General features: G+C 46.8%; 3 protein-coding genes and 3 long non-coding RNA genes across 9 annotated transcripts in view; 3 read left to right on the top strand and 3 right to left on the bottom strand.

The window, feature by feature from the left end:
- LOC135896669 (uncharacterized) overlaps positions 1–115,725 on the top strand; it is a 132,433-nt gene extending 16,708 nt beyond the window's left edge. The window contains exons 7-16 of the mRNA XM_065425155.2: positions 22,198–22,292; positions 26,063–26,209; positions 39,616–40,023; positions 45,455–45,680; positions 56,597–56,771; positions 58,902–59,017; positions 68,447–68,591; positions 77,114–77,299; positions 100,199–100,324; positions 115,428–115,725. Of these exons, the coding sequence (XP_065281227.1) occupies positions 22,198–22,292; positions 26,063–26,209; positions 39,616–40,023; positions 45,455–45,680; positions 56,597–56,771; positions 58,902–59,017; positions 68,447–68,591; positions 77,114–77,299; positions 100,199–100,324; positions 115,428–115,622 (1,819 nt within the window). The 3' untranslated portion in view covers positions 115,623–115,725. The remainder of the gene's footprint in view (positions 1–22,197; positions 22,293–26,062; positions 26,210–39,615; positions 40,024–45,454; positions 45,681–56,596; positions 56,772–58,901; positions 59,018–68,446; positions 68,592–77,113; positions 77,300–100,198; positions 100,325–115,427) is intronic.
- Positions 25,954–120,368, bottom strand: LOC135896670 (uncharacterized). Its single transcript, XR_011512942.1, has 3 exons — positions 120,103–120,368; positions 117,723–117,778; positions 25,954–26,152 (listed from the first exon to the last, which is right to left on the bottom strand). It is a non-coding gene; the product is annotated as an uncharacterized lncRNA (long non-coding RNA).
- On the bottom strand, positions 79,465–86,242 carry LOC135896672 (uncharacterized). Its single transcript, XR_010562773.1, has 3 exons — positions 86,199–86,242; positions 80,293–80,411; positions 79,465–79,558 (listed from the first exon to the last, which is right to left on the bottom strand). It is a non-coding gene; the product is annotated as an uncharacterized lncRNA (long non-coding RNA).
- Positions 120,369–140,322: 19,954 nt separating the features above from the next.
- On the bottom strand, positions 140,323–146,858 carry LOC135896666 (uncharacterized). Its single transcript, XM_065425152.1, has 2 exons — positions 146,652–146,858; positions 140,323–142,353 (listed from the first exon to the last, which is right to left on the bottom strand). Exons 1-2 carry the CDS (start codon positions 146,856–146,858, stop codon positions 140,323–140,325), a joined length of 2,238 nt encoding a protein of 745 aa, XP_065281224.1.
- An 8,878-nt stretch (positions 146,859–155,736) lies between these two features.
- Positions 155,737–288,058, top strand: LOC139057616 (NLR family CARD domain-containing protein 3-like). Of its 4 annotated transcripts, none has more exons than XM_070536153.1 (9): positions 155,743–155,913; positions 185,949–186,341; positions 195,481–195,789; positions 214,248–214,610; positions 216,929–217,164; positions 259,269–259,615; positions 261,308–261,519; positions 265,149–265,343; positions 287,630–288,058. In XM_070536153.1, exons 2-9 carry the CDS (start codon positions 185,955–185,957, stop codon positions 287,885–287,887), a joined length of 2,307 nt encoding a protein of 768 aa, XP_070392254.1. In that variant the 5' UTR covers positions 155,743–155,913; positions 185,949–185,954; the 3' UTR covers positions 287,888–288,058. The 4 variants fall into 4 exon arrangements, 3 of the variants coding, with proteins under 3 accessions (XP_070392256.1, XP_070392255.1, XP_070392254.1); XR_011512941.1 differs by having other exon boundaries at positions 155,744–155,913; positions 265,183–265,343; positions 287,630–287,767; XM_070536155.1 differs by lacking the exon at positions 195,481–195,789 and having other exon boundaries at positions 155,737–155,913.
- LOC135896692 (uncharacterized) lies at positions 231,251–239,352 on the top strand. The gene is made up of 4 exons (XR_010562781.2): positions 231,251–231,509; positions 233,836–233,921; positions 235,345–235,564; positions 239,262–239,352. It is a non-coding gene; the product is annotated as an uncharacterized lncRNA (long non-coding RNA).
- Positions 288,059–288,358: the final 300 nt, after the last annotated feature.

Below are 288,358 nucleotides of genomic sequence, written 5' to 3'. Positions count from 1 at the left end.
CTGTGGTATAAAGTTTGTAAACAGGGATAAGGCGTCTGAGAAAGGGTGGCCAACCTTTCGATAGGAGGACCTATCTTCGTCAAAGGCGGCCTCGTCATCCTCGGCGTGTTAATTTTAAGACGAAGCTATAGCTCGGGCCCAACTCTGACGCGGCCTATTCAAATACATGTAAAAACGCAAGAATGTTTTTTCTGAGATAATCCCTGGACCAATTTTAATGAAAATTGTTGCGTTTGAGAGGGCAAGTTAAATTATAGTGACTATTGGAAGCGGAATCTTGATTTAGGGCTTGAATTTTGTTCAAACGATTTTCAAAAATTCAGAAGTTTGAAAAATATTGAAGCACGATGTTTACAAACTAATAGCTCTCCCTCAAGAACAGATATAGCGGTTCTGTAAACGGCATCCATTAGATCATTCAAAACGGACAAATTTCATAGGTCATTTTATATCTTACGTGAATTAGTTACGTTGTTTACGAAAGTTATGCAAATGTTGTAATTACATAAAAATAATGTTTTTGAGATTCATGTGTATGATGTCAAATTTGTCCGCTTTAGATGTGGTATTAGGTACAATTGAGAGAATTGCGATAATATTATTTCTTGCTGAGTTATGGAATTGTAAACTTGATAGTGTTGCTTTCTGAAAATTTGCGATTTTGCCAATTTTTAATAAAAGATTGACGACATAAATCGAAAATTCGAAACAAAAAGTCACTAGATTTTAAGTCTTTCTTTTAAATACCACAAACCCCGTCAAATTTAGTGCATTGGTTGCCGAGAAAAACGAATTCTCTTTTTACATGTATTTAGATAGGAGCACTCGAGCTTAAGCTTCCTCTTAAAATGTCAGTGCAGTGCCGTCACTTGTTTTCGGCTTCAGTGGCGGCTGGTTATAAAGGGAGAGACTGCATGGGTAATGAACACTGTCACCCGACATTGTGAGCGCCGTTCCCAAGATGAGGGGACAAGAGCGGGGCAGTCGGAAGGCGGGGGGATAAGAAAAGAAAGAAAAGCAGAGAGAAAAAAAAAACGGAAGAGGACACCAAGAGGCGAAAAAAGAGGGGGAGAAAGAACAAGAAAAAAAAAAGAAGGCATGGGAGGGCGTTGGGGAAGCAAGATGTTAGGGAGCATTCAGTGCATTCAGTAGGCGGCATGTTTTTGTGGCATTAGAAGAGCCGGTTAGGCGGTCAGTCCGCGAGTAGCACAACAGGCATAAACAACCTGAGGTGAAAGCGTGGCTTTAGTAGCATTGCAGCAATTCGTCGAGTAATTTTGAAGTAGTAAAGATGGCGACAAGGAGTCTGGGATGCAATGTAGGGCGTAGCTGGAAGGCGGCGGCATGGTCTTTCAAGGGCCGTTAACCCCAATAGCTTAACGTAGGTGTCGTTACGGCTACATACACAAATGGCGATATCCTGTGTGGCTCAGGCGTCGAAAAAGGTACAATGACGTCTGGGACTTCTAAATGTGTTAATGAGGGTGTTTCGAAAAACATATAATAGAAAACAGACAAAAAAATAGGAGGGGGAAACCGAAAACGGAATAACAAATAGGAGGTTGACGTGTAGAGAAGCGGGCGGGAGCCGGTGTACATGGGAAAATGCGGTGGTACAGTTGATATAAACGTAAAAATATGAAAGAGTATATTAAATTCAGTAGTGGGCAGGAAAAAATTTTCGAAATGGACGAACAGGTGAGATTAAGAATTAAGGTTAGCTGGTGGCATAATGTGTTTTGTGCCTATGTTGATAATATCAGAATTTCAGATTTATGTTACTGCTTTTAAATATTCGAAGATGCCACTGTCAAATTAATTCCAGTAGGGTGTAGGCAGTTAAACTTGTGTATGAGGTATGATTCCCCATATTTCCTTTCACGAGATGAACGGAAATTTGTTTGTGGCCTATAGAGCCTTGTTTTGTCAAATATATGACGATGTTCATCAATGTGGCCGGCTACTGCTTTAGGTAAATTGTGTTTTGTGTCCGTGCGGTGACCGTTCAATCTTGTATGAATTTGTTGTCCAGTCTCATCTATGTATTGTCTGCTACAAGTGGCACATTCTAGACAGTAGACTGTGTTGCTTGATGTCCAGATGAAAGCCGAAGCTACCTTGTGTGCGTAATTTGACGCTGTACTTTTTACTGTAGTAGTAGATTGAATATGTTTGCATGTAGAGCACCTGGGGTGGCCACAGGGACCGAACATGTCATATATTTGACAAAGCAAGGCTCTATATACTACAAACAAATTTCCGTTCACCTCGCGAAAGGAAGTATACGGAATCATACCTCATACACAAGTTTAACTGCCTACACCCGACGTAAATCAATTTGGCGCGTGGCAACTTAGAATCTTTAAAAGCGGTAACTTCAATCTGAAATTCTCATATCTTGAACCGAGACAGAAAACACATTATGCTACCAGCTAGCCTTAATTCTTAATCTCACCAATTCCTCCATTTCGAAATTTTTTTCCTGCCTACTACTCAGTGTAATATACTCTTCTATGTTTTTACGTTTACATCAACTGCACGACCCCCTTTTCCCATGGAAACCGGCTCCCGCCCTCTTCTGCGCACGTCACCCTCTTATGTGTTATTCCGGTTTTGGTTCCCCCCTCTTATTTTTGTCTGTTTTCTATTATACGCTTTTTCAAACACCCTCTCCAACACATTCAAAAGTCCCACACGTCATACCTTTTTTGGCACCTGAGCCAGGCAGGAAGTGACGGCGGATCCGGATCATGAGACGGAAATAATCAGAAGAATAAGAATGGGCTGGGGTGCGTTTGGCAGGCATTCTCAGATCATGAACAGCAGGTTGCCATTATCCCTTATGAAAAAAGTTTATAACAGTTGTGTCTTACCAGTACTCACGTACGGGGCAGAAACCTGGAGGCTTACGAAAAGGGTTCTACTCAAATTGAGGACCACGCAACGAGCTATGGAAAGAAGAATGATAGGTGTAACGTTAGGGGATAAGAAAAGAGCAGATTGGGTGAGGGAACAAACGTGAGGTAATGACATCTTAGTTGAAATCAAGAAAAAGAAATGGGCATGGGCAGGACATGTAATGAGGAGGGAGGATAACCGATAGTCATTAAGGGTTACGGACTGGATCCCAAGGGAAGGGAAGCGTAGCAGGGGGCGGCAGAAAGTTAGGTGGGCGGATGAGATTAAGAAGTTTGCAGGGACGGCATGGCCACAATTAGTACATGACCGGGGTTGTTGGAGAAGTATGGGAGAGGCCTTTGCCCTGCAGTGGGCGTAACCAGGCTGATGATGATGATGATGATGATCATGATGATGAGCCACACAGGTTATTGCCATTTCTGTATACTGCCGTAACGACACCTATGTAGAGCTACTGGGGCTAACGGCCCTTGAAAGGTCATGCCACTGCCTTCCAGATACGCCATACATTGCATCTTAGACGCCTCGTCGCCATCTTAACTACTTCAATATTACTCGACGGATTGCTGCTATGCTACTAAAGTCACGCTTTCAAACCAGTGTTTTTTTTTTTTTTTGCCTGTTGTGCTACTCGCGCACTGACAGCCTAACCAGCTCTTCTAATGCCACAAAAACATGCCGCCAACGTCACCTGTGAATGCTCCCTAACCCATAGCTTCCCCAAACCCTCCCATGCCCCCCTTCCTTTTTTTTCTTGTTCTTTCTCCCGCCATTTTTTCCCTCTTGGTGCCCCCCCTCAATTTTTCTCTCTCCTTTTCTTTCTTTTCTTCTCTCCCCGCCTTCCCGTCCCCCGCTCTTGTCCCCTCGTCATGGGAACGGCGCTCATAGATGTTGGGCGACAGCGCTCATTACCTCTGAAGTCTCTACCTTTATGACCAGCCGTCACCGACGACGAACGCACGTGACGTCACAGCACTGACCCTTTAAAACTAAGATGCCGAGGATGACGAGGCCGCCTTTGACGAAGATAGGTCCTCCTATCGAAACATTGGCCAGCCTTTCTGAGGCACCTTATCCCTGTTTACATCTTTTATAGCACATATTGCCAGTTTTATCCTATGACATTCACTTCGAAAAAACAAAATACACATTTACATTAAAATTATGTTAAGTACCCGGAGTCAATACAGTGCATTGATACAGTGCATGACACTCGGAAAAATACAGTGTATGACACTGGGAAGGTGCAATAATAATTAATTATAGCAGACTTCAGAATACAAGACGGTACCCTGGAGAATACTATACCAGAATGGGATAATTGTACGAGTTGGTTAACGTCGATGTTTAAGAGGAAGCTTTAGCTCGGGAGCTCCTATCTAAATACATGTAAAAGGAGAATTCGTTTTTCTTGGCAACTACTGCACCAAATTTGACGAGGTTTGTTGCAGTTAAAAGCAAAACATAAAATCTAGTGACTGCTGGTTTCGAAATTTCGAGTTAGGTTGTGAATTGTTTATAAAAACTTGGCAAAAATTGCAAATTTTCAGAAAACGAAACTATCAAGTTTACAACTCCGTAACTCTGCAAGAAAAAACGATATCGTAATTCTGTGAATTGTACCTGATAGCACGTCTAAAACGGACAAAATTGGTGCGTTACACATGAATCTCAAAAAATGGAGTAATGTGTAATTACAACTTTTGCAGAACCCTTGTAAACAAAGTAACAAATTCACGTAAGATGTAAACTGACATATCAAATTTGTCCGCTTTCAATGATCTAATGGATGCCGTTTACAGAATCGCGATATCTGTTCTTGATGCAGAGCTATTAGTTTGTAAACTTTGTGCTTCTATTTTTTTCATACGTCTCAATTTTTGAAAATTCTCTTAACAAAATTCAAGCCCTAAATCAAAATTCCGCTTCCAACAGTCACTAGAATTTAACTTTCTCTCTCAAATGCAACAAATTTCACTAAAATCGGTTCAGGGTTTATCTCAGAAAAACGTTTTTGCGTTTTTACATGTATTTGAATAGGCCGCGTCGGAGTTGGGCCCGAGCTAAAGCTTCCTCTTAAGAGATCGCGAAAGAAACGAAACACGTCGGAAGACGCGTAAAGCACAGAGCCTGTCCCTCGTGTTTCCACCCCTGTCTTTTGAGAAGAAAGAAATGCAGAATACAATGCATAACATATACAAAAAGTGCATAGCAGTAAAAGGAACAAAAAAGTAAAAAAAGTATGAAAACTACATTGCATTCTTGAACTAATGGGACAGAAATTATGATTGGCCATGAGCGAGAGGGTTGACCGAGGGTGTTACCTGCTCCGGGTGGTTACCGGAATTTTTAAGCAATCGTGGAGGTTTTCATCACAGGTGTATAAGTCGCAGGAAAATGGACAGTAAGAGACCCCTATAATTGTTAATATAAAGTGTGGTGTTAGATGTAACCATACCAGTACCAAATCGGACGCTCTGAATAACAACTGATTCAATCTCCTGATCTTTCCATGCGCCTCGTTGATTGCTAGCAGCACACTATCGCAAATTTTGCATTACGATATTTATGGTGAGCGTGAAATTTGATTGAATGAAAACAAGTGCGAATATTTATTTATTGATTTATTTAGTTGTTTACGCGTAATGCATTGTGTAAAGTGAAGGCATTGTGTAAAGGGGGAAATATGTTAACATAGCCAAAGGAATTAGGAAGCAAAAAAAAAAAAACATCGCCGACTCTGGGCTACACGATCGAATGCTACTGAAGATACAGTCAGCTTGTTTATTACTATTCATGTCAAAGTGTAGGCCTAAGGAGAATTCCAGTAGATTGGTATCACAAGAAAATCCTTGTAGGAAGCCGTGCACTGTCGGGTAAAAATGTTCCATAAATTTGTTTAGGGCTAACGATGCTTCCATGAGGCCAACGATATTTGTTTCCCTGTCCTAATGAGAACACACGATGCATCTTTTAGAGAGAAGACAACGGATATTGGCTAAAATAGTAGTTTGGGGGAAAAAAGCATCGCCCGCTCATGACTAGCAGGACAATCTCAGAGACAAATATGTTACTGGAGTTCACGGTATCCAGCATACGTCAGTAGCTGTGAGGAGCACACGATTTATAAAGTTACCTCTAAACGTCCTATGCGAATTCAGGAAACAATCACTCGCTCTTCTCCACGTTTTTCGATCGCTTCTTCACTCGTCGTGACGTAAACAGGGCTGTGCACTCGTCACCACTGTAAAATTTGGAGGACCCTTAAGCTTCGCTTTTAGGAATGGAATGCAATAGCATTCAAAGACCCCTTAATGCTTTTCATGCTTCCCGGCAACTGCAGCTTATCTAACCGTAACGTTTACCGGGAAGCGTATTTACAATGGCTAATAGATACAGCGGGGCGTGGCACATGCGCAGGTGCCAGACGTTTGCGCGCATGCGCAAGTAAGAGCGGGTGCGAGAGAGAAAATGTGGGGTCTTTTGCTCCTTGAATGTATGACTGTGCCTAGGCACTACGGAGGAGTTTCTTAGCGCGTGTTGTATGCGTTTGTCCTTAGGCGTTTGTCCTTAGTGGGCTCGAGCTTGTTTACGCTTGGACGCTGGCTGCCGGCGTGGTGAAACAGGTGATAACATCGCAGATGTTTCCGTCGGGTTAGTAGGGACCGTGGAAGAGGCCAATCCGCATATATTGAAGATGTATGCGGATTTCAACCGCGCCTTAATAAATGTATGCGTTCAGCCACGCTTTAGCAACCACGGTTGAACGCGAGTGGCTGAAAGGGCGCGGCCGACACTCGACGGCCCCGCAATCGCTATGCGAATACGTCGCGCCCCTCTAACGCTTCTTACGCTAACTTAACCTAACGCTTACCTAACCTGACGTTAACCTAGCGTAACGTTAACTCAACCTAACGAGGCCGACACAGACAACAATGCTCACGACGTAACCGTTGTTTGAACACACCGCGCCACGCCGGCATTTACGCTAACGTAACATAACGCAACGTTAAGGTAACCCAACCAAAGTTAACGTTAACGTAACCTAACGTAACATAACGTGGCCGAGACGCAAAACAATCCGCATGGCATAACCGCTGTGACGCCACGGCACCCTCACGCCTATTACGCTAACCCAACGTAACCTAAGCTAACGTAAACCTAACCTTAACCTAACTTAGTGTGGACGACAGAAACAACCAGTAATCCTCATGGCGTGAGATTAGGCAACTGCATTCAACCGTGTTTACTAAGGCGCTGTGCGTTTATTCCACTCAAGGGGGACCATTCAAAAATTATTCTGAGAGGTCCAGGAGAGCAGGCCCGGCCTCTACTACGGACCCTACTGCAACCCCCGAAAAAGCTGTATTTTTTCTCTTTTTATAAGGTAGAGTGCCGTAAGGCTTGACAAAGTTATAATCCAGCATGGCTGACTGAGCAGCAGCGCTGCACGCGCGAGAAAGTCTCTCCGTCGTACCTTTAGGCACAGCGATCGCCAAATAGGGTGTCAGTGCGCGCTGGTTCACCTATTTCACCACGCCGGCAGCCAGCGTCCGAGCGCAAACAAACTCGACCCCCCTCCGCATGGCCGGCACGCCTTGGGTCAAACGCACGCTACACGTGCAAAGAAACCTCTCCATCGTAGTGCCTAAACAGAGTCACATATTCAAGGAGCAAAGGTTCCCACACTTTCTCTCTCGCATCTGCTCTTACTTGCGCCTGGGCAGGAACGTCGAGCACCGCGAGAAACGCCACACCCCGCTTTACCTACTAGCAATTGCAAAAATGCTACGGGGAACACAGGCGGCGAACATATGCAGGAAGGCAAGCTTTCTGGTAGAAACGCGGCCTCTAGCGTGGGTCGATCTCCTGTTATTATTTCACACTTTTATTGTTTCATTCTGAGAAGAGCTAACATAAACGATATGCGCTGTCGATGTTTTTCTTTTTCCCATTACATTTGTTTGTTGGCTGCAGTTCTCAAAATTCCAAGGAATACCTTTGTAAACAATGAAGGACAAGGTATGATCAACTTTAATGGTGGAAGGGTGGTTAGGTTTACATAGTTACGAATTTGGTTCGAAATTCTTCCCACGTCCGACGCTGGACGAGGGACGACGGAGCTGGAATTTCTGCGACACGGGCCCCTTAATGTTCTCGCGTTAAAAGCTTTTGATTGGTCCTCATACCGGGGACATCAATTCCTATTCGTCTGCTAGGAAGCCATTGGCCATGCTGCTACACGTTCTCTCTTCCTCACCGTCTCGCTTGCTGTGTGGCGCAATCAACTGATTTCACATCGTGAAGCGGGTTTTGCGCTGCGCGTGTAGCGGTAACAGCGCGCAGGCGAAAAGCGCGCAGTGTTGGTTAGCGGGAGTTGATGGTGTTCTCAATTAGGCAACAATCGTCAGGTTGGCAGTGACGTAGTGTTCGCGCGTATTCTAGAGAACCACGCGACAAGGACGATGAATAGCGAACGTGAGAGAGAAAGTGTGCGGAATTGTTTAGAGGCCTTTAACGAAGCAATCTAAACGCATACGAAAAAAATAGACGCTTTTCTCGCAAATCTGCTGCTGAAAGGATCTGCGACAGCAAGCAGTTTCCTATTGCACGCGGTGCTGTTGATGTATGAACGGGCATTTGCTGACGAATAGCCGCCTTGGGTGCAGGTTGACATAACGTTAGGATGGAAATTTTGGCACGTTGATTTTGCATCTTGAAGTAAAAAGCGCGAAAACGACAGTACAAAGATAGACCGATAGACAAAAATTAATGATATAACGAGGCGCAGCAACTACGCGCCTTGGTGAAATCTATGAGCTTGCTTTGTCGGTACACTGTGGCGCCAAATGGCATGCACGCACGCTGCCTATGAAGATTTCGACTTCGATGTGTCGGCGGGTGACCTCGGCTTCTTTTTTTTTGCTTAACAACACGCAAAGGGCGCTTCGTACACAACAGAAAGCTGAATGAAGCCAATATATAGCTTCTTATTGCAATAAGCGAGAAGAGGAACCTCGCGAAGCTCGAATATTATTGCGATAACAATCATATGGATACTCTAGGCGCATTTCTGCCGCCGCCGTGAGGTTCTTTATCAACTCCAAAGGTGATAAAATCGTCGCCGCTCGCCGTATGCTGTATGTGCGAGGGAAAACGTGCGAGGGTGAGGCAGCGACATTGTGTCAATCTCGCGCACGTAAGCAAGGGAAGTGGGGAGGAAGTGCGTCTTCCGTCGCGTGCGACAATCCGCGGGAGGAGGTTAGGGGGGGCGGCGTGTTCTAGCCTGGGCGGCCCGGGCCTGGGTGCCAGCCCACCCGAGTCGCATATTACAATTGCTAGCAGCTACATTGGGGCGTGGCACTTGCGGAGACGCCGTACGTTCGCGCGCATGCGCGAGTAAGAGTGAGTGCGAGAGAGAAAATTTGGAGACATTTGCTCCTTGATTTTGTGACTCTGCCTAGGAACTACGGAGGAGCTTCTCAGCGTGTGTTGTATGAGTTTGTCCCTAGGTGGCCCGGCAGAAGTCGTGGAGTGTGGTAGTGCTGAACTTAGCGTCGGAAGTTGGCGGCTGGACGTAATTATATGTATTCAATCATGTTCGTTACTAATTGAAAGAACCTATCACTATTTCGCATTATTGATGGCACCTACAGGACACCAAAGCGGCAACGGGGACACCAAAGCTAGAACCAGGAGTGGTCCGTGGGTTGGGACTCGTCGAGGCCTGCTCGTGCCAAGGGTGTATAAAATCGGCTGTCCGTGACAGCGGACAGCCTATTTTTTATGCGAACACCCCCTGGCACGCTTCGGCCTCAGCGGCCTCGGCGGCCTCAAACTACGGACCGCCCTGCTTCCAGCTTTGATCTCCCCGCTACCCTTCGGTGCCCCGGAGTTCCTGCGCCGCCTGCTTTATTATGACCTTAGGTGCTCTCCTGAGGCCTCCGTTTGCCGGTTCCGTGGGGCCTCCTGAAGCAGTGCTTGCAAAATAATCCAATCTATCGTCGCTTCGAAGAAAGCCACCCGCGATTTGTGCAACACCAATCAGAACCTTGCCACTTCAAACACAGCGATCATCAAATGGGGCGTCAGTGCCCACTGCCTCACTGCGCGGGCAGCCAGCGGCGGAGCACAAAGAAACTCGACGCACCCCGCTATCCCGTCATGTCTAGGGGACAAACGCATGCAACAAGCGCTAAGAAACTTCCTCCGCCCAAGCAGAGTCACATATTCAAGGAGCAAACGCCCCCAAATTTTCTCTCTCGCACGCGCTTTAATTCGCGCCTGCGCAGAAACGTGGAGCACTGCGAGAAACACCATGCCCCCGCTGTAGCTAATAGCAATTGTAAAGATGCACCCGGGTCGTTTCATCTTGAAAACCACCTGGGACGGGCACAGAGTCCGGCCGCGCGGCGTTTTCGCGGCTTAGTTCACGTTGATGCGAGAGAGCAGGAAGGTCAATACGCTCGCTGCTGCTAGAAGTTCTCTTGTTTAATTTACGATAGCAGAAGAATACGCCGATCAACAAGTGTTCAACTGCCATGAGACACGGGTATGCTGCAAAAAAGCTGCTAAACGCTAAAAATGAAGGTAAAGGAACTGCTAGGGCACTAGTCCATGAATGAAAGACAACGTTTTTTTTTCTTGCAGTCTGCAGTACAAGCGCTGATGTAAATTTTAGGGTGCCGCTAGTGTACCATTTAGATAGGACTTGTGCATTCAAAGCCCACAGCTTGAAGAAGACCCGATTGCCTGTCATCTACATTATCATCATGGAATCTTGTCTCAAATCACTTGTTCATAAAGTGGTTGCACGAAGTCTTGGCACCCTCCATTGAAAGAGTTGTGTTACAACCAACTGCCTTCTTTTTCATGGACAATTCTGGGGCACATCATTCATCCTTTATGGATGATATAATGATGATGAGCGGGTCTCTACAAAGGTGCAGTTCCTTCCTCTCCCAAAAACACATAATTATTGCAGCCAGCAAGTCATCTGCCCCAAGTTCAGGAAGCTGTGCACTAATGTAAACTTCCCTAGAGGCTTTAGTGTTGCGGATGCACATTCTTTACTCTTAAATAGCTCCTGACGAATAATTTCGATGTTCTTCTGCATCAGTTTGATTAAAAGGTGCTGAAAAGATGTCAACCCTCAGACGTTCTATTCAGCATGGAAAAAACGGTGACCAAAATTGGCTAGTGAACATGACAATAAACAACGTGATGCATAGATAGTGTAGGAGATTGCGCCATTGCGTAAGAGTACGAGTGTCAACGTGGCTAATGGAAAGAGAGTAGCTTTGTTGAGGATAAAAAAGAGGAGCTGACCACAGAACTCGGGAAACCTCATGGTAAGCAACCGGCGGCCCTTTTCACGGAACTGTCTACTAAGGAGTGGGTGACATAAATGATGCCTGCGGTGATGACATCGAATATAATAGCGGAACATGAATGCCAGAACTTAGCTGAGGTGCGCCACCACAACGAAACCAACTACCAGTGTAGAACATGATAAGCGAAAATGTTGCCCCTCATTTATGTAGGGTTGTGCAGCAGAGAAAAAAAACACATTTGACAAATTGGTTGCCCGAAGTAAGAATGAAACTGAAAAAAAAGAAAGCAGGAAATCGTTGCAAGGAGTGTTTTTTTATTGAAAGCGACTCTCCCTGCAGAGAATAACACACCGCCACCCAACCGTCCAGCAATTTCTCCTACATGAAATGTTGGATGGTTTTCACGTCAAACGATCACATTACTGTGCCACACTGTACTTACTCAACATTACATTTGTTTAAATAAATGTTAGTTTAAATGTATTTTCTTTAAATCACACTTACAGTGAGAAAGGATTGGCCATATTTGCATTGTTTCCTATGAAAAAATCTGCTTTCTTTCCTGCCCAATCCGGTTCGCGACCTACTCGCCGCACTAGCCTACGGCTTTTGCGTTCTGGTGCTGGGCTTTAGGTCGCTAGTTCGATAGCGGCCGCGATGTCTCCGTTTTCAGGGGTCCGAAATATAAGAACGCTCAGCTGCTTAAACTTCGGTAAACAATAAACAATCCCAGATAGTCAAAGTTATTTCGGAGTTCCCCCACTGCGGCGTGCCTCAGATCGGATCGTGGCTTTGGCACCTAAGACTGCCGAGCTTAGTCACTTTGTTTTTGCTTTGCGTCCGAATTTTACTCATTGGCAGCGGTGGGCCGTACTCGCCTCTCTCCATTCCGACGGTGTGCGCATTTTCACACGGCCTCTGTTGCCGGTGTCGGGTAAATGGTGAACGGTGCCGTTGCCGGCGCAAGACAAGCGCTCACATCGCAATGGCCCGTCTCAAGAAGATTGTGACCGACGCGCAAGATTGCCGGAGGTCGACGGAAGCACCAACTGGTCAGCAGTGACCACGAGCAAGAGACGTACAAAATAGTGGTGGAAAAGAAAGCAGGGAAGAGATTGGGACTACCGGATCATGTAACGTCACGGGTAGGGATACAATGTAGATAGATAAGTTTTGAGGAAAAAAAAATTAAGATGTATACAAGAATGCTAGGATGAAAAAGATGTATATCACACCTGATTAAATCAAGCAGGCTGTGGGTGACGATTTGTCGCCGCTCTGCTTCAAAAGGGATGGCAATACATCATCATCATCATCATCTTCTTCTTCTTCTTCATCATGTAGGGTGGCCAAGACTCCCGCGCAGCAAAGCGGCGCGATTGGTCTTTCACTGCCATAGCACGAAGCTGAAAAGCGCTGTCGCAACACCGAAGTGGCGCGAGTGCTCCACGTAGCGCGTTTGAAAAACCCCCAAGTGGCGAAGCTTGTTGGTTGAAGGACGCGCGCTGAGTCTATGTGGTTGTAGAGTAGTAATTGGTTGTTTATTGAAATAAAAGAAAAGGAAGCGAAGGAAATAACCGCTGACTAAACTGTAACCGTCTATCACAGTGTGCTGACACCTCAAAAGCGGTCAGAGGTTGCGGGTAAGGGAGAATAGAGCGAGAGAATAGAGTGAAAAAGAGAACTACTTACACATGTACAACTGTGCGCCTAGGTAAAAGGACGTTGAGCCCTGCAGGATTGCGCATGTTCCACAACAATATTTAATGAGAAGGAAAGTGCGAGTGCGAGCACACGAGTGTATACTGGGGCGCGCGTCATGTGTTCCGGGTACGGGTAGCATGCGCGGCAATCGGTGGTCATTGAATTTAATGCTTAAAGATGAATTAAACTGAGTAGACAAGGTGCAAACAAGGACAAATGAAATCAATTTTGAAGTTTTACGTGCCGAGACCACGATATAATTATGAAGCACGCCGCAGGGGGCTACTTTGGATTATTTTTTTATCCCCCAAGTTCCTTAAGCTCGCCTAAATCTAAGTGCACGAGTGTTCTTGCAATTCACCCCAAAATAAAATCCGGCCGCCACAGCCCGAACTTAACGCGTGACCTCGAAGTTAGCCGCGAAACTCCATAACGACTGGGCTGCGGTGGCTGGTAGAGCATAAAGGGCAAAGGTGGCAAAACAAATGAGTCAAAGCGAAACAAAGAGGGACACCACCCATTTTCAGCCCTATCTCGCTCTAGTGGGCCACGGTGAATCCATCAATTTTCGTAACACTTTGCTGCACGTACCATCCATTTTTGATTACCTGGCCTACCGAATTTTCAGAACCACCGCCAAATCTACAGGGCCCACTGCTGGTGTGCCCAGCGCGCTAGCTCAGTCGCAATGGAGCGGTGCTGCTGACCGCGAGGTCCTGGGATCGATTCTAGTCCGTGGGGGCCACATTCCGATGGGAACATAAAGTAACAACGCTCGTGCACCGTGCTCTGGGTGCACGTTAAAGAACCCAGAGTGGTCCACACCAATCTAGGGCCCGCCGCTACTGCGTCCCTCCTAACCCACTGCGTAGTTTCGTGACGTTAAACATTGTAATTTGTACTCCTCGCATGCAAAAAATTTCACATCTCTCTAAGGTGTCCAGGTTACGTGTGTCCTTGGACTGGAGTATACTGTATTATTGCGATAGCCCAGTTATATGGACAGTCAATACGCATTTCCACCGTCGGCGTCTGTGTCGCCGCGCTGTTAAGCAAAAAGTCCAAGTGCAATAGCATTGCGGTCGCACACCGTATGCTGTGTGTGCGAGTGAAAGCCCGCGAAGGTGAGCCGATGATGGTGGCTCCATCTACCGCGCGCAATGCATGAAGGCGGCGAGGAAGTACACAGTCTTCCATCGCGCGAAAGGCACCAGAAGGGGGGGGGGGGGGGGGCAGTGAAGGCTTAATGCGAAAACACCCGTGTACTTAGATTTAGGTCCACCTTAAAGAAACCCAGGTGGTCAAAATTTCCGCAGTCCTCCACAACGGCGTGCCTCATAATCAGAAAGTGGTTTTGGCACGTAAAACCCCCATCATTTCTTTTTAACTATACACACGTGCAACCCGCAATCTCCTGCGACAGTACGAGCACCGATATGACCAATCAGTGCACTGGTGGGCCTTCAGAGCTTTTTCGGGTGTGCCCGTGGCGATTTCAGCCCTTAAGGGCTGTAAAAACATGGATCCATCTTTTCGGACGTTTTTGTGGCCCCTAGGGAGTCCGAAAAATTGTACGCTGACTGTACAACTGTCCAAGAGGATGCTTCATATAGTGCATGCGGCGAACGCGCAGCCGAAGAAGTGCAAGAAGACAAAGGACCTACGCATTGAGCAATGAACGGGAAAGGAAGCATGCCGCCGGTTTTTTGAAGGAGCTTGCACTCTAAAAGCAAAGTGTTGGCTGACGCCGAAATGCGGGTGTCCCTCATCCAAGCAAAAAAACACTATTTAAAACCGCAAGACTGAGGATTTGTGCGCGACTTGAGACTATATCGGAACACTTGAGGTTGACTTACCAGCTGTTGCGAAAGAATCTCACTTGTGATAATGTTTGGGGCTCATACCAGTTAGCTTGCTGTCAGTTGATAGAAATAGCTCATATTCTAAAATATTCTGTATGCATCTCTTTTTTATTCGTATTTGAGAATGTTCGACCCGATTCGCAATAGGTTTTACTATTTCTTTCAGAGATATTTTATTCGCTGTGTATTTTACTAACCCATCCGTTCTGTTTTCTTTTTGAATCAAATGAACACTGCCCCTTACTATTCAAATCAAATTGCGTACATTTCTTTATTGTTTTAACATGCTTACTAAAGAGTGACGCCATTGGGCGACATGATGTAGCGAGCCCGTCTTGACAGAAAACAAAGTTCTAAGTCACTCAAAGAATATTGCAAAGGCACTCTGAGAAAACCTGGAAAACTCAGCAAATTTGGAATTGTCAACTTGGTAGACACCCTGGTATGGTGCGGCTCAGAGTGGCCGCGCGGGCCCTATATTGAAAGCGATCTGCGATTGCGACAAAGCTTAGGCGAACCGAGGGTTGACCGCTTCGTGTGCGCTTTGCTCTCGCCACTTACGTCACGTTAAATCGAGAGGCAGCACGAAGGTCGATTCGCTCGCTGTTGCTGCCACACTTCATCAAGCCAGCGTTTCGGCGCGAGTGTCCGCGGTCATTGAGAGAGATGTGTTGACGTTTGCCTGTGCGCGCATGACGCCATACTTGTTAATTTAGCAAGCGAGCGAATGCTTACAAGTTTATACGGCTGATAGAACTACTATCCTTGCTTCGTATGGCCGTCTACTAATTTGCTATCGCAATCGTTGCTCCGCGTTTCGGGTGGAAGTGCGACTTTTAATGCTAAGCTTTCTTGGCATCTTCCTCTGACTTTTCCACTGCTGCTGTTGATATCTCGCACACCGGGTAAGGGTTGGTGTAGGGCCTGTGCATCCAAGAGAGGAACGCGGAAGAGAGGAAAGGTGACGTGAGAAACTCGTTTGGACTTTGTACTGCGCAGGATGTACACAATTCCTTCTGGGGCTCCCCGGGTGCTGCCAGATTAACTTTCTGACCGTTACAATTATCCATGACCCCCCGCAAGAGCATTGCAGAAATTACCGCAGTTACCTTTCCACTAGCATGCAAGTAGAGAGGGAAGCTGGATAGAATGGTAGAGAGGAAGGGGGAGGAGACACAGAATGGGTAGAACCAATGCAGTCGCGAAACAAGTGAATGATAGCGTTGCCACATTTCGCTCGCAGTTACCATACAGGGGGGGGGGGGGAAGATAGGGACATTGTGACGTGAGAAGGCAAGGAAACACTACTATATAGACACGACAGCGGTTGTGGCCAAACTATATCAATTGAAGTTTAAGGAATGGTACGTACGTTACATTTCTGCTATTTTTGAAAAATAAGCACCATGCGAATTTGTCAAGCGGGCAATTTACGCAGAGTGTGCAAATGCAGAGCCGCATTAAAGTGCACCGTTAGATCTAGACGACACGAGAGGAGCACTCTCACGTCAAATAGACACCTTTGTGCCCGCCGCGGTGGCATTTCGGCTGTGGCATTGCTCGAGATCGCGTGTTTGATCCCAACCACTGCTGCCGCATTCCGATTTGGGTGACAAAAAAAAAAAAAGCTCGTGCGCTTACGTTTAGAGACACGTTACAGAACATCATGGTGTCAAAATTATTCCGGATTCCGTCACGACGGCGGGCCTCGTTATCGGATAGTGATTTGGCACGTACAGCTCCATAATTCAATTAAAATTTAACACTACTGCCACGACGCGATGTGCCAAACGAGGCAATGAATATGTTCGACCAGGCACGTACCCAGGATTTTTTTTCGGGGGGGGCCCACCACACCCATCATCATCATCATCATCATCATCATCATCATCATCATCATCATCATCATCATCATCATCATTCTGTTTTATGTCCACTGCAGGACGAAGGCCTCTCCCTGCGATCTCCAATTACCCTTGTCCTGCGCCAACCGATTCCAACTAGCGCCCGCGAATTTCCTCATTTCATCGCTCCACCTAGTGTTTTGTCGTCCTCGATTGCGTTTCCCTTCTCTTGGTACCCATTCTGTAAACCTAATGGTGCAACGGTTATCTAACCGGTGCATTACATGACCTGCCCAGCTACATTTTTTCCTCTTGATGTCAATTAGACTATCGTCTATACCCGTTCGCTCTCTGATCCAAACCACTCTCGTTCTCTCTTAACGTTATGCCTAGCAATCTTCGTTCGATCACTTTTTGCGTGGTCCTTAACTTGCTTTCAAGTCTCTGCCCCATATGCACTGGCAAAATGCACTGGGAAATGCACTGGCAAATGCATTGGCACTGGACATATTTCACTGGCAAAATGCACTGATTGCACACCTTACTTTTCAATAATAATGGTAAGCTTCCAGTCAGGAGCTGGCAATGTCTGCCGTATGCGATCCAACCTATTTTTATTCTTCTGTGAATTTCCTTCTCATGATCAGGCTTCTCTCTGATTAATTGACCTAGGTAAACGTACTCCTTCACAGTCTCTAGTGGCCGACTGGCCATCCTGATCTCTTGTTCCTTTGCCCGGTTATTAATCATTATCTTCATCTTCTGCATAATAATATTCAACCCCACTCGTACACTCTCTCTGTTAAGGTCTCCAATCATTTGATGTAACTCGTCTGCATTGTTGTTGAATAGAACAATGTCATCGGCAAACCGAAGGTTACTGAGATATTTGCCGTCGATCTTTTCTCCTAAGCCTTCCCAGTTTAATAGCTTGAATTCTTCTAAGCACGCAGAAAATAGCTTTGGAGAAATTGTGTATCCCTGTCTGACCCCTTTCTCTCCAGGTATCTCCCTGCTTTTCTTGTGTAGAATTAAGGTAGCTGTAGAACCTCTGTACATATTCTAACGCGAAAGACGAGTCAGTAAGACAAGAAACTATTTACAGATTATATTTACAACAACGGTTGATGCGCTGACCGGTTAAATTCACAGCGCGAGCCTAGTTCGTTCTTCCTCCTCTTTTCTGGAGTGATGGCGCCTACGCGCCTCGTTCAAACAAACAAATACCTCACGCATGTAGCAATATTTTCCAAGCTTTTTACGTAAGCGTTCTGTACTCCTTGATTACGTAGTGCCTCTACGATTGCTGGTATCTCTACTGAATCAAATGCCTTTTTCGTAATCTATATAAGCCACATAGAGAGGCTTATTGTATTCTGCAGATTTCGCGATAACCTGATTGATGACATGGATGTGATCCATTGTAAGGTATCTCTTCCTGAAGCCAGCCTGTTCTCCTGGTTGACGAAATCCAGTGTTAACCTTATTCTATTGGAGATTATTTTGGTAAATATTTTTTATAATACTGGGAGCAAGCTAATGGTCCCATAATTGTTCAATTCTTTAACGTCTCCTTTTTTATGCGAAGCATATTACGAGAGCTCAACCCAGCTCCTCAGGCGCGGCGGTGTCGCCTTGAAACCACGTGACACCGTGACGTCACGACAGAGGAGAAGTGGCTTTGGCTCAACTCTTGCAAGACGGGCTGGGTGGGAATCGAACCAGGGTCTCCGGAGTGTGGGACGGAGACGCTACCACTGAGCCACGAGTACGATGCTTCAAAGCGGTACAAAAGCGCCTCTAGTGAATGCGGTGTTGCCTTAGAAACTAACTGTTTCTAAGGCGTGCGTCTCTTGCTCAGGCGCACATTTCGTTGCCGCGCCGAACGCTGCTTTGCTCGACGCTCACCGCGTCCAATGCGGGAGGCGTAGTCGCTGCCCTGTAGCCCATTGTCTTACACCCCTTGGCGGGTCGACGGGAACGCTGTCGCGTTCCACTCTTGAAGGCGAAGCAGTAATGCATGAGTTGTTTCTTCGTCTAGCCGAACCAAATATAGCCAAGCAACAGCAGTTCACCAGGCTAAACAGTGGTTCAACAACTAAAATAAAGGCTAGTATGCTTCGCATCCTGGGCTTAACCTTACCTAAGCCACAGCCATTTTTTGTGGGTTAGTATAATGTCTGCATTCTTCCAGTTTCCTGGGACCTTTGCAGTCGATAGACACTTCGTATAAAGAGCCGCCAGTTTTCCAAGCATTATGTCTCCTCCATCTTTGATTAAATCGACTGCTATTCCACCTTATCCTTTCGCTCTTCATCGTTTCATGTCTTGCAGGGCCCTTCTGACCTCATCGCTAGCGATAGGAGAGTTTCTGTATCCTGTTCATTACTGTTTCTAAGTGAACTATCGTGACTCCTCTGGGTACTGTATACAGGTCAGCTTAGAATTTTTCCGCTGCTTTTACTATATCTTCGAGATAGCTGATTATATTATCCTTCTTATCTTTTAGTGCATACATCATGGTTTGTCCTATGCCAGGTTTCTTTTTTACTGATTTCAGGCTGCGTTCATCTTTTGCGGCTTCTTCAGTCTTTCTCATGTTATAGTTTTGAATATCAGTTATTTTCGCCTTGTTGATCAGTTTTGACAGTTCCGCGAATTGCGTAACGCTGTGCGGCCGCCAGTCCCATACAACCGCGTAGAGCGCAGGACTCTGCGATTCTAGACGTACTGCGCTCACTGCGAAAGGTTAGAAAAACACCCACATGAGCACAGCAGAGAAGTGGCTACGTGAGGCGGTTCGACCGATAACTGTAGAAGCGTCATTCAAAACGAGTAATTGTTCAGCACTTCCGGCGGCGTTTTCTCTACTTCCTTTTTAAATAAAAAGATGTTGATCCATAAATATTCTCATAAACAACGGTTAACTTTTTTATTATTCGCTTTTGCTTGCAGTTTGGTTGTTGCCTTGGTTTCTCCCTTAGTAGATCGCTTAATTTCTCAACTCCTTGCGATTTTTGTTTCCAGTTGCCAATTTTGCACAAAAAGTGCTATACAGTTAGGGAAAAACAGACAAGGTAACGGGCGACAGTCATCTTGCTTATGGGTCTAAGGGTTATTGCAGGGTTCCATGATGGACGCTCTTTCACATTATTTCATTTTCCACCTTATCCAACCCATATCACGTGTATGTGGTTCCGGGCATCTACCAGCGTCGCGGCGAGCCGTAACTCAAGGAAAAAATGAAGCAAAGGGATAAGTTAAACGCAATTGGCGTTTTCTCCGGCCGCAACTCGTTCCATGAGAGTACAGACCAGCTGAGTAACAGCCGCATCCCTCTCCTTTTCCCAGGATCAGCCTAAACAAAGAAGGTTTAACTAACAAAAGCAACAGCTATGCGCGTGACGGTTGAATAGATGGTGACAACTGAACGCATCTCGAGTTAATCGCGCGGGTGCGGAATCTACGAGAAAACTGCCCTTCACTATACAAGAGATGGCGATAACTACCGCCATCTAGAAGGAGTGGAAAAGGCAGCATAATGCGGACCGATGTACAGCTGTCAAGTCTCAACATTGATCTGGTGGCGCTTTAGGAATGTGTGAGGAGTGGTGGCGTGGGTGGGGAGGGGGGGGGGGGGGTATGCCACTTGATTTCGGGGGGGGGGGGGGCCCGGGCCCCCCCGGGCCCTCCCCTGGGTACGTGCCTGTGTTCGACCTTCTCAGAGCTTATGAAGTATGGCGCACAACGCGTCAAGCAAACTCCTTCCCCTGTGTGTTCTGTCTACTACGCAGACAAACAACAGTGCTGCGCGCAAGGTAACTTTTGACATCAAGTCACCACTCTCGTGTTGGACTACACGTTGAAGAAATTAAATATTCTTCATCAAAATGAGCGCTAATTATAGCCAATGATATGAAACAGCAAGAAAAGCTTCACCTACATCGATTTTCACAGTGCGTGAGATCCACAAAATTTTGATTCTAGTTCAAAGGGCATCATCGATTTGTCGTCCCAGACTGTCGAAGACTGCCCGAGACGCCGCATAGGGAGCGATTATTCGTTGAAAGCACCACCTCGGCAGTTCTGTGACTGTCTGGGAAGGATAACTGAAGAGGTATACTGTACTTGCATCCATATACTTTAGAAACACCAGGTGTTTCTTCGGAAGTTTTAGCCAATGCTGAGGCTACGTTCACACTGAAGAAGCCGCAAGTGGGCGGAAAAGCCAAAGCGGCCGGAAAATCTTTTCCGCGCCTGTACAAGATGTTCACATGTTTCGCCACTGCAGCGGAAACCACTGCCGCTTTCGTCCACATCCATCAAGTTTACGTACGTTTGTCCACGTGGTGGCGCTGTTCATTACACTATTTCATGACATGCGCTCATTCATTGACCCATCAGTTACTACAAGTTATCGTTTCGCGCAACTCCGCCTATCGTTTCTAACTTTCGCCTAGCATGGAAAATAAACAAGACATAGTTTCGGTAGTTTTAGCTAATTGCTTTTCCTTAAAATAGGCAATGAACAACGGAAGTGTTCAATTTTACGACCGGATGTTTACATGCTAGTGCAGCTTGCGGTGAAGCGGAGAGCGATTCCGCTTCGCTGTGGCAAAAAGAGCGGTCCGATACCTATTTTTTCGCCGCCTCACTGCAATCACTGCAAGCGTAGCTAGAGCAGTTACGGAGAAATCCAATGACAAATTAATGACCAACCCTTCCTCTACCGGAAAATGGGTGTAAGCGAAGCTTGTCCTGGGTACGCCTGACCTTCCTCATGGTTAAGTCAAAGGTAACCGTGCCGGATTGCTTTGTCCTCCCGCTCCCTCAGCTCGGCGTCTTCCCTGGCGGGTTGGCTAGGCACGAGGGGCTATGGCTGTATCGGCACACCGACAGCGAGCCCTTTCACGGGCGAGCTCTTGCCACCGCTCGTCGAAGGTTGCCAGTTCCTCGGGGAAGCGCACCACGCATGGCTGCCCCATCTGTTTTCGCGACGGACGTGAACGGAAAGAAAGCCGTCGCAGCACGCGTGATACCCTTTCCTGCCCTTTCGTTCCCTAGTGGAAGCGAAACGGCTCTGATTGTTTGGGCGCTTTGCGTGAGCGTGCGCCTATGCAGCTGGAAACCTTGCTAATGGCTCACTCTCCGGCACCCCTGTTAACTCATCAAACCGCCCTGTACCGCAGCTGCTCTGCTCTGAGAGCAATTTTTTTTGCCTGATTACATCGCCACCAAAATTTGTGAGCCAATACAAGCTTCGCTTGAAAATTGTTCCTAAACATATCCAGAGCCATGGTAACATTCTTTATAAAGGCTGCTTTATGGCTTGTACACAGTTGCAAGGTTTCTTTTAAAAATAGAATTAGCACAGTAAACGAAAAAATAAACATATATATATATTAAACATGTTTGATGACTAGTTGAGGAGGAAGAAAATTGTTTTCCCAAGATTATGCTTGCCAAATTCAGTTGCTGCAACCTGGTGCTCGCTCAAGTTCGCGTTAAGATTCGTTTTACCCTTTTTATTTCAAGGGACGGCAGCAACATCTTGTGGTGCCTTTTCACAGCAGCGTGTGTTCTCTTCGTTGTCGCCCTTCTGGCCACGTTGCTCCTGGGTCTGGATGCGGGTGAGTGGCAGACTGTTGCAGTGCACATGCTGCAAATATGTTATGGGATCATTCTTGTTTCCAGCGTTCGTTTTGCCCTGTGCATCCTGGAAACACCTCCTGATTTCAGGTCACTGCTACGACTACAGCTGGGAAAATAATGAACGCTACAGGAAAGATAGATAGGACAAGAAAATGTGCTGATTTCCAGTGCAGCGTTCAGTGCGTGACCGCTATTGTGGCAGTGATGGCAAATTAAGAGCGAAACCTTAAGCAGCGCACCTACTTAAAAAGAATAATGAGGTGTGCGGAGAACTTTTGATATGTCAAATATTGTCGATTAGGTGACACAGTCAACCTCTTTGTCGCTCAGGTTATCTGACGATGCATGCTAGTACATTAGAGCCTTTACAATGGAATGACGAGGGAGCTTTATTTGATCCTTGTTTCGTCGTTTTGCCTTCACCGAAAATATTGCACTTTTTTCTAGCTAGCACTGTGCGTTTCAACTTTACCGTTATGATTTTTTACCTTTATTTCTTTTTTTATACGTTGTGTATACACTTCTGTGCTTGAAAAATTGTATGACCTAAACCAACTAATGTGACCTTAACCAACACATTTACGGCCGGGTATTCTTTCTTTGTCTTTGCTGTAAACGAGGAACGGAAACCTGAAATCCCCAGAAAATATACTGGCAAGCAGCGAAGTGCCCTAAATGATTTACTACAGTGCTTGTTTCTACGGAACAGCCTGGGTTACACTTCACGACCCAGTTACTCGCTCCATTCCTCAATTATAGCGTTCCTACTACGACTGGGGGTGCACAACACCATCCGTGAACTAGTTGAAGCTCATTTTAACAGCCAATTGCAACGCCTGCAACGAACAATGCAAGGGTGCCACATTCTGTCCCGGCTAGGATACCAAATACCAAGAAAATTACAACAGGAAAACCGCAAACTTCTTCCGCTTAGCATTCGCAACAAAATTCACGTGGCCCCAATTCCCCGGAATATGCACCCTGACCGTTATAAAGGTCGGCGAAAGGCAAGAGCACAAGCCCTGGCTCGCCTATTTGGCGATGACAAATCAAACACTCCAGTCCTATGCACCGACGTGGCCCACTACCCACAAAAACGTGCCCTATGTCTAGTCGTACTAGACAGTGCAGACACTCTGAGAGCTTCGGCCACGCTCAGCACTGTGGACAGTGGCACGGCGGAAGAGGCTACTATTGCCCTAGCCATCGTACACGCTTCAACCATGCCGGCGCCGGATGGACCTATCACAGTGGTCACTGATTCTCAAACCGCCTGCAGGACTTTGGCACAAGGGAGGGTGACACCCTACACACACCGCATCCTTACATCATTACACCCCTCAGCGTTACACAGGGTGCGTATCGTCTGGACACCTGGACACGCCTCTCTCCATGGTAATGAACGCGATAATGCGGTAGCCCGAGAGCTCGCTAACCGGGCACCATTGGAAGAGCTGTCCAACCCAGACGACGCACCGACAGAACCACTGAACTACACTGAAACTCTACAATATTACAGAGATACCAGGAGCCACTACCCTCCACCACATAATTCCCTTAATCGAGAAGATGCCTTCGCGTGGCGACAGCTGCAAGCTAATTCATTTCCCTGCCTCTTTTATCTTCACCTCTTCCACGCCACACAATATCCCTCATACTGTCCCTATTGTGGAGCAAAGCCCACAGTATATCATTGCACCTGGGAGTGCCCACACCCTCCGGGCTACTCCCCTATTCCTTCACCTTCCCCTTCCTCCTGGGAGACTGCGCTGACCAGCTCAGACCCGCAAGAGCAGCGACGGCTGATCCGGCGGGCACGCGGAGTGGCGCGAGCCAATGGGGCCCTGAACTAAGGGCTTCACCCTGCGAGGAAATCGCCCAAACTCATGATAAATAAATGTTTTCTCTCTCTCTTCCTGGCAACGAAACGAGGGCCCATCCGCCCGTTGTAGTTCAGTCGTTATGACGTAGGGCTGCCGAGCTCGAGGTTGCGGATTCGATCCTGTCCGCGGCGGCCGCATCTCGATGGGGGCGAAATGCAGCGATCACTGCGATACTTGGATTTAGGTGTGCGCGTTAAAAAACCTCTGGTGGTGGTAAAAATTATTATTCCGGAGCCCCCCACTATTACGCTTCTAATAATAACGGGGTCAACCTGGCACAAAAAGCACAAACATTTATTGTTAAAACGCGCCGCAAACGTTTGTATATTTTTCTGAGCAACACCATCATACATACCTTCATTGCTACAGAGCATTAGTAAACTTGGACGTGTGTCAGGACATCACGCTCTGGTTAAAACAACACTGCAAAAATTTTCCTTTTCTTTTGCACTCTAAACGGTGCCCGTTTGTCCAGCGGCTAACACCGTTAGACTGCACAGGGAGCTGTAGCTCGGAGGATGGTATCTAGGTAAGCGTGAAGGGAGCAGCAATTTTTCTCTGCAGCCACTGCAGCGAATTTTGTGAGGGTTGTTACATTCAAAGTAATATGCCAAAACCTAGTGACAATCGCCAGCAATTTCTTTAATTTAGCCTGCGTGTTTCTTGTATAAAATTTGTCGAAAATGGCTGTATTTCATTAAAGGAGGCAGAATGAAAATTAAGCTTTATGGTTTTCTTAAAATTAGGCCCTGTGAGGCACGTGAAGACCACCTGTGCAAATGAGTTATGCGGCCAGGGGGACAGAAAGTGAGGTGATAATTATCGCTGTAAGCAGACCCATTAGGCAAAATTGAATAACTATCTTTTTATTGACTGCAGTAAGTGTGCATGTTTGTATTCAAAATTTGGAGGCAGTCATGTTTCTACAGAGTTTCACTTGGAAGAATTCTTCTAGCATGTCGGCGCTCTGAGATATCGGACTCCAAATTTCAATTGTCGTTTGCATGATTACGCGTGCAAGAGAAGGAGGATCGTCGCAAAGCTCTTCCCTACGTGACGACCCCCCCCCCACCTCCTGGGTACGTGACTGATCCATATAGTTCATTTGTTCAAACTGAAAGGGACAATAAAGAAAAGAGAAAGAAAAAGATTTACCATGTATTACAAGAACAGACAATCTAAATTAGCAAGAAAAAAACATCACCGCTCTTTATGTGAGGAGAGGCTCAGTAAGCCAGAAAAAAACATATAGAACAAAACACAGGCGGCCAAGCAATCTCGAAGTTTCCGCACCGGCTAACCTTGACATCATCGAATTTGACACTGTCTGCTAGGGATTAGTTATTTTTTTATTTGTCAGAAAATGGGCAGCATCGTATCCTACGAGAGCCAAGCATTCCACTTCGGAAGTTTTTGAAACCTCAACTCACCGAACGTGGTACTAATGCGAAAACACATTTTCAAATCCCGACGTCACACTGTCGTTCTGTCACTGGAATTTCGTCAAAAAAGAAAAGAACTTTGACCTTTATTTTCTCTTCTAATAACCAACCTGCTATCGCGCACTTAAGAAAAATAGAGGTTCGAATGAAATCTTGATGAGGTTAAAGTGATTTATTATTTCTATTTAGGATTTATTCAAATTTACAGTACTGATTATTGCAATCCCTACGTTTCAATTCAGCGTTTTCCCTAGTTCTAAATAAGACAGCTGCAGTAAAATGTTATATGGCGACAAGGCACATGACCACTTCAGTGTAGGACAACCATTTATTTGTGCTTATTGCTGTACTTTCGGCTATCGCGAATGCTTGTTTTTCCTGTGTGCCTTCGCTGATCGTTCATTTGGGGTGTTGACTTCCCAGGTGGCATCGGAGAAGGCACCGCAGGCGATAGCCACGATCAAGGCGGTGGCGGTGGTGGTGGCGGTGGCGGTGGTGGTGGCGGTGATTCCTCTGCGGGAAGAACGGTTCCAGTAGTAGTCGTTGCACAACCAAGCATAACCACAACAGGTACAACCCCTCTACTATTTAAGGCGAACTAAACACCAACCGACTGCGGTAAATTTGTTCTTTTGATTTCATTCCTAGATTTTTTATTTAGTTTCGTAGCTGGCTTCCTCATCGCTCCTGTTCTCTATGCGGTTTCAGGATCTGAAACTTTATGCTAGCACAGTTTTCTTCATTGGCGTATTTGGCACATATGTGCCTGATGTGTGCATAAACGTAATATCGGTTTGTTCCGAGACTCTGTTACCAAAAAGTGGTTTATGGTTTATATTCTGCAGAGTGCCGTGGCTATAACGGAAGAGAACCTACGTCATCGCGCGATTCTGTAGAGTTAAGCCAAGCCAGAGCAAACATAAACAATTTCTGACCCATTCGTGCCCTTCACTGGAAGTGAGTGATGTACGCACTTTCGGGACTCATCATCTCAAGTAGGCAGGAAAGTTGGGGTATTATCTCGGCTGTCATTCAGTGCGGGAAAGCCTTGGTAACAGCTTGAAAGACACCATGAAAGCAAGTAATACAAAAGCGTCTCACCATGTCACTGGATCGGAATGACATAACTTCAAGCAGCATACGCGCTTTTCGTTTCTAACGGTCCGTACCTCGAAATGATCGAAACGCACACTAACACGAATTCACGAACCTGACAAAGGTTTTATTTTAACAGACGCAACGGCGCAAAACAGTTGTTGCAAAAACAATGCAATATGACGTCAGAGTAAGGGAATAGCTTATACAGACTACGGAAATCAAATGCGCCAAACGTGCAATACGGCCGAATTGTACTGCTGGCGCAAAAATTGGCTGAAGGCTTGGCGTGGTTAAGCCTGGAAGATTGTGAAAGCAATAGCCTTGGCTGCGCCTTGGTTCGGCTGGTGGCGTGGACATGGTTGCCCTTTGTTAAACTTATGGCTATACATCATCCGACATAGCGCAAGGCAGCGCGCCGACCACTGCGAGGAGCCGAGCTGTAACTTTGGCTGTAGCCTCATTTATCCTCCTAGCGTGACGTCACACCAGCAAGTGCCCTCTCTCGGTAGCGCCGCAGCGGCGGCGCGCAAGGCTTCGCCTCCACCATCGATGCCGCGAGCTGGGGCCCCGTCTCTCGGTCTGGCGTGACGTCACACGGTCACGTGACGCGCAGCTGCGTAAGGAGGCGCCACGACCACCGATGGGCCGAAAGTGCGAGCAGTATTGCTTTCACAATAAAAAGTGCTTGGTGGAACAAATTATCATCGACATGCTTGGGTCGACGGAATGGCAGCGTAACTATGACACGGGTAGCATGAGCAAGGCAGCGTGACGACACCTGAATGACGACAGCATGAAAACCATGCTACGACGTTGGTAGGTTGCGTATCTATGCTTGCTTTCTTCATATCTACTTATCCGACTCTCCACTTCAACATCATACAGATAGCATGCCCTATGGGAATCGGTCTAAGCGAAGCTGTGGTGAACCGGCAAGACGAAACGGCGCATCTGAGGCGCGTAACGGACTTAGGCGACGAACGCGCCCTGCAACCACCAGCCCAGGTGGTGGAGAAACGCGACAAAGCCGCCATCACCCGCCACATCATCTTACCTTTCATGCACCACAAACTGGTCGCGCGACAGCGCGCGTACGTCTCAAAGAGCAAGTAAGGGTTCAACGACGAACGCGTGGGGCAACTCGGTTATTACACTCGCGGACAACTTTATGTGGCATTGAGCTTCTGCACATGTATCACCGCACCAAGTACTTCGCCAGCGTTTGACAGTGCTTTTGGCTCCTCGGAACAGTCGCTGAATCGACGCAACTTCTACGTGCGACGGTTTCACGTTTGAACAGACGCGGAAGGGAAAAGCCCCAAAATAATTAAACTTTGACACTGAGTGGTGTGTTTTGTCCAATCTAACTGCTGCTAATAAGGTGTTTATGATTGCCGAGCTTTAACATGGATGAAAACACGGGTCTCTTTCAGTAGCGCCCTCTCTTGTGCGCGCTTTGCCTCCGTAGCTTTCCCTTCATAGCCACAGAAAATTGCCCGCGGATAGAGCTCGGTTACACACGCCGTTACACATGGTTAGCCGCGCGCCAATTGACCTCCGTGCATCTGTTGCTTCAACGTGTACAAAACGTCGGAAGCACAGCGCGTGCGAAGCCACCGGCACTACAAGCACTCTGCAGACATCGCAGATTGCTATGAAGATGTGGCCCACGCGGGTGTGCCCTTTGGCTGCGTCGCAGATCGCTTTCAGGACAAAAATGGCTGTGGCTTAGCTAAGGTTAAGCCCAGGATGCGAAGCATACTAGGCTTTATGTAAACGCGACAGCGCTAAGGAGCTCGTGTCGCAGAAAAGACGGTGTCATCGGCGTCGGCTCAGGCGTGCGTCGCTTGCTCAGGCGCACATTTCGTTGGCGCGCCGAACGCTGCGTTGCTCGACGCTCACCGCGTCCGATGCGGGGCGCGTAGTCGCTGCGCCGTAGCCCATTGTCTTACACCCCTTGGCGGGTCGACGGGAACGCTGTCGCGTTCCACTCTTGAAGGCGAAGCTTAAGCGTCCGCTTTGCAGCTGTTATGACGTAATATGGTAGCTACGCGGCCGCGCGCGGCGCAGCAAGCAAGAGCGTGGTTGTGCGGCTAGCATGCTTCGCATGACAAGCGCCGGCGAAGCGTCCCTATGGTGTGCGCCAAAGGCGTCTACTACACTGCAGCGTGCACAATTCGCGTGGTTACTGCCATAGTAGACGTCGCGGTTGTCTCCACTCTGTACGGAGCGGTGGGTGAGCAGCACATCGAGACACCCTGGCAGCCGCCGGAGAAGGACGCCCCTCCTCCCTTGCCTGACCCCTCTGCCTCGCGCGCGACAGGAGAAGGCATGCATCCGGGTTGCGTTCCTCGTTCGCGCGCGCGGTGTGGAACCGCGTTCGTCGGCTCATCCTCACACACTTTCACTCATACGGAACCTCAATGCGATGGTGACGCCAACGGCAGAAACGCCTCTGAATTGTGCATATAATTGCTATCGCAATGAAATGAACAGCGCGTACACTACAAGCACTGGAGCCACTTCCGGTTTACACCCTACGTGTATTTAAGTTCTCGAGTATTTGCGTCAATATACATTCATGATATATGTTACAGATTTGTACAAAATAGTTACAGTCTTCACGATACTGTGCAATGCTTAAAAAGACTGACATAGAACACGCGAACAAATCTGGTCATTTCGGTTTTCGTTTGCGAACAGAAACTCGCGTTTCAAGAAAATTTAGACGTCCATTCACGTTCACATTGTCGCTTCCCACGTTCCTGCTAAGCGTACTTAGCGTTTGCCGGAGCAGAGAGAGAGATAGAAAACGTTTATTTAGTCGAATAGTTGTGCAGGGTAGCAGGATCATCTGGAACCAGAATTTTCCTTTATTGTAGAGGTGGGGGCATCTTCCTTGCATCCCCAGAATATATGGCTGAGGGTAGCCCTCTAATCTCACACTGGTCAATCGGGAAAAGATTTGGATAAGACATATGAGAGAGAACTAGCAGGTTAAGGAAGGAGCTTGTTTCAAGCTTCCTCCAGGTTGTTTGTTGCTCTTTATTGAGCTTCTTATTTGGGGGCGGAAACTTGCTTCGTCCACGGTAGAATGTGGTGGGTCAGATCATGAAATGAATTAAGGCTGTCCTTGGCTATCCCAAAGGCGCAGGTGCTCCCTACCCGGCCGACTAAATCTCGGGCTGTCTGATGCTTCGTTTCCAGGGTTTCCAGAAAGTGCCAGTACCTAGATGTAATAAATATCCCTATCTGGTGAGGTGATCATACTAGGAAAAGTAAAAGTGGATTGAGCAATGGTACCCCGGGAAAAATTGTGTATGGCACTCTTGGAGTCGCTGAAGATATCTTCCTGTCAATTTGTAATTGCGAAAGCGATGGCCACCTCCTCAGCCATTGCGGATGTGCGTATACGGATGGAGGCAGATATGACTGCGGAATGTGGACGCCTAATTCCTTCCACTGCGAATTCTCTATTCGGAGCTAGATATCCAGCCGCATTGACGTAGATGGCACCACCTGCCTTATGGATTGACCTGGCATTCCTCGTACCCTCATGGTGTATGGGATGCGTATTTTAAAACCTAGTTCTTTGGCGCCCGTTCCTGTATTTCGCGTCACCGTCGTGCCTCGCCGTAACCAAGGTCACCATCTGCGCTCTGGTCTAGCTACGCGCGTTCCTGCTGCCATCTCTCGCGCGCAGTGCTAGTCTTGCTCTTCGTCTTGCTCTTCCTCCGCGCAGCGCCGTTGCGGTGACTCTCGCCGCTACCGTTAACTCCGCCCTCGCGGTCACTTCTCTCGCTGTCGCGGCACTGCCGCGGAGCCGGCGGCGGGTGCTTTTTGCCGCCTCGCGCGTGATCCACGGCTCTCCACTCTTCCGTCTCCACGTCGCGTGGCTGTACGGCTCTCATCCGTGTCTCTGACTTTCCCGTTTGCGTGGCGCTTTCGTTAGCGACATTTGTTGCCCCTGGCAGTACTTACGCCTGGCTGACCTTCTCCCACCTCCCCTCTTGCCCTGTACTTCCCCTTACCTGGCGCAGTGCCGTTGCTGTGACCGGAAAGACGATTCGTTCCCTTACTTCTACTTCCCTACCCAACCTTGTGCGGCCACATTGAAGCCTGTCTGTGAGGGAATGAGTGTGAGACCGCTACTCAATACGTCTGTTCTCCACCCGTTCCCTCACCCCACCTAAGAAGAAACATTAAATAATAATTGCTTGTCTACCCGCTCTCCACGGCGGTGACCCACTGTAATATGGCGCGTCGCGGGAGCGCTGGGTCGATAGCAGCGGATCGCGGTGTGTGATGCCCAATCCGAAACGCGGAACCGCCTCCTTTCGGCACTGCCCGTTTTTTATGTGGTTGCCTGTTGTGGAAATAGAGCAGCAGCTGCACTAAAAGATCGCATTACCAAGAAGCGCAATCGTCGGCCAATTTTCGGGGAAAACGTTTAAGTGCGAGCTGTTTCCTGATTGGTGGGGGCAGGTACCTTGGTTCATTTATTTGTCGTCCTACGTTTTCGTCTAGTTTAGCGAGCATACTTCTGTCTGTTTCAGGTTTAGTGAGCTGCGCCATATGTGTGGTGATGTGGGCCGCGCACAAGTCTTCAAATGTGTTATAAATGCCAAGTCGGAGAAACCTTGCTGTAAATGTAGACTGGGGCATCCCTAACGCCGCTCTGAATGCCTGTCTGATTATGCACTGAAGCTTCATTTTTTATGCAGAATTTTGCTGTAGGTAGGCCACGAAGTAGGTGAAGCGGCTCCGAAAAAAAGCCTGCACTAATGTGCACAGATACTTCTGCTTCATACTTTTCTAATGTTTGCAATCCCTTTGATTAAGCGTGTTGTCTCATGGGTGATGGCAGAGAGCCTGTTAATGCATTCGGCGTTATTATCATTGCTTTGGATGAATAGACCCAATACCCTAAGTTTCTGGAGTACTGGTATGGTTTGGCTGCTAACATTAACTGTGATGGGTATGGGATCTTGATGTGCCCGCCTACTTCCGACCTCGCATCGATTAACGGGGATTTCAGAATTAGGCTGCCAGTAGGTGAGTCCTGCTTGTGCGGCGCAACTTTCTACTCGATCAACCACCGGTTGCAGAGCTGCCTCGATTTCCCCCTCGTTATCTTTATTGATTCGGAGGGTTCACCAGAGCAGCGTCACGGATTTGTTTCGAGCATTCCCTTCCTTTTTATCTCGTTCATAATTACGTCCCTTCTCCTCCTTCCCCGCAATGCTGACCGATGTTCAGGTGTCAACAGTGCGCTAGGCAGCTGGTGAGGTCGGCAGGCTTTCGCCTTCGTTTGGGAAACAATCCCTCTCTCTCACAAACGCAAACCCATGAACGCGTCGGAACGCTCCAATGCATCTTTGTCGACTCCGAAACGCACTCTTGACGATCAGCCGTGATCACGTGAAAGCAAGAGAAGATCGTAGCCCTATGCAGTTTCAATATCTCATTTCTAGGGCACCCGGTTTATCAGCGTTTCATTATTGCAAGCCGTCAATCCGTCGTGGGAAAGCGCCGCTTCAACGGCGAAGAATTTTTTTTTATTCGAATGCATTCCCTTAGGCATATTACAAAAGATGTTAAAAATACACGTACAGATTCAACTTGTGCAAAAAACCTAGGAGTGAACGATGATGTGGTCCATGAATCCAACGTTCAAGGTCGGGTGGGCGGCCAGGCCGAAGGCCTGTTGCCCTTAGGTGGCGGAGACGGCTTAGGTGAAGTCCTGGGCACGTCCATAATAGGTGTGTCACTGTCACATTTTGGATTTCTGCGTCGCAAAATGGGCACGTTGAGCCGTAAGGACCATGGTACTGTTGTGGCCAGAGAGCGGTCACAGACGGGGTGAGCGCGACCCCGACACGTAGCCTCCTTAACGTAACCTCCTCTCGGCGGGCTAACCCACCAGGGAGGTCTGACCCACACGGAGGTATGAGAGCTCGTGTGGTACGTCGGGGGTTTTGCTTTTCCCGGATCAGTCGTTCACATGCGTGTTCAGGCAAATGTGGAAGTGGGTATGTTGTAATCTGTGGGTGGGTTGCCATATCTGCTTCAAGGAGACCTGACAGGGCTGATCGAGGCACCCAGTGGACGCGTATGAGGATATTCGTAGTGGCAGCAAGACGGTGAATGCTATCTGAGAATAGAGTGGACCGAGATACCCTACGCATGTCGTGGATGGCTTGAGTAGAGTCTGGGTGAATGATGAGTTGAGAGTATCGAGCATCTTGAACAGTAGGTAGCAACGCTGCCAAGCCGTCTCGTATGGCAGCAAGCTCGGCAAGGTAGGCCGGTGGTGCAGGATCGGCAAAATACGAGCACGTCTGGCCTGCCTCTGGTATCAATGGACTCAGGAGAGCTGCGTGAATCATGGCCCCATTAACACTGGCATCAGTGTATGCTACAAGAGTTGCATGGTCTTGATTGTCATCGGCGCGTTGAAGGCGAGAAACATGGGCATTCGCCTGACGAGGAACCGGGCTATAAAGACGACCAAGAGGCTTATTGTCACTTTATTGTACCCTTTTCCACGGAGCTTCATTGGGTCTCGTAGATGCTGGATTGTCTATTTCGTGTCGCATGTACCGGGCCAGTGAAGCAGCCGAGGAGAAATATGATGGCTTTAGGGCGCGCACGCCTCGACGTTGGTGTACGAGTTCATCAATAGTGTTGAGTTGGGACTCGGCCTGTAGGGTTGGCAAAGGAGTGAGACGTGGTAGTCCCGTTATGGCCCACATGGCTTCGTTATTATTGGCCTCAAGGCGAGCCCATTGTGCCTTCATGAGATGATGAAACTGGGCTCTGTAGACGAGTCGTGGTTGCAATACAGAACGGACAAGAAGTCGAGCCATGTTGGCGTTCGCTCCGCCAGATTTCTTCGCAATCCGACGTATCAAGTGTATCGTTTCTGTGGCCTGTTGCTTTGCATTCTTGACCCATGGTCCCGCAGATCCGGAGGAAACCATTGCAAGGCCGAGTACACGGAGAGTTGAAGCCTTGTGTAATAGTTGCTGATCCAGAGTTATCTGAAGAGGCCGGAGTGCCAGTAGACGGCGCCCATACTTGTTCGCTACTGACATGTACGTCGTCTTGTCCTTGGAAATGTCAAGGCCTATCTGAGCGCACCAGTTGTGCGTCATGTTTAGGGCCTCTTGGAGCGCTTGTTCTTGGTGGCAAATTTCAGGATCAACTGACCAGACAGTGATGTCATCTGCGTACATTATGTACTGTGCGTTATGTATCGTGGCTAGCTTCCAAGCTAGTGGACGGAGAGCAATATTGAAAAGGACTGGTGCGAGTACAAATCCTTGTGGGACCCCACCCCGATGTGCGATGAACTGACCTGCCGCTTGGCCAGCCAGGCGGATGGAGGAGGTGCGAGCGCACAGGAAGGATTCGACTAATGTACAGACCCGGCTAGGGAACTGAAGCCAATGGAAAATTCCGACAATTGCTTCGTGACTCGCATGGTCGTACGCTCTACGAATATCGATTGCCAGAATGGTGCGAATTCTTCGGGAGCGGCCTTCGATGAGAACCATAAAAGATAGGTACGCAAGGCCATCCTCTGCGCCTAGAAGAGAACGGAAGCCGATTTGACCAGTATTATGCCATGAGTACTGCTCGAGCCACCATGTAATACGTGTCGCGAGCTTACGCTCCATCCGCTTGCCTAAAGTTAAGTTTAGTGCTATTGGGCGCATATGAGCGATATTATCTTGGGGGTTTTCCGGGTTTGGGAATAGGGACTGTTTCTGCATGCCGCGAAGAATCGGGGATAACTCCTCTAGCCCAAGCTTCGTTTATGACACCCAACAGCACTTCGAGAACCTTGCCTTCCGTGTTTCTATAAAGTTCATACGGTATGCCATCAGGTCCTGGTGCATTGTATGACTTCGAGAGGTCGATTGCCGCTAAAAATTCCGCCATAGTGAAGACAGCTTATATACCCTCGATGTCGGAGAGCCGTAGGCGGCGTGCCTGCGTTCGCGGGAACGCAGTTGAACAACGAAAGGAGGCGGTGCTGTGTCCAAAGCCAGAAAATATGTGTGGGCGACAGTTTCTGTGAATACTGCTGGTGTCTGGCCCGATGCTAACAGGGCGCAGGCTGCGCGCTCTTGAGGGCGCCGACCACGTTCCATTACTCGGAAGGTGCGCCAAATGGAAGCATTCGACGACGAAGGTCCGAGAGAAGAGCACCAGTCCATCCAGCAGCCAGGTTCTAAGCGGTGTTTATGGCGCCGAGCTACTGCAGTAAGGCGTTGGGCCTCTAAGCGAAGGGTATTTGATGCAGGGTCACGTTCTGATGCAACTTCTGCTTGGTGGCGTGACGCCCAGAAACGCAGACGTTGCAAATCAGGAGTGGTTCGCGATTCATCAACCCACGACGTACGTGTCGCCTCAACTAATGCTGACTTAAGACAATGGGACGGGTCCAGCATGAAGTTGGATACATTGCTTTCTGATACCGCCCTGTACCGATCCCAGTGCACCACTCGACATAGTCGGCGGAAGCGGCCTGTTCCGCCCGAAGGTAACCCAAAGTGAATTGGATAATGGTCGCTACCCCAGCAGTCGGGTTCACATGACCACGAGACGGTCGTACTTCCTAGCCACCAAGATAAGTCCGGTGAGTGTGGCGGCGCGCTAGGGTGGTCCCGCCGACGAGTAGGCACTGACACATTATTAAGCAGAGTGAATTGGCCGTCCATAAATGTGTCCAGCACACATGTACCACCCGCACTGGAAATAGCGTATCCCCATGTGATATGGGGCACGTTAAAATCTCCTGCGACCATATGGGGCAACCAGGATGTTTCTGTCGTAGGTGCGCCAGCCAGCCGATACACAACCGAGCCGTACGACCGCTGTAGGGGCGGCATAGTACGAAACGATGATAACGTCCGTGCGTTGGAGACGAACCAATGCGGCCACGACTTCTTGTCATAGAGTGCGCCACCATGAAAGATCAATGCCAGTCTGATCAAGTGTGCATCTTACATATGCTGCAGCCTTTCCTGGAGGGACATCGGGCGTAGCACTCCTACGATCCAACATTGAAGGCGATGAGCATGCCACAAATCGTGGTATGGGTGGCAGGCCGTTGGATTCTTGAAGAAGTAGAGCCCAAACACGCAGCTTCCCATATCTGAGATGCTGACGCAGCTCTCCGACCTTCCCCCCGATGCCGCGACAGTTCCACTGTAAGATGCCTTCTGGCACACTTGAAGACGTAGCAGCCATCATAGAGTAAGATTGGCCAGTAGAATCGAGGCGAGATGCTGGAGCTGTTGCGCAACGAAGCGCAGGAGTGTTTGGGGTGAAAGAGGTTTCGATACAGATGCCGGGTTAGCCATATGAGCAGGACTAGACGTCGACGGCGAATGCGATGGTCGCGCTCCCTCATGACGACGCCTGAGCACTGTACAGCGTTCCTTGAGACGTTGGATTTCCTTTTCAAGACTGGCTAGGCGAGCGTCAATCTCGCACTCTTCGTCTGCCAAAGGAAGCGGCGTGTCTTCTATAGATTGTGATGCCCGCTGCGGTCGTGAAGTGGACGACTTAACAGCTGCGCTATAGGTACGGGTGGAAGCATCACTTGTCGCTGTACTTGCTATCGTCACCTGGCTAGCGTCCACTTCCAGAGAGGCCAGAACGGCGTAACGGCTGTACACAGGTACTTGTTTCATTGATGGATCTCGAGGGGTCCTTGCTGGCTGTCGAGAATGGCATTGTCGAGCCTTTTTAGTGACCTTCAACTTCGTAGGACACGTCGTGGAAGTGATGTCATGATCGTTTGTTTGGCATAGGCCGCATCTAAACGATGCTGACGGTTCGAGCTCCATGGTGTCGTCCTTGGGTGGGTAGGGGCAGGATGATTTCATGTGTCATTGTCTAAAGCAAGAGTAGCAGTACACAACGGAAGGCTTGAACGGACGCGGGCGCAGTACGCAGTCGTAATACAGGATACGTTCAGGTGGGGAATTAGGACCTTGAAGCGTGAATAGGCACGTACGACCACTGCCTAGGTAGCGAGCAGCCATGACCTTCTGTGTGGGGCACGATAGTTCCTGCAGGAGCCTCTCACTTTCTTCGTCAATGTCAACTCCATTAACCACGCAGCGTCTTAAATCGGTACCACTGGCGAAGTACGCCTGGACTGGAAGGACACATTCTTCCGAAGCTTGTATTTGTTGCAGTTCTTCGAGTTTATAAACTAGTGCCATAGCAGACACCCATACTGAGACCGTATTAGTGGGTTTGTGTAGAGCAAAACCTTGAAATCGGGAAGTCTCGAGGCAGGCGTCCAGGGCCGCTTGAATGATACGGTTGTGCAGAGTGGACATGTCATTTCTAGCACGAGGCTAGATAACCACTTTGTACCTCGATGTCGTTGGCGACTCCGGAAACGTGCGTGTCCGTCGTGCGGGCAGGCCTTGTGATGAGCGAGGTCTTTTCGGGGCTGCTGGAGCTACATTTTCATCCGATGGAAGGTCAGTAGCTTGCTACGTTCTCGTGGCCGAGGTGTGCGCCACGACAGCAGGGCTGTTCTGCTGCATGTTGGTGGTATCCATGCTCAGGGTACCGCCTTCGCATGTTGCACTTGTCCCCACGAAGGAGGCGCTCCTGACTTGACTCCTGACGCGGCGAGTGCCGCGGGGGTACTCACACTCGCGAAGCCGCGCGAGAATTCGAGTTGGCCGACGCAACAGAAGAGTGTAGATGACGACGGACCTTGTAGATAGGCGCCAGTAGTAATTACGAACCGCCAAAGCAGTCCAAAAACAGCAGAGTTCCAGTAGCGGGGAAAAAAACTGCTAACGGGGTGAAAATCCGGAGCTACGGAAAAACACGTCCGAGCGGAACGAGCGCTGGAAACGCCTCCCCCCCCCCCCCCGGCGAAGTATTCAGCGGAACGAGTTACGCAACATCGCCAGAGGAAGCGCTGGAGGCCTTTAGAACGTGCAAGAAACGCTGTGACTGTGCTCGTCACGTGACTGGAACTATCCGCCAACCACGTGATATATGCACACCTCTGTTTGTTCTCTTTCATTTTTGCTACAGCACCATCTAGCCCCCACCTTCTGTGGTCACACGGTTTCGTTGAGCAACAAGAAAATCATTCAGATACTACGCACTGTAGGAATGCTGCAAGCAAAGCCTTAGTAACCCGTCAAGACGAAACGGCGCACTTCATAAGAACGACGTGCAGCGCACATTGGCGACGAATGTGCACCACGCCCGTCACTTAAGATGCCGCAGGTGTGCGGCAAAGCGCCACCACCGGGCACAAAATGCAAACTTTCGGATGCCACAAAGCTACCACTTATACTATTGCTGGAAAGCGCTATGCGGCCGCTAGGCGACATGTTTTCGGATTCTTCTGGGAGAGCGAAGCGCTGCGGTGTGTTCAACTTTGGTACAAATGGAGGACTTGCCGTCTTCAATTCATTTTCTTGTCTCATGTTCCTGGCCCAATTACTCGCCTCAGAGGTGTTTCCTGAATACTCTTTTCCATAGGATTTACATCAAAAATGGTAGAGATCGAGACAGCTGGTATTACGTCACCAAAGATTTTCATCACCGCAGAAAGCACGGAACACAAACGGGTTAAAAGGACCGCATGCGCTAACGTGCAAGGCGCTAGCATGCGGCTAACGTGCCATCATCTCGCTGAGGCACCAATTCTGGCAGGTTTCTTTTTCTGAGGCATCGGTATTTTCAGCGGTCATCACCTTATGGTGCGTTTGTAATACAGGCTTGCATATGTGTTTTTTATGCATAATAACATCTTATATTCAAGAAAACGTTTGTTTGTGTTAGTGCTTGTGCTTCTCTTTTCCTTTTTTGCGTTGTGCAGTTTCTGCATACTATAACATGTTTTTCGTTTGACCATGCGACACGATAAAAGGATTCCCCACAGCACGAGGCAAACTGAACGGCGCGGTGTGTTTCCATTGCGCGAAAACACTGGCCCTTGGTGATGTACCGAAATGTTATGTCGCGCGTAATAATTACAGTGTGTGCAGGGAATCGATTATGCAAGCGCTCAGAAGCGTTCTGGGTGTGCGTCGCGCACTGCACGCGGTGTTTGACCGCAGACCTCTGAGAAATGCAACCGGATTCAAATTTGGCGTAAGACTGGACGTTTGCCTACGCCTCGGTCTTATGGCTGAAATGTAAGCAACATTTCGTGTGCGTGATTTAATTACGGCCTTCCCTAAAGCGAAAGTGTGAAGTTGCCCTACAAATCTTCATAAAACAACCTTTGTCCGGCAAAGCGCTAAACGGCGGAATAAGTAACTAATTAAACTGCGAAGTTTTAAGTGGACAAAACCGAGATTTGAATATAAGGCACGCATAGTGGGGCAACCTCGGAATAGTTTTGTTCACTTGGTTCAGCCAAAGCATGGTGCAGGAGCGTTTTCTTTTTTGCACTCAGCCCCCATCGGGATGCAGCCGCCGCAGTGGTTATTGAACCCGCGACCTGAGCGAGCTGAGCGGCGCAACCCCGTCACCACTCCGCTAACAGGGCGGGTGGAGAGCAGACGATGAACTAGACTATTTAAAAGGAAATGATAACCAAGTTCGGTGGCCTTTGTTTGTCTAAGCCTTCACTCGGGCTATCACAGCCACAACTCAAAATTCCTAAGAGCGTGATGTTGAATTCATTCAGGATGCGCGCTGGTGACCTGTTTATCGGCGCACTGTTTACGTCAATAAAAGAAGAAAATCTGTTACAAGTTAGCGTCATTTGCGCCCCTATCGCTCTATTTCTTTTTTCACCTAGCTGATCCTACCTGCACTAAATTGTGCCTTTGAAACGGCTAGTTTGTAAATTCGTATATTTCATACAACAGGTTCGACACCAAGTTTGACGAAAGTCAGAGTGACAACTCCTAGAAGTCCTACACATCCACATTCTACACGCCCACATTATACAAGCCCAAGTCCTACAAGGCCAAGTCCTGCAAGGCCAAGTCCTGCAAGCCCAAGTCCTACAAGCCCAAGTCCTACAAGTTCAAGTCGTGCAAGGCCAAGTCCTACAAGCCCAAGTCCTACAAGCCCAAGTCGCGCAAGCCCAAGTCCTACAAGCCCAAGTCCTACAAGCCCAAGTCCTACAAGCCCAAGTCCTACAAGCCCAAGTCGTGCAAGCCCAAGTCCTGCAAGCCCAACTCCTACGAGCCGAAGTCCTATAAGCCCAAGTCCTAAAAGCCCAAGTTCTACAATCCCAAGTCCTACAAGCCCAGGCACTACGCAAGCACAACGTACGTACAGCGAGGACAAGTGCAGCTATTTTAACTGAAATTACGAGTAGTACAATTTGTCGTACTACTATTAACGCTTGTCATTCACACTGGCGTGTGCTTCAGTTAGACATAGGTAACGGGCGCCCTTTTAGTATGACTTTCCGGTGTGAAGAAAACAAGCTTGCGTCAGTTTTAGGTCTGTTACTTTAACACATGAATCACAAAACGACTGAAGGCATAATGTAACCAAACGTCTCAGCACCGCAAGCGATAGGGTTTCATGTCACCATATCGTTTTACTCGTTGCTAATAGAGACTTTTAGCTTGTACGCTATTCCGGTAAACGGGAGCGGTTTGGGCGGATTACCGGATGGTCGGGGCGTAAGCGTGAGCGGTGAAGCCGCCTGGTGTTGTAGAGCTCAACCAGACGAACGCATAGCTAAAACTGCAGTAACTCACCATATCCTGCTTCGCCACTCGTGCAAATTTTTGGCAGCGGCGTAATTGTGAACACGATTACGCCAGTGTCGAAAATTTACGCCAGCTAAGCAGAATATCGTAATTAGCTTTGTGTTTGTGTGGTTGAGTTTGCGTCACCAGCTGGCGCCACCAATCTGGCCGCTCACTTTGACGGCCCCCGCTAAACCGGAAAACCGCCCGCGCTTGCCCGAATACCGGACACGCTAAATGTCTCTAATAATGCTGGTGGGCGCATTCACCTGATTGTTAGTGTTATGAAGTTACAGTTAAGAACATATCGCGTTTGTCAGTCATAATCTTATGAAACTACCACTGCTAAGAAAATTGGTAAGTAGCAAAGTTCCGAGTGCCATAAGTATACAATTCATTTTCATTTAATCTATACACTAAAAGCAATCTTTTGTTTCTTTGGCAGCGTTTCATTCTACGCGAATACAAGGCCACTTAGAGAAAAACAATTTGCACCACGATGCACTCATTACACGCATCGGTCGCGAAGGTGGAAAATAGCACGAGCTCTAATGCATTGTTTATAATCGCCTTCAGAAATGTGGTGGTGATTCTCTTCGACTTCAATGCGGCACTACCCTCTTAAGAAGATTCCCTGCGCGGCGCGAGGAGGGTGATCATCAGAGAGTGTGTGGAAGGACTTAGTTCGTGCTACGTAAACAACGTCACTTGCTGTGGCACAACGTCAAAGCAAAGAAGGAGTATGCCTGCGCGCTCGTCACGATGGTGAGGGCCCAAAAGCACCACAAAGGAACTTGCTGAAATGCATGCACCAACGTACGAGTGATCGCAGATCCGCGTCTTCCTATCTTTGCGTACTAAAGATGCAAGCTCGGCAGGCTGCTCGGAGTTCCTCTGACGTGTGCGCATATTTATTGTTCGAGGCAGTATAGCAGAGGAAAGTGACGTGTAGAAAACTAACGTAGGTTTGTAGCAGACATCCCAAGCAGAGAAATTCGGGGGTTTCGTGGCGGTAACATTTGAAAGCACTTCGGTCATAGGGCAGAGCAAGGTTAAAGTCGTATAAATTTGGGGAACCGTATTTTGCCACATATCAGGAAAAATCCAGTTCATTCGGGGTCCTTTTCGGAGTTGTTTTTACCTCTGTGATCATACTTCTAACAATAATCGTTAGTTAGCCTACCAACACGCCGCTGATAAATAAGTAAAGGCTCTCAAATTATCATATCGGGCAAGGGCAATTTCCTGATCAACATTCTTTGGAGGATACTTATAGACACAAAAAGAAAAAAAACGTTTAGAAGTGTTGTTAACTTTACGTATGATGACACAATAGCAATTTCTGATGCTACTGGTGTACTGACCTCAGTTGAAAAATGACGTTCCTTCTCAAGTGAGAACAGTCATACTCAAGTGAGGTTTTTCGCGTGCAATTACAGCCTTGCTAAAAACTTAGGTCTGCGTCGATCACACGACTACCCCTACCCTGCAATGTTTCCATTAACTCCTAATTATCATGGCATCCAAGATACTATGAAATCCTTAACGCTGTCGTCAACGTCTCGCAGCGAGCTAACCAGTGCCAAAATTTCAAAGGGTACGCCTGGTATTCTTCGACAATACTAACTATTAGTTGTGAAGAAAAACCTAATGAAAGCTCGCTACCATCATACTGGGAGATCGAGAAGGTGACAATACTTTTTCAATCAGTTGAGGAACAATCTGCGTATAATATTACTGACCCGGCCATATTACTTTTCAGAACACCACGTAAAATATCTGAACACATTTTGTTTTCTCTCCTTGCCAACTTTTAAGAATATAACTCATTCAGTGCACGGCGATGTAATTTTAGAAAATCGTACTTGTGGGATGCACAGCTAATATCCGACGCTCAGTGACTGAATTTAAATTTTGGCAAATGATCCCTCGCTGATTCCAGACCTTTCTAAAGTTTCCGACAAGGTGTGTCACTAACTTCTGCTATATATAAATTCAGCCTGCCTCCCAATGGTAAAGAGCTTTTAACATGTTTAGAATACTTCCTCTACAACCACTCTCAGTTGTTCGAATAATGATTCTAACTCTGAGCTCTGTGCGGTACACTTTCGTGTACCGCATGGCCCTTGCTTTGGTCTGCTTATTTTCCTTGTTTAGATAAGCGACTTGCCATAGTGCGTTTCTTCTAACATTCAATTATTCTCTGATTGGGTAATATTCTGCGAGATAACTTCCGGCGATGACGTAATGAAGCCTCCGTGTGATCTTAACACTGTTTTCCGTAGGTTGAAAATATGGCTAATCAATAAAACTTGCAATATCATAAGTGAATTTTTGTGTAGCTAGATAAACTAATGAACTAAGTTATTTATATAGTCCAAACAGTATCCTATTTGGAAATGTGTCATCACATAGGTGCCCCGGTGCCCTGTTGCATCCAACCTTTCTTCAAATGTGCACATTCGGTATGTGATTAACAACGCTTACAATACTGCGATACATTCGACTGGGATACTGTGATCTGGGATACATTCCCAGATCACACTACACTTAAGGTTGTCCTATAAAAACCCTTGTCAGGACTAAACTCGGTACGCTGCATCAGTATGGGATCCGCGGAAAACAAATTTAACTCACTCATTAGAAATGGTATTAAACAATTCTGTTTAATTAATACTGTCTACTCGGGACCTTACGGCCAGTATGCCAAAAATGAAGTTAAGTTATTGAAGCGCATAAAACTAAAGAACTCGCCGTAAGATATCTTGTTCAGAGGTTTTTTTTTATAGGTCGCATAAGCATTGTGATCTGCGCAAGCAACTAACCGTTCCAGCGCGGTACATATTACAGAAACTTGATAAAATTGACGAAGCTCTTGTTCCGCAATGAAGGGCGACTTAATTTTCACATTCACATCTGCCACGTACAGTGCTCAGCGATTCAAACGTGTTAGTCAGACCGCGTACCTTCCGGCTGCTATGACACCGGCGGGTGCTGGGGAGCCTCAGCTGACGCACTGTGGCATACGACGAGGGCGAGAGCGTTTGTGATGCGTGGTAAGTGTACTTTGCTGACCAAGTGCTCATCCAGTGCTAATCGGGGGTGCAACAAGCACCTGGCTGCCGTGCGGTCCAAGTATCGCGTTTTATTCACTGAGCACGCTCAACGACTGGAATCGCCTTCCGTCATGAATAGTCGCTATTGAAAATAACGTCGCTTTCACGAAAGCATTTGCTAATGTTCAATAATAAGGAAACAACTCGTTATGATTGTGATCTTTCCTAGAATAATTCTCTTTGACGTGTAGCGCCATTCTGTTTCACATTTATAGCATATTTGTGATGGCTATTCTTGTAACCACTCCCTTCTGTAAAGTCTTCTGAACTTGAAGTTAATTTAAATAACTAAATAGAAAAGAAATATATTCATATTTCCTTTAGTGAGGTTATCGCACTGAGTATTGAAAGAGCTGATGAACATGTGCATGGTAGAATCAGGGCGCGAGACGTGGCGAAACTGACTATCGAGGGAAATGCGCGCCCTGTGAGGAAGCAGCCGTCGTGGTGCCTGCACGCCATAAGGAAACATCTTAGAGGAAAGAGTCCACGACGTCGGTCGCGCAGCTGGCTGCAACCGCTCAGCTACCCGTGTATCGCACCGTGTATTCGGCAGCTACAACAGTCCGTTTCCGTTGGTGGAGCTGGAATCAGAGATGAAGACACAAGCCGACACGAAGGAACAAGCTCGCTGGGCATAGCGAGAGGCTGAAGGCACTCCACAGAGAGCACGTGGCTGCATTTTATCACGTGTTTTCAGAAGAAACGCAGCGCACAGATAGAGCGAGACCTATCACTGGCAGAAGCTATTGTAAACACAGCTGCCAGAGATACCGCGATGTCCTTCATGCGATGCGCCGTGAAATTAGTTAAGAAAGTGCTAAGGAACGTTGCAAGAGCAATGACGAAGAAGCTTTTGGGCCGTCAGGGTAAAAAATTACGGCGGTATAAAAGCCTCCTTGTAGCATGGACCGTCATACAATTGGCTTGGTAACCTCAGAGTCTCCGTGCTCAATGGGGGGGAGGGGTCTGGAGAGGTGGCACCGCGACGTTGCTCGCCGCGGTTGTCTAGAGGTTCGGAGATGTAGGGAACGTAGGTGACCGCGCCAATAGGATCTAGGATAGCTAAATAATTACGGTCTGGAGGGCTGTGTCTGTGTACAGGCATCTACACTTGTAGTCTACCGAATAGAAATACCGCTCTGGTGACCGAAAAGCTCAGCCGCGAAACAGCCCACTCGAGTAACATACAGCGATGAAATTCAAAGGAGAGCGTGAAGGTCGGGGACTACGTATGCAGAAGGACCGACCAGATTGGCTTGGGCAAAATTTTCCACCACTCCGCACAAGAGCCAGACACTCTCGGTTCGTAATGGAGTCATTTTTCATGGAAGGTGACAGGAGGTATTTGGCGTAGGCAGTAACACTATCGTGGCGACGTTTACGTTGCACTGAGATGGCACATGGCCGCGGACACGGGGACACCCACGCGGACTTACGTTGTGGCGGAGTGTCACCATGGGCGAGGGTGATTGGGGGGGGGGGAGGTTGTAAGAGGATGCAGTATGGCGGCTTCTGGGGAATCCTACGGGAGAGGCACGTCTTTCTCGGTGCAATCAGTGAGAGGCCATCCTATGATCTTAGTATCCTTATAAAAGTGGAGCATGTAAGTGCAAGCAGCGCGTATGCACGAGTGCAGAAAGAAAGAAAAAAAATTGAGCAGAGAGAAAACATCTCGAACGCCCGACCTTGTCATATTATGCCAACACACTCTGTCCTGTTTAAAATTTGCCTGGTCACATGTTTCGCAATTTTCGAATCTGAAAATTGCGAATAACAGTCATAGCCATTTAACCGCCACTACGGCCTACCGGTGGATGTTTAGCTTGCGCGTGGACTCTATTATCATCAGTAATGTTCACTCCCTGTCTACCCACTCGCAGGCAAACCTGGATTGCTGGAATCGTTGCTGTGCACTGTACGAGAGGGTTTCACCAAAAGCACGTTCCAGTTTCCACCAGACGGGCTCTGCGGTATCATCACGTTCGACTCGCTGTACTCGAGGGCAGGAAACACGTTGGAGCCGCCGTATAACCCCGACCTCGAGTATTTCTTGGAGACGGCGAGGGGACACCGCCTCACCGAGTATGCGATCGGAATCGATTACAGGTGAGGGTGTCGTGGCGGTCATGGCGGCAGGCCGAAAAAGGCGGGGATTTACCGTGTTCATCTAGAAAATATGCAGGACCCTTGAGTTTGCAGTGACAAATAAATATACGCAGTCCGTGAAAGTAGTGAATGGGATGGACCGTTTAGTGGCGCTGTCAGCCGACTTCGCAACCACAGTGCACTTTATTGCACCTTAACAAGAATAGTGCACGTTGTATATTGAAGGGATGGTGCTCTGGTAGGCAATGGTGAGTGCCCAAAATGGAGGCAGCTGGCTACACCAGTCATCATGTAAGCGCGGTGCTCGAGCGTGTATATTGACCCTCTGCGCGCAGCAGTTTGTTCTAGAGAAACGAGATGGCGCTTTCGGCGGCGCGCCGTGCGCTGCCTCAGCGACAACAAGCGAGTACGAAACCATTGCCTCTTCTGCCCTGATTCTGCGCGATCAGCTGTCAGAAATGCAACTGCGTTTTCGCTAGCGCACTTTGCTCCAATCATGCTGCAAAGTGCGTAGCGGGGGATTGAAGACAAATTCAGTAGCTGGCTGCAAAAATAGTTACCAACATATCAAGAAATAAAGTGAATAAAGTGAAGTGAAAGTGACCAAGTTCACGGACTGCTGCTGCATACGGACAGCCTGGGTTGCCTGCCATTCGTGATGCACGGCTTTCCCCGAAGGGAGAAAAACTTCACTTATCCAACAGCCTTGTATCGCTTACCTCCAAACAAAGGACGTGCAATTCCTTAACGTCAGCAAAAGCGAGTGCCGCTCGGTAAAGGACGACAAAAGGAGCAGCGCCACTTCCTGTCATATGCAAATTTCGCGCACGTTATCTACACACATCTGCCCTAATTAGCACGCCAACTTACGGCCACTCTATCGCCAACGTGGCAAGAATAAATTAATGCGCGCACACTTCAGTAAATGCGCCTAATAAATGCGGGAAGTAAATCACGAACTACACCGACAGCGCAGGCGTGGTCGAAGCTGAGTGTTTCCAGACGCTCCACAGGAGTAAGCTAGTTACTAGCGATAATACATCTTTGCTGCAAGCTATAAAAATGTACAGAACTGCTATGTTCCAAGCCTTGTGCGCAGTAAGAACAAATCTATCGCAACTGAGTGCAGCCGCGAGCGATTAAGCAGAAAAAAATTGGAGGACGCTTAAGCTTCGCCTTCAAGAGTGGAACGCGACAGCGTTCCTGTCGATCCGCCAAGGGGTGTAAGATAATGGGCCACAGGGCAGCCATCACTTACGAGGTGCCCTGCATCGGACGCGGTGAGCGTCGAGCCATATGGTCGAGCAACGCGGCGTGCGGCGCAGCAACGTAACGTGCGCCTGAGCAAGCGGAACGAACCAAAGAACTCGGTATCTCGGAGGGGGAAATGATGCACGCCAGCCAAACGTTGTGATCGGCACGGGCAGAGAGATAGACAGATAGTGATCTAAAGAAAGGAAGGACACTTGATACTGCACAGGGAGCAAGGCGAAGCGTTGTCAGGGGAGAGAGAGTCCGGGAGCGACCCGCCTCGCACAGCTCCAATGCGCGCGTGGCGCGCCATCTGTCGGGGCAGCGCCGTACATGGAGAGGAGGGGGTCTTCTGTGTTTGCCGCAAGATGGCTCTGCGTGTGCGGAAAGCGCAGAAGAAATGCAGCGGAAACGCACTTCGCTACTCGTGTAATTGCGACTTCTGTAAGTTACATGTTCATAATTACCGATATACACCACAGTATAACCTTCCACGGCTCGTTTCGAAGGCAACACCGCATTCACTAGAGGCACGTTTGTACTGCTTGGAAGCATCGAACTCGTGACTGAGTGGTAGCGTCTCCGTCTCACACTCCAGAGACCCTGGTTCGATTCCCACCCAGCCCATCTTGAAAGTTGCGTTTTATTTATAAAGTGCCTGCCGTGATTTGTCGCTCACGGTCAACGCCGCGGACACCGACGCCGACGACACCGGCTTTTCTGCGACACGAGCTCCTTAACGCTATCGCGTTAAAATAATCAGATAGCGACCGCACCGGGCAACTTGTCACCCACCCAGTCACCGTCTGCGATATCTCCCGAAACAGAGGTTTGCCAAGCCGCACAGGTGTCACACACATCCGTTGTAAACACGCAGGCAGCTGAGACAAGCAATCTACGGGTCACCACGTGATCAAACATGACACACACCACTGAATCGCCGCGAAAAGGGTCAATATTTCTAAAATTAAAATTAAATTATGGGGTTTTACGTGCCAAAACCACTTTCTGATTATGAGGCACGCCGTAGTGGAGGACTCCGGAAATTTCGACCACCTGGGGTTCTTTAACGTGCACCTAAATCTAGGTCAATATTTCTAATAGACAGTTTTAGTTACACGTACGTAGAGGTTTTGCGTACGTAGAGCTTCTACGTGTGAGCAGTGCGCATGCGTGGAACGTAGCGGGCGCGCGCGCGTCTCACGGACGTACGTGAGATTCAATTCTTTGCGTGCGTTTCTTGCGCACGTAGACAGCTTCGTTCGGGAGTTGCGCAAGATCACGAACAAGCGATAGCGGGCCGCGCGCGCGCAGACGGCTCGCATCGAAACACGGCGACAGGATTGAATTGGCTACCGCTGTGTTCACATTTCCCGATAGATGGAGCTACGAGGTCCCTCTTGGCGCGCGTCGCGTACGTGTAGCTAAAAGCGTTTCAGATGGCGTGCACGTAAGGTACATAAGAGAGTTTTAGTATAGCGTAAAACCCTTGCGTTAGCGTTAGCGTGCGACGCAACGCTAACGCAAAGAAAGACTGCACTGCGCGGCACAAGGCAGTGTTTTAGAATAGCGGAACGGAGAAAAGCGCTAACGTTAACGCAAACAAATACAGCGCCATCTAGATGCAAAGACACAAAGAACTGGAAAGCCAAATCCACACGAAATGTCGAGCTTATCCAATGCCGAATCGACAAGTGTGTCCCTAAGTCAAGCTTATTGAAAGCCACAGTCGCTGCGTTAATTACGCATGTAGGTGTTTGGTTTGAGCGTTGTTTTGTCGAGAGTCGCGAAACATACCGATTAATCTTGGCATGCTGCGATCGAGTGTTCTGTGGGACCCATATTACGTGTCCTTTTTAAGTTGGGATGACATAGACACCCTCATGCTTCGGGAATGAGAGCGACCGCGCAGGTTCTACGTGTCCTCAAGATCCACTCAACGTCGAAGCTATACCGGAGGGAACGTTTCGCCGGCAATTTCTCTTCCAGAAAGCCGATTTCCCACTTGTTTCCAATTTTTTGCAACGGACGCCCACCTTGACGTCCATCCGAATGGGTTCAAGGCGAAAACCTCCTTCACGAGGTTCATATCGTCGTCGTTGGTAAAACGCACACGCATTGTGACCACAGCACCAACCACACGACTGTGTTTTGCCGCGGAAAACATGACATGCATCGGTTCCACATGCGGCTTTACACCAAGCGAACGAGCGAAATACACTTGGGCGCCATCTCGAGGCGGATACAGCAAACACATTTAGCAAACCCATAGAGTTGTTCTACTAACTCTATGAGCAAACCCTCTCGTTAAGCCTACTGCGCCGCTAATCGAGAACGTATATCGTAAACAACGCCCATTTGTCACCTGTGCACCGCTGCCGAAGCATCATCACACAAATCTAAGGCGAACACGAGCATTAGTGGGGAAGGATAGAGCCTAGCAGTGCAAGCAGACAGCTCGATAGATCCGAAGCGGGCTGCTCTCACTTCGACTGGTGCCGCCATCTTGCCGTACGTAAGGCTCCCCTTGCGTGCGTTAGCGTTCAACGCTAAATCCTGAAAATAGCGTACGTACGTAAGAGCTCCAGCAGCGTTTACGTATAGCGCATGCGCAGTGTGGTGCACGCAACGCTAACGCTAACGCTAACTCTTTGCGTTTGCTGCTTTACGCTATACTAAAACTCTCTATAGACTTTTCACGTTTGCGTACGTGAAGCCTCTACGTCCGTGTAACTAAAACTGTCTTATGAATATATACGTTTCTTTATTCGGCGAGCAGGAAAGGGCGCACCGTGATTGTTTCCTCCTCCTCTGGCTTGTGCGAGCGGGCGCGGTGCTGCTTGAATGTATTGGCGTCGCGCGCGGCGGTACGGTGTGCATGCTTTAGCTCTTTCTCTGAGAAATTTACGGGATGTCAGTGGGTACAAGGTCGTTGAGAAACCACTGTGTAGCCTTTGGGTGCAACAGTATAACTACAACATGCGGAAGTTTCTCTTCGGCTGCGCAAACACGCGACGTGTGTCATCAGCGACGTGGTGTGTGCACACGTGCGTGTTGTAAACATTTTTGGTTCTGACAGTTTCCATACGAGGCACAGCAGCGGTGTCTGTATATTGGCAGCTTGAATTGGAAAATATTCGCACTACCTTATCGCTTGGCCTGGGAACTGAAACACAGTAGGGCTCCCATATTGGCAACCGAACGCAACCCCGAAACATGTAAGCGCGAATCGTCATCAGATATTTGTGCCACCGGCCGGCATCATTCTCTCGCATTTGGGGCGTACCATGCTATGTCTACGTAATCGTCCTGATGGCGTGGGTCAACACGGCGAGCACTGCGGTCGGTAAACCCCAGCTTGATGCATATGAACTTTGTGCTCTGGCGTAGCCTTATTGCGCTGTCAAGCAATAATACCCAAAGGGGTCCGTATAAAGAGAATGCCATGCCATTTGCGAGAACGCAACATTTGTAGAAGGGGTGAGCGTTTCGTAGAGGATGGACCGAACAAGACCAAACATATAACTTGGTTTGATCACCTTGCGACTCGTAAAGTTGGAATCGCGCTTGTCTACAATGGTCAATCAGTCGATTCGGTCACCAACTATAGCAAAAAAGAAAAAATTCAAGGCTATTCTGCCTTACGAATGTGCATGACCAGCGGAGCTGTAAACGTCGTGCTAATAAATGTTCGCAATCACCGGCAGGTCGTTTTGAAAGTGCAGTCGGTCAAACACACGACAGCTGAAGCCTAACGTTTTGTCCACGAAGTCCGGGCGGAATCGAGCATGCGCACCAGTGTATCAGCACATCCGCCGTTGCATCGCATTATTAATCGCTTCGCGGTCCGGAAGGCTTTCCGCTCGATCCCGTCTCTTATGGGCAGCGCCCTCGGCCTGCGCACCGCTGGTTCGCGCCACCAGCCGCTCACGTCTGCGGTCCCGAAGTTGGGCTTCGTGAGCAGCTTGTTCTTCGCCAGTGCACACTATACGCGGCCTCCCCACTACATGCTAAATGCCGATTCGGTTGTTTGCGTAGGCGCGGGAATGCAGCAGATGGCCTGTAAGCAACCACCTGTTGCACAAAATGATGGATCCGCGCTACGGCCATTAGCCCTCTCTCGGCGCAGCCAAACCGAGCAGCTGGCTATATGTCAGGAGCTGGGGTAGCTGACAGAAGCGCATTAGGTTCACACTTCGCGACATCTCGAACTTTACCATGCAGTCGCCATGAAATCGCTTTCGAACCACAGCCTGTCGCACAAATGGATCTCTGACGTCTGTCCAGAAATACACACACACACACACACACACACACACACACACACACACACACACACACACACACACACACACATATATATATATATATGTATATATGTATATATATGTATATATATGTATATGTATATATATATATATATATATATATATATATATATATATATATATATTTATTTATATATATATGTGTGTGTGTGTGTGTGTTGTGTGTGTTTGTGTGTGACACCGGGTGGCACTGCCATGGCACCACGCATGGTCATGTCACGTGCTCGGCTTATGCTGTATGCAGGGTATGCAGATCTATAAAACACAGCAGCTGTCATTGCTGACGCTCGCGCAGTCCGCACCCGCCCACTCGAGCACCATGCTGTACGGCATTCTTGTCATCACTAAAGAAAACTATTTTATTCGTTGGTGGAAACCGCGTACAACAAACGGGGTAGACGCGCACTGTACCTACGTATAACAAGTTCAACGCTTCTCAAACAAACAAAACAGCGCGAACTTAATCCGTAGCAGAACGGTAACCACGCTCGTTCATGGTAACGATCGCTGCGTATGTTTCTTAACTACTCATAACTGCTAAAGCACAGCTTAGAATCAAAGTGAGAATACCGCAGCATGGTCACATTAGTGAAACTAATTTTATAAGTACAAAATCCAACTCGAAGGCCGATCGCAGGGTTAAACACAAGTGTGCACATCGCGCTGGGTGGTCTCCGTCCGCCTCAACGCCATCACAAATTGAGCCCACGCCGACTTGAATCGTTTCAGTACGTCTCACAGAAACGCTTTACACCGTAGAGGATGCAACCTCAAAGTAAGCAGACCAAGCCAACCCGAAAAAAGAAAAACGCCAGGAAGTGGCGTCGAACGTATGGGCATAGAACACGAAGCGTTCGCCCAAGCCAGCATGCCGACGGCACCTAGATGGCGGCACTGCCTATTCAATGTGGCGGCGCCCATGGAAAAAATGTCTATAACATCGTCATCAAAGACCTGGAGATGCACATGATGTGCCTGAATTGTGGCTAACGTGGGGAACACACTGGCGACCTTCGTTATCATTGGCTATCTGCGTCACGCGAGATTGCATTCGTACGCTACTAATACGGAGCATCCCGAAAAATGGAAAAAACTAGGCTAAAAAATTGATCCGTGGGGCAAAGCGTTACGCCGGGCATTGCCTTAGCAAGACAGTGGCGCCGTGTTTTATGGAAGCATCGCAAATGCCCGAAGTTTGTCACGAATTCAATTTTGCGCTTCTTTTGAATGTGTCGCATATCTATAGACGTGCACTTCTGTGATAGCGTTTTCCCTTTCTGCGACGTGGGCCATATCGTGATCACGTCACTCTCACCCACTGTCTGTATATAACATAATCGCTGGCCGCCAAGCTGGATGTGCTTTTTGCCCTTTATATACTGTCCAGGTCGGCCACGTTTGAGTTGCTGCCGTGCACTGAAGCATATTTCAAGTTAAGTCTGCCTCTTCGTTCACGGGAGCCTTGGAACACGACATAATTCTCCACAATTTTGACTGTGAGAGCTGTGAAATTTGTACCGTTGAAAACAATTTAGATTGCTTGGCAAGCGTGTTTTTCAGTTCGAGATCAAAGTCGGCACCACACTCTAATTCAAGGCTGGTATAATGTACCGATTCCTTTTCCTCAATAATATTCCTTTCTTCCTTTCTTTTCATAAAATTACTTACGGCCGACCAATCGCTATGATCACGTGAAGCTGCGATGAAAATGAGAAAAGGAATAATATTAGGATACAATTATTGCGGCCAAAGAAATCAAGCTTAGGTTTTATTAGATCTCAGTTATAAGGAAAGAATAATAAAAACAACTGGAGGAAAATTTCTTCCATTATTAACTTTTAATAAGTTAGGTAAATAAATATTTTGTTTCTTTCTCCGAGGTATCTCTGACTATCTGAAATGAGAAAAAGAAAGGAAATTGAGTTGAGCTTAGCATATTGTCAGTTTGTTTTAAAAAGAGCTTTTTAAATTACTTGCTAAAAAACCTAAATGCTAATGGTCTCGTTATTGCGTTATCACAGCGCGGTCAACTTTTCTTGTTCAATACAGGTCAAATCGTGCTGCTCCTGAGATACGAAGAGAAATGCTTCCTTTCACATTTCTAAATAGTTTAGGCGCGTATAGAATAACAGAAATATCGAGTACATTGAATTAGAGGTGCTACGCGACTGCCTGCGTAATCGGTTTCTCGGGTTGATTTACATAAACCACACAAATTCGTTTGTAATGAGCTCAAACAAAGGAAAACGAAGTTTCGTGCTCGAGAAAGTTTTAGCCTGTCCCCCTAGCAAATACATTTTTTAGTACTTCCCTTAAACATTTGCGATTTCATGGGGGCAATAGAGCGGTGAGTTGCTGCACGTATTTTAGAGCTCCTATCCAACTTCGTGTGTTTGCACAAACTCTGCTGCATGGGCGCAAGAACCTTCCCAAACATTTTCATGTCGTTGCATGTTGTTTAACCAGTTTCCGCTTGTTCTTTTTGTTGTCTAATTTGCCGCAAATTAGGCACCGCTTGGGAAACGGCCTTCGTCCAGCAGTGGGCATAAAAGAGGAGAGTGATAATCACGCACTTGCTTGCTGACGCCGCTGAAGGCATTGATATATGAACTAACGAGTCATGCCGAAGGATACATTCAGCGGAACGAAGGGCAACGGGAAATGGACCTGACGTTGTTTAACCTGTACGCGTGGATGATGAGTATTTAACAGCCGGTCGATTCGTACTCCACATGTTAGGCAGTGTAGCGAGCAGTTCTTAAACGCGCGGGCTCGACCTTTAAAAAAAACTCACAAAAAATGTTGCGTTGCATTTATTGGCGACAGCCAATATAGATATCACAAACGGCTATATTCACCTAATACCTTCCTTCTGTCTGTAAGTCGACCGCTCGGTTCTCACTAAACGTTGCTGAAAAGAAAAATGGAAATATTTAAATCGAGGCAGAGATGGAACGTATCACTTTGCTTAAAACAAAAATAATTTTTCAGCAGCTGCTGCTTCGTGGCAGGATGTAGAGGCGCTGAGTACTAGGAGCATTTTTTTTCTGCAAGTTTGCAGGCGCGTTTGCAAACCTGCATGGCAATTCGACGTGCCACTCTGTGCGTGTTTTGCTCCGAATGCGTGCTTTAAGCACTCGAATGTCTATGCACTACAAGGAAAAGACCAAGATTTGCTAGCACGAGTTTTGATTCCTCGGTTGACACTTGGACAACTTACCACTTAGAATGTCATTGAAAGAGGAGTCTTACAAAACATGCTGTCGTTGTGAACGCATTGTAAATGACGAATACCTGTTTTTAGGCATTCGAGAAACGATCGAGACTGTTCACCATCATATCTAAGGTTGGAAATTTGAATTTGGTAGAGAAGATTTCAAACAAAAGCAAAATATCGTTGCGCTTCTTAAAAGTGAACGTACTGACAGGGCAAAAATTGGTCATGTGTGATGCAATATCTTCCGCAAGCAACGTGATAGCAGGCTCACCTGAACGTTCAGTCGTCGGGGAACGAATCATTTTCAAGTTTTCTCGACAGTATTCTGTCAGTCGCTGTTAAATTGTAAGCACCGACATAAGCGGACGACACGGCGTTTATTTTGTCGCACATAAAACGCGCGAATTGCAGGAGAAAAAATGACGAGGAGCTGAGGACAGGTCCAGTCGTGGTTTTCAAGTAACACACTCAAGAATTAACGTAATAAACATAATATGCTGTTTATCAGACTAAACGCGACCAGCTAAGCTCCGACATTTTGTGCTGATGCATAGAAAAATACGCTGTTGCAGCTTCTTGCATGTTATAAAACAATTCGGTATTACATCTGACTCCAATGTGCATCCTATGCTCAAAGTTTGCGTATGCATGTCACGTCTCTTCACAGGGTCATGAACATTCCAACAGACATCTTGCGCATACTTTTTAACATGCTTTTCTGAATAGGCTCCTTAGTTACGTGCCATGATCGTCGAGTAAAATCTACGCGCTGCATTTGGAACCGGTACGTGCACCAATTATAAAAACAAGCAATACAAATCAGCTCATTTCAAAAGTGCAGGGAGTAGCAAACCTGCTTTCATCCAACTTTCGTGCTACTATTAGGATCGCTTGATAAAATAAGCGTATTGCAATGTATACAGAGCATCGTGAAATAGAACGATACTCCTCTGTGAGCATACTTATCTTACCGGCTCTCAGTACGAAAGCGTTACAAATGTACCTGTTGTCAGTACAATTTTTGGCCGCTGTTATTAGAATTTCATACGCAAAAAACATTAATGCCCGAGTTCTTCTCGTCTCCATGAAAATAGTTTTCGTTTTTAAAAAGCTTTGATAACACTGTTAAATCTCTTCTGCCTGTGGTCTGTTTGCAGAACTACCTAGAAATTCCGTGATGTTTGCTGTGAGCGTCGGACGTTGTTTGACACGGTGCTCGCCTTGATGGCGATGTGTAGAAGCAACGTTATGTGCATTCTTCGTAATTGTCATCAATGCCAATAAAATTAAAATGCACAATTTATAAAAATTATATATACATATCGTGATAAGTACTCGAACAAAGAATGTGTCAGGCTAGATCCAATATTCCTACAAGGGGTATGAAGAAGGCATGTCTCCTCGTCCAACTGCTGGCTCCGGCGTGAGACATTTATTTTTTCGCAACTGTTCATTACAGAAAACGCTGTGTAGTGGCGTGTATATATACGTTTTATCAGAGAAACGGTGGGCTGTGTACGGCTATGGCCATTGCGGCTTGTTTCCTCTCGAAAGGGAAAAGCCTCATAGTTCTTGTGTTTTCTGCTAATACCCCTCCCCACCCCCCCCCCCCCCCCCCCCCTTGGTAATATCCAGTTATTACTGGCGCGAAAACTTAAATGACCATGGTCTTATACAAATCAGCGGCAGTGCTAAGATTGTGTATGCTTATGGTGCAATTTTCACATGTTTATGACACTACTGCGGTGCAGTCGCTACTCCAACAAACAAATTCTGGCCTAGGGCTCCCAGATACATTACGCGTGTTAGCAGACTTTTTTTTTCCGTTGAGCCAGCCTCCCTTGAAACGTACTGCAGTATGGTTACAGTGTCTCAAAATGAGGGGGGAAGGTGACCAAAGGAGAGGGTAAGCCTTAGGGAGACTCTGGTGACTGAACCCAGTGAAATTTGTTTTCCCGTTTCTGACAATTTTGTGTCTAAACCGTAGATTTGAGCGCCTATCCCAGCGGCAAGAACACCACACTTTCTGATGTCCGTAAATGCTTTTGCCCATTCATAGCGGTTCACTAAAGCTGACACTTTCTTCTATAGAGAGTAAATATTTCGTCTGCCCTCACCAGCTCTTGCAGGAGCGAAGCCAGAATGAGGGCACTTGCGGCTAATGCCAACACCAAGCTACATTTGAATACGCTGTGGGACCAGCGAGTCTACCACTACGGCCAAGTAAGCAGCCCAATGAGACCCACCGACAGCACTCCTGCTGGAGTCGTGGTGGAATCTGCGAGAGGCCTAAAGGTTCGTGTCATTATTGCCTACGGCTACAAATGAAGAAAATGCTGCACCCCCTTTAGTCGCGATCGTCACACCCGCTTCTAAAAACAAAAGAGAAAACGCTCGTCTAGACTGCTACAAATGCAGGACAATGGGGTATGATTTCTAAAGCTGCCATCGCTATTTGTCTCCCATCTATGGTCTCAATGTGAAGACAGTAGTCGAAATCGATGTGCCAGGCTTTCATTGCGTCAGGTTGTTCGATGCTTACTAGAAATCTGCGAGTCCGTCAAGGGTGCGTTAAACGTCGTTTCATACTAACAGCGGTAGCCCAATGCAAAGTTTCTTGTAAGTCCGTGTCCAATGTGGTAAATTAGTATTATGCTCGAGTAACAAAGAAAGATTACTGCGACTCGCTGTTATTTGAGTGGGCGGTCATTAGCCAAATACTTCAATGAGTATTCTGCAAAGAATTTTTTTTGTAGACGACCCGCTGACGTGATGACATTGAACAATGGGCACATTGTACTTCGTGATCGTGTCATAGTTCGAAAAGTCACTACATCTGTCCATAGCCTTACGCGCAGCTCATCCTATAAGATGAACAATAATCAGGTGTCGTCTATGTTTTCGATATATCTGCCGTCCTTCTTGCCCTCATTTTTTTTCGTATGACTTGAATCAGGCACCTGTTCATCGTTGTTGGAGAAAGCAACGGTGCTTGTGCTTAAGAAGCGTGGTAAGAACGAGATACGTAATAGCAGGTCCCTAACCCTGCTTCCATTTTTTTCAAGGGGCCTTGAAGTCTTTAGCCTAGGCCGCCTGTTACAGTTTACTGACCAACCTACTGTAATAACAATGTGACAGCACGATTTCAGGAGACGGCTTTTCAACAAAGCAGCAGTTCTTATTCATAAACATTCATATTTAAAAAAAAATTGAAAACAAAAACATTGCATGGGCAAGAAATTTTGCAAGACATTGCAAGAAATTTCTTTGGCTCAGGTAACCATGTTGTTCCAGCAGGGAGTGAAATAAAAATGATATCCGGGGTGTCACTCAACTAGCCTTCTGTAAGCCGAACAGAGTGACTAAGCGTTAACGGTTATTCTCCAAAGGTATCCTAGCTTTATTAATTTTTTGTACATTTTGTGGACAAATGTCATCGTTAGTATTAGCAACAATGCTTATGTTATCGTTCATACACATGGTACCAGTCTATTTTAAGTGGAAAAAATCCCACTCATCTAGTGTGATAGGTCGAGTCACTTTCTCGAAGAGCTCACACACTCGACAAATGGCCACAATTGTTTACGACAGTCAACAGAAAAATTAAATAATATTTTTCCACCAAAAGGCCGATATTTAAACACCACAAATTAAATACGTTTTCAGTGACATAGAGGTAGGTAATGAATAAAAAAAAATTGGATGTGTGGTTTATGGATGGCACGATGTGGAACGCGTAAGCTAATCACGCAGGTCTTAAAGCTGCTTTAATATTGTTGCTCTCGTGTATGAATTTAATTGCATTTTTCCTACTAGATCAATGTGAAGTAACAGCAGGATACACAGCCGAGGTATACGCCGATACTCCGGTAGACTGCCACTATGTGGCGGAATAGCGTGCATCATCGTCATTCCTAATATTCTCAATATTCTAGATTTGTCCGGTGTCTATCTGGCTAAAGAAAGGCCTACAGATCCGGAATATCGGTGCATACCTCCCTTGTGCAGCATTCAACAGCAAGGTACACAGTCGAAGTCACATACGCCAGAGCCATATATGGCGCATGATTACCTGGAATATTCATACACTCTTGGCCATCTGCAAAATGTCAAAAAAGAAGCTTTTCAAATATTGGCGTTCACAAGTGTAACGTATATGCGCAGTGGGTTCTTTTTCTATTTGTGCTGTCGCTAGATGCTAGTTCTGCCCACGTAATTTGCGTCACTCTAGATAGCACTGAACAGTAGTGACGACTGGGATCGCAGTTCCTCTTGCTTTACCGTAGTGCGAGAAAAGCACGAATCTCAACCACGTGACTAGTCATTCCATCACGCAGCTGACCTTTACTGTTACGCTGTTAACAGTAAAGCTGTTACGAGTTTGTCGCTGTCATCTAATTGAGCCCTCTCTCCCTCAATGAACAGATAATTTCAGATTTGATGAAGGACAGGAAAGATCCCATGTTGAGACCAAGTTATACAATACTACATTTCTCGCTGCACACCGAGAAATCCGTCCCCTACATTGCTGATGCACTGAGGTAAGAGTCTTGTTGCTGACATAGGCTCAGCAGCTAGAAATTTCGACTTTCCACATTACACAGCGTATCTCGCAGTCGTGGTCAACCAATTTTAATATGCTCACTTAGCCGCCATAGTTTGCATGGTGGCATTCACTACAACTGCTATAAATACAAGCTCCTAGTTTTGCGGCTGCCATGATGGTGCAATGAGATACGTAGGCAAAATGCGGGCCAACTAGTGATAAAACCATCACGCACAATGAATCGACCAGGGACGCAGTGCTACCAGCAATCAGAAATTCACTGACCACATTTCCCATAGCGTAGGACAATGGTTGAATAGTGGTAGTCGAAATAGCATGGCCACCTCTCAAACAGGCAGTTTCTAGCATAAATAGTCGTACATCCACATGTATGTTGACCGTTTTTTTTTTCTCTATGAAAACTGCAAGTTCAGTGAAGTTCTCTTCATTTATTTTTGTGCTGCTGAGGTATGCTTTTGGTAATCGATGCAATAGGAGTGCATAGAGCATGTGGAAGCAATCATAAATTCAGTTCCATTCATTATTTTTTTTACAAATCGCACATTCCTATGGAAAAACTGAGAAACAAACTTGATGGCTCACGTTGTTTCCTGTAGTTAAAACATGGCTGGCATTTCCACTATTATTTCTGGCATCAGAAAGACACCTGTTGGACAAGTATGTTACTTCACCGTCAAGTATTAGCTCTTCCGAGCGCGCAATACACGTCACCACTTAGTGTGGAAACGGTGATAGCAACCGGGGAGTTCACCTGGTTTTACCTAATTTAAGCAGACTTCCCCAGTTACGTGACCAGCTATTTGCTTTGCACCGCCCTTAGATGTCGTCAACAGACAGTTTTGACTCAACTGCATAGCTTGAGTCCTTGTTTTGTTTGATATAAGAGGCTATGTAAAAGCTTAGAATGTTGAGAGGCGCTTTAATTTTTCATCATTGGATGGGTTAGCTTAGTAAAATTTACACTAGTAAAGACAATCTGCCACGGGGTGCTTCTTGATTTATATTTCGTGCGAGAAACTTGCGCTGTGCAATTTGCTGGAAAACCACACGAATGACAGACTGAGTGCAATGCTAGACGAAGTACTGATAATTACTTGTACATTTCTGAGACGGAACCGTAAACATTAAATAAAGGTAATGTACATGTGGAAAAGAACAAGACAGGATAAGAAATTGCAATAAAAGGGCCATATGATCAAATCAAATCCGCAAGTGTGCAGATGTACAGGCACCAAGCCACCACCATGCTTGTTTCGTGAATGCAATCTGTTATTTAGATAGCGAGACCGATGGCTCACTAACCCCTGTCCTTGCCCCGACTGAGACTAAACAAAACACATCCTGTATTTCCTGTATACCCGTTCATGTTCGATGAATATACTACAGCTAGTAATTTGCACACCTCATTTAGCGTTTATTTTTGTATGCCATTCGAGTTACTTCCAGTGCCCTGCGCAGCGCAACTTAGTCGGATATGGAAGACCGGCAAGACTTTTTGCAAGTCTTACTAGGTGTTAATTTTTGCCTGCCATGGCAGAAATGTCGCTATACCATTCGTCCGACGCGAATTACTATTCAGAAGTCTTGCAGTTGTTTATGCGCAGCGTCTCGTCACTCTACATTCCTTAGTTATGGCGGCAATTGCATTTCGTGGGCGTCTCATAATTATAGAGCAGAGCCCAGGCGCCACACACCGCAGCCAAAATGCCGAGGCGAAACTGCGCGGTTATTGTGAAGTGAGCCCAGCTTGATAGCGCATGACGTGCTTTTTCACAGCTCTTAGCAATACGCCTTTAGTTTTTTAGTAGATTTTGCGTCTTTGGATAAGTCTACGACTTTGGATCTTTGGTTCTTGGGCAGGCGAGCTTGGTAAGCTGCTTGGTGAGGAGAACTATGCTTAAACGGGGGGGGGGGGGGGGGGTACAGAACAACCGCTCTTGCTTGGTGAAACAACATAGTCCGCGGATAGTCTACGCTGCTGTGAACATCTCAGCCAGGTTTTGTTGTCGTGCGCGGCGCTTGAAGCTCGTGAGTGGAGTGCGAAGTTACCTTTTTCTCAAACACTCTCTTTTCAACGGAAGCCTGCTTCTCACTATTTTATGTGCGCTTTATTTCATAATATAGCAGATTCCCATGCACTCAAGCCCTGTCGTGCACAACGCAAGCTTTGCGCACGGCACTTTCGCAGGTAGCTGCGGCCTGCTACGCGTAGAAATCGCGGTCGCCGCGGGGTGCCGTGACGAGTCCGTTGGTTGAGCGCACTGCTGCTCGCTGAGGAGCAGTGCGCTCAACCACAACCCACTACCCATATTCTAGTCCTCTAGAATATGGAAAGTGGGTTCAGGCGCCGGCGCGCACCATGCGATGCGGTGAGGCGAGGAGTGTCGACAGGTCTCGGATGTAAGCGGTGGCGCTGTTGCATCGTGGGCTGTAGGCTCGGCGCGTCCGCGCGCGTGGCTAGCAGTCCCGCCAAGCTGCCTGCGGCTCTTTGTTGCTTTTTGTGTGGTGCATTTTTCCTCTTTGTGAGTTCGCGGCGTTAAGACTACGGTGATGCCGAATCGTTGGCGTAAACGGCATTGTTTTGCTCCCGGTTGCAAAACGGGATACCAGCGGACGAAAGGCGATCAGCCGTCGCTCTTTGCTATGCCAAAGGATGACAACCAACGCAAGCAGTGGGACGGCAACCTTCATCGAAAAGATAAGGTTTTGGACGAATCCTGCTCTGTGTGTGGGCTACATTTCGAGCCATTATGCATTATGAGGGACTTTATACATATCATTGACGGCAAAGAAGTCCGCATCCCGCATGGAAAGCCGGAACTTTTATCCGATTCGGTGCCAACTTTGCAGCCGAACGCGCCGAGCTATCTGTCAAAGAAAACACCACTACAGAGACAACCAAGAAAGAGGGAAAGCACATGCACATACCCTAATGAAACGAAAAGACCACAAAGTAATGATTCCAACGTTAACAAGGAATCGAGGTGTCCGGACATTGACACTGAGAGTTGCGTGTTGGCGAATGACCAAGACCATTTTAAAGTTGACAAAGCATCTGTGATGGACGAATTTTCTAGGCTGGATGTTCCTTCAGAATACTGGAGCTTCCAACGCATACCTGATTACAGTGGGACTGTATACTGCAAGCTAAGAATGGGCGAAAATCAATGCGTGGAGTCAGAGAGGGTGGTGATGCTTTCACGCGATGATGGGCCTGGTGCCGCATATAGTGCGCACCTTAGTTTCCACTCAGGAGAAACGGGACGCATTGCCAGCCGTGAGGGAGGAAACAGACTACTTCGAAGTGTCGACCTATGCCGCCTGTGTAAAGGGGCACTGTCCATTAGCAGCATGCCAAAAAACAGCGTTACCAAAGGATTTCAAGCGCAGTTGAGCCTACACGACGGCACATACTTCAGTAAATGATGCGCCGGAAAGGAGCCATCTGAAGGTATGCAAATTTCCTTCAAATTATTTCAATTTTGCTTCGAACTTCACAATGTAATGCATGTACGATTAGATAAGGCCGAAGTTGTGGTCATATATGTTTCCTCTGTTTTGTTCTACTTCGCAGGACAGGCATGCGTATCCTGCCGCTACTTCAGAAAGGCCTTACTGACGCGGTATTCAAGGGTAAAGCGGTCACTTAGAAAGACTGTGCAAAGTACAACGCAGAAGCTGCGTTCAGTGCGACAAAAAACCGGAGGCTGTCATCACGAAGGAGTGACCTGAAAGATGAGCCCTGCAAGATGCAAGAGAAAAATGCTTCTAAGCCTATGGAAATGCTCGAGGCTGAGATCTCAGCCCTGCATCCTAAACAGCAAGAATGCGTGAGACAACGTTTCCCGGCAGCGAAATAAAAAGCAGCAAAGGAAATGTGTACAGTAAAGCTTGGATTCTCGAATGCATATTAGTGAAGATGAAAAGTGCCAAGTTGTGAGAACATCTCCGAAATCACAACATTATTTGCCTGCCAAGCAAGAGTACACTAAAGCGCTATTTACGGGCTTACGAAACCACTTTTGGGTTCAGCTACAGAGTGCTTTGCCAACGGAAAAAAAAACTCAACACATTGACAGCTCTAAGCTTCGTGGTGGCCTTTTGTTTGATGCAATCAAATTGTCTGAACACCTAAATGTGACATCGTCTGGTCGCATTGAAGGATTCGTTGGCTTGGGCCCGTTTACAGCTGACGGACAGAATGTTCCATCTGGCCATGGGATGGTCGTAATGTTTGTGCCGTTTACTGGCCGATGGTCGCAAGTTATTGGCACTTTTGCTACTAGTGGCAATGTCAAGGCTGAAATGCTGCCAAAATTCTAATTGAAGCCACAATTGTCGCCGAGGCCAGTGGACTTGAGGTTGATTTCATTACATGTGATGGTGCATCATGGAATCGCCGTATGTGGATCCTATTGGGAATTGGCGTAAAGAATGGAAGGATTACGTGCAGCCGAGAACACCCTGTGGACCCTCCTCGACAGCTGTTTTTCCTATCGGATTGTCCGCATCTACTAAAATGCCTTAGGAACTCTCTACTCAAAGGTGCTCTGAACAATACAAGTGGTATGGTAAGTGCCCATCCTTGTATAATAGCACTTGTGCAAGGAAGCCTTATGAAAGCGGCGGTCTAGCTATTGCATTATTTGACAGCTCAACGTGTGGTATGTTAACTGTTAGAGGTTTCCATCCAGCCTGTAAAACAGGCCTTCAAGCTCGGCTCGAGCCAGCTCACTCTAAAGGCAATGCCTGGCTTGACATCTGCACACTTGGAACCTAATAGGCTTGAAAAGATGAGGGTGATACTTGCATCTCAGCTATTTGGAAATCGTGTTATCAATGGCCTACACTTCTACATGGAGAAGTTAGAATCGTCTTGGGGCAACATTGATGCAACAATATCATTCTTTAGGTAAGCAAGCGTTTTCTTAGGAGAATCACTACCTATTCGCAATTGGATCGAAGGGCACTAAGATATTATCGCCAACCATTCAAAGCTATGTTTCTTTTTTAGATGCCATCGGCATGCGGCCTTATCAGGGTGATTGTAGCGCGCGGATCATTTATATATGTATTCTCTGTTCGACGGGTAAATGGGTATTCTCTGTTCGACGACCAGCCAGTACGTTTGTAGCTATCGCCAACGCCGAGTAGATTTGCGGGCGCAAGTCAGCCCGATAAAGAGTTCATACGAGTGCTACACCTACCTGCCAGTTCATTTCTTGCCTGCGGCATTGTCACCGCCACGTAACATTATAGCACTGACAGCAATAGCATTGGTTGATGACTGCCGGACGTGTTAACCTCAATGTTCATTTCTCACTTTTCTGCATAACTGCGATCTTGCTCCTATGCTTATTTAATGTATCGTTGCGACAGAAACATAATTTGGTTATTGTACCATGTGGTATCCTATGTCTGCACTAAAGTTCGCTTTTCACTTTTTCAGAAAGTTCTGTCAGCAGTCTCATAAGGGTTATGACGTCTCGGTTTACAGTGCAAGCATTGCGTCCAGGCTCTGCTACTGTACAGCAAATCAAGGACTTCCTGCAGTTGTTATCACGCTGGAAAACGTATGCAAATGGTGCAGGTTTCATAAGTTTGTCCACAGCAGTTGGCTTTAAGGTCACACTTTCTGCCACCCTCGAACTATTGGACTTCCTGAGTACACAGGGCTTACAGTATTTAATGACATCGTGCTTGAGCCAGGATCCATTGGAGAACTTTTTCGGTATCGTTAGGCAGTCCTGTGGATCAAACGATCACCCTACACCAACCAAATTTATGATTGTAGTGAATTGTCTTTCGTTTTAAAATCTAGCGAGCGTAGTGAGATCAGGCAATGCCGACAGCAATGAGCCACTTAGTTCCTTGTTGGACGCATATGATGCCAACACTGCAGAGGAAGACATTGACAAACTGTTAGAGTCGGGCAATCTCTCATTGGCTGAAGGCAAACTACGCCAAATATCTCCGGATCACAGCGGTTATGTTATTGAAAACAGCGATGACCGGCTAATACACTACATGGCAGGTTATGTAGCGCGCTAGTTAATTGCACGCAGTGACTGTGAGAATGAAAAAACTTGCTTCTACAGGCGCCAAATGAGGAAAGCCAGGACAGTGAGTTTACTGCAATTTGTCACAAAGGAGGGTTGCTCAACCCATCCCGTGTGCTTTTTTTTGAAGGTGAGAAGGCTGGAAAACCTTTTCACAACTTTTTTTAGTCAGGGAAAGCTGTGCAGTAACAGCATAGCAGATGTTATGGTTCTGGGCAAATCTCAGATTTCATGTCGTGTAGGGTGCAGCCAGCACTCAGAAGCGCTCACACCCAGCATTGTCAAGTTTTGTGTTTTGACAAGGCTGCATTTTTATGTTAAAGCAATCAATGAGTCGCGAGAAGCTCGCAGGAAAAGAAGCTTCATGCTAAGATGCGCAAGTGCTCATAGTCGCATGGCTAAATGTACTGTGCAAGCATGAAAACACGGTATTCCTTTGAGAAAATCAAGAATATTTTTCACACTGTGCATATTTGGAGCGCTGCAATAAATGAGTGCTTTATAAAATAAAGGTTTATTTGTCTTGTCTTGCATTCATCAGCGTTTATACATCGGCGCCAATTGACCCTTCGTGTTGAAGAAAAAAATATGCATGCATCAGACCAGCAATTAAAACAGGGGCATGCAGACCACACTTAAAATTATCGCATTCGCATATAGTTCGCGGTACACACAACGGTTTCTAAGTGAAGCGTTTTTTTTATTCCAATTTTTTGTTGCCACGCCCCTCTACTAAAACCCTTCCGATGGCTCAAGCTGGAGTACGCTCGGCCACGTTTGCCGACAGCTTCGAGTTGGCCGCTGGATAACCCCGATGATCGATAGAATGTTTACTCCTCTCCCTTTACTCAGCATTTCCTATGGGCGGCGATAATACTACTATGCACCAACATTGAAATATAGGAGCTGTACCTGCAAAAGAGCACGATCAGCGTTGCGGAGCATTAACGGGGCCGCTCGTCCGCACCACCGCGCTATCGGCTGTTGGCTACTACTACCTCTAATTCTCTTGATTCGCCGACAATATCTATGTACAGCTTCGCCTATTTGTAAGACCTGTTTTAAAAGACGGAGCCTTGCTTATTTCTCCGATGATTCTACGCACAGCGCGCAGCCACGGCGCGGCGCGCCGCATTTCATACAACCCATGCTCTGGTGGCTCCATCTGGTATCGTCGACACAAGCCGCCTCACCGGCGGCCGTACCCTGAACCTAAAGCCCCTCCATCCGCGCGCCACCGCCGCTCTCTTTCTTGGTCGGCGGTGGCGCGTGGATGTAGGGGCTTTACCTGAACCCACTACCCATATTCTAGAGCATTGTAATTTGGCGTAGATTTACTGCATAGACTCCCTTTGGAAAGACAGAGCTGCGTTAAGCTACGCCATCTTGGGCTCCAAGGCTATGCGGGAAAGCCATTCCTAGTGCGCGTAGGGGCGGCGCTTGCGCGACAGTGCCTGCAGCGTTTTTCTTTTTTTCGCTTTCTTTTTAGACTTTGTTCTGGACGAGTAAAAGTCCGTAGCTCAGCTGATGATTCCAAGCCTAGATATTACCCTTGCCTGCCTTATCATTTCATGATTACGGGAACTGCAGTGTTCTACGAACGCATGTGCCGGCGCATGGTGGCAACGTCGTGAGCCTTTGCGATTTCCGTATGAAGCCTCAAGTATAATGCTAAGTTTTTATAGAAAATCGATAATTCTTATTAGGTACGCATGTGAGAACGGCTCGCGACATCTAAAGGACACGAATGCGCGTATTGAAGGAACATCGCTGACCCCTCCAACATTCTTTGTGTCTAAAGTATGGAATTTCAATACGTTCCAGGTGAATGACCCGACGAATTTCATGCACTCAAGTACATTTTGCATTAACACTCCCTGTACTACTATGTTGATTATGAGGATTTGAGTACATCCTTGTACCGTTTTTCATGTTGCGAACAAATTTAGCCGTCTTATAAGTCTCATATGCAGCAGGCACGTGTTGACTAATGCTGCATAAACAAGTGAAATAAACAAGTGCACTTCTACAGTCGACTTCTAAAGGTCTATTTGCAGAGATAAAAAAAAAATCTCTGACGCTTACAATACCGACCATCGGAACGTTTCCCCGTTGCAACGTCGAGGTTCCGGAGACATAGCAAAACCAACCATAACGCCAGCTTAGCTGCACTTTTCTCTTCACAGGGTGGAAGTGCTCCGATTTTTCATCCCGTGCTGGCGCGCGCCGATTTCGCTTTCATCTTTCGCTGTGCTCGTTCGCTCGTTGACGCCGACGCTCGCTGCAGGACTGGGCACCTAAGAGCTGAGCTCTAAGGCAGAACCTTTCACACTCCGTCATGGCGCATGCGCTTAGATGCGTCCTATGACATTTAGTCCACAATTTGACTGAGAAACAACGTAACAACACATAATTTTCGGTCAGTAGCAGCGAGGAACAAGCAACCAGAAAATATTCACTATGCCGCGGCCAATTATGACTTGTCGGCGGGTTCCTACGAAGTGCTGGCTTCTCAGCAAAGCACTGGAGCCAGTCTTGACCACGTGATGGCGCTCGGCGAATAGCGGCGCTAGAATTTCGGAGGTGGTGCGAGCGGAGCGCGGAAAACAGTGGCTCAACCCTGCCTCCATGAAGGGGGTTCCCTAAATTAAAAGAGAGGAACTTAAGTTTGGCGTCGCCGTAGGCGCCATAATGCGGAGTTGTAGCGTATACGCGAAGATCAACAATCAAATTTGAACTACCCGTCATGGTGACGTTCAGTAGGTGGAGCGTTGTGGATACGCCCCACTCCGCCGTAGCCTATGCAGTGCAATGCATTGAAGTAGCGGCAGCACTTTCGAAGGATGTTTGACTGCGAAAAACTCCGCTTCTACTGAACGCGCTGAGGTATTTTTGGTGGCAAAGAAGTTTTAAAATAGCACACTTTTACTTCAAATGCATTTGTTCGCTTCCATAAAAAGTGTTTCAGGGTCCGTTTAATGTAATCTTGGGTGATGACGGTACCGTACTTATCCGAGACTACATCTTACACGATGAAATCATTGTGGCAATGCAAATGCCCGACCTTCGTGCGGTGATCGCTCGAGGGCGATACCAGTGGCAACTCATAATGAGCCGTAAACTACAACGAAATCCGCAACAAAAGCCTGTCGTCATGGTTACTGTCAGTCGCAGTTCCCTTCGAGAGAACCAGGAGACCACTATGTTAATTCAACTCTGTGTATCATTTTTGCCTTGCATTAGTGTACCGTGTAAGCGAAGTGAGTAATAATAAGCTCTGAATGTCAGAAAACTAGAAATAAAGATTCTGCGAAGATAACATTGCACCATGTTATGTCATTCAGGACTCATCCGGTGGACGTGTTTGTCTTCATAGCGTTCCACAAGGAGGCAGACTGGCAGTACACGAACTGCCACATGGTACCACCGACCATACGCTCCACGCAGCTACTGCCTCTTTACATCAAAGCTGAGTACCCTATTCGCTTGGTAAGTACTCTGAGCACCTCCTAATTACTATGCACATGGTACTCGCAAGTACCATGGAAACTCAGTAGTAATGAATGTACCTAGAAATATTAAAAATTGTCTTTATTGAATCTTGCATACTGAGCATAGCTTCCCTTTTCAGTTTATCCACCAAGAGGAATGAATCTGATGTAGTCATATAGCAAGGACGGCATTCCGATCGATTACTCGTGTTTAACGCCTCTAATTAACGCTAGGACTATGAGAGATGCTGTAGGGGAGCGCTGTGGGTTAATTTCGAGCACTGGCGGTTCCACAAGGCGCACAAGATGTCGGGTACTTGAGCCCTCTTTCCGTTCTGCCTGCGTCGGAGCGCGAGTCCCCGCTGCAGGGAATCGAACCGCCAACCTCGCACCGGCCGAACGACAACGTAGCAAATGATTTCACCACGTGGCTCATCGTGACGGTGCCCGCTGTTCATGGCCGGAAGCACTGTACGTCATCACATGGACGCGGAAGCGGAATTATCCGAAAAACGAGGAAAAACGAATTAAGGCGGTATTCTAATGTAATGTTTATCGCGCTGCCTATCCGTCAACGTTTAAAAAAAAAAGTGGCTTGTCCCACTGGTATCTCTGAAGCTGTAGCCAGCACGAATGGCTTTCTTTTTATTTCAATGAGTCATTTTCTTATCTGCCTTACTAGGAGCCAGCTGTAGCTGGGGAATTGCAAAAAAAAGAAAAGAACAAGAATCAAAATTAGTGGCTTGCGTTGCAGTTTTCCAGTTGATGTTCTTCGTTTTCTTTTGAGTAAGAATGTCAGTGCTCTAATTGAAACATTGGATCATTATTACCGTCACAGAACTGATTTGAAGTATCAGATTTACTTCATGTCGTGCCACTGGAAAAAGATGTTTCCCGTTCACCCACTGTCGATTAGTCTGTGCCAGCAACACCAAGGTACTGTTCTACTTGGTGCAGAAAGGAGCTGTCGCTATCTTGAACTGTCTTGCAAATTCAGTGCTCTATGACTGCCTTCAATTACTGCACTGTCCAGCTGCGGTATCCCAGTGGCTAAGGCGCGGGCTCAGTCCAGGTACTTGAATTTACGTGCACTTTCAAGAACTCCAGGTTGTCAAAATAGATCCGGAGTCTACCCACTACGGCATGCATCGTAATCAAAAGTGGTTCTGGCACGTAAAACCCCATGAATAAAACTTGCGGCACTCCGCACAACTAATTTACAAAATGAATGGTTCAGCTTCTTTTTGTGTCACTAGAGATTAAGTCTGCTGCTCGCTATAGACACAGCATATCTTAAAGCAATTAGGTTTTAAGCTGACAACTGCACACAATCGTGTTGTTGCGATCAGTTGTATATATAGGTAAGTTTCAACACCTCTGTGTGTGCGTCTGGCTAAGTCAGCATGGCTCTTGAGCATTGCTTCTCGTCGTGGTTGACTATTATGGAAATCTCGAAGAGTACGTTGAGAGTAACTCTGAATAGTAACTCGGCCAGTCATGAACGTCAGGACTGCGGTTCTTTGAATGGCACCGTTTCTTTGAATGGCAATCGTTTCTTTGAAATGGCACCGCAGTGCCGTCCGGTCACTCCTTGATAGACAGAGCCACACGAAAGAAGGATATTGTGCACCACTCCCATGGTACGTTGAATTGCCCGCAGTCTGTGCTTGACGCCACAAGCCTGCGGTTCCTTGGCTTTTTTTTATTTATCTCTTTGTATACGTTCTTTGTTTCTGGCTTTTCCCTTACACCTCCGCAAATTCCACGTAACTCATTTAGCGCAGTGTCATTCCGTGCTTGTGTTTCTTTATGGCGCCGTTAAAAAAAAACTGCTACCAACTCGCGATGCTGTCAGTTTCACTTAAATGTTGAAGTCGTGACAAAAGTGGTAGACACAGATGCCGTAGCTTGCGTAGGGGAGGCTCCTCTTGATGGCAGGTTTGGGAAACACGCTCCCACGCCAACGACGTTACTGCAAGTCCACCAGAAAGTTGATTACGAGGTATGTTTGCAACGTTTGTCCGAGCGCGAACCATTCGGTGATCGACTAGCAATCTGCACAAAATTGACATTCCCTTCTTTTCTTCTATACAGACACACTGACGTGGCCTCCATTTCTTCCTCTTCAATATCAACATTTATATTACACACAAAAATTCTACGATCGTGGAAATTACAGATCAGATGAGGCTAATTCTTGTCATAGTGCAAATTTTAGATCACAGTATTAGGTTAAGACAAGTGTTTTGAAGCTAACCGGACGGTGTTGGAAAGGCATGAACAACGTATTAGTGCCAGGCTGGATTATAGAGTTCCACAGTCGGCGCGCGCAGACGCTGGTGCCAGGTTTCGGTCTAGTAATTTGAGTGTAATACTCTGTGATCCTGGCAAATCATTCAGATCTCGCAAAAGAGATGCAGGCGCAAAGATGTTGGTTGCACTGTGTAATCAATTTCAATTTGGTTTCCTTGAAAACAGAAGAGGGCCTGAAAAAAATAAGTGTAATTTTTTTCACTTGACAGAGCTTCAGCCCCCCATACAAATTTCAGTACTACAGTATAGAATTCCACAGAAAATAAAGATATACGGAATATATATATATATATATATATATATATATATATATATATATATATATATATATATATATATATATATATACAGTAAACTGTCATTTGTACGAACGCCGGTTTATGGAATATTTCAGAATAAAGAACTTTTTAATAATCCCCGGCAGTTTTCTTATAGATTCTATGCAAAAATGTTTCACATAAACGAATTTCGGTACAGTAAATATTTCAGTTTAACGAACTCGCTCAGAGGACCAAGGCTTATGTTTACGATCAGTTGGCATGGCCTACGAGAGCACCTGCACAAAACAAGCAAGCATGTAATTTTGGAGGCCATGAACAAAGTAACATCGCTGGCGCTTACATCGCCGCCAGAGCAAAGCGGCGATCTGTCACACCACAAACCACGTCACGCGAGTATTTTCTGACCGGCTAGTCGTGGCACCAGGGGTAGCACACTCTCAAGTTCAACAAATGGCCACAGAGGACGAAAAGATCGACTGCGCGCTGCTGCTAACGAAACAAGCGTAGTAGAATCACTTCGGGATGCTTACGTTAGTTTCAACACTTCCCGGTAGAGGCGACGTAATAAGCGAAATTTCATTTTACGGGCTTTCTTCTACAATTACCGGAGCATATTTGTTACATGTAAAACAGGGCAAAATTATCATTGCTTATTAGATATTGTACTTTTTGTTATTAGGTTTATTGGTTCTTCGTCATTATAAACGCAAATAGCGTTCAGCATCATCGATCTTTCACGTGACCTCTGGCCTGGATTTAAAATTTTTACCGGTATTTTCGAGTGCACGGCGGCACGGATTCATTCGTCCGCATACTCAGACTGGTTGCTTCTTTGTTTCTAAAACTAGTTTCTTGCGCTTCGATGCCTCGCGTTATTTAACTTGGGGCGAAGTTACGTGTTTGCAAGCGGACATGTAAGCCCGGAAGTTGTGCTTCGGTCGTGAGCCATTGGAACATGTCTGCATCGAAACGGGAGCTGGATTTTGCTGCAGCTGAGAACGGCAATAACGGTGAGTCGTTTAACGCCGCTGCTTGAATCGTTATATAATATCCGTCTCATTACCTTCCAGGCGGGCACAAGCTAACGAACTAGACCCTGCATTGCATATGGGCAGTCAGGATTTCAGTTGCTGTTTCCTAAATAAACCTTTGCTTGCGAGGCTGTCGTTATACACACACAACTAGGAAAGAAAGAGCGATATCGGAACGCGCGTCTCATTTTTCATCTTATTGTAGCCGTGGTCGTAGGTGGCTGTGTAGCCTTATCAATATACATATTGAACTTTTTTTTTCGAGTCCGCTGGCAACTTCTTTCGTCCACAAAACCGAATAATGCTTTGGTTAAAGGAAGTGAAAGTACAGAATTTAATGTATTAAACAGTTGCAAGCATGATTATTCACTGATATTTCGTACTTGTTGGTTCGAAATGGTCTTGCTGCTCAGTTTGGTTTACTGTAGGGCATTTCTTTTTGCACTAGTGAAGCGGTGCATCATTGGTGCATTTTCTTGTGGAACCAGCAGTGTGATCTCCTCTAGTGTATAAATGAACGCACAAATGTTTTCATTTGTGATCTTAATAATACTTAAGCTGTTGACATGCATTGTAGTTAGGCAGACATCAATTTTATGGACAATAGCAAAATTTATTTAACATGCTGCTTAAGCACCCTAGAGCAGACAGTGTACATTTGCATGTGTACTGTAGTCGCAAACCATTACAATATATATGTCACACCTTTTTGCATTTCATATTGCAAAATTTTGCTTGTTCAATTTCTGATTCAGTCAAAATTTTTGTTCCAGACATGCAGTAATGAGGACAGCACCAGTCTAAAGCAACACACTCTACGCACTGAACAGAAGCTGCTGCCTGCTACAACAAGGTCATTGTGTGGACGTTGGCTACTGCTACAAGGTAAAGAATGCGTGGTTTAGAAACAAATATGTTTGATATATGCTGTATTGGCTTACTGTGTGCAGCAGATATGAATGTTTGTTCATATTTGTGGTTCAGTATAATTGGTTCGAACGTAATAGAAAACACACGTATGTCTGGCTAATCTGTGCTGTATCTCATGTGTCACCGTTCTGCCCCAACAGAGTCTATGCCAAGCACATCTTGGTCATCACAGGAGCTCCTATCTGCATCAACAGGAAGGGGCTGGAGCTGAATTTGCAAGGCTTTTACACCACGAACAAAGAAGCGCATGCAGAAGAATATGGATGAAATATCAAGTCTGCAGAGAACTGTGTCAAGACTGAAAAGAGCTTCAGCCACCATTCCACCAGCACGGACATTTGGCCGAGTCATCCAGGTAACTCAAAAAGGACTTTCCAGAAATTCTTCGTCTTCAGATGCACCGGCAACATCTGGCCAAGCACGGACGACGGTGGCCAAAGGAAGATCGAGTTCCGTCAGTTTGCCCTTAATGCGCTTCCTAGCCATGTCAATTCCGTTTGTGGCAAGTGTAATTTTTCTTCTATAAAGGCAAGCTTTTTCATTGCCCATTTTTGTTAGAAATCATTCATCCACATCGAAACATAAAGGTCAACCTGTTCGTCGCTAATAGTTAATACCAGTCACTGTCTAGTAGCCTAACATATCTGTAGCAGTATCTTCTAGTGTATGTTGTCATGCACAATTCCTCTCCTGAAATAGCTGATGCAGCATCGGCATGTGTCTTGCATTAACCTATGCACCATGTGCTATGCACCATTTTACTTTTCTTGATGTTTTTAGCCTTCAATGCTTGTAGAGCAGAGTGGCTTCTCTCTTGAATGGAAGCTTTCTCATTTTCCATATTCCTAGTCTCGTTGATGATTGCTCTTCTTCCTCGATAGCTTGGGTCTTTGCGCAAGCTACACTGAAGTGATTGATTTCAGAATGTGGTTTAGCTGCCACACTTGGTTGTGGTAACAGTGTTGTTTCTCGGATGTGGTGGCCTGGCCAGTTGCATTGGTAAGCAGTCCCTCGAGGTAAGCATTTGCTCCTGCAGTCCGCAAAGCGACAGAGATTCCCAGTATACACACACCGTAACTGGTGCTCCCCGTTCATTCTTGCCTGCTGCAGCAATGGACAAATTGTGCTTGTGGCCTACCTCGACCATGATTTGCTCAAAACGGAGACCAGCATATGTGCTTACATGGTTAGAAGTGTATGAAGTTGATAGCCGTATGGGTGGAAAGGCCCTCAAAAATGGCTGCCGAAGGTGGTGCCCACAAAAGCGACTTGTCCACATTGAGGCAAAGTGGGACATAAAGTGTGAGCCATCCATTAGCGGCCCTCGAAAGAAAATAAATATGCAGGTTGGAAAGGAGTTAATGCTAAAATGCCGGGTAGTCCATGCCGCTGTGTTGGTTGCGGCAGCAGATGCCCACGTCACCTGATTGCTTTGCAATGGAAGTTGCTCATATTCAACGGCAACTGTTGGTTCAAACAGGTGCGAGGCTCTATCCAATCTGTTTGTACCGCTGGTTGTCGCTCGTTACCAGACCACCACATGCGACAAAGGCAAGCATTGTGCCTGTAAGATGGTTCATAGCCAATGTATAATGTATTGTCTGAGCCTCACGCGGTCACTGATTGCTGTTCAATTTTGCTGTTATGTCACTTGGTTACGGTCGCAGTGTTATGTTTTTCGAATATTGCGGCCTGGTCGGTTGCACTGGGAAGCAGTCTCTCGAAGTAAGCATTTGCTCCTGCAGTCTACACAGCGACACAGACTTCCAATTTACATGCACCGTGATTCGTGCTCCCCATTTGCCTTTTCCTGCTGCAGCCATGGGCAAATTGTGCCTCTGGCCTTTCTCGGCCGCGATCAGGCATGAACGGAGACCAGCATACATGCTACATGGTCGGACGTGTATGAAGTTGGGTGAAAAGGCCCGCAAAAGTGGCTGATGCTGATGCCCACGAAAGCGACTTGTCCATATTGAGACAATGTGGGACACCATGTGTGAGCCACACATTAGCGGCCTCCGAAAGAAACGAAACGTGCAGGTTGGAAAGGAGTCAATGCTAAAATGAAGGGCAGTCCATTTCGCTGTGTAGGCTGTGGCAGTAGATGCCTGCGTCACCCGATTGCTTCGCACTGCAAGATGCTCATCTTTAACAGCGACTGCCGCTTCAAACAGGTGGTACACTCTGTCCAATCTGTTTCTGCTACTGCTTGTCGCTCGTTATTAGACGGGCACATGTGAAGAAGGCAAGCATTACACCTGTAGGTAGCTGGCTGAATGTACCGTAAGAGACCCGTGTATGTGAATGCTCACTCTTGCCAAATGGTTCGTAGCCAATGTATAATGTATTGTCTAAGCATTATGTGGTGATTGATTGCTGTTTCATTTTGATGTTGTCTCACTTGGTTATGGCCGCCGTGTTATGCTTCTAGAATGTGGCGGCCTGGTCCGTTGCATTGGGAAGCAGTCTCTCGAAGTAAGCATTCGCTCCTGCAGCCTGCACAGCAACATAGACTCCCAATTTACATGCATAGCGATTCGTGCTCCCCATTTGCCCTTTCCTGCTGCAGCCATGGGCAAATTGTGCCTCTGGCCTTTCTCGGCCGCGATTAGGCATTAACGGAGACCGGCATACGTGCTTACATAGTCCGATGCGTATGAAGTTGATAGCCACATGGTTGGAAAGGCCCGCAAAAGTAGCTGATGAAGACGATGCCCACGAAAGTGATTTGTCCATATTGAGACAATATGAGACACCAAGTGTGAGCCACACATTAGCGGCCCCCGAAAGAAAAGAAACGTGCAGGTTGGAAAGGAGTGAACGGCTAAAATCCGGGGTAGTCTATGCCGCTGTGTAGGCTGCGGCAGCAGATGCCTGCGTCACCCAATTGCTTCGCAATGCAATTTGAGCGTTCTTAAAGGCGACTGTCGCTGCAAACAGGTGACACACACTGTCCAATCTGCTTTCGCTGCTGGTTGTCGCTCGTTAACCTGACCACAACGTGCGACGACGGCAGTGAGCCGTTTACGAGCTCGCGTCAATGATTCCAGAGTATCTCTACATGCAAATGTTTTCTGCTATTGCACGAGATTGTACACTGCTTCTCTTCTGCCAATAAAGTCGCACGTTCTGTTCACTCACTTGTGGCTTGTTTGTATGCGCGTCAGTAGAGGCTCTTGGCAATTAGAACGCGCCAGCTACGCGGCAGCGAAGGCGTTAAGGCATTCTGCATAGCCGGCAGGGCAAGCACGGCGCGTACCAGCGTACGCCACCGGCAAAAAGCGGCCATATTGGATTTTGCTCTTAAACAAAAAAGTGCACTTCCGCTTCCGGATTGGGCAATGTCATCTGGCGTGTACCTAAGTAAGTTCCATGCGCTGCCGCTGCTTATTTTCGAACCACTTCGGAAGGTACAGTTTCCCTTCTCTAATTTGGTTCTTTATTCTATGGTGGCACGGTCGTCGTCTCTTTCTTCCCAGTCTCGTCGGTTCCGCGTGTGCACACGGTTCCGCGTGTGCCCACGTGGTACGTTTTTCATCGGCTCAGTTCAGCCTTCCAGTTTGTACACATCCAGAAGTGTACAAAAACATTGACTCTTTGGACAGCTTTGTTACTGTCTGTGCTTTAAAATTACAAGTGCAGAAGAAGATTACATGTTTTTTTTTTTCTAAGTGAGAAAGGCAGCATTATAACTGTTATGAACCTTGTACTTGTTGATATGTACAAATCCATTGCACATATTTCTAACACTATGGATGCCATGTATTTTGCTCTATGAATTGCAGTTCAAGCTTTTGACGCTGGCGCGCGCGCGCGCGCGCGCGCGTGTGTGTGTGTGCGTGTGTGTGTGCGTGTTACACAGTTACGATTTCCGAACTTCACAGTTACGACGTCAGTCCTATAGGCCAGTTATTTCTGGCTAGAAAAAAAAAAGACTTATGTTACCATTTTCGGTTATCTTTCAGGACACGATTATCTCTGGCTTGGCTTCCAAGCAAGCTCAGTGGCCGGCCGCAGTTTCGTTCGCCGTGGCCTTCGGGATGGGCGGCCGTTGGTACGTTCCAAAGTACCCGTCTGCAAACGTCTCGCTGGGTGACGAATGCGCTAAGGACCGCTATCCAGCTGGCGACCAGATCGTCAGTATTACAAAGGTAGGCAGACTGTATCTCCTTGACTTGCCTACACAATGTGAAAAGACCTATTTTACTGCGGTCTAAGTAACGCATTCGTTACACCAAGTGTTCGGCTGCCCTGAGAAAAAGTGTTTGTTTCATCGGGACTGCGCTCCATCCAAGCACAAAGTTGTGCTCGTGCATCAAGCCTTTCTTTGTCCTTCGTCTGTTTTCGATCGCCTGCTAGTTCCTGCTAACAATGATGTCTCTACAGATGGCACCTGAAGCGATGATGAAACGGCGATGTCCCATACGCGCCAGATAAACGCACTTACGAATTTGTCCAGTTGCCATCATTCTCATCAGCCTCGCTCTATACGTACTGTCCGCTGCGTGTCCGCTGTCCGCTCCGCCTTTGCGGAGCGGACAGCGCTCCGTAGCGTCCGCTCCGCCTTTGCTGTTCGCTGAGCTTAAAATGGACAACGGCACCGATTTAGCGCTCCTCTTAGTACAGAACGGTGCTGTAGCGCGCGGTGTCGGCTACCCTGCAAAGTAAGAGAGCGGCGGGTTTTAGGGCACCGGCGATAAATCCCACCTATACTTTAAAAAAAAGTTGCGACAACTGCCGGCAGCGTCTCCCGGCTTGTGCCCAGCGAAAAAAGTATTGAAATGCGTGTGCCTGTCGCACCGGTCACACTAAACGACTGTGCGACATCAAGGGGCCGATTCGGGAGTGCGGCATTAATTGCTGACGAAGTAGTTCGTTATTTTCTCATTTGCGTGCTCAAATTCAAAAGAGCCCAGTAACTGCGAACGTGGTAATTGCAAGGTGCGAGATCACGATGTCGGGTTACATCGTGATCTCGCGATGCGTAGATCTCGCGATGCTTAGAGATCGCGATGGTTTAGAAAACGCACCGGTAAAGCGAGATATACGAAGGAAGAAGAAGCATGTGCTTGCTGCGGTAAAGCTAGGGAAACGACGGAGCATGTTTTATTAGAATGTGAAGACGTCTACCAGCGGTCGATTTAGGCACCACTGGCCTCCTCCAAGCCCTTCGGTTTAGCGAGAGCAGAGGAAAAGTAAACATGTATGCAACGGAGATTAGTAAGAGGCGATTTGAAGATTGGTGGAGGAAAAGTAGGGAAACAACAACAACAAAAAAACGGAGACGTACAAAAACAAAGTTCGCAAAAGGGGTCAAAACATTTTATTGTGGGAGTTCGTACTAGGCTCTTTTTCTTTCTTTTTTTTATTTTTTCTTTCTTAACTTAAGTAGGACATGAGGCAATAAATAGCAGGAGCTTGGTTGCGCAACGCACCACCCCGTTCCAAAGGGGACGCTCATAACATCCATCCATCTAGGGTGCTTGTATATACTCCTGCAGGGAGCAGAGTTGCGCAAAGGTCCGCCGTTATTTTCAAGCTCTGCAGTGAAGCCACTGCTCGCGCGCGCAGGAGGGAAATGTCACACGGTGTTCCATTTGCTTTTGTCTCGGCTGGTCGCGAGCTTCATGCGGAAATTGTTGGCAAGCGCTGAGCAAGAGACACCCTTTAATACAGGCCGCGCTCGACCGGTTGGCGTAGACGGAAGTGTGCCAACCCCCAAGAATTTTTAGTTTGTATGTACATATATACACGCACATATAAAAACACACGCACGAACGTATGTACATATAAGCAGTACGACCCCCCTCGATGCCTCGAACTAAAATCCTTAGTGCGCCCGAGCCTAGAACAGCTCAAAAGTTCGCGTTGAAACGCGCATTACCTTGCAACAAAAAGTGGTGCAACGTTTTTCAGCATGCATATGAAGTTTTCTCGCAGAGGCCGGAAGGCAAGAAATGTTTAAAAGGTTGTTTAAAGAAAACTTGACACACCTGTAGTGGACAGTTATGTCAGCACATTTTGGCTGCAGTGACCAGATGAATAATGACCGCCGCCAAGAGAACTATCGTGTCTGCACTTATTTCAGTGACCGTAAACGTGAGGGTCATTCATCGCTAAGCGTCGTTCACAGAAGCTGCATGTTTTCGATATATGCGGTGCAGAGACGTAAATTTAAACGCGTTGCAAATGTTTACATGCGCAAATTTTACGCAAGGAATTTATTTACGATTCATACCACAAACTTAGCAGCTGTTTTGTAGCAGCAAATCTGCAAGTGGAAAAAGATTCAAGATGCACGAGCTTCCAGATCAAATTTATTTCGTACGAGTGAATGGATGTGCAGTGGATGGTGCCAGCAGGGGATGAGTACTGGTCCTTGGAGCCTTGGGAGGCAGAATTCGAGGCCACTGGGAAGGCAACATATTAGTAAGAGTATCAATAGATAATTTTTATTGGACAAATCACATAAGCGTACAAACTTGCAAAGTAATTATTCACACATTGCAGACTGCAATATGGCGGCACATCTTTCTTTATCTCTTGATACTAATCAGGTTAACTTATTATAAATCAGCGCCCAATAAATGTACCAAAATACTTTTACATTTCTAACGTCGACTAGGCTGATCGAAGAAGCAGCATATTGCGGGTAGTAAATGCCGAAGCTATAACAGCTGTCTCATAAGCGGGAACGCAAGGTGTTATCGCTTACTACAAAAAATGAATACCAGCACATCAATTGACCTTACATGAAAAATCAAAACACCGAAAAAAAGTTTTATGAAAATGGAGTAGAGAAAAGCCAGGGTGCAGCGGGCAAATTGTACCTGCTAGTATTTACTCTGTTTTGAACACACATTTCTGGAGCCGCCTAGTAAGAACAATCGTACAAGCAACACAGCGAATTGAGCTAGCTGGTAAGTTAACATTCTTGGCGTATATGTGCAGCGCGACACAGACGTGTCGTCCTTTTTTTGTACCGCGTCTGCATTGCGTTGCACATATACACCAAAAATTCCACAAGTGAACAACCTCTCAAGCCAGCGGGTCTCATTTCATCGAGTACAGGAGGGTTATTCGAGATAAATGCTGTTTTAATGTTAACAAGCCACACTCAACTCTGTAAACAAGGCGAACGCACCTCGCATATCCTGGTCCTTTTCGGAGCCGGCCGGTCTCGTACGTCCGCATGGCACCGCGTAAAAAGATTTGCCACCTTCCGCGTGATTGGCGCAATTTGGTGCGCTGTAACTCGCCATACTGGAATACAAGTGTCAAAATTATCTGCTTCGTAGCACTTGACCAAAGTCATTAACTTAATATCCTCGAGTACTCTACCTGCAACCCGGAGCCGACCGTTGCTGCACGCACGCTCGACGGTCTGCTGATTGCAATTTCGATGGCACTGACAGAAACGAGTCGGCGCCGTTTCCGTAAAGTTGAATTCGCTGCCGCGCAGTTGAACATTTGACGTCATTTTGCACCCCATGCTAGCGCTCGGCGAATAGCGGTGCGAGCGGCACCAGAAAAGTTTCGCGCAACTATACTCCTTGCGGGAGCGTATACAAGAACAATTGCTGCATCTAAAATGCCGGAATAAAAAAGTAACGACTTCCCCTGAACTTTGCCGCTTTCTCTCCCTCGCAAGCCACGCGTCCGGAGAGTCGGCCCTCCTATTGGTCGAAGCGCCGTGGCTACGTGTTAGCGCAAGCCGTGCTTCGGTTTGTTTCTGGCGGCAGAGTTTTGGCGGGCAGCGCTTCGAAAGAGCTGGCACCGTTTACGTATTGCGGCGCTGCCTAGCCTATGTTGTGCATGTGGACGCAACAACTGAGGAGGCTAGGGGAAAATACTTTTCGTTATTCCATCCGCAAGAAGCAACGAGGCTCGCCGCGAAAGATTTGGCTGCACAGGATCGGCGGGCAAACTTTTAAAATGCATGGGACCCGCGCCTTCGTCAGGAAAGTGGCCATTCATCAGAAATCACTCGTGCTTGCTCGGAAGATTTGGTGAGAAGCGCGAGCGTCTGCAGCCTTTCTTTGCACTGAATAACGTTCGGCACGGTTGTAGCTGTAAACGTTCGCTCGCTTCTACGACAGCCGTGCTTCCTGTTGCCTGAGCCTCGCCGTTCTCGTTTCTGGTTCGGCATGCTTTATTATGATGTTGCGCACATTGCTTGGCGCCCTCGTTTCGTTGTAGTTGAAACCATTGCGGGGCTCAGACACGAAAGTTGGGCTTCATATGTTAGTGCGATCCACCGTTCAGTGACGCGTATTGCGTACTGAAGGGACGCGCATTGCTAGACGTTTTTTTTTTGAGCTGGACTTCGCTGACGAACTCAAGACTAAAACGGCGGTTCTCATCGTCTGAACCGCTACTCGCCGTGCAAGTCTAGATTTTAGGTAGGGCGCATTGGGGGTGTATGTATTTGTATTTGCGGGGTTGTTACCAAAGTCGGCACTTACTGTGCCTAGGCACAGTACCAGCAGCTATTTCTTCAGTGCGCCATATCTGTGCGCATGATAAATCAGAATGCAGACATCCGCTAAACACAGACGAAATTATATTGAGTTCAAAAATGTTGTGCAAATCTAAGCTGGTTGAAACATTTTAACTTGGATAGGTGGGGCATAATAATAATAATTATAATAATAATAATAATAATAATAATAATAATAATAATAATAATAATAATAATAATAATAATAATAATAATCTCTTTTATTATTTCTATAAAACCTAATACATTCATCAGGCCTGCCAAAGTCACATTGGGCTTGACTGGCAGAGCGTGACAGGCAGCGTACAAACTGTTACAATATCAAGAAAGAAAGAAGAAAAAAAAAGAAATAAAGGGAAGCGATAAATGTATATACATACACTGATACTCACATTGTACGCATTCATAATAGGTGTACGTATATGCACATATACAGGTTTGAGAAGACATCTGGTGCGTACAAGTATCACCATGCCTCATGACTACTTTGCGTGGCACAAAATGAGTAGATGATTATAAATAACAAAATGAGTCAAAACCACAAATGCTCCAATGAAAGCTGTGCGGGAACAAACTTTCTGATCACATTTTTAATTAAAGCCCACTCTGTAGGAGTAATACAGAAAGGTGAGCGAGATCTATTTCTTTACATGTTACAGCCGCTTAAATCCGCACGTTTTAGTACTTTCTTGAGCTTGTATATTGATGTTGACAGCAGCACGTTACGGGGTAAATAATTAAACAACGCAGGAACATAGTATTCGCGCATTCTCTTCCGGTATTTTGTTGCACAACGAGGTATTTGATAACGCCATTTTGGTCTAAGACTACAGGGATTTACATATGGTACTTTAGAACGATTGTCCCAGAAATGTCTCAGGGCTGTTGTGCGCACTAGCACCGAATAAAAATCTGGCATGGATAATGCCTTAAAAATGTCGGTGTTGCCTTCAAGACACAAGTCATTACCTATAACTTTTAAAAGGGAGCGCATCAGTGAGTTGATTCTTTTTTAATAACGAAGAGCACAATGTTCGTAGGCAGTAATTCCGTATCGGACAACACTGTAGCACAACGCATGCGAGGTGGTTTTCCTGACTGATATGGGCATGAGGTGACGGATTTTATAAAGTAATTAAAGCACTGAGCGAATCCTCTGACAGACATAAAATGCGAATTCCATGACAGATCGTTGTCAAAACGCAAACCGACATATTTTGCGGATGATGTGCAGTTGATAGGGGCGCAAGAACATGGATTGCAATGTGAATTATGTAATGTTACTTCCCTAGTCTAGTGTACTCTCTTTAATGAACTTCGAAAGCAGACAAGTTGTGTTTTAATACGGTAATGTCGATTAAATTTGTGGCGAACCAGTCCATTGCCTTCGTTGCTGCTTCTTGTAATATGAGAAGCTGCATCAGAATATTGATTTGCATGAGAAACTAACACTGTCGTCTGCATACTGAAATATATTATTGGGGACTGTCTTAGACAGAGCATTAACGTAAATGTTAAATAGGAGAGGGCTTAATACTGAACCTTGTAGAACCCCGGCTTTGATTCGAGAAAGGCTGCTGTGAAAGTTTTGAACTGAGACGTGCTGAAACCGGTCCCGGAAAAAATTATCGAGAAGTGACAGAAACAAACCACGGAATCCCATCATAGAAAGCTTTGTTAACAACAAGTCATGGCAGACACTGCGAAATGCCTTGCTTACATAAAGAAACAATGCGCACGCTTCCTGGTTAGTTTCGAAACAGAAGTTTAGGAAATCGGAAAAATCATCCAAAAGTGCCTGAGCGCCTTTGTCTTTTATAAAGCCGTATTACTGCGGTGATAACATGTTAGTATCAAGGAAGCTATTCATAGTGAGCAGCATATGTTTCTCTAAAATTTGTGCTATGCAACGTAAAACTGATATGGGGCGGTAGGTTTCCACTTTGCCTTGAGATCCTTTCTTATAGAGTGGTATAATGATTGCCGTTTTCAGTCTGATTGGAATAACGCCGCATGACAAGATATGATGAATTATTTCTATCAAAATGTCCTTGATGTAGCTGTAGTTTCTTCGAAGCTCGATGACAGAGATGCCATCGGCACCTACGGACTTGTTGAGTATAAAACTAAAAAGAATTGTTTTCAGGTCGCAATCAGCCAGCAACGGTAGATAAGCCGATTGTAGGTTACTTGTTTTTAGTGAATATGCTTCCGGGCGTGGTTTAGAAAAACCCGATATTCTAGAAAAGAAATCGTTAAAATCATTAGCTATACTCCGGCTATCAGATGAAAAGCGGGAAAGGAAGTAGTTATCATTGCGTAGTTTTTTACCAACACCTCTGAGGTCATTTATTAGGGACCAGGTTTTACGGCTGTCAAACCGGGCATTTGTAAACTTCTTGCGAAAGTAATTGCGTTTAGCAAGGCGAATAGCTGCATTAACTGTGTTTCTGAAAAGTTTAAATTTTAACCGAAGTGTGTTGCAGTTAGGGGCTCGGCGACACGGACTCCAAAGCATACATTTGTCTTTTATAGCAGCGAGAATCGCTGCTGACATCCAACAATCATTAGCGCTGCACTGTTTAACCATTATAATTCGAGTGGATTCTCTCCTGAAGTCATCGAAAAGAGCAACGAATTTTTCATATGTGTTCGACGGGGTCATGGTTGATAGATATATGTGCCAATCATATTGTTGGACTAGTCTATCAAATAACCTTGGATCAGTTATTGAAATTTATGTCTTGGACGTGCTAGAAGTAATGGTGGCAGATGGCTGTGTTAAAGAAGTACAAACGAAGTAGTGATCAGCTAGTTTTGTTTGAGCTACTGTGGAACTATCAACTAGATTACATGACCGCACATTTATGTGGTCGATACTTGAAACCGTAAGGCTATCCGCCAAAAATTATTCGCGTGTGGCACAACAGATCGTTTCTAGGCCCGATTTTGATATAGTGTCAAGGTTATCACTGACAAGTGCCTTCGTAGGACAGAGTGTGTCTATTTATATCGCCTATCAGGCACACATGCTCATTTAGAGAAAGTGATGGTAAAGCAGTATCTAGCTCACACAGAAACAAACGTGTGTTGAAGAGCGGACGGCGATAAACTGCAAAAATTGCCACTGACAGCTCAGGAGTGCTCAGGCGAAGCGCTACTGATTCAGCGTGAACGAAGGAAACAGTTAGTTCCGAAACTGACGACTTATTTTTAACAAAAACAGCGATGCCTCACCCTTTTCCGACAGGACGTGTGTATGTAAACATTTGATAGTCTGGCAGAGTATATTGCACAGTACATTCCAATGGGATGTTTATTTCTGTCAAGACGAAAACATCAAAATGAGAGCGGACACTTAAGGTTGCAGCGACGAACTGGTCCCAATGTTTCTTAATGCTACGTATATTGACATGGCTTATACGCAAAGCATTTCCTTGTGGCTCAGATAAAAATGTTTTAGCTTCGGAAAAGTTAGTAGTGACAAGAAAGCCGCAACTGTGCATATTCAAACAATTTTATCAAGATGGGACTTGCTATCTAATCCGAGCAGTGACGCCCCTTCTGATTTCTTTACAAAACTTCTGCCGTTTCTTGTCCAGCAAAATTTATAATTTGTTTCCTTGCTCTTTAACCGTGCCATCCGAAAGAGCTCTCGGTTCTCACGGGTTAAATTATGAAAGTACAGGCGTGGAAGCACTCCCAACTGCGCTAGACTAGACAAATCTTCGCATGCCTCGAACCATTTCTGTTTCGCAGCGAAGCTCCGCAACTGGACCAAAATAGAGGGCGGGGTGGCGCCTTGACTGCGCAAACGGTGAACGGCGGCAACGTCAGCTGCTTTGAAATCAGATATTTTCAATTTCACTGCAAGTTCCGAAATGAAGGAAGTCAAATCTTCATTAGATTTAGTTGGAAGGCCGTGAATTTCAAAATTGCATCGGCGACTGTATTGTTCCAAGTCATTCAGCCCTGTGCTTGCTCTGTCAAGTTGCTCCGCCTGGGCAGTCACCGTCGACGACGGAGAGACAACCTGGCTACGAAGCTCTGTTATTTCCGATTTGGTGGTTGTAACGAAGGATGTTACGGAGTCATATTTAGCCGAGAGAAAATCAACAGATCTCTGCATTTCCTCAACAACATCTGAAATTCTAGCGCAGGCCGCCCCAAACGTCGACAGCTCACCCACTTTCAGAGCGAGCGTACTGACAGTTGTGCACAAGTTGTCAAGCCTCTCGTTCACAGATTTGAAGTGCTGCGCCATAGTACTGTCCGCCTGAGCTACTCCTCCTGAATACTGGCTTCCCGTGCCGCTTTTGCAAGCGGGAAAATGCCACGTTTCGCGTTTCGCGGAAGACGTCTTTGGAAACGTGCCTTCAGCAATCGCACAGCAACTCTTTCCTACGTGAAAGCTCGTATTACAAGAACAGCATGTCAAACATGTCCCATCATCCGGTATAGTGCTAGAAAATGAACCATATATATGAGACATTGCTGTGCAGTGAGCGCCAAACAACACAAAGAATAGGCAGGTAAGGTATCAAACTCACCTGCCAACAGCAAAGTACGGTATCAGTATGCTGAAGTGTTTGCCGCTGACTGCAAGCGTACGTTGAACGAGCTGGCTTTTTAAGCGACAGAGGAACACCAGGTGGCAGAGCAAGGCCTGATGCTCGTGACGTGACGCTCGTGACGTGATGAAGGCAGCCCGCGGAGCACAGAAGGACGGTAAAGCGCACGCGCCGAACGGATCCTCAGATGCGCAAAAGAAACCTCTTACTAAAGGGCGCGCAATAACGCAGACCATTTTCAACGTTCGACGATGATAAAATTGACATTGGCCTCGAGCTCCACCACTGGAAAAGCTGGCGCTACCGTCGGCGTGACGTGCTATGAGGGATCACGTGGACATAGCGGCCGCGTCGGCTGCTTCGGGAGCGCCGAAGCGAGCTGCAAATGAGTTTAAATTCCCTCGTACGCTGCGGTCCTCATTTAGTGGCGCAATTTTCCCACTTCGAGTGTCTCCTTTACAACGCTTGAAAGCACTACAATAGGTAGTGGCTGCCTTTGAAGGCGCGCAGCGTGGTAGGCTACTGCTCGGTGCCGCAGGGCCGAACGCACGCAACGGAGGCCGGTGTCAGCCTTATTCACACGTAGCCGCAGGACAAGAAGCTGCGTAAAGCTTGACTCGCGAAACACAAAACCGGCAAACAGTCATCGGCTACAACTCGGGTATCCTGCTAGTAACAGCGCAAAATATAGACAAGGGACGAGACAGGAAGACACCACAAGCGCTGACCGTGTGCATCTATACATTCTTCCACGCACTCCAAAATTTCATGTTGGGGGATCGAATAATATAAATCTTTAACATCTACAGAGCATGCTGCAAAGTCAGTGCTAGAATTGTCTTTTAAAAACCTTATTACAGCGTCTGAGGATTTCACCTGGAAAGGATCGTCAACAGTTAGTAGCTTTAGTTTTTCTTGCAAAAACAGGGCAATCGTTTTCTGCCAAGTGCCCTTCTCAGATACTATAACCCGCAGGGGCCACTCAGGTTTATGCGTTTTTACAGTGAAAAACATGTCAAGGGATGATTTTTTGCTAGTTTCGATGCTACGCACAAGGCGGTCGAGTTTGAGATTTCCGCAAAGCTTCTTTGCAGCTGACTTTGCTTTTCGCAGAACAGACTTTTCATGACTGTTAAAAACAGAACTTATGGCCTCTAACGCCTTATATTGGTAGACGTCTTTCGGCATCACAGCGAAGCCCCCCTCCTTGTCAGAAGTAAGCAACGAGAGGGAATGTTCTTTCAAATACGTCACCACTTGTCGCACAGGTAGGCGGTTCGTGCCCATTTTGCAACGGGCAACCACGTCGACTCCGTCGGACAGGCACCTGGCACTTTCAGACTCTGGCCCTGCGCGCGCAACTCGTCGCACCATTGCCAGTAGTTCCGGTGTAGAAGTCCTCGGCTCGACGGCAAATTTCGGTCCATGACGTAGAACCTCCAGGATCGAGTGAGGCAGAGCCTCGACTCCGCTGGTATGGACACTGCTTCCAGGCGTCCGTGTTTCTGCTGCTCTTCGTTTCAGGGTAGTGTCGGTGCGCAGCTTCGCCAGGATGACGTTCCACAGAGCCTCGGTAGACCTGTCGATGACGCGCAACGTATCCCGCCATTGCCGGATACGCCGCCATTGCCGGCGTATCCCGGCAATGGCGGGATACGTTGCGCGTCATCGACAGGTCTACCGAGGCTCTGTGGAACGTCATCCTGGCGAAGCTGCGCACCGACACTACCCTGAAACGAAGAGCAGCAGAAACACGGACGCCTGGAAGCAGTGTCCATACCAGCGGAGTCGAGGCTCTGCCTCACTCGATCCTGGAGGTTCTACGTCATGGACCGAAATTTGCCGTCGAGCCGAGGACTTCTACACCGGAACTACTGGCAATGGTGCGACGAGTTGCGCGCGCAGGGCCAGAGTCTGAAAGTGCCAGGTGCCTGTCCGACGGAGTCGACGTGGTTGCCCGTTGCAAAATGGGCACGAACCGCCTACCTGTGCGACAAGTGGTGACGTATTTGAAAGAACATTCCCTCTCGTTGCTTACTTCTGACAAGGAGGGGGGCTTCGCTGTGATGCCGAAAGACGTCTACCAATATAAGGCGTTAGAGGCCATAAGTTCTGTTTTTAACAGTCATGAAAAGTCTGTTCTGCGAAAAGCAAAGTCAGCTGCAAAGAAGCTTTGCGGAAATCTCAAACTCGACCGCCTTGTGCGTAGCATCGAAACTAGCAAAAAATCATCCCTTGACATGTTTTTCACTGTAAAAACGCATAAACCTGAGTGGCCCCTGCGGGTTATAGTATCTGAGAAGGGCACTTGGCAGAAAACGATTGCCCTGTTTTTGCAAGAAAAACTAAAGCTACTAACTGTTGACGATCCTTTCCAGGTGAAATCCTCAGACGCTGTAATAAGGTTTTTAAAAGACAATTCTAGCACTGACTTTGCAGCATGCTCTGTAGATGTTAAAGATTTATATTATTCGATCCCCCAACATGAAATTTTGGAGTGTGTGGAAGAATGTATAGATGCACACGGTCAGCGCTTGTGGTGTCTTCCTGTCTCGTCCCTTGTCTATATTTTGCGCTGTTACTAGCAGGATGGAAAACCAACAAGCCCAAGCTGCTATTCTAGCGAAAAACTCGGGTATGCAGCAAACACAGATGCTAGGAAGATTTCTGCTACGGCGCCGGGTCTGCGATGTTCGGAAGACGCGCACTGAGACTCTCGTCCGAGTCCGCTGCCCGACTAATGTCATGACGGCTTGGTCTATGAACTTGTCGATGCTATAGATACTGGCAAGTTCAGTGGAGTGGAAAGGCAATGGTAAGAAGCACATTAAAAAAAAGTATGGCATATGGTCATGTTTGCGTTAGGAATTAATGCGCTGCATTACAAAAAAAAGGAGCAGCGAGAAATGGCACGCTGAGAACACCGATAAACATGCAGTGCGATGCAAGTCGGGAAATAATATTGAAAGGTCAAATAATTTAGAAGAAAAAAAAAGATTGAATCGTCGCGACGGCATATCACAATCCCTAGGCGTCGAAGTCTCTACAGTGAAGTTATTTTTGAACAGCTCTGATAGCACCCACGCAACAATGGTTGCTTGCATACTGTCAAATGCTCATATTCTGCGGCCTAAAGCTCATGGCACGGTGCGAAAACGCGCGTGCGAAGAAAGCGAAACAGTGAGCGGACAAGCATGCAGATGCGCAGTCGGTCGCTGCGAATCTACGCGATCGCTGCATTGAGGCTTCGTTCTATCACGCTCTATTTAGTTATACAAACACTATAAGAACATATTTCACATAGCTTGCTATCGCGTTTATCTACCTTTCACGCAAGAAGCCGGTTCGGGAGACTCCATCGCGGCGACCGCGCGCAGTGGCGTTCACTGTACGTATTCGGTAAGGAGATCGCGTCTGTAAACGATTGTGCGCTTTCAGTTTGCCCAAGATTATTATTTAGAGAGTAAAAAACTTCTCTCGTTTCGAAAGTAATTACAGAAATGTCCGGGAGAGCTCGCGCGTTGTGTTTTCAGTCAGCGCTGGCAGCAAAACCAATGAGGAGCGCGCCGCGTGATCCCTCCTACTACGCCAGCGAGGCGCTTCCGCTAGATGGCGACTCCGTAACTCCTCGCCGCCAATAGCCATGCGCACGGCGGGCTGACATATGCACAGTTCTTATTTTTGAAATTGATTGTGAAATTTTACGGCATATATTTTCTTTCATGCCTAGTATCATTTCTCAAAAAGTTATGTCATACCAAATCTTAGCTGATTCATCTTAGGATCACTTCACCGAAGGACAATTTGAAAGCCAAATCCTTCGGAATTACGGCATCAAGAAATTAGCGCCGATGCATTAGAAAGCCTATTTGTAGTACGAGAAAACGCGCCTTCGACAGAATATATTATGGAAGTAGCAGACCACCTAATGTTCATGTAAAGCCTAGACCCTACGTCTGTGTTTTAAAAAAAGTAAAAGGTAAATGTCCACATACAACGCGTATGTCGTTCCAATTTCTCTTGGCAGCGTTGAAGTTCAAATGAAGCTGATCAAATGGCGCAGTTCGAGAAAAAACCCTCCGTTAGCTCGCTTGAGGGCACCACCTCCACCGTTGACAACCGCAGTCGAAGTGATCGCAGTGTAAGGAGCTTCAACAAAGCAGTGCAACGCGGATACTGGCAGTTATTGGGGTAACTCATTTACGAACTTCCCGTGTCATAAACGCAACAAACAAATCCTCCAGGCGCTCAGTGCGCTGCGCGCCAAAGGAGCGAACGCTGGGACAAGGCCTCCAAGATCTACCACGGCGCGCGTTTCTGAATAAATGCGCGCGGGGGTGAATCTCTGAGGCCATGGTCGGGAGAATATGCTAGCTGTATCAGGCATAGATGCCGCCACTGTCGGCGCCCTTGAGGAGCCGAGAGAAGGAGCGCTGGCATAGGAGGAGGAGAGATATATCGTTAGTTTTAGATCTTTTAGGGGCTTTAGTGCAATAACGATCAGAAGTCCAGGGTAGGTAGCGATGAAGAAGGTCCCCTAGGTGCACGTCAGAGTAGCACCACAGTCAGAAACAGAAAAGGGAGGAAAGCAAAAAAGAGAGGTTGGAATGTAAGAGGTTACATAAACATGCAGGGTGGAAGAGGAAAGGAAAAATGGGCAGATATTGAGGAGCACTTCAAGAGAGAACAAACAGTGGTGTACGTGGTTACAGAAACGCATCTAAAATGCTCGGAACAGCCGCCAGTGATTGAGAATTATATGTTTAGGAAAGGTGCGACTCAACTAAGTCAGAATGAAAGGGAGGGGAAGTCGAGATGCTTATCCATCAGGGAGCCAAACGGAAAAAAAAAGTACATTCAAAATGTCAAGAGCATCCTCGGTTACGATGCAAAATGAAAATATCGCGTAGCTACGTTTGGGTGGATGTCAGATTTTCCTTTTGTCAATTGCTTCTCTCCACCTTGCGGGTTTCTGCAGAACTATTACATCATGCACAACGAAAGGAAAGAACACTTGGCAGGGAATGCCTAAGTGTTGTTATTAGGGGTTTCGGGAATGACACCGAAATTACTTTATTAGGTGACGTGAATGTCCACATTCAGGATCTAGATAACAATGCCTGCAACAACGGCAAGTCAATGGCACATACTTGTAAGAAGCACAGCCTTGTTGTCGGGAATACAGGGCCTGAGTGTGATGGACAGACCACTTGGGAAGTGGAAAACCGGCAATCCACCATTGATAACTGTCTCGTTACGGAAGGAATTTATGATGAGTTGAGAGAAATGGTCATTCACGAGGAAGGGTAAACCAGCATAGGGAATGACCCTAAACGCGTCATTTCGAAAATCGGGTATGTAGTTGGGCAAACGAGCAAGGAGCACAAAATGTAAATAACAGATGCAGTCAGAAGAGTAGAGGAAGCACTTGGCAAGTGGCCAAGAAAGGAGTATGAATATAATGAGCTTCTAAGTAAAACAATGATAGAAATGCGGAAAGAGAAGCAACATGCTCGTTGAAAAGGCGAAAATAAACGGAAAAGCTAGTGGAACAGGGAGATAGGAGAAGTTTTCGCCGAATGACAAAAGGCATCCCGAAAGCACAGGCAGGCAAAAAAGCGCAGTTGCCACGGGATGAAGTAGCCAGAAAATGGGAAGTATACCTGGAGAGAAATTCCGTGGCTCAAATACAGGTTCAAGCAAGAATAAGCAATGAAAGTGAACGTCGGTTGTCAGGAACTCGCGAAGAAAGGAAGGCCGCGGCTGGAATATTTTAGAACAACATAAGCTTATTAGGAAGGAAGTCTGGAACAATCCAACAAGATATCCTGGACAAACACAGAAACTGGAAGGGGACGCGGCATCAAATTACATCCAAAAAATCACAGCCGAATCTTTCTAAGCCAATGAAGACGAAAAAAGAACATGAACGATAACCAGATGGAAAAGGCGCTGGTGCTGGCAAATTTGAACTGGAAGAAAGCCGAAGAGAAAATTCCTAAGCGCACAGCCACAGGGCTAGACGAGGTTGCCGTTAGGCTGATTGATGAACTAGGATCAAATATAAGGAAGCTCTGTTGAAAGCAGTGGAAAGAAAGTTTAAAAGATAGACGAATACGAAACAGTTGGCGACAAAGTAGAATGAATTTAATTCATAAAGGTAGAGGGGAGAAAGACAGAATTCAGTCGTATGGGCCGATGACCGTTGCATCAATAATAAACAGGTTAGCAATGCAGGCTACTAAATTAAAGCTGCAAGCATTTTCAGAGAATAATCGCACATCGGGAAAACTTCTAAATGGCTTCAGAATCCGTAGGCGCCTTGATGATAATTTATTTGTCCTTTATTAACGCGACAGCGTTCAGGAGCGCGTGTCGCAGAAAAGCCGCTGTCGGCGGCATCGGCCGTGAGCGAAAAATATCGGAAGGCAATTCATAAATAAAAACAACTTGCAAGGCGGGCTGGGTGGGAATCCAACCAGGGTCTCCGGAATGTGAGACGCAGACGCTACTACTCAGCCACGAGTTCGATGCTTCAAAGCAGGACAAAAGCGCCTTTAATGAATGTAGTGTTGCCTTAGAAACGTGCCTTAGAAAGGTATACTGCGGTATTTATAGGTAATTATGAGCATGTAAATTACAGAAGTCGCAGTTAAAAGAGTAGCGAAATATGTTTTGGCTACATTTCTTCTCAGCTTAGCGCACACACAGAGCCATCTTGAGGCCAACACAGAACAGCCCGTCCTCGCAATGTACGGCGCTGCCCAGACAGGTGGCGCGCCACTCGCCCGCTTCTCCCGTTTGTCTCGTTTGAGCGCATGGGGAACCAGGACTGGATAGGGGGCGCGTCAAAAAGAGTGCGTTGCACGCCGCCCTGGCGACGAAACGCGGCATACCCCAGCCACTCGACCAGACGACACGTCCGCGGCCGTCTCATAGTTCGCATGTTTCCATTTTCGCGCCGCTTCTTGTGGACAGTTTTCGTAAAGAAGCTAGCGCCACCAAGTGAAGAAATGACGAAAGAAGTTTTTAATCTTTATATATTTTTCACAGTTTGCCGCGGCGAGCACGTACGTTAATTTAATGGTTGCGCAATGTGCCGTTACTATGCTTGTGTGGCAGCCTGCCTCACAAATCTAGCAGCTACGGCGCTAGTCTTGCTGCGCTAAGGTTTCGAAAGTATTAGTTAGCCTGAATACATTCTATACTTCTCTGGTTACACATAAGAGGTTTGATGTTACTTCGCCACATCAGTCAACGGAGAAGAAAGCTTTATCGCATCAGCTGATTCGGGCAAGCAAAGGTATGAGTGCTCCGCTGCTTGATCCGTAACAAGCCTGGCTACATTTAGCACTAAGTACATGACTTCACCAGATGCATCTAAGCGTCCAGTCCTCATCTGCATGAGCATTTTTAAAAACACATAGGCGGCTTAGTCGCGCGTGCACCAGTCTATAGAATGCGCACACAACTCGTATTACAAGGCACTTTCCCTGCCACATGATTCTTGGCAATGAATCGAGACTATTTACCTTTCGTATCGTTGGCTTGGTGCGGTGTCATTGGAAGGAGCTTGGCGGCGGTAATGAGAAGGAAAAATGGTTGATGCATATGCCGGATGGTGCATGCTATCGCTCCTTTTGTTTCCGACGAAATGCCGACTGCAGATTCTGGTGTTTGGTACTGGCTGCCACGGCCGACCGTCTCCACTATCGAATAAACCAAGCACACGCGAAATTCGATTTAGAAACCAGCCCGACACCGCTTTACAGGGCGACAAGACGGGAAATTACTCCGCTCGCCTGACTGCTTGGATACAACGTCACCTCCGTTCTTGTTCGTAGGGTTTACATGGAAAGGCGCAGAAGGATACATCCTCCCTCATTCCGACGTAGTTGTGACACTTGTAAACGAAACAGTACCGTCGGCGTCCTTTTGTTTTCCTTCGACTTTCAGCGCACGCAGCGCCGCTACCAGTAGCAATTTTCGTACGCGGGAGCGGCTGCATTGTGCACGTTTTGACCGCCAGGGTGGCGCTGCAGGCGTCGTGAAAACTCCAGCTCTGGTTTCCCATTGGGGCTGTGCGGGGACCGATGCGAGGATGCGCCAATACCCTTGTGTTTAATAGGTTTTCTCGTTCCTTCCCCTTCCAACTTCCAGCGTGCGTCAGTTGAACCTTCGTGTTTAGGCTCCTCTTTCCGCTCAGAGCGCGATTCCTAGGTGCAGCGTCCGATGCAGAACGCCTCTGACGTGATCACTGCGCCGTAGCCTGTCTGGTGGGAAAGCGTCCCCTGCGATGTGTGCCGTGCTACTGGCGAGGAGTCATGCATCTGCAATGTGCTCCCAAGCGAGATAGAGGACGATCGCATCGAGGCGTCAGCCCCATGATTGCGTCCGCCTTCATGGCGCGTCTCGGCCCCGCTGTCCGGGCCGATCAGGACGTTTTGCTTGCGTAGATCGTTTCTGCCTCCAAGACACCGAGTTCTTTGGTTCATTCCTCTTGCTCAGGCGCACGTTTCGTCTTTGTGTGACTCAAGAGCATGTCAACCGAATGAGGGAGCGGTGCGAACGGGGTGCGATAACGCTATCGCGTTGCATTCTTGAAGGCGAAGCTTAAGCGCCCTCCAAGCTTTTGTCATTGAAATATCCAAAGAAGAAAGAAGACCGCTATATGTGGCTTTTTTAAACATTTCCGGACCGTATGATAACGTAGAGAGCAACATTTTCTAGGATATTCTGGAAGGGGAATGCTTAGGCGACGATTATCTGCTGCTTTTTAGAGATTTACCTAGAAAATACCGTTTGCGTTGAATGGGAAGGGATGAGGAGCGAGGAGAAATTTGATATCAACAAGAGACAGGCAGGGGTGCCCTTTTTACGCACTGCTGATTTTGATATACGTGGTGAAGATGGGGAGGGTGCTAGAAGGTAGTAATATTGGGTTTAATCTCTCATACAAACAGGCGGGTACAGTAGAAGAGCACCAGCTTCCAGGTTTGTTTTATATGGACGCCATTGTGTTGCTAGCTAACAAGCAAAGCGATATTCAACGTTTGGCTAATATCTGTGGACAGGAAGGCGATAATTTAGGTCTGCAATTTAGCGTGAATACCAGGTGTTATGGCATTCTATGAAAACAGTGAAGAGAAGATGTCGACACAGGGCCAGGGAATATTTCGGGTAAACGTATATAAGTACCTTGCTGTAAGAATAAACGAAGGCACTAAATATATGGAAACACAGGAAAAAACACAAACACCAGTGAGGCAGAGAAATGCCGCTGTAATGGAACACAGACCTCAATGTGGATACTATAGGTACGAGGTGCTCCGGGGTATGTGGAAAAGTTCATTTGCTCCACGACTTACAATTGGAAATGCGTTTCTTTGCTTGAAATCAGGCATGCAATTAGGACTCCTTGGCAACCAAAAGTCAGTGGGCCGCCTCACATTGGGCGCTCACGGGAAGACTACAAGTGAAGCTGTGCAGGGTGATAGAGACCGGACAAGTATTGAAAGTAAGACTGATTATGAAGAACCACTGAATAATGTTGAAGAAATTAAATAAACTGGGAGAGTGTTCAGTTATGTATGCAGGAAAGACATCGAATCACAGGGGAGGAAAAGAACTAGGAAGCTTACCAACAAGTATACGGCCTGTAGGGTGAGCAACACAGCAACAAAGAACGTCAAGCGGAAAGTCGGAGAGGCTGAAATAATCTCATGGGTGGCGGCAATGAAAAAAAAAAACCTGTCATGTCTAACTACTTAAGAGGAAAAAACGAAACACGACAGAAACAATTTATGGTAACTCAAAGGGACGCTTCTTTCTTTTCGAAGCGAGGTCAGGATGGCTTTGAACACGCACTTGTAAAGCGAGCTACAACACAGAAGAAGAAGCATGTGCTTGTTTCGGTAAAGCTAAGGAAACGATGGAGCATGTCTTACTTTAATGGGAAGATATCTGTCCAGCGGTCGATCTAGCCACCTCTGGCCTCCTTGAAGCTCTTGGGTTCAGCGATAGCAGGGTGAAAGCAAACATGTCCGGAATAGAGACTAGTAAGAGGCGACTGAAAGATTGATGGAATTAAAGTAGGGAAACGACACAGGAAGGAGGCGTAGAAAAAGAAAGTACATATTTTGCGTTCAGAAACTTTGATGATGGAAGCACTTCGCGTTTCTTTTTATTTCTTGTATTTTTCTGTTTGTAACATAGGACATTAGGCAATAGAATAACAAGAGCTTAGTGGCACAAGCCACCACCCTGTTTCAAAGGCGACGTTCATATCGTCCATCCGTCCATCCACACGTACCTCAGGGGTGAAGTAAAGCCTTTCAGTATATTTTAATGATCCAGGAACTTTATTCATGGCTGCTGGGTTCAGCTTTGACGTACGCGTTATCACACGGTTCTCACGACCGTAATTAAAACCAGACTATTGTTGCGACGCAACAGACGCTTAGAAGGCATGGCGCAAAGGAAGGGGAAAACGGCCATTTGGGCTTGGCACGAGTTGGTTGCCACATCGGTCTCTGGCTGTGCCGCTCTTGCAAATACCTTGTAATCAGTTCCTTTGTTTGTGTCTCTCCACACGCAGCAAGCCACTATTGAACTTCAGCACAGCTCATTCCCAAGTTCCAGCGCTCGTCCTGTCTCCTGTCATTCCATCGTCATTTTGTTCGCGCTGTTATCATTATGAATGTATACCAACTCGCCTAACTTTCCACCCTAATACAGTCATGATGTATGTGCTGTGCTAGGACCGAATCAGACTGGCTACGATCATGTTATCGCTTATGCCAGCTGCCTCCTCTCGCCATCAGAGCGCCACTGTTTTATTACCGACTGGCAATCAACTGCTGTTTGGGCAGTTGCCAAGTTTCGCCCTTGCCTTACGGTCGTGCATTTTCCTTAGTAGCCAGCATCATGCTCTCTGCTGGCTTTCATCCTTGAAGGACCGCAAGGACTGGCTTGGTCCTTGGGCTTTAAACCTCTAAGAGTTTTCATACTCTGTGGTTCACAAGTCCAGACGCTTGCACAAAGACTGTGGACAGTTTGTCGCGTTACCGCGTTGGGAACTCTGACGTACCTGTCATCGAGAATGCCTCTTGTGCTTTCTCCATGTCACCGCGCCTCAGAATGGCCAACGAGCAAGGTCCCGGTGCTTCAATAAAAGCGCTCATCCATCGTTTTGAATCCGCGCTCGACGAAAGCGAAACAACTTTATTTGACCAGGGGGTTCGCGCTTGTAGGTCCCAGGATACCCGCACAACCCCATGCACTACACGTTTGTGAGTGCATGGAGACACTTCTTTACGCTCCTTCGTTCCCCGGGATTGTACTTTGTACGGTCGTAATGCTCATCCCAAAGGCCCGATCTACTCATCATCCCACAACAACTCCATTGCACCGTTCTAAACGAACTTCACGACGCACCCATCGCTGGACAGCTGGACGTATCTCGAACATGCGACAGAGTACGTCGCCGCTTCTTCTGACCTGGTCTGGCACGTTCTGTGCGACGTTACGTCACAGCTTGTGAGCCATCTCAACACCGAAAAAAAGCATCCCTGCTTCCAGTTGGCTACCTGCGTCCACTTGAAATCCCAGTAAAGCCATTCAGTCGTATCGGCTTGTACTCCCTGGGTTCTTTTCCGGTATATGCGTCGGCGAAAAGATGTGTTGCTGTGCCGGTTGACTGCACGATCAGAAAGGCCCTTACGTGCGCTCTCCCATTCAGCTGCGCAACGGATGTGGCAAAATTCCTGTTACACGACCTCATCTTGATGCATGAGGCTCCACGTCAACTGCTCAAAGACCGTGGCCGTATCATTTTGTTCAAGGTCATCGATTACAGCATGCGCGTAGGCGCTATCGAGCATCAGCTTACGAATTCCTACCATCCACAAGCCAAAGGCTAACGGCGCGATTGAACCGCTCCTTACAGACATGACGGCGAAATAAGTTTCCGCCAGTCACCGCAATTGGCACCTCGCTCTACCTTACATTACCTTCGCCTATTATTGTTATTGCCTTGACATTGCGGGCTATTCTCCGTCCTACCTCTTGTATGGCCATGAACCAACGCTACAGGTACACACCTTGCTACCATGGATTACGACCTCGACATGTCAATATGCCCTTGATGCCGTCGCTCACGCTGACCATGTTTGACAACTTGCACGCGCTCACCTATCAGTGTTACAAGAGAACCAGAAACGTCGGTATGACCTCTGTAACTGACATTAACGTACTAGTGCTGCTTTGGCTGCATTCCAGTCGAGTAGGCCTTTGCGAGAAACTCCTGTCCTGTTACAAAGGCCCATATCGCTTGGTTCGCGAAGTCACTGATGTCAACTACGAAATCGTTCCAGCCAGCCTCGCAGCGCCCTGCGCTCAGACCGCCAGTGATATCGTCCACGTCGCCAGGCTCAACAGCTCTCTGCTGCCCACAGACATCTAACGGCACTGGGACGCCAACGATTGTCTTGAGACGCAATAGACATTGAAGCTACATGGCGCAAATGAAGACGAATACGGGCATCTGTGCTTGGCTCGAGCTGGTTTTCAGCTTGGTCTGCGCTGCACTGCTCTTGTAAATACCTTGTAATTAGTTCCTTTCTTTGTGTCTCTCCGCACGTAAAATTATGAAACATTGCTATGTGTTCAAAAAACACAAAATCATAGAAATAATTTTGTAGCTCGTATGAAGGAACCTAGTAATGAAGTTTTTTCGGTTTGGTAAAGTGCAGCGTTATTTTAAACGTGTCAATGGTGATCTGACGCCAGTACGTAGTTCTTCTGAAGCCCTGTGAAGCCGAGAACAGCTTGAAGTAAACCAAACTGTTGCATTCAGATTCCTGAAACGACACACGGCCATGTGTGAGGCCAGGTGGTGGGGGATTTGAAATTAAGTACACGAGCGTTCTTGCCTCCGCTCCCATGCAACTGATGCGGTCATGGAAGGTAAACGAAGCCACAACATCGTGTTCCGCAGAAGTACACATTGAGCCATCACGACAGGTAAGATTCGATCGGAGTGCTGAGGCTTTCGCTCGGAGTGAAATATCCTACTTCTATAAGCCCTGATTTATCGTGTGTATTAAGATAAAGATTACTACGAAAAAAAAAACATCCACTGCATTTAATGATGTGGCTGACATCAATCTGCTATTTTACCAAGAAGCGAACTTAACGTTCCTGCAGAGTTCTGGTGCGAGTGTCGCAGTACGATTCTTTGACGCACGCGCATGCTTTCAAATAGAAGATCTTATGGAGTGTTAATCGGGTGCTGTTACTCTGTGTCGCACAAGCACAATACGTGGCATCCATTAAGCCTAGACTGGTTTGAGTATCGTGACGCGCAAAAAGCGACGACTTTGAAACACACGTCGACAGGACGGGTGTCCGTCATGTCGACGTGTACAAAGGTCTAGCCAACTAGCTCAAACAAAAGCTCTGCTTCAACCTTGCGCTGCCGGATTCAGCAACTGTGTGGCGCAGTACACACGTCTGACTAGTGCAAGAACCTCGACGTCATCGGTGTTTGCGCAGGCTTAAATTAGCAGCTTGGTCTTCTGATGTCAGCAACAATGCCAGACTTCTTTTGCTACACGGCGCAGATGGTGGCTTCAGAAATCCTGGCGCACTGGTGCTTGATGAACCTTTGCTACGTTTATATCAATTTTCACAGGTGCAAATCTGCAGATCTATAAGAGAGGTGACACCTTCTTTCTGCCAACTTTTCTACTAAATATGTTAGTACCCACAATTGTTGCCATCCTTATACTTGCCGCTGAGATTCTGTTCAACAAGAAAAGAACCATGATTTTTGGAAGGAAAAAAATCTCTTGCATCTCTTGCGCTGAAGCATTGGTCACCAGCACTGGCCCTCTAGCTGGTGGAACACACTGCAGAAAGCAGTGTAGTTACGGTACTTCTGTTCAATAGCCTGAAATGTCGTTCCTCTGCCCCGACAGGCCTGCTCGACCCGAGGATTCAACAGTCCGTTCTACAGCGACGCAACCTATGAAGCCCCTTTCGCGTATGACAGGCAGCAGAACTGGCTGTTTACATATGATAGCGCCATTTCGCTTCGACTTAAGGTGAGAAATTTGTCCATGACGTCAAGGGTTGTCTTTTCTCAGTTATATTTCTCTATTGTATGGGCGCACGTGCCCATGAGCGTCTATGAGAGTGTGGTGTGTGTTTGTGTAAGCGGAAGTAACCTGGAACGATGCGCCCAAAACCATGACTATGATGTGTTCGTGGCAATTATGACTGTTTGGTAAAGTGAATACAGTTCTATGGTAAGAATCGGACCGTGAAAAAAAAAATATTAGTAGCGTTTACGTCATCTTCTAAGGTTCAGTCAGTTGCTCAGTTTGTCATGCATTCTTCCAACAAAGCACATGAGGGAATAAAGTAGGAGCATCTAACATTGTATCATGTACCAGCACAACTGCTTGCACCCAGGCAATGTTTAGGAGGAGGCTTTAGGGCTGAGGTTTCCACTTGAGTATATGTGAACGAAGAAATCGTTCCGTGCGATGGGCTCCGTCGACTACGGCCGCTCGAGCACAAGTTGGATTCGACGGTCTTGGTTTCTAGCTGGAATCAACAGCACTCGAGGAACGGACACCGAGAAATTTTCGAAAGGTTGGCCCTCGTTTTAACACGATTCTGAGACTTTGAAGTGTTCGACGCGCTGTATGGTGAGCTAAGCCTAAGGTTCCACATAGCGGCGAGAAGCCACCGCCTCTGGCGGAGGCTCAGCTCGGAGACTACGATGGAGACCGTAGAAGCTACGGAGATCGATCCCGAAAAATTGAACGTGCCAGGGCAATGGTGCGTTAGAAAGAAGAAAGGGAAAGCGGGCCCCCTAGTGAACAGCGAGGCATGCCATGTGGAATGGCAGCAAGCGGCCCAGAAGCTCTCAGGGAGGAAGATGGCGGCTAAGTCGATTGAAAGGCAATTTGCCCGATTGGAAAGCCCTGCTGCGGTGCGAGGACCCTACTCCACAGCAACACACCATCCGCCTTGCGGAAGAAGCCACGAAGAGTAAAGACCTCTTTGCTCGCTTATAATCGCGGTGGTCCCGGCCCCCGTCCCCAAGGCCTGTGTGCCGGGAATGGGGAGTAGGGTGCCTCCTTATCCGGCGGTACAATAATGTTGCTATCATCATCATCAACAGTACCTAAAATAAACGTAAGTTGGACGAAATTCCTGCAACTTTTGCCAAACCCATCTTAGCATTGTAATAGTTTCACTTAGGCTATAAATTGATATATCAAACTTCCCTGCTTCGGCGCCTCAAAAGATGCAGTTTACAGAGAGGCGATGTCTGTATTTATAGCAGAATTACGGATTTGTAAACTTCATGCTTCTATTTTTAAAGTTACCAATTTTCTCCTATTGTCCTCAAATATTTAGACAATAGACCGAAATTCAGCTTGATTGATTCGCTATAACTTATCTTGCTCTCTCAAATGCAACACATTTAATTTAAATCATTACAGCGGTCCCCTCATAGGACTTCTTTACATTCATTTGCTGCTCATTCATTGCTACTAATACCGGTCTTTAAATAAAAATTTGTTGTGTTTATTATTAACTCACCCAGAAACATACTCTTCTCATTGCAATTAGTATTATAGAATAGTGTTAGCACGGCGCTGTGGTTGAGTGTTACCTTCCCTGCGATCAGTTATTTTGTACGTGCTGCCAAACGCTCCACTCCAACCACCGTGTGAATGTACGGTGAGGATTAGCGTGGGCGCAGTGTGCTGGCAGATTGCGAATGGACCGCGACTGTAACTGCAAATATATTCTCACCCAAGCACCCTGCTCTAATTGTCTACGACGCCGAATGGCGATTACAGCTGCGCCGTTGTGTGCTAAGCAGGACGGAGGAAACGCATAAAAAAGAAGCATCACGGAATGTTGGACCAATATTTGGTGACGATCCATTTCACTTTGCTTTGTTCTTGTCATCAGTTCCGCAGAGTGCACAATCACAGCAATAATGCAGATCTCGCGGCGTCTGAGCCGATGACGCCAATGACCATGGGTGCAAAAATGGGAAAATTGCTTGGATCGTTTCAATATGAGGCCCTGTTTAAAAATTTGTTGAGCCACGCTAAAAGTGCAGAAAAACAGCAACACGCTACAACGCTGGGCTAGCTGGTTCATTGTAGAAGGTTTGGGAAACCACGAAAAAAGAAAACAATGAAAAGGGGGATGTCCGCGCCGAAGTCATGTCTTTTGTAGTCTTTGCCCACGTTTTTCTGATCTGTCTTTCGAGCTCTACAGGCGAAGGAAACCTGTAAGTCGAGGTCACTATGCCTGCCGAAAGGGGTGGGCTCTATGTATAACGAGAATGTATAACGAGCACTGCAAGATCAGACACACTTAAGACTACATTTTGTAATGAGTCCATTTAATTTTCTTTGTACTTAATCCAGTTAACTCCTTCAGCCATTTCACTTGGGGTAGGTCGTCGCCATCGTAGGCCATCGTAGGCCATCGTAGGCCATCGCTATCACTATTGGACACTAGGCATGACGAATAATATGCATGAATTGAGACTGGACAATGACGTGGATCGTTATAAGGTATGCCCCTACAGGTTCACAAGTGGTAGTTTATTTGGAGTGTGCTTGACGCAAACCAGGGAGGAGTTCGTAAACAGTTAAGCACAGAAGCTTAGTGACTGGGACTAGCGACGTGAAAAGAAATGAAATTCCGGCAGAATACATCTTTCGACGATTGCCGAAAATAACGCAATTCGCATTCCAGCGGTGTAGCAACGAACCGTGTTGCTGAAGGTACCTTTATTTGATGCTTATACAGGAATAGAATTCGGTTGAGGGAGTTCATCGCATTTAATGCACGCATGCGCTACACCGGCACCACAGGCTGTAATGCGCACACTTCCACACGCCACAAATATAGCGTCACTAAACGCGCCCTCCCTGCGCCAGCCTGTTTCTTTCTTTATATGAATATGCGCATAGAATTAGGGCTCGGCGTATCTGACTACAAATGAACCATGGCGCGATTACGTAGGCGCCCAGTGCAGGTGTGAAACGTTGTGTTGTTAGCTAGATGACCACTTCTATTTTACTTTCATTAGTCTGACGGGCACCTATGGAGTTCGCTCGTAGCAACTGAAGAGCGACATGAGAGAGGTCCGAAAGCAGCAGTCCAAGAAAGCGCCTGAAGTATCCAAGAACAGTAAGTGCAGCAAAAATGGACTACAGCGGTCGCAGGGAAAAAGGATGTAACTGCCGAAAGTCAGCGCCAGCACTAGGGCGCAGTTAAACTGGCGCAGGAACTAATCATAAGGAGATGGAGGGTTTTTTAAGGTGGAATAGCGCTTCGTGAAGAGTTAGCTGAGTAGCAACAAAGGCCATGCGGAGAATGCACAAATTCGTGGAGGAAAATGATTTCTCTCTGTGTGTGGGTCCCTTTCTCTATGTGTCGAAAGTATTGGACTCGTAGAGCAAAATAACTACGAAAATTAGACATCACTACACAGCAGGCATGGAATTGTCCGAGCTTATATTCGGATAACAAAATGGATGGAGGCGTGGCACAGTTTTCTCTTTACGTCTGCGTCGTGTATGACAGGGAAGTGCCCTCTTTGTCTGGCTGATTGGAAGGAGCGCAACGCACTCTGTTCAACTAGAAGTTCCCCGGAATCTAGAGCAGCGATCTGTCCCGCTCGTCATTTCCGCCTTCACAACGACAAAATGCTCAATCAGGTCGTGATGGTTTCCATCCAAGAGCACAAACCCACTGCGGGTAGTTTGCTATATAGGGGGAGGGAAATCTCCTATCAAAGCAAACTAGCTCTTTGAGGTGAGTGCCGCCTGTTCATGAACATGGTTCCCATACTATGGCGCATACCTACAATGAAGGACCGGCCATGAAGCGTTCAGGCGTGCTGATTATGATCATGATTTCCATACTACGGCACTTGTCTGCAATGGGGGATTGACCAAAAGGCGGACGGTTTATATCGTACAAACGCCAACCAGCTCTTTGGAATGATTTCCATGCGTTGACGATTATGATGCCTTTCACACTATGACAAGCACCCACAAGGCAATGGGCCAAGAAGCGTGCTTGCATGTTGATTATAAGGATGATTTGCATACTTTGGTGCGTGCACCCAGTGAGGCATCGGCGAAGAAGCCGCTGGCTCATTTTTTTACCTTCTGTTCTCTCTCACTCTTCTTCTTTATTTTATTAATTATTGACTTGGATATGTTTGATTTTGACCTTTTCTTTTTTGTATTGTTTTTTGTATTTTTTTTAAATTCAGGTATGTGTGTTTTGCCTCCGTATCTACCTTCGCCCCCTCCTGTCTGCAGTGTACAACTGTACCTTCAGAATAAAATAAATCATCAAGTGGCTAAGTGACCACAACCACCCAGACCCTCCCCGTGGTGCATACCTTGTCTTACATTCTTTAAAGAGTTCGTCCTCGGCATTTTAAGAATGACAGCTAATAAACAAATGAAATGAAACAAAACACCGACAGCGCATGCCTTTTGCGTTTTTGTGACATGGCCATGCCTCAACTACGTCCCGACGTGGCCGGCGTTAGGGGCATTCAAGACTGCAGCAGCATCAGTAGCAGCGGAAAGTCGAAGAAAGAGGCAAAAAAAGCTTCAATTTAAAATTAGTAATTCAAAGTCATCATAAGGACTGTTGCAGCGCGCAGCACGAGTGCGTGAGAGCGCGCGCGCCAGTATCTTCTGCACTAAAGACGCAGCAATGAAAGGAGCAAATTTATAGGCTTTCATTAACCACTTAACATACATCACGAGATCGGCATTGGATATGCAATAATAATAATAATAATAATAATAATAATAATAATAATAATAATAATAATAATAATAATAATAATAATAATAATATTGTTTATTGCCACACAATATACAAAACAACACAAGCAGGCCGGTCTAAGCCTTAGTTGGCTTGTAGGACCGTGCCAATGAATATCATAGACAAGGCAAAAGATGTACAAAAATTGATGAGAGATGAATAAAAGAAAAAAAAACAAAAAAATGAAAGGCAAAAAATTAAGAAGAACAAGATAACATTTGTTTACCTATACATGTAACAAAAATTGAGGAGGTAAATAATGCGATGCAAAAAAAAAGCAATGTACAAGAGGGTAATTTTACTCTAGTTGTTTTAAGATGTGTTTGAGCGTTCTTTTTGATGTCGCGTTAAATAACTCTTCTGGTAGTTTGTTAAATATGTCAGGCACATAAGCACAGCGTCTGGCCGCGCCATACCTTGTGGCTGAACGTGGAACAACATAACGGACATGTTTTCTTAGCTCCCTTGCGGCGGCACGTTTTTGTTTGAAATCGGAATTCCAGAAATGTTTAACGACAACTGTTTCTATAAGTAATGAATGGAAGTTTGGTAGCCCAAGTTCACGGAAGATGTTTGCAGATGTTACTATTGGGGAATTGTACGCAACGTTTTTAAGAATGTTTTTTAGAATCCGGTCAACCCTGCATCTCCAACGATCCGAGCAAAAGCCAAAGACTGTAATGCCATACCTTAATACACTGTAACCTATTGCCTGTGCTATAATCTTTTTTACAGCCAAGGGTGCAATACTTTTGATATTAAATAACAGCCAGGCTACTGACCTCAGTTTCGAACAAATAAGTGATAAGTGATGTTGCCACGATAAATTACTATCGAAATAGATTCCGAGATATTTCACACAATCCACGTATGGAATAGGTGCGCATTTACAATGAACACAGTCTGACTCATGCAAGTAGAGAGGCAAGTTAATAACAGTAGTCTTGAGTGGGGAGCGAAAACAAACAAGTTTTGTTTTTTGGGCATTTACAACAATTCCATTATTAGAGAACCAAAGCATTGCCTTGTGCACGTCATTTTGCAACATTTCAGTGGATGTTTTATAAGAAAGGTGTTTCGCTAATAATACAGTGTCGTCAGCATACTGGAATACTGAACATTTCGAAATTGCCAAGGGGAAGTCGTTAACAAAGATATTAAACAACAATGGCGACAAAATGGACCCCTGAGGAACTCCAGCTTTTACCGACAGCTTAGAACTAAATATGCCCTTATCATCAGTAGAGACCACCTGAAATCTGTTGCTCAAATAATTTTCGAGAACTTTGTAAAAAGGCCCACGAAATCCCCAAAAATGCAGTTTACTTAACAAGATTTGAGGATTCAGAGTGTCAAACGCTTTCGCTACATCTAAAAATAGCGCACATGTGAAAAGATTCTGATCAAATGCCGAAAACAGTTCATCTGAAAATTCCTCAAGCAGTGCCACAGTACCACGCCCTAAAACAAAGCCAAACTGTCGATTGGTCAGGATAGAAAATTTGTTAAGAAAAGAAGACATAGTGTGGAAAAGAAATTTTTCTAAGACCTGAGCAATAATCGGCAATATTGAAATTGGCCGATAGTTTTCAATACTATCTTTCTTCCCTGACTTGTGTAATGGTACAATAACTGCAGTTTTTAAGCATTCTGGAATTTCGTCGCCTTCCAGAAAACCATTCAGTATATGAAGGATAATATCTGACAGCGCATTGAAATTCCTTCTGATGGTGTGTAAAGAAATTCCATCATATCCAGTGGGCTTGTTAGGACGGAAACTGAAAATAATTGCCTCCAGATCACCCTTCAAAATTTTCGGAAGAAAAGCCGACGCAGATACGGAATGTCCTAACGGTGAAGTGCTTGTATATGGAGAAAGGGCCCTTTGGGACGCTTTAACAAAGTGCCTGTTGAAAGCATCAGCCACTTCTGTGGGAGGTTGTTGAAAAAAACCGAAAATAGAACGGCTATTCGAACTCACTCCTCTGAGATGATTTACCAAAGACCAAGTTTTGCTTGCATTATTTGAAGATTGTTGGAATTTATAAAAAAAGTAACGGCGTTTGGCGCCACGCAGAAGAGCAACAACTCTATTTCTTGCCGACTTGTATTCTAATCGCAGTCTTTGATTTCTGGGATTTCTTTTGCAGCGTTTCCACAAGTTGTCTCGATACGAAATGGAAGCAAGAATTTCCGTGTTCATCCAGCAGTGACCCTTCCTTATCGGCTTAGCTATCAGCCGTGTGCAACGCAATTCAAAATTTTTCATTTGCATGCAGAACCTTTCATACACTTTGGCCGAAGTATCTTCTTTGGCTAAGGATGACCAGTCAAACGAAACGATAAGGTTATCAAGCTTGGATTGATTAACAGTAGGGACAAGGCATTTACGCTGCCCAGATCCAGTTTCAACCGATAACGTTCTAGACGCGTCTGGTAGAACTAGACGACATGCTACGAAATAGTGGTCCGCCATGCGTTGTAGAATAGTACATGACCTAAATGAACAGCAGGGAGCTCTGACCGCTATGTGATCTAAACAAGAATGCACTAGGCTATTATTAACTAATTCCGCTCTAGTAGGAGCTGCGATTGTACATTCTAGACCATAAGCGGACAACGTAGATAAATAATCACAAACAGTCACTTTTTCAGGGCATAAAATATTGATATTCAAGTCTCCGATCAAGCAAAATTGGTCCACTGAGCTCCACTGCCGCAGAGCTTCTTCAAGCTCAACAAGAAAACGTGACAGGCTGCATGAGGGTGGTCGATATATCGATAATATATGGACAGAAAATGACCTTTTACAAAGTTTAACCATCATAGATTCGGCATGTACAAAAGATGCATCAATAGAAGAAACTTCACAGTTGTCGTTTACATAGAGAGCAATGCCCCCGCCACGACGCCCGCTTCGTGTAACAAAATGTGCGGAAAAGCCCTGTAATGTAAACGTATCAAGACAAGCCTGGGAAACATTGATTTCTGTAATCACAAATGCGTCTACAAAGTTAGCTGCCGATTCAGCCTGAAATTTAAATTCGTCCCAGTATTTACGAATACTTCGAATATTAACGCTCATAATGGTAAAATCTTCATCAGAGCTGCACAGAAATTCTGTTTTAAATGAACTGAAGTCTGGTAGTTCACTGAAAGAAAAAGGCATGTTGGCTAAGCAATGTTTTCCAGGTCTGCTTGTTTACCAATTCGAACAAGAGACGCTGTTTCATTCTTTTTCACGAAGATCTTGCCTCCTTTCGTCCAACAAAACTGATAACCCTCCTCTTTTGCCTTCGTTCTCGCTTTCCAGAAGAGATCACGGTTAACTTTGGTCAAGTTATCATTGAAGTAGATCTTTGGAAAAGATGCACTTTCACGTAGTTTCTTCAGCTTTCCCTGCGCCTCAAGCCATTTTTCCTTCCAAATTACAGATTTAAAGCGCACCAAGACCACAGGTGTACCACTGATTTTGACTTTTAAGCGGTGTACGGCTGCAATATCGTCAGATGAAAACCCCGAGAGGTCCAGATTTTCTGCCATTTGCGTGATGGTTTGTGTTAGGCTTTCATTACTTTTCACTGGCAAACCGTGGATCTCAAGATTCTTTAGTCTGCTGTACTGCTCACTTTCATTTTGCTTTTCTTCTAGCTTTTGTATTACTGCTGCCTGAGTTACCACTGTTGTTTTCAGAGCTTCCAGTTTAGCGCAATCAGACATTTGACGTTCCTGAATGTCCTTTTGTTGTTTCCAAACAGAATCATACTTCTCAGAAAAAAACGACACCGATCCTTCGAGTTCCTTAACTGTTTTCGATACAGCCGTGAACTCTTCCCGCAGTAGTAGGAGAGAATCAACCTTCTTATGCAGAATCGGCAATGATTGCAAACTTTTTCGGATTTCCCTTAGCTCATCCAACAGTGATGACTCAGAACCACTGTTATCCTCCAGTTCAGCCTCTGTGCCGCTGTTTAGTTTCTTGTTACTTCTGCACGTTTTACAGACCCAGCATTCCCCATAGTAGTGAAAGTGTTAGCTGCTATTCCAGAACATGAGTGTCCTAGATGATATGAATATTTGCATTGAGCACACACCATTATTTTTCCATCAGTAGGCAGAGCCTTATGACAGGAAATAATAATAATAATAATAATAATAATAATAATAATAATAATAATAATAATAATAATAATAATAATAATAATAATAATAATATACATATTCTACCCCATTTTACAGTGAAGCCGTTACCCCCTCATTGGTGGGCATTTTTTCGTGGTGGCTATGGCCTTGGCTATGCTGAGCACGAGGTCGCGGGATCGAATCCCGGCCACGGCGGCCGCATTTAATCATCATCCTCATCAGCCTGGTTACGCCCCCTGCAGGGCAAAATCCTCTCCCTTGCTTGTCCAACAACCATGGTCGTGTCTAATTGTGGCCGTGTCGTCCCTGCAAACTTCTTAATCTCATCCGCCCACCAAACTTTCTGCCGCCCCCTGCTACGCTTCCCTTCCCTTGGAATCCAGTCCGTAATCCTTAATGACAATCGCTTGTCTTCCCTCCTCATTACATGCCCTGCCCACGCTCATTTCTTTTTCTTGATTTCAACTAAGGTGTCATTAACTCGCGTTTGTTCCCTCACCCAATCTGCTCTTTTCTTATTCCTTAGCGTTACACTTATCATTCTTCTTTCCATAGCTCGTTGCGTCGTCCTGAATTTAAGTAGAACCCACTTAGTAAGCCTCCAGGTTTCTGCCCCATACGTGACTGCTGGTAAGACACAGCTGTTATATACTTTTCTCTTGAGGGATAATGGCAACCTGCTGTTCATGGTCTGAGAATGCCTGCCAAACGCACCCCAGCCCACTCTTATACTTCTGATTGTTTCAGTCTCATGATCTGGATCCGCAGTCACTACCTGTCCTAAATAGACATATTCCTTTACAACTTCCAGTGCCTCGCTGCCTGTCGTAAACTGCTGTTCTCTTCCGAGGCTGTTAAACATTACTTCAGTTTTCTGCAGATTAATTTTAGACCCACCCTTTGGCTTTGCCTCTCCAGGTCAGTGAGCATGCATTGCAGTTGGTACCCTGAGTTTCCAAGCAAGGCAATAACATCTGCGAATCGCAAGTTACTAAGGTATTCTACATTATCTCTTATCCCCAATTCTGCCCAATCCATGCGCTTCCCAATCTATGGCCGAAATTCGATGGGGGCCAAATGCGAAAACACCCGTGTACTTAGATTTAGGTGCACGTTAACGAACTCCAGGCAGTCGAAAATACCGGAGTCGTCTACTACGGCGTGCCTCATAATCAGAAAATGGGTTTGGCAGGTAAAACTCCATAATATAATTTTTAATTTTTTCGCGTCCATGTCCGTTGTCAAGAAATGTGGGCCGATCGCGGAGCTTGTGCAATACCGGGCCGACCCGCGGCGAAGCTGAAGCAGGCTTTGTGCTTTGGAATCGCGCATACAACATACAGAACAGCATTCGTTTCCATAAAGAACAAGCGCAGAACAAGCATCCAAACCATATAATTGATGCTCCTGTTAAAATGCGAAGCGCGTGGCGCTCCCCGCGTACATTTTCCCTGTAAAGATTATACGGCTGCACAGTGTGCTGCGGTGACCGCAGCTTGCCACTGGGGGAGTGACGTCACTAGCCTTTCGCATATGAAACAACCAGCCTAGCAACTGATTTCATTGTTGTTGTAGAACTGCTACGGGGAGGCAGCGCTCAGTTAGGGCTCCCGTGGAGCCGCGTGAATACGAGGTGCGGCAGTGGGAAAAAAAAGTGACAATGAGATCAGTGGCAGCAGGCTTTCAAAATTGTCATTACTCCCATTACTACCATTACTATAAATTTCTATTGCTACGATTAATTTAAAGCAATCAAGCATTGCATGCGCCCCTAAGCGTGGTTTTCAACAGCTTCACTGGACGTCCACTCTCGCAGGGCCAGGATGCCGATTCAATTTTGATAATGTCAGAGGAAGAACACTCTCACAAAGCCATTCAATAAGAACTGTTGCCGTCGACCTAATGAACACGTCTGTTTGATAAGTGTTTATTGTGTTAGCTGCTTAGCTAACGTAATCACTAAGACAATGGGTTGCTTTAGTTCAGCAGAATATTTATTAGTGCTTTGTGTAAGACACAACCGCTCTGTTTCTTGAGCTTTAATACTAGAAGGGGTGGACATTTATTGCAGGAAAACTCAAAATACGCGACTGACTAATTAAAACTAACTAATTAACATTCTAACTCGCTTCCTTAGGACACATATTGCGTTTCATGATTTGGATCCGTTGGTCATGCGGGACAAATTATCTTTGCACGTATTGTGAGGCTGGTATCAGCTTCGAGGCACGAGTTCACTAATTTTCTACCATGAGGCGTTGGAACTTCATTAGAGACGAACTGGAACCATATTGTTCCAGTTCATTTTTTTTGCATGGCTAATCAACTTATATTGTCAGAAAATAGACCTTATGAAAGTAGATATTCCCGTAAGATTGATGGCGATTACCGCATAACTGCTGCTAGCTTTAAAATTCTTTCCAAATTGACGTGCATTGGCAACTCCCCGGCTTCAATTCACCATGATCAATATGCGCTTCCATGTATTAATGAAATTATTAGTCCAAGTGATTTAGGCAAACTTGGTTCGTTATTTGATGTGCACTTGAATTCCTGTTGCAAGTAATGTTCGCCTCTCTGAGTAATGCAGCTTCATCCATTAAGAGCCCAAGGAAAACCACCTGCCAAACTTAATTTATGTACGGTACGCAATTATTTTTTTCATATTGTAATTGCATTTCTAAATTTTATGGCTTTCGCTGTAATATTTAGAAATCTGGAGGACGCTCACGCTTTGCCTTTATGAGTGGAACGCGATGCCATTCAAAGATCCCTCACCTCTTCTCACGCTTCCAAGCAACTGCAGCTTAGGTAGCCGTAATTTTTACCAGGAAACGCTAGCGGCGAACGCTGCGCATCAAGGCGAGCTTTCTCGTAAAAATGCCGCCTCTTGCGTGAGCTGATCCTGGAGGTAGTGCACAGCCATATCAAGAAAATTGCACCATTTTAAGGTTTCTGGTATTGTTTACCACTTTACACATTTAAGTGTGAGGAAATTTATCATGACAGACATGCGCTGTCGGCGTTTTGATTCGTGACATTTGTTTCACGGCAGTCATTCTCGAAATTGCGAGGAATTACTTTGTTAAGGAGAAATGCGAAGGCTGTGGGATCATTCCCCACCTACGGGAAGTTGTTTTTTTCATCCACTTTCATTTCCATTAATTTATCGTTTATTTATTTCATTTATTAAGCACAAGCAATTTCCCCTATGTTGTCCTTGGTCTCAGTGCTTGTTGGCTTCTCGTGATTTGCCAAGAATGTAAGACAAGGTATCAGCAACTTTTGTGATGGAATGTCGCGACAATATAACCAGCATATACCAGGTGTCATATAGCAAGGCATTTCATATACATATATCTAAACATATACAAAAAGTTTCGCACACGGGAAGCCGACGAGACAGCGGATTTCTTGGGACACGGTGCCCTTAACGCTATCTTATAGAAAACGAAAGAGAAAGGAAGAGATAAAAGACGTGGGCCTTCACAGGGGAAACTCGGTGGATGTCATCAGAAGCTTCCCGTGGTTTGGAACATAAAAGAAAAAGGCCTAATTTGAATGGTCAAATGAAGCATTATGGAAGCCCGTTTAGCCCTTTCGTGGCAAGATGGTAATTTAGGAGGCCATTCACTGTTTGAAAGGTGTTTGCAACATTCAAGTGTGTGGCATTCTTTCAGCACGCAGCTGAAAATAGCTGTCATGTTGTTTTCCCAAATGCACCCCATGCTAATATAACAATTGATACAAATGAGCACGTGATAGTTTACGACAGATGAAGTTGCACGAGCGTAGAGCATTCGGCAGTTCAATGTTCGTTGAAATATTGAACACATAATGGTGGCCTATCTTGTAAAGGCATTTGATTTCCTGCACTATAATTTGTTGCATGGTATGTACCGGCGACAATTTTGCTACACGTTCCTGACATATTGCGAGAAGGTACCTGCCTCTAGCTGGTTCCGGAATGCGGGTTGCCCTCTTTAATGCCACGGCTCCTGTTGTCTTGCAGCGGACCATACTCTTTACATCATCTTTGGCAGTTCTCCTTTTCTCCCAGTCTGCAATTAAATCAAGTATAAGGCATCTATAGTTATACGAGCCTTCATGAAAAAAATATTTTTGGTCATTTACAAGAATTTAGTATACCATTGTTTGGTTTTTTATTGAATGTTAAGACAAGACTATTGTCATTATTGTCAGTGCCGAAAAAAGAACCTGAAAAAATAATACCTATCATGTGTTCGATATTCTATTTTTGTGTCTGCCACCATCTAAGGAGTTATTTTAGCCCATGAAAAACATTTTGCAGCAGTATTGGTCCGACATTATCATATCTGCGTTGACGTAGTAGTTCTGCGAAAACCCCCAAGGTGGAGAGAATTAATAAGGGGAAATGAGACGTCCACCGAAATGTTGCTAAGTGCTCCGAAAGGAACCCATGCGGGTCCCTCTAAAGAAAAGCCTCGCAGTGGAAGAAAGATTCGTCCTGGTCAGGGACTTGAACCCGGGGCCACCGCCTTTCCGGAGCAGCCAATGGGTTTTCTTTGTAGCTCTTAGCTATGATTGGGTAGGCGTCTCATTTACCCTTATTAATTACTTCTCTCCATCTTGCGGGTTCCCACAGTACTATTACGTCAAACTCTTGTCTTTGCCTCGAGTTGTTGAAAAATTCGACTTCGCCCTGCCATCTGCTATCCACCTAGTTAGCTCAGGAGGTAGAGTGGCTGTGCAGAAAAGGCGGTGGTCCCGGGTTCGAGTCCCGAACCGGGACGAATTTTTCTTGAACTGCGCCGCTTTTCCTTAGAGAAACCCTTATGGGGTTTCCTTTGTAGCACTCAGCTACGTTTGGGTGGACGTCTCATTTCCCCTTATTATTATCTGAGTTGAGTACAAGGAAATTTTTCCTGTATACACATAGGTCCAGCGAACTTTACAAAGTACACATGCATTCACTTTGATGTAACACTGTTATTTTGCAGTATCTATGCAATGTTATGTATTCATCACTTCAAGCATGCTTTTTGAGCCTTACACGTACAAAACTGCTTCTCAAAGAAAGTACTAAGCACGATTTAAAATAAGCAAGCTCTGTCTGGAAGTACTTGCTATATCTAGTACTTCTCCAATTTTGATGATGTGTAAATCAAATACATTATGCAGCTGAGAAAAAAACTACAATGTGGTGTTCTTGGCAAGACGTTTCTTAGAAAAACGGCATACTGAACTAAACAAATAAATTGGTGCTGTGCTTTAAGCATTACATTGCGCACTCACTAATGGCTTAGGAATAGAATTGTGCTATCTCCTATATGTGATTTAAACCAAATCCAGTTTTTAGTAAATTAAAAGATCTAGTGTTTTACCGTGCTGGCTCACAAGAAAGTCTTATAAACCATGGTTGGCTTAATGACACTTTCGATAACGTATAAGAATTGGTGGAAGAAGGAAATGGCAACGTGCTATAGCCGTTCACCTCGGTTGTCGTTGCGCTCACGATGAAGGTATGTGTAAAGTCAGTGATTTAAATCAGAATGTAAGTACCCATTTATTATTTTATTATTAGTTGGACAGTGTTTTATAAGTATCCTAGTCGTGCAACGACATTGATATAAAATTTCGTAGATCCAATAGTTAGTGTGTTTCATAAAGCAAGTTTCTTTACGTTTTTGTTTGCCGCTATCATTACTAAGACTTTAAAGAACGAAAAATGCAAAATGTCGACATACCTTTTTATATGTATTGATTTAATTGCATTACAATAAATAATAACGTATTATTTTAATAATATAACGTACTTGTGTATTATATGAACTCTAGTATAGGTATAGTATGAACTATTACTTTGTTCAGCTAAAATTTGGAAATGGGCTATCATGTTCTGCTGTAAATACGTAAACGTTAATAATCCCGAGTGAATTATGCCATAGAATAGGTCTTTTGTTGAATAAATATGCTGTCATCCAGCTCAAAGTGCAAGCTTGGGCTTCTTGCATTCACCTCAACTTAGCGCTGGAAGCAGAACAAACTTCATCCAACTCGGGGTTGCAGTTGGCGTACAAACCAAGTTGATGAATCTATGTATTTTTATTCATCGACCGAACTTCGCGCCAAAATTAAAACTATCTCTTTGTGCCGTATCGTCACTAGACGTTGTTTCATGTGCAGGTATGCAAGAGCAAGCGGAATGCGGTGGATGTCGACTACACCTTGGCTGCCGTCAACATTCAGTTTGAAGACTACATGAACAAATGCGGCTTCGGACTTTACCACCGGCTCATCATGTTGAAGGCCTTGGCCGGCTTTCTAAAACAAAATTACACGTCGGCAGCCCAAGAGGGCAAGTGCATGGTGCTTGGCTAGTAGGAGGCCTGTGCATTACCTCGTTCATTGTTCATCTCCTTTCATGACATTTTACTTATTCAAACAACATGTCAAAAAATAAACCATATACATTGTTTCATAAGTTCATTTTACGTGGACAGATCGGCTACCTGGATACCTATAGTAAACTACGATAGCGTGAGGTTAAACAGGCACATAAAAATGGGGTGAGGTCAAACTGGGCCAATCCTGTCAGCTGTGCAGTGCAGCTCGGTATTTCAAACCACTATATAGCTGCCACAGGAAATGATGGGGGAAAATGGTGCGCTAAGCTTTTCTAAGCAAATTTTTGTAATGCAATGTGCCTCACACACCAAGCATCTCAAAGCGCGAGCTGGCAAACTTGCGTAGTTAGGTTGTTATTTACTTGGCCTATGCAAATGGGTATGGCCTAATCGGTAGAGAACCCAGCTGCTGTAGTTTAGAACGCCGCTTCAGATGCCAACATGAGACACTTACTTTTACTGAAGCCCAAACTAGCCAAGGCATAAACCTATATACGTGCCTTCAAATTTTGAATTTCAAAGTACCTGGTAAGACGCAAAGAATCCATAAGATTAAAACAATGTATTCAACTACCTTTACTGCCATAACCAGGCTGAACAGTGTGTTGCCAAACTAGAGAATCATGTATGTGGTTATTTTAGTGTACTTTGCTGGCAGCATGGAGGTGTGCCTTGATTTGACAGATCCAGTGATGTACTGCAACGAAGGTAAATTTTGCTGCGGATATACAACAAAATTTACAAACATTTCTTCTGCCGGCGAACATGCATAGCCCTCTTTCAATGAATAGCTTGCCTCCGATTGGCGGTTACCTAACAACTGAGCTCTAGAAAGGGCGTCATGAAATTCGTTTGATCGCTTGTGTCGTGTAGGCTGTAAGTGGGCATGTAGCGCTCTCAACAGAACCTTAATATTACACACTGCTTGCTTCAACCATAACAAAATGATAATACGGTATATGTAAAATTCCGGAAGCAGTCTGTGCCACACCTCTGATTTACGTTTAACAATTGAGGTGGACGCGTTTCCGCTAGTAGCAGAGTTAAAGGTGAGACACACTTAAGGCTTGGATGGTGCGGGGACACAAGTCGGCAGGCATGATGTGATTGGTAAACGTGCTCACACCTCATTTACATGTTCAGCCTGAGGTCGGCCATCTTGGTTGCGTCAATCAAGGTTTACGAGGAAGAGTACAACCAGAATTTCATTTGTCCTATTGTTTCCTGCCATTTGTGTGTATAATTGTTGGCTGGACCGCAGCTTTATTTCAGCTTCATTGACATCCTCTTCAGTTGTCAACGGCTGCAACATATTCACTTCCTCCTCATGAGAAGTTGTCTTTTGGCTTTGTACAATTAATTCTGTAACAGTTCGGAGCTGCTGTTTTATAATACATGGTACTCGAAGAACAAGGAAGGTGTGTGAAAAACTTTGCCACATAAAAGCCAACAGTTATTGGAGTGCCAAATCAATATATTAACCACTACAACAAAGGTTACGAATATTGTAGACATGCCCAGAATTGTAGTTAAGAAAAACTGTGAAAAGCTTGCCCTATTTGTTTAAGCAGTTGTAATGTTTTCTTACACGTAAATATTAGTCTATCTAAATATTCAAGCAGAAAGGTAATCATATTTAACTTTTTAATAAGTTTGTCCGCATACAAGGATATTGAAATTCAAACATATAAAATGAAAACAAGAGAGAGATTAAAAATAACATGGAGGCTTGAACTCAGTAACCGCGGTCAAACAGGAAATGTCACTGGAGTGAATGTTTTGTTTAGGGGACTAGTCTTCGTGACGGCATCATTTGCTCAAATGACGACATGTTTGATAGACAAAGCGTTGATTCCAGTGATAATTCTCGTCCAACCACTTTTAATCACTACAAAACACGAATTTCAATAACCACATTGAACAGTCAGCCAATTTAATTTCATAATAGCAAACCTGGCACTAGAGTACCGCATGTGTGCATATTTTAAGGCGAAGACAAGTATATCCTCTATAGTTATACTTGGTTAAGTTTACAAATGACAGTTACAAGCAGATATTGCAACTGTTTTGCTACCTGATGATGACACTTGAGTGGTGCTGGCAGGTACAAGATCATGGCCCACTGAATTTCTGCAAAAAGAAGTATAGGAATGCTGCACAGGGTGTTTTCAAATAAGGTCAGCTTGGCCATATCTGAACAATATTTCTATATTTGGTGCAAAATTTACTTCTTACATATTTCAAACTGGAACAGACTATAGCTCTGACTTTTCGACAATATTTCAGGTCAATAGAATAGCTCTACCAAAGCACTGATTTCTGCTAACTGCAAGATCAGTTTCACACCTGATTCGGCTTAACATTTGTATATTTGCATGAGAAATATTTGCCTCCAGAACATAGCATGAGAGTGACTGACAAATTATTTTGATCTTTACTCTGCAAAAATAAGTTTGTCACAGATTCATGCGAAATTTTTTCTGCCTTTCGAAAAGCACTACAATACACTTCTTCAACAATGTGTTGCTTTGCCTATGATGCCGGCATCCTGAAATGTTTAACACCTCTAAAGAAGGCTCTTCTTTTTGGTTCTGAAGGTGCGTAGGGTTCTGTTAAACCAAAGTTTTTATACATTAAAGCGGAATGATAATTTGGGTATATCAACACGTACCAGTTGAAGTACATTTTTATGTAGACGCCAATTTTCATTCACCAGTATTTGTTGACAAGCACAACAGATGTAAACTGTTTGCTTGTTTACACAATATTAAATTATGAAGCTTCTCACAGGCGCTAAAGAACAGGAACAATGGTTCATCCTTTGTTGAGCATGCTTACTGGCACAGTCTTCAGATTTCTACTAGACAAGATAATTATCTTTCAAACGTGAATTTACTCACAAGGAGTCAAATTTGTCTCTTGTTAACTAAGTTTGGATTTGTGTTAAAAGATTTCAAGAAATTCATGAATGATAACCTCAATGCTTAGTAGATGTTATGAGAACTCGGCCAATAAATTCCGTTTTCTTAAATATGTAGCGCTAATACTGTTCCGCTGTTCTTCCAAGCATAGGCAAAAAAAACGTTCTATATTTGCTTAAAATGCCTTTCATAAAAAACAAAGGGCATATCATAATACTTCCAGGAGTACTAATTAACAGTATACTCACCCAGCTGGATATACTTCACTGTAGCTTAGAGGCGTACATTCAAGACCAGCTATGTGATGGTGAACAGAGTACAAGCATATTCACAAAAATTTATACGAATTTCTTGCAATGTTTCAGATTTCAGCAAAACCTGAAAAAGTGGGCCTGCATCATGGTTGTAACAAAGCTAATTTAAGTAGCCTCTCACGTTGCCCCTCAAAATATTTTTGTGACAGTATACAGCTCTGCATAACTTACTCAGAGGCTGTCAACTTGGGTTAATGCATATATATTATGTCAAATATTTTCTTCGTTTAGTGCTGGCTGGACCTGCAAAAGATCCCTATTTACGAACAGATTTCCTACCTACAGCAATGAAATTTTGTCCCAACTTAGCCTTAACCAGAATTTAAATATAGGACACCTCAAAAAGTATTTATGGTAACTCACTGGTAACGCATTGGTAATGGCAAAAGCAATGATACGCAAAACACCTAAAATAGAATCAAATGCCAGCATTGTTTGATTGAGAGGCATAGCAGAAAAGGAGCTTACTTATAAATCTGCACGAATGTATATGAAATGCGTGACATGCTCATTACTGCTGAAGAAATTGAAAAAGACATGGCAGAACAAAAATAACATTGTACTAAAAACGTAAATACAAATTATCTATTATTTTGCACTTGGCCACAACTTGAGTAATGGTGGCAGGGGAATAAAAGGCTTATTCCTCAACTAAAGTCGAGGCAAAATAGGCCAACAACACTACTTTTTTTTTCGACCCGAATGCAATCCTTAGCAATAAAATTACCTCACATAAGGCACTAAGTCGTACCTACTGGGCACCCCTTTGTAAAATAAACACGAACTGCAAAAATCTGCATGTAGGACATTTGCTATGCTCATGCCTTCCAGAAGAAAAAAAAGCGTATCATGCCTACACATGAAGGTAGTTCTCGCGGTTTTCCTATCGGCGGTTACTGAGATAGTACACAAACACGAACAGTAATTTTTCAGCTGGTAGTACGTTCGTAAACGTGACATACAGAAAAAGCACTGAGGACGGTATGGAAAGCTGGGCAAGTTACTGAAGTTGCAGATTGATGCTTGGCACACAAACACAGAAGTCATGGACCAGGGGACAATGACGAGGAACATCTATGTGTCAGCTTTATCTACCCGGAAGAGGCAAGTTTAGCACCATGAAGGCGCAACGACATCCAAGGCCTCACGGAGTATACACATGGACAGGGCTGTGTTCGTGTACATGCGAATTCTGATGTCCTTGCGTCTGAGCGCTCACCTGTTGTCTTTAGGCACCTGGAACAACCTTACAGGGCTTGTTTTTGAGGTATTTCTGCACCACTGCACGATGCACGAGCGGTACGAGTCGTGAAACGGCTGAACCATTGTGGAGCACAAACATACAGCTACCGAGGGCCACGAAACTGACGAAACTACCCATGCTGGTCAACGCACAGCCGCACACGCTTCGCGATAACAGCACGTAACGAAACAAGAAACGTCATGCAGCGGGCTGAGCTGGCGCCGGGCCGGCGGGGCCGCATGGCGTGCCCGCGGAGACAGTGGAAGGTGACGGAGTTGCGAGGGAGTAACGAGGGAGGGCGATTGGAGAGTATTTTGGGGGGCGGGCGGGGAGGGGGAGGGCTCTGCCACCTGGATCGGCGCGCGTGCGCGCGATGATCTAACTAGGGCACGCAAGGGAAACGAATTTTCGGGCACACCCAATAGAGAGATGGGGCCAATTACCTCTGCCACCGAAACCGGGGAGTTTCCCCCACTGGAAGAGCCTTCTCATTTTTGCGCCCAAGTAACCTCGCCGTTAGCTGGCGTTAACAGAGTAACACTCGTGCCAGCTCGCGCAAGGCGCTTCAACCAGACAGACTGTCGCTGGCACCGAGCCACGTGGCGAAGCTGTATTACAGCAGACGGGAGCTATACGGGAAAACAACATTTCAGGGGACGCGTGAGAGTCGCGCATCCCCACACGTGTTACCTGCTTGAATGAAACATTAGTCGGATAGGAGGAATCTTTAGCTCGGAAGCTCCCACCTAAATACATGGAAACAATGTATTGGTTTCTCCCGGCAACCACGGCGCTGAATTTTGCAAGGGTTTCATGACAAAAACGTGCAGCAATCTCCTACGCTTATAGCTTAAATGGAAGGATTGCTGGTATCTTCAAAAATTACAGTATCCAAGTAAGCGGACATCCCAACTAGCAAACTGCAAGCACAAGTTGTACGCATCAAGGACTGCCTAGATTGCATTAGCTTCCCAGTGTGCCGTCTGCAAGATCGCAAGCAATGACTGCGACACTGTTTCCATAGGCGAATCTGGGAACCATAAACGACTCATGACGCAACTTCAAAATGAGGCTGCAGAAGCACACAGTGTCTTGAACGCCTGATCTGAGCACCGCGAAAAGACGGAACATAGAACCGACTGGGACTAGGTATCTGTAATCGCCATTGAAAAGTGATTATCGACACGTATGCTATTAGAATGACGGCACATACAAACCACACATCACGCGATAAAACTGACACGAGGCAATGTGCCCGATATTTGCTGCGCTCATTGCACCAACAACTTCATATATAGGCTACTGTCATAGCCTTCAATATACATTGTGAGCAAGGTATCCAAGATAGACCTCGAAACACCTAAATATATTTATTATATTTACTTGGTGAACTTGTGTTCAATTTCAAATATGTCCTCTACTTTTCCTGTACACAATTTCAATAGCATCAATAAACTGAAACTGAAACATGTCGGACTGGTTTACGCCTAACGATAGACCCATCTAACCAGCGTGTATAGCGAGACGTTGCCAGATGCTGTGTCATGCAAAAGTCAAAATACTTCGAAAGCGATCTGTCAGAACACTTTACTGTGGTATGTTCGAATAGATTACATTCACGCCTTCTGTTCAGTGTCGAATCAAGTCGTGTGCTTTCTATCTTTTTCTCCTGCGTGCGATTGAGCGTAGTTGAACGAATTGCATAGTATCGCATTGCGACGGATAACTTCTACTTTGCGGTTACCTATACCTACCAGGGACGCCACTGCTAAGGCTATAGCAGCGTTAAAGCATCTGGTCGGGAAGCTTCCTGCAGCTAAGTCGCTGTGACGTGCATTAATCTCAAAGTGGAAGCCGCAGAGTGGCGAAGCCAAGGGAATAAGAGAAGCCCACAGTCACAATTATCCCTTTCAGCAGGCGCCGAACGCAGTGAGCAGAACGTCCTTCGCGGCAAGGAGGTGTCAGGCTAGATGCTACGTCATGCAAAAGTGAAAATGCCCCTAAACTGACCTGTCAAGTACACCAACTCATCTGCGAGATTGAGTTATCGTTATGCCCAAAAAGGGAACCTCATACACGCCAACATTACACTCACATTCTATCTACGATATCTTTTCTTGCTGCCCCCACCGCTTTTGACACAACCGCACGAAACGCGCGTACGGTTAATACTGTGGGAGAGGGTCTCGTTAAGGCGGCTCTGGCACGCCTGATTCGCACGACAGACCCATAAGGGCCGATTTACGCTCAAACCGCCCATCGCCGCACGCCGCACCGCATGCATGCGGATCGTGAAAAACGGGCGATCGTCGCGATCGGTCACAAAATTGCATTTACGCTGAAACCGCAAGATGCGGTGCGGTTCACATGCGCCCTCTGGTTGACCAAATAGGTAACCTGCAACTGGCAACATGCATCAGCGAGTTGGCAGCCTCGTGTGCTGGCGACCAGCAATATTTCGCATTGTGCCAGGTTATTGTTATTACGTTTGCTGTATTATTAGTTATTTTTTTATTAGTTAGCTCGAGCGGTTCGAATGCGCCTGCATCCGCACTTCGGTTTGGGGACAAGACTCTGTTGAAAGCTCGCAAACATTCGTCAGTGCGCAGAGCAACACTGTTCGAAGTCGGCAACTATCGCCAACAGCAGACGACACTGTCATATTTTTGTCGATGTAGGTTGAAGCTTCCGCGTCATGGTGAAAACGCAACTCTTGCACTGTCATATTCTGTGCTGCATGTGTGGCATTGACGTGGTGAGCCACCTTTGGAACACTGTGCAGTCGTCTTACCTGTGCCGCTTTTTTATTATTTATTTATTGATACCGCATAATGTTGCGACGACATACGTCACTATGTGCTCGGTTGTGTACGGTGAGATGGCGCACTTTTTGTAGCTGTGCTAGCGAAAGGTTGTGTTGTGGAGAAGCGACGTACCATCGCTCCTCGGCTAGACGAAGCACCAGCGCAGAGAAACGGGAAGCGACCCCATGCCGAGTCGAGTTCTCAGAATCCTCCGTAGCCCTCAGCGTCTCGGCTACCGGACAGGGACCGAGAGTTTGCCCCCTCGAACACCTGCAGCTCTCGCCTGCGTCTTTTGTAGAAAATAAGCGCAGTCTGTTTTCTGCCACCAACCGATGCGCACTCATTTCACGGACGGGGCCAGACCCCGTACGTAACACTGGCGATGAGGCAGGAGTTGCGAAGCGGATCTATAAGTTTTCAAAGGCCATGGCTGCAGGACGAATGCACGGCGCTGTCGAGCCTTTCTCGGCCAAATAATGGGAATCGTGGATCCAGCGCCTCGACTTTTACTTCGTGGCGATCGACGTCAGCGAGGAAGCGGGCACTTCTCCTCACGCTTTGTGGAGCCGACACTTTCGAACACCGTGTGCGCGCTGATAGCGCCGAAGTCAACTTAAATGATTTAGTGACACTTCTTAGGCGGCACTTTGACACCAGGACATCCGAGCTTTAGAGCCGGTACGTGTTTCAAAGACTCGACCAACGGCCAGACGAGTCGATCAGCAGCTACGCTGCGGCCCTCGGAACCTTGACAGCCGACTGCAACTTCGGAGCGCTGCCTTCGGCTACAATATCGACGACGTCACCTGAGACCCAAACGACCGCTTCAGCGGCGAACCCAACTATGCCGCCCCAAGATGTGATGCTGCGGGACAGGTTCGTCCGCGGCGTTTGGGACGAACATCTTTCGCAGACACTGTTCGCAGAACATCTTTCGCAGACACTTTTCGCAGCCTGACATTTCAATGCCCTGTGGACTTAGCCTTGTCAGCGGAAAGTGTGTCAAGGCATCAGCGAGATATCAAGGGAGTGGCAAACTCGGAGGAAATTAACAGGACGTCGCAAATCAAGCCAGGAGGTACGCATACGTCAGCGTGACATTGCTATCGATGCGACGGCTTGCACGACCCTGAAACATGCAAATTCAAGGCAGCCGAGTGCCGTTTCTGCTCCAAGGAAGGTCACATCGAGCATGCCTGCATCTCAAAAAAAAAAAAAAATACGGAACCACGCTCCGACAACTAGCGGCTACGGGCACACACAGTCAAACCACCACCTGTCAGCACTTCCTGCTGCAAGCTGCACACAGATAGTGTACGTACACACTGCCCCAAGTTGCTCGTGGACTTGATAGTGGAGGGAAAGCCAGTCCAGTTTGAGGTGGACACAGGTACAGCATGCTCCCTGATAAGCGAGGACACGGATTACAGAAGGTGGAAAAAAAACCCTCAGTGGCTTTCATGCGAGCCGCTCGATTTGTGCACACGGTCAGGTAAACAATTACACGTCCTGGGCTCCGCACAAGTTCATGTGATGTTGAGATCAAAGGACTATCTGCTGCCGTTGTCGGTTATGATGGGCACCGGGTGCAACCTCCTAGGCAGAGATTGGTTTTTGGCACTTCAAATTCAGGTGAAGGGGATCAACCACGTTAGAGAGCCAGCACTAGAAATTACAGAGGTCGTGGGATGACACCCAGATGTCTTCAAGGAAGACATTGGAAGCTATACAGGTCCTTTAGTTCACGTGGAACTCGAAGACGGTGCGACAGCAATGTTTTTCAAGGCTCGTCTGATTACAGTGGCGTTGCAGGCGCTTATGGAACATAAGCTTGACCATCTACAGCACCAAGGCATCCTAAAACCAACCCAGCATACCAAATGGGCAACCCCATTGGTACGTCTTCAGAAGACCGACGGTACACTCAATGTCTGTGGTGACTTTGGGAGTACTGTTAAAACTGCTACTGTTAATGCTGCAGCGAAGAAGGCTCTTACCCGCTACCAACTACAGATGAAGTGTTTGCAAACCTACATGGTGGAACCCTCTTCTCAATGTTGGATCTTTATCAAGCATATCAACAACTGAAAGTTGATGAAAAACAGCAGCACTGCTAACAGTGAAAACCACAAAACGACTATTCAGGGCGGAATGCCTCCCGTTCTGAATTTCTGCTGCACCAGCTATCTTCCAGTGCCTGAGGGAGACAAAGATACCTGGAATTCCAGGGGTGAGTGTTCACCTTGACGACATCATTGTCAACGGGAATAGTGCAAATGAGCACGCACAGCGTCTGAATCAGTTTCTGTCGAGCCTGAGAAAGGCTTACGCCTCAAGAAAGAAAAGTGCAGGTTCGGAATTACGTCAGTTTAGTTTCTGAGACATCGAATTTATGGCAATGATGTTTGCAACACCGAGAAAAAGGTTGAGGCTATACTTCATGCACTCAAACCATCTGACAAGACATCCCTAAGGGCTTTTCTGGGCCTTATTTCATTTGACGACTGCGTTTTGGAGAACAGAACAATGGTCGTGGTGGAATTGTATAGGCTCCTAGAGAAAAACACGCCCTGGAAGTGACAGAGCAAGCATCAAGCCAATTTCGAGGCACTTAAGGAGATGATTCGTGCATCTACAGTCCTCGCTCTCTACGACGGGACGAAGCCCCTTCTTTTGTCTGTGGACGCATCGCCGTACGGCATTGATGCCGTCCTCGCTCGGGAAGATGCTATTTGCCGAGAGGCGCCCATTGCATTCAGTTCATGAACACTGGGAAGTGCCGAAAATATCGAGCTACTTCCAGCTCAACAAAGAAAGTGCAACAGTAATCTACAGCATCAGTCATTTTCATAAGTACATAGCTGACCGGCATGTGACCATAACAGATCGCCAGGCATTGATTGGATTCGTGAGTGAAACAAAGCAAGTACCCCGGGTCTTTTCATCAAGGATTACGCGATGGTGTCTTAAACTAGCGACGTATGATTACAAGTTGCTGTACAGGCCTGGCCTACTGCACCAAAATGCGGGCACTCTAAGCTGACTTCCACTACCGGCACAAGATGAACCTTATCCCCCAAGAGACGTGCTCATGTTGGCTACCATGCCCAGCTTCGGGCTTTCACCGCGTCAACTAGCATGAATGACTCGAGAGGACTCAGTTCTGTCCCAAGTGCTGGAGGCTGTTTCAAATGGTGAAGTTCATAAACTTGAAAGAACAGTTTTCATCGTGCCGGAAACTGGAGACTGAGCTTTCAGCGCAGGAAGGGTGCCTTGTTAGAGGCTTCCGGATGGAAACTCCAACAAAGGCGAGAAACTACCTTCTTAAACTCGCACCTGCAAACCACCATATAATTGTGGTCATGAAGGCATGTGCACGAAGGTAATTTTGTTGGGCAGGCATTGACTTTTGTTTGGCAGGCAGGCATAACGGGCCATCCTTCGTTTCAGTAGAAATTGAGAGCTTCCTAAAGAAGAATGGGGTGATCTATGTAACACGCACATCGTACCATCCTACAACAAATGGCCAAGCAGAAAGGATGGCTTTTGAAACAAAGCGAGCATTAGCCAAAAACAAGGACAAAACATCCGCATGTAGGCTGGCCCACTTTTTCTAAAGCAATACACCACCATCTGCACATCAACGGGTGAAATGCCAGCTGCACTTGTGTTCGGGCGTGAGCTGGATACAGCTCTCGCGTGCATTCAGTCCCAAGCAAAAGCGAACAAAATCTATACCAACTGCAACAGGGACACAAAGTCGAGAGTACTCGCTGTCGGACAAGCAGTTTTCTTTTGAAACTTTGGAGGGAATCCGATATGGACAGAGGGAACGGTTCTGGAAGAGCCAGGCCACAGATCATGGCTCATTAAAGGCCCCAACAGGTTAGTGCAATGGAAATGTGACCACATCAAGCCTGGTATCAAGCCTGGTATACACAGGATAAGGGCTATACGCTAACCGCGAGCAGTGTCCCGCTCCCATTTATGCTTGGGATAAAAGCAGATAACTCCACGTCATCAGAGGCCACTCTCTCAGGAATGCTGGAGCCTTCGCAATCATCGGTGACCAAACCAGAGATTGGCACTGCCCCTGAGACTGTGCCAAACACAACTGCAGAGTCATGCCCGCAGCGGGAACGACACCCTCCGGATCACTACGGCAACTCCATCTGAGAAGGGAGGCAAGTGTTGTGTACAAGCAAAGCACCACCACTGCTCGGCTGGATAAGGCACCTGTGCAGACGAAACAGGAAGCGACCCCTCTCCGAGTCGAGTTCTAAGAATGCTCCATCACCCCCAACGTCTCGGCCACTAGACAGGGACAGAGAGTTTGCCCCCTCAAACACATGTGGCTCTCATCTGCATCCGTGGTAGAAAATAAACTCGGTCTGTTTTCTGCCACCAACCAATGCGCATTCCTTTCACGGATGGGGCCAGACCCTGTACGTAACAGCTTGGAAGAACGCGCATACACGAACACACCGGTGTATCTAAGCCAATGAGAAAGGGATCTGTCACAGCAACAGCGTAGCATGCTGAAGCGCTGCAGCATTATCTATTAACATACTCCTATACAGATGGTTCTATTATCACGGAATACAGCTGTGTTGATTGACAAGTCACTTCGTCACCGAGCACGCATGTGAATCATCAACAGTGGCTTGTTGATTTAGTTGCGCTTTGCTGCTGAGGTCTCTTTAGTAGCTGTCAAGTTAGTAGTGAGCCTACAATTGCTTACATGATGTAATATGGCATCGCACTTCTGAACAATAATGTTACACCGAACGAATGTACAGGAGCACACAGAGCTAGCATTTGTTAGTTCTATGTTACGTCATTATTTCAAAGTGCACTGCCATGTTAAGTCATGACTAAACAACTAACCATCAGCACGTCTTGAGCAATTGAATACAATTATGACATACATAAAAGTTATATGTACATATCACAGTTACTTCTTCAGACAGAGATGCTTGTCAGATATGTTTTCAAGAGAAGAATGGTTGCATGAAAACAAATATTAATTCATATTGCTGAAAAGACACCACATATAGGCGTGAATTCACCTAATGTTTACATTTCTTGTTGGTGCTAAAAATGTCCCTGCCAATAGAAGTAGTGTTATGTCATTCATGCCTTAAGAGATGACAGAGCTTTACAGGGCACACAAGGCAGCAATGCCCATGCATAAGGGCCTGGGTGGCCAATCTGCTGCCCCTTTACTATTTATCCATACTTCTATCAGCATTTAAACAATGTACAGCCTGTGGTCAAAGTGAATACAGGCATGCTTGCTCTCTCAGCAATGGCGACAATCAAGGGTGATTGCCTTGAGACCGTTTGCTGCTGTCAACATCATTTATGCATGCATTCTCTATTTATTCTTTTCCCTAGATAAAAAGAAGCTTGCACAGTCAGTGAGCTATAGCAAAGTAATGTTATTTGATTGCGTAGGGCTTGGCCCAAATGTCATTCACGTAGTGACAACCTAGGTAGCTAATGCACAGCCACATTAAAAAGAAAGAGAAATGCATAGGCTAACAAACAGGTGCACAGTACGTGTACTTCATCTCAAAGCAAAGCAAGATTATCAAGCGACTATAGAGATATAGATTAAGGGGACGCAAGCATTGAGGCCCCTTAGTACTTCGAGCCTCAACGATTGCATCCCCCTGATCTAAACCTCTCTAATAAGCTTTGCAATGAGTGCAGTGATCTTGCATGCGAAATGGTTGACGTAGTAAGTCGTGTTATATTTGCCTTTCTGAATCAGTAACAGCTTAAACAGGTACACGACAATGAAATGAAATGCTGGCTCATATGGTGCACAAGACACAAGTAGGGGAGAACATTTGCCATGCATGCTGTAACACGGATTCCAACATGCAATAGCTTGTAGGCAATGAATGTATGTTCATTGTGTCAGGGCAACTTGCACCTACCCCTAATGAAAGAACAGAATGTCTGCATTGTAGACATTAGTTAATTAGCAGCATGTGCGGGGCAGCACAAGAAAGGAAGGGAATGTTTGTTGCCATTTTTTTTATTTTCATAACCAACAGACAGTTTCTTGGGTGGAGCTTTATGAATTCATATTATGTTCTGTGTAAATCTGTAATGTGGGAATGTTCTATTATGCAATCACTTCATAAGTAGTCAAATGAATGCAGAAAGCCCCATAAACACTGTGAAATGGAACGCAGAAATTTCCAGTTAAGAAGCCATAGTGACTCGCACTCTGTGCTTAACTTAAAAATAGAGAAAAATGCGTAGGGGCAAATTGGGTGCACATTCTCATCTGTCATACAAATCCATATACTACAAGCAATCTTCACTCATTCTCGTATTGCTTACAGTTGCACGAACCTTACTGCAGCATCCTCTGTGGAGTAAAATAACCTCGCAGGTCACAGCTACTTATTCACTCTATTACCATATATTAGCCCCCAGGCTCTCCTGTATTCCTTCACGCATGCTACAATAGCATGGCTGTGCTCAATCACCTCTTTCCATTGCACTGAAATGAACATGGCATATATTTCATACCAAAATATTCTCTGAAGCATAACTGTTTATCATTCTTTAAACCTCTGAGAAGTAAGGATGGATGTTCAGCCTTGCTGTTGTGGCATTTCATAGGTTCTAACCCACCGTCATATTTCTAAACAAGCAATGATGAAATTATATATTCAAGCCATACCATCAGTACCAACGTTTATCAGTACAACTGAGGTATTGCTTCCCCAGGGAGTCTCACTGCCACCTCCCCAATTTCGTTATTACTTCGACATGTTAACAACCTAGACATGCTGAATTTAACTTCACAGCCTGTGTTTTAACATGACAAATAAACCAGATTAACCCAACAGCCCTTCTATTATTCTCTTAATCACTTGAAATACTAACTAGCACAAGGTATTATAGTCATATTATATTCTGTTTGTATGTTTGGTGAATGGCATGAATAATTTTTGTCGCCCTTACAGCCTAGCTGATGCTGCCTTTCTTTATAACAATTAAGCAACAACCTTGCTTGGTGCATTGCTGTGAGAACTATAGCTAGCTTCCCAGTAGCACTGCACATATACCCTCAGACTACATCATAGACGTGCTTCTGTACATACTAAAGGCTGGCCACAATCAGCATAATATTGAAATCCAGATGAACAGGGTGCGAATTCATGTGTATCAAATAAATGTCTGTTCCATTGAGAGGCTGTTTATTTGTGTGCAACATAGTTATTAATTCACTATACTTATGGCAGAAGAACAGAATACACAGAACAACAAAATCAAGCTCTCTCTGAAAAGCTGCTTTTTGCCACTATTATATGCAGCAAACTAAGGCTTTAGAAAGCACAAATATGGCTTAGAACGACAGAAAGCTGAGCTAGTTGATAAGGATTCATTATGCAAAAAGGAGGTGACGTGTGCAGACAGGAAACAAGAGTAGAGTAGACCACTTCTCTACTCTTGTGTCCTGTCTGCATGCCTCACCTCTTTTTTGCATCACAAATATATTGGCTTGGGCGCCTCTTGATGCATTGTGAGGTGGGCGAATGTTAATTTTTTTCAAACAGAAATTGAACAAAAATAATAAGTGTCAACTATTGAATAGTGACACGACGACATGAGTACTTGTAGTAGCAATATTTATTTCCGTATGATTAGGTACTACGTCTTAACCAACCAGTGCGAAATAGAGCTAACTATTGGGGACAAAGGATAAGTTTTAAATGCAAGGCTACTAACGCTATATATAAAAAAAATATTTGAATAATGTATGAACTACATTAGAGCCTCGTTGCACAGAAGCTTTCCAAGAAATAATGGCTGCTGAGTGAAGAGCTTCCAAAAATGCAAAATAAAGTGTTCAAAAAAAACATGAGAGTTGTAGAAAAAACAAACATAATGAAGGGCCAATTTGCGGACACATGTAAAAGGACTTGTTGCAAGGAAAACAACACACACTTGTCGCATAAAAGATAAATCTGCTAAATCAAGAGATGCGTGGTTGGCTTTAGGCAAAAAAAGCCTATGGAAAAGTTTTGTGCCAATATGGCTAAAAATACATTCGTTACGGTGATTGCCTTTGGAAGGCTGCATATGCTTGTTCACGTGCAAGTACTTGTCACATATTCGTTAAAAAACTTCCAATTTACATATTAACACAAAAGCCTCCTTTGATCACGGGAAAAGAACAGTATTGTCATATAGTATACATAACATTTAGAACATCAGGGTACTATTTTTCACATTACGCAAATACTCATGAAAGACAAAACACACAAGATACATGAACGGGGCAGAAAGGGCCGGAACCAAAACTCGCCCGCAACGCTTATGCACTGTTCACTACAGAACATATGCATATTGCATGAAACGAACACTTATACGCCTTTCACGTACATATCACAGTACACTTACGCTTCGTAAAAGTAAGAACCCTAGCGCTCGAACATTCTGTACGTGTTCGCGGTCACCAATGCGCATCGCAGCCGGCAAAACAGGTCACACGAAGCAAGACACAAACAGCACATTACGAATGCCTGCAATGAGACGACAATTAAGCTCATCGCTACACATCGTGTCATCACTTCTGAAATGCAAACCAGCACTGCACAAACGTTCAATCTTCGTATCGATGAAGCGCGCACACACAACACCTACGAACACTATATGCTGAGGTGGGCGATCGCAAATCTTTTCATTTTGCCGCGTACCGAACTAGTGCCATGCTTAGAATGCAGGTGTGAGCGATGGCCTTCACGTTTGTAATGCACATGCAAAAAACGGCCTAAAACACACGAAATCGGCGGCTTCATTCCTTCCGATCCTGGCGTAAACACAACACACATCCGTCTGTTTCCTTTGGCGATCGCACGGACTGAAGAGGTCAGGAAGAGTACAGCTGCTTGTTGTGTTAGACAAATAGCTTTGCAGGTGCTGAATAGCTCTTGCAGTGATCACAATAAACCACACAAAAAACAAACTGCCGCGGCAGCCTAGCGATCTAGGCCTCGCGCTCCGCTTCGCTTCGAACCAGCCCCATGTGTATGCGGTCGCCGCACGGAGGCGAAAGTTCACGACCGCCTCTCGTGACGTCACGTCGGCCATTACTGGCGAACCGCTCGCTTGCGGTGCGGCGTGCGGCCATGGGCGGTTTGAGCGTAAATCGGCCCTAAGAGGAGTCGAACTGAATTGGTCACCGCACGGAGTACCCGCTTATGACTTCGGTGTACCCGCCGGGAGTACCCGCCCGCTTATGACTTCGGGATCCCGAACGAGGTTCCGGACCCGGTTGTTCAATGTCGCGAAATAAGTAGGCCGACTGCGACTTCTTCTTAACATGATCGGCTGGTGTTGTGGAAAACGACACTGCCCTGGGCGACGCGTATTTTGCAGATTTTGGAGGCGACACTGCAGCTTTGAGCGCGTTCCCCCTCGACTTTTTCAGTGGACAAGGAATAGAATTTTTCGATGGACTGCCACCACAACTGTCACTTTCCGTGACAACGACGAAATCCGCCTTTTTAGCTGCGGTCGTGCAGCTTCGAGACGGAAGGATTGCTGAGCTGTGTTGCTTGACGAAGCACTTCTTCGCTTCAACAGCAGCCTCAAGATATGGTCGGGGTGGAGCAAGACTGCTCTTGTGCGGATTGCACGACGGAAAGCCGGCAGGGATAACACGTTGTTCCGCAGCCTGAGAATACCCTCCCCGACTTTTTCCTCCCTTCTGCTTCGAAACGTGTTCCGTATTAGCAAGAGGTACAGCGTAATCATCCTTATCTTGCGTGCACCTTGTGAACCTACGACTCACGTTCTGCGCAATTTCAGGGCGATGCGTGGAGGTCTTGACTGGCGTGATCGCTGGCGGCAAAGACTTGCGGGCACATTCATCTGGAGTCCGGCGTCTCTGCGGTGACTCGACCTTTTTAGCCTCCTGTAACTGTGGTCTTCCAGGAGCATTACTCGCTTTTGCCGAAAACTAGACTTAAATATGCGCTGAGTCACAGCGTTGTGTTGAAGTAGGGTGAGTTCGCGTCGTTCCAGGAGATGTCCTCATCTTTGATGCAGGATGCATTGCTGACACGTTGCTCTGACTCTGGTCGAGCAGTTACTTTCTGCGGCGCAGAACTGGGACCGTTTTTTGACGTAGCGGCGTCTTGCTCGCAGCCGGGCGACATGTCTTAGCAGGCACCACAGCATTGGCCTTCGAACCTCTATTCAAGAAATGTGGCAAGCAAATGTTCGCTGTTCCTGTGTTTGTTCTTTGGTGAAATGACGAAAGCCACTCTCTTGACGGTCCTTTGACTTCTTCTTCTTCGGCGACGTCCACAATGGCATCAATAGCTCATAATGATATAATGTACTTGGACATAAAATTGGCATTCTTTAGAGAAATACCTATCGTATTTGCGGAACATGAAAGACACAACTGTCCTTAAAATGTGCACATGCTTTAGGCTACATTTGCGGTTGCGAGGCAGATCGTGGCAGGTTAAGAACGTTGTGCTTTCATTGTTTTTTATCAATTTATAATATATATTACGCACCATGAATTTGACTCTATCGTTTCACGTCATTTGCAAGGAGAAACAGAAATTATAGCTTCAGCATGCCTTGCCAAAGGAAATAAATGTCCGAACAATGTTATAAAAATTTCCGCCAATGAAAAGAAAAATTCTTTGTTCACTTGATTTCAGCAGGAATAATACGATGAATTATGTTGTTAGTCATTGTTTATAAGCGCTCAGTCTTTATTGCAGCTTTGTTCTTTTTTACAGTAGGAAGAGCTCGAATTTCGTCATGTATATTATTGGCGTCTGAGTACCATCCATGGGGAATGACTGAACGAATTCATGAAGCCGAAAAAAGGGTGATGCCCAAACGCGGGCGCTGCGGACAGGTCATACAGAAAAAAGACATGAGGCTGCAAATTTGAGGACTGGAAAGCCATGATGCAATAACTCTAACACAGAGACTACATAAGCACGTGATTTCGCATGTAATTGTGCACACTATAAATAGGTTATCCTGATTTTCAAAGAACCTCATTATTCATAGAGTTACTCATTGTTCATACATACGTTATACATAATTCATTATTCATAGAGTTGTTCATGTATAGCAAGAGACCTGAAAAACAGAGATATGAATACCATGGAGCAAAGCTAATCACAATCTTCTTGTTTTCTTTTGTTCGGTGGAAAACAAAGTGAGGTAAAATGAGATGCGTACCAGTACCCGGGACAGAAAACACTAATGGGTTGATGAAGCGCAAAAAAATTATCACTGCACCCATGTATGCATCTGTTTTGCTCTCCAAATATCCATCCCATTTTATATAGAAAATAATTTAAATGAGAAGTAATTCGCGGCTGAGAGAGAGTTCCCAACCGGTAAGCCTCACTTTATTCACTAGAATCGAGTCATCTTGATCAACGTGAAGGTCAGCAAAATCGTTTTATATGTTGAAAAACGAGATATAAATGAAAATTACTAGGTTTCCTGTACACCATCTAACAGGCTTCTAATCCTTCATTGCATTCCCATCAATTGTAGCTGAAATGCGTTTGAGCTTGCAGTACATAGTTGGAGACACACCTACCGGTATCAGCAAACTAACCGTTTCTTAATGTTGGGTTATTAGCCATTTTATTATAGGCAAAAGACATGTTTTTCTAAGCAAAAACTGCACCGGAAGTTGGTAGCTCCGAAGAATGATCTTTGCGAACAACTATCGCAAAACAAGGCTATGTAAGAGCGACAAGGCCTATGCACTAAGTTTTCTTTTTATGTTTCCCCAAGACAATGCTGAATCTTGTTTGTTATACTTATGTTGGGCGTTTTTTTTTCTGAACATGCGCAGACCATACACACTAAGAAAAATTGCAAGATTAGTGGTGTTCTCTTCTGTCTACAACTAGCCTATAAACTTAGCGACTTAGACTAAAGTGGACGGAGGGAGGGGGAGTACGGCTACATTTTTTAAAGAGTGGATCATGTGGATTGGGAGACAGAGCCACTAGGCGATAAACAAAATCTCCTGTGCCCATAGCACCCCAACGACGTGCTACCTCTGCAGAAGCATCGCAGGTACAAAGCGCCGTCCCTACCATATGACAGAAGCATCCTTTCATTATGGGGGCGTAGCATCTTCAAGAGAGCGTTCTGTTGTGAAGCCTGGAACAATGGTTTTGCTACCAGAGAAGACTCCCAAGCGAGCAGTGTACCTGCTACCCATAGATTACCACATCAATTTATAAATAAAATCGAAGGCCAATTATGATGCAAGCAGAACCCCAGCAACTCCTGCCGCAACATCATGAACTTCATCATCGACTCCATCGACAACTTCTGTAGCCACGGCAACGACTTCGACACATACGAAGCGGAAGAGCGTCGCCGGAAACACGAATGCATCGACAAAAAAGGCGTGAACGCGCAATCCTACTAGACGCAAGGCGAACCAAAGTACGTCATCTTTTAAGAAAAGAACACCACCAGAGATCTTTTCAGCAGCATCAATAAAAAAAGGTACATTATAGGGTTTTTTATGCGAAAACCGCTGACTGATTATGAGGTACGCCGTAGCGGAGGACTCTGGAAATTTCGACAACCTGGGATTCTTTAACGTGCACCTGAATCTAAGTACATGCGTGTTTTCACCCCCATCGAAATCTGGCCGCCATGGCCGGGATTCGATCCCGCGACCTTGTGCTTAGCAGCCTAACATCATAGCCACTAAGGAACCACGGCGGGTAGCACGAATCAAGAATGCGTCTTGTTACGATTGGCGTGTAACACCCCGGGCAAAAAAAGGTGCTCAAAGACAATGCCTAATCCAAACAGAGGATGGATCCCTCATTCGCTATGGTTGTCTCGACTGGTTGCCGGTCTCGCAGGCACCCCGCAGTGATCAGGCTCCCTTGTGTGTGTGCAACTCTTGGGGAGAACCCTTTTCACGAACTGTGCGATTCTAGGGGAGCACCCTCTCAGCGCACGAAACAAGACCCGCGGGTTGCCGCCAGAGGAGGGAAGCACGTGCAACGTCACCTAGGAGAAACGATCAGCCGCCCATCTCCAACCAGACCAAGTGTATGTCACGTGATGTTGACGTGAGCAAGATCCCACCTACGATTTTAGTGGGCATAATTCAGTGGCCCCACAACGTATTTTAATTCATTCATCCTCTTCTTCTGTATCCTTCAACATCAATTGAACAAACAGTGCAAGTTTCGCACTAGAAATCGTCTCGTCCTGCCTGGTCGCCTTGGTCTGCCGGACGCCCGCAGTCTGCCGACAACGCCACGCTACCCAATAGTAACGCCGTCCAAGGTACGAGAAACCGGCGTCGCAACAGCTTATTGCGGGGACAAATGCGATGACACCGCATGCGACGGCGAAACGAAATGGTACCATTTAATGGCCTCAGAAACCTCGACCAACGAGCAGTCATTTAATGAAAGGCGCATCTCCAACCATCAGGAATGAGACGATTCATTCCCCAACAGTACATAGCACGTGAGCGCACTATCCCACAGAAAACTCGCTACGTACTTTCTTAGATCTGCATTAGCTTCAAGAACAACCGCCGCTCCTGCTACTCAAGGTGCTTCAACTTCACTCAGTCGCGTGAAGATGGAAATGAGTACCGCCGTCTGTGGTCACGAGCTGTGGTGCATCCATCTGGAGCCGAAAGGCCAGGCTCGTCCTTCTTAGCTATGCTGGAGGTGACCGAACTGCAAGCCTTTTCAATGAACTTCTCAGTTAATCGCAGAACTATGTTGGGACATTGGCCTAGCTGTCGATTTTATACTTTTCATTTCTCAGTCTTTCCTATATGCGCTGTACAATGTTGTTCGTTGCGCCCGCTCACTTCAGGGAGATGGGGAAATAAGGAGAGAAGGAGATTCTTGATGGGAAGGAAAGGTTGGGGTAAAGTGCAGCGCAGTAACTGTCTCTCAGCAGAGGTCACCTCAACCGCGCTGCACAGGGGTTAGGGAATGAAAGTAGGGGGAGAGAAAGAGCACCAGAAACAGCAGAGCTAAAGGCGGTCGGCGAGGCCGACAGCCTCGGCGAATGTCAGGAGCGCACGTAGAAGTGTCCTGTGTCGTGAAGGGCAGCCCGAGGGGTGCAGGAGTTCAGTCACGCTGTCGCACGGCAGGCCGTGCCCACGGTAGACACGGGCAAGGGACGCGCGCGCGAGCGAAAAGTTGGGGCACTCACCCAGCAGGTGCTGGAGTTAAAGTCCCTTGATAATTTGAAAGTACCGCCACTCTTTGAACTCTGCCGCCGCCGCGCGACCTCCTCGCCTCCTCCTCGCCCCTTGCGCGTCCCCCCCACGGCAACCAGTTTTGCCCCCGTTTTCCTGCACGACGATTGGTCTCCCTGCCGTTGCCCTTGGAAACGCGCGGATCTTGAGTTTTGCTTGTGTTTTTCTTTTTCGTTCGCGCCATTTTCCTCCTCAGCACGGCTGGCTCGGCGCTTTAGCTCGGCGTAGCGAACGTTGAAAGCTGTGTTTCCTGCAGTATAAGCTAGCGCTATGCCTTGCTGTTGCGCATATAACTGCAACAAGAAGCCTGAGCATGGTTATGCCGTTTTTGTGATACCGCAAGGAAAGCGTGACGGCTTGCGCAAGAAGCAGTGGCTGCATAACATCGGCCGAAAGAACTCTGTTCCGACAAAGAACAGCGTTGTTTGCGAGGTGAGGCGTCTCTCATTGCTCGTAGCAAATCATATCGTAATGCATCTAGTAATTATTCCGGCCTGCTCACCAGCGTTTTTGTTGCGGCAATTTGTACGTTGCATAAAAATGCGGTTGCCCTCAGTAACGTATTATTATAAATGTATGAAGACGTTTTACTCATCCTGCCTGAGTGACTAACTCTTCTCTAATTGTTCTAGCTACATTTCACGAAAGACCAATTTGAGCCGCGCATATTACAAAGACTCGGGAAAAAAAAAGCTGAAGCGGAAAAAAATTTGCTTTCGCTGACTTTCATTGCCATTAATTTATCATTTGTTTAATTCAATCGGTAAGCACTAGTAATTTCCCCTATGTTGTCCTTCGCGTCTTTGTTGGCTTCTCATGATATCTTACCACTGCTGTGTTCTCTTGAGCGTCTCTTTTTCTCATAATTCTACACTAGCATTGATTCTGATGTTGAATATTATATTCAGTACTATTATTATTGTTGTCGAATATTCTATTTTATGTTCTCGGTTACGTGTATCTTGTCAACCAACGTTAGTGCGTGTACATAAAAATAAAACATTCTGCTGACAATGCTGTTTGATTTTCGTTGCTATAAATGTTTTGTGATGCTTAATTCAAATCAAATTTAAATATGCTACTACATAATGTAACAAAATTTCGTTGTGAACTATTACAATACGTTATCCAAAGGCGTTTCTCTTGCCTAAAGATATAGAATGTCTTCTCCTATAGATATACCGAGTATTTCTTAACGCTTCCTTGACGGAGACCCCTAAAGAATATTCATTAGATGCCCTTCCTCGGCTTCTACTACTGTAGTCAATGAGCGGTTGCCGGCACCGCTTTTAACGCGATAGCGTTAAGGAGCTCGTGTCGCAGAAAAGCCGGTGTCGTCGGTGTCGGGTGTCGGCGTTTACGGCGTTGACCGTGAGCGATAAATCACGGCAGGCGCTTCATAAATAAAAAGCAACTTCCAAGATTGGCCCGGTGGGAATCGAACCAGGGTCTCCGGAGTGTGAGACGGAGACGCTACCACTCAGCCACGAGTTCGATGCGTCCAAGCGGTGCAAACGCGCCTCTAGTGAATGCGGTGTTGCCTTCGAAACGAGCCGTGGAAAGTTATACTGCGGTGTATATCGGTAATTATGAACATGTAACGTACAGAAGTCACAATTACACGAGTTGCGAAGTGCGTTTCCGCTGCATTTCTTCTGCGCTTTCCGCACACGCAGAGCCATCTTGTGGCAAACACAGAAGACCCCCTCCTCTCAATGTACGGCGCTGCCCCGACAGGAGGCGCGCCGCGCGCGCATTGGGACCGCTGCCAGGCGCGTCGCGGGACTCCCTCTCCCCTGACGACGCTTCGCCGTGCTCCCGGTTTAGATTACTATCTATCTCTCTGCCCGTGCCGATCACGACGTTTGGCTGGCGTAGATCGTTTCCCCTCCGAGACACCGAGTTCTTTGGTTCGTTCCGTTCGCTCAGGCGCACGTTTCGTTGCCGCGCCGAACGCTGCGTTGCTCGACGCTCACCGCGTGATAGGTGGGCGCTAAGTCCGATGCGGGGCGCATCGTAAGTGATCGCTGTGCCGTAGCGCACTGTCTTATACCCCTTGGCGGGTCGACGGGAACGCTGTCGCGTCCCACTCTTGAAGGCGAAGCTTAAGCGTCCTCCAATTTTTTCACACTGAAATTCCGCAATCGTCCTATTCAGTTTACAGACCACAGCAAAAAAGCTATAACTTTCACATTGTGAAGACAAAGGCATGGACAGTCGATGCACTCGCGACTAATTAAGGCATGCTGAATATATTAACTGCGGTGCACATACGCGCACAGGCAAGAAAAAAGGGTGCCAGGTGTTCTTATTTATCGCCCAAGAGAAGCGAGCGTGAAAGCCTTCTAAAGCCTACTGCGGTAAGACATCCTTCATCCAACTTAATCGGCCTTAATCCCCTTTAATGTACCTTAATCCCTCCTAATTCACCCTAATCCACCTTCATCCACCTTAATCCAGCCTAGTCCTTCTTTATACACATTTATATTTACTAATGCACCTTAATTCACCATCATTCACCCTAATCCACTTTCACCGACTTTAACCCTCCTTAATACACCCGAATTAATCTTAATCCAATCACTAATCAATCATAACTTTGCTAATCAGTAATCATGTCTTATACACGGGTGCACATGCTTTGGTTCGCTTCCCGCCTTCTTTCGGTCACGCGATATTTTCTGTAGGTGACAACACGACCTTGAAACAGAGGTCTAAGACTTTTGCTTAATATGCCGCACACAAAGGGATGTGTCACAAGCAATACTAGATCAGACGCACAAAGTAAAGCATCTCATCATGCGGCAGAAAAACTGTCTGGAGTTTAAACTCGCCTCAAAAGCTCCCTTTACATCGGTATACACCGTTCATACGGCTTTAGGAAAAAACCAACCCCGTCATAAATGTTGCCTCTAGCATTATCGATGCTGTTATTAACATTTCTCAAAATTTTCAACCCCACTGGGGCGCGCAACTGGCCCAAAATAACACGCCTCCATAGAATCCTGCGGCCCGTCCGCGGGAGCCAGGGAGGAATAGCGTGCCGTGCGCAGCCGGCGGGCGAGGAGAATCGAGGAGGAAAGCGCCGTGAGGAGGAGAGTGTCGCTACTTTCAAACATCAAGGGGTTTTAGCTGGAGTGTCTCGATCGCGCCGCAGTCGCCGCAAAGGGGAGAGGGGGCTCCACGCAGTCGATGCCGCCGCTCGGCGGGCCACACAGAACCGGTCCGAAGGGCGAGGAGGAAGGCGCGCTCGCGCCTAGTGAATCCGGTCTGCGGGAGATGACGCAGTGGGCGCCCCTGCGCAACTCGGTCGTCGGGATGGCGGAGCGCGAGCTCCCGTCTGAAGTGAAGTCGCGCTGTGTCCAGCGAGCTCACCCGGTCTGTCAGCGCGGTCGACGGGTCGTGTGCGCGCCTGGCCAGCCGGTCCGCCGTCTCGTTGCCCGCGACTCCGACGTGCGAGGGGATCCACTGCAGGCGTAGGTTGCATCGCCCCTGCAGTGCGTGCAGACGGACGGCAACGCGCTGTGCAAGGGGCGGCGCGCGCTCGTCGAGTAGCAGCTGCTGCAGCGCGGACCTCGAGTCGCAGAGAATCGCCGCGCTGGTGATGTGCGGCGACTCCTCGAGGATGTCCGCAGCGAGGTGAAGTCCCGCTAGCTCCGCCGTGGTAGAGGAAGCCCGGTAGTAGAGCCGGCACTGCTTCGTGATGCCAAGTGCGGGAGCAACACAGGCGGCAGCCGCCGAGCCGTCGCTGAGGACGGAGCCATCGGCATACAAGTGCATCATTCCTCCCAGGTCGTCCTCGATCCTGGCAGCAGCCTCCTGCTGTACAGCGCAGAGAGGCGTGCGATGTTTGGAGCGAACGCCCGGGAGGTCGAGACACACTTGAAGTGGCGTGCGCTGGTGTGGCGGTGGCCAGGTAGGCGGTACGGGCGGAGGGTCGACCACCAGGCTGTCAAACAGTTCGCACACTGTTCCCACTCGTGACTGGGGCAGGCAACGGATGAGGGACAGGATGGGTCCTGCGTCCGGGGCACAGGAGAGGCGCTCGAGGGGACCGAGGGCACGCAGGTCAGCCGTCAAAGAGACGGGCCACGCGCCAGTTTCCGCAAGCGTTTCCGCAACCCGCGATGAGCGAGGGAGGCCGTGGCACATGCGAAGCACTCGGCGGTGGTCGCTGTCGATGAGCTTCCACAGCCGGGCACTGACACGACACAGTGATAGCGCGTACAACACTTTCGGCAGTGCCACCGCAGAGTAGAGCGCCGCCGCGAACGAGGCAGGGCAGCCGTCGCCACGGGCGAGAAGGCCGCGCACCGCACTCTCCACTCGGCGCATCTCAGCGCGCAGCCGGCGCACACCAGCGAACCACGTGAGGCGGTTGTCTATCGTGAGCCCCAGGTACCGCACTGTCAGGCGCCAGGGCAGGGGCACTCCATCGACGAGCACGCAGCCGGTGCGGCGGCGAACACCACAGGGGCGGATCAGAATAGCCTCGGATTTCGTCGACGACAGCCGCAAGCCGATGGCGCGCAGGAAGTTCGCGACGCCGTCCAGCGCCTCCTGAAGCCGGAAGCGCATCTCCCCCGTCGCAGAGGTCGGCCAGTGCACGAGAAGCGCGATGTCGTCTGCGTAGAGCACAGCACGCACAGGGAAGCGGCCCGTTTTGGGGATGCACTCGATGATGGGCGCGAGGGCAAGGTTGAACAAAAACGGGCTCAACACGCTTCCCTGAGGCACAACGCAGCTCACAGGACGGGGCGAGCCGACCGTGCCGCCGACTCGGACAGCTGATGTTCTCCCGGCGAGGAAGGCCTCGATGTAAGCAAGGAGCCTGCCCTCCACACCGAGCGCCCGCACGGCCGAGAGGATGGTGTCGTGAGGGAGGCAGTCGAATGCGCTCTGGACATCGAGGAGCAGCAAGAAGGCAGTCTCCCTGTCGAGCCTGGCCTGCTCGAGGGTGCCGGCGACGATAGCGATGCAATCCGCCGTGGAGCGGCGAGCGCGGAAGCCGCACTGCTCGGGAGGTAGAGCACCGCGGGCATCCGCAATCCACTGGAGCCGGGACAGAGCCATCGCCACCATCGTCTTGCCCGGTATAGACGTGAGGGAGATCGGCCGGTATGAGGCAGGGCTGTGAGGTGGCTTGCCGCGTTTCAGCACGGGGACGATTACAGCATGTCGCCACGAATCCGGGAGAGAGCCGCTGTGCAGAACGTCGTTGTAAGCGTCGAGAGAGAGAGAGAGAAACATTTATTTCATTTCGGCCCCCTGTCCGGGGCTACTGGGAGTTAGGGTGGTGGTGAGAGGCTGCCGGAAACGGGGGCGAAGGTGCGACGTTGGTGGCGTCGACTCTTGATTGGGCTGGGTCCGCTTCTTGGGGTACTCCAATCCCAAGCGCCATGGTGAGCTCCGTTAACGCGGCCACATTACGTTGTGTTGGGTCAGCCAGTCACTCCTCTAATGTGTGTGGTCTTTTTGGTAGCGTCCTTAGTATAGACTGTAGTGCGTGTTGACTTCCCGGGCAGTACCAGAGTGTATGGGGTGTATTGGGATATCCTCCACAATGTGTGCACTTGGGGGAGCCGTCTTTTCCAGCTATGTAGTGTAGAATGTTTTGTGTGGGTAGGCAGTGTGTTTGGGCTTGGCGCCAAGTGGCAGCGGCCTCGCGTGTTGAGGAGTGTGGTGGAGCTGGGAGAGTAGTATCTTGTTCATGCCATTCCTCTAATTTTAGGCGGCGCATGTTTGAAGATATTTGTTTTAACTCTGTAGAACTGGGTGCGTCTGTCCACTGAAGAGGAGGTCCCGGAATATTTGCGCGGGATAGAGCGTGGGCCTTTTCGTTTCCCTCGATGTTACAGTGGCTAGGTACCCATTGAATAGTGATGTGGTGTGCAGGATTATTCGTCGTATATCGATGCAGGATTTCACGGATGGGGTTGGGCAGGTTTCCGGTGAGGAACGCTCGGCATGCTGCTTGACTGTCTGTGCGAATGAGGATGCTGGTGTGTGTGTGCTGCGGTGCTGTGACTGCTTCAGTTATTGCCACTATTTCAGCCGTTACTTGGCTAGGAAGGCCTGCGTACAGGCCTTGGGTATACGCATTGGTGGCGGCGTTGTATGTCGCCGTGCGGTGTGTTGTGGGGTCTGTACCCGGGGATGCGTCTGTGTAGTACACAGTGGTGTCCGGAGGATTATGTTGGGTGCGTTTTGCGCGTGCTTGTCTTCTTCCTTGGTCTGTTTGCGGGTCCATGTTTCGGGGAATCGGCAACGTGTGAATGTTGTTAAGCGTTTGCCACGGTGGAGGTGGCAGCGTTATTTCAGGCAAGTTGTCTTGAGAATGTCCGAGATCTTTAAGCAGAGCTTGACCTTGGTGTGATCGTTTTAATCTATTTATTTGTGATTCTGTGTGGACGTCCAATAGTCTGCTAAGATTTGGAAGTATGTCGGTTTGGCTTACTCTGTGATTTGGCGCGTATCTTGGAAGTCCTAAAGTGATTTTGGCGAGTTGCCTGTACAGGTTATCCAGTTTCGTGCGCTGCGTTTTTGTGAGGTGAAGGTATGGCAGCTGGTATAGAATAGTGGGTACTGCAAATGCTGTGACTATTCTGCATAGATGGTGCTCGCGAATTCCTTTGTTTCTCCGTGTGATGCGGTATAGCAGTTGTTTAAATTGGTGAAGTTTTTGTGTAGTTTTTTGCATCCAAGTGTCGGCCTTGCCATCATCTTGGATGTGGAATCCGAGAATGCGAATTGTTTTGCGTCTTGGAATTGGTTCATTTTCAATTCGGAGATGGATGAGGTTACGGTAGTGGTTTGCTGAGTGACCTCTTTGGTTCGTAACTACGATATATTCTGATTTTTCCGGTGAGATGGAAAGACCAATTTCTTTGAGATGGGAGTGGATGACGTTGATCGCTTGTTGTAGTGTGCTTTCGATGTCACCTGGAGACCCTATATGTGCCCATAGTGTAATGTCGTCTGCATAGATGCTGTATCCTAGGTCAGGTACGTTTTGCAGCTGCGCGCTGACACTGTCCAAGGCCATGGAGAAGAGAATTGGGGATAATATTGATCCCTGAGGTACTCCCCGCGTGAGATAACGCTTCTGATATTCCTCTCCATTTACCTTGACGCTGACCGTGCGATCGTGAAGAAAATTGTGTATGTATTGTGTCATACGCGGGCCTGGTTTAAGTCTTCGGAGGCCTTCTTGTACGGCAGTGTGGGCGACATTGTCGAAGGCGCCCTTGACGTCAAGTCCCACAACTGCTCTGATTTGGTTGATACTTTCTGTGGCATATACATCTTGGTATATCATATACATAGCGTCTTGTGTGTTCATATGAGGGCGGAATCCTATGACTCTCGGGTCTGATGTTTGGTCTCGTTCTTGGAGCCAGTGAAGACGTGCTACAATCATTTTTTCCATGGCTTTGCCTGCGCATGAGGTCAGTGATATAGGTCGGAAATGTTTTGGGGTGTTGGGTGATTTGCCAGGTTTAGGGATTGGTATAACAGAGGCGTGTTTCCAGCTTGGTGGAATCTCGCCTGTTTCCCAAACTGTGTTTATGTATTCGAGAAGTTTTTTCTGTTGTTTCGCCGGTAGATTGGCCAGCATCTTGTTAGTGATGCCGTCTGTTCCAGGGGCTGTGTTGCGTTTGGTGTTGTTAATTGCCGTGAGAAGCTCTTGCATTGTGAACGGCGCATCTGCTTCGTGCGGTAGGTTGTTTTGTTGGGTTTGTAAGTGTGGCGTTTTTGGCTGTGAGCTGGCCGTCGGAAAAAATACGTCTGCAAACTGTTTGGCAAGCTCTTCATCCGTTATATTGTGAGTGAGTTGGATTTCGGCAAGATGGTTCTTTCGCGGGGGTTGCCCCAGAAGCCTGCGAAAAAGTGTCCAAGGATTTTTTGTGTGTAGTGATTCCCCTGCCTGTTCGCATGTGTGTATCCAATTGGAGGCGGCAAGGCTATCGGCATATGTTTCAGCTTCTTCTGTGAGTTCCTGTATGCGTTTCTGTAGTTGCTTGTTGTGTTTGTTTCTTTTCCACTGTTTCACTAATTTGTGTCGTTTGTCCCAGAGGGTCAGAAGATGACCATCTACTTCGGGGAGCTCTTCTGTCCGTTGTATGGCGGCGGTATGTTTGGTGCACGTTGAGGTTACATTCTGCGTCCACTCATCCCACATGGATGATGTAAGGTTTTCAAGAGTAGCTCGGAATTTTGTCCAGTCCGTCAGTGCAGCAGGGCCAATTGGGCATCATTTATTGCTTGTGCGTTTGCGTTTCTTTTTTGGTATTGTGATGCTTGTAGTGATGATGCAGTGGTCACTACCGAGTGTTTCCTGTTTGTTTTCCCATTCCGGTTCGTGTGTTATTCGTGTCCAGGTGAGATCTGGGTTGGTGTCGCGTTCTACTGAGTTTCCCGTGCGCGTGTGTTGGGTGATGTCATTAGCTAGGCTGAAGTGGAATTCTTCGGAAAGTAGTAGGGGTTGTTTTCCATTGGGTTTGTTACAGGTGTAGCCCCATTCTATGTGTTGGCTATTGAAGTCTCCCAACCAGATGGTATCACATTTGCTGTAATTGTTGAGGTGTTTGCGCCATTGTGGGTTATACCTCAGTGCTTTTGGGGAGCGATAGGTGTTTATTACATCTAGGTTGTACGATCCGTACAAGCAGCTGCGAGTGTGTACTGTTTCTTCTGTGGCCGTGTTGATGGAGTCTGTGGAGATTTGGGTCGTAGGGTGTTTGTTCGCTATAAGTGTGGTTGTCATAGTGGGCGTGTCAGTCGACGGTGTTGTTTCCATGCCGAGAGAGCGTTTTCTTAGTTTTTGTGTAATGCTTGGGCTCGAGTAGGCGGTGTATCCTGGAAGGGTTATTGGGCCAACTGTTTCCTGCAAGGTGATAACATCTGGTTTGTGTGGTGCTGTGAGAATGAATTGAGCGAAGTTGTTCTTTTTTCGACGAATGCCTCTACAGTTCCATTGCCAGATTGTTATTTGGGGTGACACGTGGTTTGAGGTTGAATTGAATGTGTTGGGGGGCGTCTCTGTTTTAGGGCTGGCCATATTCGTGTGTGGATTCACTGTCGGTGTCATGTGTGGCCTTCTTGCTGGGGCCCTCGGTTGGTGTTGTGTCTGTTCGCTTGCGAAGGTGCCGTTGTTGTGTTTCGAGTGCGTGTATAGATTGCTGCATGCTTTCTACCGTACGTCTGAGAGTACAAATGCTCTCTACTAGCATATTCATTTGTGAAGTTAGTTCGGTATAAGGTTGCTCAGAGCGTGAGGTCAGTTGTTCTATGCTCACTGTGAGTTGGTTTGTGATGAGTTCATGTGCGTGTTCACGGTCGCGTTCCCGTTTCTCTACGTTGTCGAGTCTGCGCAAGATGTTAGTAATGTAGTTGGGAACATGGCTGTCGTGTGGTGTCGGAGTGGCTGACTGACTTACCTGCGTGGGTTGTGGCCTGGGCGGTTGGTCGGTCTGGCGGTCCTCACTTCTGTCTTTGGATGTTCCTTCTTGCATGGCTGTTTGGTGCGGCTGTCGAGCGGACGTTGGCCCTTTCTCCAGTGGCTGTAATGGTCCTGCGGTTTTTGGTGTTTGAGGCCGTACGATGTCCCCTTGCACGGGCTTGAGCTTTATGGTCCGGGCTGCCATGGCATAAGTTTTGTCGTGTTGTTTTGTTCTTTCTGCTTGTTTTGGAATGTTGTCCTGTGTCCGCGCGTCCACTTCGATGGATTGTTTGATTTGTTCGATTTCTTCCAGCGCTGCGAAGCGGTTGTGCGTAGTTATGTGGGGGAAATTATCTTTTGTATTGTGCGGCGGCTGTTGTCCCTTTGCCTGCAATTGATTTCGCTTGGGCTTTGGTATAGAAGATTCTGGATGATCTCTCCTGTAGGCAGCTGTTCGAGTGGCCTTGTCGGCGGCTTGTTTTTTGGGGCAGGTGGGGTCTCGGGAGCTGTGTGCGCCTTCACAATTTAAGCATTTGGTGTCACAGTCGTGGGGTGTGTATTTAGGGTAAGTTCCTGGGGTGAATTGGGCGCCGCATCCTTCACATGCAATGTAATCTTGTGCTGTGGGGCAGACGTCCGTTCGGTGTCCTATGATGTGGCATAATGCGCACTGTACCGCGTTGGGCCTGTAGGGAGCCACCGATGTGACTACCCGTCCCACTAGTGCGACGCGCGGGAGCTTTGGGCCTCTTACTGTTATCAGGACGCATTCACTCTTGCCGAGGCGCCGTGTTCTGAGAATTTCGGCGTCCCTGACGGTGATGTACGCGCTAATTTTGTCATCCGGGATTTCTATTGGTAGTCCTCGAACTACTCCGCGAGCGTTTCCTGGCTCGCTGGCTTTGTAAGCTGTGGCTTGGTGTTCGGTGCCGTTGTGAACGACTGTGTGCAAGGCGAGAATTTTCTGCAGCGTTCATTCTCGCTTCGTGGAAGCGATGATGAAGTTCTGGGTGCGCCTAATGTGGATGTCGAGGTCCTTGGTTTCTGATGCAGTCAGTGCGGTGGCCGTGACTATGTCGTTTGTGAGGTGGAATGCCGATGCGGTAGCTAAGTTGATGCGGTTTCCGAGACGGAGGACAACGTTCTGTGTTTCTTGCGTGCGTCTGATCGAAGTGACCAGCGTGAATGCAGCTCCTGATTCTTCGGTGTCGCCCGTAGGCTCGTCTGTGTCCATGCTGTGCACTGACTGACCGGGCCTACCGAGCCGTGGTGTCTTTTGTCTTAGCTGCTATTTCGAACGCAGTGATTAGCGATGTGGTCTCGTTGGTTAGAGTACAGATAGCAGTAGTACTCACTCAGGTGACGCTTAACATCCGATGAAAATGCACGGAGCTGGGGAGCCGGAGCCGCCGGGGTTTCGAGGCCAGCCGTGCCGCTCGCGGTGCCTCGGGGGCCCCCGGCTGGGGGCGGCGGTTCGAGTCGAAGTACGTGCCGTGGAGCAGCGGTTAGGCACGTCTGACCTCGACGAGCGTGCGTGGTGTTCTCTGTAAGCGTCGAGCAGGAGGCGGCGCTGCGGCTCGTCCAGGTTTCGCAGCATCTGCAGCGTGATCCCGTCCGCCCCAGGCGCGCTGCGGCGGCGCCGGCCGCGCGACAGGGCCCGCCGCAGCTCGTGATGAGTGAAGTCACTCTCGCACAGGCTTGTGATTGCCTGTGCGTTGTTTGTGTGAGCTTCGCCCCACACGAACACCGCAGCGAACAGCGCCTGTAACACAGCCGGGGGCGCGCTAGAAGCAGGAGGGGTGGCAGCAAAAGCGTTCGCCAGAAGCTCTGCGAGCTCCAGCTCGCTGATCCCGCGCGCTATGGCTATGGCTAGCACCGGGAACCGCGGTGCCTTCGGGTTCAGGAGGGCCCGGAGGACTCGCCATCCACGGCGCTCGTTGCACGGCTGGGCGAGCGACGAGCAGAGGCCGGTCCAAGATCGGCGGCGCAGCTGACGGGCGTGTCGTCTGCACACAGCGTCCAGGCGGTTGTACAATGTCCAGTCCGCCTCGGCTCCGGTTCGCATCGCTCTCCGCTGAGCGCGGCGGCGAGCGGCGCGCACATTGAGGAGCTTGATGTCCGGGCAAGGGGAACCGGCAGGTACGGCAACACGCGTCGAAGCCCGATTCGCGCAGTCTGCGATGTGCGCGAAGAAATCGTCGCCGCGCGGGGTTTGGGCACAGAAATCGCGGAACATGGGCCAGCGCACGACCGTGTACACACGCGTGGCGCCGCGATTCGGCCGCACGGGGGAGAGGGAGATGGGGAAGTGGTCGGATCCCGCGGTGTCCGGGGCACGCTGCCACTCGTATGAGCAGCGCTCCGAAACAAGCGCGAGATCGATCACTGTGGCGGTCCCGCTGCGTCGGGCGAAGGTGGGCTGGCCGCTGTTGATGACGGCAAGGCCCGCCGCACCGGCCGCGCCCATCAAGTTCTTCCCCCGGATGGTGGTCTTTGCAGAGCCCCAGCACCCATGATGCGCGTTGAAATCGCCGCACACCACACAGTCACGCGCGAGCGAAGCGGCGAGGCGCGACAGGAACGTCATGTCGCACTGCAGAGCGGGTCGCACGTACACACTCGCGACCGACGTATCGGTGCCGCGCACACGGATGGTAACGGCCACGCACTCGACCCAGGCACGTACCCAGGATTTTTTTTCGGGGGGGGCCCACCACCTCTATCATCATCATCATCGTCGTCGTCGTCGTCATCATCATCAGCCTCTTTTATGTCCACTGTAGGACGAAGGCCTCTCCCTGCGATCTCCAATTACCCCTGTCCTGCGCCAACCGATTCCAACTAGCGCCCGCGAATTTCCTAATTTCATCGCTCCACCTAGCGTTTTGTCGTCCTCGATTGCGTTTCCCTTCGCTTGGTACCCATTCTGTAACCCTAATGGTCCAACGATTATCTAACCGGCGCATTGCATGATCTGCCCACCTACATTTTTTCCTCTTGATGTCAATTAGAATATCGTCTATACCCGTTCGCTCTTTGAACCAAACCACTCTCTTTCTCTCTTAACGTTATGTCTAGCAATCCTTCGTTCGATTGCTCTTTGCGTGGTCCTTAACTTGCTCTGAAGTCTCTGCCCCATATGCACTGACAAAATGCACTGGGAAATGCACTGGGAAATGCACTGGGAAATGCACTGGAAAATGCATTGGCACTGGACATATTGCACTGGCAAAATGCACTGATTGCACACCTTACTTTTCAATAATAATGGTAAGCTTCGAGTCAGGAGCTGGCAATGTCTGCCGTATGCGATCCAACCTATTTTTATTCTTCTGTGAATTTTCTTCTCATGATCAGGGTTCCCTCTGATTAATTGACCTAGGTAAACGTACTCCTTCACAGTCTCTAGTGGCCGACTGGACATCCTGATCTCTTGTTCCTTTTCCTGGCTATTTATCATTATCTTCATCTTCTGCATAAAAATATTCAACCCCACTTTTACACTCTCGCTGTTAAGGTCTCCAATCATTTGTTTTAACTCGTCTGCATTGTTGTTGAACAGAACAATGTCATCGGCAAACCGAAGGTTGCTGAGATATTTGCCGTCGATTTCCCAGTTTCCCAGCCTTCCCAGTTTAATAGCTTGAATTCTTCTAAGCACGCAGAAAATAGCTTTGGAGAAATTGTGTCTCCCTGCCTGACCCCTTTCTCTATAGGTATCTCCCTGCTTTTCTTGTGTAGAATTAAGGTAGCTGTAGAACCTCGTAGATATTCTAACGCGAAAGACGAGTCAGTAAGACGAGAAACTATTTACAGATTATATTTACAACAACTGTTGAAGCGCTGACCGGTTAGATTCACAGCGCGAGGCAAGTTCGTTCTTCCTCCTCTCTTCTGGAGTGATGGCGCCTACGCGCCTCGTTCAAACAAATACCTCACGCATGTAGCAATATTTTCCAAGCTTTTTATGTAAGCGTTCTGTACTCCTTGATTACGTAGTGCCTATACGATTGCTGGTATCTCTACTGAATCAAATGCCTTTTCGTAATCTATATAAGCCACATAGAGAGGCTTGTTTTACTCTGTAGATTTCGCGATAGCCTGGTTGATAACACGGATGTGATCCATTGTAAGGTATCTCTTCCTGAAGCCAGCTTGTTCCCTTGGTTGACAAAATCCAGTGTTAACTATATTCTATTGGAGATTATTTTGGTAAATATTTTATATATTACTGGGAGCAAGCTAATGGTCCCATAATTGTTCAATTCTTTACCGTCTCCTTTTCTGTGTGTGGATTAGTATAATGTCTGCATTCGTCCAGTTTTCTGGGACCCTTGCAGTCGATAGACACTTCGTATAAAGATCTGCCAGTTTTCCAAGCATTATGTCTCCTCCATCCTAGAAGAAATCGACTGTTATTCCACCTTATCCTCCCGCTCTTCATCGTTTCATGTCTTGCAGGGCCCTTCTGACCTCATCGCTAGTTATAGGAGGGTTTCTGTATCCTGTTCATTACTGTTTCTAAGTGAACTATCGTGACTCCTCTGGGTACTGTATACAGGGCAGCTTAGAATTTTTCCGCTGCTTTTACTATATCTTCGAGATTGCTGATGATATTATCCTTCTTATCTTTTAGTGCATACATCATGGTTTGTCCTTTGCCAGGATTCTTTTTTACTGGTTTCAGGCTGCGTTCTTTTTTTCGGCTTCTTCAGTCTTTCTCATGTTATAGTTTCGAATATCAGTTATTTTCGCCTTGTTGATCAGTTTTGACAGTTCCGTGAATTGCGTAACGCTGTGCGGCCGCCAGTCCCATACAACCGCGTAGAGCGCAGGACTCTGCGATTCTAGACGTTCTGCGCTCACTGCGAAAGATTAGAAAAACACCCACATAAGCACAGCAGAGAAGTGGCTACGTGAGGCGGTTCCACCGATAACTGTAGAAGCGTCATTCAAAACAAGTAATTGTTCTCCACTTCCCGCGGCGATTTCTCTACTTCCTTTTTCAATAAAAAGAAGTTGATCATAAATATTCTCATAAACAACGGTTAACTTTTTTTATTATTCGCTTTTGCTTGCAGTTTGGTTGTTGCCTTGGCTCTCTCCCTTAGTAGATCGCTTAATATCTCAACTCCTTGCGATTTTTGTTTCCAGTTGCCAATTTTGCACGAAAAGTGCTATACAGTTAGGGAAAAACAGACGAGGTAACGGGCGACAGTCATCTTGCTTATGGGTTTAAGGGTTATTGCAGGGTTTCATGATGGACGCTCTTTCACATTATTTTATTTCCCACCTTATCTAACCCATATCACGTGTATATGGTTCCGGGCATCTGTCAGCGTCGCGGCGAGCCCTAACTCAAGGAAACAATGAAGCAAAGGGATAAGTTAAACGCAATTGGCGTTTTCTCCGGCCGCAACTCGTTCCATGAGAGTACAGACCAGCTGAGTAACAGCCGCATCCCTCTCCTGGTCCCAGGATCAGCCTGAACAAAGAAGGTTGAACTAACAAAAGCAACAGCTACGCGTGTGGCGGTTGAATAGATGGTGACAACTGAACGCATCTCGAGTTACTCGCGCGGGTGCGGAATCTACGAGAAAACTGTCCTTCACATTACAAGAGATGCCGATAACTACCGCCATCTAAAAGGAGTGAAAAAGGCAGCATAATGCTGACCGATGAATAGCTGCGAATTCTCAACATTGATCTGGTGACGCTTTAGGAATGTGTGAGGAATGGTGGCGTGGGTGGGGAGGGGGGGGGTATGCCACCACGCACATACACCGCTGCGCGGGAAATAAGGAACATAGTACAGACAGGACTGTGTCTGAAAGAAGGAGACAAAGATGAAAGGCAGCCATCGGGCGACCATGTTTGTTCGGGCTGCAGCATCGGCATGGCGTAGACGAGCTCGTTCCCGGTTCTGCTCGCGGCGTTGCTGATCGAAAGCTGCCTGCTCCTGAAGATTGCGTATGACGCGTGGCTTACCCAATTCGGAGCCGAAGAGATTCTGCTCGGCGCGTGCTCGGCTGAGGCGGAGAACAATGACGTTACAACTGGCACAGAAAATCGCGCGCCTTTCTTTCTCTTTTTATTTCGTGCATGCGCATGGGGTTGAGCCGGAGGAGTTATTGGCTCACAGGCAACAGTCGGACGAATCGGGTAACCAGATACAGCTTCGCCGTAGTAGCCACTTGTGTGTCGAGGACGCACTTACGAAATAAAACGGTGATTTATTTCCTATGTTCTTGTCGCTTCTTTTTCCGTGACGTAACATAAGAAGTCATGCGTAAGCGCTTCCGAATCGCGTCCCTACCTAAAAATATGCATCCTATCTACAACAAAGAGAGGAGAGCTCGCAGGGCTAAGGCTCTAGTAAATAAACTTACACACCGGCGCGTAACGTAGAGTACGTGGACGCCGCTTGCGGCAGAGACGGGGCTGCGGTATCGACGGTGGTTGATGGCGACGGGTGCGTTAAAATAGCGTGCTCCACGTGCACGAGGGACGCCTGTACAGCCGAGGAGGTTGCAGTAGCGCTCGCTTGTGCGGGAACAAAAGCGGGAGTAATATTATGCGATAACAAATTAGCTATCCGAAATTTTAACAAAGGGAGAATCTCGGAAGAAGCCCTCCACATTCTACTCAAAAACCCTCCCAGGAGGGACATAACTTTTATTTGGATACCAGCCCATGAAGAAGTCCCAGGCAACGAAGCCGCTCATGAGCTCGCCCGAGCACTCTACCACCGGGCAACTCTAGAGCAGCCAGTTCCAGGAATAAAAGGTAGCATGATCACGTACAGGGAAATTGTCGATCACTACAAAGCCGAAAGAAGAATGTTTCCGCCTCCGCATCGGTCTCTCTCTCTGGAGGACGCTCGCATTTGGCAACGCCTCCAGGGCAACAATTATCACCACATTGGATCTCACCACCATCACCACCATCACCACCATCAATTATCACCACCATCACCACATTGGATCTACTTAACACAGACGAAAGACTATAACGACGCCCTCTGCAAAATTTGTAAGCAAAAAGGTACGGTAGACCATATAATATGGGAGTGTGCTGGCTCCCCAGGGGCCAAGGAAAACATTGTCAGTAGAGAAGCCTGGGAGGCCTTGCTCCAGAGCGAGGCTGAAGACGACCAGCGTCGAGCAATTCGCCAACGCGCGGGGACTGCTTCGTCCTGCTCCCCTACCTACGTGTAGGTTAAGAGGCGGGCACTCCAGCTCGGTGGAACAATAAAGTTTTCAATCAATCAATCAATCATGCGCAATTCGAAAAGTTAACCATCGCGCGGCACGTGGTACCCACGTGAACTAAACGCGAATGCCTGGGACCACTGGATCTTAGAGGGCATTCAGCATACCGCCCCTGTTCTGAATGAATCAGTCAGCAAGAAATCGGGAAAACGGGTCTTCTAAAAAAAGGAAAAAAAGGAAAGGCTGGCACGGATGGATTATCAAACACAGACATTTTGAATCAGTCAAGTTCTTTCAGGTTCGGTAGGCGTGATTGAAACTCCGGAACGACCCACTGGAAAACAAAAAAAAAAGATTTGGAGAGTTTCGCAGTTCATTAAATAATGTTCTTTATATCCGCTAAAGTGTGTTTTCAAGAAAAGAATGGGAAAAAATGGGCTTCATTCTACGTTGTAAAGGTCCACCCTTAAAAAGTTTACACCGTTTGGCCATTATCTTGTCCCAAAACAATAATCGTCAACTGTCTTGCCCGAATTTCCTTTCTTTAACGTTGCGAGCCCGATACTTTCAAGTCACGAACGGCGTGCGCACTATAAGCGTGACACAGCATTCTCGATAGAAAAGTACCGAGCGTGAGTGTAACGCGTAGTGAAAAATAAATGGGTTTTACGTGCCAGACCCACGATCTGAATGTGAGGTACGCTGTAGTATGGACTCCAAAACCCTAAATCTAAACACACGGGTGTTTTCGCGCTTCAGCCCCCTCGAAATGCGGTCACCCTGGCCGGGATTTAATCCCGCGACTTCGTGCTTAACAGCCTAACACCATAATCTCTAAGCAACCACGGCGGGTTGTAGCACGTAGTTACAGCCGTCCACAGGGCGTTCGTTGTCGATGGCCAGGCAGTTTCAGAGAGGGCATTGTGGCAACGCCCACGACGTGCTCGCTGAAAAGGGTTTACAGATGCTTCTCCCACGCCCCTACCATTTACAGGGTCGTCCACTCTTAGTAAGAACCCGGCGCTCCGCGGTGTACCAGAGCACACCGTGCGGCGGCGCATCGAAGCTAAGCGGCGCAAGCGCATAGGGGCTTGGAGGTGGAGCTCCGTGTCGTGTGTCATCTGCTAAAGCATGGCGTGCTCCGGCGCTCGAGCAGATAGTGTTCCTGTATATGCGCCCTGCGGGACCATATACAGGAACACTATGAACAGACGACACGAAACGCCGCCTCCAAGCCACTGCGAGGCTGCGGCGTTTAGCTTCAATGCTCGGCCAGACTGCGCCATGTTCTTACTAATGGTGGTACGACCCTGGACACTAGCGCAAGACATCATCACAACGTCATATTAACATTTACGATACGTCCATTCCTGTGACACTACTGACGTAATATTCCTTCAGCAAATCAACAAGCTGACGTGGCGGCTATCTCGGACCGCCATTACATATACGGGAAATGGCAGGTGCGTTAAACGGTATTCTGCACGCTACCGCTGTTCTTGTTTTTTAAGCGCAAACACCACTGTATAGCTGCCAAGGAATAGAAAAATGTTTTACTAGAAGAAGCCCACAGCTAACGTCACGTTTCGTGATCTTGTAGAAAGCGCAAAAAAAGTGTTTTTCAACACGTGTCGACAACAGAGCCTCTGCTGATCCCGCCAATTCATAGTGTTTTAGCAGGATTATCAAGGTCCTCAAGCATATGGTTATTTTAGTATAGACAAGTAATAATACTACTACGTAACACGCTAACAGCTTTACAGCAGCAATACGACTTATGTTTGTGATTTTGACAACAAGAAACACCCGAACATGAATGTCACGCAAATCTTTTTGTTAGCGGCCACTGGAACTTAGAAAGCCAGTTCAATCCAAGACTAGCGGCATTCCCTTAGGCCGATGGGTGTTTGCGGTTATTTTAGTCTTGAATAGCGCTGCGATTGTAGAGTGGTGCTTCGTCGTCCGGCCGCATTGGATAGCCACGCAAGGTCTGGCGCGGATTCTCGGCACGACGTGTCAAGAAATTCGCGCTCTCATCATCCTCATGAGGTGAGCCAATTTTCTAGTATTTCTGAGAAGCAGACAGAATATCCGCTGGACTTTTTCTGTGGGCGCTTGCTTTGTTGCAAGTATGCTAAAGTATATGTTATCTTTCTTGGTTTGATGCATAACATGCGTAGCGAAAGCGGTCTTCTTTCTTTGTCAAGAAAAATAGAGGGACGGTTTTAGCCGAAGGGCAGCCGAAGTCATGTTTACATCCATAGTGAGACCCATTTATTTATATTTGGTACAAATGACTATCTAACTGTTACGTAAAATGAACTGGACGTCTTGGTAAAGTACGGCACAGCAACTTGCCCCGCGAGAACCTATCGACATCCAGCAAGCGAATATAATGGGCTTTTTTTTAGCTGAGAACGCTGCCTATGGTGCTTGCACAAAACGTCCGAAATAAATTTTTCGCGTCTGCTACAGGTATCACCCCCGTAATGAATGCCGTAGCGATTTGTCTGTTACCGTTACGGCTGCTCTGTCAGGCGCAATTAGGGCCAGCAGCCAGTAACAGAGTTCAGAGTGTACGAGATGAAACAAAGCATTCTCATTGCGGGACTTATATGACAGTTTTTACGTGCCTTAGTTTTTCGGCTCGGTTTATGTGCAGTGTACCGCAAAAATTTAGTGACCATGTGAGCGTACACGTGAAGCGGCCTCTCCGCGAAAATTCTGGTGCACCAGCAGTCGTCGAGAGAAGCTAGGCTGCAAATGCCTCTTGTTGTCATATTTATTTTGTATTTCTCTTGATTACGCGACGAATTCTTCGACAACCATGGTGACGCGTTTCTCTCTTAAAAGCAGTATCAATGGAAATGGTATTGCTCATACCACCCACATGCTGCCAGGCTGATAACACTTATCAGGACTTATTAAACCCCTAAGAGACCCTCGCAGGATATTCAGGAGGGAGATGCAGTGTTGGAAAATGCTGGCATTCGTGAGTTTGCCAGTTGTTGCTATATAATATATTACTCTGACAATAACTCGACAAATAAGCTTGATACAAAGTCACATATACAAGCTCTGACCTAGTCGCAGTGCGTAGAGAGTGCGGTAATGGCGGGGATGGTCGAGCCGACCAAGTAAAAGCGGCAAGGGCCTCTTCGATGTGTGTCCCCAACTGACTGCGCAGCGGCGAAGAGGAAACAATCCAGTCACCCTAGTTTGGCATGATCTGGCGTGGTCCGTAGACATCTGCTATCTGCTGTGCAAACCACTGAAAAAACAAAATCGCAGCGTGCTTTTTTTAGCGAAACGCTTTTGTCTCGCCTTGGTTTTTGGGATGCCGGGATGCCTTGATAATCCCGACGTGATGGTCTTGTTATTTTATTCGCGCACAAAGCATTGGTTTGTGCTCGCCGACTAAGGAAAAAGCAAATCGTCAAATATAGAGGAAAAAACAGCCGCATTTCACGGACCTTAGTCGTGAGCCGAGCATCCAGATCTACTCGGGCCTTTTTTAACTTGGCACACGTCGTCGATATCAGTTCACATTCTGCAATCAAATGAACTTCTCACTTTGTCTGACTCCTACCCGCCTAGACAATGTGCCTAATGCATAAGTTATCTGTAGTTTATATTGCTTTGACTTGCGCAGGTAACACTGATCAATAAAACTTTGCATTTGAAGTGACTCGAAGCTCGTAGTACTCTGGCATCGTTTACAAAAGGCCTGAGACGCAATCAAATCCTTGACGTAATATGTGGACACCACACGTATTCTGGTCTGTTCCCCATTGCGCTTGACGCGGACCAGTGGTATAGTTTCAGAACATTTAAAAATTAATCCCCGAATCAGAAGATTTCGCAGTGACAAAGAACCTTGCCGAAGTGCTGCACAACGCGCAGTCGCAGAACGCGTTCGGAATCGCACCCATCGCCGCGAAAGTCATCGTGTGCGTCCTGTGAAGTCGGGTTGCCGAAGCACAGTAAGCGGTGCAGCACGTTGTTGCACCACTTAGGTTGCATTGTCGCCAGACAGATTGAGCAGCTCCAAGCGCCGTTCTGCCGTCGCAGTCGGCGTCACCGTGAGGTCCCGTATGAAGTCCCAGAGCGATGACGGTCGCCGTGCGTACTACGCTTATTTGCGAGTTACATCATGCAAGGATAGCCGACGATTGCTCCTCAACCAAGAGAGTAAAGCCAGGAAGAAGCGTGCAGGCTTCCGGCGCGCGCGAGGGAACCAACGTTGCGAGGGACCGGGAGGAAGGAAAAGAGAGCAAGCGGCATTCGCTTCCGACAGCAACAACGCATGTGGCGGTGCACGTGGCCGCGCGGCCGTATCTTAAGAGCGATCTGCGTCAGTGGCTCATAGCTTTGGGCGTACTGTGTGTTCTCGGCGCTCATTTTGCGTTAAAGAAATAGAGCACGAATGTCACTTCGCTCGCTGCTGCTGCCGCGTTTCCTCACGCCAGCGTTTCGACAGCTAATTTCCGCGGTGATTGAGTGAGATGTTTGCTCAAGCGCGTGACACCATACTTGTTAATTTAGTACGCTTGCCTTTGTCTGCAAGTTTATACGGCTGATAAAACTACTTATTTGCAATCGCAATCGATTATTTGCCTTTCGGACGAAACTGCGATCTTTTTCTGCTTCCGAGTTATGCAATAAGCCACCGCTTTATCTAGTTCCATTGCCTCAGTGCATATCGTGGAGACTTGCACAGAACTTTGGCGCACTAGAACGAACGGTGCAGCAGACTTTCATGGTTGCTTTACGCACCGCTGCGTTTTTTTTATATCGAATGTCGACTAATTTCGGAGGCAATGTATGCGCTCTTGCTTTACAGCCCAGCTCTGAGGCCCACGTTCCTGCAATGAGCACCGCAGCAAAAGATAAAAAACAGAACCCGTAGTGTGATATGAAAGATGCCAGCAACTGCCATGTGCACTCACACTCAACCGCTCGATGCGTCTTCGTAACTGGTCTCAGCTGGACCAGTGCAGTATCCTACTATCGTCTGCTCGCGTCAGTTGTCGCTCGAGCTTGCTTGGTTTGCTCGGTTTGAACTCGTTGGCGCTTTTTTCAATTATCATGGTTTGCGATTGTTTTGTAAGCTGCTTGTTTGCGCGACCCCAATTGTGTAGTACTTTATGGAAGCCACGCGGCACGAGCGATTACAATGGAACGTTCGACGAGTGATGTATAAAAATGGACGCGCTTGACCCGCAGACCATTTTATACGATCGACGACTTTACCACATGTCTCTCTCAAATTCTGCCTCAATATATCGCGAAATAACACTATAGAGCTGCGCTCAAATTTCAAGTTAGGCAGTACCGTAATCGTCGGTGAATTGTTTTTTCACGCAGCGTCGTTCCTCAGGCTAGACCTCAGTCTCGTGCAATATCCGTGTCAAGAATGCACTAAATGAAGTGATGATTTACCCCTACCTAATTTACCATGTCAAATTTAGGAGGCAGACAACGTGCGATACCAATTGCAGAAAACACACCTACAGGTTATATGTACCTGTTTTTTGTTGACGTATCCATAATTAAAGTGGGGCTTCTTTGATTCCTGTAATGTTCTGTATTTCCAGAGCAGTATTTACGGACAAGATGCACACACAGCGCCGTATGTATGCATTATGTTGTTCATGTCTAATGCGCTGGGAAAACATTAGTTATGCAATTTCAACTATTCTAGCGTTCAACCTTAGTATCCTCTGATCTTATCCACTTGCGTCTATTCTCTACCAGCACAACCAACAAAACAGTGGCACAAAAGGCTCATAACGACCATGTTTGCCATCCATCAAAATTATGCAGATCTAACGCACTTATTTTATTCTATATCCAACGAAGGTTACACGATACGGTAAATATATAATATAGAACTAGAACAAATGTGCTCATTTCTCTATATTTTTAACCTATAGGCGTTCTGTATTCTGACGCAATACTGTCACGTGGTAGTGACGGTGAAGAAAGAAGCAGTACGGTGGAATACAAAACTAGCTTTTATTGGGCGAACCTGTGCCCACAAAACAGGCTACACTTATAGTACAACGATAGCGGCGAACACGGTCGGCGATCGTCGGAAAATCTGATCTGCGGGTCAAGCGCGTCGGCTTTTATACAGCAGTCGTCGAATGTTCCAGTCTAATCGTTCGCACCCGGGTCTTCCACAAAGTTCTACACCATTCGCGTCACGCGACGAAATCCGATAATACAAGGTTCGGCGACAACAGACAGCGGATAGAAGCATCGATAACTTTCCAGAAACTTCGGATACATGCAGGTGCGTCCCGCGCTGTGCGATAACATTTGTTCGGCAGCGAAACGGGGTCGCCCGATAGAGATAAGTACACGTGTCAATACCCCCCTCTTAAAAAGCAACGACCCGATGCTACAAACAAGCGAAATAAAAAAACCCGTAGCAAAGAAAAGAACAAAAAATAAGGAATTTCGTCAGCGTCTGTAAAAGGGTTTAAGGCGCACCGCGTGGACCACTTCAGATCGTGCGCGGCGCCGCTGTGAATGCGAAATGCCGTCTGGCACGACCTCATAGTCCAGAGCGCCAATACGACGGATGACCTTGTAGGGTCCGAAATAGCGTCGGAGTAGTTTCTCACTGAGTCCTCGTCGGCGTATCGGGGTCCATACCCAAACACCGTCGCCGGGCTGGTACACGACGAAGCGTCGTCGGAGGTTGTAGTGTCGGCTGTCGGTCCTATGCTGGCTCTTGATTCGCAGGTGGGCGAGCTGTCGGGCTTCTTCGGCGCGCTGGAGATAGGTAGCGACGTCAACGTTCTCCTCGTCAGTGACGTGCGGCAGCATGGCGTCGAGCGTCGTCGTCGGGTTCCTGCCGTAGACCAGCTTGAACGGCGTGATCTGTGTTGTTTCTTGCACCGCCGTGTTGTAAGCGAATGTTACGTACGGCAGGACGGCATCCCAGGTCTTGTGTTCGACGTCGACGTACATCGCTAGCATGTCGGCGAGGGTCTTATTCAGCCGCTCCGTAAGACCATTCGTCTGCGGATGGTAGGCCGTTGTCCTCCTGTGCCTTGTTTTACTGTATTTCAGTATGGCTTGGGTGAGCTCCGCTGTAAAAGCCGTTCCTCTGTCGGTGATGAGGACTTCTGGGGCGCCATGTCGCAGCAGGATGTTTTCAACAAAGAATTTCACCACTTCGGCTGCGCTACCTTTCGGCAGTGCTTTAGTTTCAGCGAAGCGGGTGAGGTAGTCCGTCGCCACGACGATCCACTTACTTCCGGTTGTTGATGTCGGAAAGGGCCCCAGTAAGTCCATCCCGATCTGCTGGAATGGTGGGCATGGAGGCTCGATTGGCTGTAGTAATCCGGCTGGCCTTGTCGGCGGTGTCTTGCGTCGCTGACAGCCTCTGCATGTTCTGACATAACGGGCGACGTCGGCGGTCAGGCGCGGCCAATAATACTTTTCTTGTATCCTCGATAGTGTCCGGGAAAATCCGAGGTGTCCAGTGGTCGGATCGTCATGTAGGGCATGCAATACTTCTGGACGAAGTCCTGATGGGACAACAAGAAGGTAGTTGGCGCGGACAGGTGAAAAGTTCTTCACGAGTAGATTGTTTTCAAGCGTGAAGGAAGATAATCGGCGCTTAAATGCCCTGGGGACAACGTCGGTGTGCCCTTCCAAATATTCCACGAGGCCTTTTAGCTCCGGGTCTGCCCGTTGCTGTTCAGCGAAGTCTTCCGCGCTTATCATTCCAAGGAAGGCGTCGTCATCTTCGTCATCTTGCGGCGGCGGGTCAATGGGGGCGCGTGATAGGCAATCGGCATCGGAGTGTTTTCGTCCGGACTTGTAGGTGACAGTGATGTCGTATTCTTGTAGTCTGAGGCTCCACCGAGCCAGCCGTCCTGAAGGATCCTTTATACTCGCTAGCCAACACAACCCGTGATGGTCACTGACGACTTTGAATGGCCTGCCATAAAGATAAGGGCGAAATTTAGCTGTAGCCCAAACGATGGCGAGGCATTCCTTTTCGGTCGTAGAATAGTTGCCTTCCGCTTTTGACAGCCACCGGCTAGCGTAAGATATCACCTGTTCGACTCCATTTTTCCTCTGGACTAGAACGGCACCGAGGCCTAGGCTACTGGCGTCAGTATGGATTTCTGTATCGAGGTACTCGTCGAAGTGCGCAAGTACCGGCGGCGACTGCATGCGTCGTTTGAGTCCTTCAAATGCGTCGGCCTGCGGCGTTTCCCACTTGAACTCAACATCACATTTAGTTAGACATGTGAACGGCTCGGCGATGCGTGAAAAGTCCTTGACAAAGCGCCTGCAGTAGGCACACATGCCAAGGAATCTACGCACTGCCTTCTTGTCGGTGGGCTGCGGGAACTTTGCGATGGCAGCTGTTTTCTGGGGGTCGGGGCGTACTCCGGATTTACTGATGACGTGGCCTAGGAACAGAAGCTCATCGTAAGCGAAGCGGCATTTTTCTGGCTTCAGAGTGAGCCCTGATGACTTGATGGCCTCTAGTACTGTGGCAAGCCGCCTAAGGTGATCGTCGAAATTTCCGGCGAATACAACGACGTCATCCAAGTAAACGAGGCAGGTCTGCCATTTCAATCCCGCTAAAACCGGGTCCATCACGCGCTTGGATGTTGCAGGCGCCGAGCACAGTCCAAATGGCATAACCTTGAACTCGTAGAGGCCATCTGAGGCGATGAAGGCGGTCTTTTCGCGATCTTTTTCGCGGACTTCTATTTGCCAATAGCGAGACTTGAGGTCTATCGAGGAGAAGTACTTAGCGTTGCAGAGCCGATCCAATGCGTCGTCGATCCGTGGAAGGGGGTATACGTCCTTCTTCGTGATCTTGTTCAGACGACGATAATCGACGCAGAAACGTAGGGTTCCGTCCTTTTTCTTCATCAGGACAACAGGGGATGCCCACGGGCTTTTCGACGGCTGGATGATGTCGTCGCGCAGCATTTCGTCGACTTGTTCTCTTATAGCTTCGCGTTCTCGCGACGAAACTCGGTAAGGGCTTTGGCGGAGTGGTCGAGCGTACTCCTCGGTGATTATGCGATGGTTGGCGACTGGTGTTTGTCGAATCCTCGATGACGTCGAAAAGCAGCCTTTGTATCGTCGGAGCAGACTTCTGGGCTGCTGTTGCTTAATCACTGGGAGACATGGATTAATGTCGTAGTCTGGATCGGGAACCATGGTCGTCAGGGTAGATGCGGCGGGATCCGAGAGGACAAACACATTACTGGTTTCCAGAATTTCCTCGATGTACGCGATCGTCATGCCTTTGTTGATGTGCTTGAACTCCTGGCTGAAGTTTGTCAGCAACACTTCAGTTTTCCCTCCGTGCAGTCGAGCGATCCCTCTTGCGACGCAAATTTCACGGTCTAGCAGTAGACGTTGGTCGCCTTCGATGACACCTTCTACGTCAGCGGGTATTTCAGTGGCGAGCGAAATAACAATGCTGGAGCGAGGCGGGAGGCTCACTTGATCTTCGAGCACACTCAAGGCGTGGTGACTACGAGGGCTCTCCGGCGGTATTGCTTTATCTTCCGACAGCGTTATAGACTTCGACTTCAGGTCGATGATAGCGCCGTGTTGGTTCAGGAAGTCCATACTGAGAATGACGTCTCGTGAACACTGTTGGAGGATAACGAAGGTGGCAGGGTAAGTCCGTTCGTGAATGGTTATTCTTGCCGTGCAGATTCCAGTCGGCGTAATCAGGTGTCCTCCAGCGGTGCGAATTTGAGGGCCTTCCCATGCAGTCTTAACCTTCTTCAACTGGGCGGCGATGTGTCCACTCATGACGGAATTATCAGCCCCTGTGTCCACTAAGGCGGTAACAGCATGGCCGTCGAGAAGCACGTCGAGGTCGGTGGTTCTTTGTCTGGCGTTGCAGTTAGGTCTTGGCGTCGGATCACGGCTGCGTCGTGTTGAACTGAAGCTGGAACGTCGCGTCGTCAAGCCGTCTTTCGTTGGTGTAGTCTTGGCTTCCTGACTTCGTCGGAACGGCGGCGTGTCGTCATTAGGTCGTCGAGATGGTTTCTTCGTCGTCTTCGTCGGCGGCGGAGGATCTTCGTCAGTTCGACGAACAGCAACCGCACCTCCATCGGTTGCCGCTTTTAGTTTTCCGGATATGGGCTCGCTGACCGGCCCCGGGCTGGGCCAGTGTATGGTCGGCGCTGCGGTGACAGGTAGCGGCCTGGTGACGACGAACGGGACCGTCGTCGAGAGTTCCACTGAGTGGCGGCTAGGTAATCGGCGATTTCACGTGGGCGTTCCCCAAGCTGTGGACGCGGCGCGTTGACGGCGAACCCTCTCAGTCCCAAGTCACGGTATGGGAATCGGCGGTACACATAGCCGGCTTCTCCGCAGTGATAGCAGAGCGGGCGGTGGTTGGGGGCTCGCCAAATGTCCGTCTTCCTCGCGTAGGTGCGCTGGGTGACGGGTGGTCGTGCTGGCGGTGACGGCGGCGGACGAAGGAACTGCGTCGTTGCAGGGCACTGGCGTTGTCGCGGAGGGGGACCTGGACGGCGTGCGACGGCGGCGTATGTCATCGCTTCAGGCTGGGGCTGCGGTAATTGTGGTTGCAGCTCAGGAACTCCTAGCGATCGGTGCACCTCTTCTTTCACGATGTCGGCGAACGAGGCCACTTGAGGCTGCGACGATGGCAAGACCTTGCGCAGTTCTTCGCGCACAATGGCCCTGATGGTCTCGCATAGATCGTCCGGAGCCAGTGATTGAATTCCGGAGTAGCTTGCTGGCTTGGTGCGTCGGTCGAATTGCCGGTTCCGCAATTCTAGTGTCTTCTCGATGCTCGTCGCCTCACGAAAAAACTCGTCGACGGTTTTCGGTGGGCTTCTTACCATACCGGCGAAAAGTTCCTCTTTTACACCACGCATCAGTAGACGTACCTTCTTCTCCTCGGACATCTCGGGGTCGGCGTGGCGGAACAGACGGCTCATTTCCTCAGTGAAGATCGCGATCGTCTCATTCGGCAGCTGCACTCTTGTCTCCAGTAGAGCTTGGGCTCGCTCTTTTCGCACGACGCTTTGAAATGTTTGCAGGAAGCCGCTTCGGAAGAGGTCCCACGTCGTCAAGGTGGCTTCTCGATTCTCGAACCACGTCTTGGCGGCGTCCTCCAATGCGAAATAGACATGTCGTAGCTTGTCGTCGCTTGCCCAGTTGTTAAACGTAGCGACCCTCTTATAGGTTTCCAGCCAGGTTTCCGGGTCCTCAAATGTGGAACCGCGGAACGTCGGTGGTTCCCTGGGCTGCTGCAGCACGATAGGGGACGCTGGGGCTGCCATTGGGGTTGCCTTGGCCACAATCTTCTTGGTCTTCTCAGGTAGAAGTCCGTGCTCCGGGGGCAGCTGTTGAAGACGGCGGCTTGCTCGGTGGTCCGGAACTACGTTGGTATTCTGTTTGCGGTCTGGGCTGGGATCACGGGTTGTCGGGGGCGTCCCGTACATGAACGAAAAGCACCTCCACCAGATGTTACGTGGTAGTGACGGTGAAGAAAGAAGCAGTACGGTGGAATAGAAAACTAGCTTTTATTGGGCGAACCTGTGCCCACAAAACAGGCTACACTTATAGCACAACGACAGCGGCGAACATGGTCGGCGATCGTCGGAAAATCTGATCTGCGGGTCAAGCGCGTCGGCTTTTATACAGCAGTTGTCGAATATTCCAGTCAAATCGTTCGGACCCGCGTGCCTTCCACAAAGTTCTACACCATTCGCGTCACGTGACGAAATCAGATAATACAAGGTTCGGCGACAACAGACAGCGGACAGAAGCATCGATAACTTTCCAGAAACTTCGGATACATGCAGACGCGTCCCGCGCTGCGCGATAACATTTGTTCGGCGGCGAAACGTGGTCGCCCGATAGAGATAAGTACACGCGTGAATATTTACGCTTAGGTAACGCGTAGGTCACAACATCAATCCTGTGAAATGTTTGCTGTTATGAAGTACCTTCGCCCAAATCTTTAACTGGTGTGCGGGAGCGGTGGCTTTTCCGGGCGTGAGCGCCGTATGACGCGGCGAGGCTGGAAACAGCCTAGTAGACGATGGGCCCAGCTGAGCGCGCTTTGTCCGCATGCGCTTAGCCTCAGACTGTTTCCAGCCTCGCCCCGTCAAACGGCGCTGACGCACGGAAAAGTCGCCGCTCCCGCACACCAGTTAAAGATTTGGGCGACTGTACACTGTTCGAAAAGTGTTTGCATGTTCGCACACATCAATTCTGGAGAATTTAAACTTTGGGACGTCGACATAGTGATCTCAAGACCACGAAGGCGATGTCCGATACTCCTGAAAGGAAGAGGATGGATGCGAGGTGTATAGGGGCACAAAGAAGTAGGGCACATCATTAAAGTATGTCTAAAGCTTCTATGACGTCGTGTCAGAATGGCGTTATACCCTATGACAAATCTATCGAAGTTTAAGAAAAAATTGGCTGCCACTTGAGTACTGTGAACAAGGGTGCAAGCGAAGATCGGGATTCTTCGTTGTCGTAGCGCCTCGGCTTCTCGCTACCTCACGACGAGGTCGGCACGTCGACGACGAGCCCCTTCTCGGGCGATTTCCCGGCAACGTTCATCAAACGCCTTCTATTCATCACCCGAGTGCACTATGCATGGCCCGCTGATGTTCCTTCTACGCAGCCTGCTCTTCGGCAAAACGAATAAAGTAGGGCCTCGCCATCCGATTGCCCGGCCTGAACTGTAGGGAAACGGCAGGCGCAGAGGCGAGTGGACACGCAATCTCACCCCTTCCATCCTCCTCCTCCGGAGGGAGGGGAATTCTGTGATTGCCTCACGCTATGCGCTGTGCCTACTTCTTCAGGCATATAAAGTCCCGCTTCATAGGGCCCGTATGATGAATCGAGAGTGTCTGCAAAGGAATAATGTCATGAACAACCGATGCAGACCGACAGTGGTCGGTCTGCATCGTATGTTCATGACATTTCCTCGAGAAAGGTTCGTTCATGACAAACCTTCCCTTGAGAGCAACTTGGAGTTTTTTACGTGTATAGAATGCTCCGAACCAGGTACTTATACCAACAAATTACTAAGCATAACAATTCAGTTGGAAAGATTGATGCAGACAAGTACACAGTGTCGGTTACTCGTGCACGGGCCGAGAAGCTGCGGGCCGGGTAAGAGCCCACAAAACATGAGTTATCGGACTAACAAACGATACGCTTCTAATAAGGAAATACGACAAATAGGAAGCGGGCATGACGGTTCGACGTGCGGTGATGTTATCGAGCGCGTCATTGTGGAATATTTGAATGAATTGCTCGGTCAACCACACACCATTATAGGGGGCTTTAAAGCAGAATTTGTTGTTAGTGCCTAAGCTGGATGAAGAAGGACGCTTCTGGAACAGCCAATTTCCAGAAAAGAAATGGAGGACGCAATAGATGCACTACCTGTTGGCAAGGCACCTGGCCCTGACGGCCTAGGAGTAGGCATTTTTTTAAAACATTAAAACAATATTAGCCTATATTGTGCACAGTTATCGCCGAATCGTATCAGCAAAAAGATAAACCACTGTGCTTCACAACTTAGCAGATCGTTCTCACCCCAAGAACTGAGGCACTTGAAAAACCTTCCGTTAGTGGGGTCTTATCGCCCAATAAGCCTTATCAACGTCGACTGTAATATATTTATGAAGCTGTTGGCCAAACGATTGCCGGGACTGATAAAGAGGCTGGTTGGCACGCATGTGCTGCCTTCGCTAACATCGCCGATGAGCAGTACCGAGACCTATCGCTGCGAGCACTCATCGAGCGTCTGCGCTCTACACCAACCGTCGCATCCGTTCACCGATATGTCGTCCAGGGCCGCATTCTGTACCGAAGGAACTTCCTCCCTGACGGGTCTGATCTTCTTGTCGTGCCAAAACATCTACGACAGACTGTGCTCTTTGAGATGCATGACGCACCCACTGCACGACATCTTGGCGTAACCCGTACGTACGACCGCGTCCGCCGCCGCTTCTATTGGCCTGGTCTTGCTCTCTCCGTCCGACGCCATGTTGCTGCCTGTGATCCCTGCCAGCGTCGGAAAACACCTCAGGTGCCACCTGCCGGTCATCTCCAGCCGATCACCGTCCCTGTGAAACCGTTCTTTCGTGTTGGATTAGACCTCCTCGGTCCTTTTCCCACGTCGTCCTCTGGGAATAAATGGGTAGCAGTCGCAATTGATTGCGCCATCCGATACGCTATCACGTGGGCTCTCTCTGCCAGTTTCGCCACTGACGTCGCGGACTTTCTTTGGCGTGACATTATCTTGCTTCATGGCGCCCTGCGACAGCTGCTTACTGACCATGGTCGTAACTTCCTCTCGAACGTTATCGCCGAAATTGTGCGTTCCTGCTCCATACCATCTTCCAACCAATGGTCTGACAGAGCGGTTAAACCGTACTCTTCACTGCTGCCCAAGTACGTTTCCAAGGACCACCACGACTGGGACATTGCCCTTCCTTACGTCACATTTGCACATAATTCTTCCCGGCATGACGCCGCTGGATTTTCTCCATTTTATGTACCGTAAGGTCGCGAACCGACATTGCCCCTTGACACGGCACTTCCTCCTGCTACGATCTCAACAAGGAAGTATGCGCGCGACGCCATTGCCCTCGACGACCATGCACGCCAGCTTGCCCGTAGTCGACTGACGGCCTCGCAAACCACTCAGCAGCGTCAGTACAACGCCCGCCCCCGTGACGTACAGTTTTCACGCGGTGCGCTCATGCTCCTGTGGTCGCCCTCTCGTCACGTCGGACGTTCAGAGAAGCCGCTTTCGCGATACACAGGGTCCTACAACGTGCTGCACCAGCTGACGCCTGTGACGTGGGAAATTCCTCCTGTGCGTTCAACCTCGTCCATTACCCTGGCATCTAGTGATGTACACGTCAGTAGGCTCAAGGCCTACTACACTGCTTCCGAGTCCGGTGTTTAGTCGCTCCGGAATGGCGCTTTTGCCGCCGTTGGTAGTGCTACGGATAAGTATTCGCGATGAAAGAGGCGAGCAGGGTGAAGACGACGACGACGATTAGAGGCTAGCGCGGGCTGTTGCCTCTTGGCCAAGTGCGGCGTATTTCTTGTAAATATACTTCAATATAGATTTTCGACTGCGTCTTCCTACGTTACAATATTTATGAAGCTGTTGGCCAAACGATTGCCAGGTCTGATAAGGAGGCTGGTTGGCACGCTTCAGACCTGTGGTATAAAGGTTTGAAGCATCGCCACAAACTTACACGTAGCTCGAAATGTGCTACATGTAGCGGTGTATTTGGGCACGGAGTGACTATGGTGCAATTAGATCTCGCTAAGACCTTCAACCGTGTTTCCTACAATCCTCTCTTCGCCATATTCGAGCATTCCAACGTAGGAAACGTAATAAGAGACGGTGTCAGAATGGCGTATGCTAACTGCTAACTGTCAGTCAGGTCCCTTTGAACGTGGACCTGACTCGCAGCAAGTGCGGGCTTTTGTTAGGCACGACTGTCCACTGTCGCGCCGGCTGTTCGCCGCCAACCTTGAGCCTCTGTACAATGCCATCGAGAATAATGAACGTATAACTGGCGTCAGGTTACAGTCAACACATGTAAGACTTTTGGCGTATGTCGATGACATCGCCATATTTTGTTCAAATAGAGATATTTGTCAGGCCGTAGAGGTAGTTCAAACCTTCTGCGAATACACCAGGGCGCAAATAAATTGGGAGAACAGTTATGGATTCTGGCATGGGGGGTGAATGGGATAAAACGCCAGACTACTACTTTCGACTTTGGTGGTCAACCCCTGAAACAAAGTATCTAGGCATGTTTCCCAATACTTATCCCAACAGGGAGCCGAACTGAAGAAACAATGGGCGAGAGCACAGCAAAAAGGTTCAATCGTAGCAAGGGCGACAGCTGTCAAGGTTCTCGCGTGCCACAGTCTGTAAGCTATATCTTACCACCGCAATGTGGTATTCTCTGCTGTGTGCGTCGGGGATCAAGATCCTAAAAAATTCCCCGCGTTTTCACAATTTTCATATGGGCGTAGACTTGAGGAATGAACCAGCCGCACAAACAAAACCACAATGAATGATTTGTTCCTTCACACATCTGTGCAAGTGCTTTTATATCGTCACGTTCCAGGATTTGTACGAATGTATGAAGCAATCCATGGTGCCGTTAAACGTTACCTACGAGACGTCGTGCATGCGTACAGATTGTTGGATGTGCGGTTTTCAAAGCAGCCTCTCACCACTATTACTAGGAAAAAACTATACGGACCCAATGGACATTATGCTCCTTGTACCGATGTCACACCGCGGATGCCCAGGAGATGTCATAAAATGGTTAAAAGAATGCTTGTACGCCCTTCAGTTAAAACTTTTTTTCATTATGCTACACACTAATACATTATCAGTTCTTGACATGAAAGTACGGAGCGCAGCGTTTTTGAGCAAGGAAACTCAAGCAAGGCAGATGACGATTATTGAGGTGTAGCAAGATACCACCGATAGGGTGCACATTTGTTGAGCGTAGTCGCATTTAACTCCCGCCCGCACCTCTCCCGTATGTCATCTACTCAAGCACCCAATCCAGACGTTCACACTTCGACGTTTGCCGCATATCAGTGTGTATAAATGTTTGTAGCTTGCCTCAGCACCGCTTCAGACTCAGGCATTATGCTCGCTGAAGACGATCACGTTTGGTAAATGTTCAAAGAACAAGCTGGTTACATTGCAATACGCCCAAGCTACATCATGAGTACTATATCCACCTTATGTCTTTTGCACAAGGGTAGCGAACCAATGATCGCGCATATCTAATCACCTAGACATTATGTGGAATTTGCGTGTGCATATCGTGGCAAAGCGTTTCTTCGAAGAAAAACACCCAGTGCCCTTCCATTCTGTGAAGGATGACCAACGACGCTGTGTATGTGGGCTCCTTAATGGCGAACTGCACCTCCGCGGCGGGTCGGCCCGGCATTTCACTATCTTCGGGATCGGCCCACGTATGGGGAGGGCCTAATGCCTGCGCGACCTCAGCACTCCCAGGGGTGTCTGCGTCAGCAGGCGTTAGGTGTGTTGCTACACCACGTGCCCGAGCGCCGAAGGGTTGGACCCTCGCACGTGTAGCAGTGTGCGGCTTAGTCGTGTCTAGGGAAAGGGGGATCCTGGCAGTTGAGCTGATGCCGGGTTTTCGAACCTTTAAGGTACCCCGGAAGAGACAACACACCCCTTCAGCCTTTGCTTCGCATCACACGGAGAGGCGAGAACTTGGAGTCGGGTTCCTGATTAACAAGAATATAGCTTGTAACGTACAGGAATTCTATAGCATTAACGAGAGGGTGGCAGGTCTTGTTGTGAACCTTAATAAGAGGTACAAATTGAAGGTCGTACATGTGTATGCCCCTACATCCAGTCATGATGACCAGGAAGTCAAAAGCTTCTATGAAGACCTGGAATCGGCGATGGGTGAGGTCAAAACAAAATACACTCTACTGATGGGCGACTTCAATGCCAAGATAGGCAAGAAGTAGGCTGGAGACAAGGCAGTGAAGGAATATGGCATAGGAACTAGGATTAGCAGGGGAGAGTTATTAGTCGACTTAGCAGAGCAGAATAAGATGCGGATAATTAATACCTTCTTCCGCAAGCGGGATAGCCGAAACTGGAGCAGGAGCCTGAATGACGACACTAGAAATGAAATAGACCTTGTTCTCTGTGCTAACCTTGGCATCATAGATGTGGACGTGCTCAACAAGGTGCGCTGCAGTAACCATAGGAAGGTAAGAACTCGTATAAGCCTAGACTTGAGGAAAGAACGGAAAAAAACTGGCACATAAGCCGATCAATGAGTTAGCAGTAAGAGGTAAAATAGAGGAATTCCGGATCAGCTACAGAACAGGTATTCGGCTTTAACACAGGAAGAGGACCTTAGCGTTGAAAAAATGAACGACAATCTCAGGGGTATCATTAAGGAGTCTGCAATAGAAGTCGGTGGCAACTCCGTTAGACAGGATAACAGTAAACTATCGCAGGAGACGAAAGATCTGATGAAGAAACGACAATGTATGAAAGCCTTTAACCCTACAGCTAGAATAGAACTGGGAGAACTATCCAAGGTAATGAACAAGCGTGAGACAGCTCACATAAGGAAGTATAATATGGATAGAACTGAACATGCTCTCAGGAACGGAGGAAGACTAAAAGCAGTGAAGAAGAAACTAGGAATAGGCAAGAATCAGATATATGAGTTAAGGGAGAAAGCCGGCAATATCATCACTATTATGGATGAGATCGTTCAAGTGGCTGAGAAGTTATATAGAGATTTATACAGTAACAGTGGCACCTACGATGATATCGTGAGATAGAATAATCTAGAGGAATTCGAAATCCCACAAGTAACGCCGGAAGAAGTAAAGAACGCCTTGGGAGCTATGCTGAGGAGGATCCGGTAACACATTTGTTGAAGGAGGGGGGGGGGGGGGGGGGCATATTGTTCTAGAAAAACTGGTCACCCTGTATACACAATGCCTCAAGAGCTCGAGCGTACCGGAATCTTGGAAGAATGGTAACATAATCCTAATCCATGAGAAAGGGGACGCCAAGGAGTTGAAAATTTATAGACTGATTAGTTTGCTGTCCGTTGCCTACTATGTATTTACTAAGGTAATCGCAAATAGAATCACGAACACCATAGCCATCTGTCAAACAAAGGGCCAAAGGCTACTCAACAATAGACCATATTCACACTATCAATCAGGTGATAGAGAAATGTGTGGAATATAACCAACCCTTATATATAGCCTTCATTGATTACGAGAAAGCATTTGATTCAGTCGAAACCTCAGCAGTCATGGAGGCATTGCGGAATCAGGGTGTAGACAACCCGTATGTAAGAATACTGAAGTATATCTATAACGGCTCCACAGCCACCGTGGTCCTCCATAAAGAAAGCAACAAAATCACCATAACGAAAGGCGTCAGGCAGGGAGATACGATCTCTCCAATGCTATTCAAAGCGTGTTTACAGGAGGTATCCAGAGACCTGGATTGCGATAAATGGGGATAAGAGTTAATGGAGAATTCCTTAGTAAATTGCGATTCGCTGATGATATTGCCTTGCTTAGTAACTCAGGGCACCAACTGCAATGCACGGTCACTGACCTGTAGAGGCAAAGCCGAAGGGTATGTCTAAAATTATTCTGTAGAAAGCTAAAGTAATGTTCAACAGTCTCGGAAGAGCACACCAGTTTACGATAGGTAGTGAGGCACTGGAAGTGGAATAGATCTTAGGACAGGTAGTGACTGCGGATCCTGATCATGAGTCTGAAATAATCAGAAGAAGAAGAATTGGCTGACGTGCGTTTGGCAGGCATTCTCAGATCATGAACAGCAGGTTGCCATTATACCTCAAGAGGAAAGTATATAACAGCTGTGTCTTACGGGGCAAAAACATACGGGGCAAAAACCTGGAGGCTTACGCAAAGGGTTCTACTTAAATTGAGGACAACACAACGAGCTATCCCTTAGGTGTAACGCTAAGGGATAAAAAAAGGGCAGATTGGGTGAGGGAACAAACGCGAGTTCATGATATCTTAGTATAAATCAAGAAAAAGAAATAGGCATGGGCAGGACATGTATTGAGGAGGAAAGATAACCGATGGTCATTAAGGGTAACGCACTGGACTCCAAGGGGAAGGGAAGCGTAGTAGAGGGCGGCAGAAAGCTAGGTGAGCGGATGAGATTAAGAAGTTTGCAGGGACAACATGGCCACAATTAGTACATGAGCCCTGTAGTTGGAGAAGTATGGGAGAGGCCTTTGTCGTGCAGTGGGCGTAACCAGGCTGATGATGATGATGGTGAATCCTGTGACATCCCCAGGTTTGGTTCTGAGGCGGGCAGCGCGCAGTAATGGTATCTATGGCTTCAAGTGCCCCCCCTCCCCCTTCCTGATCACTCACTGATGAAACCCTCGACATTTTTATGAAACCAAAAGAAACATTTCCCATGTGCCATTCCTAATATAGTCAACATGAAACCAAGAGAGTCCGTTCATTATCTCCATACGCTGCCGCAATATGTCTGACTGAAGCAATCGGCTCTGGTTACAAAGTAACTTAAATGGGAAGCGGCGACCTTCTGGAAGTACGTCATAAGCATCAATACGATAAACAGAGAAAAATTGTTGAGTTTGGTGCCCTTCCTGTCTCTGTGGGTCCCCACAGGGCAATGAACACTGTGCGCAGTGTCATTTCCAATTATGGCCTCATTAAACTCAGTGAAAGCGAGCTGTTGGATATGTGGGAAGACCAGAAAGTAGTAAAGGTGCAACGAATTAAGGCGCGACGGCAAGGGCATTCCAACCTCGCACGTAATAATTACATTTGGAACAAGTGAACTCCCTGATTCAATAGAGGCCCGATATTGTAGACTTCGCGTACGACAGTACATTCCCCATCCGCAACGATTCTTGACGTGTAACAGTTTTCGGCATGGGTCTCAGAGCTGCCGAGGGCACGCTACTTGGGCAAAGTATGCACCTATATAGCAAGCCTTATACATCTGTGCTTTCACAAACCACTGTGCTAACTGTGACGGCGATCATCCCGCTTATTTGTGATCGGGCCCGTTATGGAAGAAAGAAAGAAATAATTCAACTCAAGGTCAAACTAAACATTTTCTTTCCAGCAGCGCGCATGCGTTATTCTGTTCACAATCAGTCTAATCCGTTCTACAGTCACGTGGCGCTCCGGGGCCAACGCCACATCCTCCGTCTGCCGCCCGAGTCACCCGGGGTGTGACGGTGGTTCCACCGTCAGCTTGTCCGGCCGGAGCAGCCCAGTGCTGTTCTGTGCCCTGGAATGAAGGGACAGTAGACCTCCGAGCCTGCCGGTCCCAGGGTCAATACGCATGCAGATAGCCGCTACCCCCCCCCCTAAAGAAAACCGAGCGTTCCTGCCGAGTGGGTGTCCTCCGGCACCTCTAAAGAGGTGTTGGATGGAAGCAACACTAGTCCGGCACCTCTGACACCTAAGAAACGGCGCAGGTGCGTGGAGCGCGCCGGGAAAACAGAACAATGCTGTATAAGGGGACCTGGAAAGGTCCCGTGGCAAAAATTTGTTTACCTTGAAACACAGCACAAAGCACTTCCAATACGGCTACACAACTAATACATTGCAATTTGTGAGGTCTGATACATAATCTAGATCACATTAGGAAAATACTACATAAGTTATATGCAAGGGTGCTCTCTGTTCAAGACACACACCTCAGTCCGTCACACACTTTCTCTGACAATACGCCCTCTATCGCAGAGACCGCAACGATGCCCTTGCCTAGTCGGGCGGTGTGGCCATAACGGTGGATAATGGTGTCGACTGCCAGAACTTGAAGCTGCACACTACGTTTCAGGCAGTTGCAATCACAAACGTGTTGTTTGATAAGCTGCTCACCGTTACTTTTATATACGTTCCTCCTAGTTATCAACTTTCCAAACCGGGATTCGAGAGCTTTACCACAGCTTCCCGAACCCTACATTGTAGTAGACGATTTTAATACACATGACACCATCTGGGGAGATCCTCGATGTGATGCGAGAGGTCGATTATTAGAGAAGTTCTTCTCCACAAGCGCTTGCTTACTACATAAAAAAGAGCCCACATTCTACAGCGTGGCAAAAAAACGTTTCCATTTATACATTTAAGCACTGCATCAAGTACACTTGTGCCTTACTTGAACTTGAACGCGATTGAACTTGAACGCCCAATTGCCTTGAAATGAAGAAAAAGCGATGAGTGTTCTCCAATTCTGTCCCATTGGAAAGTCCACAGTGCCGACTGAAAACGGTACAGAAAGCTGACACATATGACCTGGGTAGACATCTTTACTCGCCTTATCGATGATATAGTGTCATTTAACAGCGTTTATGACTGATGCTGCAACAACATGCATCCTGGAAACAAAGTGATCACCCTCTAAACGACGTATTCTCTGGTGGAAGCAGGAGTGGAAGGAAGCTCTCAAAAAATCAAAATAAGGCTTGGAGTCACACTAGCGAATCCAACTACCTATAACTTGATAACCTTCAAGAAAATAAAGTCTGAAGGTGGGAAAACAGGCCGCCGTGCCAAAAGAGAAAGCTGACAAAAAAATGACAATGGAAATTCCACTGCGACTGACTGTGAATGACTGTTACTGTTATTTTCTCTCCTTATCTGTTCTTCCCTTTTCCCTCTCCCAAAGTGTAGGGTAGCCAACCAGGCAGGTCCTTCGTTATCCTTCCTGCCTTTCGCTCTTCGTTTCTCTCTGGCAAAAATACATATCTAGCATTAATTCATATACAGTCTAAAGAAACTGGAACAGGGAAAACATAATAAAACGCCGTGAAACTCATCGTCTGCCATTAATAAACACACAAGGTGACACACATATTGACCAAGCTGATTCCATAGGGGCACATCTTGAAATGATTTCTAGCTTATCCCAATACTCAGATACATTTATGAGATACCTGGAACAAGCGAAGTAATTGCCTCTGGATCCGAAAGGAAATAGAAATAAGCTGGACAACCGTCCGCTCAACATGTAGGAATTTCAGGATGCACGTGGCGGTTGTAACAAGTCCGCTTCAGAAAGCAATAGAATAGTGTATGAAATTATCGCACCTACACCCTGAAAGCCACAAAACACTATTGTCACTCTCCTACTCCGTGTTCTCAGCCGGCTGCATTCCGCCGCCTGGAAAGAAGCAATAATAAACTTCGGTCAACAGTTATAGGCGTATAGCCTTGACAAGTTGCTTATATAAACGGTTTGACAAAATGATTCACTCGTGTCTGCTTAATTTCTGGAAAGTAAAAAGCTATTAGACCCACCACAGGGTTGCTTCAGGGAACGTAGATCCACAACTAATCACCTTGTCCGCATCGAGAGGAATATTCGCGATATTTTTGTGCATAAGCAGTTCTTTCTGTGAGTATTTATTGATATGAAGGCATACGACAGCAAGTGGCGTTTCGGAATTCTCCTTGACCTTGCTAAAAGGGGAATCCCAGGCGATTGGCTTAATTTCATACAAATTTAACGGTCTAACGGCACGTTCCGTGTTAGAATCGGTGATGTGCTATCTCGTCTAATTACACAGGAAGCAGGTGCACCACCAGGTAGTGTGCTTAGCTGCACTCTATTTGTTGCAAAATGAACTCTCTCCATAATATCATATCATGTACAGTATATTTTATTCTGTGTATGGGGCCGCGCAGGGGCGTCTGCGTCAGCAGGCGTTTGGTGGGCTGCGACACCACGTACCCGAGCACACGAGGGTTCGACCCTCCCGCGTGTAGCCGTGCGCGGCTTAGCCGTGTCTGGGGAAAGGGGGATCTTGGGGGTTGAGCTGATGTTGGGTGTTTGGACCTTTAAGGCCCCTCGGCGGAGGCAACATACCCCTTTGGCCTCTGCTTCACATAGATGGCACCCCCGGACTGACCCACCGGGGGAAATCGGTAGTTGCCTTTTCCTATCTTTCTCTCTCTTAAACCTTCGTCTTTCTCTCACTTTCCACCTTTCCTGTCTTCTTCTCACTTCGTTTACATCCAATTCTCCAGGCAGCGAGGGTTAACCTGGCGTAGTTCATCCAGCCTTGGATCTATTATATTGGGTTATAGTAGCTATGTACAGCTGGCGTCTGCGTTTCCTTCGGGTCTCGCAGCGTCCCCTTGTTGGGCTCGGTGGTGGGTGGCTGGCATAGCTGCCGAAATGTAATAGGTTATTGATGGCTTTAAGCACCTTTCCCCGACTTCCTGATCGCCCTCTTTCGAAAAGAGGGCGCACCGAAGAAACTTTTCAATTCTCTGCCCAACGCAAGGAATCCTTCCCACGCTACCACGTCATACATAGTCAGTGCCCTGATAAGACAGTAAGAACCCTTTCACCATTCACCGTTGCGAAAGTTCTCACCGATGCTCTTGGTCCTGGATACAAGATTACTAAAATGGCTAGCGGCGACCTACTGCTTGAAGTGCGTGACCAGCTCCAACGTGAAAAGATTTCAAATATTCTGGCTTTTGGTGATGTCGAAGTCAGTGACGCCGCATCGATCTATGAACACATCCAGAGGTGTGGTATCAGACGCCGATCTTTTGAACCTGAGTGAAGAACTACTCAAAGTATGGAAGGAACAAGAAGTTGTCAAAGTACAAAGAATAATGATCAAGCGCGACAACAAAGAAATTCCTACAAAACATCTCGTTCTCACGTTTGCTACAAGTGTTCTGCCAGAATCTCTCGATACACGATACACAAAAACACGAGTAAGACCATACATTCCAAATCCACGTAGATGTTTCAAATGTCAAAGAATTGCCATGGCTCACAAAGCTGCCGAGGCCGTCTCACTTGCGCAAAATGTGGTCAAGAGCACGCTTCCGACAACTGCACTAGCGCACTCCACTGTGTGAACTGCGACGGTGATCACGCCACATATTCCCGATCATGTCCGACGTGGAAAAAAGAAAACGATATTATTACACTGAAAGTTAAAGAGAATATATCGTTTCAAGAAGCGCGAAAACGTGTTTCATTCATTCATACCGCAGGCTATGTTGGTGCGGCGCGTAAGGGGGCAACGCCGCAGCAGACTCCGGCATCAGCCCGGCCCACAAAGAGTGTGGCCGAGCTTGTGCCACCAGCCCCCTCGGCGATAGCAGCCAACGCTGCCTCGCCGTCACAGAAAGAGGGCCCATCGACCTCAGGGTCGGTAGGCACGAAGGTCTCATCTGCTCAGGTGAAGCCTTCACGACAAACGCGCCCCTCACAAGAGCGGACGTCCAGTGCCTCTCAAGAGGCAATGGACACTACTTCAAGCCAGACGGCGCAGCAAGCGCCCAAGGATCGCCGCCAGTCTCAGGACGGCGGCAAGAAAGACAAACTCCGCATTAAAGGGCCTGGGAAGGCCCTGTAATCTAAATCAAGTTTCCTCTCTTAACGCACAGCACTCGCACACTATCAGCTATGGAGACACAAATATTACAATGGAACGTCAGGGGTCTCCTACATAACCTCGATGGTGTCAAGGAACTCTTGCGTAAATATAATCCAAAGGTGCTGTGTGTACAAGAGACCCATTTGAAAGTTAGACAGGATTTCTACCCCAATTTAACATTTTTCGCAAGGACCATGACGATGCTTTTGCTTCGTCCGGTGGTGTCGCGATTATAGTTGATAAGCGTGTAGCATGCCAGGCCTGGAACTCCGAACGCCTCTTGAGGCAGTTGGCGTTCAAGCCTTACTGTTAGGTAAACTCATTACAATCTCTTCTGTGTACATACCACCCAATTATCGACTCCAAAGAACAGAATATCTTAGTCTATTCGATGAGCTTCCTGAGCCCTACGTACTCGTTGGGGATTTCAACGCGCACCATACTCTCTGGGGAGACTCTCGATGCGATGTCGAAGGCCGCTTAATGGAAAATTTCCTTGTTTCTTCAGATGCATGCATTTTAAATAAAAAGGAGCCGACATTCTATAGCACAACACATGGCACGTACTCTGCGATAGATTTAGCTATCTGCTTGGCTACACTTGTACCTTGCCTAGAATGGGAGGTAGTCGAAAACCCATATGGGAGTGATAATTTTCCCATCTGCCTCAAAGCTTTAGAACAAAATGAATTCCTGCCACACCCCCCTCTATGGAAAGTTGCATCCGCAGATTGGAAACAATTTCGGGAAATCACCCAGATGCAGCGAAACACTTTTAAAGATTTTAGTGTGAACGATGCTATTGCTTATTTCACCGCTTTTATAATTGACACTGCAATAGAGTGCATTCCACAAACGAAGGGGACTGCAAAAAAGAGGCGCGTGCCGCGGTGGAAGGATCAATGCAAGAATGCGCGTAAGGAGCAAAACAAAGCCTGGCGTTTGCTACGTCAGTCAAAAACGGCAGAAAACCATCAACTTTAAGCACGTGAAATCCAAAGGCAGACGAACGCGTCGTATTGCTAAAAGAAAGCTGGGAAAAATACGTCACAAGCATAAATTCCTATATACAAGAAGGAAAAGTCTGGAACAGGCTAAAAAAATTAATTACTCGACAAACCTACAACATGCCTTTGGTTGATGGTGAAAGCCACAGCCTTCAAGACCAGGCGAACGCTCTGGGAGGAGACTTGGAGCGGGTTTCTAGCTCTGCGAGCTACTCGCAGTCATTCCAGCAACATAAACAGATAGCTGAAAGTAAGGCACTGAACCGTAAAGCTAGCGGAAGTGAACCGTACAATCATCCATTAAGCATTGCTGAGTTCAAAGCTTCCTTGAGCGGCTGCATGAAATCGGCGCCAGGAGCCGACAGAGTCATGTACATAATGATAAAACATCTTCACCCTGACACGCAGATGGCTCTGTTGTCTATTTTCAACACTATCTGGGAAACAGGAGACATTCCATTGGCATGGAAAGAGGCGATTGTAGTCCCTGTTTTGAAACAAGGTAAAGATCCGTCCTCTGTGGCATGCTACCGGCCCATAGCACTCACAAGCTGTCTATGTAAGCTCTTTGAGAAAATGATAAATCGCAGGCTCTTGCACTTCCTTGAATCCAACAAGCTCCTTGACCCATATCAGTGTGGTTTTAGGGAAGGCCGATCGACGACAGACCACCTCGTTCACATTGAAGCATATATTCGCGACGCTTTCATACACAAACACTTCTTTTTTTCTGTATTCTTAGACATGGAAAAGGCTTACGACACCACGTGGCGGTATGGAATTCTACGTGACTTATTAGAGTTGGGCATCCGCGGAAAAATGCTTAATGTAATAGAAAGCTATTTATCAAATCGCACATTCTGTGTCAGAATTGGTAATGTTCTCTCGAGACCATTTCTACAGGAAACTGGGGTACCGCAGGGTGGCGTGCTTAGGTGCACACTTATTATCATGAAAATGAAATGCTTGCGCTCATCAATACCGCGTAGTATATTTTATTCACTATATGTTGATGACGTTCAGATTGGATTTAAGTCAGGTAATCTCGCGATCTGCGAGCGACAAGTACAGCTTTGTTTAAACAAGGTGTCTAAGTGGGCTGATGAAAATGGCTTTACGCTCAATGTCAGCAAGAGTACCTGTCTTCTTTTCACTCAAAAAAGAGGTCTCATAGCAAATCCTGAAGTTGAACTTCAGGGACAGCACATACCTGTGAGCACAGAACACAAATTTTTGGGCGTTATTTTAGACACGAAATTAACCTTTATTTCACACCTGAAGTACCTCAGAAACAAATGCCTAAAAACCATGAACATTCTTAAAATTTTGTCACACACAACGTTGGGTGGTGATAAGAAATGCATGCTGAACCTTTACAAGAGCCTCATTCGAACACGCTTAGATTATGGGGCAATAGTTTATCTTTCGGCTAGCCCTTGTGCATTGAAGATGCTCGATCCTGTCCATCACCAAGGTATCCGCCTGGTGACCGGTGCCTTCAGGACAAGTCCTGTGGAGAGCCTTTACGTTGAAGCTAATGAGTGGTCGCTTCATCTTCAGAGGTCGTACTCAAGTTTTATGTATTTTCTGAAGGTAAATGCAAACCGTGAGCATGCCTCTTACACAAGTGTAAACAACATGACATCTGCAACTTTATTTAATAATCGACCGGCAGTTAGAGAACCCTTCTCACTGCGTGTACGGAAACTCAGTCAAGAAATGGATGTTCCAATTTTTGAAAATCCTCTTATGGCTCCTGTCATGCTATGTCCGCCGTGGCAATGGCAGCTCATTGAGTGTGATACTTCGTTCGTTGAAATAACGAAGAACGTTCCCCAGGTACACATTGAAATGCCCTTTCTTGAACTTCAGTCGAAGTACTCTTCCCAGGAATTTTACACAGATGCCTCAAAGTCGCATGCCGGCGTTTCGTATGCAGCCATCTGTCCATCATTTTCAGACTCCAACGTCCTGCACCCAGAAACAAGCTTATTCACTGCTGAGGCATATGCTGTACTGACAGCTGTTAAACATATCAAGAAAATGAAATTGCAAAAGGTTATTATATTCACAGACTCCCTTAGTGTCGTAAAATCTCTTATGTCACTCCAGAAACGCAACAGTCCTGTACTCAATGAGCTATATTCGTCCTGTGCACAGCATATACATCTAATCAGCACGTCATTATATGTTGGGTACCTGGGCACAGAGACATTAAGGGCAACATGCTTGCAGATGAAATTGCCACATCCATTGCAACGAAAGCTGGCAGCTGTTCCGTAGGTATCCCTGCCTCAGACTTAAAGCCATTTCTGCGCAAAAAACTTCGAAGGCATTGGCAACACAAGTGGGACACAGAAACCTCGAATAAACTCCATTTGATCGAGCCACAATTACGAAATGTCCCACCGATAACAAAAATACGGTGAATCGAGGTCATTTTCTGCCGCCTTCGGATAGGTCGTACGTATGGCACGCACTCTTATCTCTTGACCGGTAGCGAACATCCCATATGCTGTAGATGTGGCAAGACACTAACCGTCCTCCATGTCTTGCTGGAGTGTAGAGAAATGGAAACTCAAAGGAAAAAACACTTCCCTCTAGCCTACCGACAAAACATTCCTTTTCATCCTGCAATGTTGCTTGGTGCTGACCCATTTTTTCACAGAAAATCAGTTTTTAACTTTCTGGAAGATGTTAATTCAATGCAAGTTATAGGCCGAAGAGATTCGTAGCACAGCATCTTACCAGACGCTGCTGCTGCGATAGTAGCATTTTGTAGAGCACGCGCCTACAGGCCCTTGCACTTAAGGGCCTCTTGAGGCAATAGCAATTGGCATTTACATATTTTAATCCATCCCTCCATGAGAACATATCTTTTAAATTCATAGTACATCTAAAAAGTCACTGTGACAATTTTATTAGATATATATTAATTTTACTATTGTTTTATGGCCCCTATACAGCCAGGTTCCATTGTTATAGCCAACCACGACACCATTGATCATTACTTGCATCATTGACTCCATTAAAACATTGCTTGGCGCTCTTTGGCCATGAGTGGCCCTTGCGCCATAAAACCCCACATATCATCATCATAATCATCATCATCATGTGTATGGGGATGACGTACAAATAGGTTCTAAATCGTGTAGCATTTCGATCTTTGAGCGACATGTACAGCTTGGGCCTAATAAATTGTGTATGTGGGCTGGCGAGAGTGGGATTAAACTAAGCCAGTAAAAAAGCATGTCTGTTCTCTTCTGGAATAAGAAGAGCATATTACCTGACCTCTCTATTTATTTTAATCGACAAGAGGTACCTGTCAGCCATGAGCATAAAGTTTGGGCCTCATTTCGGACTATAAATTTACATTTATTCGCCACTTCAACTATCTGAAAGCGAAGTGCATGAAGATAGTGAATATACTGAAGGTCTTGTCCCGCAAACCCTGGTGAAGTGACAGAAGGTGCCTACATCAACAAAGGACATTTTACCTTCTGCTATGCCCTGAAAATCAAATCAGATATTTAGCATCCATGTAAATTTACTATTCGCGACATGCCTACTTTCAGGCTGTTCTGTAACCGTCCAGTCATCCAGCCTCCTCTGTCCCTCCAGTCGTAAGCACTCTGAGAAACAACAGGAGTCCCTCGTTTATAGAATCTCTAATGGCTCCTACTCGGCTTCCACCGGCTTGGCAGTGGCAGAATATCCGCTGTGACATCTCCTTCGTAGAAATATCGAAACGAGCACCATGAGGTTAATATATATTCACAATTTAGTGAACCTCTGGGAAAGTGTTCTGTGCTCAATTTTACACAGATGCTTCGAAGCCTCCTGCTGAAGTTCCTCAAGCAGCTCTAAGACCCTCATTTTCAACATCTGGGCGACGAAATTTACACACCAGTATCTTCACAGCGGAAGCGTACGCTATACTCTGGGCTGTTCAATACATAAGGCACACAAATATCGTTAAGGCTAATTAAGACTCATTAACTTTAGTGACTTCTGATTATCCTGCGAAAACAAAAGAACTCCGTTTTGAATGAACTGTACAGCTTGCTGTGCTCCGCATATTTATGCAGCCAAGTGATTGGCTTATGCTGGGTACATGGCCGCAAAGGTATAAAAGGTAACGTTGCTGCTGACAAAAACTCTGCGTCAGTAAGTTTCAGAGGCAGAGGGCGAAATATCCCAATCTATGCCATAGACTTAGTCTGTTCTACGCTGTAAACTGAGGAAGCATTGGCAAGGAGAGTGGGATAACCAAACATTGAATCAGCTACACATGACAAAACCAAAACTAGGGACCTGGATAAGTGAGAAAACAGCACGGTGCCATGAAGTATTTGTTTCCCTATTAAGAATAGGACACACTTACGGTACTCGCTCTTAGCTCTTGACTGGAGGGATCCTCCGACATGTAGTAAGTGTGGCAATAACCTCACGGTGCTCAATATTATTCAGTGCACTGCAATAGAAGCAGAGAGGAAAAAGTATCTTCTTTGAGCGCATCGCAACAATATATCTGTTCTCAGTATTGTAGCTAAATATGAACTAATGTCATAGAGGCTAAGTACCGTCATTCAGTGGAACAAATTATACCTAACATCGACCTCGCGTACTAAAAAAAAAAACGTGCGTTATATATTTGGCGTTCATTAAAATATAGACTATGCAGAAAATTCCTCTGTAAGTGATAAATTTTTTTCGTTGCTTTTTCAAGGCATATGGAGGAGGTGAAGAGGCAGAAGAAACACACCCATTGCGCTTCCAAAAAGAAACCCAGGCTGCCGAGTTTTTTTTTTGTATCTGTATAAGGATAGGTGGAAATCGCTTCGGTATATTTGCATATAAAGGCCCATTTCCTTATGAAATTCATTTGAAATTTCCAGCACGAGCGCCGACTGTTCGAATTAAAAAGCATGTAGGTATGTTGCTTGTTCCACAAGTGAACGAGTAAAAATAATTATCTGTGATGCACGCTTGCTGAGTGCAATGTTTACAAGTATGGAGACAGGCACTGCATGCACACGTAATAAATTAAGAATGACAGGTGAGCAGAAGGTTCACGACATGCTCGTCCACTTCGTCGCGATCCTCTTCAATAGCCTCGTATGCGTCCGACAGTTCGGTTACTGCTAGAAGCAGCACAATTATCTCGTCCGCCGAAGCCACCATCTCCTTCAAGCACAGAGTGGAGCAGACGACACTGAGTGTACGGCAGCGTCAGCGCCCTAGCGCCAACTGCCGGTTGTTCGATCTTGCGAGGCTCGTATGGCCTCGAACGCCTAGGGCTGCCTGAGACTTGCCGGAGACTTTTCTCTCACGTGACCACAAGGCCAACAAGACGTAATTTCCTCTCAGAGCTGCAGTCTGGCTACCCGAACAATGAACATCGAAGCGCTCATTGCCAAGCCCCGCGCGACGAAAGCGGCCCCGTCAAAATTACCGCGGCTTACTTAGGCTTATACGGGAGTGTCCCCATTAGATTATACGGTAGCATGACGTCACGGACCAAGATGCGCGGAATGGTGCTATCTAGGAGGCGCTAGTCAACAGTCTCAACGGGCTCGCTTGCCTTCAAGGAGTTCATAAATCGAAGGACCGGTCAGTGGCGTTCAATTGGTCATTTGTGCTTTCGCATTCACAACGGATAAGAAGCGCATAGGTGTCCTAGAAGTTTTTTCTATTCACGTTTTCTTGGACTATGCACTGTGACGGTGTAGTTATGGGTTCGATAGTTCATTCGTACGGAAGATTATAGAAGAAAAATAAATAAACTACCATTGAAACATGGCATTTCCTCAAAAGATATGTTGGGAGTTCCGCGCGCGCCCATACTGGTCTAAATGAGGCACAAACAATTTGCACGTAGTCTCTCAAAGAGGTCGCTGTAATGAAGAAAAATATTTGCGCACCTATCATTGCCGCGATTGCTAAACAATTTCAGCGAGATATTTCGTGCTTGTTATCCACGAAACTATAAGCTCCTATAACTTTCAAAACCAGTATATTTTAGACTTACTTCGATGCTTCTATATTTCGGTGTTTTATATTTTCGCAGGAAGTGATGGAACGACCACAGGTCTCGAACGCTTTTCTGGACGACGATTTTTACATGGAGCTACTGAACTCGGAAGTAGAGGATGTATCTGCACTAGCCAGAAGACTAGTGGACTTCGGAACAGAGGCCAGCGTGTCAAGCCAGCTGCTGCCTGTTCACTGCACCGACAGCCAGACGAGGACCTGCCACCTTCTCAAGCAGCTTTCAGCACTGAATGAACTGCTGTACTACATAGGGGCTGATTTGACTGAAGTCGGGCCGGGAAAAATTGCTGTCCGCTGCTACACAAGCTTCAACAATGATGAACAAATCAAGAGAGACCCCCACATGGTGACAGCGATCATATTCCTCCACTGCATCGTCACTAGGCACCGCTGCGTCGACATACTTCAGGTATGCTTACAAGATTATTGTTACATTGAGGTTCCCGCACATAATATAAAGAACGTTGGCCCTGTAATTCCAGCACAGTGATCCACATCATGTAATATTCAGAGCAAATATTTCATCAGCATTTTTTCCACTGAGAGTTCGTCTCTACAAGAAAGAAGTTACGTACTCAACAACGCAATATAGTAAATAAATATTTAGAATTTTGTCTTCTAAGCTCTCCGCCATAAACGTCGTTACAGCTCGTTAGCAGTCGTACTATCGGTTCTTGGTTAACTTTCTTTTCCATAAGGTGATGACTAACAATGCCGCAATCTCACTGCAGCCATTGAAAGATTATATCATGTCGTGGCCAATGACGCTGGCCTATGTGGCCAGGCTGGAGCACCGACACTCCTTATACGTTTATCGAGAGTAAACGCTGCAAAACGGATTCGCAATCTCGCTCTTGCTACCGCGTTCATTTACTGGCCATCACTGAAACAGCCTCGACCCATCACTGAAACTTACATTACCGGCAAACCTTTCACGAAGTGTCGCAAAAATTCAGTATCGGCTGTATGTATGAGTAGCATTCGCTGACTCCTTCAACTGTCGAATTGGAAAAGCGGACTCGCCGATGCGTTCTAAGTGCAAGTTTGAAGAGACCATAAGTCGTCTTCTGTGCCACTGTTCTCGCTTCGATGATCAATGTCAGACTCTCCAGTGTACCTTGAACAGACGAGACGATAGGGCATTTGCAGAAGCAAATGTCTTGGGAGCCTGGCCTCGCATTTCATTAGCCAAGAAAGCCATTCGAGTGCTTCTTCAGTACCTGAAGGCAACGGACGAGTGTCGGAATGCATGCATGCTGCATCTAACTTAGTGCATGTGGAAGTGCGGTTAGACGGAATATCCTCTCTCCTTCACTCCCCCACCTTCTTCTCCATGCGTAGGGTGGCAAACTGGACTTAGTCTGGTTACTCCCTGCTCTCTCTATCTCCCTTCCTTAAATCATAATCTTGGGATGCCATTCTGCTGCTGAGCACGACGTCACGGGTTCAATTCGCGACTTTTTAGCCCTTTCAATCTGAACTTCGACGTTAATCCGGCCCATTTTGCTTTCAGAAATGCTAACAGAAAAAGAAATGCAAAAAAATGGCCAGGTCCCGCGCACTGTTGGAATCAGTTTTATGCGAAGCAATGTGCTGGTACCTGATTACCCAGAATTGCTTCTGCAAAGTGTTACCAGGCAGACCATTGTGTTGGTGTAAATCCATTTGCTGTGTGTGTGTATCGCGGACGAACGAGTGTTTGACGTCTACAGCACGACGACGATCATGTTGAATGCAATCGTATGGCGGCAATCGCACGATTTCTTCGGTAGAAATTAACGCAAATTTAAACTTGCGAGTTGTAGGGTTCGACACCGGAACTCAACGGCAGTTAGGGAAAGACTGTGACATGATTTGCAACTGAGTGTTTTGAAATCGTACGTGCCCATGTGTATGTCATGTGGTGTATGTTAGCACAATGATGGTGCTTCTACTGCGGGGAAGAATCGTTAAAGCGTAATTAACTTGGCCTGATGAAACCGGCAAGGCGTCGCACAGCTTTTAGATGTCCTTGTCTACTACGAGGAGAGTACTGGGGTATGTGGCCGATCGCGGAGATAGTACATAATAAGAAAGCACCCTAAAACGTCGTATGCCACGATGAAACAAGAGACAGGGCATAGGGACTCACTAGCAAAATGTTTCAAGGAGTTGGCAGGCTTTTGACAGAAATGTGTGCGTGGGATTGTGGCCTAGTGGTAAGTTGTGGACTGTTGCTTTGGATGAGCTTCAATTCCACTATCGGTCACACCGTAATTTTCTTTTCGTTAAAATGAGGTGAGACGTAAATCTACCTACCTACCTACAGAAATGTGGCTAGGATGAGGCAAGAAATGGTTTGCGTCTGAAATCTCCACAAGCTTATCTATTGATTTTATTCAATACGTAGCTGTACCATGTCGTAATTAAGTTCGCATGCCGAAGGCCGTATATGTTCATCGCATGTGAACTGTGTCCGTTGCGGTTGCCTGCCCCTCTCCACCGTTGCCGGTTACTTACTGCAGCATATTTTTTAGTGACTTCTCTGGTGGGCACCCATAAACCTAAGAGACGAAGAAGAGAGCAAACTGGAAATAGCCACCAGGAGGGACACTATGCATGTCGGCTCTAGAATACAGCACGTACGTAGAAAAAGAATAACGAGTGAAGAACAGGAGAAACAATTGGAAGAAGTATAAATATCGTAAAATGAAAGGGATAGGTGAGGATGTGAAGAATGCAAGCGTGAAACATGCATGCTCGTTACCAACTCATCAGGCGTGGCTTACGTGCGGCAAATGATTTACATATGAGCACACTAATTGGAGCAAGATGGGAGGTTATAATCAGGATTCGATATTTGTCACAATGAAAAAAAAATGACAGAATGGCTCTTCACGCTTAACCAATATATGCCTAGTGTCCTACATGTAGTACAGTTCTCCCGTTGGCAGTACCTCCTAACATTCCTTGTGTAAAAGCTTGCATTTGGCAGCCGTTATCTAGGAGGTCATATCTCTTTTCTGTGCAAACTTTGGTAAGTATGTGCTAAATTGTTTCTACGTAATGGGCCTTTGCAACATCGTGAATATTGGAACTTCGTGAAGGGCACCACCTCATGGTGAAAACGTTACCCATAAGAATTGAAATGTCATTGATTGATTGTTGCCGAGAACATGACTACATGTCCATATGGGACGAAATGTACGCGCGGCAGACTATCTATTCTCTGTAGTTACAATTTCGTGACTTGCAGCATTTCAACCAGCATTGACCTACATGCAGGACACTAGGCAGATTAGATGCGGTTTCGGGAACCTATAGTAATGGGGTATCAAACATCCTACCGCAGATAAACTAAAGCAACCGTGATTTGTTTTCATCCTTTTAGGAGGGCAGGCAAACAAAAACCGCCTGCCCGCCAAAGGCTGAAGATAATTTTCAACCATTGACCCTTGTGATAAGGTACACTCAGCACTCTCCCTTATTCCGCCTGGAAGTATGCCGCGGTAGTAACAGACAAGCAAAACAGTAATGAATAGGCCACGGGCATGAACAATTCGCCGGACAGCACTCTTATGGGTAAAGAAGTAGGCACAGCTTAGAATTGTGCGGCTACTTGTTTGTCACTGAAGCGCCAGTAAAATGTCAAAGTATGCAGAAAGTAGGCGCTACCATGACCTGAACATGTTCTCTGAACACCTAGTCCTGCAACACGCTAATGCATCAAGATGCATCTCTGTCTGGAATAGATACATTCACAGTTTTTCGTAGACGAAGTGGTCACTTTTCTTGCACATAACGCCAACTGCTATGGCCGCCATTGTAATATATAGTTGGAATGTGCATGAAATGTGTTTTCAGGTGCTCTTTTTTGTGCGTGTTTTCTAAGCTACGGCAGTCTTAGTGAACTTTGTTGAAGCAATTTTAAAATAATGGGCACAAGGTTTTGGTTACCGAGTTGTGAGTCGGTTGTAATCGTCTCTCACTGCAAATGCCACAGTACTGCTGCAGGCACGTCTAACACTCAGTGTAGGGAGCCCAAGCACGTGGTAATAAGAGATTGGATAGAAAGTTACTTAAATGTCGTGGTCAGGAATCTACGCCTCTCAGAATCAACCAGTATAATCTAACAAGGATGGAGTCTTGAGGTGTAACCAAACCATTGCAACATACGGCGCCGTTATAAGAGCAAGAAGCAGTCTTATTCGATACTTGCATGCCTTTATGTGTGTGAATGCGTACTAGCACTACCGCGTAGAAAGGGATGACGCTGACCTGCTCACATTTGAAGAGCCCATTGAAGAGTCATTGCGTTCAGGGAGCCAACAATATTTGCTGAAAACACCAAATAGGTTGCCCCGATTGGACAAAATTGTGATCCTACACGACAGGCTAGCTATCTGTTGCCAGTGTCATCAGAAAACTACAGTGCGTTGTGAGAAATGTGACACCGCAGATAGAAATCAATAGCCTAAACCCTTGCACTCTGATAAGGAGAGTGCTTGACTAGTGGACTACATGTTAGAAATGAGTCCCCGAAAGTCTTTCAACAAAGTTCTTTAAGCAGAAATCACCCTCGAGCACTGGACGATTAACGCACGGCAGAGACACGCACCACGCTGGCACGAAGCACACTTTGTTGGCCTCGAGTGCCGCCAACTCATATCGTGGTTTTGGCACGCAAAGCCCCGTGGTTTAGTTACTTCTAATTAGGTGTAGCCAATATATATTCTTTCAAAGGACGTTCTGAAACTTATTAATTGTACTATTGAGAAGATCAGTTTAACAGTGGCGCTCAACTGTTGCGCGTTTCGTAAGGTGAAGCCATAGCTATTCATATCTTTCGTACCTCCCGAGCTTTTTCGTCCTTAGGCGCGCTTTACACTCACCATGGTTGAGTGGTCGCTTTGACATTGCGCTGCTAAGCACGAGGTTGCGGTTTCGAATTGTGGTGGCGGCGGCCATATTTCGATGTGAGCTAAATGCAACAATGCCCTTGTTTGGAGCATTGGCTGCACAGCGAAGAATCCCAGGCGGGCAAAATAAATTCGGAGTCCTCCAATACGACGTGTCTTGTAATCTTACCGGGATTTTGGCATGTAAAACTCGAGAATTAAATCTAACTTTACATACTTCTTCGATTTCTCAGTGATTTAGATGCTATGCTCTAATTTTATGAGCTCCTCCTGAATGGGCAATATTTACGTTCGAGAAGACACGTGTGTGCTCAACGATTTCGTTCATTTTAGACATTTATTCGTAATGGCACATCTAATTTTAAGATTGCATTTATTAGTCATTTTCAGTCTGCCAACCCCGTTCATTCATGTTTTTCTGGAAAATTCCCTACAAATTTCGAACATGTCTCTAGATATGACAGTTCTTCAGGATACCTCACTTTTCATTTCTCATGTTTCCTTAGAAACTACAGCATCCACTCACCACCGGCAAATCTCCTCTTCAACGCATCCAGTGATTTTCAACAAACCTTTTATAAAAACTCCCGACACTATATTGAATGCTGCTTACTACAAACACTAAAATTTACCAGTTCCCAGTTCGGAAATTATATTGCCATTGGAGTAGTGGTTCCGGCATTTAAAAAAGTTGGCGTTCTATATGTGTCCATTCGAATACGAAAATTGGAGTTAGCACTGTGTTACAGCTTCCTCTTAAGTGGCACTTTTAGTCTGGGTCTCCTATCTGAGCTGATAAGAATGGAGAAATTGTTTTTGCTGGCAACCATTTTCTTGTATTAGGAAGAAGTATTTTAATGACTGGAAAATGTAGAGAGGTCGGCCGGATAATGGAGCATCTGGCCTGTTACTCTACGTAATGGGAGGGGAAGAAGGGAAGACAAAGGGTCACAATGAGGAATGATCATGGGAGGAACGAGGTGCAGGACACATTACACAACTGGTATCACAGGCGTGTTAAATTCGAACGAGAAAATTATAATCTATTCTATACATAAGCAGCGCTGTCTGTCCCTTTCTCGCGTCATGTTATACTGCGTTGTTATTATTCAAGTTAAGGCCGTCAATGTTTTGATAAATTAAAAGTTATTGAATTTAAAGCAAAATTTATTATTTGCCCTTACTGGTCATTACTAAGTATTTTTAGACATTTGTAACGAATTGTATTTGTTACAAGATCTCGTTAGACATATTGGTCATTTTGTAGTCGTTACTAGTCATTACAAGTCATTTCAGTCATTATTAGTCATTACTGCTCACTACTAAGCATTTTTAGTCATTTGTAGTCAATCGTGGTCCATTACAAGCCGTCGTTAAACATGTTCGTCATGTCATAGTCATCAGTAAACATCACTGGTCACTGCAGTAATTATTAGTCATTACTCGGCATTACTAAGCATTTCTATTCATTTTTAATCAATTGTATTCAATACAATTCGTCGATAGACATTGATATTTTCGGAGTTTTAATAGTCATTAATAAGTCATTTATAGTAAATGTTGGTGATTACTAGTATTATTAACCTCTACCAATCTCTATTATAACGTTATCATTCACTAACTGTCATTCTCAATCATTTTTAATTCTTTTATCTGTCTTTAAACTGTCTTCGTATGGCGTGATGACGCTTCGGCGGACACTCCGGCGGTCAGGTCTGCTGACAAAAACATCACCACGAGTCTAGAAAGGCTTTCGCCTTACAATGCTTGAAAGGAAGCCAGATGGAAAAGGAGCTGGTGCTGACAAATTTGAACTGGAAGAAGGCCGAAGTGCAAATTCTTAAGCGCACAGCTCTACTACTATACGAGGTAGCCGTTACATTGATTAATGAACTATGATAAAAATGTAAGTGAGCTCTGTTGAAAGCAGCGGATAAAAAAACGTTAGAAGACGTACGAATGCCAGACAATTGGCGACAAAATAGAATGAATTCGAGTTATAAAGATAAGGGGGAAAAATAGAGAATTTGCTCATATAGACGCTGACCCCTACATAGGTAATATAACGGTTAGCAATGCAAGCTATCAAATCGAAGCTGCAAGCATGGGCAGAACATAATGACATATTGGGAGAACTTCAGGATGGCTTCAGAGTTGGTAGGCGTCTGGATGACAACTTATTTGTCCTTATTCAGTGTATTGATCTATCCTGAGTACGAAGGAGGCCATTATATATGTTTTTTTAGACATTACAGGAGCATATGACAACGTAGGCGGGGACATTTTGTGGAATATTCTGGAAGGGGAAAGCTTAGGTGACGATTATACACAGATTTTGAGATATTTACTTAGAAAATACAGTTTGTGTTGAATGGAAGCGAGGGGAAAGTTGATATCAACAAGGGAGTGAGGCAGGGGTGCGCTTTATCCCCACTGCTGTTTACGATGTACATGGTGTGGACGGAAAGGGCGCTAGAAGGAGGTAATACTAGGTTTAATCTTTTATACAAACAGGCGGGTACAGTAGTAGAAGAGCAACTTGCATGTTTGCTTTATGCGGGCAACATTGTGTTCATAGCAAAGAAGCAGTGATAGGCAGTGTTTGGCTAATATGTTTGGACAGCAAGGCGATAAGTTACTTCTTAAATTTAGCGTTCAGAAATGTGGTGTTGTGGTATTGAATAAAAACAACGAACATACAGTGACAATACAGGGCTAGGGAATGCCTCGCGGTAACGAATATAAATACGTTGTTATATGCATAAAAGATGGAAATAGATATATGGAAACACAGAAAAAATGCAATAACAGTTAAGGGGAAGAGAAATGCGGCCATACTGAAACACAGGGCTATGGGGATACAATGGGTACGAGGTGCGCCGGAGTATGTGGAAAGGTGTAAGGGTTCCAGAAGTTTTATTTCGAAACACGACTGCTTGCTTGAAGTCAGGGTTAAAATCTGGACTCGATGACCACCAGAGGAAAGTAGGACGCCTCGCATTGGGTGCTCATTGCAAGACTACAAATGAAGTTGTAAAATTCAAACAGCGCTAGACGACAGGACCAGAAAGAGGTCCTCTCGTCTAGCGCTGTTCGAATTTTACTCTTACCATGGAACACCAACTCGCCCAATCCACTGCCCTTCTACAAATGAAGCTACCGAGGCTGAAGTCGGCTGGACAAGTTTTGAAGGGAGGGAAGCTGTAAGTAAAATTGATTGTTAAGAATGACTGAGGAATAAGGAAGTAAATGGGCTGGGGGAGTGTTCAGATATTTGTACAGGAAAAACATTGATTCACAGTAGAGGAAAATAACTAGGAAGCTTGCCAGCAATTCCTAGACGGGTATGGTGAGCAACAAAGAACGTCATGCGGAAACTCGGAGAGGCTACGGCAATCTCATGGGTGGCGGCAATGTAACATAAACTTGCTACGAGTAACTACATAAGAGCAAGAAATGAAATCGGGAAAGAAGCAATTATTGTTAGCTTAAAGGGAGACTCATTACTAATTAAATAGAGATCAGGATGCCTTAGAACACGCACTTATAAGCCGAAATACAAGGAAGAAGCATATGCTTCCTGTGGTAGAGCTAGGAAAACAATGGAGCATGTTTTATTAGAATGTGAAGATATCTGCCCAGCGGTCTATTTAGGCACCACTGGCCTCATTGAAGCCGCTGGGTTCAGCGAGAGCATGGGGAAAGCAAACATGTACCCAGTAGATTAGTACGAGGCTATTGGAAGATTGGTGGCAGAAAAGTTGGGAAAGGACAAATAATGGAGGTGTACAAAAACAAAGTTCCCAAATGTGGTTCAGAAAGGTGTGTGAAGGGAATTCTTTGGGGTTACCTTTTCTTTCGTTTTATTTAAAATAAGTGGGACATTAAGCTATATACTAACACGAGCTTGGGGGTGCAACCTACGGCCACCAGTTTAAAGGGGACGCTCAAAGGGTATATCCTGCTTGAATAGCCGGCGGACCACTCACGTGGTGATGCTTGTACAAGATTGGCGATTGGCGTACCGGTGGACCATATACTGAAAACCACTCGATGGTGTTCGGGCTGTATATGTTTGGGGCTGCGTATCGAGGAATGGAAAACGTGGTGCAGTTGCCCCGACCAAGCGTTCCGGACTCGCGGTGCTACAAACCATCGGCTCTGCCGATATAGGGTCACCCGGTGTGTTACTGTTCCACCTTGCATTTCTATGGGTAATTTCTTGTAAGAAATTGTAAATACAAGTTTCATCTGTCTGCTTCTATCCACCTTAGGTTTCCAGTCAACCTATCGCCGCTTTACTTAGAGGCAGTATTCTTCACTTGCGGATACCGTCTCTGGCAGTCCGTCTCGGACGCCCAAGAAGAAAAAGAATATTCTCTACTTTTGAGATGGAGGAAGAAGCTGTTCCCTTACTGTAGTGTAACCAACAAACTTTCTAACCTAAAATAGGCCGATTGAGCTCTCTTCAATATCGAGGTAGAATGTGGTATTGTTTCGTTAGGAAACGACAACGCTTGCATTTAACTCTGCATTTGTCGTTGTTGCCACTACTAGAACGCAGATGTTTCAACTGTTGGATAATACAGATGCCTCTACTGAAGGCGGGGGTTTACATAATGTATTTTTTTCTTGTTATTCTTGTCGCAGTTAAGACTTCAGCCGCGGGAACAACGTAACCTCGATTCACTGATGTGCAACACCATGAAGCGGATCTCTTCGCTGAGCAGCTTTTGCCTGAGTGATTCAGATTTAACTAATACAGTGATCACAGTTGCGCTCTTCTCAGCTGTCACTCATCTGTTGCGGTCGCGACTCACGGAACTCTCTCTGGAGCACCTGCGACTGACCAATCTTTCCAAGGAAGCGTGTGCTTCGCTGGATGCTTTCATGACGGCACTTTCGGAGACAAGTGCACTCAAGTGGCTCAGAGTCGTCAATACGCTCTTCCCAAACGAGGTAACTTGCGCGCGTGCGTGCCTCTGTATGTGTGCCTATGTGTGTGCGTGTGCGCTAAGAAATGTGACGCAGTTGACTAGTGATATGGTAGCCCTGAAGTTAGTGCAGTTTTTAAATCTCTGCAAGCGGAAGAATAGAGCTGCACAGAAATACTTCTTAAGCACCCTCTTTTATCCCTGCGATACGTGCTGTTATTAAATGTGAAAATAATAAAATAAGCTCTTGCGTTTGATTTCCCACAGCCACAGAGTGCGCCTCAGTTGAGGGCTCCGGAATATTTTCCACATTTTGTGCGATAATTTTTTTGCAGCAACGCTGTATTGGCCACCTCACAATGGGTCTGTCGTGTTCGCAGGCAAAAAACACGGGAGGCGCGCGCCGCTGGGGTTCTTGCAGCACCAGTATATGGCGCTCGCCTGCGGGGTAAATATAGAAGAACCAGAAGCATAGCGCATAGCGTTCGCCGCACGCGTTTCCCAGTAAAGATTGCGGCTGTATTCTTTGCAATCGCCGGGAAGCGGCAAGTGTAGCATACGAAGAAGGGAGCGATGTAACTACACCTTCATGCTTAAAAGAACCCGCCTAGGAATTGATTTGTGTTGGGACGGTGCCACGGGCAAGGCCGCGTATAGTGAGGACTTCCGATGTCCAGCGTGCATACGAAGCGCGGTGAAAGTGCGGCTGAGTGCATTTCTAATCAGTCTGGTCCACTCTTTGTTGGTGCACGAAGTAGCGGCGCAAGCCAACTCGCGAGCCGTTGAACCGTTACAGCCTAACAATTGGGTAACGTGCATGTGAATGTCGCCGTGTGACTAATATGAGACTACGTCTCAATGGGTAATCGTTCTAGTTATTCACAGCTCCACTGTCGAACCACCTTAACAGCGTGGATTGGAAACATTTTTTTTTTCTTAGTGTATCAAACGTCCCTATACGAGGGGATTTATATTCATTCCGCGTGCACACGTGGGCATACAGTCGGGGATGAAACCAGACCGCGGACGAGGGAGAACGTTACGGCCTCTGATCACAACGCTTTTCAGGAAAATTTAGACACCACGCCAGATGGCCATAAATTTATCCAGTGCACCCTAACACATCGGTAAAGATATGATTGCGGTGTGCGCAGGTAGTGTACTAATTAATGATAAATTTTCGGTCGATGTGTAACTTCTTCGGTAAAGACCGAGAAAGCTAGCAAACTTCAGCGCGTCCTCCTTCTTGTAATGCTTGTAATTCGCCGGGTGTCGCACTAAACGAGTTGGAAAGCGCTAACTTTTTCTCCTTTCAATAAACTCAAAGGAATCCTAAAACACCTTGTCATAACTAGACACCGGTTCCTCAGACACTAAATATCGCTGTTTTTAGTCGCCTTTAACTGGCAGTATAGTTGCTACTTACGCATTTGTAGGCGCCAAAAACCGATAATTAGCCGTGTATAGGCTAAAATAACTTCTCCTGTCCATCTGAGGATAACTTATGATTTTGCGAGAAATAAAACCCATTAAATGCATGTTTCGTGAAATTCATTTTATTTTCTCAATACAATAAAAGGAGGCTCCACGATTTATCTGAAATATAGTGTGCCTAGACATACAACCGCGGGAGAAGTTGTGAAAGCAGTCACAAACACGCACCACCTCAAGATCTTCGTGTTTCAAGTTGTGCCTATTTTTGCTTGGTATCGGTTTGTGAGGGCAAACAACACTCAACATCCACCGAAGTTACCGGCACATACTTCTCGTTCGGTACGTTTGATGATCTATTGCCCTATGGAATTGCAACATGTTCGCTGGTCAAAACCTGCAACAGTTCTTTCAATACCTAACAGCTGATACTTTTGTACCACGTAGTTTGAAGCTTTTAAATAGCTTGAACAACAGCAGGTTCATTAGGGATGCCAACGAACCTTTTCTTAAACTTCCATGTTAGCCCCATACTCGTGGTCAGAGTCGCAACTAGGCATTCAAGTTTCCAGATGACGTCAGCTGAAGATATCAATTCAGCCCACAACTAGGTTAAGACACCTCCGAGTGTATCTTCGCGTATAGCAGTTTCAGCCCTTCTCACAGAAGTGCACTAGCCAGCCCCAAATCTGTTAATAAGAGCCTTAACACCGGCAAAGCATTCGCGGTAACAATCGACTGCCTTCAGTCCAGTTCCCCAGTGAGTTATAACATTCTATACAAGCCAAGGCTAGCACAAAACTCTTAGACATTTGTAGGCCCTGAAAATCGAATGTAGGCAGTAACATCGAACTAGTCATTCAAATACCCGATAATGACGCCAATAAAATGTTTCTAGCCATAGTAAGTGCTTATATGCTAAATATGCGCATAAGGAGGTAACGAATAAATACCCATTCTGCCTGAAGTTCTGTTTCCTAGTTATAAGTGATCAAAAGGAATAACAGCTCTAGGAAAACAGAATCAGCTACACGATCGGAGATCGTTGTTCCAAAAGTGCGCTCAGTTTGCGTTCACTTTCACCTCACGCGATTCGCCTAGGCCGCGCTGTGTCGGCGGCTAACGACTCGGCGCAGCCTATATGCGTGAGCTGAAACTGAGCGCGCGTTTCGAAGAACGATCTCCGATCGCACCCCAGGTCAACACATTCTAAAGCCCTGTTCACACTTAGGGATTTTCGAGTGCTGATCTGGTCGGCGACAGGAAAGCATGCTTTGGGCCGCGCAAAAAGTTCTAGTCTTACCATTCGGTCCGGGAACGATTTCTGTCACCGAAAAAAAAAAAAAATACGCTGCGCTTGTTTCAAGCCATGGAACACAATACGCATCTTTTTTTTCGGACAGTGAACAGTATTAGTTCAGTGGGGCGCATTTCTACAGGGTCGATCACGGCGCGTTCTATAATGGCTTCTAGTGGTTCTAGCGGCTTCTAGCTGGTTCTAGTGGCTTAGCACGTTCTATAATGCCTAGTAAAATTTCTGCTACCTGTTTAAGGTTCATCCTGGTGACTCAGGGATGCATCTGTCTCCAAAATCTTCAGCGCCCATCTCCTCGTGCTGCGTAATTTTGCCTTGCTTGCTCATGTTTCCCGTTTCCCGAAGCGTGTGGGGTTTGTATAATTTTTCTGCGAGCCTGTTACCGCATGCGCCTACCTAACAAAAGGTCTACGTTTGTTGTTTATGCAGTGTATGTAATCTTTTTCGGTTACTTGTGCACATATGCGAAATACTTTTGCACTAGCCGTGAATTCGGAACAAACCTGCGAGAAGAGACTAGCGAACTTCAGTCCATGCAGAGCCCCTCTCTTGAGAGCTAGTGAATCGCGACAGACATTTCTTCACGCACGACGACCACTTTGTTGGGAACGTGACCATGTCGTCATCGATAAGATACCTCCAACTCGCGTGATGGAAAGCTCTCCAGTTTGAACGCGCTTGCATGGGCAACTTCTTTGGAGGTAAGTAACAAGAATAGTAGACCATCTTAATCTTGCACTTACGCATCTCTTAGTGGCACTCACACCTCGGCATTGGTGTTCTTTTGGTTAAGCAGGCGAACGTCTTTCCCTGGCATGATAAGCGGGCGAGGAAAAAGCGCAGCGCGCGTCACCTGGCGAGGCGTAACTCCCCAGCGAACGGCGCACGAAGCGCACATTACAGTGCTGACGTCACAGCATGTAAACAGCGGGCGCGCACAGCTGTTGCGAGCAAGCAGTTGAGCGCCGCGAGAGAGGAGAGAGTGACGTCACATCCACTATGCTAGGCAGATGTTCAGTCTGTGCGAGGCAATGCTTTTCCATTAATTAGCCGGTTAAATATCAGGCCACCTTCTTGTATGTGACTTCATCAGTGATGCCATTACTTCCGCTTTCTACTTTCGTGTTTCCAGGAATTTCGCCAAAGTCTTGCTCACGTGGTGGGCCTCTAAAATTTACGATGCTGTGCTATGGTGTTCGGCAATCAGTAATTTCTAATTCTAAAAATTCCAGACACTTCGGTAACTCAACTTGTAAATAAAATTATGTTCTGATATCAAACCTACAATGAAACCCGCGAATATTGTACTGTACTATTTTATTGCTTCTTTTCTGATTTTATTTTTAATTTAGTCTCCGGCCGTCTCAGGAGGTGAACCGGAAGCCCTGCGCAAGAACTAAGAGTGTCGCTCGATGCTCGTACCACTAAAAAGCTTAAGAGGAACCGAAATAACTGATAGAATTAAACCACGTCTACTGCAAGACACATTTGCAGCAGATAAGACGCGCACGAAAGACACATGTGTGACGACAAGGCTTGCAAATACTAACTCAAAGCAAATGCGAACTAGTCCCAGAAGCAGCGTTTTTTGAAACCCACATAGCCGATGGCGTTAAATGTCGAGAAGGCGGAATAATGCGGGGTCGTAACCGTGAGTAAACAAGGAAATTCAATCTGAATAAATTACAGAGATTGAATTTGAGGCTCGATCTTGTAATCTTGAGACCACGAGATCGAATGCGCGTCAGGTCATTGTTGTTGGACAATAAAACCGAGGCACGGTTGTGTACGTAATATTATTTGTGGACTGAACATTTATTCATCAAAAAGTAATGTACAGCACGAAGGACAAGGACTGCGAGAGACGACATACACGGCGGTGCTTCCAACAATATTTTGTTGCGTTACCCCATCGTGTGTATATGTACTAGAGGCAGCATGCGCAAAAAATAAAAGGCCGTCATAAGGGGTGTTTTAACAGCAAGTGACTGTACTAAATGCATATTCACTTGAAAGAAAAAAAAAAACATTGCGGTTTCTATCTGTTTAGATACGTGACTTCACTAGGGGTCAGCGCAATAGAGGGAGCACTAACGCACATACTACCGAGTTTTCTGAAGATATTGACACTTGTACTTGTTTGACATTATCGGGCGACGCATTTCCCCGCCTAACAATTGTTATCGCACACCGCAGGATGCCCCTGCATGTATCGGAAGTTTCTGGAATGTTATCAATGCTTCCATCCGATGTCTGTGACCGAACTTTGTGAAATCTGAGCGCATGTGTGCGCGACGCGAATGATGTAGAACTTTGTGGAAGGCACGCGGGTCTCAGCGATTACTTTGGAACGTTCAACGACTGATGTGTAAAAGCCGACGCACTTGACCCGCTGATCAGATTTTCAACGATCGCCGCTGTCGCCGTTTGAGTGTAGCCTGTTTTTGAGGGCACAAGTTAACCCAATAAAACGCTACTTTCGTTTTTCTCAGTTTGGCTGCTTTCTTCACCGCCACTACCACGTGACATCTGGTGGAGGTGCTTGTGCGTTCATGTACCGAATGCCCCCGCTAAGCCGCGATCCAAGCCCGAAGCCCGAGGACAACACCAAGATCGCCCAAGATTAGCGTGCAAGCCGCAGACTGCAAGGAGTGCCCCCAAAGCACGGACAAATACCTGAGACGACAAAGATCGTGCCCAAGACAACCCCAATGGCTGCCCCAGTGCCCCTCGTTATCCTGCAACAACCTCGGGACCCACCGACCTTCCGTGGAGCAGCTACTGAAGACTCGGAATCCTAGCTGGACGCCTACGAGCAAATCACGACTTTCAACAACTGGGACTCCAACGACAAGCTGCGGCATGTATTCTTCGCCTTAGAAGACTCCGCCAGAACATGGTTTCAGAACCGGGAGTCGACCATGAAAACGTGGGACCTGTTCCGTAGTGGCTTCCTGGGCTCCTTTACGAGCGTCGTGCGCAAGGAAAGGGCCAAAGCTATGCTGGACGCCCGAGTGCAGCTACCTAATGAGAACGTTGCCATCTTTACGGAAGAAATGAGCCATCTGTTCCGCCACACCAACCCGGATATGCCCTAGGAGAAGAAAGTCCACCTACTCATGCGTGGTGTGAAGGAAGAACTTTTCGGCGCAATGATACGAAGTCCACCGAAGACCATAAAATAGTTCATTCGCGAGGCCGCCAGCATCGAGAAGACACTGGCAATGCGGAACCGGCAATTCGACCGCCGTACGAACTCTACCAACTACGCAGGAATTCAATCACTGGCTACGAACAACCTGCGCGAGACCATCAGCGCCATTGTGCGCTAAGAACTGCGCAAGGTCTTGCCTTAGTAGCAGCCTCAAGTGGCCTCGAGCACCGACATCGTGAAAGAACAGGTGCAGTGATCACTTGGAGTTCCTGAGCTGCAACCACAATTACCGCAGCCCCAGCCAGAAGTGATGACATACGCCGCCGTCACACGCCGCCAAGGTATTCCTTCGCGACCGCGCCAGGGCCCTGCAACGTCAACATTCCGTCGTTGGCCGCTGCCACCGCCACGATGCCCACCCGTCGCCCAGTGCACCTACGAGAGGAAGACAGACATTTTGCGAGCCCCCCCCCCCCCCCCCCCCCCCCCCACTGTCAGCTCAGCTATCACGGCGAAAAAGCCAGCCGTGTGTACCACCGATGCCCATCCCGGGAGATGGGACTGCGACGTTTCGCCGTTAACGCGCAGCGACCACAGATTGGCGAACGACTTCGCGATATCACCGACTACCTCGCCGCTACTCAGTGGAGGAGTGACACTCAGTGACCGGGACGATGACCGCCCCGTTCGCCGTCACCCGGCGCTACTTGTCGCCTAGTGCAGCCCCGAGCCTAGCCCAGCCCGGGGCCGTTCTGCGCGCCCATATCCGAAAAACTAAGAGCAGCAACCGATGGAGGTGCGGTTGCTGCTCATCGAACTGACGAAGATCCTCCGCCGAAGAAACTAACTCGACAACACAACGACACGCCGCCGTCATGATGAAGTCTGGAAGCAAAGAATACGCTGACGAAAGACGACCTGATGACGCCACGTAGCAGCCACTGGTCAAAGAGACGCAGCTGTGATCCGACGCCAAGACCTAACTGTAACGCAAGACAAAGAACCACAGACCTCGACCTGCTTCTCGATGGCCACGCAGTCACCACCTTAGTAGACGCAGGAGCTAATTACTCCGTCATGAGTAGACCCATCACTGCCGAGCTGAAGAAAGTTAAGACTGCATGAGAAGGCCCTCAAATTCGGACCGCTGGAGGACACCTCATCACGCCGACTGGAATACGCACGGCAAGAATTACCGTTCATGACCGGACTTACCCTACCACCTTCGTTATCCTCCAACAGTGTTCACGAGACGTCATTCTAGACATAGACTTCCTGAACCACCACGGTACAATCATCGACCTGAAGTCGAAGTCAGTAACGCTGTCCGAAGATCGACCGATACCGCTGGAGAGCTCTCGCAGCCACCACGCCTTAAGCGTGCTTGAAAGTCAAGTCAGTATACCGCCCCGCTCTAGCATCGTCATTTCCGTCGGCACCAAAACACCTGCCGACGTGGAAGGCGTCATTGAGGGTGACCAACGTCTATTGCTATAGACCGTGAAGTTTGCGCCGCAAGAGGGATCGCTCGACTGCACGGAGGAAAAACTAAAGTGTTGCTGACAAACTTCAACCAGGAGTTCAAACAGATCAACAAGGGCACTACGATCGCGTACATCGAGGAAATTCTGGAAGCCAGTAATCAGTTCGTCCTCTCGGATTCTGCCGCGTCTACCCTGACGACCATAGTTCCCGAACCAGACTTCGACATAAATCTAAGTCTCCCCATGATTAAGCAGCAACAGCCCAGAAGTCTCCACCGACGATACAAAGGCTACATTTCGACGTCATCGATGATTCGACAACCAGTCGCAAAGCTTCGCATAATTACCGAAGAGTGCGCTCGACCACACCGCCAGAGCCCTTACCGAGTTTCGACGTGAGAATGTGAAGCTATAGGAGAACAAGTCGACGAAATGCAGCGCGATGACACCATACATCCGTCGAAAAGCCCGTGGCCATCTCCTGTAGTCTTGGTGAAGAAAAAGGACGGAACCCTACGTTTCTGAGTCGATTATCGTCGACTTGAAAAGATCACGAAGAAGGACCTATACCCTTTTCCACGGATAGACGACGCATTAGATCGACTCTGCAACCAAAGTATTTCTCGTCAATGGATCTCAAGTCGGCCTACTGGCAAATTGAAGTCGACGAGAGAGATCGCGAAAAGACTGCCTTCATCACGCCAGATGCCTCTAGAGCTCAAAGTCATGCCATTCGAACATTCCTCGGCGCCTGCAACGTTCCAGTGCGTCACCGACACGGTGTTAGCAGGATTTAAGTAGCAGACCTGTCTTGTTTACTAGGTTGACGTCGTTGTCTTCGCCGGAAATTTTGACGATCACCTTAGGCGGCTTGCGACAGTACTAGAGGCCATCAAATCATCAGGGCTCACTCTGAAGCGAGAGAAGTGCCGCTTCGCTTACGATGAGCTTCTGTTCCTAGGAAATGTCATCAGCAAGTCTGGAGTCCGCCATGACCCCCAGAAGACTGCTGCCATTGCAATGTTCCCACAGGCCATGGACAAGAAGGCAGTGCGTCGATTCCTTGGCATGTATGCCTAGTACAGGTGGTTTGTCAAGGACTTTTCACGCGTTGCTGAGGCGATGACACACCTAACTAAATGTGATGTCGCCTTCAAGTCGGAAACGCCGCAGGCCGACGCACTTGAAGAACTCAAACGACGCTTGCAGTCACCCCCAGTACTTCCGCACTTCGACGAGGACGCCGATACCGAAGTCCACACAGACGCCAGTAGCATAGGACTCGGTGCCATCCTAGTCCAGAGAAAAAACGTACTTGTACGCGTGATAGCTTACGCTAGCTGGACGTTGTCAAAAGCGGAAGGCAATTATTCTACAACCAAAAGGGAAATCTCGCCATTGTTTGGGCTACAGCGAAATTTCGCCCTTACCTCCATGGCAGGCCATTCAAAGTCGTCAGCGACCATCACGCCTTGTGTTCGCTAGGAAATTTAAACGCACCTTCAGGACGGCTGGAGCAGTGGAGCCTAAGACTGCAAGAATATGATATTACTGTAACCTGCAAGTCCGGACGAAAAGTCTGATGCCGATTGCCTTTCACGCGTCCCCATTGACTCGCCGCCGCAGAATGACGAGGATGACGACGCCTTTCTCGGAATAATAGGCACAGAAGACTTCACTAAACAGCAACGAGCAGACCCGGAGCTAAAAGGCCTCGTCGAGTATTTGGAAGGGAACGCGACTTAGTACCTAGGTCATTAAAGCGCGGATTGTCTTCGTTCACATTACAAAACAACCTGCTCGTAAAGAAGAACTTCTCACCAGTTCGCGCCAGCTACCTTCTTGCTGTTCCGTCAGCGCTGCGTCCAGAAGTACTGTGTGCCCTACATGACGAGCCAACCGCTGGGCACCTCGGATTCTCCCGAACGCTGTCGAGGATACAGGAAAGGTACTACTGGCGTCGTCTGACCGCCGACGTCGCCCTTTACGTCAAGACATGCCGAGACTGTCAGCGACGCAAGACACCACCGATAAGACCAGCAGGATTACTACAGGGCATCAAACCTCCTTGTCAACCATTTCAGCAGATCGGGATGGATTTGCTGGGACCGTTTCCGGCAGCAACATCCGGAAATAAGTTAATCATCGTGGCCACGGACTATATCACCCGCTTCGCTGAAACTGAAGCTCTACCGAAAGGCAGCGCAGCCGAAGTGGCGAAATTTTTTTTCGTCCAGAACATTCTGCAGTGACATGGCGCCCCAGAAAGCCTCATCATCGACAGAGCAACAGCGTTTACAGCAGAACTCACCCATGCCATTCTGCAGTACAGCCATACAAGCCACAGGAGGACAATTGCCTACGACCCACAGACGAGTAGTCCTATAGAGCGCCTGAAAAAGAGCCACGCCGACATGCTGGCAGTGTACGTCGACGTCGAACACAAGACCTGGGATGCCGTCCTGCCGTACCTAACATTCGCTTACAACACGGCGGTGCAGGAAACAACAGAGATCACGCCGTTTAAGCTGGTTTACGGTAGGAACCCGATGATGATGCTCGACGCCATGCTGCCGCACATCACTGACGAAGAGAATCTTGGCGTCGATACCTATCTCCAGCGTGCCGAAGAAGCTCGACAGCTCGCCCGCCTACGGATCAAGAACCAGCAGCGTACTGGCCGCCGACACTACAACCTCCGACGACGCTTCCTCGAGTACCAGCCCGGCGACCGTGTTTGGGGTTGGATCCCGATACGCCGACGAGGACTGAGTGAGAAACTATTGCTACGCTATTTCGGACTCTACAAGGTGATTCGACGTATTGGCGCACTGGACTATGAGGTCATATCAGACGACATTTCGCCTTCACAGCAGCGCCGCGCGTGATCTGAAGGGGTCCACGTGGTGGATCTTAAACCATTTTACGGACGCTGAGGTACTTCCTTATTTTGTTGTTCTTTTTGCTACGACTGTTTTTCTTTATCACTTTCATTTGCAGCATCGGGTCGATGCTTTTTAAGAGAGGGACATTGACACGTGTGCTTGTCTTCATTGGGTGACATGTTTCACCGCCTAACAAATGTTATCGCGAAGCGCAGGAAGCGCCTACACGCATCTGAAGTTTCTGGAATGTTATCAATGCTTACATCCCCTGTCTGTGACCGAACCCTGTGTAATCTGAGTGCTTGTGTGCACGACGCGAACAGTGTAGAACTTTGTGGGAGGCACCCGGGTCCCGTCGATTACTCTGAAACATTCGACGAGTGATGTATCAAAGCCGACGCGCTTGAACCACTGATCAGATTTTCGACGATCGCCATCTGTGTTCGCCGCTGTCGCCGTTCTTTGAGTGTTGCCTGTTCTTGAGGGCACAAGCTCGCCCAACAAAACGCTAGTTTCAACTTTCTTAGTTTGGCTGCTTTCTTCACCGTCAATACCACGAGACAATATCAGCTTACGCAATTTTCCGGGTGAGCTATGAGCTGTGTCTCGCTAAAACTTCAGTATCTTCAAAGAGGGGCACGCAGCCACAGTCCCGTCAATGGATGCCCAAGTGACCTTGTACAGTGCTGTGGACGTTGTTACAGTGCTTGAGCATGAGGTAGCGGGATCGAATCCTGGTCACGGCGGCCGCGATTTGATGGGGGCGAAACGCGAAAAAGCCTGTACTTAGATTTAGGTGCACGTTAAAGAACCCCAGGTGGTCGAAATTTCCAGAGTCCTCCACTACGGCTTGCCTCATGATCAGAAAGGGGTTTTTGCACGTAAAACCCCGTAATTTTTTTTTGTTACAGTGCTCTCTTAGACGATCGTTTGAGCACCTAACAGTCTCTCCAGCATATTTAATGCCGCAAGACAGGGAAATTCGGTAGACTACATTTGTTGTGCACTTCACAAACCGTTTTCTGTGCCCGAAAGAGCAACAACTCTGATGTGATTTAGGCGTGTTTACACGCTTACAGCGCCTTGCCAACTTTTCGGGGCTGATAAAACGACTGGTTCTTGCACCCTGCCCAATTTTCTTTAGCCTATGGGAGACATCATGCACATACGGTGGCACTGCAAACCTGCGTCTTTCAGCCAGCTGGTTCCTTGACTAAGCGGGCTCATAACGTTTTGTGCGCCTCAGAAGGTGTTCCGCTATGGCTGAAATTAAGGCCGAAGGGTAGCCAGCCCAAGAAAGGCGATCAACCTGTGCAGCAAGACTATCTTACATCTCATGTGGGCAAGATTTATTGAGGCTGTTAACGAGAGAGAACTTTATAATACCTCGTTTAACGAGCTTTGAGTGTGCTAAGTTGAAGAGCAAGAGTGGCTTCTTACTTCTTGGTTCGAAGCACCAGCGCACATGTTTGTTAGCTAGGCACAGCCTGAGATCTAGAAAGCGCAACGAGTCATCAATGTGGACCTCATGCGTAAGTTCTAGAGGCTCCAGCTCTTTCTTGAAGACATCCAAGACCTCAAAACAGCAGGCTCAAAAGCGTGATCAGTACATTCAATAAATATCGGGTAGTCGTCCAGAAACCTGCACACTTCGTCAACAGGGGACGCGGCTAGTTTACCATGAATATTGCGATCGTGATGAGCTAGATAAATATCGCTTAGTACCGGCGCTACGCATGATCCTATACAAACACTGTTCCTTTGTATGTAATTTTGTTCATTCCATGAGGCGTAAGGTGATTTCAAGTAGAAGTTTAGCCATTCAAGAAAGCCGCTAATAGAAACACCTGCAGCATTCTGTAAGCCAACTGATCCAAAGTCATCAATGTATTCTTCAACAACCAGTAGCATTTTGTGACGTGAAAGTGAATGGTACAGATGTTTAATGTCGATCGAGAACATCTTGAGTCCCTTTTCATTCTCTCCTAAACTAATACCTTCAACAGAATCTCTAACAAGAAAAGGATCGTCAATGATTATATGGTTTAGTTTATCTGGCAGAAACAAGCCAACAGCTTTCTGCCAAGTCGTCGTTTCAGTTACGGTAACCCGCAGAGGGCAGTAATTCTGATGCGTCTTAGCTGAAAAGAAAATATCTAAGCTTGGCTTTTTAGTTTTTTCTATTACTTTTGCTAGCTTTTCCTGCAAATCCCTTTTGCTAAGGGATTTGCATAGTTTTCTTGCTTTTAATTTCAGGTTTGCACGGGAAATTCTGTCATCACTTTTAAAAACTAAATCAACGGCAAGGGTGGCCTTCGCATTGAAGTCACCCAGCGGCAGGACAACGAAACCACCATCTTTATCAGAGTGTAAAAGTGATAACGAGTACGCTTTCAGAAACGATGAAACACATCCGATCGGGAGTACCTTTGTGGAAGGCTTGCAACGCGTTAAAACATCCACACCGCCTGCAACACACCTTTCAGATTTGATGTCCGGGGCATGTCCAGCGACATTTCTTCTTTAGAACCTGCTTTTGAAAATTTTCACATAATACGTATGACGGGTAAGTTGCTCAGATAACGTAACTGTAACTAATCAGTCGTTCACTTTATATACCTGAGTTGACTGCATCCAAAACCTTGTAGCAAATCAGGTACTCACGTGACCTGAACTAGTATTTGTGGTGAGAAAACAAGTGGTGGCATTTTCGTAAGTTCGGTTTCGCTCACTGTAAACGCAGGTTTCTTGTGCCTTATTGGCGACTTTTCTATCCGTGAAAATTTTCCACGCTCCATTTTTTCCAAAATATAGACGTCGCGGCAACGTTTCGTGCTTGCCTGTATGCAACGTCACTTGCATACCGTCAAGTGGTCAGTGAGACTAAATGCCCCACTGGAAAGCGAATTACCTTTGATGTTCCTCAATTTGGAAGCACACATCATGAGTTGCAAGCGCTAACAATTAGTTCCCTTTCATATTGATGACGAGCTTACACACAGAACATATTCTCAACTTTTCTAAGATGCCTTACAAGCAGAATTTCACCAGGTTCACAGGCATCTAGATTTTAATCGAATGGCCACATTCATTTACCTGAAATCATTGACTACATATTTTAGAAGAATATCAGTAGGACGTAGTTTACTATGCTACTTTGCTATCCTTCCGTATATTGGTCAGCTAATGTGTTTTAATCCTTCATTTTTTTCCTTTCCGTGTTTCCTCCACTTCACATTCCTTCTTTCCCGTAAAATCATTCATATTCAACCTTTCTGCTCATTTCCCGCGAATATGTTTTCCATCTACTGTATCATTGCCCCGTCTCTTTCGTATTACTAGCACAAACGCGGGACGTATGCAATGAAACCCAGCCAATTTTTGGTGGTGGTTTAGATTATGTTTAATGATAACGCTTCGGTTTCTGCTCTATCAAACTTTGAAATGTGCCCTTCTTTACCATCTGTCAAATGACTTTGGCAACTCTTAAGCGAAGGCTTCTACAACTGACTTACGATTACCCCTTATTTCGAATTCACTACCGTCCGCGAAGGCGTCTTCTTTCCTCATTGACAGCCGATTCGTTACTTGGAAGGTTCTCAGCTGCACGCTTTGCCGAACTTTGTTTGCTAAATATTGGTCTTTGTTGCGAATAACAGATTTGTCGTATTTAGAATCACCCCCCTACTTCGTTTACCAACTTCAATTCTATCGCTTTATGCGACGCCTCTTGTTCTTTTTTTTCTGCTTATATTTTTTGTTTGCGTTATCTTTTTTTGAATGTCCACGTTTATCTTCCTTCCTAACCTAACACTTTATCTTCGTCTGAACCCGCTCAACAACGCCTGGTAAGCATCGTTATCGTTCAAATTAGCCCCCGTATGTTACAAGTGCTAAAATGCACGCATTTCATTCTTTTCCTTTTCAAGAACAACGATACGTTGCCGTTTATAATTTAAAATTGCGACCGCATGCAATTCCATTTCTAATCACCAACAGGTTTGCTGCACACGGAACGTGGTCCTTGTTATTGCAACGCGAGTGTCATGCACTCTTGATTGTTCAGTTTCGTTGCGTGGCTTTATGATGATTCTGCAATCACGAGAGAGCGCTGGCGCGGTGCGATAAAACGCATACATCCAAAACGCTGTCGTACTATTACTAAAGGTAATACTTGCCTCTTTGTAGGTGCGCTAATAGATGATTGCGATACGCTTTATATACTCAAACTCTTAGTCCCGAGCGCGTATAAAGGATACAATGTTCCACGCATGAAAGAGGCGAACCGTTAGCACTGGCACACGATTTTGCCGCAACCAACCGCACCTGCTCCTAACACCGCCCCAGAATGATATTTACTTTGTTTGAAGGCACAAGTTTGGCCAATAAAGTTCTCGCAGTTTAGTCGTGCTCGCCGCGCTGACTGTTTACCTGCGCTCACTGGACTGTGCGTCACAATATCTTCGCCTAAACTGGCACTTCTATGCAGCTTCACAAGACTGATGGCTAGTCTGGAACTCTTCTTCTTTTATCAGTCTATATCATTACCTATTTGCGTGCATGTCTTTTGAAATACTGGCTTGTGGTCTGTAGACAGTCGTCATTATGCTGCGTACGTTGTGGTTTATCTAAGGTTCATACATTTGATCCCCTAAACGGCCATTAATATTTTTAGACGTTTGGGCTTCCTGGTTCGCCAATATGACAAATCATGGCGCTGAAATGCATAAATTTATTAGAAAAATACATTTGTTCATGGTTAGCGCTCGTGTGTCGTCTGTTTGTCCTTCTCTGCGCTCTTGCGTCTCTGTCGTGGTGTAACTCTCAATATTGTCCAGTTCATATCATTTATCACACCTTGAAAGTCCCAAAGTTGCACAAAGTAACTGTCATACTCAGGTCGATGGTAGCTTAGATTTTCTTTTTGGCTACCCTCCATGATCCTCCCTAATCGGCCTTCCGAAATATTTGTAGCAAGCATACAGTTTAACAGATTTTGTCTTCGTCTGCAAACACTTATTTATTTATTTATTTATTTATTTATTCATACAATACTGCAGGCCCAAATGGGAGCCCAAGCAAGAGGGGCAGAATACATAAATACATAAATATTTACATATACATATATAACATACATAGACTTATGAAAAAAAATACATTAGCAATGCAACGTAGGTAAATATAAAAAAATGAAAGCCACGACTAAGTAAGATTAAGAGAAGGTACATACATTCAAGGAAGACAGCTTGACAAGCATTAGATCAGCATCACACGCATATATGAGCACTTGCAACCACTATCGCGAGAGGGGGGAAATATAGTACCAGAAGTTGAACAAGCGACTATTGCAAAATACTGAAAATAATAGAGTAAGGAAGATGTGGAAAGTATCAAACAAAATTCACATGTAAAATAGGAAAACGAAAACAGTAACAAGCCTTGCCGCAATTGCAATACCGTTAATATTGAAGACACATGCGTTCAGTAGAATCGGTGTTTATGAATTGTGATAATCGCAGGGTGTTCCAATCTGTTACAGTGCGCGGGAAGAAGGAAACCTTAGAGGTTAGTTCGGTTGTTATAAGATGGTAAAGAATCAGCGTGACGATGCCGTGTTCGACGCGCTGTGAGTGGTTTAACATAAGCCTGTGGTTGGAGGGACAAACAGTTGTTCTTAGCTGATATTTCGCTTCTAAGTATTATAAAAGCTGTAGAATCGGTGGATGTGTAGTGAGGTGTTCAGTGGTGTTTCTTCAATGCTTTCACCCGCCGTGGTTGCTCAGTGGCTATGGTGTTGGACTGCTGAGCACGAGGTCGCGGGATCGAATCCCGGCCACGGCGGCCGCATTTCGATGGGGCCGAAATGCGAAAACACCCGTGTGCTTAGATTTAGGCGCACGTTAAAGAACCCCAGGTGGTCAAAATTTCCGGAGTCCTCCACTACGGCGTGCCTCATAATCAGAAAGTGGTTTTGGCACGTAAAACCCCAAATATTATTATTATTCAATGCTTTCTTTACAATCCTGTGCATTGCGTGTACCTAAGGTGGTCGTCTGCATTCCCTCAATAAATTCTATTTTTATCTCAATTACGTTACTAGAGAAGAACAAGTATTAACGGTGTTGGATCTGGAGGCCGATCCCAATTGCTGTCCCCCAGATTTTTGGGCTTTGCCCTTGGGTGTGGGAGTTTGCCGAGGTTGAAGATGACCTAGAGGAGAAAACTGGAAGCTTATTTACATTATTCACAGTGAGAGGACCAAGAAATTAAGTCATAGTCACTACGGGCCGGCAGCAACTCGGACGCTGCGGCCCATGGCAAGATGCTCGAAAGAGATGAATGAAGGAATGCTCTCTTGCTGCTCCCAGACTCTGGCTTTAAGCCCTTCAGTGCCTCGAAGTCACGTCACGTTCGGCCAATCGGCGAGCCCATTCAGGTGACGCCATTTTCGGCCAGTCGGCCAGCCCGCTCAGGTGTCGTCATTTTCGGCCAACGGTAGGCGCCCATGCGATTGTGTCACACCCGGCGGAGAGTGTCGCTTCCTGGGCCCCAATTGTCCGAGGACATACTTCTCTCTGCGGTATTGCCTTCCCGGTCTGCAACTACCGTCACCAAGGCGGACGGGAGGGGGGGGGGGAATTACTGCCAGGGCTTCACGGTGCATTACAGCCGTCTTGCCTCGGGACCCATGTTACCTGGAACAGTACCAGGCTCTCGCTTCACTTTCGGGAAGAGTCAAGTAGTGAATAGCTCCAACTGCGGCACACGAGGTGGGGGACGCCAACTCGTTTGCACGTGCCGTGCCTCGAGAACGGGGTAGATGTGCTTCTGCGCTCCTTAATTTTCTGTGACGCGATTCGATGTGGTCTGGTGAACTCGAAGGAGGCTCAGGAATAGGTCCCGTATCTAACAACGGTATCCTTGAGACGAAGCATAGTCAGCGGTCTTGTTCATATAAAGTAGAATATATTTGTATGAATACTAATACTTGTGGCTGCACGTAGCATTGATGATCTTATAAATTGCGTCTGTCATGCGCTTTTTCCTAAAGTACACTAGCAATTTACCATTTGAGCAATAAGAAACGCAGTTATCGTTAACACCTCTGCTTGAAACGCAGCTTTTGATGGGGCGAAATGCACTGATACACTATCAACTGCACTGCACTGACACTGCACTGACACTGCACTGGCACTGCACTGGCACTGCACTGGCACCGCACTGGCACCGCACTGGCACAGCGCCGGCACTGTGCCGAAACTGGGCTGATACTGGGCTGGAACTGCTCTGAGGCTGCTCTGATACCGCACCGAGGCAGCACTGCGCCTGCACTAACACTGCTATAACTGCGGTAACACTCCTGTAACTGCTCTAACACTGCTGTAACACTGCTGTAACACCTGACTAGCACTGCACTAACCCTGCACAAACATACCCGCCGTGGTGAAAAAGGGGCGAAATGCGAAAGCACAGGTGTACTTAGATTGAGGTGCATGTTAGATCCCCAGGTGGTCTAAATTTCCGGAGCCCCCACTACAGCGTGCCTCGTAATCAATTATTGTTTTGGCATGTAAAACCCCATAATTCATTTCTTAAGTACTCTAAGAATTTACGATTTGAGCAATAAGAAATGTCGTTTTGCAAAAAAAAATGTCGGCGAAATGCAAAACACACCAGTGTATTAGCTGTAAGTCCATGTTCAATAAACCGCGGTGGTCAAAATTAACCCGGAGTCGCCCACTTCGGTGTGCCTTATAATGAGCTCGTGCTTTTCTCACACAGAACTCCACATATTAATTTTTTCTCTAAATAATCACATAATAAACAGTGAGGCCCCGGTTACTTGCGAGCAGAATTGCAGCATGCTCAGTCATTATGAACTAAATGTCGGGATATTCCTGCAGCGTCACAGTTTAGTGTAAAATTACAGGTGCATGCAACGTAACGCTCTACGCCTTGGAAGCAAAAATAAAGCTTGGAAAGAATTTGTCCGCTTGCAGAGGAACAGTGAGGTTATGGCAAAGTATTCTGCAAACATTTTTTTCTGCTGTATGACTAGTTTTTCTTGCTCACGTGAACGGTCACATTGCAATGAGCCGCTCAGCATATTCACTGACTCGAGGCTGCTGATCGCACCTTTCGTGAAATGGCGTGAGAGTTTTGTAGAAGTAATTTTACTGTTTTCACTTGCCACGTACGCCTGTTTCTGTCTAGGTGTTCGACTTCGTCGGAAAGCTGCTGCAGGCCCTTGAAAAGAGCACCGACATCTCTTGCCTAATCTTGGATGCCTCCTTTTCATCTCACCGATGCGGCTCAAGCTTCAAGCGAATGCTTGCCAGACCTTCGGCTCCTCCCGACGTGACTGTAATTTGCCACAACCACACTTACCGCACCAAGGCAAACATTGTGTTCGGAGCCCTCATTACCAACAAAACAGTGACCAAGCTCACCATTGAGGGCTTCAAATTGGGTGTCCAGGATTCTAAGTCAATCTCGAAGTTCCTTGCCACCAACAATACCATTCAGGAGATGGCACTCGTTAGTATTGAGTGGGACTTGAGGAAACAGAAAACTCAGGTGAGGAAGACTTCCGCCAGTTTTGAACTTGTTGAGTAGCACAAGCTAGAAGTTCCTATGGTGTCAGCACAATTCAAAATTTCCATCGCGTGATGTCTTCATAGATGCAAACTAAGGATAATACTTTCTTTCTTATATTGATGACTAGAGTTTTGAATATGCGGACATTATAATTTTAAAATAATTATATAAAAGTGGCTAAAAAAGGAGAGCAATTTTTCTCACTGTCAATGTTCATTTTGTGGGAGAAACTTTCTCAAAAAAGTGTTTCTTCAATAACCTTCGGTAGTTAATCAGTGCCGCAAAATATTTTAGGCCCTCGTATTCCCGCTGCTGCGCCTATATATTGTCCCATCTGTGCCTTTCGGTTTTTCTTGCGGTTTGGTGGCCCTATCAACCGGTTAATCAGTGCCCAAGAACAGGTCAAATAAAGGAATAAGACCAATGCTCACAATGGTCTTCAAATTCAACTACTTGAAACACCAAGACGTGGGCTCATTCACGCGCAAAACTACCATATGCGTTGGCGTCGCCTTAATGTACACGAGTAACTTTATAATGAAGCTCATCTAGCTTACCACGATTGCTGATATGCTATGATGTGGTCACTTGCATCTACAATGTGAATATCGTGCCCCTGCTGTCCTATTGCCTTACTGAAGGTATAAGCGCAGCCTACTAGTCTCTCCAAGATGCTGGAAGGCTGCGCCTATAATCTCGGTCAGCCACTATCTCTGGCACGAATGACAATTATCTCTCCTTGAGGCGAAAGAGACCAAATTTGAACGACTGCATTTCAAAGAATGTTTTGAAAGACCTCATTTGTGATCAGACGTTTATGCAAGAGAACCTTTAGAAATTCCATATTCGGCGTTTCTTCCATTAAGTGTTTGACGAAAAGGAGTCTTCTTCACGAGAATAACTGTCATTGAATGAAAATTGTAAGAATAAATTTCAGTGTTAAAGACAACCTCCGCTTTAAAATACACAGTCACTCTTGCAGCAATGGCGCAACGCGCTAGCTGCTCTTCCGCTCGGCTTTTGCTAAGACGTTTTATGACTGGAAGTGATTTTATGACCTTTTTGACGTGATCAAACTTGTTGCTATGGTATCTTTCGAGGTATCTCGAAATGAGGTGGTAGAACATGTCTTAGAAAAAGTAATAGTGAGGATCTGTCGGAATGGACTTTATTTTTACCAAGCCTCTATTTTCGCAATGCAAGTCATTGTGCACTCCTTTTTTTGACTGCAGTGTGCAGTGTAGTGACATTTACAAGATTGGTACGCATCTTGATTTCAGTTTAATTTGCGTTTGCTGCCATTATCATCGATTAATCCAATGGTCCGCCCTTTTCAAACACTTCTACTTGGACGACAGTGGTTGGTACTCGCCGGCTGCGGAGACAATAAGCCTTGTCAATGAATAAGTCTTGTGAGTCAATAAGTATTGTCAATAAAAAAGTCATGTCAGACAATCAGTCTTGTCAGACATAAGACTATAAGTCAATTTGGGCATGAATTCGTTATCCAGGCTAACTGTTGTTACAGATGTGGATAAATACCACCAAAATATCAATTTCTAATAGACTATGAAGGTTCTGCAAGTCGCTTATCCTACTGAAACTACACCATACATGTAATTACAGCAATGAAAAAGGAGCGTTACCTATCGGTGATATTCTGGCTGCACAGGCAACAGATGCAAGCGGACATGTTAGGAGCTGAAAGAACCCACAACAGCTGCTACTTATGCTCATCGAACACAAGAATATAAGTCGCAAACTTTCTAAATACCATGTGTGCGAAAGCTGACAGAAAATATAAAGACTTTGTAAGATATCCGTAATTTGCGAATGCAAATCACGAACATCCCGAATTAAGACACGTTTTCTCAAAACGCAAGACATATGTAAACTTCTACAACATATGTGAGGGATTTATTTCGCTACTTTTCATTCTTGATTTCTAGGTTTGCTATGGGTTCATGAAGGTTAACGTTTGTTACAGATAGTTTCCGGCATGATGAATATTCCGAAATATGTATTCTGCCTATATGCGAGAATGCCTTTACAAAATTTTTTATCGGTCATCTGAGTTTTTTTTTTTTTGAAGTACACATGCAAGGCTTTGTGGACTCTGTAAATGGAATGCACTTCACAGCTGCGTGTTTGTGTTGTAAGAGAGTAGAGTTGAGCCTCAGCATGCAGCTTTTGCTCAGCTACTCGCATTCCTAGAACAAATGTACTACGTCTGATAATTTATAGAGATGAATCAAGAACTAATTCTTCTGTCTAACATTTTGTATTCCGACAAGCAGAAGATCAGGTGGCACGCTGACCATTTGGCAGGTGGCCTCAGACAAGCAAAGTCACTCCGGCGCCTCGCTCTGGGATCTGACTTTTCTGCTGCCGAGATTCGTTGTATCATCGAAGCCACTCAAGTATGTGAGTCTCTGAAAGAGTTGCACTTTTCGGTTATCCTTGAGGACGATGTTGAGCCGATATCTGCTGCGCGTCAGGAGATGACCAACAACTGGAAGATCACAATTGGACAGTGAGTAATTTGATTACTTCTCTACGTTATCGAGATTGCATAGCCTGCAAGGGGGATTCCGGTGCTCAGAGTAAAAAAGCTTGTGTACGCTGTTTGCCTGAAGCAATACGAGCAGCAAGTGTATGAATGAACCGCTCAGTTATTGTTGGCTATATTAATTTAGAAATAGTCTGTACATAAAAAAACGAATTAGAACTACATTTTTTACCATGTTACGATAGAAAGAAATCTTAACTTATGCGGAAGCTTTGAAGTTGAATGTTTCATTGAAGCGATATTATTGAAGCCAGTGTCATACTCGCGTGTCATCGACGTTGGCGCAGAACAGCAGCACTGGCAACGCACAGTTCGTTTTCTTGTTACCATAGATTCCTGATAACCTTAAGTTCATGGCCCGCATTCAAAGCACACTGTGTGCCATCATTCATTAGGTAACTGTTATTCTCCAGAACCTTATCGGCTTGCGTTGTGACAGTGTTCAAAACATACGCATAGGCTGTGCAGAAAATCATGCCTTTCTGTGCATCAAAAAAGGGGTCTATTAAGCCTAAACTATAACGAGACTCCGTAAGTAGCTGCTGTTGCGCGTGGTCCGAGGTACGAGAACGCGCCATCTCCTTCTTTGTCGTTCTAGTTCCAAAAAAACTACCCCGCTCGCAGAAGTTACTGAAAAGTTTGGTTCCAGCACGTACAGGTGTTGAACGGCCCGTTTAACCGCAGATCCACCCGGTACTCTAAAGGTACATGACCTTGTCTTGCCGATCCTTCCTCTATGGAGCACCTCTATTCAAACAAAATTCCATAGTTGCCAGGACTTGTTTGACTGTTGTAGAAGGACGAGGTCACTTTTCTTAATTCTGTCGAACGAGGTCGCTGACTTGGGGCTGGGCATTGTTAACACAGAAAGGTATTCATTTACCAATGCTCCAAGGAAGTTCGCGTTCTGAGCAGCGGAGCTGTTTCGAGTTGAGCCTTCGCCGTCCATTGTCCGGTGTAACGCACGGGGGCAGGTTCCGGAGTTCATGTTTTCTCCCAAACACGGGGCGCATGCCCACTATGGTGGATTCGCCAAGAGGCACCTCAGTCCCTACTACTCTATCGGTCTCCTTACCATTCTCTTTCTCTTCTTTGCTCTTGGCGTTTTCCGGTACTGTTTATATATGCACGCCCGCGCACACGTGCACGCGCATATACACATACACACACACACACACACACACACACATATATATATATATATATATATATATATATATATATATATATATATATATATATATATACATGATGATGGTGATGGTGATGCATATATATATAAATATATATGTATGTATATATATATATATAAATATATATGTATATATATATATATATATATATATATATATATATATATATATATATATATATATATATATATATATATATATATTGTAATGAAGCAGACGCGCCCCTGTGTATGTGCCGTCTGAGGAGGACGATGAACGGCCAGGCCGTGATCGCGAGGGAGCCTCGTGCTACGGACAGCCCTTGCAGTGCATTGATTTACCTAGGGTTCCGCAACGTTGTGAACGACAATAAACCTCATTCGCATTTGGTGGAGGTTGCTGAGGTCCTTCGCCTCGTCCTGGAGCTTCGCACTCGAAAGCTGCCAGCAAGATCGCCTTGCACTATGCCTGATCCTGCCACCTCGTTGCCTGCACCACCGGTTGCCACTGTCATCTGGGCCGGCGTCGCTTGTCAACGCGACGCACCCATTTTCAGTGGGACCACCGAACAGGACGTGGAAGACTGGCTGTCATCGTACGAACGTGTAAGTGCCCATAACAAATGGGATGACCAGTCTAAGCTGACCCACGTGCCATTATACCTAGACGACGTAGCCAAAGTTTGATTCTTCAACAACGAATCAGACTTTACACGCTGGTCCGCGTTTAAGACTGTGTTTGCTGAAGTGTTTGATAGCCCACCTGTGCGTAAGCGACGCGCTGTACAGCGTCTACGCCAGCACGCACAGCAGCCTGGAGAGACATTCCCCAGCTACATCGAGGATGTTCTCGATTTGTGCAAGCGGGTAAATCCGAACGTCAGAGGATGAAAAATCAAACACATCCTCAAGGGCATCGAGGACAGCGCATTCCAGATGTTGCTGGCCAAAAGCCCAAGTAGCGTATCCGTCCTCACTAACCTCTGCCAGAGCTTTGACGAGCTGCGCCGCCAATGTTCCATCGCCCGCCAGAACATTCAGCACGCCGATTCCATCACGAGCATCACGGTTTCTGCCGAAATAACCAACTCGATCCTCTCGCAGCATATCAAAGTGTTTATTCGTGAAGAGGTGGCCAGGCAGCTCTCGCTGCTGCATCACAGTGACACGCCTACGGCAGCTTTGCCTCCAACGCTGCAGCAAGCCATCTGAACTCAGATATCTGAAGCGCTTCCTGCAGATCCTACAGCCCCCCCTCCCCCCCCCCCCGCCACGCAATCCTATGGGTGCTCCGCCAGCGCATACCAACTTTACCACTCACCCTACGTCGCTGCCTCTCAGTTATGCAGCCGTGGTTGCACGGCCACCTGCGCAGACAGCTTCCTTTTCATCGCCCATGCATCCGGATTCTTTTCCGGTTGCCCGACCGCCACCAGAGTTTTTTCGTCCCACCGTCCCACAACGCCATCGACCCTGCTCTTTCCCCATCTCATCGCCGCCAACTTCTCGCTCTCCTTCACAAGTTTGTCTCTTCTTTCGACTGTCATCAGACATCGCTGGGGCGTGCCACCATTGTTTCTCACTCCATAGACCCCGCTTCCCACTCGCCCTTGCGACAGCACCCGTATCATGTCTGCACCGAAGAGCGCCTAATCATCACAGAGCAAGTGGACGACATGTTCAAACGTGAAGCCATCCGTAGCTCTCTAAATCCTTGGTCTTCACCTGCCCTATTGCTAAGAAAAATGATGGCTCAATTCGCTTTTGTGTCGAGTACAGACGCCTAAAAGGGATAACGAGGAAAGACTTTTATCCTCTGCCTCGAATCGATGACGCTCTAGACTGTTTACAAGGCGCAGAATACTTCAGTTCCTTGGATCTCCACTCCGGGTACTGTCAAGTTCCAATGGCCGAGCCTGAACGTCCGAAAACCGCATTCGTTACACCCGATGGCCTCTACAAGTTTAACATCGTGCCCTTCGGGTTGCGCAACGCGCCTGCTACGTTTGAGCGTATAATCTGCACCATCCTTCGTGGCCACAAATGGAAGACCTGTTTATGTTACCTAGACGACATCGTCTTCTCAACCGATTTTCCGACACACTTCGCTCGCCTGCATGACGTTCTGACCTGTCTCAAATCTGCCGGCCTACAGCTTGACCTCAATAAGTGCCGTTTTGCTGCAAGAAAGCTAACCATATTGGGTCACGTTATCTCAAAAGATGACGTCCTCCCGTACCCAAACAAGCTCCACGCCATTGCAGACTTCCCGACGCCCACGTTTATCAAAACCCTCAGAAGTTTTATTTGCTTATGTTCCTATTTTCATCGCTTCGTACGCAATTTCGCACCCATCATGGCGCCTTTGACAAGTTTACTTTTCGCCAGTAACGGCATATCAGCGTGGTCACCTGAATGTGATGCAGCGTTTCAGCAGTTGCACCACTTGTTGACCTCACCACCGATACTTCGCCACTACGACCCTGACGCTCCCACGGTAATCCATACTGACGCCTGCACAGTTGATTTTGGCGCGGTCTTAGCGCAACGGAAAGCTGGCTATGATGAATACGTCGTCGCTTAAGCGAGCCGTACTCTAAAGAAAGCAGAAATAAATTACTCCTTCACAGAAAGAGTGTCTAGCGATCATCTGGGCACTAAACAAGTTTCGCCCGTATCTTTACGGCCGTTCTTTCGCCGTTGTTACTGACCACCATGCCCTTTGTTGGCTTTCTTCCCTCAAAGACCCGTCTGGACGGTAAGAACATTGGGCGATTCGCTTGCAAGAGTACGATATCCACGTCATGTACCGCTCCGGTCGCAAGCACTCCGACGCTGATGCGCTCTCTCGCTCCCCACTGACGCCTGATTTGGCGTCTTTGTCAGCTTCCTCGTCCACCCTGTCTCCATTCACTACCACTGACGTGCGCACAGAGCAGCGCGAGGACCCAACCCTTGCATCGTTACTTGACTACCTTGTAGGAAGACGAAGGGCCGTGCCGTGATCGCGAGTGAGCCCCGTGCTACGGACAGCCCTTGCAGTGTCTTGATTTACCTAGCGTTCCAGAACGTTGTGAACGACAATAGACCTCGTCGCAATATATATATATATATATATATATATATATATATATATATATATATATATATATATATATATATATATATATATATATATATATATATATATATATATATATATATATATATTGCGACGAGGTCTTTACGCACTGCATTATTGCAGTGCGTAATGTGCATGTGGCACAGTTGCTGAGATCAACAGCCACCGCTGCGGCGCGAGACCCGAGCTCGGGCTGTTCATGCGAAGCGCTAGGACTCGTGATCTAGAGCTGCCTGCGATCCCTCGAACGAGCTGCAATAAACCCCATTTCATTTGTTGGAGCTGCGGGGTATAACCTTGAAAACTGGAAATCCGAAGCCGGACGCTACCTACTGCTGCGACCATGCCTGACGAAACCACCCAGGAAGATGCACCACAGCCTCCGACGGTCGTAGTTTCCGGTGCATTGCGCCAGCGTGGTCCTGCCATCTTTAGCGGCACCAATGATCATGACGTGGAGGATTGGTTGTCATCTTACGAATGGGTGAGCCAGCATAACAAGTGGGACGACGTCCCCAAGTTGCACAATGTGCTGTTTTACTTAACCGGCGTCGCGAACCTCTGGTTCCGAAACCACGAACACGATTTCACAACGTGGAGGAGATTCAAGACAAGTTTCACAGAAGTGTTCGGGTGCCCCACTGTGCGCAAGCTTCACGCAGAGCAACGCTGACGGGGGCGCGCGCAACATCACGGTGAAACGTCCACAAGTTTCATCGAAGACGTCATTGACCTGTGTTACCGCGTGAATCCGTCAACGGCGGATTCACGCGGTTACACAGGACAATGACGTCCAAGATAAAACACATTATGAAAGGCATTGATTAGGACGCATTTCAAATGTTGTAAGCGAAGCATCCGCGTACCGTGGCCGAAGTTATCGATTTGTGCCAAAGTTTTGACGAGCTACGAAAACAACGCATCTCAGCTCGGTGCCCACCCCCTATGGAAGATTCGTAAGCAGCATTGGTTATTGGCGACAGCCACACAACTTTGCTGACGCAAATATAAGAATTTGTGCGCGAGGAGGTCGCGCGACAGCTCTCGATTTTGCCGACCACGGAGAAGCCTTCGCAATATTTGGCTCCAGCGATCCGACAGGTAATTCAAGAGCATGTGACCGAAGCTCTCCCACCTCCGTGTCAGCCGGCTCCCGTGGCCGCACCTCTGACGTCTGCTGAAGCCGCTGCACGGGGGCCTCGTCTGCCAGGATTCTCTCCTGCGCCTTCAGCGCCTCTCCAGCCGGTGTTCTCTCATCCGCCTTCGCCTCGCCAGCTGGTGGCTCCCTTTTTCAGCGCACAGCAGCAAGGTACAAATCCTTGGCGCACTGCTGACAACCGCCCAATATGCTATGCCTGCGGCACGCCGGGAAATGTAGCGCGCTTCTGCCGCCGGCGCTTGCCGGCCTTCGTGGGCACCGCGCGACCACCCAGTCCGGCTTCCGACCATTCCGTATGCCTCAGCGACCACCACTGGATGTCTACGCTCTGATTACGTACCAGCACCGCAGTCACAGCTCTACAGTACTCGTCGCTCGCCTTCCCCTCGTCGGCGCCCACTCTCACCCATGCGTCGTAGCCCCAGTGCCAGTACTACTGGGGTGAAAAACTGATTTCCGCAGTTCCTGAGGCACGAACTGCGTCATCGTCGGAAAATCAAAGTCCTCGTTTTTCCCCCGCTAACGTTATTGAAGTGTCCGTTGATGGCATCAAATGTCTTGCGCTCGTCGATACCGGTGCTGCTGTATCCGTGATTAGTGAGAACTTTGCCGTGAATTACGGTAAGTGACCATGATGCCTGCGGTACTATTGCTTAGAACAGCCAGTGCACAACAAGTTGAGCCAGTCGCTATGTGCACTGCCAGGGTGCTGATTCGAGACATATTGTATTCGACTGATTTCTTTGTGTTAACTTGTTGCTCCCACAATGTGATTCTCGGTTGGGATTTTCTGTGGCGCCATCACGCCGTCTTTGACTGCGCACGTGCTGAGGTTCAGTTCTCCGTTCTGTGCGATTTGCCATCTCACGACTTTCAAGTTCATGATGTTACCAGGATCTGTGTAGCTTCAGATACTGACCTTCCCCCTCACAGCGCGGTATTCGTCCCTCTTTCATCCGCATCGCTTGCCGAAGCGACGGTCATGTTTTCACCTGCTGCCGTCTTCATTCACCGCCAGCCTATATTGTTGCCATACGCCCTCCTCATGGTTCACCATGGGGCTGCAGAAATACTGATTTCTAACCCAAATTCGTACACTTTGGCTTTGCACTGTGGCGAGACTATTGGTACCATCCAGCCTGTGGACGCTGACCTTATTGTGCATTTCCCTGCTCCCGACTACGTGGATACTGCCAACGTACAGCACTGGCACCCCATGTGCCATCTAACCGAGTATCACTGGATGTTTTTTGTGGCTCTATTGCCGATGACCTCGAGCCGACACAACGCGAGCGGCTTATTACTCTTTTAAATGATTTTCACGCCTCTTTTTACTGCAACCAAGCATCATTAGGCCGCACAAGTACCGTCTCTCACCACATTGATACGGGACATCACGCACCATTATGCCAGCGTCCGCACCGCGTGTCATCCACCGAGCATCGTGTCATCGCCGAGCAAGTTGAACACATCCTTGAACGTGGTGTTATCAAGCCATCCTGCAGCCCTTGGTCGTCTCCTTTAGTACTCATTAAGAAAAAAGATGGCTCGATTCGTTTCTGTGTGGGCTATCGTCGCCTCAACAAGATTACACGAAAAGATGTCTATCCTTTACAGCGCATAGATGACGCCCTGGATTGTCTTCATGGTGCCGAATTCTTTTCTTCTTTGTACTTGCGATCCGGCTATTGGCAAGTGCCAGTGGATGAATCCGACCGCTCGAAGACAGCTTTCATTATGCCTGATGGCCTGTATGAGTTTAAAGTAATGCCATTCGGCCCCTGCAATGCACCCGCGACATTCGAAAGGATGATGGACAATACTCTACGAGGCCTCAAACGGAAGACGTGCTTGTGTTATTTAGACCACGTGGTAGTTTTCTCCCCTGATTTCACCACTCACCTCTCTCGTCTACGCGAAGTCCTTACTTGCCTTACCACCGCCGGCCTTCAACTCAACTTGAAAAAGTGCCGCTTCGGAGCCCGCCAGCTGACCATACTTGGCCATGTCGTGTCCAAAGACGGCGTCCATCCCGACCATGACAAACTTCGTGCTGTCGCAGAATTTCCGCGGCTGACTACAGTGAAAGAGGTCCGAAGTTTTATCGGTTTTTGCTCTTATTTTCGACGCTTTGCACGCAATTTTGCCTGCATCATCGCTCCCCTGACGAAGCTCCTGGCTGGCCCTGGTGACCTTTGCGACTGGACTCTGGCATGTGACCAAGCCTTCACGACTTTGCCTCGTCGGCTTACCTCACCGCCTGTTCTACGCCACTACGACCCCAGTGCACCGACTGAAGTTCATACCAACGCCAGCGGCGTTGGTCTTGTAGCCGTCCTTGCACAACGGAAGCGTGGCTTTCCAGAATATGTGGTTGCATATGCGAGGCATGCTCTCACGAAGGCAAAATCCAATTATTCTGTCACGGAAAAAGAATGTTTGGCTATAGTTTGGGCCTTAAACCAATTTCGCCCTTACTTGTATGGCCGTCCATTCGACGTTGTGACAGACCACCACGCGCTCTGCTGGCTTGAGTCACTGAAAGACCCGTCGGGGCGCTTTGGACGTTGGGCTCTTCGGCTCCAAGAATTTGACATTCGCGTCATATTGGCGGCGAGGAGTTACGGAGTCGCCATCTAGCGAAAGCGCCTCGCTGGCGTAGTATGAGGGATCATGCGGGGCGCTCCTCATAGGTTTTGCTGTCAGCGCTCACTGAAAACACCACGCGCGAGCTCTCCCGGACATTTCTGTAAGTACTTTCGAAACGAGAGAAGTTTTTTACTGTCGAAATATTAATCTTGGGCAAAATGAAAGCACACAATCGTTTACAGACGCTATCTCTTTACCGAGTACGTACAATGAACGCCACTGCGCGCAGTCGCCGCGATGGAGTCTCCCGAAGCGGCTTCTTGCGTGAAAGGTAGGTAAACGCTGAGAGCAAGCTATGTGAAATATGTTCTTGTAGTGTTTGTATAACTAAATGGAGCGTAATAGAACGAAGCCTCAATGCAGCGATCACGCAGATTCCCAGCGACCGGCGCGTCTGGATGCTTGTCCGCGCACTGTTTCGCTTTCTCCGCGCGCGCGTTTTCGCACCGTGCCATGAGCTGTAGGCCGCAGAATATGAGCATTTGACAGTATACAAGCAACCATTGTTCAAAAATAAGCTGTTCAAATAAGCTGTTCAATAAATAAGCTGTTCAAAATATACTTTATTGCAGAGACTTCGACGCCTATGGGGACTGTGATGTGCCATCGCGACGATTCAATCTTTTTTTTTTAAATTCTTTGAGCTTTCTATATTATTTCTCGAGTTGCGTCGCACCGTATGTTTATCGGTGTTCTCAGCGTGCAATTTCCCGCTGCTCCTTTTTTGTAATCCAGTGCATGCATTAATCCATAACACAAACATGACCATATGCCATGCTTTCTTTAATGTGCTTCTTACCACTCCCTTTCCACTCCAGTGAACTTGCCAGTATCTATAGCATCGAAAAGTTCATAGACCAAATTGTCATGACATTAGTCGGGCAGCGGACTCGGGCGAGCGTCTCTGCGCGTTTTCAGAGCATTGCGGACCGGGCGCCGTAGCAGAAATCTTCCTCGCGTCTGTGCTTGCTGCATACCCGAGTTGTAGCCGATGTTTGCCGGTTTTATGTTTCGCGAGCCAAACTTCACGCAGCTTGTCCTGCGGCTACGTGTGAATAAGGCTGACTGCAGGCTACGTTCCGTACATCCGGCATTGTCGCACCGAGCAGTAGCCTACCATGTTGCGCGCCTTCAAAGGCAGCCACTACCTATTGTAGTGCATTTAAGCGTTGTAAAGGAGACACTCGTAGCGGGAAAATTTCGCCACTAAATGAGGACCGCAGCGTACGAGGGAATTTAAACTCTCGTTTTCAGCTCGCTTCGGCGCTCCCGAAGCAGCCGACGCGGCCGCTATGTCCACGTGATCCCTCCTAGCACGTCACGCCGACGGTGGCGCCAGCTTTTCCAGTGGTGGAGCTCGAGGCCAATACCGATTCGGGCACCAACATTCTGATGCAGGTGCGCTCTACCGTTCGCCCATGCGATCCGACGAAATGCCACCTTCATCCATAGAGTGCTCGGTTACTACGCTTGCTGTTACTGACATGCCGTCTGAATAGAGAAAAGATCCGTGGATTGTGTCTCTCATTGACATTCTTAGCAGTTCTTCAACGCCCACATGCCCTCGAGCCCTTCGTCGCCAAGCCACCCACTTCGTAATACGGCACGCCATCTTGTACCGCGGAAACTATCAGCAAGACTGTCGCAAGTGGCTGCTAGTCACCCCTCGCCATTTGCGTTGCGACGTATGCACGTTTTTCCATGCAGACGCACATCAAGCTCATGCTGGCGTCCTGAAAACCTATATATACGAGTGGCTCCGCCAGTGGTGCTACTGGCGTGGCATGTATTCTTATGTCCGCAAATACATTCGGTCATGTGCAGCCTGTCAGCGACGCAATACATCTCATACGACAGGCCCTCTGCAACCGTTACCGTGTCCTGCACGTCCTTTTGATCGGGTTGGCATTGACCTTTATGGGCCTCTTCCATGCAGTGCTAACGGAAATCGTTGGATAATTGTCGCAGTAGACCACCTGACAAGATATGCTGAAGCTGCTGCACTTGCTTCGGCTGCTACTCACGACGTCGCCGCGTTAATCTTACGGCATTTCGTCCTACGGCACGGCGCACCGCGAGAACTGCTCAGTGACCGAGGCCGTGTCTTCTTGTACGCAGTTATTAATGAGCTACACGCCGCGTGCCGCACTATTCACCGCACCACTACGGCGTATCACCCACAGACTAACGGTCTAACGGAACGATTCAACCACACTCTTGGGGGCATGCTCACCATGTATGTTGCGTCTGGTCATTCCAATCGGGACGATGTCCTCCCTTTTGTGACGTACGCATACAATACCGCCGTTCAGGCTACCACAGGCTTCTCACCATTTTTCCTTCTTTATGGACGTGAACCATCCACTACCCTCGACACCGTTATACCATATCACCCGGATGCCTCTGAATTCACCCCTCTTTCCGAAGTTGCTCGCCATGCTGAAGAGTGCCGCCAACTGGCTCGCTCGTTCACGTCGGATACCCAAGGAATCCACAAACATCGCCACGACAACGATCAGCCCACACAGTCCTTGGCCGTGGACTCTCACGTCTGGCTTCGGCTGCCCTTCCAAGCTCCAGGCCTTAGCCCAAAGCTTGCTCCGAAATATCAAGGTCCGTACCGGATCGTCGCGTGTACTTTGCCTGTGAATTATGTGGTCGAACCGGTGACGCCATCTTCGGACAAATGCCGCCGTGGTCACGAGACCGTTCACGTCAGCCGCCTGAAGCTGTACCACGACCCCCTTATCATGTCATCACCTTAGGTCGCCAGGATGGCTCCTCTTCGCCACGGGGAAGTTGTAGTGGATAATATGCATGTTGCACAGTGCGGACTGCCACCGCTGCGGCGCGAGACCCGAGCTCGGGCTGTTCATGCGAAGCGCTAGGACTCGTGATCTAGAGCTGCCTGCGATCCCTCGAACGAGCTGCAATAAACCCCATTTCAATATATATATATATATATATGCAGCGCAACCTTGTTAAACCAAAGTTGGCCGGAACTCGGGAAGACAGCAGTGAAAGGGCAAAAACGTGCAGTATTTATTCACGTCACGCGACAAAAGTTTATTTTCGTTTAATGCCGCGGTGGCCAAGCAGCAACGACAGTGGCCTCAAACTTGCTAGAGCTGCGAAGAATATTTTCAGCCAGCCGCCTCGGCAAACACGCACATGTCATATTCCTTCTTGGCGTTACATATCCTCCGTGCACGGGGGCGGTAGCACTGCACAAGTCGCGGGGCACCTTTTTTCTTGCGGCGTGCTTTCTGGTGGCGTCGATTGCGTTCATGAGGCTGGCGTAACAAGCAGCTTCTGCCGCTGTCGGGCCTGAATCGCCCGTGTATGTCGCTTTCTGTGTCGTGCTCATCACTGTCGTTAGGCGACACTTCGACAACAACAGAGGAAACGTTGAGCGAGAAGTCAAACCTAGTAGAAACTTCGCCTCCGAAACGCCGCACGCCGTAGTCAACGGTAGATTCCTCTCACATTCTGATGCCGACTTCCTCGTACCACTTCGATAGCACAAACAACGTCAAAATTTTCTGCTATGCTGAGCACCCGGTATTTGTGATACGAGCTTCGGCATGACGTGAATCGTAGCTTGCATGATGCCAAAACGCTCTGAGGCACGGCACTGAAATTATGATGATAATATGGCTTAACTCGCTAGTACAAAGGGCGCTTGGAGGCCGTTGTTCCGATATCTGAGGCTTGTTCAGCCAGGCCGCCCGATGGGCACGACGCACCGCCGTGATTGCGCGACGAATAATGGAAACACCACGTGTTAACGGATCGGATAACGGATAACGGATAACGTGTTAACAAATCCCCCACTATGCACTAAGTGGGGGATTTGACCTCACGACTTATAAAACCAAAGTCTTAGTTCAGCATGGTTTCCTGCTACACTATATATATATATATATATATATATATATATATATATATATATATATATATATATATATATATATATATATATATATATATTGCTAAGATATTTAGCAACAACGGACGCAAGCGGATGGCCACAAGTCACAACCCTTACAAAAATGGTTCTTGAATTTCCATTGTTGATCTGTTGTACTATCATTGATTCCATAGAAACTCCACAAAATTACAACATTCATTGAGCCAGCACCATGGTTGTTCAATAAAATTTTTATTGACAACTACACAGTAATTCTTTTATTGATGAAATAATGTTCAAATTCCATTGCGTAATGCCAACAACTGGACCGAGTTAAACAGGCGACATACAATTTACACGAAACAATAACCATTAGTTTAGGTTCCTTAGTTAATTAGTTTCTTAGTTCCTTAGTTTAGGCTACAACATGAAATGGCGTAATTAAGCTGGCCAGAGCTTCAACCAATTATTAAAAAAATTGTTGCACAGGCAGTTGTACGTTCAAGTGCAGAATAAAGGCCACTGCAAGATAATGTACTAATGCATTATTAATGCAAAATAATGCTGTATTGAGCCGCTGCAGCGCCATATGCACAATCTCCGGATAGGTTCAACTTATTTTAATCACTGCGGATATTGCAATGTGCGCTATAACTGCAATGGAAGACCTGAAAAAGATTGAGTGTAGGTGATGCAGTGTAAAGCTTGAACATTGTACTACCAAGGAGAGAAGAGGTTCATCCCACTGGGCAGCGTACAGGGTACTTTTTTTTTGCTGCACCAAATTTTTAAAATTGCAAAATATAAATCGCGGTAATGTTTACCATACGAGTGTACAGATTGGCGGCCTCTATATACAGAACAATTGCCGCACTTACGTGCGTAATTAGCAAAGTTACGCTAATTAACTTTCTAATTATCAGCAATAGGTGGCTACAGAAAATGAGTACTTTGGTGCCCGTGCTCGACACTACCTATCCCAATGATCAAATTTTGAATAGTGGATTTTATGTGGGAGCTTCGCGAACAATTAGTTCCCCTTGGCAGGCTCCTTGAAATCGAAACTGGCTGGACAAAGAGCGCCTTTGTCGTCGGCGTAGCTTAATGTCTTCCTCAATGCATGCAGAAGCATCCAGAATACTGAGAGGTAACCGGTTTTTGAACTTTTGTTTTGTTGAACTATCGGTACGTCGATGTACGGATCCTACTGGACCTTACCAAAATTTATATCACGTGGCATCACAAGCTACCACAACAATACAGAGCCTGCGGAAATAGGACCTCGCGTAAATTTACACTATTACATTACGGCAAAATATGCAACAAAATTCAGTGTAAGTGCGCCCACACGCCGATTGGCAGAGGTCACGCGACCAACTAAAATGATGATGATGATGATAATTATCAGCACCAAAAACTTTTGAAACAGGGCGGAGACAAATAGTCTCCTAGTCTGCTTGATTTATTCAGGTTTTACATATATATATAGCGACCGAGACGCGACTCATACAGACTCATGTTCGCATCAGCAAGCGCGACCTGCCCGTCGTCAGAAGAAAACATTTGTCGATTGATGCCGTTCACTTCTCGCGCCATCGTTGCCGCGTAACGTAACCTTCAGCGCATTGGTTAAGCAGCACAGCTTTGCCACTGCATTCGCGCGGCTGAAACAACGAGCACTTAGGGAATGAGCCAAACCAGTGGTGAATCACCACCATTTGCAACTAATCGCTTCGTGACAACTTGATGGATTTGTAGCCTTCGAGATCAGAACGATGTGTCGTCACGGAGGAAATCTCGGAGGTTATGCTTTAACATTGCCATTGATACTAAATTATTGTTTCAACGCAGACAATTGCTATTTGCGCATCAACATAATTTATTTTATTACACTTTGTGTATAACTGACAGCTTTGCAAAGAAATTATAGGAGTTCTTCCCGAACAAAATATTTTTGAAAGTTTTTTTTACCAAACTTAGCGAAGTATACAAAAGTTAACAAGCAACATTGAAATTTTTTTTTTTTGCGTGTTTGGTTGTTTGGCAGTCGTGTTGGCAGTTGTTTTCGTCGCCATTTTGCTTTCTTTCGTGGTCTCCGTGTGCGCGTTGTGTGCGTCGTGAGCTGTAAGCATGCGTGTGTGTTGTGATCTGCTGTTGCGCGACAAGAGACATTTTTGCCAAGAGCGTCGGAGACGAAAAGCTGAATGTACCCGTCCGTCCACCGGCTGACGCGGAGGTATGCCACCGACTGGGCTGCGTGGAAGCGTGCATGAAGAATGGAGCGCCGGCTGACCCGACGGTAAGTACGTTTCTTGTATTGTGTGTATAACTGATCGGCAACGTTCTGACTGGTGTCGTAGAAGTCGCGGGGCGCTTTTTTTGTTGCTGGATGTACGTCGGGCTGACTTGCGCCTGTGGCTCTGGTGCTGTGTCAGTCAACCACTCCGAGCTGTATGTCTGATTCACGCGTGGTGCACGGCATCGGTGTTTCAAAACATTTCGTGCCGGGCCGGTCCCGGGTGCATGTGTAGCGTGTTGCATGCTCATTCGGTCCATCGAGCGCCAAAGTGGGGTCATGTCGTCTGTTTAAGCTGTGTATTTAGCAGCCTGGCCTATTCGTCTGTACTACACGGTAGCCAAGTTTATCGCGAACTGAAGTGCACGGAACCACTTAAAACAAGGGCGCCTGTTCCTGTGTTGTCATGCTCGTCCCCACCCGTTGCGGTAGCTTAGTGTTGCGCCACTGACCTTGAGGCCGCAGTTGCAACTCCGGCTGCGGCAGCCGGATTTAGATGGAGCGAAATGCAAAAAACGCTTGTGCTTGGATATGGGTGCTTGTTAAAGATTCAAATTTAATTCAGTCGTACGCTGCGACGTGCCTTGTAATGAGATCGTGGCTTTGGATAGTAAAATCACAAAATTTGAATGTTTAACTTGCATGACCCTGTTTCAAGTATTACCGTTGCAGCAGGACCCATGCCACAGCCGTTTATGTGAACACCAAATTGGCGGACCGTCTTTTCCTTGTATTGTCATCAAATAATCATGCAGAAATGTCGTGGCCGATATCGTGGGATGTGTAATAAACGCGGATCGTCCTATAAAACGGGCTGGTTGATCGTTCGCGAATCGAATGCCACCGTGTTGTAACGTAGAAAAAGAATGCCTAAAGCGCATTTGATTGACGCCACCAGTTTCTCTCCCAGCCCTGGGTATCTTTTTCATGTTGCAAAAGTATTTCTACGAAATTATTTGTGTACTCTGGATATGTTAAAGAACAAGATTTTACTCAAAGCTGTAGTGTATCACAGAAAAAGACTTGTTAATCCGGAGTTACTATAAATATAGTAAATCTTCTTTCTTTTCTGGCAAAAAAAAAAAAGAAAGAAGATTATGAAAGCATGCAAGCCTCTGAATACGTGAGAAAAGATGCAACCTTTAGACCAAATCTGGGATATTTTTTCCTTCGGAGGACTGACCCAAATTCCTACTTTGATGTTCACACAGAAAAGTGCCTTGTCATAAGGATGTCGTAATATCAGACACTTTCTTTTGAAATTTCCTCTTAAACGCCCTGTGAAAAACTGTTGGTAAAAGAATTTGGTTCTTGCTATTTCAGTATTCCTAAAACATATGCAGTGAACAATAAAAATATTCAACTAATTCATTCAGTCACACAAATAAAATACATTGCTAACACAGTAGCTGGTAGCAAGAAACACTTAGTTACATAAGCATCAAGCACTTATATACATTTTTTATTATTGATGGCATTTCACTGTGTAGCTGTTATGTAATACTGCATTTATAAAATACTTTAAATAGTGGCATCCACAGCATCTGGAGAAGAGTGCAGGGCACATTGTGTCTGATGCTATTGCAAACTTGCATGACACATCAACAGCAGGCAACAATCTTACACCATCTGGTTAATGCTTTCTGTGAATATAAAAAAGGCCCTTCCCTGCATGTGCGAATCTACTTTGCCACACTGAATAAGCAGTGCTAACATAACAAGAACCAGTTGAACATGCCCTTCCACATCAAAAGCTCCTGTGTACGTGCCCTGTAATATTTATGGAAGTTTAGGTGTCGAGGCCCTCTAGTCGGTTTATGTAAGGAACTCCATGACTCGAGACAAGAAGCACACTGCAGCAGTGTTTGGGGCTGATAGTATTCAATCCGTACTAGAATTTATGAGGAATATTGAATACTGAAGCATCTTTAAAAAAACTAAAATGTATTGATCGTACTGATTTTTCCCTTTTGCTGCTTGAAAGAAATACCCATTAATTTTTTGTATTAATTTTGTGGATAAACATGCCTATTTTTAAATTCAAAACTATCTGTGCAGCATGTGTGAAAACCTGCAACACTTTAACGGAAGGCTTCTCGCTTCACTCGACTATCACGAAGTGTCATGCACCCGACTCATGTTAAATGCCAGGCTCGCCAAATCACGCATCAGTGACTGATGCACAAAAAGAACCAAAGTGTCGCAAAATTCATTATTAAGTGTGAGATATTTCGCTGCATAAAGAAGTAGCATTTGGTGCTTTATCGCTGAAATGGTTGAAGTACATATTACTTTTATTCAGTGGTTGTATTGCTTTCTCATTATGCAGAAGCTGGCAAGAGAGTGAAGAGGCTACGAAAAATCCTCAACAACATCGAGAACAAGCCAGAAGAACCAGTAATTGCTTGCACAGAGGTACGCTTATTGTGTGCTGCCAGTTGTTCTCCCTTCTTTCTTTTACTTTCTTTTTTTGGCAATATAGTGCATTTGAAGTGATTCCGTGAACAAAGCAAGATTAGTATCAAGTATCAAGATCAGTATTATGCACACATTGCAATGGCACTCACACGTTGATAATATATGTTCTAAGGCAAACCAAAAACTATACTTTTTAAAGAAAAAACTGGAATGCGCTGCACGGGACGTGAAATTAACAGCGTACAAAACGTTTGTACGACCAGTCTTGGAGTACGCTTGTGTTGTGTGGTCCCCTCATCAGAAAGTCCTGAAAGCAAAAATAGAAAGAATACAAAGATTGGCAGTCCGTTTCATATGCGGTAAATACCGACGCATGGAGTCTGTTACAGCCTTGTTAAAATCGTGTGAACTAGAGCCTCTGGAGGAACGCAGAAGTAAGCATAGGCTAAAGTTTCTTTTTAAAATCATGAGTGGGCGAACGAAAATAAACAAGGATCTATATCTACAACCCACAGGACGGAGATGCGATCGTCTAAACAATAGCAGAGCTATTCAACCTTATTTAACACGTACTGATGCTTTTCGTTTCTCCTTTTTTCCTGACACAATTGAAATGTGGAACAGATTGCCTGATGCAGTTGTGAGCAACGAGGGCTCTGCCGAATTTGAAAATGCGTTGGATACTTTTTTACGAGAATGTATACTAAATTGTTGCTGCGAGCACTTTCGTTGACTTTTCTTTCTTTGTATAACTACTGTTATTTGCTTTTGTTAACTTCCAAGAGCGCCAGTGCATTTGTATGTTACATAGAAAGAAAATTATGTATCATGTATTCTTGACACATCACCCTCCCTGTAATGACCCCAACAACGGGGTTGACAGTATCAATAAATAAATAATAAATAAAATAATCAGTGTTTCCCAACTTCTGGCCCCTGGAATCACTTCAGATAGCGAAAGGGATCTGTATGGATCATTTAAAGATTTGCAGTTGATCTTGCAATGTGTGACTATGACTAAAATTTATATCTGGCCAGCATGGTGGCAGGTAGCAAGCCGTTGCAGGAAAGTTACTGGTGCTGTATGCTATTTAGAAATCATTAACAATGATCGTGTACGAGATCACACTCACTGACGACAGCTTTGTGTATCTGTGGGCAACCAACCGGCAACTACTAAGTCCACCTCTGAACAACTTATATTTGTTCGCACACGTGCACGTGTGCTGCAGTGTCAGTAACTGCAAGTAACTGTCAAAGAAATGCCTCTGCAATGCAAATCATGCAACGATGCTGCAATACACTTGTTTTTCTTCTGCTGTCATTTATGGCTTGTCCATTTGATGATAAATTGTTCACCTTTATGCTCTGTGTGATCAAAAGTGAGCTTTTAAAGTGTCGCTTAATTTTCTGTGTACAGGTTAACATTGGTGGCGGGACGCTGATAAGAACATCCTCGATCAGCTGAGCCAGGCCTGTGACATTATCAGTGGCCGTGGAAAATTCGTCAGGGCACTTTTGCACCACATCTTTACTGATGGTGGGCTCCACGGCAAGCCACTGTTTGTGGGCAAGAGCTGCCTACGTGGCCAGACGGTTCAGGAGGAGGCCCTCGACACCGTATGCGTGGATACCGATAGGTGTGTACGCTATTTTAGTAGTCATTTAGTCTTAAATAATGAAATCAGAACATGCATATAAGTTGAAGAAAGGCTATTTATACAAACTGTACTGTTAGCAACTGGATGAAGTATAGTAAGTGTTCCTAATATTTCATGTAAAAAAAACATAGTTCCCTTGTTTCATTATTTGCATTATGGCCACAAAGTTATCCACAAATTTTAGAGGCCCGATAAAAGAAATGATTGGTTGAGCTATGGATTGATCACAGCCATCATATTGAAGCAGCACACTTGCATCTGGCACATACGCATCACATAGAAAGGACATACGCAGGCGCTGGACTGCACATTCTGCATTATTGTTTAAGAACAACCCGTCTTTTGTAGTGCCACTTGAGAAGCACACATGCTCTGATGGCAGTGAGGTGTGACAAGAGCGAGAGTAAAACACAAATATAGGTGACATTTTCGGATTCCCACTCTGAATAATCAAAGTCTAAATAGCGGCACGCCTTTTCAGAGAATGATACCAAGGGGCAACTGATAGACCTATCTTTCCATTTGTCAGTTTCTGTAGCTATGTTTGTTGTGTTTCCTGCGCAAAACTTCCGTATCTTTCAGGACGGGTTTGCAGCCCCAATCCTTGCAATGAAAGGCTAAATGACATGTATCTTTAGCTGTGCACTGATAAATGTGTTCATTTAGCCTTGTATATTCAAGCACCTGCATGTCTGCCAAGTGTATGCCTTGTTACAGGACTATAAAACACTCCGTCTGCACAATTGACGTAGGGCTTTCGATGGTTGATTACACAGGGACTTGTTTTTTTTGTGCCATTCACCTTTTTGCACAGGCTCGACAACCGCACAGGTGCGGAAAACACTACATAAACGCCGGCCCTTTGACCTATCTTTTGCAGATTGTGGGAAATTGTGTGTACATAAAGTATGACTGCGTTGCCTTGACAGTCCTTGTGACTGCGAGTGGATCCGCTCACTTTTTTGTGTTTAGTAACCTGAAACATATCAAGAGCTTCGATGGATACCTAGAGCTCCTGAGGCAGGTTACCTTGTTTGTGAAGCTGGTTTCACATTTGTGATGGCATAATTTTTGCAGTGCGTTAAGAAAGCAAGACTGGATGATGATGATGATGAAGCAACATTTGCTGGGCCCGAAATAAATCGGTGGTGCACGCAGGCACCAGACGGGGTGGTTCCCTAGTTACGGGACCCATATGTTTCCAGCAGCTCCTGGCCCCTGTCCGTCAGTGCGAGCTGAATCGGTAGGGCGGGGCTGGATAACAAGGTCTCCCATCGCTCAAGGGGTTGGGGATTGGGGGTGTTGGTGGCAATTGCCCTCTTCACAAGCTTTGAATGTGCCGATTGGTAGGGAAGGACAGATTTGTTGCTCCTTGGTTCATAAGACCAACATACACACCAATGCAGTGTTTTATAAATGCCTCAGGTCATTGTTACTAACACATAAGCTACCTATCAGCGGTTTTATTAGGTTTTTAGACCTTGGTGCATATGTATCCTCCGATCAAATCTGTTGGTCTTATGAGCCAAAGAGCAACAAAGCTGTCTTTCCCTACCACTCGGCCCATTCAAAGCTTGTGAAAAGGGTGACCGTCCGCTCTTGCTTTCTTGCAAAAAACAACTGCAACTGCAAAACATGTCATCACAAATGTGAAACAACCTTAACAAACCAGGTAACCTGCCTCAAGAGCTCTGGGTATTCATCGAAGCTCTTGATATCAGTTGCAGAATGCTTACTAAAGAAGACAGAAATAGTGAGCAGATCCACACACAGACACAAGGCATTACAAGCTGGTCATGCCTTATGTACACACAATTTCCCAAATCTGCTAAAGATAGGTCGCAGGGCTTGCATTGATGTGGTGTTTTGCGCGCCTCTGTGATTGTCGAGCGTATGCAAAAAGGTGAATGGTGCAAAAAAAGGAACAAGTGCCTGTGCAATCAATCACTGAAAGCCCTATGTGAATTGTTCAGAGAGAGTGGTTTATAAGATCCCTCTGTCCTACCAGTCCCCACGTGGGAGCGGCCCGCAGCTCTGCCCTAGGGCAAAGCGTCTCAGGACCTTGCTATTAAAGTTCTTTGTCTGTCTGTCTGTCTGTAATGAGGTATACATTGGGCAGACGGGCAGGTCCTTGCATATGAGGCTAACTGAGCACAATTATCACTACATGGCTAAAGATTCAGATCATTTAGCGTTTCATTGTAAGGATTGAGGCTGCAAACCATATTGAAAGATACGGAAGTTGTGCGCAGAGAACACAAAAAACAAACGGGAAATTCTTGAAGCAATAGAAATTGACAAATGGAAAGATAGGTGTATCAGTTGCCCCTCGGTATCATTCTCTGAAGAAGCACGCTGTTACCTTGGACTTTGGTTATTGATAGAGTGGAAATCCAAAAATTTCATCTTTATTTGTGTTTTTTATGCATTTTATTCTGGCTCTCGCCATACCACACTGCCATCAGGGCATGTACGCTTCACAAGAGACACTACAGAAGATGGGTCTTTGAGCAATAAAGCAGTAGTTGCAGTCCGGCGCCTGTGTACGCCCTTTCTAAGTGTACGTGTCAGATGTAAGTGTGCTGCTTCAAGATCATAGCTGGCCAGATAGCACACATATTCCTAGGTTGACTTCTGCACTAGCTATTTGTGATGGCACATTTTAATATATGCTCGGTGATTTGCTATGTGCTAGCTATCTTGTAGCTTTGTTTCTTTACTAAGAAAAGCCTGCACTATTTTTCAGGACTTCTTGGGTTAACTTAGCGCTTATTCGTATTATAAAGTGTCTAATATATATGTTGCATGAAAAGTTCACTCTAGCAGGAACTTAGTGAATGCAGAGAGGAAGAGCCCCACACATTCGTGTGACAGTCACGTTGAGCATGGAGCTAATTTAGTTCATTTGCCGCATGTCTGACCACCACTGCTGTGATGTGTAACCAGCAGGCTGCACCTACTTTAAGAATGGTGAATGTTTTCTCTTAAACCAATTAAAGTGTGACAGAAAGTAGTGAATTCCAGTACCCGCCGTGGTTGCTCAGTGGCTATGGTGTTGGGCTGCTGAGCACGAGGTCGCGGGATCGAATCCCGGCCACGGCGGCCGCATTTCGATGGGGGCGAAATGCGAAAACACCCGTGTGCTTAGATTTAGGTGCACGTTAAAGAACCCCAGGTGGTCTAAATTTCCGGAGTCCTCCACTACGGCGTGCCTCATAATCATAAAGTGGTTTTGGCACGTAAAACCCCAAATATTATTATTATGTGAATTCCAGTTGCAATGTTTTCATATGCTATGTTCAAGCTTTTTATTGCCATAGTGACCAACAGATAATTTAAAGCATAATGCTATTTGTAATAACATTTAATCAACGATAAAACAAAAATATTGCAGGATTTTTCAGGCAGATAATTCAAGCATAAAGCTAGTTTAAACTGCATAGAAGCTCACTTGTATACTTTTTGTCTAGCAGCTTCTACAAAGCTCTTGCCACATTTACCATGACTCCTTATACTGTTATTATAGCTCCTTATACAGAACATCAGTAGTACATGGATTAAACATGAAAGCTTCTAGCAGATATTTATTTCTTAGTTTTGTTGCTTAAATAATCACTATTGCCTGCTAATTTAATTTGCCAGAGCTGCACATTGTTTCATTTACTCATGTTTCCAGGATACGCCTGCTCAGTTTCCGGGAGCCAGTGTTCCATACATCAAGAGGAGCCTATCCTTGCTTTCGTGATAAATAAAATGAAGTAAGACCATGCCTTTTTATATGCCTTCTTGTTTGTTACTGCTGGCTGCACCTCATATTCAGCCTCAGTAAGCATCTTACATGAAGTCATTGCATTGAGGACTAAATGCAATGACAACTTCATGAAGATACTGCGCAATACAATGACAACCCAGTGGAAGAACAGTACAATGAAAATCCAATGAAGATCCCATGAAAAAACAACACAATAAAATACCATGGAGACCCCATGGAAATACCACACCATAATACTCCCATGGAAATACAATGGATTCACGGTGGCCACTTTTCCATGATCTCTCAACAAATCCTCCATGAAATGCCAATGGAATTTCCACAATTTTTCTGTTGATGGTACAATAATATATCGATGGAAAATCAGTGGATTTCCAACAACATTTTTTGTAAGGGAAGCGTTGTGCCAAGGATTGCAACCCCGAGCTCACACTGGTCGCGATGTTGCTGAGGTGCACGCTACTCTTGTTCGTTACCACTGCCCTCCGCAGAAAATGGCGCCATCCTGGTACCTTTGATAGTTTTGCGGAAAAGCCGGTTGTGGTAGCGGGTACCCGAAGCCAGACGAGACAGCTACGAGAAAAAGTTGGTGCAGAACGTTCGGCAGGTTGACGGGATTGCTGCTGCCACTGGTCCTCGGTGAATAAAGAGCGGGCAAGCTGGCGGCATTCCTCGGCATATGTAGCAGCTTTAGATAGTGGAGTATTTTCGGACGCGTCAAGTTCACATGAAAAATGGTATCGAACGTATTAGATCGCTCTCTTTCGTATAGGAGAATGGAAGGGGGAAATCCAGCAGTTGTGCGTCACGAAAGGAAGAACTTGGTCCCAATTTCAATGATCAGAGGCAACGTACATCGAGAGCATAATGCCCAGAGTACGGTAGAAGCGCTTCGTCATGCCGTTAGTTTGAGGATGGTACGCTGAGCTGGTGTGGTGGACGATTGGGAATTCGTCGAGTAGTACCCTCGAAGCATCAGAAAGGAAGGCGTGGCCTCTATCAGTCAGAAGTTCGCGAGGGGCACCGTGGCGAAATACATAATGTCATAAGAGAAACGATGCAACGTCTCGGGCGGTAGCAGTCAGCAGAGCGGCTGTTCAGCATAGCGGGTCAAGTGATGCACTGCAACACTAATCCAGTGGTTGCTTGCTGCAGTGGATGGTAGTGGTCCGTACATGTCAATACCAACAGGATCAAAGGCTCGACTAGCAGGGAAAGGTTGTAGAGGGTACACTTGTCCCAGAGGTAATTTTCGGGCTGACATTGAGCAGAGGGCCGAATGAAATTTCGGACGTAGTAATACGTGGAGCGCCAATAAAATCGACGGCGTGGTGGAGCGTAGGTCTTGAAGAGGCCGTCATGCGTGCACTGAGAGACTGCGTGGAAAGCGTTTCAGATAGTAAAGGATATGGCGGGGCATCACAAGAAGCCACTTGGGACCATCAGGAAGAAAGTTACGACGATTAAGAAGGCCGTCGCGAATGCAGAAGTGGGTAGCCTGGTGGCGAAGAAGTGCGAGGTGATGAAGAGGTGGAAGGATGAGAAAGGATGCTGATGAGACCATCGATCCAGGGATCCTTGTGCTGCTCCAACGGAATGTTGCGCAGCGCATGAGATGTAGGTGTGTGCATAAGGGTGGATAGACAAGCGCTGTCAGTGGAGACCAATGAGCCAGAAAGGGCGTTAGCGTCCGTGTTTTTCCGGCCGGGACGGTAGAGAGCGCGGATGTCGTACTACTGTAGCTTAAGGGGCTCAGCGAGCAAGTCGGCCAGATGGGTCCTTAAGGGTGGACAGTCTACAAAGGACGTGGTGGTCAGTGACGATATCGAAAGGGTGACCATATAAAAAGGGAAAGAATTTTCTAAGGGCCGTAATAATGGCTAAATACTCGTTCTCTGTAACAGAGTAATTAGCCTCGGCCTTGGTCAGAATTCGGCTCGCGTAGGCGCCGACATATTCGTCGAACTGCGCTTTTAGATGCATGAGTACAGCGCTGAGTCCGACGTCGCTGGCATCGGTGTGGACCTCGGGGGGCAGGGGACTGCAGCTGCAGGCGGAGGATAGGTGGCGATGTTAGCAGATGGCCTAATTTCATGAAGGGGTCATCGCAGGCGGGTGACCAAGTGGAAAGTTCTTTGTCGCCACATAGAAGGCCTGTCAGGGTTGCACTCATGGAGGCGAAATTTTGAATGAAACGCCAAAAATACGAGCATAAACCTAGGCGACCATGAAGCTCCCGGCCGCCATTGGAATCTGCACCTGGCAACGTGTAACGTTAGAACTTTATCTAGTAAGGTGGGTCTAGCAGTGTTATTGTAGGAAATAGAGGGTAGTAAACGCGATATGATAGGGCTAAGTGAGGTTAGGACAAAAGAAGCATACACAGTGTTAAAAGCGGGCACGTCCTGCGCTACCGGGGCTTAGCTGAGAGACGAGAACAAGGAGTCGTATTCCTGATTAATATGGATGTAGGTGGTAACACACACGAATTCTATAGCATTAACGAGAGGGTGGCATGTCTTGTGAAACCTAATAAGAGGTACAAATTGAAGGTCGCAGAGATCCACGCCCCTACATCCAGTAATGATGACCAGGAAGTTGAAAGCTTCTATGACGACGTGGAATCGGCGATAGGTAAACTCGAAACGAAATACACTATACTGATGGGCGACTTCAATGCCAGGGTAGGCAAGAAGCAGGCTGGAGACAAGTCAGTGGGGGAATATGGCATTGGCTCTAGGAATAGTAGGGGAGAGTCATTAGTAGAGTTTGCAGAACAGAATATAATGCGGATAATGAACACCTTCTTCCGCAAGCGGGATAGCCAAAAGTGGAGCAGGAGCCCGAATGACGACACTAGAAATGAAATAGATCTTATTCTCTGTGCTAACTTTGGCATCATACAAGATGTGGACGTGCTCGGCAAGGTGCGCTGCAGTGACCGTAGGATGGTAAGAACTCGAATTAGCCTATATTTGAGGAGGGAACGGAAGAAACTAGTACATAAGAAGCCGATGAATGAGTTAGCGATAAGAGGGAAAATAGAGGAATTCCTGATCAAGCTACACAACAGGTATTCGGCTTTAACACAGGAAGAGGACCTTAGTGCTGAAAAAATGAACGACAATCTTAGGGGCATCATTAAGGAGTCTGCAATAGAAGTCGGTGGCAACTCCGTTAGACAGGGTAACAGTAAACTATCGCAGGTGAAGAAAGATCTGATCAAGAAACGACAATGTATGAAAGCCTCTAACCCTACAGCTAGAATAGAACTGGGAGAACTATCCAAGTTAATGAACAAGCGTGAGACAGCTCACATAAGGAAGTATAATATGGACAGAACTGAACATGCTCTCAGGAACGGAGGAAGCCTAAAAACAGTGAAGAAGAAGCTAGGAATAGGCAAGAATCAGATATATGAGTTAAGGGACAAAGCCGGCAATTTCATCACTAATATGGATCAGATCATTTATGTAGCTGAGACGGTCTATAGAGATTTGTACAGGAACAGTGGCAGCCACGATGATATCGTGAGAGAGAATAATCTAGAGGAATTTGAAATCCCACAAGTAACGCCGGAAGAAGTAAAGAACGCCTTGGGAGCTATTCTGAGGAGGATCAGGTAACACACATGTTGAAGGATGGGGGGTGGGGGGGAATATTGTTCGAGAAAAACTGCCCACCCTGTATACACAATGCCTCAAGAGCTCGAGCATACCGGAATCTTGGAAGAATGCTAACATAATCCTAATCCATGAGAAAGGGGACGCCAAGGACTTGAAAAATTATAGACTGATAAGTTTGCTGTCCGTTGCCTACTATGTATTTACTAAGGTAATTGCAAATAGAATCAGGAACACCTTCGACTTCTGCCAACGAAATGACCAGGGAGGATTCTGTAAAGGCTACTCAACAATAGACCATATTCGCACTATCAATCAGGTGATTGAGAAATGTGCGTAATATTACCAACCCTTAATATAGCTTTCATTGATTAAGAAAAAAAAATGTTTCATTCAGCCGAAACCTCAGCAGTCATGGAAGCAATACGGAATTAGGGTGCAGAGAAGCCATATTTGGTATACTGAAAGATATCTGTAGCGGCTCCACAGCTTCCGAAGTCCTCCATAAAGAAAGCAACAAAATCCCATGAAAGGCGTCAGGCAGGGGGATACGATCTCTCCAATGCTATTAGCAGCGTGTTTACAGGAGGTCTTCAGAGACTTGGAGTGGGAAGAATTGGGGGATAAGAGGTCATGGAGAATACCTTAGTAACTTGCGATGCGCTCAAGATATTGCCTTTCTTATTAACTCAGGGGACCAACTGCAATGCATGCTCACTGACCTGAAGAGGCAAAACAGAAGGGTGGGTCTAAAATTAATCTGCAGAAAACCAAATAATGTTCAACAGTCTCAGAAGAGAACAGTATGTTACGTTAGGTAGCCAGGCACTGGAAGTGGTAAGGGTGAACACCTACTTAGGGCAGGTAGTGAGCGCGGTTCCGGATCACGAGAATGAATTAATCAGAGGAAGAAGAATGGGCTGGGGTGCATTTGGCAGGCATTCTCAAAACATGAACAGCAGGTTGCCACTATCCCTTAAGAGAAAAGTATATAAGAGCTGTTTCTCACCAGTACTCAAGTATACAGCAGAAATCTGGAGGCTTACGAAAAGGGTTCTGCTTAAATTGAGGACGACGCAACGAGCTATGGAAAGAAGGATTGGTGTAACCATAAGGGATATAAAAAGAGCATATTCGATTAGGGAACAAACGCGAGGTAATGACATGTTAGTTGAAATCAAGAAAAAGAAATGGGCATGGGCAGGACATGTAATTAGGAGGGAAGATAACCGATTGTCATTAAGGGTTACGGACTGGATTCCAAGGGAAGGGAAGCGTAGCAGGGGGCGGTAGAAAGTTTGATGGGCGGATCTGATTAAGAAGTTTGCAGGGACAGCATGGCCCCACCTAGTTCATGACCGGGGTAGTTGGAGTAGTATGGGAGATGCCTTCGCCCTGCAGTGGGCATAACCAGGCTGATGATGATGAGCTTCTTTGGTTGTAGAAAGGCGGTAAGAACACGGAGCTTGACTCGATCCGGAAGCATGCCATCTGGTGACACAACATGGCCAAGAATAGTCAGCTTTTAGGCGCCGAAACGACATTTCCTGCGTCAGTGAGGCATTTCAGAACATGCTCGAAACGGCTGAGATGTGTTCGGAAATGAGCGGAAAAGACAACTACGTCATCCAGCTAGCACAGCCATGTGTTGCATTTGAGTCCGCTTAAAATATTATCCGTGAGCCCCTCAAAAGTGGCTGGAGCGTTACACAGGCCCAAAGGCATTACGATGATTTAGTATAATCAATCAGGCATTAAAAATGTCGTTTTAGGTAGGTGAGATGTTGCAAAAGGAACTTGCCGGTATCCGGAACGTAAATCTAGCGAACTACAATGCCAGCAAACAATGGAGGGCGTCATCAATGCGCGGTAACGGGTAAACCTCCTTGCGCGATATCTTGTTCAAATGTCGGTAGTTAACGCAGAACCGAATAGAGCAATCGTTTTAATGAGAACGACTGGTGACACCCAGGTAACTGTTTGAAGACTGCACGACGGCACGCTTGAGCATGTCCGCAGCCTGGTCATCAATGACACGGCACTCAGAGGTGGATACTAGCTAAGGGCGGTGCCGTAGAGGTGCACGACTGCCGGTATTTATCTGGTGATGAAAGTTCGATGTGCGGCCCAAATCAGAAGAACGGCTGTAGAAAGAAGCGCGGAATTTCTGCAGGAGAACAAGAAGCTGGCTTAGTACTGAAGAGGATGTTTCATCGTCGATGGAGCTGTGGGAAATGTCGAGGAGTGACTGATCAACCACGTCAAAAGCAAGTGCGCTAAGGTCCGTAGAAGTAGAAGCGGCAGAACCGTCAAAGATGCAAAAGGTGTCGACTAGTTGACCATGGCCTAGGCATTCATCATGATATAAAGGTTAAGGAACGTCGTGGGATTGTCGACGACCATTTTCGCGACGCCACTGCGAAGAGTAAGGAGAGCAAAGGGTAGCGGAGAAGATTTGCGGATAAGGAACGCTTCAGAGGGCGTAAAGAGAAGAGTGCCATCAGAAATAGCGGCGCATGACACAGGCACAAGAATGGAAAGCACGGAAGGTCGGCGTTGTCAACGGACAGAGTTTATCACTAGAAAGGCGGTTTTCGATAGTCTCAAGGTTAAGAAGTGCAGAAAGTTAGTTTGGCGTGACAACGGTCAATAACGGCGTTATTATTTGCCAGGTGGTCCCAGCCTAACATAACGTCTTGGTAGCACGAGCGCATCACAACGGTTTCGACGGTATACAGTACTCTTTTAATGAAGACGAGAGCAGTACAGGCAGCGAGAAGCATAACGTTTTGAGTGTTCTAGGTTCGAAGGAAGAAGTCGGAGAGAGTCGTTAAAACCTTGCGTAGTGTGTGACAGAGTTCCGCGGGAATTAAGAACGCAGAAGCTCCTGTATCCACAAGTGCCAGGACGGCGATTCCTTCGACAGACATGTCAAATACATTGGCTGGAGAGGGACGAGGACTTGGGCATTGCGGCGTGGATGCAGCTCGTGCCTCGGGAACTGCAGCCATCAGTTGTCGGGCTCAGTGGACACGGTGCTGCACCGCATTGGAGAAAGCAAATGACGACGTGGAGATGGTGAGCGGCGGGTAGACGCGGTTGGACGGTCCGAAAGAAAGGAAGGCGTAAGAAGGTTAGAAGGTAAAGAGGAAAACTGAGCGTGGAAAGGTGGCTCTCGCCGGATCTTCGGGAAAGGAAGCATTCAACGACGACAATGGCGTGCCACGTAACCAGCATTCCCACAAGCAAAACATATTGGACGGTCATCGAAGGTGCACCACTGGTCGAGGTAAGGTCCGAGTCGGGGTTGAGGAGTCGCAAAATGCTGTCGGCCTGGTAGCGCGATATGAGGAAAATGCTGTAGGTCTCGAAGTGACATAGCAGGAAAATGCTGTCTGAAATGCGGTCCATGGATAGAGGGCAGCAAAAGCGTTTGTGGACGAGATCAGGCAACTGCTTCAGCGTACGTGAGAGGTGCACTGACTGGTCTCACGGCAATTCAGTGACAAGTGCTCACGCGTTGGAAGAACGGCTTGAGAAACTTGCTCTTGAATGCAATTGTGGACCGTAAGTGGCAAAAGGGGTGGTGGTTTAGGGATCGAATACATCAAAGATTGCTTGCGAGCGACCTCTGCTTGAGCGAACGCCTGAATTTTCCGGAATAGAGAAGCATTGTTGTCGACTCCACAACTTGACAGAGTCTACGCGCGTAGTGGGAGCGTGGGTGTGAAGTTGTTGCCTGTGCAACTCATTGTATATCTAACACAATTGGATGACTTTGATGACAGTGTGATGACTCTTCAATAATAACATATTGCTATGGCATGAGCCGGGCGAGGAGAAGAGGAAGAATAGGTTAGCTGGTGTAGCCTCGGGACGCCATCTTGACTTCACCATCAATCTCGTCCCTTAAATAAAGCCGGTTTAACGTTAACCGTAACAGTTTTGTGGTGGTGGTGCCGGGTACTTCGACCAAGACGATGGAGCTGCTGCAGCAAGTGCCACGCCGGAGCTGAAACCTCGCTCGACTGCCTGCAACACCGCTTGAGATTCCGATGTCCCACAGCGGCGACCAACAGCCTTCTCTGGCTGCTCCAGTGCGAACAACCGGCGCCTGGATGCATCAGATGGAGCCCCGCCCTTTCTCAGGAAAATTCCGTGAGGACGTGGAGGAATGGCTCACCCACTACAAGCGTGTGAGCAAGTACAACGGCTGGAACTCCACGGCTCAGTTCGACAATGTGGTTCTGCTCCTCACAGACACTGCACTAGTGTGGTTCGAGAACCATGAAGGTACCTGTACGACGTGGGACAGCTTCGTTACTCACCTCACAGAGTGCTTCGGCGATTCCACCACGAAAAGGAAGCGGGCGGAGCACACATTGCTTCAGCGCGCTCAAGTACCAGGTGAGACCTGTACTACGTACATAGAGGCAATCCTGAAGCTTTGCAGAATGGTCAATCCTCGAATGTCCGAAGAGGACAAGGTTGGACACCTTCTCAAAGGCATAGCCGAGGATGTTTATAATTATTTAATCGGAAAGGAGAGTCTCACCTCGGTCACCGACCTCATCGAGCATTGCCGCACATTTGAGGCATTGAAGCTGCGCCATATCAAGCCAAAGTTTGGCAGGTTAGCAAATGTCACAACGGTGGCAAGCGTTGACGAAAGCGACAACTACGGTTTTCAATTTGACCTTGCGGCAACTATAAGGCAAATTGTCCGCGAAGAACTTGAACGACACACAAAAAGGGGCGGATGTCGAACAGCTTGGTTGCGCTTCCAACCAACCTCAAGAACATGCATCTGCTGTGTCCGCATTGTCTGCCATGCCAGGCGTTGCAGACTGTCGAATTGATCAGCTGCGACAGCACCGGCGTTCCTTTCCCAGCGACATGACGCCCGATCAACGAACTCGTCGAGCTACCGCCACGAATAGGAATTCGGAAGATCGCGTTTATTATTCGCAGCGTCCCAGGGTTGACCCCTAGGCTTACAACGTCGGTCGCGCATCGCCTGTTTGTTACAGCTGTGGCGCCTCAGGACACATTGCTCCTTTTTGTCGCCGGCGCCGACAGACAACAACATATGGCCCACCACCAACTTGGCCTAATTTTGAACGTGACAGTTATGACGGCCGTTGGCCGACAGACCCTGATACTGCCAACACCACAGGCGCGCCATCCCGGAGTACCTTTTGTCAATATAGTAGAAGGAGTGGCTCGCCAGCTTCAGACCGCAGCCTGACGCCCCCAACCAGTCGCCAACGCCGTTCACCGTCACCACAGTGACGTGCTACGTCTCCACCGCCTTCGGGAAACTAGCCAGCGCGGCCGATGGAGGTAAGGTCACCGGACAGTCTGCATCTCTGCGATATACTCCTGTGCCTATTATGATGATGAAGAACAAAGTGCGTGTGTTAATTGATAGTATACCTGCAACAGCATTAGTGGATACTGGTGCTACCGTTTCCGTCGTGAGTGTGACTTTCAAAGAGAGGCTGGATCGGAAAGTTATGTTCCCGTGGAATGATGGTGTGACGTTTCGTGGTGTCAGTAGAGAGTGCCTAGTCCCCCTTGGTATTTGTGTTGGAAGTGTTTTATTCGAAGGAGAAGATCTAAACAATTTCTCGTACTACCACGGTGTACTCATGATGTGATTCTCGGGATTGACTTTCTTCAGTATTGTGGTGCATCCGTTAACTTTGGCACAGGCGAAATTACTTTGAATAGCGTGCTTCTCGCCACCCTTGCCGACACATCCTTACCAGTGAAAAGCTATTGTGTTGTTTCGAACGATTTGCTGCTACTGCCTTGATCACTGTCACGCATCCCGGTCAATTTCGCTGCCGCCGACCTTTCATCGTTTGACGCGCATGTCCAGCCACTTACGTCGAGCTGCGGAAAGAAAGATGTACTTCTACCACGCTCTGTCGTGGGAGTAGTTATTGGCGCCTCAAATTTGTGGGCTTTCAATTGTTCTTGCGTCCCTGCCGTTCACCCGCGTGATATGAAGCTCTCTGAATTTGACGAGATTATTTACAGCTCCATTACAGTTCTAAGCGAGGAGGAGCAGTCTCATACTAGCGATCCCCACCGAAGCACTTCTGAGAGCAGATCCTACGGATGATAAACAAGGCGCTACCCTCACATGAGCTTCTCGCTCTCGCACAAGTTTTGTGGGCACAGCTTTTTGTGTTCGATTTTACACAAGGCGACTAGCAGGCTTTACTCCCGCGTTCTCGTGCTCGCCACAGAATTGACACTGGATCTGCGTACCCCATTCGGCAAAAGCCTTACCGCGTTTCTTCAGTAGAGAGGACAGTTATTGCTGAACAGGTGAAATACATGCAGCGGAAAAGTGTTGTCCAAGAGTCCTCTAGTCCGTGGGTAGCATCAGTAATCTTAGTAAAGAAGGATGGATCGTGGCGGTTTTGCGTGGATTACAGGGAACTGAGTGCGGTCACCAAAAAGGTTGTGTATCCGCTTCCTATAATTGATTATGTCATCGATTGTCTACATTCCGCTGCCTACTTTTCATCACTGGATTTGCGATCAAGGTATTGGCAGATACCCATGCACCCAGACCATAAGGAGAAAACTGCCTTCGTGACACCAGACGGTCTTTATGAATTTAACGTTATGCCGTTCGGGCTCTGTAACGCGCCAGCAACATTCGAACGGTTCATGGATACTATCCTCCCAGGACTTAAATGGGAAATTTGTTTGTGCTACCTCGATGATGTGGTGATTTTTGGCAGCTCGTTGAGTGAGCATAAGAGCCGTCTGTCTTGTTCTGGATTGGGTCAAACAAGCCGGCTTGATCCTATATTCCAAGAAATGTCGTTTCGGGGAAACCGAGACATTAGTACTTGGGCATCTGGTCGACAAAAACAGTGTGAGGCCAGATCCACGGAAGATTGACGCAGTCAGCTCCTTCGAAGCACCGAAGTCAGTGCGGTAAATGCTGCAAGCGCCCTACGACCGCTCCGCCAGGTCTTCTCCAACCTCTGCCGCCGCCTCGCCTGCCATTTGAACAAGTGGGTATCGATCTTCTGGGCCCATTTCCCCGATCATCTAACAACAACCGATGGGTGATCGTATGTGTCGACCATCTGAACCGTTAAGCGGAAACGGCGGTCGTACCATCTTCAAGAGCTGCGTCCGTTGCAACGTTTCTGTTTCGATTCATTATTCTTCGAAATGGTCCCCCCCCCCCTCCCGTGTCACTAGCGATCGCGGTCGTCAGTTCGTTGCGGACGCCGTAGAAGAACTGCTTGGTCTCTGCAGTTCGCAGTTCCTTAATTGAACGCCCTATCACCCTCAGACAAATGGGCGTGTAGAACGTACGAACAGAACTCTAACGAACATGCTGGCCATGTACGTATCTTCCGATCACAAGGACTGGGATGACGTACTCCCCTTCATCACCTATGCTTATAATACTGCAAATCATGAGACGACCGATTAGAGTCCTTTTTATCTCCTTTACGCACGTTCACCGCTAAACTGCACTGACACCATACTACCGTTTGACTTTCACAGCGAGTATTCTGTTGCCCAGATGCTTTGTCTTGCCAAAGAAGACCGGCGTATTGTTTGTCTTCGTACTGTGGCATCGCAACACCGATCGAAAGAGCGCTATGAGAGCCGACACCAGTCCGTCTCATATGCTAAAGGAGACTTTGTATGGTTTTAGACTCCAGAACGTAAACGTGGCTCATGTGAAAAGTTTTTACCCTAGTACACGGGCCCTTTCGTCATTGTAGATCGCTTGAGTGACTTGACGTACGTGGTGGCACGCTTGACGTCCGCTGGTCGTCGGTGCAACCGGACCCAGTTAGCACATGTTGCCCGTCTTACGCGGTTTCGCCTTACGGTTTCCGGGTGATTTGGACTTGCCCAGCGGGCTTCGTCTGGCAACCGGGGACTGCTACGGCATTAGCCGGGCGAGGAGAAGAGGAAGAAGAGGTTAGCTGGTGTAGCTTCGGGACGCCATCTTGACTTCACCATCAATCTCGTCCTTTAAATAAAGCCGGTTTAACGTTAACGTAATAATATAAAACACGTCGTCCTCAATACCCTTCATTATAGGCTTGATCATCACTTCCTCTGACAAGGACAAGTCACACTTGTTTGCAAAGGTCAACATTGTTCTCAATATAGCTCGTGAAATTTCTGTGACCTTTGAGATCGTGTACGCAAACATTGTCCTGCACGAAGCTTTCGTACTGCTGGCAGATCGAAAACTTGTCTGAAGCTGGTCCTGAAGACCAACACGAAGTGAGGTCGGCTTCATGGTTTAGAAACCATAGTTTTCCAACGTCCGTAAAATAGAATGCGACGTTTCCCAACTTGGTATCATCGTCCCACTGTTTATGAGCACTCACTCGCTCATAAGAGGAGACCCAATCATCAACTTTGTCATCTGTGCCGGAGAAGAAGGGATCTCGCTGACGCACGGCACCGGCACAAACCAGGATGGGTGGCGCCGCCGGAGGAGGGCATGCGTTGCCAAGCACGATGGGGGGTAGAGTGCGCCTCCGAATTTCCAGGGTGGTCGAAACTTAGCACTTCCAACGCTTGATAATAGATTTATTAACAGGGGACGCAGGCAGAAGGGCAACACTTGCTAGCCTTCTGCGATGGGCAGCCACCACGAGCTCATACCGTTCGCGATACCCGCCGTGGTTGCTCAGTGGCTATGGTGTTGGGCTGCTGAGCATGAGGTCGCGGGATCGAATCTTTGCCACGGCGGCCGCATTTCGATGGGGGCGAAATGCGAAAACACCCGTGTGCTTAGATTTAGGCGCACGTTAAAGAACCCCAGGTGGTCAAAATTTCCGGAGTCCTTCACTACGGCGTGCCTCATAATCACAATGTGGTTTTGGCACGTAAAACCCCACATATTATTATTATTACCGTTCGCGATGCTGCGGAGGCACAGGCCTCTTTTCTTTGTTAGTGTGCGTGTGTGCGTGTGCGTGCGTGCGTGCGTGTGTGTGTGTGTGTGCGTGCATGCGCGTGTGTGCGTGCGTGTGTGTGTGTGCGTGTGTGTGAGAGAGAGACAGAGAGAGGGAGAGAGATCAGAATATGGGCTTGCGTTTACTCTGAGCCCAGGAGACACGCCGAAGCAGCCTTGGCACAGTCCACGTTTATGTTGCGCGCGCACACACTTGATGATGATACTATGCAGATGATCGAGTGCACAATAAATGCCGAAGCTCGCACGAGAGCGGCAGCGCCGACGTCGAGCAAATCCCGAGCTTCGAGAGCGAGAAGCGCATTGAAAGCTCTAGCGGACGGAAGTCGTTATCGCCGAAGATCGAGAACGGGGAACGCAAGCCAAGCGCCGGTGGAGGCAAGCCGACCCCCAGCTTCGAGAGTAGAAGACCAAGCAGAGCCGTCGAAGCAGAGAGATTCCTCCCACGGAGGGTGCCGATGGACGGTTCAAGAGCGCCGTCCTCGACCGTGAGTGCGGCCATAGCTGCAAGCTGTGTGATGGACTGCGGTTCGATCACAACCTAACGCAAGTCAAGGGTGTGCAATTCAGAACCGAAGCTGGAATCTAGCAAAATGAGGACAGCGAGACAAAATAATTTCATGAAAACCGCGCTCAACACGAGTTCAAACTTGAGAAAACGACCACCAGTTTCACTGTTTTAACAGGGTTCACTGCGTGGAACTGGCTTTACCTTTCTCTCATTGTTCCCACATGGGTAGTTTATGACGACTATTTACTGTAATCTCACTGAGTGTTAGGTAGGCAAGTGCAGATATTCGCCTTCCAATGAGAAAGTGAGACGGGAAGAGAGGGTCCAGATCTTGGCAGTCGCTATAAACGTGTGTGATTGACCTGGAACTGATCACAGCTGCTACTTCAGCTAGGGTTATTTGCTGCGGTTCTCCGTAAGAAATGCCTTGCCGATGCATTTCGTCAATGTCAGCTTGACAGACCTGATAAATTTCTCGCAGAAATCGCCCGCCACGGTGCGTGATCGGCGATAAACCGCCATCCTATATTATGGTTAGCGGTGTAGTTATAAACTTAATTGCTGAATGATTTACGCTATATCGAAAGCTCTCTCGCTCTTTAAGAACGCCACAGCATTTTCTGAATATATAAAAGAAGGAACTACCCGCGATGACACAGAGCGTCGGAGAGCGTTGAGAAAACTTGTTGCAGTGATGTCTTCGACTAGTTCGAGGTGAACAGCTCTAATCACGGCACACGTGAACAGGCAAATACACTTTGGCGTAGCCATCTAGATGTTTAACGTAGAGGGGACCAGCGAAATCTAGTCTGAGGACTTGAAAGGGCTCCGCTCTTTCAGGTTAGAACGGTGCACTTGCTACAGAGAAAGGTCTGACGTTGTGGCATTGGCACACGATGAATCCTCTGATGGCATTATCAACTACCTACCATCCCCGTAATATGCATAAGCTTTCCCTTATTATTATTAATAAGTTTTCCCTTATTTGTACAAGTGTATTAGGAACTCCGGCATGAAGGTGTCGATGGTGTCACACGACGAGGGCAGCTTACAGTAGTAGTGGTCCATTCGTTGGATATTGTTCATGGCAAGATTTCTTGCTGAGTTGAAGGCGTCTTGCGACTCGTAGAACTCCCTTGTCGAGAAAGCAGGTCAGGTCTCGAAGGGGTAAATTCAGTATGGTTGGACGGCTTGCGATTCTTTGGCATTCAGTGCTCCCCGGGAAACTTCTCCAGCTTCGAGGCAAATCATAGTATACAAGCTCAAACACGGTGCAGTTGTAATTTGTATTGGTGCTGTATTTGTGAATATCCATGATTAGTGGTTCGGTTTGCATGGCGGTTTGCAAAGATTATGCCCGATAAGGACTTTCCTCTGTGACACTTGGTGAGGGATCGGTAGAGTTTCGCCTAGGGTGTGCTGGGCATTCCTGCTCCTAACAATTAAGGCAGTGGTGTCTTGCCCACAGGACATTGTTGTCAATTTATGAGCGGAGACATCGCTCGTAAAAAAAAAAAATTGCAGGATTATGCTTTCCATGGCAATGCCTCCGCAATGTGATATTTCTTCTGCTCTGAATCTCCGTTATGCAATGCCGAATGAAGTTTTTTCATTGGTTAGGATCCCCGGTGATTCAGTACGATGCAGTAATTGAATTAGTCCAAAACTGCGTTGATGTGCCCTCAGCTAGGTCTTGACGCACATACTGGTACATTCGTTCAAAGACGAGAATGGCTAGCAGTTCGAGTCTGGGAAGGCTTGTCTCCTTGATTGCCGCCAGCCTGTACTTGCACAAGACTATAGTTGAGCTGTTCTTATTTTCTGCTGCGTAACTGTAGCAAACGGTTCCGCAGGCTGACAAGTACTGACGTCAGCGAAGAAAAGCCTTGCGTATTTGTCGCCAAGTGCATGTATGCCCTATTGGTATAACCGGAGAATTTCAGTATCCCAGAGCTGTGGAAGTTCATTGCAGCGATTCTTCCAATCGTGTAGAGCGTCCAGTGGCAGTTCTTCTTCCCAGTCAACTGTTTCCTCTTAAGATTTTCGGAAAAGATCTTGATCCTCATTGTGGAAAGGGTCGGCATGCTTAGAGCGTCGTATAGGCTAGAAGTCGTCTGTAGTATGAACCACTTGGTATCGGTTCTTTGTTGAACAAACTCCATAGTGCTTCCGGGCCTAAACGAAAATACGTCGGGGTGAAAATGTCATACAATTCACAGGACTTTCAGTACTCCTGTAAGTTGTCTGAGAAACAATTCCGGAGGCTGCATCGATTGTGTGCTGAGAACGCGTTCGTCGTTCGAAGTCCATTTTCGGAGCTTCATGGATGCACTTGCGAATGCCTCAGTGGTTTCTGACCGCAGCTTGGACGTGCTTACGACGGAGTCCACTTCTGTTAAAATGTCGTCGAGATATATAGGACCCCACAGTCTTTCTGTATTTTTGGAGTAGCCGACAATATTTGCTCAAGATGATGACGGTTGGTCACCGCCCAAAAAGGACTAAAGGTCGTGCCGAATAGTACTCTGGCCATGCGCCTTATGCGAACGTTAGAGAACGGTTGACCTGGCCTGTGCTCTTTCTCCAATCGCAGGTATCGTAAAGCTTCTTGGTCTGTGCTGGTGACGCTTCTTTGCAGAAACACGTTTTTGATGTCTGCTACTAAAGCAATGCAATGTTTTCTGAAGTGAAGTAGGAACTCTATGAGATCGGCAGTGCGGCTTGGTCGGCACTACAGGCGGCTGTTAAGGGAAAGTTCCCGTTTTCCATGGGAGGAAGCATCGAAGACCACTCTTACGCTTGTTGTATGATCCTCGCGGATTACTGCATGGTGTGGCATGTAATACACTGTGGCTTTTTTTTGTTCATTTCCATTCTAGGCTACACCATCGTTAGTGTATTTGCGTATGACAGGATTACATTCTCGCAGAAGCTGAGGGTATCGCCGAAGTTCTCGAAGTTGAGTTAAACGCTTCCGTGAGTTGGCTGGAATGTTGTGGTTGCGGATGTTCTGTTTCCATGTAAGCGAAACTACGCAATGACGATTTTTCACATTTACTCCGCTGTTGAATAAATACAGAATAGGGTGTGTGTCCCGGGTCTTGTTATGGCCATCGGATATTATCCACATAATTTTAGGTCCCAGTAGCTAACTGTGGTCATCTAATGGTACGTCACTGCCGCTTTCAGTACAGTTGTCTCGGTGAAATGCGCAACTGTATAATGCCAGAGGCTACTCGTCTGTGCAGAGTCCAGCCTAATGAAGTCTCAGCGGCTTTGACTCCGTTGTCGAGCCTCCGTGCGTTTCCCGTGGCAAATGACCAGTAACAGTCACAGCCAATTAACACGACGATAGCTTTTGGGCTTTGCGCTTGATCGATGTCAGTGAATTCGTGATGACGGTGCTCGCAGTTGTCGACAAAGTGTCTACTCGGGCATGGAATGGATTGGTCGCAGATCTTGGTCGAGACGAGAGCTTCGATTCGCAGTGACTTTCAACTACGTACTGAACTCAGTTACAAGCACGCGCCGGAAAGTATTCTCGTCATGATGCCCTCAAAATTGTCCACTGTATGACGGTAGTGATTGAGTACTTGACAATTTACGTAGTTTCTCAGTCAATTACTCAGTCATAAAACAGAGTTGGCTCACTCCATCCAATAAAACGCGAACTAGCAACTTTGGATCCAACTGCCCATGCAACAGCTGTTTGGAGGTATACGAGCCGTTTGGAAGTGCCCGTACCAGTCAGCTCGAGTTGTATCTGGTGAGGTAATGGCGGAGTCCAGCGGTGTATTTCCTCAACTTAGAATCGCAAATTGTTTTAGCATGGCGCCAATCGCTCTTACCGCATTTCGCCTTTCTTATGCAATTTTTTGCTACGTGATGCTCGAAGGTGAAAACGTAAGCAGCGACGTTCACTTCTTAGGCGTTTTTCCTTTTATCTCGAGACCAATTGCAAAGTCGGTGTGCTCTGTGTGATGGCGCGCTAACTTCGAAAAAGCGGGCCTTTTTGTCGAACGGATTTGGCGAATGAGGTCATAGATTCTATGGTTGAGGGTTGATGACACAGCAGTTTCGGTAAGGTTCGATGAACCAATTCACAATCCTATGCCAAGGTCCGCCTCTTTTCTTTTGCTTTTTCTTTTTTTTTGTTAGACAGCGTGTTTCTAGTGGCGGCACTACGTGTTCCGCATTTAAGGATTAACCGAACTCACGCGCCGTGGTCAGTGTCGTTGCGACCTGTGAGTCTTGCGTAGAGGCATTTGTGCATGTTACATTGACTCTCCCGCTCGTAGCGCGGCTGCCTCATGAGGACCGGTTGGCGTCCTTCTCTTTAAACTTCCAACCGTTTCGGCGTGACGATGTCGTTTCACTAACCACCTCGTGCTTCACGCGCCACACTTCTTTGTTTGCAATGCCCAAACTTGGTGAAGGGACTACTTAAGGCTTCGAACCGCGTCCCATTAACATAGCTTGTTGAATAATAAGCATTTGTCCAGTCTCGCACCTCAACACATCCAGAATAGCGTAATACTAAATAAACCGTCTTCAGTCGATATTGCTAACCTTCCTTATGCGCATCAATAATTTCTATTCAGGTGTTGAGTGATGCCAGCTTTAAATCAAGTTTTCTGGTATAAGGTCGAAGACTGACTTCTCCTCTTTAACCTCCGAAGGCTTTCTCGTGTAGTTCGTTCAGTTGCTATTCATTGAGACCCATATACATATATTCATTGAGACCCATATAAGCTCGAGTGCCCGTAAAAAACTAGAGTATAAATTGTTGCTTGTATGACTTGGGCCAGTTCATGTTCTTTTATGCCAGACAGACGTTTCCTATTTCTGTTTACGCCAACTGGTACATTAGCTGTGCAATGGGCCTGACCAACACCATATATTTCCAACTTTTCAGCAATATAAGCCACGAATCTCAGCCGGTAGCCTAGAGGCTATGGCATTATGTTATTCAGCACGAGTTCAAGGCTTGGATCCTGGCCGAGACGGTTATATTGACACGTGTACTTATTTTTATCGGGCGACCATGTTTCGCCGCCTAACAAATGTTATCGCACAGTGGAGGACGCGCCTACATGTAAAAGAAGTTTCTGGAATGTTATGGATGGATCCGTCCACTGTCTTTCGCCGCAACTTGTGTAAGCTGATAGCATGTGTGCGCGACGCGAATAGTGTAGAACTTTGTGGAAGACATGTGGGTCCCAGCGGGTAATCTGCAACATTCGACGACTGATCTATAAAAGCCGATGCGCTTGACCCGCTGATCAGATTTCCGACAATCACCGACTGTGTTCGCCGCTATTATTGTGCTATAAGTGTAGCCTGTCTTGTGGGCACAGGCTCGTCTAATAAGTTAGTTTTGTCGTTAACAGTATTTATACTGTGTTCAACGTCACCACCACGTGACAATATTCTGATTAGGACGGAACACAAAAGCATGCATTCGGCACATATTACAAAGAACCGCAGGTGGCTAAAATGAATCTAGAGACCCAAGACCCCCTACCCCCCTCTCTTATAGCGTTCTCACAGAAAAAGCTTCTGGCAGGTAAAACTCCTGAATTTTTTTCATATTCGTGTCCTTGGAAGGCCGTATATTGAAAGCTTTACAGAAATTCTGCTAAGTTTTCGCAGTCGTGTTGTTCAAGTTGACTCTTACTTGTACTGATGTATCTTTAACACTGGGCAGGCACACCTTCTTTGCATGTACATTTCTTACTTTGAGGCCATTCTCCAACCTGTATTGTTCCCTGCATTGTCGTTCGCGCACGAGAAAGTAATGCCGTCCGCATATATTCCGCAGCGTGTTCCGTTATATATATATATATATATATATATATATATATATATATATATATATATATATATATATATGTGTGTGTGTGTGTGTGTGTGTGTGTGTGTGTGTGTGTGTGTGTGTGTGTTTATGTATGTATGTATATGTATGTATGTATATGTATATGTATGTATGTATGTATATGTATCTGTATGTATATATATATGCCTCAACTATATAAAGTGCAACTGAGTGTGGCCACCTTCGCACCACAATCGGTTGCACTACGCTCCTCCAAGAGGCACGACGTGTCGAGTGTGCTCCCAAACAACACGTTGCAATGTGGCAGACACGATTTAAATGACAGAACCATGGATTTAAAAAAATGCTACGTAGTTCTTACGCATTTCTCTTGGATTTACTGCTAAATAGCGAGTGAACGAGATAACATTATTTGGAATCCGACGATTGGGAGGCCCGTGGCTGGGACCGCCTAGATTGCCACTGGGAGCTGCTGCTCCCGAACGATCTCCATGGCTCGCTGGATGGTCTAAAGTTGGTCTTGGAGTTCTGAGCTAAGCAGCGCAGCCAACCACCGCACCCGTAGATTTTCCAGGGAGACTGCCATTTTATGTTCACATATTTTACATCCCTACAGCGTGTGTTGAAGGGTGGCTCTCACAGACTCTCTCATACCGCTGTCGTATATATCGGGTTAGCTAGCCACTGAATTTTTATTTCAGAATTTCGTCGACATTATAGTAACAATTGTCCGCACGTACACATTTGCCTTCTGATTCTTGAGCTGCTTGCACGCTGCGTCCCAGTATGCAATAAATACGTAGGTAAGTAAATTATATACAGCATGGTGGCCATTTTACTTAAGGACTGGATATCGAATTATTGCTCACTGAATTATTCCAGCTGAGAATAGTCGCCACGTGACCACAACAACCACACGATGTTAGTGACGTCGTTGTGTTCTGTCTGGTTTTTGCAGATTTTGGATTAGCGTGCATCTCAATGCCGCTAAACAAATTGCCTGCTGCCACGAGGTTCTCTCAAGCCCCGACAGGGTCGAGCCTCTTAATCTGATCTTTGCTCCGCTGGGACACTCGTGCGGTCCTCCCAATGTCCCCTGTGGAGACCATCTGACCTTTTTGTTTTTGGGCGGCACGTACTTCACAAAAGTGTCCCCGGATGTCGCTAAAGGATTGGGCCTTTACCTGGCACTCACACGCAGTCTACGAAAGTTGGGCATGGAATTTGAAACGTCGCATGACTCGGCGCAGACCATCATAGAAGGCATCGCAAAAAATAAGAGCATTGAGCAGCTGCGGATAGAAAGTAAGTGAACTGCGCGTAAAATGCAGAATTTTATTGAGTTTTTCAGCGCTGTAACGTAGCCCATCGTTACTTTTCAATTTACAGATATTGGGGGCAGCATAACATTCTTTGCAGTTAAGTCAGAACACCTAAGATAACATGTTCAAGCTTGTCCGTAAGTGAATTGCGTTTTGCGGAATACTGCGGACAGCCTAAAGGACTCTGCTGGTGGCGCAGAACATTACCAGAATAAGCGGATGTAAGATTGGTGACCAATTATTGTATAATAGCTGCTAGCGTGAATTTTCTGCAGAAAGAACATAAGGTGAACACAGAGCCTTTCTAACGCAAATGTTTATTAGTTAATCCTGGCAGACTCTGCTAACCATGGCTGCTGATGGGTGCAGGTGGGGTCTTGCCGGAGAGGTCATTAAAAAAAATTCGCAATGTTTGGATTGACCCACGGTCACCCCAATACCCCGGCCAAGTGCCCTATAAGGCCACAGTCGTACGTATTGTTTGTGCAAACATCAACAAGCTCTTCAAGATGATCACGGGGTGTGTCACGTAGCCTAGCATCCCGCGCGCACCAGATTTCTTTAAGCCAAAGACGCAGGAATGAAATGGGATAATTTAATGCGGTTGAATAAACGGATCACGAAAAGTTCAGGTAGATCACAACATGTGCTTTTGATGTGCATAAGTGGTTCCAGTTTTTTTAAACGAAGCCTCCCGTAGCAGCTAAACGTGTTAAATGCATTGTGATTGGACAAGGCAAATGGTTGGTAGCGAGATTTGTGGTTGGACAAATCTCGCTACCACAGTGGCTGCTTCAACTTACCTGTCAGGTATCCCAGCATTTTCGGAAGTTTAGCACGTTTGCAGAAATGTTAACTCACTATTCATTGCAAAACATTGCAGTTCATCTCTGCGCAAACAAATTCATCAACACGTAACTGGTTGGAGCTATTGAGAAATTGCTCAAAGTGTGATGGCTAACTGGATTTCAACTCCATGAGCAACATGTGATTTTTCAAAAAGGTTGTTTGTTGGGAGGTTGCCATTGCAATACACAGCGAATTTGGCTACAACAATCAGCGTATCAGCTGGAATCACTTTATTCCCTACCTTGTTTCAGTTCAGCCCACACTGTATACTCTTCTAACAAGCAGAATTTTGTTTTCTGCGGCATGATGATTACTAGTATGCTCTGCAGTAGCGACCATAGTATATCTTTCTCTGAAGGTTGCCAACCAACGTTTACTTCAGCTTCAATGTAATGGACGTGTACCTTTGCCTTACCTTTGATACAGCAGCGCGTCACGGTGACTATGATGTAGTCTTGCCCGCATATGAAACTGAAAAACTCTGCAAGAACAGATACAATCCCATATAAAATTTTCTTTTTTTGTGTGCTTGTGATCGCCATACTAATTTTGTAACCTAACCGACATGTAGTATATTACCACGCTACCAGATCACCAATCAACGCTTCGTTCTCGCATGATTTCCTGACCCTGGGCTAAGAAGTGTTCAGAGTAAAATGGAAGAATACTCCCAAGCACGCACACTTGCACTGTGGATGGCGTTGTACTTGTGCACTAGATACCAATAGTCCCGGCAACAACGTTTTATAGCATAGTACGGCAGCCTTCACAGCTTTCGTAGCTTTGGCGCGGAGACTTGGTTCTTAATTACCTTTTGTGATCGCAGGGTTCTCGGTGAAGGATGATGACTGGGCAACCTTGAGCAATTGGCTGATCGACAATCGGCGCTTGCACAACCTGGACATCTCGCCTCCTAGAGAGAATGCGGCAGTGGTGAAATCCTTTGCAACGTCATTCGAGAGTAACTACTCCGTCACGGCAATGAAAATATTTGATCGTGATCTCACACAAGCAGCCTGGATGCGCATAAAGAACATCGTAAGAAAGCTCTGTGTGATGCCCAATATACGCGCTACATACACTTGCACTTGCTTGTATTTTTATTTTATATTCATTCACGTGACGCATAAAACCTCGCATTCAGATACTGCATGAGATTGAGAGAGTAGTACCTGCTATAAGAAAGAATAATTTACTCTTTAACAAAGCAAACCACTAATGCTACACAATGCAATGTATTTCACGATAGGATGCGCAGTTGACTAAGTGTAGTCATCATGATTAACAAATATAAGAGGGAAGATACAAAATATTCTGAATGTAAAACAGATGATTCGGCATGGGTTAGAAATGAGAACATATCCACCAGTAAATGTCTTGAGCAAGCACATTAGTGCTTCTAAAATGAGTGATCAAAAACGCATACAATTCAGCAAGAACAATCGACGAGGAAAGGCAATTTAAAAGAACAGCGCGAATGGAAGAACGAGCGAACGCACGAGCGTTTCCCTTCCCGAACACTCGACAAATTTAGCGCGAGACAGTCCTCCACTTTACTTCTCGATGATGGGCCCTCCCCGCAACTCATTTGCATGGGCACCATTTCCCTCGGCTCCTTTGTGACACAAGTCCGACCATTGGCAGCCGCCGACCACGAAAACGGGTGAAAGTGCAAAATTAAGCTATTCACTTTAACAAACGTTTGCAGGCTCCAGCCTTTTCTGCAGTAAGCAGACGGTCGTGGAGATGTGCAAGGTGCAGAGCTCCAAAATATTCCCACATCTGGTGGAGCATTATTCCCACATCTGGTGGTCGACCATTAAAGGTCGACCAACAGGTCGATCATACTGGATGGATCGATCATACTAGATGGATCGATACTCGCATGCAATGCGAGTATGGATCGACCAATGGTCGATCCATACTACGCATTGCATGCGTTGCATAGGTTCATTTTTCGCTCTTCTTATCAATTGCAATCTCGGCTATCCCTGTTCGCTCTTTCATTCACAGCGCTCCCTGTCTCTTAATGTTACGCCTAATATTCTTCGTACCATTGCTCTTTGCGCGGTCCATAACTTGTTCTTGAGCTTCTTTGTCAGTCTCAAGTTTCTGCTCCATATGTTACCACCAGTATAATGCACTGACTGTACAGCTTTCTATTGGACGATAATGATAAGCTTCGAGTCAGAATCTAACATTCTCAGCCGTATGCTCGCTCCAACGCATTTCTATTCTGTAAATTTCCTCCTCGTGATCAGTGAGTGAGTGAGTGAGTTAGTGAATAAACTTTTATTGGGTTCAGCAAAACGCAATAGAACGCGCAACCGCCTAGTGCCTCGACGGGACTGAAAGACCTAGTCTGCCGGCCCGACCACGGGCGCGCTGGACTGCCAGGATGTGGTCTTCAAAGACGGGACTTCGCAGGAGCACGTCCCACTATTTCTTGGTGAACTTCGGGCCAAGCGACCAGCACTCCCAGAGCATATAAAGCAAAGTAGCAACCTCACCACAGGCCACGTATACATTTACAGCACATATCCCGAAATTTATCCGAATTGTTCCTTATGATCAGGGTCCCCTGTGAGTAATTGACCTAAATAAACGTCCTCCTCCACATACTCTACAGGCTGGTTGGCGATCCTGAACTGAACTCTTGTTCCCTTGCCCGACTATTCATGATTATCTTTGTCTTCTGCATATTAGTCTTCAACCCCACTTTAACGCTTCCTCTGTTAAAGTCCTCAATCATTTGCTCTAATTCGTCCCCAATGTTGCCGAACAAGACAATATCATCCCGAGAAAGTCATATTATCTCGAAGGTTGCTGAGTTATTCGCCATTGATTCTCACTGCTAAACCTTCCCAGTTTATTAGCTTATAGGTTGAACACATCTTCAAGTTGTTTTTTTCATCCACTTTAATTTCCATTAATTTATCGTTTATTTATATCATTTATTAAGCACAAGTAATTTCCCCTATGTTGTCCTTGGTGTCAGTGTTTGTTGGCTTCTTATGATACGACTAATAAAAAACGGGCCCCTCGGTTAACCCCTTTTCTTCTCGTTATACCTGCCAAGGGTTACTCCAACGTAACTTGTGCTTGGCCATAACATGAAGTTAGTTTTACTATGGCCGCATGCAGTATAACGATGACCGTCATGGTCAGAGCGTCGTAGCGGTATTTAAATAATTGCTATGGTAGCCCCTAGTCAATCGAAAGGGCAAGCAGTGCTAATACCACGCATGCAACTCCTTTGCATCACAGAAGACCTAAGGAATGTTTACAGAGCACTAGAGGTGTTGTTTAGTAGGCACTTTTATTACAAGCTTCAGCACATGAAAATTTCCTACGTGTAGAAACATCCTTCACACAGTGCAAGATAGCATTTGTTTTAAAACACAGTGAAGCCTTTACCTTGCGATAAGTGATTATACTAAAGAGGGCAGTTTATTGTTTCAATCGAAATGTCAATAGACTTTTGTGAAAACGATGAAATTGGAGGAAGATTCAAGCTCGGAAAGTTTTGCAATCAAAAACATATTCGCCCTGTTCATGGTTCCAGTCAAGTTCTAATTTCTAAATTCTTGGTTAAGTGAGGCACCATGGTTACAGAAGCGTCAAACAAAGTTAAATAAGTGCCGCACTTTCCTATCCCCCCATCCTTCTCTTTTCCCCATTCTTCCTGCAACAAGCATCAAACATCGCGTTCGTCCTCATGGCATCGCTGCATTGATGTCGCCATCCACCTGAGTTTTTTCTAGCATTTAGGCGTATCTTGTGAAGGGTGTAGTGCATAAACATTGCCCGAAATGATAATTGAACAATGTGGTACTTATACACAAACAATGCGTGAGAATACATGTTACCCAATATGTAAATAAGCACAATTGTGCGCATTCGCCTTAGTTGTACATCCTTTAATCATCTGTTCACTGAAGCTTTGCTTCACACGAATTCCAGCGTTTGATATGCCTTATCTTTTTTTTTCTCAGAGCCAATTGTAGTGATGTTATCGGATCTTAAAAACATGCCACGTCAGCCAAAATCGTTCATACTGCTAGTTTACCCCTTCATCGGATAAAAAAAGTTAGGTATGTGTCTATTTAACAAGACACTTTGTCTAGCTTGCCAGAATGTTTCAAACGCCGAGGCGTGAACATTAAAAAGAATACATCCATTCAGCTTTTTACCTTCCTTCTAGGTAAGAGTCCTCGTTTTTCTACGTAATTTTATTTTATGAATTTTTATAATGGTATCATTCAATGCATTCGTATTTGTTTATTATATTTTTATTTTTCTCGAAATCTCCCAACATAAGACATAGCCGCAGTTGGCATCCGTCAGGCACATAAAATAGCGAATTCACTGCCAACTTTCCCCGGCTGCCAACCTGAATTAAACGCGACTTCACCTTTGTTGTATTTTTCTTGCACCTTGAAACACTGCTGTACAGACTAAATAGTTAAGTACCTGTTGGCAGCTAGTGTCGGCAGGGCCAGGCATGGTCTTAACGACACGGCAACGCTTACAGCAGGTGCTCAACAGGTCTGCGGTGTTCTTGTGAGCGCCGACATTTCTGAACACGCATCACAAGCATTCCTTGAATGTTCAGTGTTTTTTTGTCACCATTGCCTGAGCCCACGAACCATTCTGAAACCCTGCAGACTCGGCGTAACTACGGATTGGTGCACTGCGCAGCTGCGTTCGTCATGGGAAGCTCGCTTAAACGCGCTGCGGTCGCCTACGAACTGGTCTCGTGGCACCCGCAGCTTCCCGAGCTTGTCCAGTACATGGGATCCCTGAGTGAAAGCGAGGCCAAGGCGAGAATGGAGCAAAGCCGCCTTCGGCTTCGTGATGAGGTAGGCGGTGGTCCAAGGCTCTCACTAGGTGAATCACATTTAATATCATTAGGATGTGATGAGCCGTTTCCGGATTGCAGCATACACATGCCTCGTGCTATTGCGAATAGTTGATCCGGTATGTTTTTGTTCTTCGGCAACCAGCTCGAGCATGAAATAACAAGGTACTTCCTTTTCTCTTATCGCACAGATTTCAGTCTAATTTCCTTCTTGCTATTGTAAATCTCCATGTTTATTTATTTCTATCCTTTGCATCCAATTTCTTGTCTGTGTTACTTTGACTTTATTTCTGATGACTCTTGCTTGTTTATTTACCCTTCAAATTACCCTGTACTTGGCTGTCAAGTTTCTTGACTTCGTCCGCCATTCCGTGCCCACGCTTGTCAGGTTAAGAAACTTGTGCACTTTAGCTGCCCATTTATGTTGATGCATGTTCCTGAGTCTTTCTTCAAAACTCATTTGCTCTGCGCTTATTTCATTTCAAAAGAGGCCCAACCAATGTCACCTTGCACTGCCTTATTTGTGATTCTACCGTGGGCTTCCGCAGCTGACCGGCCTACCAATGTTTGGTCAACTTCTAACCACGCCATGAAATCCGATATTAAGTACCTAATATTTATGAACGTTATTGCTGCTGCCATGACTCCTTTCCAGATTCCACGCACCACCTCACATTTATTGTGGCCCCAAAGTGCTCTAAGTTTCATAGTTGCATTGCGCTTCCCCTTTATTTTCAGAATATCGTGGGTGGTGCTTCAGAAATTATTTCCTTCGTTTTGTATACGCCGAGATATTTATACTTTTTGTCTATCGGAATGACTTTTTGAATTGACACCACGAAATTACCCGAATTTTCATAAAAGGTCATGATTACCGATTTCCCTGTGCTAAACTCAATGCCTGTATTGGTCGCTGTCTTATCACAGATATTCGCAAGTGTCTGTATACCTCCTGCATTGCCGCCTAGTAGCACTATGTTGTTCGCATACACCACTCCGCGGACATTCTGCTGCACCTTTTGTATATTACGCATGTAGGGTCAATCGAACCCTAATCGACTTTTTTTGCAGTGGTCTTTCTATGCCTTTTACATAAAGGGTGAACAACACTGGAAACAAAGGACACCACTGCTTCAGTCCTAAATGAATTTCTACCACTCCATTACATTTTCGACATTGCGGCACGACTTACACTATGTTGTCTCTATATATGTACCTCAGCCGCTCCAAGAAATTGTTATTTATATTTTCGTGCTTGAGAATATACCACAACAATTCCTCGCCTATGTTGTTGTTGTAGGCTCCTTTGACATTTGGAAATGCTATCCATAAAGCTATATTCTGAGCAATTGAGCTCGCACTGAGTAATTACGGCCGAATTCTCTAAACGTCTGCCTGGTCTGAACCCATTCTCTAGTTGCCCGAGTACGTAATTTTATTTCAACCTACTTAGACAGTTGTAATTTTATGGCTTGCATTACCACTCTGTATATCACCGACATCAGGTAACTGGCCTATGCGTGCTCATCTTATCTTTATCACGTTCGCTTTTGTAGATGAGCTCAATCTTGCTTTTACGCCATCCAACCTCAACTTCCATCCATCTACTCAATTCCTCTGTGGTAGCAGTCGCTTGTTCTTTGCACCAATGTTTTTGATTACCTGCATCGGAATTTTGTGGGATGCTGCGGCAGTGTTATGGGTGTCATTTTCTTCTACTGTCTTCTAGCAATAGATTTCTATACTAAGTTTTGGTCCCTCAAGCTTCTCTGTTGTTGCTGGATCTGTTTAAGTCCGGACTATGCTTTGTTTTTTTCGTGCCGTAGTCATACGTAATACCGTCTCTGGTGTACCGCAGAACATAGCCATCTTCGAAAATGTTATTGCCTTCGTTCCTTGCAGCCATATACGAATATTTAGTTGGTGCTCATTTTTGTGAGCCTTTGTCTGTTTTGTGAATGTTATGCACCCAACATTCACTTGTGCATTTAATTTTATCTTGCACAAGCTAACTCGCCACCCTCTTCTCTGTATTTGTTCCATCTACGGGGCACCTCTTGCTCGTGTAGTCCCAACTTTATGGCTTCTCGATAGTCCTTTGACGCCTGCTCACGTTGAGCGCCACAGTGCATTTACGAAATGGCAGGAGCTACTAGCCCAATTTCGCGCATTACAAACCTTCGGAGAAATTCAATACCATCCGAAAAACTCCCAAACAATCTTGCCCAATGATGACGCTGTTTGCAAAAATCTGTTTCACATGGTGCGATTTGCCCTGTAATTTCGTTCTTTGGTCGTCCCAGCTCTGGCATATCTAAAAGCGGCCCCGTCGTGCCTGTGACGTGCCGACATATCGAACTGCAGAACTTCATTGGTGAAATCGCCAATGCAGCGTAGACGGCGAACCAATAACAATATGGATCATCAAATGTCATGGCGACCAGCCTGCTTATTATTCCGAAGCCAATTACATGACCACTCCAGACGAATGTTCGCCTTCAAGTTAAGTACGAAGTCCAAGTGCGACAAGGCTTGCTTAAGCCATAGTAGCGCAAATAAAAATGACCACAACACTAGACCGGACACAACGGGCGCTACACTCATATCTGATTTATAGGTCTCTTGAAAGCCAGAAGAAACGTATGCTAAAATGCGCATGCACAGGAGTTTCTTACGAAAAAGAAAGGTGAATTAAATCAGACCTCGCTACGAAATAGACAAACAAGAACATCTAATGCAATTCGTACTTCTTTTCATGATATGGGCGGCTTCGAAAAGTTCGTGTGCGAAAGACTGCTTGCTACTGCCCAGAATCCTAATGTGGCGAAACCAAGGCTCGCACTTACAAGCCATAAAATGTTCGAACAGAACATTGCATTGCTTTTATTTTTAATTAAGAGATCGTGCTGCCGTGCTCGGTCACTAACGCATCGCCCAATTTCGCATGTATTAGCCGTGAGATGTTTGAGTGGCGCCCTCTTTTTTTTGACCTCAGCGATGGACTCCTCCGTCCTGCCGCGCGCTCCCTCGTTACGGGAAGGCAACTTGGCGGTGTCGGCCGACCTGTTTCATTCGAGTTTTTTAAGCGTGAGTGGGCAGGTATGTACAACAGTATATAAGTCTGTTGAAACATTATCCCTCGGTAAATCCAGCGCACTGGCTGTCGTTACTATGCTCAGTGTGGATTGCTGTTGGTGTCGTCTACTAGCAATCAGTCGCCACACGTGCTTGCATGACACTGGTTTCTCTCCATTCCTGTTACACTTCGCGGCGCACTCTTAATTATTTGTCAGCAATTTTTTGACAACGAACTGCAGCGTCTGGCTTTCGGCAATTGCGTGTGCGCCGTGATACTCTCCAGGAAATGTCTGAAGTGACATACAGCCATGTACGTTCCCAGGAGTTCTCTTCCTAATGTGCTGTAGCGGTCTCCATTAGAGAGAGCTTCTGAGCAAAGAAGAAAAGGGGCTGCCAGTCATTATCCGCAAACTGTTAAAGCACCGCTCCCATTGCAGCATTGGACGCATCAGTCATGAGGAAAAGTGGGGCTCCTAGTCTTGGATGGACAAGAAGGGTTGCCTGAGACAGCTTGGTCTTCATTGTATCAAAACAGTTAGTGCTTCTGGCGACCAAGCGAGTTCAGTTCTTTTGAATTTGTTGCCCTGCAACATGTCTTAATGGCCCGTGAAAAGCAGCGCAATGAGATATGAAGCGGTTGTAGAAATTTACGAGGCCAAAAAACTCACACGGTTTACGGATGGAAGATGGCTGACGAAAATCTTGTATGGACTTGACTTTTAACGACGAGAGACAGATGCCATCCTTCTCGACATGGTGATTGATGAAGTCCTATTTGCGTGCGCCAAATTCGCAGTTCACCCTGAGGGAAATTGCCCTGAAAACTTCAGGGCGCGGTGCACTTTCACGATGCGTTACCGACCGTACGGTGGTACCAGAATTCGCCTTGCTGTGACGAGGACGGGAGTGGCTGCGCGAGAAAGAGCGCTGATATCGACGAGATAGAGGGGTAGTCTCGCCTGATAGTTTGTAAATCTCCTCGCGGAATTCATTCCGCAGACTTTGCAGGGAGGGCAAGGGTGGCACAATGGATGCATCTCAACATTACACGACTGAAACCGCGGGACTTGATATGTCCATGCACCGCAGGGGCGTCTGCGTCAGCAGGCGTTTGGTGTGCTGCGACACCACGTACCCGAGCACATGGGTGTTGGAACCTCCCGCGTCTAACCATGCGCGGCTTTACAGTGTCCGGGGAAAAGGGGATCCTAGGGGTTGATATGATGGCGAGTGTTTGGACCTCTACGGCTCCTCAGTGGAGGCAACGCACCTCTTTGGCCTCGGGCTTCAGGTAGATGGCACCCCCGGACTGACCCACCCGGGGCAAATCGGTAGTTGCCTTTTCCTGTCCCCCTCTCCATTCTCCGTATTTCTCTCTTCCTTTCAATATTTCCTGCCTTCTCTTCTATTTACTTCCGACTTTCCTAGCAGCGAGGGTTAACCTTGTGTGGGTGGCCAACCTTGGGTACTCCAGATTGGTTTATAGTAGCACCGTACAACTGGCGAGGGCTTGTCTTGCTCGCAGTATGTGCTCCGTCCCATGTTGGTCTCGGTGGTTGGGCGATTGCCGCTGCTACCGAATTCAAGACCCCTATCTGGCTTCACGTAAACTACTATCCCTTGATGGCCCTCTGAAAAAAGTGCGCACCGATGCAAGCTTCCAATTCTTTTTGAAGAACAATGAGAAACACTTCCCTAAGTACCATGTCAAACATAGTGAAGGCAACACAAGCGTGCGCAAATTCTCCCCCTTCTTGGAGGCGAAATGCCTCGCAAACACGATAGCACCTAGCTACAAAGCCACAAAGATGTCCAATGGAGACGTAATCCTTGAATAGAAAGATAAAATCCAATATGATAATATGAATGACTTAAAATGGATTGGCGATGTTGCATTCACTGTGCCGGCACATCGAACCATGAATACGAGCCGTGGCGTAATTTCTGAAGACGACAACTTGGAGCTTAGTAACGAAAAGCTGCTTGAAGGCTTTCAAGACCAAATGTCATCAAGGTAGAAAGAATCCTAATCAGCAGAAATAACGAACAACTTCGAACAATGCACACTGTATTAACCTTTAGTACCAGTGTGCTGCCTAGTACATTGGATGCAGGCTATATCAAAGTACGTGTTAGGCCGTACATGCCACATCCTCGAAGATGCTTTACGTGCCAGAGGTATGGGCACGGATCCCAGACATGCCGAGGAACGCAGACTTGCGCGAAATGCAGCTCGAACGATCATCCATCAGGCACTTGCGACTCATCTCCACATTGCGTGAACTGTGATGGAAGCCATCCGGCCTACTCTAGAACGTGCCCTAAATGGGAGAAAGACAAAACAAATAATTTCAGTAAAGGTCAAAGAAAATATAGCATTTCATGAAGGTAGGGAATGTGTGTCATACTTCAATCACAAAAGCTTTTCCGAGGTGGCGCGACGGGGACAGCATCACAAATCCCTCGGGAGTCTACCGCGGTCACTGATAGTGGTCCTGTAATCACTCCGCCTGCCCCCCTGGTGGCTGCAAAAAAGTGCTGCTCCACCAACATTGAAGGTGGACCCGCCGACTCCTGTTCCGCAGGTCCCAAAGCTAGTCCGAACTCCACGGCCTGGGACGCAAGTTTCAGCGCCTAGCTCACGATCTTCCAGCGCCTGAGAAGGTTATGCAGGGCGATCAAAAATCCCCGGCGACTAGAAGAGATATATTACTTGTAACTGCTAAAAAAAAGTGGCCGGTAACCTAAACGATTACCGTCCTTGTATACATATATGTCTATCTTTAACGCGGCCTCTTCAACACAGACAACAAAAATCTTCCTCGATATGGCTACACAACAAATTCAGTGGTATGGCAGGGGCCTACTTAAAAATCTAGAGGATGTCAAAGATCTACTAGAGGAATATCAGCCACGACTGTTTTGTGTTCAAGAAACACATTTAAAGTCTACACACAAGAACTTCTAAAGACAGTACATAATCTTCCGTAAAGACAGAAATAATGGTAATTCTCCCAGTGGTGTGGCAATCATAGCCCAAAGTCCGTAGCATGCCAGCATGTATCACTCCAGACTTCATTTGAAGCAGTGGCTGTTCGGGCTATATTGTTCAACCAATTTATAACTATTTGGTCCATTGATATATTGACTGATGAACGGTTTGACAAAGCAGAATTTGAAAAGCTGATTGACCAGCTTCCCGAACGCTATATAGTAATCGGAGACTTCAATGCTCCCAGCATATTCTGCGGTGACTCAAGATGTGATGCGAGAGGACGGGCAATTGAAAAGTTCCTTCTTTCATCTGGAGCCTTTCTATTTAACAAGACAGAGCCAACATTTTACAGTCCTACACACAACACGTATTCGTGTATAGACTTAGCCATAGGGTCCGCCTCACTTCTTTCATACCTGGAATGGAGAGTTATCAGTAATCCATACGGGAGCGAGCATTTCCCAACACTCCTTGAAACAACAAAGTGGCACGATGGACCAGCTTGCCCCCGAAAATGGAGACCTAATAGTGCGGACTGGTCGAAATTTAGTAACATAACTAAACTGTATCTGGAAGAAGCAGACCACCTAGGCGTAGAGGAACTGACCCCCTACATCACTGCACATATCCTCTCTTCTGCTAAAAAGTGCATACCTCAGTCCTCCGGAAAAAAAAGTCAATCCAAAACCATGGTGGAACAAAGACTGTGAAACCGCAAAGAAACGCCAGAACAGAGCATGGAGCAGATTTTCACGCCACCCAGCAACAGAACATATAATAGAACTTAAGTAGGGCGAAGCGAATGGCCGCCGTATCCGCCGAATATCCGAAAGAGAAAGCTGGACCCGCTACGTATCCTCCGTAAACCCATACATGGATGTTAGCAAAGTATGTGATAGGGTACGCAAACGAAAAGGACAACGTCCAAATCCTTTTCCTCTCAAACCTGGCACTGGCGAGACAATACAAGATCAAGCAAATACTCTTTGTGAGCACTTTCGGAGGGTATTAAGCTCCGAAAATTATGCCGAAAAGTTCTTACACCATAAAAGAATAGCTGAAAGTATTCCTCTGCGTCCAAACAAGTTGTCATCCGAAGGATACAACAAACCACTAACATGCCATGAACTGAAGCTTGCCCTAGGCACTTGTGGCAGCTCAGCTCTAGGCTCTTACCCAATTACTTACGAAATAAACAACAATCTGCCTGGTGAGACCCTAAACTGAATTTTAGGTGTATACAATAAGATTTTTGCAACTCGTCATATACATTCATCTTGGCACTAGTCCTGCCAATACTGAAACACGGCAAATACCCTTCCTCAGTTAACAATGACAGACCAATTGCACTCACGAGCTCTTTACTTAAAGTATTTGAAAAAAATGGTTAACCGTCGTCTTGTGTTCTTTTCAGAATATAATAGTATCTTGGGACCCTCACAAATCTGGCTTCCGAAGAGCAAGGTCTGCAACAGATAATCTTGTTCTCCTTGAGTCATATATAAGTGATGCATTTGTACACAGCCAATACTGTCTATCTGTATTCTTTGATCTTGAGAAGGCATATGATATTGCCTGGTGATACGGTATTCTGCAACACCGGTCGTCTTTTGGAATTTGTGGTTATATGCTGAACTTCTTGCGAAATTACCAATCTGAAAGGAAGTTCCGCGTTAGAATTGGCAATGTTCTATCACGCACATTTGTTCAAAAAACGGCGTACCACAGGGAGGAGTGCTAAGTTGCACACTATTCCTAATTAAAATGAACTCTCTCCGCTTTGCTATACCTTCCTGGTGTCTCATTCTGTCTCTGTGGACGACAACAAAGTCAGTTTTAAATCTTGCAATCTGTCCATATGTGAACGCCAGATACAGTTAAGTGTTAATCGGCTCGCGAAATGGGCAGACGAAAACGGGTTTAGATTCAGCGCAGAGAAGACTACCTGTGTGCTGCTTTCCAGGCGAAGAGCGGTATGTTCTGACCCATGCATTACGATGAATAGGAGAAGCCTGGTAATTAGAAAAGAAAAAACCTTTCTGTGTGTAATCTTCGATAATAAGCTATCTTTCATGCAGCATATAAAACAGTTGAAGCTGATATGTCTTAAAACTATGAACCTTTTAAATTTTATCTCACCAGTCGTGGGGAACCGATAAGTATTGTCTCCTATCTCTTTTTAAAAGCCTTGTGTTGCCATGCATAGACTATGGATGTATTGTTTATCAGTCAGCTTCAAAGACAACACTTAAGCCACTCGATCCTGTCTATCACTTAGGTATCCGCCTAGCACTCGGTGCCTTTCGTACGAGTCCCGTCCAAAGTTTATATGCAGAATCGGATCAGTGGCCGCTGGATAATCAGCGTACATATCTGGGAGTCACCTACGCAATAAGAACCTTGTCACTGAACAACATTCATGCAAAGCACTCTTAAGTGATCAGTCCACAAATCAGTTGTATTTAAACAGGCTTCCACACGCTCCACCATTCCCGTTAGCAGTAAAATCTGTTGCGGAAAAACTCGGAGTAGTTTTCACGGATCTGCAGGAAAGCAACTACGCTGAATCCATCCCACCTTATGAGCAATGTACAGTTACCTGTTACCTGTCCTCTAAAGAACTTAACAATAAGAGTTGTCCAAGTGCCCTAATCCATCAACATTTTTTGGCCCTTGAAGACAAATATTGATCGATGGCATTTTTCACTTATGCTTCGAAGGGTGCAACTTCGGTATCATGTGCAGTCCATGGCCGAAACTTCTCCAACTCTAAAACCTTGCATAACCATAGCAGCATTTTGCCAGCCGAAGCGTACGGTATCCTGATCACTGTTGAGTACATAGTACCCAGCACAAGATACGAAACTCCATAATATACACAAATTCCTTAAGCGCTGTAGTAGCTCTGTCCTGTAGCAAAGCAAGCCGAAACCCTGTAATTAACCAGCTCCATAAGCACATTCAGGTAGCGTATAAACAAAACCTTGCTCTTGTTGTATGCTGGGTGCCAGGCCACTCTGGGATCGAAGGCATTGAAAGTGCGGACAAAAATGCTGCACAAGTGGATTATCGGGATACAATTGATGTAAGCTGGGTACCTGGTGTAGATATGTAACCTGTGGTATGAAAGGCGCTCCGTAATCATTGGCAAACTGAGTGGGACAAGGAAGTTAAAAATGAGCTACACCGGCTTAAACCGCAGTTAACCAAATCTTTTCCACTGAAGCTTGATAGACACACCGAAGTCACCCTGGCACGACTGAGAATAGGGCACACTGATGGCACACACAAATATATCTTGACAGCAACTGGCCCACCGACGAGCGCATGCTGCGATGAGAAGCTAACCATCCTACATGTCCTCATTCAGTTTCCTGAACTTCACCGAGACCACTTAGCTCATATTAGGGAACTCTACTCGCACCATATACATCCCCCCTACCATCCCTCGATGTTCTTATCAGAGGATGCACTTTTTAACTTTAAAATAGTTCTTAATTATCTTGCACAAGCTAACTTTCTCGACATCATCTCATACCATCCTAAGCTTCAGGTTGTGCCTCACAGGTTTAGGTACAATCTGATGCTCAAAAGTATGTCTGATCTCTCGCACTCCTTGCGCAAGCAAGAATTGTACATCAAGGGACTCAGACGATCCAGAATAATTTAACATGTGAGCCTGTAGCAAATGCCTTTAAGGCCGTATATTTATCTTAGTATTTATTTTAGAAATCATCTACTAGTATTTATAGATATATCTTACGTGTAGGCCTCTATACGGCCTTTATTTAGGTTATAGTCCTAAACTCTCAATTTTACTAAATATAACACATGTCCTGGCGCTCATTGGCCTTTGATGCCCTTGCATCAATAAACATCAATCATCAATCAATTGATATGTTCAGGACGCAGCCGGCAAGTTTGGCTAATGGGGACACGGGCAAACTGCTACGGGTCGCCAGAACCATGCGGACGGAGGAGGGCAAAGGTTGTAGGAAAAATTCTCGAAGCAAATTTTAACCGAAGGTGGTTTGCTTGTCTTCAAGGGGCTGTTGAAAATGACTCAGGAGCTGCGAAGATTTGCGATCCCCGAGCTCTTCAGTTTGGAGAAACTGATGTAGGCGTCGCTGTTCCGACATTGTCCTACGTTTGACGAATTGGCTCGTGATGTCAGAAGGGCCTGCCGCCAGGAGGTTGAAGGATGAGATCGCGAAGCTGGGTGGCAATCTAGGGCAGCATCGAGGATAGGAGACGGTTGAATTTTTGAGCCTGCGAAGTTACTCGCGCAATGGTGAACTGGCTGTTTATTTGAGCGATCAAGAGTTCGGGGTCCACTGGACAGTTTTGGGGTAACCTTTGCGAAATAGTAGCCAAGTCGCGCTGCGGTGCAGGGGTTCTTCGATTGCTGTCAACAATGGCGATGATCGATCATTGCAAGCATTGCGGTTGTCTTAACTCCATGTCCACCGTCCGTGGTCACCAATATTGTGGGGTGCAAAATCAGTGATGAGGATGAGCCACAACAAACACAAGTACATTTTCCCTGACCGGAAGGCCTTAGCTGACGCTCATACTTAGAGGGATCACTCTCCTGGCTGCCTCGCGCCGGCCACTCGTGATGTAGGCCGGGTGCCCGCTTCACTCCCTACGCAGTGGGCTGCCGTTGTAGTTGTTGTTGTTGTCCTTCCTACCCAGCCACCATTCTACTCGTCTTCCTCGACGTCTATGCTGCTATACTGTTTGTCTCTCGCCAGCGCGCGCTGCCTGCTCAAGTACCTGATCCCTTGGCCACCGGTAGTTCAATTTTGTTGCTGCCGAGAGCGGTAAGCACTTCATGAAAGACACCTTATCCTGTTCCCAAAAATTAGGTGGTTTCTGCGCCGCATTATTGCAAGTGCTACTTTACCGCCTTTGCAGTAGAATGCGGTATATTGCTACAATGTGGCATCAGTTGAAAATGACATCAGGTAAATAAGTGATGTATCTGGAACTCTAAATGGTCCAACATGATGCAAGCTGAACCTGCCCAGAAAGCACGAAGCAATTATAAAAACATGTGTGGCTGAGGATTAGATCTGATGTGCCTAAGATATCATGCAACTTTTACTTCAAAGGGGAAGTTTCTACACTTCTCATCCGGAAATTGTGATGGGCGAGAAAAGCATGCTGTCCGTTCATTGTTCTTAGCGGGTTGGTTTCAGGACTAAAAATTGACCAAACACACATCGACGCAATAAATCGGTGATAGGTTTTCCTGCTTCTTATTAACATATCTTTATTCTTGCACGTATATCAAGTGATATTTTCTGAGTGCTCTCCAGTAGCCTAAAAATCCGTTCAACAGAAATTTTGTCACTGTTCTCGCATTTCAAATGTCAATTTTTTGTATTACACTATCGCCAAGAACTTTATTTACAAAACATATAGTGTAACGCATGCTTGGCGACTATGAAACATAATAGAGCGTGATGCAACTAATATTCATGATAAACCAACTGTCAGTGAAATTAGGTTATTTATATGAGCAAGAGTTTCATACGTGGAAGACCAACTGAATATAATTATGAACGGAATGTAAAATTTGCGCCAACTTACTCCATGGTTGATGTACAATTTAGCCAGCGAGCCCTGCGATCGTGATTGTTTCAAAGCTGCGTAGACTGCCGTTTACTTGCTATGTGTGACGCTTGGTGACTGAGTCGTGACTTCATGCCCTTACCGAGACGTCTGTAATTATATTCAAAAAGAGAGCTATCCTGGGATTTCACGTACCAGGAACAATCATTAGGAGATGCGCCATAACAGAGGACTGCGCACTAGCTTTGACCATCTCGGATTCTGTTCTGTGCAGTCAAATCTAAGTACACGAGCATATCTGCACTTTGTTCTTCATTTATATATACCCCACAACCGACAGCTCTGCAGCGAAACGTCATAGCCGCTAAGCAACCACAGTGCTTTGTTATAGGGAAGATAAGCTTGTTGCTCGTAATAATGCTGGTATTTTTAAAACAACCTAGGAAAACTACAAGTAGTTATCGGAGAACGCCGTGCCACGCGAGCATGCATCCACGGCGCCAGGAAACGAATTAAAATCCAGCTGTTATAGCGGAAATGTAGCAGACGAGAAATGCAAATCCTCACAATGATGTCACTGTAGCGTCATTCGCATCGTCATTCGCAGCGTCGCCGTCAGACGCGCACGAGGTGAACAGGAAAAAATTCAATAAAGCAAACCACGCCGGCTGCACATCTATCATGCGGTCTCACGTGATTGTTCTGGCGTTATTGCTTTGTGTTTTAACATGAAAATAATTAGAGCACGCTTAAGCATTTCCTTTAGTAGTGGAAGGCTACAGGAATTGATATTCCTTGACTTTCTCACGTCTCCCGGCAACTGCTGCTTCTTCGTGATTTGGGAGAGGGAAAATACACTCAGTTCTGCAGCCCATATGGGAGCACGGCGCAGCGTAATGGAGATGGGGGCGGGGAAAGAAGAGAGGATAGAGGGGGGAAAGGGAGGGTAGGTTTCAGGCAGCAGGCGTCAGCATCATCCAGGGGCCAGCGCTCGGGCAGAGGCCGTGCAAAGCCTAAGTCTATTGGCGATCTAGGAGCCCGTTTGAGTACACATATTCAAGGCAGTGCTGGGAGGGCTCCCAGTGCTGGTAGGTGGTAGCGGGCCGGGAAGAGCAGGTGTGTCTCTGAGGTAGCCGGGAGTCCATACCATCGGTTGGTGGCAGTGACTGGAGCGCGCTCCTAGGCTAATGCAGGACAGGTGCAGAGTAGGTGCTCGAGGGTCTCGGCGTCACCGCACCTTCTGCAGGCTGGCGAGATGATGCGTCCCTTGGCATGGAGCCTAGCTGCCGTCCACATGGAACCCGTGCGCAGACGGAGTGTGGAACGGTCCCGTCGCGAGAGGCCGTTCTCAGGGAGGAGTTTTGGGGCGCGGTTGGTAGCTACCCTGCTCTCCGGATGGCTGCTTATGTAACTGTAATGTTTACCGGGAAACGCTGGCGTCGAACGCTATGCATGAAGGCGATTTTTCTGGTACAAACGCGCCCCTTGCGTCGGCCTCGATGCGGCGGAGGCCAGCGCTATCTGCAGGTGCTGCAAGGAACCGGCAGCGCTGCTTTATGGCCTTTGAGATCTTCGTGCGCAAATCTGGGAGGCCATGGCCCTTCTGTGGGTGGTACAAACGCTGGAAAGTGGACTTGTTCTTTTTTAGTTTTCGCATAACAGAATTATGTTTTTTTGTATATTAAAATTACAATTCCATGCTATCTGTCTGTAGGTTGTGTGCGAGTCGTAGTTTATGATTTTTCTACATATTTTCTGTTGCGAAGTATAATTACTTCAGTAATTTCCTTGCGCCACATGGAAGGCCTGCGTTGTTGGGTATGCGTGGTTCGAAGTTCTGAGGTTTTTTAGCGCACGAAAAGGGGCGCAAGACAGTGGCAAGACGCGGGCACAGCGCTAACTTCCAACAATTGTTTTATTCCATGAAGCGGTACATATATATATATATATATATATATAGTGAACAGACACCACCGTATGCATGCGCATATGTACTAATTTTTTGTAAGATGAGACAGCAACGAGACACATGTAGGATGATATCGAGGATGAAAAACGACCGTGCATAGCCCAAACATTTTTTTTTTTTGGTAATTGCAAGATTAAATTGTCATCTACATAAGGCCACCCTCTGTGTCACGTTTAAAAAATCGACTTCTTTTTTTAAAGATCAATTGAAGGCGCGCTAACACAAGCGCTCCCCAATCTAGCGATCTTCGCCGCTTCAATTATCTCACGTGTTGTTTACATCGGGCTTCTTCCTATCACCGTGCACTCTTTATAAATGGGGCTGCATCCATGTTTTCTGCAGTGAATAGCCAGATGCCCCACTCCTCCAGTTCGCACATTATTTGCGTGTTCACGCAACCTACCATTTACACACCTTCCCATTTGGCCGATGTATTTTTTGCCGCACGACAGGGGTAGTTCATACACGATATTGTTCTCACAAGGAACGTGACATTCCTTGTAATTTGTCCGGCAACTGGGCTTCTCAGAACCACAGTAGCTAGCCTTGCACAATTTGGACAGCTTGATTGGCGCTGAAAAGATGACGCTTACATTTGCGTTATTGCCAATCTTCTTCAGTCTGTGCGGGATATCGGGGATGTATGGTATGATTGCGCGTTTCTGCTTCACTCCCGCATTTTCCGGTGAAGTACACCGCTCATCCTATCGCCCGTGTTTCGTGGTCTTAAGGAGACTTTCGGCCACAGCTGTGATGATATGCTGCGGAAAACCGGCCTGTTTCAAGCGATTCACTTGCGCCAGAAAGCTAGACATACACTTGTGAGGACATGAGTGGCGAAGCGCATTCATTAAGCTTGACTTTGCGATGCCCCTCTTAACTAACTTTGAGTGGCTCGATGAAAATGGCAGTAGCGGCTTGTTCGCCCTTGGTTCATATGCCCAGCACACCTGGTGTCCTTCAAAAACCATTGTAATATCGAGGAATCGCAGAGTACTATCCGGTGGCGTTTCATGTGTAACAGTGAGCGGTTGTAACCACTGGTTGAAAAGAGCTAGCATTTGCGTGACTTCAAGACAAACCTTCCCGCTAGGATTTGGATCGAGAAGCACAAGGTAGTCGTCAACGTACCTATGCACCTCTTTTTAGATTTGTATTTTCTAATTTGGCATCCAGTATCCTGTTTACACGTGCAAGATAAAGGTCACTTAAAATTGGTGCAATACGGCAACCATTGCAAATTCTTTGTTTTGGAAGATAAACACTTCCATCCCATTTGGAGAACGTCGAGCGCAGATACACAGATAATAGTTCAAGAAAACGCTGTGTAGATATGCAAATGATGTTTACAAACTTCACCTCATCGTAAGCATCAATAGCCTCTTGAACACATACTAATAACTCATTATGTGGCAGTGAATAATATAGATCTTTTACATCTATACAGAAAGCTTTCAAATTACTGCCTACATGCGTCTTCAGGTAAACTATTACTTCCTCTGAGTTCTTCGTTAGAAAAGGATCATTCTCTGGTAGCAATTTCAACTTGCGTTGAAGAAAAAGACCTATGGACCTCTGCCAAGTTCCACCTTCTGACACAATAATACGCAGTGGCCATTCTCGTTTATGGGTTTTGATTAAAAAAAAAACGTTTCAAGGATCCCAGATTTTTTACTTTCTATTTCGTGGACCAGTTTACTCAGGTTTAATTTCTGACAAAGCTTCTTAGCTTCTGGTTTCACTTTCGCAAGTGAGACATCACGCCTGCCATGAAACACGGAATGCAAAGCCTCATCTGCCTTCTGTTTCAACGAATTATGCTGGATGTCCACAAAACCACCTTCTTTATCTACAGGAAGCAGTGCCAGGCTATTTTCACAAAGGAACTGTTTCACACGTTTTAAGGGCACGGCTGCCCTGGATGGCTTAGCTCGTGACACAACATCCACACCTGCTGAGATAAACATTCCTGCTTCATTTCCATCAGCACATTTTGAAACATCTCTAACCAAGGTTAAGAGTTCAGGAGCAGACAGTTTAAATTCAACAGCAAATTTTAGTCCTAGCTTCAGGGTGTCTTTCACATACCCAGGCTACTGTATGTCTCCCTCGATGTGGACTGCGTTGTTCCGGTTCCCTTGATTCTTTTTCTGTTGATTCTGTTTAGCCCGTAGCAGCCTAAGCAGAGGTCTCCAGAGGGTTTCCACACTGTCGTCAATTGTTGTTGAGTACTCTCGCCACTTCCTTTTTGCTGCAGGTTGATTTTCCTGAAGGAACACTCTTGCATGTAGCAAGTCCCTGTAAAGCCGACCTTGCCTGAGGCATTCTGACCTCAGAATCTTGCAAATTCTTCGTCCATGTCCTCGCGAGGGTTCAAGGTCCCCGCAGAAGCGTTGCACGTCCGGCGGCATCTGGTCGAGCCGTAGACAGTAGGAGAGCATGCGTGCCCTGCAAAAGGCCGCTGCGATGATGGTGATGAGTATGGAGGGGTGCAACGTAGAACATAGAACAGAGCCTGATGTACTAGAAATGTAACTTGCAAGAGCGTAGGTTAGGGCGTGTTGGTTCATAACTGAGGTTTTTTTAGCGCACGAAAAGAGACGCAGGACAGTGGCAAGACGCGGACACAGCGCTAACTTCCAACCATTTGTATTATTCCACGAAGCGGTACACATATATATATAGAAAAGAGGCACCACCGTACGCATGCGTACGGTGGTGCCTTACCTCAGGTCATCTTACAAAAAATCAGTACATATGCGCATGCGTACGGTGGTGTCTGTTCCCCATATATATGTGTACCGCTTCGTGGAATAAAACAACTGCTGGAAGTTAGCGCTGTTTCCGCGTCTTCCCACTGTCCTGCGTCCCTCTTCGTGCACCAAAAAACCTCAGTTATGAACCAACACGCCCTTACCTACACTCTTTCAAGTTACATTTCTAGTACATCGGGCTCTGTTCTATGTTATACGTTGCATCGTTCCATACTCATCAGCGTCATCGAAGCCGCCTTTTGCAGGGCACGCATACTCTCGTACTACACAGAGTTTTCTTGAACTATTATCCATGTATCTTCGCTCGACGTTCTCCAAGTGGGATTGAAGTGTTTATCTTCCAAAACAAAGAATTTCCATTGGTTCCTGTATTACGCCCATATTAAGTGACCTTTATCTTGCCCGTGTAAACAGGATACTGGATGCCAGATTAGAAAATGCAAATCTAAAAAGAGGTGCATAGGTACGTTGACGGCTACCTTGTGCTTCTGGATCCAAATCCTAGCGGGGAGGTTTGTCTTGAAGTCACGCAAGTGCTAGCTCTTTTCAACAAGTGGTTACAACCGCTCACTGTTACACATGAAACGCCACCGGATAGTACTTTGCGATTCCTCGATATTACAATGTTTTTTGAAGGACACCAGGTGTGCTGGGCATATGAACCAAGGGCGAACAAGCCGCTACTGCCATTTTCATCGGGCCACTCAAAGTTAAGAGGGGCATCGCAATGTCAACCTTAATGAATGCGCTTCGCCGCTCATGTCCTCACAAGTGTATGTCTAGCTTTCTGGCGCAAGTGAATCGCTTCAAACAGGCCGGTTTTCTGCAGCATATCATCACAGCTGTGGCAAAAAGTGTCCTTAAGACCACAAATCGCGGGCGACAGGATGAGCGGTGCACTTCACCGGAAAATGCGGGAATGAAGCAGAAGCGCGCAATCATACTGACACGTGTACTTATCTTTATTGGGCGACCACGTTTCACCGCTTAACTGTAATCGCAGAGCAAGGGACGCGCCTGCATGTATCCGACGTCTCTGGAAAGTTATCGATGCTTCTACCCGTCTGTCTGTTGTCGCCGAACCTTGTGCTATCTGATTTCATCGCGTAACGCGAATGGTGTAGAACTTTGTGGAAGGCATGCGTGTCCGAACAATTAGTCTGGAACGTTCGACGACTGCTCTATCAAAGCCGACGCGCTTGACCCGCTGATCAGATTTTCGATGATCGCCGACTGTGTTCGCCGCTATCGTTGTGCTTTAGGTGTAGCCTGTTGTGTGGGCACAGGTTCGCCCAATAATAGCTAGTTTTGTCTTTCACAGTACTGCTACTGTGTTCTTTCTTCACCGTCACTACCACGTGAGAACACCGTACATCCACGATATTTCGCACACACTGAAGGAGATTGGCAATGACGCAAATGGTAAGCGTCATCTTTTCAGCACCAATCAATAATAATAATAATATTTGGGGTTTTACGTGCCAAAACCACTTTCTGATTATGAGGCACGCCGTAGTGGAGGACTCCGGAAATTTTGACCACCTGGGGTTCTTTAACGTGCACCTAAATCTAAGCACACGGGTGTTTTCGCATTTCGCCCCCATCGAAATGCGGCCGCCGTGGCCGGTATTCGATCCCGCGACCTCGTGCTCAGCAGCCCAACACCATAGCCACTGAGCAACCACGGCGGGTCAGCACCAATCAAGCTGTCCAACTTGTGCAACGCTAGCTACTATGGTTCTGAGAAGCCCAGTTGCCGGACAAATCACAAGGAATGTCACGTTCCTTGTGAAAACAATATCGTGTATGAACCACCCCTGTCGTGCGGCAATAAATACATCCGCCAAAGGGGAAGGTGTGTAAATGACAGGTTGCGTGAACACGCGAATAATGTGCGAACTCGAGGAGTGGGGCATCTGGCTATTCACTGCAGAAAACATGGATGCATCACCATTTATAAACAGTGCACGGCGATAGGAAGAAGCCCGACGCAAACAACACGTGAGATAATTGAAGCGGCGAAGATCAGAAGGTTGGGGAGCGCTTGTGTTAGCGCACCTTCAACTGATCTTTCAAAAAATGAAGTCAATTTTTAAACGTGACACAGAGGGGGGCCTGATGGAGATGACATTTTAATCTTGCAATTACAAAATAAATTTTTGCCGGGGCTATGCACAGTCATTTTTCATCTTCGATATAATCCTACACGTGTCTTGTTGCTGTCTCATCTTACAAAAAAATCAGTACATATGCGCATGCGTACGGTGGTGTCTGTTCTCTATATATATGTATCGCTTCGTGGAATAAAACAATTGTTGGAAGTTAGCGCTGTGTCCCCGTCTTGCCACTGTCCTGCGTCCCTTTTCGTGCGCTAAAAAACCTCAGTTATGAACCAACACGCCCTAACCTACGCTCTTTCAAGTTCGAAATTCGTTTTGTCGCAGGGACGCCAAACACGCGACGCCAGATTTTCTGCGACACGTGGCCCTTAACATTCCCGCGTTAAGAGCGCACGAGTTTACGTGGCGCCAAAAACATGACTGGAGCGCCATACATGTTGGCTACCTTCTTCACATTTTGGGACATATGGAGGACATAAGGCACTATTCAGGGCTGTATCTGCTTCTGGGCCGAGACAGTTTTTCTTAAAACAAATCTTTCTTTGTCTTTTCCTTTGGCTTATTTGATGCTACTGCTGTTGTTTTGCACGCCGCGTAGGGAGATGCTTGATAACGTGCATAATGTATGCATTGCAAGAACGTGGGAAATCTGTCCAATGAACTTCGGGGGCGTCGCCACTATCCCCTACGCAAGTCTGTCGCCAATGCCACAATGCTCTCTGGAATTCTTTCTCCGTCGACACAATGATGTAATTACGCAAGTGCCCCTCACAAAAGCATTGCAAAAGCTTCAGCGCTTACATTTTCAGTCACGCGCAATGGCCGAGAGGGAGGCAGAACGGTAGGCAGGAGGAACAGGATGCGTAAAGCCAACTCCGTAATGACGAGAGAGAAGACGAGAAGAAAGTCGCATAAGACACCTTGCATCATCAAGGCAAGAATTTCCGCGTGCGTCGACTGATATTTTAGCCTTAAGCTTGTCCGTTCGCCGTGCTCCTCTTCAGAACTGTCATAACGTCGAACAAGGACCGATCTGTCTTTGCATCTGTCTTCTGCACTTGCTTCGCTTCTCTGAGTATTGATACTGAAGAGATCGCAGGTTATGTGCATTCACATTGAGCTATATGTCAAGTAAACTTGAAGAAATTAGTAACGCGGTCTCGCTTCGTGTCCATGGAACACACTGAGGCTTTTTTGTCAATTGTCTCCGTTCGAACAGTGTCCATGAGTGCAAGGCGTCACCAGGTCCTGAGTCGATCGCACGAAGTCTAATATTTGCACTATATTTAATTAGTGGCTACCTTACATTTGCTGGACTGAGAATCTGACTGTCCGTGAGGAGCTTGCCGCGTATTACAGCTCCTCTAACACCACAGATGAGGGAATACTTGCAGCAGCTCTAGCAGTGCTTCGGGAGTTTTCGGCCCTTTTATTTGTGCATGTAGTGGCAAATCTTTTGGGAGACCGTGAAATACAAGCGTTAAGGCGGATCGTGATTGCAAATCTGGTTCAGCAAGTCGAAGCAGTCACTGCTTCTCAAGAAAGTGGCCAAGCGAGGAACCGCACCTAAAACGTTAAAACAGTGCCTGGTCTTATCGCTGCACGTTATTTCTTCGGAATGCTGACAAAAAAAAACTCTTTCCACATGCACCAAGGTTCGCAAACAAGCTTTATGTAGGGCAACTAATGCAGCATTCTGGCTACACCACTCAGATATTGTCGCATGTTTAAGACCGGGTCTTGGTCAGAAATCTACCCAATGTATTTCGCTACGGTCTCATAAAAATTCATTCATCTTTCTAGGTTATTTGAAGACACGTCAAAAGTTTCTGGCGTTAAAATTGCAAGTAGATGGTTTCTCTTGTAGCTTAAAGCAGACAGGCGAACATCCGCCACTGCGCTCTGTTGCGAAAAATGTTCTTGTTGCATGGGTATGGCTTGTAGAATTGATGATTTGCGGTCATACGATGCTGCACGACCGAATGGTCGTCCGAGTACCACCTGACTAAACAGGGCCAATGGGATATTCACCTTCGCTGAGCCTCGTTAAACAAGCTCTTCGGTCGACACAGAAGCTCGATCCAGAACAAGATCCAGGAGCTTACCCGTTGTGTCCACGGTTAGGTCGACCGGAGAATAATCGTGGAGATAGCAGCCTTTGAATACAACTGGATCGTTGTACCTCTCCAGGAAAAAAAAAACGCTTACATCTTCGTTCCCTTGTCGGCTGCGCCGAAATTTCCAATAAGCCTACACATGTCAAATAGGTCAAATTAGCGTCATGTCGCCAGTTCTTACTTGTTTATTCTTCTCCTTTGCCTCCCGGTTCCCTCGGATGTTATCCGGCATCTTCTCTTTCACCACACTTCAATAATAATAATAATAATAATAATAATAATAATAATAATAATAATAATAATAATAATTCAAGGTATGGTATGGCACGTTTCTGCTAATTCTGAAAAATAAGCACCATGGAATTTCGTCCACGCGGACAACTGAAGCAGGGTCTTTGTGCGCAAACGCAAAGCCGCATTAAAGCACCGCGGCCTGAAAATGACGGCACGTAAGTGGTGATCCAACAAATACGCACTTTATCCGCGGTGCCGTTACCCTGCAACACCTGGGTGGGGGAGGGGGGCGAGATGCCTGATACGTAACGGAGCACGGGTGGCCAGCGGGTGCTGGTCCGTAAGTCAAGGGACGTTGAAGCAGCTATTGCTCCTAAGGCTTAAGTAAAAGGATTTCTCTGTCTCATCCACCATGCAATACGCCGTGTGTGGGAGTGGCAGTGCCATCCTTTTCGCAGGCTACGGACAACGGCGCGCAGCAACGTCTCGAGCAAACACGTCTCGCTGTGTGCTGTGTGCACAATTCAGACAAACGCAAGTGGTGCATGAAAAGCTTCTTTAACACCTAATCACTGCTGCATGCCGTCGAAATCAAAGCCAAATGCAGTCAATTAACAGAAACAGCACAGCAGCATCGATTACATCGATTCCCATCGTGCGTGGAATCTGCATATTTTCATTTTCGTCTAGGGTCGTTCACCTTCTTCGGGAGGATCTGATGGACCACTTTCAAGACTTAGCCCGCGTATCCGGCTCTAAAAATCATCGCCAATTCTTTGTCAAAGCTGCGCTGCATTGTGTAGGGATAGGACTAACATTGCTTATTTTAGGCAGAGGGCGGAGATTTCTGTCTTTGCTAGTTTCTAATGTTCTAAAAGCGTAAGGCATGATGGCTTTCTGTGAACGCGGGCTGTAAAACCAACACGCATGTTATTCATACATAATTATTAATAACGTGACTCTGACGAAGATCAACTCACATCTACCGTGCTACCAGGTACAAAAGAGATAGCAGTTGCACACATCCCTGCAAGTGTCGGCGCGCATGACGCGATAACCAAGGTGCACAATGGCCAATGGCAGGCAGTCGACAAACCAAGGCTATTCGTCTCTTTTCGCTCAATAATCCATGGCTGCATGCCTTGGAAAACCTCGCTTTGCTTCCGTTTGTCACCGCCCACTCATTGCAGCCAACAACTTATTTGATTATTCCAATTTGAATAATAGATTTGACTAGACCAGGAGTACATCATGCGGCAGGCTTTGACCCATTTACTTTCCGCTTGTGTGTGCGTGTGCGTGTGCGTGCGTGCGTGAGCGCGCGCGAATTTTCCCTTTCCTTCCTTCCTTCCCTCTTGAACCTTCAGTTACATTGCAGGTTTCCGCAAAACTGATTTGCCGTACATGTATTTTTTTCATGCAGTTCTGGCAGCTGTCTGGCATTGTCAAAGGACAGCTCATCTGCAATGCGCCGCCTACTGGGGCAAACGGCAAGAAGGTGCGCCAGCTTGACAAACTTGGCGCCGACATGTTGGATTACCTACGCTCCTACCTCAAGGTCGGTGACATTCTGGACGACGAAGAGGAGGATCCGAAGAGCGAGAACGCAGCTGCTGCCATGGAGCGTTCCAACAAGCGAAAGCGGGCGAACAGCACCGACTTTCTGCAGCAAGAGCAATGACCTGCAGATGAACCGAGACCAATAGTGCGGCTCTGCTTAGCCGTAAAAGCTTTTTAGCAACTGTTAACCAGGCTGAAGTCAGCGCTCACCTTTTTACGAGTTGACGACTGTTCCCTTTTAGGCAAATGGAACGTGAAATTGGTCAATAAACATGTTTTTATAGAAAAGGTAGTGGTGGGTTTAGAAAAATGCGTTCTTTCCTTTTGCAAAACTACGGATTCCACAACAGGACGGTTCAGATGGATAATTTCCTCAGGTTCGGAGTCAATGAAGTTTGCAGAAAAATGTGAGACCTACCTTGCGAAAGTTTAGGTTCTGGAAGGACTTAAGAGAGGAATACAATATCGTTAGCGTAGTTAGGCTTAACGCACAATAAAGACCCTCAGGTGGTTGAAATTATTCAGTCTCCCACGACGACGTGTCGTCGAATTGTATTGTGAACTTATCTAATAAAACCCAAGAGTATAAACA

This window comes from Dermacentor albipictus, chromosome 3 (assembly GCF_038994185.2).
Source record: "Dermacentor albipictus isolate Rhodes 1998 colony chromosome 3, USDA_Dalb.pri_finalv2, whole genome shotgun sequence".
Lineage (NCBI taxonomy): Eukaryota > Metazoa > Arthropoda > Arachnida > Ixodida > Ixodidae > Dermacentor > Dermacentor albipictus.
Note: the sequence above shows the minus strand (reverse complement) of the source record. Positions and strands in the feature narration are given on the sequence as shown.

Coding starts and splice junctions, on each gene's coding strand:
- LOC135896666 (XM_065425152.1), bottom strand. CDS start 146,858: ATGGCAGCCCGGACCATAAAGCTCAAGCCCGTGCAAGGGGACATCGTA. Junction 142,354..146,651: donor CCAGGCCACAACCCACGCAG/GTAAGTCAGTCA, acceptor AAACGCGGCAAG/CCACCTCACAGCCCTGCCTC.
- LOC139057616 (XM_070536153.1), top strand. CDS start 185,955: ATGGAACGACCACAGGTCTCGAACGCTTTTCTGGACGACGATTTTTAC. Junction 186,342..195,480: donor GCTGCGTCGACATACTTCAG/GTATGCTTACAA, acceptor TTCTTGTCGCAG/TTAAGACTTCAGCCGCGGGA. Junction 214,611..216,928: donor TGAGGAAACAGAAAACTCAG/GTGAGGAAGACT, acceptor TCCGACAAGCAG/AAGATCAGGTGGCACGCTGA.